At 41.7% G+C, this 288358-nt stretch overlaps 4 protein-coding genes and 1 pseudogene across 7 annotated transcripts; 3 read left to right on the top strand and 2 right to left on the bottom strand.

Annotated features, from left to right (window-relative positions):
* Positions 1–75065: 75065 nt before the first annotated feature.
* On the bottom strand, positions 75066–93040 carry MED20 (mediator complex subunit 20). Of its 2 annotated transcripts, XM_036769408.1 has the most exons (4): positions 92891–93040; positions 91439–91593; positions 83830–84083; positions 75066–75725 (listed from the first exon to the last, which is right to left on the bottom strand). In XM_036769408.1, exons 1-4 carry the CDS (start codon positions 92902–92904, stop codon positions 75510–75512), a joined length of 639 nt encoding a protein of 212 aa, XP_036625303.1. In that variant the 5' UTR covers positions 92905–93040; the 3' UTR covers positions 75066–75509. The 2 variants fall into 2 exon arrangements, with proteins under 2 accessions (XP_036625303.1, XP_036625304.1); XM_036769409.1 differs by lacking the exon at positions 92891–93040 and having other exon boundaries at positions 91428–91516.
* Positions 93041–93136: 96 nt separating this feature from the next.
* BYSL (bystin like) lies at positions 93137–114428 on the top strand. Of its 2 annotated transcripts, XM_036766354.1 has the most exons (8): positions 93761–93836; positions 94432–94601; positions 98532–98694; positions 106420–106558; positions 107635–107768; positions 110431–110591; positions 110755–110857; positions 113772–114428. In XM_036766354.1, the coding sequence occupies exons 2-8, from the start codon at positions 94586–94588 to the stop codon at positions 114115–114117; spliced, it is 1062 nt and encodes a 353-aa protein (XP_036622249.1). In that variant the 5' UTR covers positions 93761–93836; positions 94432–94585; the 3' UTR covers positions 114118–114428. The 2 variants fall into 2 exon arrangements, with proteins under 2 accessions (XP_036622248.1, XP_036622249.1); XM_036766353.1 differs by lacking the exon at positions 94432–94601 and having other exon boundaries at positions 93137–93836.
* A 1416-nt stretch (positions 114429–115844) lies between these two features.
* CCND3 (cyclin D3) lies at positions 115845–230516 on the bottom strand. 2 transcript variants are annotated; one of them, XM_036766356.1, is made up of 5 exons: positions 230303–230516; positions 122658–122873; positions 118582–118741; positions 118008–118144; positions 115845–117047 (listed from the first exon to the last, which is right to left on the bottom strand). In XM_036766356.1, the coding sequence occupies exons 2-5, from the start codon at positions 122826–122828 to the stop codon at positions 116880–116882; spliced, it is 636 nt and encodes a 211-aa protein (XP_036622251.1). In that variant the 5' UTR covers positions 122829–122873; positions 230303–230516; the 3' UTR covers positions 115845–116879. The 2 variants fall into 2 exon arrangements, with proteins under 2 accessions (XP_036622251.1, XP_036622250.1); XM_036766355.1 differs by lacking the exon at positions 230303–230516 and adding an exon at positions 123847–124223.
* A 2320-nt stretch (positions 230517–232836) lies between these two features.
* Positions 232837–258856, top strand: TAF8 (TATA-box binding protein associated factor 8). Its single transcript, XM_036766351.1, has 8 exons — positions 232837–232948; positions 233929–234085; positions 243557–243655; positions 244656–244718; positions 246489–246613; positions 249910–250057; positions 251175–251317; positions 256095–258856. Exons 1-8 carry the CDS (start codon positions 232904–232906, stop codon positions 256236–256238), a joined length of 924 nt encoding a protein of 307 aa, XP_036622246.1. The 5' UTR covers positions 232837–232903; the 3' UTR covers positions 256239–258856.
* Positions 241102–243420, top strand: LOC118856426 (annotated as a pseudogene).
* Positions 258857–288358: the final 29502 nt, after the last annotated feature.

Raw genomic sequence — 288358 nt, 5'->3', positions numbered from 1 at the left:
TAAAAAAAATGTTCTAAATCACTATTGATTAGAGAAATGCATAACCCTGAGGTACCATCTCACACCTATCCGATTGCCTAATACAGAGGTTTCCAATTTTATTTGGTCTATTTTAGGCTTATTTGGCCTCATGTGACCCCCTTTAAAAAATTATTCAGTGGCCCCCTGAAAATCTACTTTCTTTAACTCTTTTAACTTTTTTTTAAAAATTGTGTCATTTCAAAAAAAATATAAAATATTTTTAAAAAGACACACCTTAAATTTAACAATTTATTATAAATTTTTTTCTGCATTGAAATTTTGATGATGCAATATTATATCATGTAATTGTATTGTATTGTACTGTAAACAAGTCATTACATGCACATATTCCTGCTGACTCATGCTGGACTTCCCAACAATGTATGACACACTCATCTGCCAACACTTGCTTGTTAAGACCTTTGAGAGGACTTGACCACTGATGGGTTATAACTTGCATTTTGTGTATTTATTTGGAAAATAGTGTAATCACTATGACTTTAACTCTGTTACACAACAGATGAAACACGTATGAACTGTTTTTCAGAATTCTCTTCTCTTCTTTTATTATGCTTCCACAGTCCCCCCCTTATTTTTATTCAATGCTCCTCAATTGCACCCAAGGCTACTACCACCCCTCTGGATCATTCTAGCACCCCTTAGGGGTAGTATCATCCACTTTGGGAACCCATGGGCTAATATGACAAAGAAGGAAAACAATAAATGTTGGAGGGGATATGGGAAAATTGAGACACTAATGCACTATCAGTAGAGTTGTGAACTGATTCAATCATTCTAGAGAGTGATTCAGAACTATACCCAAAGAGCTATGAAACTGCATACCCTTTGACCTAGCAATACCACTACTAAGTCTGTACCCCCAAAGAGATCAAAAACAAAAAGGAAAAGTACCTATACGTATAAAAAATATTTACTGCAGCTCTTTCAGTGGTGGCAAAGAATTGGAAATTGAGGGGATGCTCATCAACTGGGGAACGGCTGAACAAGTTATGGTATATGATTGTGATGGAATACTACTGTACTATAAGAAATGATGATCAAGATGCTCTAAGAAAAATTTAGAAAGACTTACATGAACTGATGCAAAGTGAAATGAGCAGAACCAGGAGAACATTGTACATAGTAACAGCAATATTGTAAGACTTAGCTATGAAGGACTTATGATGAAAAATGCTATCTCCATGTCCAGACAAACAACTGATGAAGTCTGAATGCAGATCAAATCATACTTTGTTTTAAGCTTTCTTTATTTTTCTTGGGTGATTTTTTTGGACTGTGTTTTCTTTTACAACAACTAATGTGGAAATATATTTTGCGTGACTGCACATGAATAACCTATATCAAATGGTTTGCAATCTGGGGAGTGGTAGGAGGGAGAGAGAAAATTTGGAACTCAAAATTAAAAAAAAAGAATGGTAAAAATTGTTTTTACATGCAATTGGGGAAAAATAAAATATTGAATACTTTAAAAAAAAGGTGGGGTGGAGCCAATTTCCTTAAATAGGTGTCCTACCTTGATGAATATAAGTAATAGGACCCAAATAAGGCATACTAATACATTGGTGAAATTTCATCTTTTAAAGTGTAAACTAACAAAAATCACCCATGTAAAATGTTCTCCCTTGGTTTGTTCCCCTCCCCCACCCCTGCCCCCTGCCAATTCATGATTGCAGATTGAGTGGGGAGGGCAGCGGGCATCCATATAGATTCAAGCTACTCTACGGATATGTACTTCTAAAATGAATAGCTTGTGAATCCCCACTGGTGGATTTATTGTTAATAACTCACCAGAGGAAACAGTTTAAAGAAAAGGCATTTACTGAGCAGGCATAGTATGAACAATACTCTCCCAACACAAGAGCATGAGGAGGAAGAGTGGAAAGACAGGGAATTAATTCACTAGTAGAGAGGTGCACATACAGGGAACTCCAGGCCACTCACACCTCCAGCACTCTAGGACATTATCATCATCATCTTCTTTCTTCCTCCTCTCCCTTTTCTCCCCTCCCCTTGCTAGGAAGGTAGTAACCATCTGGGCTACTTGGTCCTGTTCTCTGAAGCTCAACCCCTGATGGCCAAGACTATCAACTCACAAAGTTCTTACCCTCTTGGGCCTTGACTCATTAGGCCTACTCCCACTGAGCGATATCTTCTAGGTAAGTAGTTTATATTTCAAGACACCATCATGGCTGATGAGAGGATGGAGAGAAGAAACTTCCTCCCTAGAAGCAAGGAACAGTTCCTTCTCAGTTCTATTTCTATATTGGCTCTCTTCTTGATTTCCAGAGTTCACATTCCTCAGAGCTATCTCCTACTTTGACTTAAAGGGCCACCAAGTAGTGGCTCATCCTTTAGCCAGCCAATGGCTAGCCACCCACTACTATTAATTCCATTAAGCTTGACTGGTACATTTCTCTGTTAGTTGGAGAGAAATCAAACAATTAGGAATACCTCCATCCCTTTCCTCCCCTCTTCCCAAACAAAATATACTAGATTAGTCATTTGTGGAAATCATACAATCTGAAGGCTGGAAACTGCAACCTAATCTTCCAGAGAAAACTCACCTAAAACATTTAAGTTAAAAATTCAAATTCAGTAAGCATTAATGAAACACCTATTGTATACAGAGTATCATGATAAGAACCAATGAAATGCAAAGTTTAACACCGAGATAAGAAAAATCTATGACTTCATGGAACTCAGAATCCAAAAGGGTAATCCTAAATTTGTTGTGACAGGGCTATTATGTTTCCTAAATTTTCAACAAATGTTTCCTAAATTCTCATCAGAAAGATGGCAACATAAAATGTTCTATAAAGTATCAATCTTGGCAACTATTAACTTTCTGCCCTTCAGAAGAAGAGATGCAGCATGATACAGTTAGAAAGACTACTGGATTTGGAGCTAAGGAATTAGGTTACTAATCTCTATTCTGCAACTTACTAGCTAGAGTATTATCTTGAGAAAATAATTTAATTTCTTTGGGTCTCAGACTTTTAGGTCCCCTTTAGTTCTAAATTTATGGTTCAAAACAATAACATATATTGTAGTTTAATAAAAAAAAAAGCCCACAAAACTCTGCCCCAAAATGTGTATTCTTTTTTTTTTTAATTTTTTGGAGGGGGGAAGGGCAGGGCAATTGGGTTTAAGTGACTTGCCCAAGGTCACACAGCTAGTGTGTCAAGTGTCTGAGGCCGGATTTGAACTCAGGTCCTCCTGACTCCAGGGCTGGTCCTCTACTCATTGCACCACCTAGCTGCCCCTGAAAATGTGTATTCTTTAGCCATGCTTCTTCCTCCTACCTGGTCCCACATCTCTCTTTTCTGCCTTGACTCTACTCTGAAACCTACACATCAGGAAACTTTTATATTTGCAATATTCTAGGCTGTGTCTCACTGCCTGTGACCATTCTCTTCCCTATAAGACACCTGAGTAACTGATTCAGAAGCTGCACTAAAGGATGGACTGAAGTGTCCAAAACCATCTTGGACTCCCCTCTTCCAGTCACGGCCTGATAACCATCATCCCTGAGGCCCCTGGCTATATCCTTGCTGATTCCCACTCCTGTTTTGGAAGTGTTAGTCCCAGCCTTAATGTGAAGGTAGGTGGCCTGCCTTATTAGTTGGGAGGGGTTGGTACTGGCCCCATGGTGAAGAGCCCAGTGGGATACCCTATTAGTACCTCTCCTATATTGTCCCTTATCCTCTTGAGTGTCTCCAATTAAAGCATGAGATCTTCCTTTAGGACATTCTCTTAAACATTCCAAATTAAAAGGGTCTATTGCTTTCAGAATTGACTGGCTTTTGCAAAACCTTTTTAGTGCCACCAACAGACTTTGACACCATAGAAAGCTGTTGATGCCTGATCAGACTGCATGGTCACTTTTCAGCTCTAAATATAGGTCTTCTGATACTGAAAAGGGGGGAATTGGGAAAATAAGTTGTCTGTGTTAATCCAGAATAGTCTAGAACCAGGGGAGTGAGATATTATCTAATAAATAACAGTATCCCAGTCACTAAGAAGGTTTACTTTCAATAGTGGAATAGGGATCACCACTCTTCAGACTCCTATTACAGCCCACGTGGAATAACCCACAAGATTCTCCCTCTCCTTCTGCCTTGACATTAGGTTCTGCGATCTGGTTTTGTAGGCAGACTTTCCTATTTTCCCCAAATCTAGTTTGCCTGGAAGTTTTATTTCTTGGTGTAATTTAATAAACTGGCATTTTGGTTTATAAATCATCCACTTGGGAATTTGGTTAACATAATCAATCCCACAGTGAATTAATAAATTCAGTTTTCTGAACATGTAAAATTGAGGACTTGCTTCTAAAATTCAGGGCTTGGGAATTGATTTATCACTAATTATAAATGAGTTTTAAAAAATAACACCCTCTAAGGCCTTGTCAGCATTATCCTATTGACTTTCTCTTGCTTTACCACACCTGTATGCAAGTGGGTCAGGACACAGAAAGAAAAAAGCAAATGAAAGATAATCTGAAGAGGTAAAGAGAATGAACAACTATGGGGATATCAGGAAAGACCCAGCATAGGAAGGGAGCACCTCAATTGAACCTTGAACAAAGTTATGGATTATAAGAAGGCAAAAAAGACATTACATTCCAGGCATGATGGATAACCTGGGCAAAAGACTGAAAGTAGGAGATGGAATGCTAAATTCAAATGGACCTGTTGGACTAGAATGAAGGAAAATAATGTAAACTAAGTCTAAAAAGATAGGCTGTCAGTGTTAATAGGAGCTGTAGGAAGGCTAGCACATTAATACACTCATTAAAAAATTACTGTCTTTTGTTTTTTGGTTTTTAACAGTGTCATCTCTGGGAATATACCATCTCCTTCTAAATTAGACTTACCTTTTAACAAAGAAAAATGTTTTAAAGATTTACATATTATACAACATTTTGTCTTTGTAGGCCCTTTTCCTCTCTACCATGAGAAGGGAGACAGAGTCTGTCATTTGTTCTTTTGGAGTGTTCTGTTTCCTGTTAGTGATCCTTTTGTTCTTTCAATTCTACCTTTTTTTTGCTCTGCATTAGTCCATACAAACCTTCTCAAGTTTCTCCAAATGTCTTGATTATATCATTCCTTACAATACAATAATTTTTAAAAATAGGCTACTGATGTTTTCTCTCTTTTTTTAACCTCATTGTAATTTCTCAATGGATATTCACCCACACAACCAAAGAATACTCCTTTATAACAAATAAGCACAGTAAAGCAAAACAAACACAACTGAAACATCTGAAAACGTATGCCTCATTCCAAAAATCAGTCTGTCGCTGATCTGCCAAGAGGTAGGAGGCATGGTTAACCATCAGTCTTCTGCAATTACAACTGGACACTGCACTAATCAGAACTTTAAAATCCTGAAATGTTGTTTTCCTTTATATTATACTTATCATGCAAATTTTCTCCTGGTTCTGCTTGTTTTACTCCTCATGGGTTCATAGGATCATAAATTTAGAGCTGGAAGAGACCCTAAATAAGACATCAACTCTAACATCTTCATTTCCCAAATGAGAATGAGGCCTACAGAAATGAAAAGACTTGTCTAGAGTCACAAAGCTATTAAATGTCCAAGGCAAAATTTGAACCTGGATCCCCTTGACCCCAAGGGCAGTGCTCTGATCTACTACACACTGCACCACGTTGTCCATAGAAATCTTCCCAAATCTATCTCAATTCTTCATATTTGTCACTTTATTTTTCTGTAAAACAATATTCTTTTCGTTTTTTTTTGTTTTGTTTTGTTTTTTTGGAGTGGGGAAGGCAGGGCAATTGAGATTAAGTGACTTGCCCAAGGTCACACAGCTAGTGTGTTAAGTGTCTGAGGCTGGATTTGAACTCAGGTCCTCCTGACTCCAGGGCCTGCTCTACTCACCGTACCACCTTGCTGCCCCATGAAACAATACTCTAATTCATTCATTATCATAATTTGTGTTCAGCCTTCCTAATCTGGTAAGCACCTACTTTCTTATTAGTTCTTTGTTATTAGAAAAAGTCTGACTATAAACACATTTACATATATAGGATGTTTCTGGCTTTCTTAGGGTATATGCCTAATAGTGGTATTGCTGGGCGAGAGGGCACATACTTGGTGATTTAAGTATAATTCCAAATTGTTTTTCAGAATGGTAGGATTAATTCACAGCTGTATCAACAGTGGGTCTGTCTTCTCATAATTCTTCCAACATTTTGTCATTTTGATCTGTGTTATCTTTGCCAGCTTGATGGGTATCAGATGAAAATTCAGAGTTGTCTTAATTTGCCTCTTATTAGTTATTTGGTCCATTCTTTCATATAATTGCTGCCTGCATTTCTTCTTTTGAAGATTGCCTGTTTGTATCCCTTGACCACTTTCCTACTGTAGACAAAACACCACTGCGTTACACACAGACATACTCCAATATGTTCAGCCATTTAATCAAACAACAAGCATTATTAAGGGCCTACTATGCATGCCAGGCCCCATGGTAGGTGCTGGGGATGCAAATACAAAAGTGAGACATTCTTCAAATAATGGGCACCTACTTTGTTTCTAATTTTTTGCTACCACAAAAAGTGCCACTATGGTTATTATGGTATCTATGGGGTCTTTCATTATGCCTTTGTCCTCTTTGTAGCATAAGTCTAACAGTGTCATCTCTAGATCAAAGGGTATGTTGTTATTTTTCTCATATAATTAAAATTATTTTCCAAAATGGCTGGGCCAATCTACTAAAATGTCTATACCCTCTGATCCAGTATTATCACTACTGGGCATAGATATTCCAAGGAAATCAAAACAGAAAAAACAATCCCACAAATACAAAAATATTTGTAGCAGCATTTTTCGTGATTGAAAAAACTGGAATCAAAATGGGAGCCCATTGATTGGGAAATGGCTGAATGAACTGTGGCATACTAATGTAATGGAATATTACTATGGACTAAGAATATGAGGAATCCTGAAACATGGGAAGATTTTTATGAACTGCTATATCATAAAATAAATAGAACCAAGAGAACCATATACACAATGTCTATGATTATGAAAAGGAAAATAACAGACATCATGAAAGGACCAATACTGACTTGATGATGAAACATATTTCTCTTCTTTCTATGAAGAAGTGGTAAACTGTAGATGTGGAATGCTCTGTTTATTTTGTTTGTTTGTTTTTATTTTTTGGCAGGGCAATTGGGGTTAAGTGACTTGCTCAAGGTCACACAGCTAGTACATGTGTCAAGTGTCTGAGGCCACATTTGAACTCAGGTCCTCCTGACTCCAGGGCCGGCGCTCTACTCACTGCACCACCTAGCTGCCCCGGAATGCTCCATTTATTATCAGACATGGTTAATGTGTCACTCCTTTTTGCTTAACACATTCTCTGTAACATGGAAGGGAACTATGTAAGGCTGTTATTGAGAAATAATATTCTCATAAAAATAATGACATTCTCACAAAATGATATTCTATATAAAATACACTATCAACCATCAATACTTTAAAAAAAAGGAATGGTGGGTGGATGCCAGATGAATAAGGAGTTGATATTTTATCCTACAGGCAAAAAGAAGCCATTGAAATTAATTGAGCAAAAGAATGACATGGTCAAACCTATGTTTCAGGAATATCAGATTTTGTAGTTGCATGCAAGATGGATTGGAGAGGGGAAGAATCTGGAAACAAGGAAAATGATGAAGAGGCTATATTATAATAGCCCAGATGAGAGGTGGTGATAGCCTAAACTAGGGAAATGACCCTCTGAATGGAGAAAAGGGCACAGATGGAAGAGACACAGAGGTAGAATGGATGTAACTTTGATAAATGTCTGGACAGTAGGAGAAAAGGAGGGGAGGGTCAAATATAACTCCAAGGCTATGAGCTTAAGTAAGTGGAAGGACAGTGATAACCTCAACAGAAACAGGAAAGTTTGGGGCAGAATCAGGTTAATGAGAGAAGACAGTAAGTTCTGTTTTAGTCATTCTGAGTTGGATATTTAAAAAAATTTAGTATTTTGTTTTTTCCTAATTACATGTAAAAACAATTTTTAATGTTCAATATTTAAAATTTTGAGTTTTTAATTCTTTTTCTTCCTCCCTACTGTCCCCCTTTTCACTGAGAAGACAAGCAATTTGATATAGGTTTTACATGTACAGTTATTCAGAACATATTTCCATATTAAAAAACCAAAACTCAGACCAAAAAAAACCAAGAAAAATAAAGAAACTTTAAAAAAGTATGTTTGATCTCCATTCAGACTCCAACAATTCTTTTTCTGGAGGTGGACAGCATTTTTCATCGTAAGTCCTTCAGAACTGTTTTGCATCACTGTATGCCTGAGAATAGCTAAGTCATTCACAGCTAATCACTGCACAATACTGTTGTTACTATGTACACTGTTTTCCTGGTTCTGCTTACTGTTGAGTTTAAGATTCTTATAAGACATTTGACCATAAAATTTAAAGCAAGAAGGAACTTGTCCTTTGTCATACCAATATCTAGTCCAATTCTCTCATTTCAGAGACAGGAAACCAGATAGGTGAAGTGATTGGCCTAAGGAGACAAAAGTAAGAAAAAGCAAATTTCAATCCAGATGCTTAGTAGACAGTTGGCACTGTGGGACTGAAGTTCAAAAAACTAGATGTATAGATGTGGGTGTCATCAGCATATAGATGATAATTCAATCCATTTAAGTTGATTAGATCACCTAGAGAGAAAATGTAGAGAGAGAAGACAGCCAGGATACTTATGGTGAGATACTGGGAAGATGATCTAGCAAAAAACTGAGAAGGAACAGCTGAACAGATAGGAAGGGAACCAGGAGATAAAAACATCATAAAAACCCATAAAGCACAATTTATTGAGATGAAGGGAGTGGTCAATATTATAAAATGCTACAGCAAGGTCCCATGCCAGAAGTGGTACTTCCAACTAGTGGACATGTGTTCAAATCCTATCGTTGTCATTTACTACTTATGTGAATTTGGGCAAGTCACTTAACCTCTTGAAGCCTCAGTCCCTTCATCTGTAAAATGAGGAAGTAGAGAGCTACCCTTCATCTAAGGTCCCTTCTAGTCCTAACTGTATGATCCTATATAGAAAATTAATGCGAATAAATAAGAAAGATTCATTCCTCAATGAAAAAGTAGTTAAAGGATATGAACAAGCAGTTTTCAAAAGGAGAAAAACAAACTATCAATGGCCATATATGAATGAATACTCCAAACCACCAAGAATAATACAAATCAACATGACTCTGAAGTTTTACCTTACACGCATTGTGACAGACAAAGATAACAAAGGATAGAAATGTTAAATATGTCAGAAACACTGCAGGAAGACAGGCACACTATTGCACTATTGGTAGAACTGTGAATCAGTCAAACAATTCTGAAAAAAAAATTGGAACTTTTAAGAGAAAGATCACTAAGCTATCTATAACCTATAAGTGACAGCAATACCAATACGTACTCCAAGGATGTCAAGGACAAAAGTAAAGTTCCCATATACACAAAATTACTTATAGCAGCATCTGTGTGGTAGCAAAAAACAAACAAAACCAAAACAAGGCAGGTGTTTGTCAACTGGAGAATGGCTAAACAAGTTATAATATAAAACATTAACAAATTATTAAGATAAAAAATACTGAAATGAAATTCCCATATGCCAGTATCCCAAAATAGAGGTCTCATTCTGTCCCTTGTGTCCATCAGCTCTCTAACAGGATGGTGGGGGGAGGCAGCATTCTTTATTATCAGTCCTGGAGAATTATGATCAGAGTTCAACAGAATTTCAAAGTTTTTCAAAACTGTTTATTTTTACAATGCTGTTGTTATAGTATAAATCATTTTTCTGATCCTGATCACTTCATTCTGTGTCAATTCAGTCAAGTTTCATTGGTAAGCTGAACGAATGAATGAATTTGAATGAATCAAAGTGAAGTAAGCAGAACCAAGAAAACAATATAGACAATGACTGCAACAATGTAAATAGAAGGAACATTTAATAAATTGAAATTAAACACGGTGTAATTATAATGACCAAATTTGGCCTTGATGAAGATAAGAGAATGCACCTCCTTTTTTTGCAGGGAAAGGGGAGCTATATATATGTGAAACATTGCAGGCATCATTTTGATGACCTATCTTTTTCTTTCTTTTTTATTCTTTATTAAAAGGAATGGCTCTTTGGGTGGGGGAAGGTGGGAGAAGGGATATGTTGGAGAAAAGGTAATGTAAAAACAGAAGATATCAATAAAAGTTTTTTAAAAAAGAAAAAAAATTGTGGAAATGACTAATTCAGAGAAAAGGGAAGGGTCTTCAGGGAAGACCTATGTGAAATGATACAGAATAAAGTGAGAAGAAACAGGAAAACAATTTATACAGGGAACACAATAATTTGAAGGAAAATAATACTGAAAAGTTTCAGAACTTGGATCAAGGCAGTGGGCCAGTACTGTCAGGTATGACCAATATTTCAGTTTATTTTGCTTAACTAAGTACTTTTTTTTTTTGTTATGGAAAAGAGTGACATGAGATAGCCACCACTTGGAAGTGACAGCAATGTAAGAGAAAAAGCTATTAATAAAACATTTGCTTTTAAAAGAAAGAAAATTGCCCATATCAGGACACATCTGACTAGCTACCAGTTGAGGAGTACTCTTTGAGACACACATCTTGGAAAGGTCAGTGATCTTCCCAGCTGTCCAATGAACCAGGCCCAGAATGGAATAAGAAGATAGCAAGTAAGAATGAATACACCTGAGAAATTCCACCATACTCTCATGACTAAACTACCAGATCCTGCCATTTCCTCCTTGGAAATGTTTCATGATCTCTTGGCTTTAATAAAGCATTCTCTGTGTTCACTGCCACCACCCTAATACCTAAGTTTTTACTACCTCTCAAGCCTAGTTCATTAGTAAGAAGCTTTTAGTTTATTTCACAGACTCCATGACAGTGGGTTATCCATTACATTTCAAAAGATTAAAAATGATTATTTATTCATCAGAAAGACCAAGACATAGTGATCGGAGCTCCTTTCTTTTTGTGAAATCATTCACCTATCAGTAAAGTTCTACTAAAATATATCTCCCTAAAATATCAACTTTAAAATGCTTTAGATATTAATTCTGAGTGCTTGTGTTTCCTTATTTCCAATGTCTCCTGAATGGTATTCTAAAATGATTTTCACTTGAATAAAATTGAAGGCAAAGAGTAATGACAGAATTCTTGCTTGTGAGAAAGAATCTACTACAACCATCATCACATTTGTTACCTTCAAAGTTGTCATCTTTCAAGTCAAACTAATGAGCTAGGTAATATCTTTCTCTGCATAAAATTAAACAAATTACGGGGTACTTGGAAGTAGGTCACAAGGCAATGAAAATACCACAATAGCTTCTTTCCTTTAAAAAAAAAAGCTAATATCAATAAATTCAAAATCAGCTTCCATTAATTATTTTTAAAAGCAAAGTTTCCACTTGACAAAACTCGCACTACTTTAAAAACAAGACAAAATTTAACAAACCACAAAAACACTAGAAAAAACACCTAATAACAAATAAAATAAAGAGGGCTAGATTACATGGTGAGTTTTACAAGTTAAGTAGAACAGGAGAAAGCGGGGAATTGACTGTAAAGTATAATCCGAAGAGGGAAGAACACAAGCCTAAAAATAATTTTTCTAACCATCATATTACCTAAAATTTCACCAGAAAAAATGAGTCCGCCTTTCCCCCAAGATGGCGCCGAAGGTGAACAAGGAAGCCATTGTCCTCCCCCAAGACAGAGGCCAAGTCCAAGGCCTTGAAAGTCAAGAAGGTGGTGTTGAAGGGTGTCCACAGCCACAAAAAGAAGATGATCCGAACATCCCCCACCTTTCAGTGACGCAAGACACTAAGACTTCGAAGGCAGCCCAAATACCCTCGGAAAAGTGCCCCTCGGAGAAACAAGCTGGATCACTATGCCATCATTAAGTTCCCCTTGACCACTGAGTCTGCTATGAAGGAGATTGAGGACAACAACACCCTAGTCTTCATTGTGGACATCAAAGCCAACAAGCATCAGATAAAGCAGGCAGTAAAGAAGCTGTATGACATAGATGTGGCCAAGGTCAACACACTGATCCAGCCTGATGGAGAGAAGAAGGCCTATGTCCGACTTGCTCCAGACTACGATGCTTTAGATGTTGCCAACAAAATTGGAATCACCTAAACTGTGTCCAGATATCCCACTCCACCTACAATAAAAAGTTTTCTAGTGTTAAAAAAAAAAAAGAAAATACAAGTCCTCAGGTCTTTATATTTTCCAAAGTCCCCTACAAAACTGAAACTACCCCTTATTACTCAGGAAAGGTGCCCACTGGATAGTTAGGGAATTCCAGGGCTCAAGAACAGGGAAAAGAGTGATAAAAGTGGTAAAGTGTAAAAGACAATTGATGCATACTTCACAATTATGCCCTGCTAAATTACCCTAAAGGGTGATCAAGTATCTGATTGGAAACCAGACCAAAATAACCAACACTTTGCCACTCACTGTTCAAATAAAGAATATATGATAGGCAACACCACGTAAAAAAAAAAACCACATCAAATCATTAATGAGAAATACAAATTAAAGCAATTCTGAGGTTTAAATCTCATATCTATCAAATCACCAAAGCAGGAACAATCAACGTTGGAGAGACTATGGAAAAGCATGCTAACCAATTACTGGAGCTGTGAATTGGTCTCTCGGAAAAAAAACTTGGAATTCTGCAAAGTGTCATTAAAGTTAGTACCCTTAGACACAGTAATCCCACTACTGGGTATAAGTCAGTCAATCAATTGATCACAAACAATCAAATACCAGACAACGTGTAGGTTACTGGACATACAAATACAAAAGTGAGACATTCCTGCCCCCAAGAAGCTTATATTCCACTGGGGGACAGGATTTCTACGCAAGGAGGTCAAGAACAGAAAGGTCAAGTGATTGAAGGCCATCTGCAGGTAAAGAATAGATGTAGAAGTGAAGCACAGGGATATAAGGGATGATGAGAGGTTAGTGTGAGAGGAATTTCTATGCTCTTGATCATGGTCTTAAAACACTTAGGAGTGATGGTGAAATCAAGAATAAAACCACCCCTGTGTGTGCCCAATGGGGAGTAAAGATTGTAACAGGCCAAGGGAATTTGAGAGGACTGATGAACTGGGAAGCCATTCTACATCTGTAGACTCTTGCTTGTCAGGTTTTATTTTCAGTTCTCTAGAACTGAGTCAATTCAACCGCAGACTGCTCTTTAGTACTGTTCTGGTTTATGTTATTATAATATTATTCTCTTGCTTTTGGTTACTTTGCTCTAAAGCAAACATTTCATGTAAATGTTCCCATGTCTCTTTTAATTGTTCATAAATGTTTTTTCTCCTGATGAACTTTTATTCCGTTACATTAATATGCCACAATTTGTTCAGCCATTCCTCATAAGTAAGCACTTTATTTCCAATTTCTTGCTGCCAACACAGAGTGATGATAATAATTACAATAATAACAACAACAGCTAACATTTATATGGTACTTATTATGTGCCTGGTACTGTACTAAGCACTTTACAATTATCATCTAATTTGATTCTCACAACAATCCTGGGAGGCAGGTGCTATTATTATCCCCATTTTACAGAAAAGGAAACCAAGGCAAACAGAGGTTAAGTGACTTACCCAAGGTCATAGGGCTAGTAAGTGTCTGAGGCTGAATTTGAACTCACATCTTCTTGACTCCAGGTCCAGTGTTTTATCCTTTGTGTCATCTGGCTGTTTAACTCCTCTTGAGCCTCAGTTTTCTTATCCATAAAATGGGATAATGATATTTGTATTACCTATCTCACCAGAGAGCTATAAACTATGAAGTGCTATGTAAGCATGAGTTACTTTGCTTAAGTAATTAACCCGGTTGTTCTTTCTCCATCTGAGCATTTCACACTCTCCCCTGTCCTCATTTCATATTGCAGTCTGAAATCCCATCATAACCTTACCCCACTCTGTATTGGTAATTAAGGTGGGACTTTTTACCATTTTTAGAATGCTAAATTAAGTGTCTTTGATTGAGCCTTACTAGGTACAAAGCCCCAGGCCCAAACCCCTATTTACTAGGTGCGAAGCCTATGTGAGGGTAAAACCCCCAGGGCCCTAAGGGAAGTTGTTAAGACCAGAGCTAATAGTACCCATCTAAGTTCTGGTAGCTCAGATGACATCTGATGATGGCTAAAGACTGTATAAAAAGAGAGAACAGAGCTTGGGGGCTCTGAGCCACTGAAGGAGTGGTGCATGACTCAGGGCCAGATGTTTTTAAGAGGTCCCCAGCTCATGAACTCAGATGTTGATGGTTTCTGGGTAACTGTGAATTGTTATCTGGTCTGTTTATATTGTGTATGTTTGTAACTTTTTGTATTTGCTCTGAAGTTCAGCCTGCTGGCTTTTCCTCCTGAACTAAGCAAATTTATATGTATATGTTGGATTAAAGTAAGATTGTTAATGCTTTAATATTACTTTCCTTAGTAAAGCAGATCAAAAGAACCTGTGCTGGCAGCATTCTTGTTGTTGGGCTTGTGTTGGTCTTTCAACCCCACAACAGCTGCTAGCTGAATTGTTGCAACACACCCCATCCTGACCTCCCCATTCTCTCCTTCTTTTACTCAGTCCTGGACCTAACCACTGTCCTCCTAAACATCTGCCCTGGGCCCCACTGATTTTCTCTAGTCTCCTGTTTCTATAACCCTTTGCCCTCCTTGACTATCCTATGCCTCTTCTACTGTTGGCTTGGATTTCTCACCAGTAATTTCTCCCTTTCTCTAAACCTTCCACTCACATGGGCACCATGCTAGTTAAGGCCCTCATTACCTCTCACCTGGACTATTTTAACAGCTTCCCAATTGGTCTCTCCTGCCTTGTCTCTATCCATTCCAGTCCAGCCTCCGTATAGCTATTAAACTGATTTTCATAAAACACACATCTCATCAAGTCATCACCCTAGTCAATAAACTTCAATGGTTCCCTATTGCCTAAAGGATAAACTATAAAGTCTTCTGTTTCACTTTTAAAGCAAACCTGGTCACAAACTATGTTTCCTATCTTGTTATATATTATTCTCCTACGCATATTCTGCATTCCTCTAGGAGATTGGTGGTTTTATCATTCTTCATACATGACACTCCATTTCCAACTCTGTGCCTTTGTACTGCTTATTATCAATGCCTGGAATGTACTCCCTACTCACCTCAATGATTAATCGATTAATTTGGGAACTTTCCAGTAGGTCAGTGTCAGGAAGGATCAAAGTGGATTCTGCTCTAGGCTGAAGGCATCCTATTGCTGAAATTCATCAGAATCTCTATGAATACTAAATGACCAAAGAGGGGTTATATACTCCACAACTGGCCTTAATATGAAGTGTACTTCCTGGGGCAATTTTAGATTCCACAGGTCTAGCCATATCCCAAAATGTTAATTTCAGTCATCTCAGGAGGATACAGGGTTAGTTGAAGATGCTACAGGGCTAATAAGAATTGAATTTGTGGTATGGCACTGTACTGCTCTCCATAGTTTACTCAATCTGTTAGACAGAACATTGTGACATTTTGGCATGCACTGGGGCCTCTTTGTTGGACATCTGCTGGCAGGCACTGGACTATTATGGTATATAAACAAACTACTTTTTTCTGGGAGCCAAGATGGTGAAGTAAGAAGTAAGTCACTCTCACCCTCCCTAAGTGACCTCTGAAAGCCCAGAAAATATCACTCCAGGAAAAATCCTGAACAGCTGAACCAGCAGAAAGATGAGGTACAGCAGTCTTGCAGCCTAGAAAGCTTGAGAGATTAATGGGAAAGGCCTCTCTCCCTCTGGAGGAAGGGGAGCAGTACAGTACAGGAGAGCAGGTGCCCCAGCAAGTGAGTGGTAAGCTCCACCTCAGCAAACCAGGGGGAGATCCTGTGCCCCAAAGTGGTAAGTGTCCACACCAGGGCTCCTACCCCACCCCTCAAATGCCTTAGCACACGCAGGGTAACTGGTAGACACCAGCTCAGAAAAACACCATGTGTGCTGGTGTTCTCCAGCAGCCAAATTTCCCAGTGCTTCAGCACAACTCCAGGAAGCACAGCTCCAGGCTGGCAGACATCCTCCAGCATCCAAACATTTGAGTTCAAGGCCCAGGTGAGCAGGACTCAAACATTCAAGTGCAAGGTCTGGGTGAACAGACATCCCCCAGGGGCCAGACTCCCCACCAGAGAGCTCCTGTGTTGCTGACCCCACCTCAGCACCAGGTAAGCTGCCAGACCCCTAAGCCTCCAGCTGCCAGCACCTGAGGCCCCAGAACACAAAGCCAGTGACCAGGTCCCAGGCTCCTGGCACAAGAAGCTTGGGTCAGTGCCCCTGTGCTTCAGCAGGAGAGCTCAACTCTAAAAGCCAGGAATTAGGCAAACACTACGAGCAAAAAGCAGAAACAGACAATGACTATGGATTCTTATTAGGGGGACAAGGAAGATCAAGACACAAATTCAGAAGAGGACAATATTGTCAATATATCCACATCAACCTCAAAGAGGAATCAAGCCCAAAAATCCTTCCTGGAAGAGCTGAAGAAGGATTTTAAAAGTCAAATAAAAGAGGTAAAAGAAAAGTTGGGAAAAGAAATGAGAGGTATGCAAGAGAGAGTCAATAGCTTGGCAAAGGAAGGACAAAAATCGAATGTAGAAAATGAGTCCTTAAAAAGTAGAATTCACCAAATGACACAAGTGGGAAAAGGACCCATATGTACAAGGATATTTATAGCGGCCCTTTTTGTGGTAGCTAAGAATTGGAAATCAAAGGGATGCCCATCAATTGGGGAATGGCTGAACAAGCTGTGGTATATGAAGGTAATGGAATACTATTGTGCCATAAGAAATGGGGATGATACAGTCTTCATAACAACCTGGAAAAACCTACACGACATAATGCTGAGTGAGCAGAGCAGAGCCAGGAGAACATTATACACAACCACAGATGTATGGATTCTGTGAGGACCAACCCTGACAGACTTCGCTCTTCTCAACAACACAAGGTACAAGGACAACTCCAAAGGACTCACGATGGAGAATGCTATCCAGAGAAAGAACTATGAAGTATGAATGCAGATTGAGGCACACTTCATGCTAGCCTTCCCCCCACCGCCTTTTTTTTTCTTTTTCGCTCTTTTGTTTTTGTTTTTGGGTTGGTTTTTTTTTTGGTCCTGTTTCTTCTTTTGCATGATTCATTTTATTGATCACAGTTCTCCTCCATAACTTGACTAGTGTGTAAATTAATTCAATGCGAAGTTATACATGGAAGCTATATGGGATTCCATGCCATCTTGGGGAGGGAGGGGGGGAAGGAGGGGAGAAAATTTGGAACTCAAAATTATGTAGAACCGAGTGTTGTAAACTAAAAATAAAAAAAAATGCTATCAAAAAAAAAAAAGAATTCACCAAATGAAAAACCACCAATCTCCTGGAGGAATGCAATAACTTCCTTTTAAAATTTTTATTAATTAATTTATTTTTGGTTTTCAACATTTACTTACACAAGATTTTGAGTTCAAAATTTTCTACCCATCTCTCCCCTTCCTCCACCCTCAGACAACATCCCCAAACATCCCCAAATCTGCCCTCCCTTCTATGGAGACCCCTCTTCTCTTATCCCTTTGTCTTCTATTTTCCTGTAGGGCAAAATAGATTTCTATATCCCATTGCCTGTATATCTTATTTCCCAGTTGCACGCCAAAAGAATTTTTAACATTTGTTTTTAAAACTTTGAGTTCCAAATTCTCTCCCTCTCTCCCCCCCTCCCCACCCACCCTCATTGAGAAGGCAAGCAATCTGGTATAGGTTATACATAAGTAGTCATGCAAAACACTTCCATAATAATCATGTTGTGAAAGACTAACTATATTTCCCTCCATCCTGGCTCACCGCGCCCCCCCCATTTATTCTATCCTCTCCTTTGACCCTGTACCTCCTCAAAAGTGTTTGCTACTGATTACCCCCTCCCCCAATCTGCCCTTCTCTCTATCATCCCCTGCTCTTATCCCCTTCCCCCCTACTTTCCTGTAGGGTAAGATAGATTTTCATACCCAATTGAGTGTGTATGTTATTCCTTCCTTAAACCAAATCCGATGAGAGTAAGGTTGCCTCGTTCCCTCTCACCAACCCCCTCCTCCGCTCTACTGTAAAAACTTTTTCTTGACTCTTTTATGAGAGGCAATTTACCCCATTGTACCTCTCTCTTTCTCCTTCTCCCAGTACATTCCTCTCTCACCCCTAAATTTTATGTTTTAGATATCATCCCTTCATATTCAACTCACTCTGTGGTGGCTCTCTCTCTCTCCTGTGTGTGCGTGTGTGTGTGTGCATGTATATATATTACCTCCAACTACCCTCTTTCCATGTAGGAATGTAAACAGTTCAACTTTAATAAGTCTTTTATGATTTCTCTTTCCTGTTTACCTTTTCATGCTTCTCTTGAGTCTTATATTTGAAAGTCAAATTTTCTATTCAGCTCTGGGCTTTTCATCAAGAATGCTTGAAAGTCCTCTATTTCAGTGAATATTCCTTTTTTCCCCTGAAGGACTATACTCAGTTTTGCTGGGTAGGTGATTCTTGGTTTTAAAACTACCTCCTTTGATCTCCAGAATATCATATTCCAAGCATTTTAATCCCTAAATGTAGAAACTGAAAAATCTTGTGCTATCATGATTGTGTTTCCACAATACTTGAATTGTTTCTCTCTGGCTGCCTGCAATATTTTCTCCTTGACCTGGGAACACTGGTATTTGGCTATAATATTCCTGGGAATTTTCTTTTTCAGATCTCTTTCAGGAGGTGATCAATAGAGTCTTTCAATTTCTATTTTCCCCTCTGATTCTAGAATATCAGAGTAGTTTTCCCTGATAATTTCTTGAAATTCGATTTTGTCTAGGCTCTTTTTGTGATCATGGCTTTCAGGTAGTCCAATAATTTTTAAATGATCTCTCCTGGATCTATTTTCCAGGTCAGGTCCTTTACCAATGAGATATTTCACATAGTCTTCTATTTTTTCATTCCTTTGTTTTTGTTTTTATAATATCTTGATTTCTCATATAGTCATGATCTTTCATTTGTTCCATTCTAATTTTTAAGGAATTATTTTCTTCAGTGAGCTTTTGAACCTCCTTTTCCATTTGGCCAATTCTGCTTTTTAAGGCATCCTTCTCCCCGTTGGCTTTTTGTACCTCTTCTGCCAATTGGGTTAGTCTATTTTTTAAGGTGTTATTTTCTTCAATATTTATGAGGTCTCCTTTAGCACTAGCTGTTGACTCATTTTTCATAATTTTATTGCATCACTCTCATTTCTCTTCCCAAGTTTTCTTCTACGTCTCTTACCTGATTTTGAAAATCCTTTTTGAGCTCTTCCATGGCCTGAAATAAATTCATATTTTCTTGGAGGCTTTTGATGTAGAAGCTTTAACATTGCTGCCTTCTTCTGGTTGTATGTTTTGATCTTCTTTGTCACCAAAATAAGATTCTATAATCTAGTTTTTTTCTACTGTATGCTCATTTTCCCAGCCAACTACTTGATTTTTTTAACTCTTTGCTAAGGTAAGACTCTGCTTCCAGTGTGAAGGGTGAACTGTCCCAAGTTTCAGGGGTTTTGTGCGGCTGTTTTCAGAGATATTTCTAGGGACATGTAAATTTTCAGTTCTTCAGTATGATCCAAGGAGAGGTGTTTACTCCTTTCTTGGCCTGTACTCTGGTCTGTGAAGGACCACAAGCACTCTTTTCTGCCTTGGAACTGTGAAGAAGATTCCCTCTCCACTGCTGCCACAAGCTCTGCCATGCCAGCATTCCTCCTCACCCCAGGACCAGCACCCAAAAGTGCAACCCAGACTCAAAGCAAGAGAATCCGGCCTCAGTGCTGGCAAAGAGATACCTGTGAACCCCCTCTGATTAGCCACTTGAACCCCCCTACCATCTGTGGGCTGAGAGCTCTGGAAGCAGTTGCTGCTGCTGCTACCACCACTGCCCCGGGACTGAGGATGGACCATGCTCCTCTCTCACCCACATCTGACCCACCCTTCCTACTGACCTTGTAAGCTGTCTTTGGAATTTGTGGGTTGAGAAGTCTGGAAACTGTCACAGCTGCTAGTGATTCAGTCCCCTGAGGACTTCTCTGGTTTTGCTGGGGGCGGGGGGGGGGGGGGGGGGGGGGGAGGCCTGGTCTGTGCATTTTGCACTGGACTGTGCTCCTCTCTCAGACTATTGCAACAGACCCTTCCTGTTGACTTTCCATGTTATCTTGGGCTGGAAATCTGTTTCACTCTGTCATTTTGTGGGTTCTCCTGCTCTAGAATTGGTTTAGAGTCATTTTTACAGGTATTTGGAGAGGTTTGGGGGAGAGCTCAAGCAAGTCCCTTCTTTTATTCCATCCTCTTGGCTCCAACCCCAAAGAAGAACTTCTTAAAAAGTAAAATGTACCAAATGGAAAAGGAGATACAAAATCTAATAGAAGAAAACAATTCATTAAAAATTGGAATTGGGCAAGTAGAAGTCAATGACTCTATGAGATATCAAGAATCAGTCAAACAGAAAAAAAAAGAATGAAAAAAAAAAGCAGAGGTAGCAATACTGATCTCAGACAAAGCAAAAGCAAACATAGATCTAATTAAAAGAGGTAAGGAAGGAAACTAAATCCTGCTAAAAGGTACCATAGACAATGAAGTAATATCATTACTAAACATATATGCACAAAGTGGCATAGCATTCAAATTCTTAGTGGAGAAGTTAAGGGAGTTACAGGAAGAAATAGATAGCAAAACTATACTAGTGGGGGACCTCAACCTCCCCCTCTCAGAACTGGATAAATCTAACCACAAAATAAACAAGAAAGAAGTTAAGGAGATGGATACGATTTTTAAAAAGCTAGATGTAGCTGACCTCTGGAGAAAAGTGAATGGGGATAGAAAGAAATATACCTTTTTCCCAGTGGTACATGGCACCTACACAAAAACTGACTATGTTTCAGGCCATAACAACCTCACAATCCAATGCAGAAAGGCAGAAATATTAAATGCATACTTTTCAGATCATGATGCAATAAAAATTACATATAATAAAGGGTCATGGAAAGATAGACTAAAAATTAATTGGAAACTAAACAATCTAATCCTAAAGAATGAATGGGTCAAACAACAAATCATATAAACAATCAATAGCTTCATTGAAGAAAATGACTTATTAATAATGAGACAACATACCAATGCTTATGGGATGCATCGAAAGCGGTTCTTAGGGCAAGCTTTATATCCCTAAATGCCTACATGAATTAAATATAGAAAGAAGACATCAATGAATTGGGCATGCAACTAAAAAACCTAGAAAATAACCTAATTTAAAATCCCCAATTAAATACCAAATTAGGAATTCTAAAAACCAAAGGAGAGATTAATAAAATTGAAAGAAAATTATTGAACTAATAAATAAAAAGTTGGTTTTATGAAAAAACCAATAAAATAGATAAATATTTGGTTAATTTGATTTAAAAAAAGAAATAAGAAAACCAAATTACCAGCATCAAAACTGAAAAGGGTGAATTCACCACCAAGGATTTGGTGCTAGAAATGTTAGCTTTAGCAATAAGAGAATAAAAAGAAATTGAAGGAATTAGAATAGGCAAAGAAGAAACTAAGTTATCACTCTTTGCAGATGATATGATGATTTACTTAGAAAATCAAGTAAAAAACTACTTGAAATAATAAATAACTTTAGCAAAGTTGCAAGATATAAAATAAACCCACATAAATCATTGGCATTTCTATATATTACTAACGAAGCCCAACAGCAAGAGATAGAAAGAGAAATTCCATTTAAAGCTTCTTCAGACATAGGATATTTGGGAATCTACCTGAAAAAACAAACCCAGGAACTATATGAACACAATTACAAAACATTTCTCACACAAGTAAAGTCAGATCTAAATAATTGGAAAAATATCAGTTGCTCATAGGTAGACCAAGCTAATATAATAAAAATCACAATTCTACCTAAATTAAATTACTTATTCAGTGCCATGCCAATTAAACTACCAAAAAATTATTTTATAGAGCCAGGAAAAAACAGGAACAAAATTCATCTGGAAGAACACAAGTTCTAGAATATCAAGGGAATTAATGGAAACAAAAGCAAAGAAAGGTGGCCTAGCTGTACCAGATCTTGAGTTGTATTCTAAAGCAGCAATCATCAAAACTTCTTGGTACTTGCTAAGAAATAGAGTGGTGAAGCAGTGGAATAGGTTAGGCACGTAAGACATAATAGTCAATGACTATAGTAATCTACTATTTGACAAATTTTAAGACTCCAGATTCTGGGATAAGAACTCACTATTTAACAAAAACTGCTGGGAAACTGGAAAATAGTATGGCAGAAATCAAGCATGTATCAATGTCTCACACCCTATACCAAGGTAAGGTCGAAATGGATGATACCATAACCAAATTAGGAGAACAAGGAATAGTTTACCTGTCAAATCTATGGAGAAAGGAAGAATTTATGACCAAACAAGAGATAGAGAACATTATGAAATGCAAAATGATTAATTTTGGTTACATTAAATTAAAAAGTTTTGCACAAACAAAACCAATGCAACCAAGATTAGAGGGAAAGTAGAAAGCTAGAAAACAATTTTTACAGCCAGTGTTTTTGCTAAAGGCCTCATTTCTAAAATATATAGAGAACTGAGTCAAATTTATAAGAAAACAAGTTATTGCCCAATTGACAAAGTGTTCAAAGTATATGAACAAGCAATTTTCAGAGGAAAGAATTAAAGCTATCTATAATCACATGAAAAAATGCTCTAAATCACTACTGATTAGAGAAATGCAAATCCAAATGACTCTGAGGTACCTCATCAAACCTATCAGATCGGCTAACATGACAAAACAGGAAAATGATAAATGTTGGAGAAGATGTGGGAAAATTGGAACACTAATGCATTGCTGTTGGAGTTGTGAACTGATCCAACCATTCTGGAGAGCAATTTGGAACTATGCCCAAAGGGCTATAAAACTGTGTATACCCTTTGACCCAACAATACCACTTCTAGGTCTACATCCCAAAGAGATCATAAAAATGGGAAAAGGACCCACATGTACAAAAATATTTATAGCAGCTCTTTTTGTGGTAGCCAAAAATTGAAAATTGAGGGGATGTCTATCAATTGGGGAATGGCTAAACAAGTTGTGGTAAATGAATATACAGGAATATTGTTGTCCTATAAGAAATGATGAGCAGGCAGATTTCAGAAAAACGTGGAAAGACTTATATGAACTGATGCTCAGTGAAATGAGCAGAACCAGGAGAACACTGTACACAGTAACGGCCACATTGTGCAATGACTGACCTTGACAGACTTAGCTCTTCTCAGCAATGCAAGGATCTAAGACAACTCCAAAAGATTCATGATGGAATATGCCATCCACATTCAGAGAAAGAACTTTGGAGTCTGAATGCAAATGGAAGCATATCATTTGCTCTCCTTTTGTTGTTTTATTTTGTTTCTTCTTTCTCATAGTTTCTCCCATTAGTTCTAATTCTTCTTTACATCATGACTAATGTGAAAATATGTTTAATATGAATGTATAAGTAGAGCCTATATCAGATTGCACATCATCTTGGCGAAGGGGAGGGGAGGATGGGGGAGAAAATTCAAAACTCAAAATCTTATGGAAGTGAATGTTGAAAACTGAAAATAACTAAATTATATATATATACACACACATACACCAAAATACTTTGCTTCCTACTGCCTATCCAGTGGATGTCATTTAATATAATCACTTTGGACTAGAATATCTTTATTACTAGTTTAACCATTCACATTATAGTTATTTGCAATGCTGCTATATTCAAATTTCTTCATGCTTAGCATCAAAGTAAAAAAAAACAAACAAACAATCCCAAACTTACCAGTTCACAAAATACTTTCATCAGTCTACTTTCCCCCACAAGGGGTACAGAAGCAGCAAAATAAATAAATCTATGTTTGTTTTTGCTTCTTCAACATGAATCATCTCCTCACTATGGATGAATAGCTAGCTACTTGTCAGGCTGAACGAGGAATGAAAAGGAACAATTTTTTTCTAATGATGAACTTTTAAAAAGTTTCAAATATATGAACCCCACATCAAATCATCTCAAAACATTAGTTATAATAGAACATTGTAAAATTGCTGCCTAAAACCTACAAATTTTTCATGTCTTAACAAAATGCATTCTGATCTGTGAACCTCATATTAAAACCAATCTCTAATTTTCACTTGTTCAAACTTCCTAACTTTGTACTAAGAATTACTGATTTCTACCTTTCATTAACATTGGGAGGATTCCTCAAATTAAATAACAAGGTATGTTAAGATGTGAAAGAAGTTGCTATTATCCCTATACAGCCATACTCAAAAAACAGAGGAAAACATAACATTTTATTAGTGCACCTGTTTTTGTTTTAAAGGTGGCTTGTACTCTGTGGTTTAGTACATTTCAACAGGAAATGAACTGCTCTTTGAAGAGTGGGGAAAGCAATGTTTCTCTCTGACTTTTAAGACACTAGAACAAAACCCACGACATTGTAACTGCTTCTAGTTCTTGTATAAATGTCGACTGTAACTGTACATTTGAATTTTAGACCATAACTTAGCAATAATATTTTAATTATAAGACCTGGTAGTCGCCTTTCTCCTTACCTTTCAGTTCTAAAAGAACCTTTGGCTAATTGTCATTCAAATGCTATTCCACAGAGCAAGAGAAGAAGCTTCCATGAGTAATCAGTTCTAAATGCTTACACAGTCTTGTCTTTCCAGTTGCATATTTCTATGTATAGCAGTGCAAAGTTAATCTTCAAATATATACACTTTACTTCTGAACATGAATCTCTAGTCCATAACTACTACTGGTAATTTCTACAACAAATGTTTTATCATACATATTCTGTTAATTAAAAACAAATTACACAAAATTATTTTAGTGCTTTTTCAATGTCCTTCCTGTACTTAAACAGTCATATGCCCTCAAACTTTTCTTTCCACAAATGGAATAATAATTTTTAAAAAACCAGGTAATTTAAAGTGTTATTTTTTATACAACCTCCAGTTCTCCTCTCTGGTTTAAATTCAGATCCTTTTTGGCAAAGCATTAGAAGACTTTTTAAACTAATCTTCTTTAAAAAAAAAAAACCAACACCACAGTTGACACAATAGATAAAACAAATACTCAGTAATCTAAATAGAAAACACAAGATGATCCAGGGTTGAAAAGGACAATACAGAAAACAGACTGTCATTGCCTTGTCTGCAATAATCACAGTAAGAAATTGACTGCCATCCCTGCATAAAGAGTATTTTGTAAACCACAGAAAAGGCTTCCTAGAAAATAGATAGAAATTCAGTCTCAAAGACTTCTTCATGTCTACCATGTAAGTGAACAATCTGAGAGCAATCAAAAAAGTTCTTTCCTTCAAAGACCAGATGAAAGAATTGCCAAAGATCCCTTACTAAATAATGGAAAGTTAGACAGCTATACTGGACATGTTACAAACAGTCCAACCTCTCAGACACAAATAGTGAATTTTACAGGGGAGTGAGCATTCGTACATATCTACATACTTCAAACACAATATGATACGTACCATAAGATTTGTAAGTACTTAAATCTATTTTCACACACATTCTAAAAACATGTAGAGATATAGCCTGAAGTCAAAAGAACATCTTGCTAATGTAAAAACATTTCATATCAAATATCTCTGAGAAAGCTCTGATATTCAAGATATATAAGCAACTTAACAGAAATATTTAAGACCGGAAGCCACTCCCCAAAAGATAAGTGGTCAAAGGATATGAAAAACAGCCTTCAAAAGAAGAATGACAAACTTAGAAACTACAACAAACAATGTTCTAAATCAAATAATAAGATAAATGCAAATGAAAAGAAACCTGAAATATCAATCACCTCAAACTCAGAAAATTATCAAAGATGACAAAAGATAGGAAAAGTCAATATTGAAGATTCTGTGGAAAGATAGGCACACCAATACATAGCTGGTGGAACTACAGATAAACCATTCCGAAAATTAATATGGAATTATGCTAATAAGGTCATTAAAATATCAGTATCTTTTGACTTGGAGATTCCACTACTTGGCATACATACTCCAGAAAGGTAAATGTCCCATGAACAACAAAATATTTGTAGGAGCACTTTTCATAGTAGCAAGAACTGGAAACAAAGTAGATATCCACCAGTTGGGGAATGGCTAAACAAGCTATGGTACACATGGATGTAATGAAATGCTACTGTTCGGTAAGAAAGAGTGAATAATGAATACAGAAAAATACTAGAAGACTTGCATGGACTGATGCAAAGTGAATTAGAAGAACCAGGAAAATAATATACAGAAGAACTATAACAATGTAAATGGACAGAATGACAAGAAAATAATTGAAACTAAATGCAGTGAAATTACAAAGACCAAGCTTGGCCCTGCCAAAATGATATATGAAGCCACCCTCCCCCCTCTGCAGAGGTAGGAGACCAGGGGTGTCTCACACCCATATACATGTCCCATACCCACTACATTTAATGTCAGACTTTTTTATGTGTTAAATTTTGATAACCTGTCTTTTAAAAAATTCTTTATTATAGGAAATGGCTCTCTGGGAAGGGGTGAAAGGGGGCTACCTTGAGAAATGCAGGGGGTATAAATATGTAAACAAATAAATAGATCAATCACTCACCCAACAAGCATTTATTTATTAAGCACTTACTATTGTGCATGGCACTGGACCAGGTACTGCAATTACAAAGAAAAGCAAAATAGTCCCTGCCTTCAAGGAGATAGAGAAACTTCATCCAAGATAACAGGAAAAAGTATGGGTAACCTCTAAGGTTTGGTTTGATTCTTGATAATACTCTAAGACAAGACTTGTAAAGAACCATAATTTGCACTTACCACCTATATGATTCTGAGCAAGTTATTTAACCTTTGAAGTACTTCAGTATTTAATCTCTTTTTAATTTTCTCTCCATCTTATTCAGATGTGTACATACTGTACCTTTCCAGTAGAATGAAAACTCTTTGAGAAGTTTCTTTTTTGTTTTTGTATCCCCATTGTCTACCATAGTGTTTTTGTGTCACAGTTTGGTGTTTAATAACTGTTGGTGAGCTGAACTGAACCTGTAAAATAAGGAGGTTGGACTAGGTATGCTCCTCTAAGGATATCCTTCTCTAAGTGCTAAATTGTATGATCCCTAAATGCTAACTAACCCAGTCTTGTTTAGAACTCTTCATTGGACTTTTGTGGAATTGTCTGCTTAGTTTTTGGTCTATTCTGTATTTGCTCAGTTGACCAAGATTCACAGAATGGGATACTTTCTAGTACGGGAGTTTGGGGAAAAACATACTATTAATTCCAAAGCCCCCATTTTTTTCCTTCTGGCTTAACCCTTGCTCTTCTTTAGTCCCCTACATCCACCTTACCTAGACTCAGTCTTCTCCAAGAACTGAGTCCAACCCTCCCTGACCAACCACAACTCCGTAACAAGTGCGCCTGCCTAGGAAGAAGACGGAGCTTTCTAGCCAACTTAAGCGGCCACTTCTTTCACACTAAAAACACCCTCTTCACTTCACATAGTTCCACAGTGAATGCCTTGCCTCTGTTTGGGCACCTACTGCTTTCTTTCCTCCCAACTACACATGATAAACAGCTTGATGTTTTTGGACAACTCTAGCCTAGGTATTCATACCTATCTGAACTCATTTCTCAATAATTGGCACCTCCACCCTGTCATAAAACTCTCCTGATCCCAGCGATCTGGAATCCCCCAGATGCCACTGTTCAAACACCATTCTCTGTGTCTGTCACTGACTGCTCCTATATTCCATCCAGAGACTTCCAGACCTCTTCTACCAACACTCTCATAACCTCTCCTCCTCTGAGGTTCATTCAATTAATATTTATTACTCAATCAAGATTCTGGTAGCTGTTGTCTACTCACCTCCAGTACACTCCAGGACTTTCTTCTGCAAAGAGTTCAGTCTGGCTCATAGTCTTTTTTTTCTTTCCTAACCTCTGTCCTCATTCAACATATATATCAATATTTCCTCAGACAACCTAACCTCCCAATTCCTCAATTTACTAATTTCTTATATTCCAGTACTCTTCTACCCCACCTCAACTCCACACAGAGATGGTCACATGACAAATCTTGTCATCAACTACAACTGTGTTCCACATCCTTGCTCAAAATTCCTTTATCTGCTCGTAATCTCTTTAGTTATTTCTACTTCTTCCTTTGCCTTGCATTTCCTAACCCTTTGGCCATAACCCTGCTCTAGCTATGCTCCCCATCTTGACCCTTAGGTGAATCAGTTCATCTCTACATTATCTCCTTCCTCCCTAGTTCCATGTTCTTGTATCCAAGTACAGCAGATCTTCCCCTGCCAAGCTTCAGCCTTAGATTATTCACACATTCACCTCCTTTTCTCCTACCACTGAATAAAGCTGGGGAAAGTCACGAAATTATGCTAACCAGGTCTGCTACAAATTTGTTACAAAATCCCAACTGCCCCTTCCCTGTGGCAGGGAAATCCTTTAATACTTCCTCTGCTAATTCACCATCCCACTCTCCACAGCAGCTCTTCCAAGTCTTTTCATCCCTTTTCAACCCTCCCATAGCTTTCCCTTCCCCCACCCTCTCAGCTAAGAACGTTACCTCATATTTCACTGAAAAAATTAAGACCATTTGCTGAGAACTTCTCCCTTCCCCCTCATCTCACATCATTCAGATGCCTTCTGCTATTCTCTCCTTCACCTGTCTCACACAAAGACATAGCCCTTCTCCTTGCTAAGACAAACTCCTCTACCTGCACTGTTCCACACTGTCTTCCCAGCAGATTGTCCTTTCTATCATTCTCACTCTCTCACCAATCTTCAATGTCTCTGGTCTCCTGGTTGCTTCTCTACTGCCTATAAACACACTCATGTCTCCTTCAAACTCAGACACTTTCTCTTGATCTGTCTGTCCATCTTTGCTGTTATCCTATAGCTCTTCTCCCTATGATAGCTAAATTACTTGCCAAGATGGTCTACAACAAATGTCTCCACTTCCTTTTCTCTGCCTTATTCTTTGCAGTCTGGCTTCCAATCATTCAACCGAAACTACTCTCTCCACTGTTACCAATGATCTCTTAATTACTGGCTCGAAAGTTCCTTTCTCAGTCTTCCTTATTGATCTTCCTATAGCCTCTGACACTCTTCTCTCTAGCTTTCTGTGTCGCTGTTCTTTCTTGGTTCTCTTCCTATGTGTCTGACTGCTCCTTCTCATGTTCTCTGCCGGATCTTAACCAGATTACACCCACTGACTGTGGGTATGCCCCAAGGTTGTCCTGGACCCTCTTGTCTTCTCCTTTAATACTATTTCATTTGCTGATCTCAACAGCAATTGAATTCAATATCATCTCTATAGTGATGATCCTCAGATCTATTTATCCAGCCCTAATCTCTCTCCTATTTTGAATCCCTAATTCCCTATTGGGAATCTGGGATTGAATGTCCTATAGACATCTTAAACATTTGCCCAAAACTGAACTCATTATCTTTTCCCCTAAATTCTCCCTTTTTCCAATCTCCTCATTACTTTTAAGGAAAACCACTGTCCTCTTTGTCATCTAGGCTTGCAACCTAAATGCAATCCTCTACTCCTCACTCTTTCCCCCCCATATCCAATCAGCTATTTAACTCTACCTTCATCACATCTCTCATAATAGGCCTCCCCTTCTCTCTTCTGATACTGCCACTATCCTGGCGCAGGCCCCCTCGTGACCTTACTCTCAGGACTATTGCTGTATAGCCTATTGATTGGTCCTCCAGCCTCAAGTCTTTCCCCACTCCAGTCCATCTACTACTCAGTACTCAAACTATTTTCCTTAAGTGCAGATCTGGCCAAATCATTCCCCTATTTATTAAACTCCTGTGGCTCCCTATCACCTATAGGATTTCGCTTTTAAAACTCCGCATAACCTGACCCCTTCTTACCTTTCCAGTCTTTTTACACCTTATTCCCTTCCACATACTCTGTGATGCAGGGAGACTGGCCTCTTTGGCATTGTAAGACAGCCCATCTCCTGATTCCTGGAATTTTTAATGGCTATGGCTCTTTGCTTGGAACTTTCTCCTTCCTCATCTCCACCTCCTCGATTGCCTGGCTTTCAGCAAATATCAGCTAACATTCAATATTCTTCAAGAAGCCTTTCCCAAAGTTTTTTTTTTAAATCTTAGTGCCTTCCCTGAGCAATAATTTCTAATTTATCCTGTATGTATCTTGTTCATAGGTAGTTGATGGCAGGTTGTCTCCCCCATTAAGACCGTGAGCTTCTTGAAAGCAGGGGAATGATTTTTGCCTTTGTTTATACCCCTAGTACTCAACGAGCTGCACAAAACAGCAGATGTTTAATAAATGCTTTCTGAATAGACATAAATCTCTTTCTTGATTATGTATGTTCCCTTATTGGCCTAACTTAATCTATATCACTCAAAAATTGGTATAGGAAAGTATAAGAAGGTGGGGATGTATAAGTTTAAGAAGGTGAGAAGTATAAGAAGACCTGGGTGGGGGGAGGAAAATGTTATCTAATACCTAATCCTCTTTCTATACCAACTGAAACCATCTCTTTGACACACACATATTCTTAACTGGGGACAGTTTTTCTGATTTCTAAAACAAAAATTAGTATATACAGGAGCAAATTTCTTACCCATCTTCATTTTCCTCCATAGTATTACATATTCATTAGATTTCTTTTAATCCACAACCTAGAAAGAAACACAACTTGTAACTCTGAGCTGATACATTTCAACAAAGATGAAAAGTAATTTTACATATTTTTATTTTCTATTTTAAAAAATTATTTCAGCTTCACAATACAAAGTTGAGTTAGCTCCTCCTCCCATCATCAAAAAAGAAGTACTACACTGAGATAAAACTATGGGTTTCACACAAATCAAGGGTTTTATGAAATTTAAGCCAACAAACATCTTTGAAATTCCTCTATGAAGACAGAGTAACCTTTAAGTAAAGGATCAAAGATTTCCTGGATTATACGATCATAGATTTAGGTAGCTGATGGGACCTTCAAGATGATGTAATTCAAACTCATCATTCTACAAATGAGGAAAAACTGAGTTCTGAGAGTTTAGGTATTTGTTCAAGTCAAAGACAGAGCTACTGTGGCAGAATTGACCCCAGGTTCTCTTTTTATTAAATCCAGTGCTCACAGTTTCATGGATAAAAAGCACCACTACATCTGCTATATAAGATCTCAAAAGTAGTTTACTATCTCTTGCTATTTCATTTCTTGAATTGTGTGGCTGTCAGAAAAAAAAAAGCTTCACAAAAACATCACTTCTCACTGGCTAAAACTGCTTTGGCAAAATTAAATATGTTCAAGTAAAAGGCAACATAACTCCTATCTTTTGGATTCTTTTGACCACTGCAGTCCAGCAATGTCCTATGACCATGAGGTACTAGAAACGGTCGATTCTGGGTAAAAAGCACATTAGATACAGATGTGCATATAGATTAGTCAAAAATATCCTAATGTGTATAGGGTTAAATTGGCAGCATTATCATTTCAAGCTTTTGACACCTTTCCCAAGCCAAGATTTGGCAAAATCTGGGTCTGAAAGAGAACTTTAGACAACTAAATTACCATAAATTCAAAATGGAAGTATCTTGCAAGTTCATATGATAAATACTCCTTGAATAGTAAATGGACTCTGATAGGAAAATGAAGGAATGGCCCAGTACCAAGGACACTAGCTTCTAGCTAGCCACTAACTTGTTGTGTGACCCTGAGCAAGATATTTTATTTCTCTGGACTTCAGTTTCTTTATCTATATAATATGAAAAGATTAGACTAGATATCTAAGGGCTCTGAAAAATCTGACATTATACAGTTTAAAATCTATTTTTTTTAAATTCTGAATTCCAGTAGTGTTTTTTCTTCTACCCCAAGGATATCACTTTCAAATTCTGGGTAACAGGAAATTAAGAGTAGGTTTTATTAGGTTAAACTCCATGTTGTTCTAATTGGGGGATGGGGAGGGGTCTCTTAAGCCTTAACAGGTATTATTTTATGTCAAAAAGTGGTAGGCTTTAATATTTATGTGGAGCTTAAGTGATAAAACCTCTGATTAAATAACCTAATTATGCTTGAGAACCAATCATACCAATAAATTAGGTAGAAGTCTTCGAAGTTATCACATCAGGTTAAAGTGTATTTTTATCCTGTTTCACAATATCTCTACTGATAAATGAACTTATAACATTAAAAATATTCTTCATCCAGTTCCCATTTACCACGGCATTTAAACCACTACAATAAGTACTAACTGATAATTTGGCGGTAGGGAGGAAAGGGGGGAATTTATGCCAATGAAGCAATGAATGGGGCAGAGAGACACCAACTATGATCTTGACCTAAGCATGATTTCTTTAGGCAAACCAACGAGAAACCCATACAGGAGGTGCCATTGTTTCATAAATATAGAACTTGCCAAATGTCATCACTTTTCATTAGTAATAAATTCACTAGCAGCAAGCCACAAAATATTATGTTTACTCCCAAGTGATACTTTCTTGCTGATTACCTCAACTATCAAGCTTGTCATCTGTTCACTGCATGTAGTCATTTTCAAGGTATGAACAGTAAAAAATTCACTCAGGAAACATTTATACAAGTTATACTCATTATGACCAAACAATGAAAGTTGTAATCATAGTGCATAGGGCCAAAAGGACAGGCTGAAATTTCCCTTCTTCAGGAATTCCTCCAATATTAGCCTAATCAATTGAAGAAAATTGGGTCTGGCTTAACGGACAGGATAGATCTGCATTTCATGCAAGGCAGATTAGATCAAACTCTTCAAGATAAGAAATGAAAATTTATAAATGCATTGTGGGCATGTAAGGAAATTAAGTGAATGTGGTATGCTTTCAGAAGACTCTAGGAAGATGCCTGGAGGGATCCATACCAACCAGGAGAACAATTTCATAAGTAAGAGAGGCTGTACGACGAGTGGAAAGAGCACTAGATTTTGGGTTAGAAGACTTGGATCTGAGTTCTGGCTCTTTACAGTTACTAGATTCACAACTTAATCTCTCTGAGTCTTAGTTTCCTCAGTGGCAAAGGAGATAATATTACTTTAACATAACAGTTCACAGTTATATAATACTTTACAATTTATATTTAGCACACTATTTAACTGAGCTATTGTTATTATAATGAGTTTCAAGATAAACTACACTTCCCCAGCATACAATTGTTTTAACATCATACTTTTCCCAATGGCAGTTTTAATTCTGTTATCTGTTATATGTGGGGGTAGACTAAATGACTTCTACGTTCCTTTCTAGTCCTAAGGTTGTGAGATTTTGATATTACTGCCTCTTAGGCAGGATATCTGTCCTGCTTCAACCACAGTAGTGTATTTTCAAATAAGGGTGACTTTGGAACAGGCCTGCACAACCTGCGGCCCAAGTGCCAGAGGTTGTGCAGGCCTGCCTTAAAGATTTCTAAGACCTTGAAAAGCTTTCAAATCCATCTTTCTCTGCCATTCATAAACTACAACCCTGATCAATTAAGTATTAATTACATATAAGTGCTTATGTGTCAGGTACTATGTGTCTGGGATTCAAAGAAAAGTTCCCACAAGGAGCTTACATTACAACAGGGGAAACAACATGTGTATAATATAAATATATACAAAACATATACAAATCAAATGCAAGATAATCTTGAAAAAGAAAGCACTAACAGTTTCCAGAGGTGAAAGTGAGGGACGTTCTGCATCATGGTGCTTGAGCTAAGTCTTGAAGAAAACCTGGAACTCCAGGAGGTGGAAGTATTCCAGGATTCCAGGAGAACAGTTAGTGAAAGGGTGCTGAGAAGGGAGACAGAACATTATGTGTGAGGAACAGTAAAAATAAGCCAGAATAGCTGGACCACAGAGAAGATGGAGGTGAGTTAATATAAACTGTATAAACTGACTACAAAAGTAAAAAGGGGTCAGGTTGGGAAGAGCTTTAAAAATACCAGTTTGTATTTGATTCTAGACATAATAGGGATCCACTGAAATTTGAGGGTGGGGGAGGGGGTGGCCTATGCTTTAGGAAAATCCTTTTTGATAGACTGGGGAACTGAGGCAGAGAGAGAATAATCAGAAGGACTAATGCAATAATAAAGGCATGAGGTGATTTAGGGCCTGAATTAGGATAGTAGCTGTGTGAAAAGAGATGGAGCATCCCCAAGAGCTAGAAATGAGAACTGGCAAATGATTGGATATGTAGGATAAGTCAGAGTAAGGAGTCGAGGATGACATAAGCACTTGAGGCTTTCTTTATCCAGGTTTAACAATCAGAACACTTAAAAGAAACTTGGAATATCTTTGGAACCATCCACTTAGATTCTGACCTGGTTCCACCCAGAAGAATGTACAACAAAGTGAGGTTAGGGTCAGTTTATGAGTATATACATACCTACACACACACACATACACACACATACATGTGTGTGTATGTGTGTATATATATATGTATGTATGTGTGTGTGTGTGTGTGTGTGTGTGTAGTCTATTATGTATGAATCTATCAGAACAGCTAGGTAGTACAATGTATACAGGACAGGGCCTGGAGTCAGGAGGATCTGAGTTCAAATGTGGTCTCAGACACTCGCCAGCTGTGTGATCCTGGGCAAGTTACTTAACCTCTATTTGTCTCAGTTCCTCATCTATAAAATGAGCTGGAGAAGTAAATGGCAAACCACTCCAGTATCTTTGCCAAGAAAATCCTACAGATAAAGTCCCTGGGGTCACATAGAGTCAGATACAACTGGACAACAACAGATTTTCAGGAGGCAGTCAGGTGGCTTTTTGGATAGAACACTGGGCCTGGAGTCAGGAAAGACGTGAGTTCAAATCCAGCCTCAGACACTTACCAGCTGTGTGACTCTGGGCAAGTCACTTGGCCTCTCTTTGCCTTAATCTGAAGGAAATGGCAAACCACTCCAGTGTCTTTGTCAAGAAAACCCCATGGACAGAATTGCATGCTATGGTCCATGGGGTCACAAACAGTCAAACATGACTAAATGACTGAACAACAACAAATGTATATAAATTTTTAAAATTAGTCAGAACTGTCCACAGAAGCTGTACATGCCCCTCTTGTACTACTGTAGAGAGGAAACTCCTATCCTCTGTGCCTCTAGATTCACTACTTTTGAACCAGAGGCTTGAAGCTTATAAGGGCTGGATGCTTTGGTTGAGTGAGAAATATATAAGGATTATATTTGTTTTTAAGACATGTTATAATGGGTGAAAAAAATTAAGTGGGAAGCAATAGCTAACCAATTCAAACAATTAGTATAGTTGAAGGCCTGGAATCTTAGAAAGCCAAGGGGAAAAAAATCTCAAAAACAAACCCTAAAGGTAAGCATCCATAAATAAAACATCCATCCTCAAATAAAAATTCAGCTCTTGGCTATATACTCAGGGGCCACAATGTTGCATAGCTGAGAGAGAATTAGATTAGAAGTTGGATTCCAATCCTGGCCAAGAGCTATGAGCTAAATGACCTTGGACTAGGTACTTGACCTTTGGAGTCCTAAATCTGTTCTCTATAAAATAGAGGCCATTGGTCTAGATACACAATCTTACACACAGATGCCTTCGACAAATGTTTGTTGATTGAATAAATTTATAAGGTTTATTCCAGCTCTTAACAGCCCATAATAGAACTGAGTAGCTAACAAAAGCAGAAGAAATTTTAGCAATAGGAAATTTTCCTGAAACCAGGTAAAAGGCAAAGGCAAATGTGACAATGAAAATAATGACAAGATATAATAGATTACCAAGGTTCCACATAGCAGAGACAGGCAATTTATAACACAGTGTGACACCTGAGGAAGTTTGTAGCTCCATACTATTTTATTCACCACTTCTTCTCCCTTTTATCCATTCCTCTTTTTCTAATTCTTTTTTTCTTATTTGTCTGTGCTTTAGACCTGATAGGTGGCACCCAATGGCAATGCTTACAGTCAAGGGTGAAAAAAATTAAAGAACCCTTTTTTAGAAGATGTAATTCAGAATAATTTTAAAATCTCATCATAATTAAAAGCAAGGTAACCATCTAGAGCTGAATTCAGAAGGCCTTCATAATCCAAGGATAATTAGCACTAGAAAAAGTTTACTTAAGATAAATCCACTTAAAACAGGGTTTATTTCATTGCAAATAGTTGGTCTGTTTTTGTTTTGTTTTTAAGTTTAAACAGGACTTTATCTTGGAAAGTGAAACAAAAAATTATTTAAAATAAGGTTTTTTATATTTATGAAAATTTAGGTTATAATTGCACTTGGTACTTAATTCTTTAAAAGAAAAAAGAATGAGTCAAGCATTGATTGTTTTCTGGCAAAACTGTAGGAGAGCATGATACAACATCCTTCCCTTTGTGTTGACTTTCTTAGCCTCATCAGAAGATGGTCAGTGTTACAACAAAAAAAAAATCTTTGGAGGCTTCCTTGTTTCATTTTCTCTTTTCTCTCTCTCTCTCCCTCTCCCTCTCTCTCTCTCTCTCTCTCTCTCTCTCTCTCTCTCTCTCTTTCTTTCTTTCTTTCTAGCACTGAGACTTAAAAATTTTTTTTTTCAGTTCCAAATTCCCCCTCTCCCATCCAATGGTAAGGCAAGGAAATAAAAACCTATTACAAATATGTATAGTCATGCAAAACAAATTTCCACATTAGCCATGTTTCCCTCCTCCTCTACCTGCCTCCCCCCCCCAAAAAAAAGCAAGAAAAAGAGGGAAAAAATATGATTTAACTTGCATTTGGAGTCCATCAACTCTGTGTGTGTGTGTGTATATATGTGGCTAGCATTTTTAATCAGAATCCTTTGGAACCATATTGTTGTATTGATCAGATTTACTAAGTATTTCAAAGTTGATTATCCTTACAATACTGCTGTTACTGTATAGGTTGTTCTCCTGGTTGTGCTCACTTCACTTTACACTGGTTCAGAGTTAGTCCTCAGTTTTTTCTGAAACTAACCCCTTTACCGTTTCTTATAGCACAACAGTGTATCATTACATTCATGTGCCATAATTTTTTTTGTCCATTCTCCAATTGATGGACAGTCTCTTATTCTTTGCCACAACAGAAAGAGCTACGACAAATATTTTTGTACATATATGGGTTTGTTTTCTCTTTCTTTGATCTCCTTGCAGCATAGGATGGTTTCTTTAATTTTCCCAAGGACTTCTTTTCATTCTTCGTTATTCAAATGATTCTCTTTTGAAAATAATGTTAACATAGGTGATATTAAACTAGTTTTAAGGGAGGGATGGTAATGGGTTTTATACTATTTCTCTTTTTTTCTTTTCTTTTTTTTTTGGAGGAGGGAAGGCAAGGCAATTAGGGTTAAGTGACTTGCCCAAGGTCATACAGCTAGTGTGTCAAGTGTCTGAGGCCGGATTTGAACTCAGGTGCTCCAAACTCCAGGGCTGGTGCTCTATTCATTGTGCCACCTACCTGCCCCTGGTAGTGGGTTTTATAAACAGTCAATTCACTAGTGAATATTTCCTATTATGAAAACATTTACTTTCCAACTAACAGAGAGGTAGTATTCCATAGTGACTAGAAAACCAGTCCTGATGAAAGTCAGTAAGACCTATATTCAAATCTCACATTTTTCCTAACAGCCTCAGAGGGAAATACATTCTAGTTGTATGATCACTGAGCAAGTCACAAATTTCTATCCTAGGCAACATTCTAATACTATTTAAGTTGCTGAAAAGTCAAAGAACTCAATCAACAGAAGATGTTTCTTCACTTGGAGTACTCTATACCAATGAACTATAGGCCCCAATCAAAATAAAATGCAAATAATGGTGGACTCTTAAATTTAATCAAATGAGTCTGCTATGATCACAAGGAGAATTGTCTTATATTCCTAAGAATTCAGTAAATCTGTTTTCTGACTGTTCTCAATCTACCATCTGCATTCACTTTATTTTTCCTGAACATCTATGGCCATAGCAAAACAGGAGTTCACCAAATTTTCTTCATTTATCAGACATCAAGTTAAAAGATTTAGTGAACTCTATCTTCAAAAACTAAGCAAGTATGGCTATACATTGTGTCCGAGGGAAGGCTGTACAGTTAGTCTTCTGACTCTTTGTGACCCCATTTGAGGTTTTGTTAACGAAGATACTGGAGTGGTTTGCTATTTCCTTCTCCAGCTCATTTTGCAGATGAGGAAACTGAAGCAAACAGATTAAGTAACTTGCCCAGGGTCACACAGCCAGTTTTGAACTCACATCTGAACTCGGGAAGATGAGCCTTCCTGACTTCAGGTACTCTATCTGCTGCACCATCTAGTTGCCTATGTGAGATAAGGCTTGGCCACAATTCTAGATTTTTAACAATATGAACACATTTTCCCCTTCCTCTAGTCATTTTTGGATTACCAGAATAATAATAGTTCTTTTCACACTTATTTGCACATTGGTACAAGGTCCTCATTCCAAATGCTATCAGTGAGAAGGAATAGGAAAAGGTAGTAGGTAAAAAGGCACTCTAGAAACACCAATGTCAAATGGTTTCACAAATGTATAAAAGCTGCTAAAATTCTCTGCTCACCTTATCTGTAAAAACATTAACTAGTTAGCTTTGGCCTTGTTTAACATGAACATTGTCTTTTATCTGAATGGGCTTAGAAAGTGACACAGGTATAAATTCTGGAGCACCACACAAAAACCAAAAAACAAATGAATTTTTTGGAACTCTTTTGAAATGCAAGAGTTGCTTGGGTGGCACTTACACTGGACTTACAGTGTGCAATAGCAGAAGTGACATTCTGTCCAGCTGACAAGCAAATTGGTTTCTTCCTGTAACTGACAAGTGAAAAGCATGCTCAACACTGCAATATAAAATTTAGTCCACAACTTTTGGGGTTTTTTTTCTCCTTATATTCCCCACCCCACCCCCTAAAAATCTTTGAGGTATTTCAGGTTTTCCCAAATTCTGAACTCTTGACAAATATGCTCCTCTTACATTTTAACTTCGGTTATCTAAATTGCATTCTTCCTTTGGCACCTTAACACTTCATTCATGCAGAGATTTCATTCCTAATCCCCTTCTCCCAGCTTCCTTCTGGCATCTCACTTTGCCTGCCTCCCTCTCACTCCTATTTTTTGTGACAGAATATATAGATTTCACATCAATGCTCTTAGCTTCATTCAGCTAGTATATATTAAGGGCCTACTGTATTCAGGACATTGTGCTAAAGAAAATGTTTAGGTAAGACACACAAGACCCTGCCCTCATGATGCTTAATTATTAGTCAAGAGGGTAAGATACAAACACAGATAACTATAATATACAGTATTATATGATAAGCATATTGGAGAGTTAAGTTTCCTCAAATAAAATCTGGCTGGGATCAATAAAATGGCATTCAGATCTACTTAAGGCAACTGGATCATCAGTCTGAAGAGTTTGTGTTCCCTAATCTAATCACTACAAACTCAAGCAACTGAGGACACAAACTTTTCCTAAAATGCCCTGACAGACACAAAAGGGTTAAGAGAGCTCTCATTCATGGATGACCAGAATTTGGTGTGAAGAATTTCTGAGATTTTCTTATCACTCTTCTAGAAAAATATCTGATAATTAACATTTTAATGCAAAGGAGGAAAATTAACATTAAATATTCCTCATTTAGACAGTAACTGGTATCTTGTCAGAAGTTCTGGAGCTTTGAGTGTCTTGCAATAAAGAGCTTGACAGGTAAGAGAAACAAAGAAACCAATCATGGCTCCAATATATTCCTGCCAGATTCCTGTGGCAAAGCACAACTGCCACTTAACCATCCATCAAAAGCCAACCTCCTGGGATTTTATTTTACTTGCATTACATCCTGGTCATAAATAACAGTTTAATACTGCCTCAAGGACACAAGAGCTTGGGTAGAAAGGAGCAATGGAATTCCCTATGACTGAGAAATAAAGGTCTAGTTAAGCAGTGGCTAAATAAATCTCAAATCCTTCACAATCATTCAGGGTGAATAAGTGCAAACAAATGTTTACACCAAACCCACTTTAGTTTGCATAGGAGCAATGTCAACAGCATTAACTGACATCCTGAGTTCCTATTCCACTACACTGCTAAAATATGAGTCTGGTTTTTAAGCTCACCACATATGATAAATACTAATTAATATAGTGGAATTGTCCAGAAAGCATTCAAATCATCTAAAAAAAATTTAACCTGTTATCACTAAAAATTCAGAAATCCAGAGCTAAGAAGCACTGTTAAAATTAGTCTTTAAAAATGATTTTCTTGAAGAAAAAGAACAGTGATTCTAAACAGGAAATGAATTGAAAATGGACAAAAAAAATCATTTTAATAAATCCAATATCAATGATTACGTGAGAATGACAAGAGACTGTGTAAAGTTTTTTCTCCTTGGTAAATTTCAGTAGACAACTGGCCTGAACCACAGTCAGTTCCTTTCTGCTGAATTGTCAATCTCTAAACTGTCAGTATAACTTGAAAAGTTTCTACTTTCTAAAACCTACTCAACTAACTACAGCTGTCTCTAGCCAGCTATATTTGAAGAGAGAGAGAGAGAGAGAGAGAGAGAGAGAGAGAGAGAGAGAGAGAGAGAGAGAGAGAGTGTGTGTGTGTGTGTGTGTGTGTGTGTCTGGGGGAATGGGGGGGGGGGTTGGAGAAGAAAACTATAAACCATTAAAATACTGGCAACAGATAGCTAACATAAAAATAAGCCACACTACAAAGGAAAATTCTGCTAGATCATCATGTAAAAACTATCAAAAAATAACTGCTGACTCATCAGCTCAAAAGCAAAAGTCCAGATAAAAATTCCTAAGTGTTATAAGGGGTTTTCTTATCACTGCATATTTGTTAAAAAACAAAGGAAATCTAAAAAAATTAAAAAATTCTAACATTCTTTGAGTTATATGTAAATTAATTCTGTTCATTCAATAATTCTTTAAAAGTTTTGAAACTCAACTAAGAGGTGATTAAAATGGATAATTTATAACACCCCTACTAAAATCTTTCTCTAATGGCTCTTCATGAAGTAGAGACAATAGTGGAATTAGTGACAAACAATTCTCAAAAGAAGAAATACAAACTATTGACTATACTAATGTTAACTATATTAACTATAGCAAAACACCAATAATAAGTGAAGTTCAAATCAAAATAATCCTGAAGTTTCAACTCATACCCAACAAATTGCCAAAGATATTCCATCTTTTCAGAGAGGAAGTCACTGTTGAAGAAGCTATGGAAACAAAGTATACTAAAGCACTGTGGGTGGATCTATGAATTGGTCTGACCATTCTAAAAATCAATTTGGAATTATTTGAAAAGAATAACTACAATGTTCATACTCTTTGGCCCAGAGATTCTAAGGCTAAGCATATACCTTAAAGAGGTTGATGATAAGAAGGGCATCATATATAAAAATATTTATAATAATACTTTATGTAGAAGCAAAGAACTAGAAATAAAGTAGAGCTCATCAACTGGGGAATAGCTAAGTAAATTACAATACATGACTGCAATTTAATATTACTGTGCTGTAAGAAACAGTGAATACAGAAAAGCATGGGAAGGAAGACTGCTATGAATTGATGCAGAGTGAAGTAGAACCAATAAAACAATTTATACAATAACTAGTATAAATAAAAAGAACATCCACAAAACTGAAACTAAATGGTATAAGATTATGATTACCAACTTTGGTTCCAAAGAAAAGATATAAAAAGATAATTCCTCTCATGCCCCTGTGCCTCATACCCTGCTTCTTTGTAAAGGTGAAGGACCATTGTTATATAATACTGCATAAACTATTAGACATTTCCAACATGTTAGTTTCAGTATGTTAGTTTTGCTGAATTTTTTTTCTCTTCCTCTTTTTACTCTTTATTATAAGGGATGGCTCTCTGAGAGGGAGTTAGAAAGAGATGTAATAGGAAACAATAGGTACAAAAGTATCAATAAAAATTATTTTTAAAAAATTGAGTGAAAGCAGTACTAGAGAAATATAAGTTTCGACCACACTGAAACAGTTTCTGCTACCATATACCTTTGCATCAGTTTCTCATATGTTCCCACCCATGCTCTCTATGTTGCAGCCAAACTGTACTACTTACTCTGTCTAGTTAAACTATCTATGCACTCTTTCTTTGTCATTCTCTACTCCTGGAGTGTTTTCCCTCACTCTCTTCCTCTGTTCAATTCCTATACATTTTTTACAGCCTAACTCAAAAGCCAGGTCTTGTGTGGAGCCTTGGTTTTACTATATCATGTCCTAATCCTGTTAATAATGACCTTTCCTCCCTTGCTCCTCAAGTAACATTTCATTTTGCAACACATAATAATGTGTATTTTACTTATCTGTGTTGATCTTAATCCCCACCTCCACTAGACTGCAAACTCTTAAAAGGCCAAGGAAATTATTTTAGCTTTGCACTTCTCTAGCACAGTGCTTAAATACCTGTTCAATTAATGAAACAGTTCTTAATCTTTTTTTTCCCTATCTTGGAACCCTTCCAAAGCCAAATGAAGTCTCTGGACTCCTCAAAATAATGTTTTTATAAAATACATAGGATTACAAAACAAATCAATTATAGTGAAATATGGCTACCAAAATATAGCTATATTTCCTAAAAAAAAAGTTACAGACCCCAGGTTAGGAACTTCAGAATAGAGATTTCATGATGAATTAACTGCGTGCCTGTCATCTGAAGACCAACCTCAGGACAGAGAGGCTCATCACCAGAAATTTAGCAGCCAGGTGATGATTATTATGTTTTTTGCTTTTTTAATTTTTTTGAAGTCACAGAAGCTGAAATATGTCTACTAAGACCTAAGTGGACACATCAGTGAAATAATGTGTTTTCTAAAGTAAGTGAAAATTCACAAGAGACTATTAAGGGAAGTTAGGGTTGTCTGGGGTATAACTTGAACCTGTTGAAAGCAACTACTATGATCTTTCATTAAGTGTTTCATAGGAACACTGCTATTCCAGACAACGCAGTAATGGATGACTTTTCTTATAGATTATGATTCTTTTTTAAAGATACTGGCAGTTACTAAACAAGTGCAGCTCCTAAAATTACAAAATTATAAACAAAATAATATTCTAATTATGTCTTCATATGTTTCATGTTCATGTTTTCAAGACTGAACTATTTTTTGCTATTTTGAAATCTGGAACATATGAAAAATAAATTTTAAAGCGAAGTAAGTATTGTTTAATCCTAAAACAAAAAAAAACCAAACTTTTTACTAAACCAAATGCTTTAGGTTACTTTAATTTGTATGTAGCTATTCACATATAACCTAGCCTAACTAATACAACATTTACAGTGGACCCAACTAAATAGTTAAAAGCATTACAACACTGAATCAATTTTAACAAGTTTCGTTCATCTATCCATCCATGCAAGAAATATGTATTTACTGAGTACTTCTTTAAACTACGAGTAACAAGCTATTAAGAGCTGGAAATCATCTAGTTCAATCCAATCATCATGACTGAGGAAATTAATGGCCAAGCAGGGGAAGTGATAGTTTGTGGCAAAGCCAAAACTTCAAAACGAAGTCTAATGACCTTGCAACTACAATCTATTGCTCTCATCTGAAACCCATGTGCCCCAGCACCTGCAGCAGGTTTTCTTTGGGAGAATTTCTCTGTTTACGAGCATAAAGCTCCCACTTAGAATTCTTGGAAAATTCCTGAATTGGACAGCTAAGAAGGCTGAAACCAAGTCCACCCTTGAAAACAAGCTACCTACTATTCATCAGAGGCAGCTTTTATAGTACAGCAGACAAACATAAAGAAGAAAAATACACAAGCAGTTTACTGTAGCCCTACCTGTACTCCTTCCAATCCACAGACTTCCCAAGTGAGAGCTTCTACAGGATGCCTTTCCCGATCTCCTCAGCTTCTAATGCCTTTCTGAGACTACCTTCCATCTACCACGTACATATCTTTTATGTACACGTTTCCCCCATTCGAATATGAGTTTCATAAAGGCAGCTGTATTTTTTTACTTTCTTTGTGCCCTCAGTGCTTAGTACAGTGCTTGGCACAAAGAAGGGCTTATTTGTTGATCGGCAGGAACATGAGTGGGTGAGGGAAAAGGAAGAAAGAAGGAATAGATAGAGGTAGGGTTTGCCACATATACCATTACATATCACTCAAGAAGGGTCAAAGTCACTTTCTCTACCTGAGGGTACACACAAACCTACCCACTGACCACTTTTAGACAGAACCAGGATTTCAGCTTCAACTTCTCTCATCTAGCTTTGGGGATTGGGGATGAGAAAAGAGGGAGTAATTAAGTGGCTGAGGGGTAGTTATGTCAAAAGAGTGAAAAGAAGGGTCCCAGAAAGATTTCTTCAGACATGGTTGAAATAAAGAATACAAATCATTCTGTGGGTAGAATTTTAGTTACCTTGTTACTTAATTACTGTGTGAATGTGTGCAAGTCACTTAATCTGTATGTAAAATGGGGTTAGTATCTTTGTTATGTGCCTCACAGGAATGCTGTGATGAAACTTTATAAACCTTAAAGCACTATATAAATTGAGATTTTACTGGTATTAGAATAAGGCTCTGTGATTTATAAAGTGGGTCATGCTTCATTCCTCTTATATGCCTGACCATACAGACTCTATTACCTAGACTCAGTAGTATTCTTGATCCTGGAACTTCCCTTAGTGCCTGTGGCCTTCTCATCCTGGAATAACTCTCTGGCATGTTAGCCACCATCGTGGGGACAGGCCTAGGCCTGCCATGCTTCGTTTTGAGGGCAGGTTCTGTCTTTGTACTTGTAATTGTATCACTAGTATTCAGCACAGTGCTGGGCACATAATAAGCACCTAATAAATGCCTGTAGCCTACAAACTTATTTTTTATTTGCCATTGTAATCTTTTTGTTTTACTTTTAATAGATTCCAGATAAATTCTTAAAATACACACACACACACACACACACACCCCACCATGATTCAGCATTCACCTAGGCTGCTCCCCATGCATAAACTGAATTCCCTTCCTCACCTTAACTTACTGAATGCTTTCTCTTCCTTCAACACTCAGAATAGGTTCCATGCACACTATGAAAAACCCTTGCTTTTCCCCCAGAAGAAAATTTTCTCACCCTCCTCAAATTTCCTGGAGCTCTTTCTCTTTATCTTCCCCTTGTATAATCACATTTTTATTTTGTCCTTTTTATCTATGTCATATCTCCATCCTTTCCCCAAGGAGACTGAAAACTCTCAAATTTCATTTTTGTACCCCTGGATCCAGCACAGTGGCTTGCATAAGGTACTAACTTAAAAGATCTTTACTGAATTGAACTTGTTGAAAAGAGATTTGCCTCGCCTATAGCTTGGAATCTCAGTGTCCCTAGAGACCAGCTATGATAGTGGCAGCGACTGTGCCAGACTTCTGGACAAAACTCAAAGAATTATATAGTGGTGGAACCTGTGAAAAAGAAGAGAAAGGGGACAGCTGATGGTTGATCCCTTATTGCCTGCAGCTTTCCTTAATAGAATTAGATTCTGCGGAAGGTCATAAAAAACATGGCCTTATTCATCAGCTCAAATGGAAGCAATAAGATCAGAGCTGACAAACCCAACATTTTTAGAATAGCGTCTTGTGGTTAGTAGGTACATAGTAAATGTTGAATGAATACAAAAGTGTGTCAAGGTGAAAGGAATCAAAGCAATTTAATTCAATTTAATAAACAGCTATATTAAGCACTGACCATGTATAAGGAACTATGCCTTCTTCACCCTCAAACAGCCTAGATTCTACTACATAACATAAAATCAATATAGCTAAGTATATGAGAAACAACACCAAGTGATTTCAAGAGGAAGAGAGTCCTTACAACTAGGAGGTGGTACCTGAGCTCTGTGTTGAGAAAATCTAGGGATTTTATGAGGCAGAGCTAAGAAAGGAGTATATTCCAGACTTGGAAACTATCTAAGAAATGGCATAGAGGCAAAAGATGGGATCTCATGCACCAGGAAGAGCTAGCAGGTCAGTGTGAATGGAACAGAGAATGGATGAAGAAAATATGAAATGAAATTGGAAAAGCAGGTGGAAGAAGGAAGGAAACAAGCACTTATTAAGCACCTACTATTTGCCAGGCACTGTGCTAAGTACTTTATAAAAATTACCTCATTTCATCCTCACAACAACGCTGGGAGGTAGGTTCTATTATTATTCCCATTTTACACTTACTAGTGTCTGAGGTCAAATTTGAACTCAGGTCTTCCTGACTCCAGGCTCATCTCATGTACAGGACTCTAAATTCCAGCCTAAGGATTTTTATGCGATGCTAGAAACTACAGGGAGCCACTGAAGATTTCTGCATAGAGAAATGACATGGTTATAAATCTGTATCTTAGTTCTGTGAGGATGGTCTTGAGTGGGGGAAAAAGGTTCCTAGAAGCAGAAAGGTAATAAAAAGACAATAGCACTCAGTGCTAGAAGAGATTATATAGGCTATCTAGTCCAACTCCCTCAGTTTACACATTAGAAAATGGAGACCCAGGGTAATAAGTGGTAGGGATGGGATTTGAACCCAATCTTTTGACTCCAAATCCAGCACTTTGTCCACTTTATTATGCTGACTTCATGAATTAGAAAGCTATTCCATTAGTTTGGGCAAGAACCTAAACACATAAGCCTAAATACACATTAATTCACTCAACAAGCATCCATTAATTGATACTATAGTATTAAACAAAAGACTTGGCAACTGACTGAATATGGGGCTTAGGAAATGGGAATAGTCAAGGATGACTCCAAGGTTTTAAACCTGGGTGACAAAGACAATGACTGTATTACCCTCTACAGAAACAGGGATGTTTGGAAGATGGATGGGTTTAGAGATAATTATAAGTTCCATTGTTGGACATGTCAAATGTGAGATGTCTACCAGACATCTAGGTAAAGCTGTTGGTATTGTGGGTTTGGTGTTCAAGATAGTGATTAAGGCTGGATATCCTGATTTGGAAGTCATTTGTAAAATTCATAGGAGTGATAAAGCCATCAAGAGAGATTGTGGAGAAAAAGGAGGGCCTAGGACAGAGCTTCGTGAAAAGTACATATTCAGGGGGCAGCTAGGTGGCACATGAGTAGAGCACCAGCCCTGGAGTCAGGAGGACCTGAGTTCAAACACGACCCCATATACTTGACACACTTACTAGCTGTATGACCTTGGGCAAGTCACTTAACCCCCACTGCCCTGCCTTCCCCCTTCCAAAAAAAAAAAGATACACTTAAAAGTACATATCCAGTCTATGGGAAGAAGAGGATGATAATCCAACAAAGGAGAGAGAGAGAAGGCGTAGTCAGACAAGTAAGAAAACCAAGAGAGGTAATTGTGACAGAAGATAAGGGATAAAAGAGCATGCAAGAGGCTGAGATGGTCAACAATACCAAAAGCTTCAGAGGTCAAATAGAATGAGATTTGAGCCAAATCCACCACCGGATTTAGCAGTTAAGTGATTGCTGGAAACCTAAGTGGTGGGGCCAGAAGCTATTCCATTACATATGACATGTTCCTTCCTTTTCCATGTTATTCTCAATTTTTAAGAGAGCATTTAATGTTAATTTCTTTAAAAATTATCTCTTTTTTAAAAACACATTAGGTATTACAATATTATCTAAGCCATTTCCCCTCCCCCCCCCACAAAAGACTTTTGACCAATGCCTGTTAGTGGAATTGAGAAAAAATCTAAAATAATCTATCAACAATGTTCTATCATCAAAACTAAGGATCAAATGAAATGTATAGTAAACGCTAGATAAATGTGAATTATTATTTGAAAATGCCAAAATATTCAAATATCTCTGCCTTTTAAAGAACATTCCTACCTTTAAAACTTAAGGAAATTGTGAGAAAAAAATGTATAATGATTATTCCAAAGTCGACCTTCACGGTATCACTTTACTTGAAGAACACAAACCAGGCAAGGCTTTCTGTTTCTTCTGGTGGTTGTTTAGAAAGGACTTTAAGATGGTTTGTTGTTTTGTTTTGGAACCAACATGACATAGACATAGCATAATTTGTAAAAAGAACAGAAAAGAATCAGATCTGGATTTGGACAAGTCATTAATCTCTCAGGGTCTCAATTTTCTAGACAGCCAGCATTAACAGAGTTAAGCAGGTATCTACATCAAATTGTAGAATTCTGGTGGCTCCTACACACCTATAATCTGCTATCTTTACACTACAAACAATAACATGTTAACCTTCTATAGAAATGTGGTATTTAAGGAATAAGCACAAAAAGGAAGAAGGAAGTACAGAAGATCCAAAGACAGTTTGTCAAAGCAGATTGACAGGAGAAAACCTGGAAATAAAAAAAAAAAAGCCTCTACCTTTAGGAATAAAAGGGGAAAGGAGAGGGTAGAGATGAAAATATTTGGTAAGATAAACATGTTGACATGAAATTTTTTTTTCTTCTGATTGATCACAGCTCAATATTCAATCATCGATTCCCTTTGCTTCCCTAGTCAGAAGTCTAAGTACAATCAAAAAATTAAACAAATTTGTTACAGCAAGTGATTCTTTTAAAAATTCCATCTTTCACATAAAGCTATATGCAGAAGTTGTACCAAAAGACCAAATTTGGCTGCATCATCTTTGTAAGTCAGAAATAAAAACCTGAATATAAAACACTCTTAAAATTGTTATTGGTCTTTCAGGAAAAGGAGTATTTTGGTTTTAAAGCCACTTATCCCTTCCTAGAAGTCCGTGGAACACAGCAATAGGAGGACATAAAAAGGCTAACCAGTTGCATTTATTCTGCCTTTTTCTTTTACTCATTTACTATTTCTGTTTTCATCCCTCCATCTTGGCTCTGCCCCCCTCATTTACTATTTCTGAATGAATGGCATATTTTAATTAAGTCCTCTGCTTCTCCCTCCCCAAGTCCACTCTTTTTTGAGGCAACCGGGTGGAATGGTGAAGAGAAAACTGCAAGTGGAATCAAGAGGAATCAAGTCTGAATCCTGTCTCAGATACTGGTTATATGACCCTAAACACATCACGTAACTTCTCTTGGCCTCAGTTGTTGTAAGGATCAAATGAGATCAGCTACGTAAAACACTTTACAAACCTTAAATGCTATGCAAATGTTAGCCACTGTTTTTCTAGTCTTATTATTTCTCCAAATAATATTTTCTATTACTCCTTCACATCAAGAGAATGTGGTTGGAGAACAGTTCAATATTTAACTCAATCAAGTCTGATTATCACCTATTAAAATTCAAGGGGTGTTTCCAGATCAAATTCATTGATTGGAGTCATATAGCAAAGGTCACTATTTCTTTCCTTGCTCTTCTGAAGTAATATATAGGAACGGGTCTGGTATTTCTTGATTATCTCACAGTTTTTTTTTAACTGAAGGTGAGGTGGTGTTAATTCTATTCTAATTATTCTATGTTTTCCTCAAAAGATTTTTCACTACTCTGGAATATTCAACAGCTTTCTAAGATTTCACACACTGATTTCTAGCTACCAGGGTAGGTGTTGTAGTTAATGTACTCATTACTGTACTACTAACAAAAACTGATTAATAACATTTAGCCCAAAGTGATGTATCTATTCTACATCCAATAGATACGGTATAATTAAGATATGCTGATAAAATTACTTGTTAATTTTATATATACATGCATATGTGTATTTATTCATACATATATTTATGTATGTATATAGAATCATACAGTCATACATACATACAAATCTGTGTGTGTGGCTCTACAATGCTCCAGATTTGACATAGTCGGCAAAATATCATCAGGAACAAATATAGATGACCTTGCCATCCATAAGAAATCCTGCATCTACTAGGATTCTGTGCTGGACATCCTCTGTGACAGTAGCAAACTCCTTTGGTGAACATGTTTCCCTATTTTATCACTCACTTGACATTTATAATTAGAGGATCACTGAATAACTATCTGTCTGAATATTACTGAATAACAAAGGTCTCGTTATTTTTCAAGGAATCTTATATGATTTTAATATAGGTGTGAGAGACAACTTAGTAGAAGAGAGCCTTTAATATAGCGTTTTGCTTTACCAAATCAAATGTTTTCATAGACTACAAACAATAAACACAGGGAAAGAAAGGCCCCATTTTTTTACACCAATATTTTTCCAATAATGCTATGAAGCATTTGACTGCAAAGTCTCCAAAGAATTCCAGTTGTAAGTCACACAAATTGCAATGGAGAGACACATAGTGGGCATGTGTAAGTTGCAGCACATCACCAATAAAGAACTGGACAGCAGAAGCAGTGCAAAAAATATTATCTGTGTATTAAATAACTTGAAGAGGGACCAATCAGAAAGAGCACAATGGATATCCAAAGGAGAATAAGAATCCTCAATAATGTCAAGAGACCTACAGAAAGGGTCTCAGAATGATGAATACACCTCTTGTAGAGGATTCATAGGAGGAAATTTATAAGTTCTCTGACCTACCCTATCAGAGTGGATGACCCCTCCTTAGGCAGCCTAGAACCCTCCCTACACTCCCCATTCCCCACCATATTGATGTTAGACTTAGTGCAGATACTTGATCAGCTTTAGCCCCATGCTATTGGTCAGAACTCCCACACTGAAGAGATCCAGTAGTCCGTCTCCCCAGTCACAGGAGATGCAGACTAGAGCCACTACAACCCTTCGAAAAAGACGCATTAAGAAATCAACACAGTGTTCAAGACATTGTGCTAGATGTTGGAGCTACGCAAAAAGAAAACAGTCCTTGCCCTCAAGAGCTAACATTCTACTGGGGTGAGACAACATGAATACTGAGAAATAAATATATCAGGCAAGGGATGTTTTGGGGGTAGAACTGGAAGCTGATTGAATACTGGGGAGCAGGAAGGATGAAAGAAGTTAAAGATGAGGCCAAGGCTGTATTCCTAGGTGACTGATGACAACAGAACAGGGCCCAGGAAAAGTCTTGGGGTATTATCCATTCTTACTGGGCAGAAGGAGAATGTTTCAGCAGAGAAAACTGAGAAAGAAAGAAAAAACAGAGAGATTGGAGCCAGCAGTGTCATAGAAGCAAGGGAGGGGAGAATATCCAGAAGGAAACAGTGCTTGACAGTTTCAAAACCTGCAAAGATGTCAAGCAGAATGGAGACTGAGGAAAAGGGCAACTGGACTTGCTGGTTAAGATATGTTTGGAAACTTTACAGATAGAGGTTTCTGTGGAAAGATATAGATAGGGTCAGAAACCAGATTGCAACAGTATGAGAAGTGAGTGGGAGGTGAGGAAATGGAAAAAAAAGGAGAAAATGGAGAAAGGTAAAGACCACCTTTTAGAAATCTGTGAAGTGGGAAAGAAGAGATAAAGGGTAAGAGGATGGTAGAGTCAAGGGAAATTTTTTTTTAAGGATGGGAAGGTCTGTACAGCAGAAAGAAGAAGCTTTTGGATGAGAGACAGCCAATAAGAGGAGGGAATAATAGAGGAAGCAAAGTCCCAGAAGGAAAAGTACGGGGATCAAAAGCACAAATGAAGGAGTTGGTCTTGGCAAGAAGGGACACCTCTTCAGAGATTGTAGCAAAGGAAGAGAATATGGAACACAATTTAAAAAGGTTTTTTAAAAGTGTTGAATAGATTAAAAAAAGAGGAGGGATAAAAAACATTCCACAAAAAACAATGTGTTCCCATTTTACCAATGGAGATGAGAAAAGAGATAGCCACAGAATATAACAGTTTGGAGATAAAGGGCTCCATGCCAAAGCCAGTGTACTCCTGTTACATTTTGGAAAAGCTGCAGCATCACTATGCCAAAGCCTTACTGACCTCCAGTGTGTTCTGAGGAAAAGCCAAAAATATTTCCTCAACGTCATGGAGCTACCTTCCTCTCGTACCCAATTCTAAGTTTCCACATCTGGAACCACTAATTGAATTGAAAAACAAATATAAAGACATTATCTCTGAAGACTACAGTTTAAATGCATGTATTTTTGGCCCCATTCTACCAAAGCATCGGCATACAACCTATAAGGTCAACAATAGGCTACAAAATCCCCATTCTTTAGAACCAGGACACCTGAGAACAAGCCCAATACCAGAGAGAATATGGCAGAGGAAAGGAAGCAAAGAAAAAAATTCTGTTAATTTCAGAATGATAATTCTGTTTCCACCCCTCCTCTCTAACTTTTATCCTCTTGGGATGGTGCAGAAGACAGGACAAAGGAATTGAGGACAAGAGAATGACATCACTGCAAATAAAAAACACTATTTGCCCTTTCTGGGAAAAGCAAAAATTTAACAAAATGACTTTTTAAGCAGAAGGAAAAAAAATGATAATTTACAAAAAGAATAAAATTAATTTAGTTCCTGGCCCTTTGGATACACTAACATCTGCCCCCAAATAATCTGTCAAGCATCACTGCATGTAGATATCTCTTTATCAGGCATTTTCACACAATGAAGAAGGAAGATGTACTACTAAAATGTAAATTACTAATTAGCTCAAGAGAAGACAAAGAGAGAAAATCCTTGTCAAAAAATGTTGTTTACAACTTGACACATTAAAAACAATCCAGAAAAATTAGTAAGAATATCTTCTTATTTTCCACACTAATGTTAAAAAAGAAATGTCAAAGTAATCACAGTCTGTCTTTAGTCACTTCCCACGTCTTAGAAACAATAGCATCTACTTAGATAAAATTCTTTCCAAGTAATTTCTACTTTTTTTGTTCTGGTAAGAGCTTTATTAAAAACCTAAATTCAATTTAGCAAACATGTATTAAATACCTCCTATGAACATGGCATGGTTAACATGGCATAAAAACATTTTATAGTTTTGGTGACCTTTTATCCTCTCTCCCCAAAAAACCTCAATAGGTTTATAAATTTGTTCCAATACAGATAAGGTTCCTTTCCCTTAAACCTGAGATCTAATTTTTCAGATCACACCTTTAGCAAATGAACAGCCTATTCATCTTGGCTAGGTATTTAGGAAGACAAAACTAATTTCCTTTCATGCCTCAAAGAGAACAGTTGAAAGAATCCCCCAGATTTTGTGTCAGCTTTTTTAGGTAAGGATCAATACCATGGAGCTTTTTTAATCTAACTACTACATTTCAAAGCAAAGGAAACTGAGACCAAGGGTGGGTAAGCAGCTCACTTCGGATTTCATTAAATTAGTCAAGCCAAAAAACAACTGGGAGAATATACTGTTGCTAACTGAGAGCTTTGTGCCCCAAGTGTTTCTTGAACTATCCATTTGTGCTTCTTTTAGACACACACACACACACACACACACCCTTATGTGTGTGTATATATATGTGTATATATATACATACACATAGAGAAACATATAACCATATGCATGTATACACATGTGCAGGCAGGCAGGCATGCACATACACACAGTTTGGCTTCAGACTGCAGAACCATGAGCTGGTCACACACACACACACACACACACACACACACTCTCTCTCTCTCTCTCTCTCTCTCTCTCTCTCTCTCTCTCTCTCAATACATTTTTCAGCTTTACCCCCTTTACTGTGAGGAAAACCTAACTGCTATATTCATTGTCCAATACTTCAATACTTCAACCGAGTACCAATAACACTTACCCTACAACAGAAAATCTTGAGCTTTGTCACTTTCCGATACCTAAAACTAAGGAACTTTATAAGGTATATAGCTAGTCATGCTGAATGTTGGTTCTAGTGTTTTTGAACCTTGTAGTTAATTTCCTATATTATCTTCATCATCAAGAATGAGTTACTAAGTCTAAACTATGACAGGATGTTAAGGGAGGCTCTGGGGAATATAGAAACAGACATTTGCAAACTAGGCTTTTACTAACTCACAATGAAAGAATTAATTAATTTATTCGGCCAATATTATATTAACCACCTATATGAAAACTCTGTACCATAACAACAGGTCACCATTCCTCCAATAATAAAATAGCACCTACAAAAAAAAGAGTCCATTCTCATTCAATTATTTGGCAAATAAAATAGAATGACAGTCCAGTTACTACCTACAATAACAAGCATCTCTAGCTGGCAAAGTAGGTTGAAGAAGAAACGTATAAAAATGTGGGAATCACCTTCATACTCTCATGAGACAGAAGTATCTAGGCAAAGAATAACTATCTGCCCAAGTCCCAACCTTTCATGTGCATTGGCTTCTTCTCATAATCAAAAAGCAATGTTTCAGCTTCATTATTCACCAAAAGCTCTTTCTCATTTAAAAAAAGATATTTGAAACTCTAAGCGGGTAAAAAAAAATCCCAATTTCACTGCTTTTAAATTTGTCTTAATGATTCCTGGTATCTTCCATGCACAAAAAATAACAACTGGCTCTATCTGAATTAACTGGCAGATAGCAGCAGTTCACTTTTGTACAAAGGCAGAATATTAGAATAGAAGCTTTATAAAATAACGATGATGATGATGATGATGATGATAGCAATTTGCTGAAATGGTGTTGCATATCCAAAGAAATCAGGATCCAGACAGTCTGTTTTGATTGATTATATTGAGCACCTACTATGTCCTCAGCATGTTGGGTGCTATGACATGATCAACTCTGTCCTCAAAGAGTTTGTAATCTAGCAAGACAACATTAAGTAGACATAGGAAACAACAATGAATGATACAATATCTAAGTGCTGGACTTTTGTGGTGAAGACAAAGTTCAGAGGAGAGGAAGATAAATAAGGGCCTGAGTAGTTAAGGAAGGATTCTCAGATTAGGTTGTGCTTTGAAAGGTAAGTAGGATTAGGATAGGCAGAGGAGACATGTGTAAAGGTCAACAGATTGATTAAAGCAAAGGAGCATGTGTGGGGAATAGCTGGAAACAAGGTTGGACAGGTGGGTAAATTGGGGGCAGATTATGATGAGTCTATAAAGGCGCAGGTGCTTCAATTTGACATGGTAGGAAGTAGGGAGCCTTTTAAGGTTTTTGAGTATGGCAAATGATATTATGCAATTATCAAAATCTCCAATTTATCTGCTGCCAAAATAATCTTTCTGAGGCATAGACCTGACCACATCACTTTCAGTAGATCTCATCGCCTCCCTTTAGGATAAAAAACATAAACTTTTAGATTGGCCATTAACATCCTCTACAATGCTCCAATTTACCTTTCCAGATTTCACATTACCACCCCTTCCCACCTCTATATTCCCAACCCCCCCCACTAGTCACTCCATGAACTTGACATGCCCTTTCTCTTCCATACATTTTCATACATCCCCTTAATTTGTAATGCTCTGCTTCCTTATCTGTCTCAGATTTCACATCTTCCTTCAAAGCACAGTTTAGGGGCAGCTAGGTGGCATAGTGAGTAGAAAACAGGCCAGGAGTCAGGAGGACCTGAGTTCAACTGTGGCCTCAGACACGTGATCCATTTACTAGCTGTGTGACCTTGGGCAAGTCACTTAACCCCAACTGCCCTGCCCAAAACAAACAAACAAACAAAACATGGTTTGGGGGTAGCTGGGTGGTGCAGAGAGTAGGGCACCAGCCCTGGGGTCAGGAGGACCTGAGTTCAAATAAGGCCTCTGACACTTGATACACTAGCTGTGTGACCTTGGGCAAATCACTTATAACCCCAATTGCCCTGCCTTCCTCCCTCCAAAAAAAAATTAAAACACAGTTTAAGTGCCACCTCCTCAGTGAAGTCTAACTCCCCCAAATGTTAATGCTCTTCCTCCTTCAAATTACCTGTATTTACAAAGATGTGTACAAGTGACATCTACTAGTATATCTTCAGATCCAGTTTCAGTTTTGTCTTTGTAACCCCAAAGTCTAGCCTATCATCTTGCACATAGGTAGATGCTTAATATGTTTGCTGAGCTGAATTTTCTGGCTAGTCCAACTTATTTCCTGTGCCATAATTTTGCTTTCTGTTCACTTCTAAGTTCACAGAAAAACTCTACTAAACAGTAAATAACTAACATTCTCACAAAACCTTGTTGACAGCCAAAGATATCAAATGCTCAAGTAAACATTAAAGGATCATATTTTTTAAAAAGCTCTTTAAACAAAAACCTAGACTAGTGAATCTGTACCTGAAAAGCAGTGGCACCAACTGGTCAAATCAGTTAGGTCAGCTGTTTAAGTCAGTTAGACCAACTATAAGATTCTGATTATTTCCATCCAGTCAGCAACAGTCCTTATAAGCAACATTCTGAAGCATCATTTTTTTTCCCTTTGACTATATATCCATGTATTGAAACTATTTAATTTAGCTTTTAAAATGAGGTGAAATTAGATCTGGCTAAAATGTAGCCAAAATCAGAAAAGTACAAAAAGACCTTCAGAACCCATCTAGTTAATTCCCTATGTAAAGGCAGGACTATAGCATTATACACACAACGCACTCATAGACTCAGAAGGAACTTTAGGGCTCGTATAATTTTATCTCTAGACCTAAGCAGGAATCATTTCTCAAAAATCCCAAACAACTGGTCACGTCTAGTGACAGGGAATACACTGTTTCCTGAGGCACCTCATTTCCTAATATTGATCCAAAATCTGCCTTTCTGCAGCTTCTATCCATTGCTCCTAATTCTGGGGTACTGCAGAATTTCACAGAATTTCAGAAATAGAAAGACCTTGCTGGCCATTTAGTCAAAATCCTAACCTCAAAAGGAATCCCCGCTATAACACCCATCAAGTGGACATCCAGCCTCTGCTTGGGGACCTCTACTGTGGGGAAACAAACCTGAAACACCTCCTCAGGCAACTCATTCTATTTTTGGATAGTTCTAATTGTTATTAAATTTTTCTTGACATTAAATTAAGCCATTGCTCTTGGCTCTGCTCTCTGAGTCCATGATGGCCCATGAAATATGTGAAGACAGCTGTGAGTTTTCCCCTTTTTTTGGCTAAACGAGCCAAGTTCCTTCAGCTGATCCTCATACAAGTTGGTTTCAAAGCCCTTCCCAATCCTGCTTGTTCTCCCCTGGATGCTCTCTAGCGCATGTTTCTTAAACTCAGGAACTCAAAAGTAAACATAATACTCAAGGTACGGTCTGATTAGGGCAGACAGAATGCAATGCAATTATTGACTCCTTATTTCTCGAAGCTCCATCTTTTTCACTGTGGCCCAAGACAGCATTAACTTTTTTGCCTGCCATGTCGCAATGCAGGCTCATATTGACCTTGTGGTCCATTAAAATCCTAAGGTCTTTTTCAGACAAACTATGATCTAATCATGTCATCTTATAGTTGTGAAGTTGATTTGTTGAACCCAAGTTATCTCCATTGAATTTCATCTTAATAGATAGCCCTATGCTCTAGACCAGCGGTGTTAAACTCAAATAGAAATGACAGCCGCTTAACCATCCATAAGAATCTTTATGGACCACATACTGATTTAGTTTTAAAATGTGATATTGCCTATGTTTTTATTATATTTTTTATTTATTTTGTTAATATTTCCCAATTATATTTTAATCTTGTTTGGGCTATACTCTAGAGTATTGTGGGCTACATGTGGTCCATGGGCCGTGTGTCTGACACTATGCTCTAGCTTGTCAAGATTTCTGTGGATCCTGTCATTCATATTGTTAGCAATCCTTCCCAGCTTTGTGTCACCAAAAATTTGAGAAGTGTGCCATCTCTCCATTTATCTGATAAAAATGGTTAACAGCATAGGAACAAGCACAAGCCACGCCTGGAGCACTCCACCAAAGAAGATGACAATGAACCATTAATGAAAAAGTCTCATCCTTTTTCTACATGATGGCTCTTAAAATACTTAGGTACAGTGATAAGGTCAACTCTGCATTTTCTCTTCGTAAAACATCTCCAGTTCCTTTAACCAGTCCTTATGTGTTATGATTTTCTTAAAGTTCCCTCAGCATTTTGGTCACTCTTACTTTGATGAATAATTAATCAATGGCCTTCTAAGATGCGGCACCAAGTTATTAAGTCAACGAGAATTTATTAAGTATTTACTTTGTGTCACGCACTGTGCAAGGCATACAAAGAAAAGCAAAACATTGTTCTTGCCCTCAAGAAGCTCACAGTCTAATGGTGGAGACAGCATGCAAACAACTATGTTCAAAAAGATACATAAAGTGCAAATGGGAGATAATCTCAGAGGGAAGGGGGACTGGGAAAGGCCTCTTGCATCATAACAGATTTGAGCTCAGTCTTCAAGGAAGTCAGGGAAGCCGGGAAGTAGAGGTGAGGAGGGATATCATTCCAGTGATAGATGTGGAATGCAAGTGAAAAGTTCATAAATGCTGTATCTTGTTTGAAGATCAACAAGGACACCAGTGTCCTGCATCATAGAGTATGTGGAACAGAGTAAAGTGTAAGAAGTTTGAAAAGGTAAGGCAGGGCCAGGTTGTGAAAGGCTTTAAAAGCCAACCAGAGCATTTTATACTTGATCCTGCAAGTAATAGGGACTCAGAACTGAATACAATATTCTAGGGTGAATTCTAACCAGGACAGAGTACAGCAGGACTATCAACCCCCTCATTCAGACACTGCTCCATAGTTATGCACACCAAGATCATACTTACTTTTTTGGCTGGTATATCCCACTGATGATTTAAATTAAGCTAGTACTCCACTAAAGCCCAGATCTTTTTCACATAAACTGTTGTCTAACTCCACCTCCCCCCCATCCTGTACTTGTGCAGCAGTTAATGCTTTAATTCAGGTATAGGATTTTATATTTATCCCAATGAAGTTTCGATTTTATTAGCTTCACCCTGTACTAGTATCAGATTTAGAGCTATATGGGCATCTAATTCAAGCCTCTCATTTTACAGAGGAGAAAATTGAGGTCCAAAGAGGCTAAGTGATTTGCTCAAGCTCACACAGGCAGTGGCGGCAGGCAGAGCTGTGATTTTAAGTTTTTTGGACCCTAACTCTGTCATTCAATACATTAGCTATTGCTTTTAGCTTCATATCATCAGCAAGTCTAAGCTAAACTAAGATGAAAATCCACCTTCCTTGAAAAAAATATTAAGGATGATAATCACACAATGTTGGTTGAACAACACTGTTCTCATCTCTGAGAAATAATCAGTCTACTCCCAAGCCACTGGAACTTTGTGTTTCAAAGATAGTTTGTTGCCCCGGTAACTCCCTTTGGTCTCTAAGGATAAAATACTAACTCCATAGTCTGACAGAGACGGTTCCATACAGTCGGGCTCCAGCTTCCCTTCCAAAGTTTGTTTCCCATTACCTTCCTTTCTATGCTCTATTCTCTGGCCAACCTGGACAATCTGCTCTCCCCAGAGCTTGGCATCCAATCTCCTAGAAGCCTCTGCACCTTGGACCCCAGGCCTGGAATGTCCTCCCTCCCTTCTCTCTGCCTCTCAGAATCTTGCTCAGCTCATGCACCAGTTCCTCATCAAAGTTTTTCCTACTCTCACACTTGCTCGTGCTCTCTTCATCCTCACATTATCTTGTTTATCAGATTATGTGTTTACATGTTGTATCTTCCACATCAAAAAGTAAGCTCTCTGAGGACACTAATTATTTTTGTTTTGATTTGTAGATCTAGTACTTAGCACAGTGGATTGCACATAGCAGGCAATTTAGATATATTTGTTAGACTGGATATGCATATATGACCAATACAGTATTAAGAACTAATTATAACATTCATCTTAGAATAATCATGATTGGTACTCAAATTATTGACAAATTCATCCCTAGTACCAAAAGTTAATTTCTACAAATTATCTTCGCAAATGAGCCCCTTTATAGACTGTTCTTTCCCTCTTTAAATCCCTCCAAACATGCCCTGGTCTCAAAGCCTCAATCTTTTAGTGATGCCAACAAGACACTGGAGTGTTGCATTCAAGTACAAAGATAATATTCTCCAAACAGCTGGTTATGGGGTGGCACTGATCAGCTGCTTAGAGTTTAAGCACAACACATGTTTCACTGATGAAATCAAATATGTGGCATTCCATGGTGAGCTGGTGACTGACTTTATAAACTCTGGTCTTTCCAGGAAAATATTGAAAATTTTAAAGGAAGTGAAACTGTTGTCATAAAATTGACTTTTCTTTAAAAACTTTTTAGCGAACTCTAAAGAGTCATGGTATTTTTTAATACCCAGGAATTCATATGAGACTTTGTCCTAAAAAAAAAACCTCAAGTTCTGCAGAGAACACATGACCTAATTATTGACTTTCCATTATCTAACTTGAAGTGGAAAAATAAAATTATTGTTTCTAAGCCCAACCATTCTCTGGAATTTAGATACCATATATATCAATAACAACTGTCCTGTCTACTTCAAATACCAACATCTTAGACTAGTTTAATTCTGAAGTCCTATTTAAGTTTGAATTAGAAAACAGCAATGTATTCATAGTAAACATATGGTAATTGATTAAAACCTGTCCTTGTTAATGAATAGTACTTATTCAGAATTATTACCACTGTGAATTTCAAACACTAGATAATGTTCAATCAGAACTTCCTAGGTGCTCTACCTGAAACTTTAAATGGGCATTTTGGAAAAAGGATGGCAACAATGATGATAGTAATTGATGTTTACAAAAGATTTTAAACGTTAACAAAGCGCTTTCCTAACAATTGTCCTATGAAGTATGGCAAATATTGTTCTCACTGTTTTACAGATGAGGAAACTGAGGCTCTGAGAAATTAATTGCCTTGCTTAAGGCCATATAGTTATTAAGAGTCATGGCACAGGAATCTGAACTTGGATCTTCTGACTCCAAGATAACAAGTGCTCTTTTTACTACATCGTGCCTCATCTCACTGATTATCTCTGTTGAAAAAATTAATCTGAAAGATCATTAGTGACTAGAATTTCTGGATACTAAAATGGCTGGTCAAAGCTTTTGCAAGGACACCAGCTAGCATATCTGAGAATTCACACAGGTCTAAGGAGGTATCCAGAGACTGGAAAAGAAAAAGCATCACCAAGTGCCTATGTTTTAAAAACGAAAGGGAATAACAATGAAAATCAAACACATGCAAACAATTTATATACCTGAAAAAATACTACGAAAAAATAGCCACAAAATTACAAATACCTTGAAGAAAAGTGGGTACTCTGTAATAACAAGTCTGACTTGATAAAGACCAAATCTTGTTGGACTAATCTCATATGCTATTGAATGGCAGGTCAGGTAGATCAAGATGAAGCAATAGGTGAAATCTATCATGACGTTAACAAGGTTTTTGATCCTGTCCTGTAAAAAATACAATAAGCAATAGGATCTGGATAAGTGGATTCCAAATTGTTTCATGAGGCATTTCTAGCACTTCCTTGAAAGATAGTGAGTGATTATGACAGACAAGTTTTATCTATGTCTATTTCATTATTTTTAGATCCCTTCTCTGATCCCCAATATCTCACTATGGGCAAATACATGAAAACTGAAACAGAAAAATTCTAGAACTTTAAGTGTGAAAAAAATACAGCTATTACAAAGGTACATTACTATTACCAGTGATTTAATATCAACCTCTCAGTTTAACCTGAAAAGGTTACGTTTTGGAACCAGTGTTATTTAATACTTTTAAATCAGTGATTTGAAATATGGAACCCTAACCCTTGGTCTATCTGGAATTAGAAAATTAGGAAAGATATTTATTGGGCACCAATAGCACTGCTTACAGCTCTCAGTGTAAGCTGCTTGTTGGTAATGAATACAAGTTATCATTCACACCTTGGAAGATGGGTTCAGAATTCAAAGACCCTTGCTAAATCAGAAATCTCAGAAACAAATAAAATACAATACACTTTAACAGAAAAAGTAAACTCAATAAGTAAAACTGAACAAATGTAAAAGTTTTGGATCTATCCAAAAATAGCAGAAAAAGATACAACTTTCACAGTATACAGTAAGCTTACCATGAGTCAGCAATGTAGCACTGTAGCTTAAGAAAAAATTGGGAAAATACAAAAAAATTGATACAGTATGAGGAATCATAAGATAATCTATTCACCTTATCCAGCTTTAGTAAACCCCTCCCTTACTATATCTGTTCCTGTGTTCTACATCAGAGTGCTTGCTATCTGAAGAACTTGGAATAGCTAAGAGGATAAACAAAAATTTTGGAAAGCTTTAACAATAAGACCTCTCATGGGAGGTTAAATAAACTAGGACCCTTTAGCCTGAAAAGTAAAGAATTCAAGTTGATTTAATAATGATTTTTAAACATATGAAGGAGAGTTCTTGTACAATTGTGAATGGGATTATTTTAAATTTCCAATGAGAATAGCCCATGAAACAAAAAAAAAATGTTACATATGTGCAAATCAGATAAAAAAAATCTCTTGATAGTGAAAATAATTAAACATTAAAATGAGCTACCTGTGTAGGTTGTATAACTTCCTCCTTTGGATTCTTTTTTTTTTTTTAAATCAAATAGATTTTCATGGATCAGGAATGGTCTGTGTGGTCCTGCCTAAAGTGGGAGAGATGGACTTTTCAAGTCCTAAAATTCTATGATTAATCAAGGAGACATAATTATATACATCTAACCATTCAAATTTGATAAATTGATTTTAATGGTTCTTTGCACATAAACATGAGATGAGTGACATTATAGACAAAAGTGTAATTTTGGTAGAAGGTTATAGTATGAACCGGAAAGAAAATATAAAGTATCATTAAGCCAATTTTGTATCACTCTTTGGACTAAAAGTTATCAACTTTTAAACAAGTCATTTCAGAAATGCAGACTTAAAAATAACTATCTACACATACAGCACAATAAATGGAAATGTTTACTTTTTTTTCCAAAACAAGTTCGCATTTTCTGTAGACAAGATTCATTTAGTAAGATTTTTAAAGGCTTTAACACATAACAGTCAATAGTATAAGAAGGAATGCATAATAAATGGTAATAATACACAAAGACTACAACAGGCTAACACCTGCTACAATTTCCATCCCCCAAACAACCACTACATAAAGAAACATTATAGCTAAAGGCACTAGATTAAAATTTCTCAAGTAAACAGATGCTTGTTGGAGTTCTCTTTGAAAATTATATCTAAGAGCACCTAGCACACTGGCCTTGCACATAGTAGACACTCAATAAACATTTGTTGAACTGAGGAAAGTCCTTTCAAAAGTTAACATGAAAACAGAAACCTTTGTTCAAGCGCTAAATTACATCTAGTCCCTCTGAACATGTGATTAACAAAAACCAGGAAACAAAATTTGAACCAAATACAACATGCTTACACCATGATCAGTTCTTGGTGTGTTTATAAATATAATTCTGAAGGAGCTAATGTTATAAAGTATTATTATACAGGAGAACTTTCATAAAAAGCCAAAACACTGCTTAAAACCAAGTATCTGGAATCTGCAAATCTTCCTAACGTAAAACACATTGTACAGCAAGAGCAGATCATTCAAAATTAGCACAACTAAAAACAAAGCCTATAAGTAACTTTTTCAAAGCATGCTAACTAAAACACTTCCATCGAGCCAACACAAATTTTACAGAGAGGAATTTCACTTTTGGCTATGTAAGAGATGTGCTATCCTTTGTATTCAAAAATAAGTGACCAACATCAAAGTAAAAAGGTTTTTAGTTTTTCAGGGAATAACTCTGAAGGCTTGAAAGTCAACAATAAAAGAAAATTGTTAGAAAACTCCAAATTTGCCTTAAAACTTAAACTTTCCTTTACCTAATTTCCAAAAGGGTCTTTTAAGGGAAATCAGAGACTTGTATAAATTGAGCTTGCTATGCTCTTATTTATTCACAAAGGAAAAGTGAGGAGGGGAAGGCAGTGGGAATGCTCAGAGCCAGCCAGTTTCTACAACTTGCAATTATGTTACAGAGATTTTCAAAAGTGATAAAATTTCTCAGGACATCCTTAGTCAACATAAAACAAAAATCTAACTTTCTATGTTTTTTTTCTCATACTGTATTTCATTTTAAAACATTCTGACATAAGTCAGTGTGCGAGAGTCTACCTAAATTAAAGACAAGAAATCAGTTCCCTAGTTAAATCTCTTTATACAGGTTAACTCTCTTCTTGGGCTGTTCACGTTTTCCTAAACTGATTTCTCAATACTCTTCAGCTACCTCAATAACCAAGTAGCAACTCCATGAATTTCTCCCCATTCCCTACCCCCACAATACCGCACTCTCAATCGCAGACAAAAGTGTATGGCAATTTTGCCCAGCGTACTCGCCTACTTTTGGTACAATATAGCAAATACGACATTAACACTATCACACAAAACAATTATATCCATACAGTAGATAAAAACATTTATTAAGTACCACGTTTTTCCATTACTACCAAAGAAGTTAAATGCATAGCTTTTCAACACTATCCTTGGGGCACTATATCATTCATACTGTGTAAAAAGGAAATTAAATCAAAGTTGGCCACAACTTTTCAATAGTGCTCATAAAACCAAAAGGATTAAAGGAGCTGAATGGTGGGAGAGGATTAAAGATTCCTCGGGGGGGAGGAAAAAAAAGGGGGGGAGGTGGAGGCATTATAGCCTTTCTGGGGACAAAAGGACTCAACAGTTTCATCCTCCCCTATTGCTCCCCTCTCACCCAAGAATTCTGTAGACCTATTCCCTGCCCCCACCTCCTGTCTTTAGTTCTTACCCTTGCTTCTAAATTCTCTTTTCCCCTTTCACTCACCATGGTTCCTCTTCTGCACCAGCAGCTCCCTATCCCAGTCCATTTCCCCTCAATTACCACTGAAGTTTTTGCACCCTGAGCCCTCCAGAACCTCTGGATCATTCTCCATATAAGACACTTGATCCCCACACCCCTGTGCCTTTTCTCCCAGGTCTGTACCTACCTAGGCTTCGTTTGCCTCCCTTCAACCTGTTTTCCCCACTTTCATCTCACCTCCCCCAGTTCTGCTCATCTCTCTCAATTCACCTCTCATCTCTGAAACTTACCTCCTTTTCACCTCTTACCTACTAAACTGCTACAACTTTTACCGCCTCCTCACCACCTAAACTTAGCCCTAACCCTTAACTAGCCTGCCCTTCATCTATTCGGCTCTTTTATTTGGTCCTTCAGCCCCCTCTTCCCAACTCCCCTACAAAAACCTCTATCTAGTTCCTGGCTTTTCTCAATGGCAGCCTTTCACTGCCCTGGATTTTAAGGCTATCTCAACCAATCTATTCACCTGCCCTGCCCTTTACACTCAGTTCTTATTTGTCACCCATTCTCCTATCTTGCAAGCTTAGTTTTTCTCCCTCAGTGTCAGCCATTGCTCCATACCACCTCACTTCTCTCAGTTATCTCCACTAAAAATCCTGGTTTCCCTCTCTCAATTTCTAAGCTATCATTGATACCATCCTCCCTCTTCCCTTAAAACACATCTCTCTCCCTCTCTGGCTTTTATCCCCTTCTCCCTTCCCAAACCCTATCTTCTTCTTTCTCTGATCACCTTTCTCCACTAAATGCCATCTCCTTCCCTCTTTGATTTCCTCCCTGATTTGATCCCCTTTCTCTCCTAAATCCAATTTTCCTTCCTCATTGGGATTCCCTCCCTGCCTCTAAAGCCTTCAACCTAAAACATGGTTTCCCTGGCTCTCTCCTTTATGTTGCTCCTCAGCCTCCTCTAAACCCCATCTCTTTCCTACCCTCCAGGATCCCTCTTCCCACCTCCAAACCCCATCTCCCTCCCTCGTTTTGATTCCCTTCTAAACCTCAGCTCATTGCCCCCGGCCCCTCCATCTCCTTCAATCCCATTTCCATTCCCCCCATGGATCTCCCCTGTCTCCACAATCCCATCTCTCCTCTCATTACCAGCTCCCCACCAAGCCTTCATTAAAAACTGGTCTCCGTTCCCCTCTCTGCCTTATTTCTGCCCTTCCCCTCACATTTGCCCAAACCCTATCTCCTTCCTTCTCCATCACCCCAGTTTCCCAGTCACACTCGTCAGTGGACTCTTTCACCCCCTCCCTGGACCCCCCCCCATTCCACTTCTTCATGCCCCCTCTATTCCAAACTCCCGATGCACACCCTTTCCCCCGCTGCACCCCCTCCCCCATTCCCGACCTCCCCCAAGCTATTCCCCCCCATTCCAAAGCCCCCCCACGGCACGCCCCCTCCCCCATTCTCTCCCCCACCCGCCCCTCCCCCCACCCCACGTTGTTCCCTCGCTCAGAGGCGCGCGCCGCCTTTGTCGCCCCCTCACCCGGTGTGTGCATTTTGTGTGTGTGTGTGTTTTTTGGGGGGATGCCGGTGGGGTAAGGACTCCTGTCCCCGCCCCCTGAGTCCTAGGCTGGGCTTCCCCTGTCTTCGTCTCGGTGAGTGTGTCCCCCCAGCCACCGCCGCCCCCTGGCGCTGCCCTCATTTACCGCTCCTTCCACCTCCCCCGGCAACCCCCCCGCCTTTTCCCACCCCCCTCTATTTACCGCCATCATCAGCACGCGCGAGCTGTCACCGGAGCGCGAGACAACCGAACGGCCGGGCCCCGCCCCCTCCCCGCCCATTGGCCCAGCCCGTCCAGACCCCGCCCCACCCGGCCCTGCAGTGCGCCAACAGCGCAGCGCTCAGACCCCGGCCCCCCCACACTCCCCACCCCTGGCCCCCGCCCAGCACCAAGTGTATTCTTCTACGGATTCTCGCGCCACCAGCAGCGCAACGCGGAGGGTCAGCCGCCAACGCTCGGCGGCAGCCTCGAGGCTGGCGTAAAGGACGGAGGCGTAGCGGGGCTTTTGTGAATCACGGGGAGAAGTTTGGTTGAGTCACAAAAGGGTAAATATGAGGGTTTCCAGACAAAGAGACTCTTAAAGGTACAGAGACCCATTGCATGCCCCGCCTCCTTAAAGGGCCAGCTCCCTTCTTTTTTTCCCCCCCCCCCCACCCTACACTCTTCCTCTGAAAACTGGAGACAGCTGGAACCTGGAATTCCTGTTTTCTGACGTCTTCAAGACACAGACCCATTTTTCTCGTCTGCTATTCACCTGCCCTACTTGTGGTACAGTAACCTGGATTTGGAGTCAGAAGCCCTGGGTATGAATCCCAGGTCTGCAACCTCCAAACTGTGTGACCTTGGGCAAGTCACCTAATCTCTGAGCCTCAGCTTCCTCATGGGTAAGGAAATGCGAAATGTGAGCTTGGACCAGATGGTCCACACGGTTCCTTCCAGCCTTCAAATTCCCTCTAACCCTTTTGTTCTTTGGCGTAAGAAGGACCCCGGTGAGAAAACCTCAGCTTAGTTTTAGAGAATTAGTTGCCTGGGGCACTGAGGTTTGGTGACTTGTCCAGAGTCACACAACCAGCTAGTGAAGGGACTTAAACCCAGGTGATCAAAGCCAGCTCTATCCACTAAGCCAGGTGGCTCAGTGATTAGAGATCTGGAATTGGGATCAGGAAGAGCTAAGTTTGGTTCCTGCTTCAGACACTCAGTAGCTATGTGACTCTGGGCAAGTCATGTCACCTCTGGGCCTCAGGTTTTTCATCTGTAAAATAGGGATGTTGTGAAGATCAAAGGAGGTAACAAGTAAAAATTTTGCAAACCTTAAAGCATTACATAAAAGCTAAGAACTAATGTAAGCCATTCGCCTCCTGAAAACCTAGGGATTTCCACAGAAAATTGGCACTAAAAGCTACTCTGAGCTGAAAAGCAGAAAATGTCCATTAATATTGGCTTTACCATTGACATTCCCCAAGTTGTCTTGTTTCCTCGCAAGTAATAAGTGTTAATAGTTTTTAGAGGGTCAAAAAGTGGGGACTGGAGAAGTCAAATAGGAAATTCCTTGTTCATACACTCTTCTAATGACAAGTGCCAAAAGACTGTATGAAAGATACACAGTAGAACCTAATAGACTCAAACCATTAACTATTTCTTAGCTCCTCCCTGTTTCACAAAAGTGAGACTAGTAGCGCTCCATGACCCCAGAGGATTAGCATCAAAAAGAATGAAATATGGCCCCTTCCCTCTAATTGCAACCAAATGGGAGAAATGCAACAAAACATATGTACATCTGACTCCTGTATTTTCTCCTTCCCACTTTAATATATATTTGTGAATTGATACAGTAGTCATGCATGTGTTATTTCTTTCACTTGTCATTATGTATGTCTTAAGAGTTGTGTAGAGTTATGTATGTCTTCTAGTCTTAGAGCTAGAAGTCTGGGCAGGCTGCCTGAAGGAGGTGAACCATTTAAGTTTCGGAGAGGCATAAGAGCAGAATGTCAAAGCTAGAAGAGATCTTGGATCATCTCTAGTGCAGTCCCTTCATTTTAGAGGCAAGGAAACTAACAGCCCCTGAAAGTTAAACTGATTTGCCCAGGGTCACACAACTAATGAATATGGTTGTGTGAATGAATTGTTTGGAGATCTTTGAAGCAGGAATACCAGTTAGGAGTCAGAAGTGATGAGGGCTGTATTAGGGTGGTAGCTGTGTGACTGAAGAGAAGGGGACGAGTAGGATTGATGTTATGAGGCAGAAATGGCAATCAATGTCTTTTGATTCCAAGTTCCTTGCTATTTCCCATACACCACAAAATATTTCTATAGTCAGTCAACAAGCATTTACTAAGAACTTACTATGTACCAAGCACTGTAAGATACAAAGAAAGGAAAAAACATAATACTCGCCTCAATGAGCTCACATTCTAAGGAGGGAGAGAACATGGAAAAACTATGTACGTATATGAGTAATAGAGTAAATGGAAGGTAATCTCAGAGGGAAGGTTACTAAAGGTGGAAGCTGGGGAGAAGGTTTCCTGTAGAAGGTGTAATTTGAGGATGGACAGGACAGAATTCTAGTCAGGAGACTGTCATATGTGAGAACAGCCAGGAGGCTAGATCAGTGTATAGAGAGAAGTCAAGTATAAGAAGACTGGAAAAGTAGGCAGAGTCTGGGTTATAAAGGGCTTTAAATACTAGAGAACTTTATGTTTGATCCTGATCGAGTATGAAGGTCACACGTTCAGACCTGCACTTCAAGGAAACAATTTCAGAAGCTGAATGGAGACTGGGCTGGCTATAGCAACATTCCAGGTAAGAGGTTAGTGGCTAAACGAGTGAAGACAAGGAGGATGTATAGGATAGATTTTGTGAAGGCAGAAATGACAAATTGGCCAAGAGAACTGATCTATGGGGTGAATGAGAGGAGCGAAAGTTGATACTAAGATTGAGAGGCTGGGGTCACTGAGTGAACTCTCAACAATAATAGGAAAGCAGGAAACTTTTCATAGCAAGTGTCTCTGATAAAGGTCCTGTTTCTCAACTATATAGGGAAATGAGCCAAACTTATAAAAATATGGGCTATTTCCCAGTTGATAAATGGTCGAAGGATATAAACAGGCAATTTTCAGAAGAAAGAAGAAGAAATTAAGGCTATCAATAGTCACATGGAAAAATGCTCTCAATCACTACTACTAACTCTGAGATACCATGTCACACCTATCAGATTGGCTACCATGATAGAAAAGGAAAATGACAAATGCTGGAAGGGATGTGGAAAAATGGGGACACTAATTCACTCTTGGTATAGTCATGAACTGGTCCAACCGTTTTGGAAAACAATTTGGAACTATGCCCAAAGGTTTATGAAACTGTTAATACCCTTTGAACATCAAAACTACTACTAGGTCTGTATCCCAAAGAGATCAAAGACATTTATAGCTGCTCTTTTAGTGGTGGCAAAGAACTGGAAATCAGGGGGATGCTTATCAATTGGGGAATGACCGAACAAGTTGTGGTATATGATTGTGATGGAATACTATGGAATAAGAAATGATGAGGGGAGATGGTTTCAGAAAACACTGGGAAGTGTTATATGAATTGATGTAAAGTGAGCAGAACCAAGAGAATATCATACACAGTAACAGTAATATTTTAAGGATGATCAAGCGTCTTTTGAGCAAAACAGTGATCCAAGACAATCCCAAAGGACCCATGATGAAAAATGTTATCCACCTCTAAGAGAGAAACTGATGAACTCTGAGTGCAGAGTGAAGCATGCTTTTAAAATTTTCTTTATTTTTCTTTTGCAACATGGCTACGTAGTTTGCATGACTTCACATGTATAATTACTATCACTGCTTGCCTTCTCAAGGTGTGGGGGAGGGGCAAGAGGAATAGAGAGAATTTGGAACTCAAAATTAAAAAAAAATGTTAAACACTTTTTAAAAATATAATTGAGAAATATTTAATGAGATAAACTTTGCCTCCATTTTACAGATGAGAAAACTGAAATTCAATTACAGATAAGAAAACTGAAACTCAGAAAAATTATGTGATTTGTCCTGGAGTCTTGGAGTTAGCAAATTCCAGAACAGAGACTCAAAACCAATTCTCCTGACTGCTTTTTCCCTATCAATCTTCAGATGCTTTCATTTGATTTATGAAATGACTGGAAGGGGAAAAAAATGACTAGAAACCACTGAAGGATTCTAAGAAGCAAGTGATGTGATATTATGAATACTCTAGAAAAACAAGTCTCATTACTGTGGGCAAAAAAGACTAGATACAAGGTTAAGGAAAAAGCAGGGATGGGGCACCTTTTATTAAGAGGATTTGTTCTGTGATGTTTGAATTCAGTCAAAGGGCCACACTGGAGGACCTAGAGGTCCACATGTGGTCTCGGGGCTGCAGATTCCCCACCCCAAGAGGTTATTTGAAGTCATTCAAGCATAAGGTGATTAAATGGACCAAAAGTCAGAGGAAACAGAGGCTGAAGAGTGGATCCAATGGAAGAATTGACAGGTTTTAGAGACATTATGTGAAAAGCTCCAAGTTGATGAGCAAGTGACAAGGAAAATGAATTTGGGGGCTATAGACTGGTGAAGAAACAACGAACTTTGTTTCTGATAACAACATATGTCAGGGAGGCAACATTTTTTTTCATGAACTTAATAAGTTACAGTCATTACCATCTCAGTCTTTTCTTTCAGGTTGCTGGAGAATAGGTAAAATATCGCGATACAGCAAGGGCTATTATAGACAGGTCAAGTAGAACAAACTTATCTCCCTATTCCAGCACACAGCCCAGACCAAGATTGAGTGATGTAATGTTAGCATGAATTATCTAGTCAACCAATGCCTCCCCCACCCAGCCTCTTCATATAAAAGTAATTAAAACAAAAGGAAGTTTGAAGTGGGTAGGAAGGGGTGGGAAGCAGGTTTTTATTATGTCCCATAATCAAGAACCAAAGGCCCCTTCTCTACCTCTCAACAACCAAACTATCAACCAAGATACCACCACAACCATCACCTTCCAACAGATTCAGCATCCATGACAACATCACTGTAGCCACCAATATATGCATTTGTATGGGTTTTATGTTCTTTAAAGCATTTTCTAGCCTCCAAGTTAAGAAAAAAGAAAAAAAGCTAGTGACTAGAGCTCAGGTTCTTTCTCATTCCAGTAATCTCTCTACAATGGTGATTTAGGATAATGGAAAGAGGTTCTGGATTCAGAGGACCTAGATTCAAATCCCATCTCTACTACTTATAACCTGTGTGACCTTGGGGGAGTCACCTCTCTAAGCTTCATTATCTTCATGTCAAATGAAGGGACCTGTCTAAATATAAAGTACCTTCCAGCTTTGAGTGTCATGATCCCATGTAAGCTTCTTGAGGGCAGAACTGTTTTATTGTTTACTTTGTATCCCCAATGCCTAATACAGAGCCTTATGCATGCCAGCCACGTGATAAATGTTTGAATCTCCGTTTCTCCCTTACTATATGGTCTTCCAGTCCTGGCTCTGGGACAGATCACAGCTGTCTCTCATGATCTCCAATGATATTTAACAGTCTCCAGTAATCAAAGGTGCCTCCATCAATCAATCAACCTGTCAACATTTATTAGGTGCCTACTGTGTTGCCAGGCACTTTGCTAAATGCTAGGGATACATAAAGAGGCAAAAGACTGTCCCTGTCCTGAAGAAGCTTACACTCTAATGGATCAATTTCAAAAGGAGTCATACTATTGTCTTAAAATTCCAAAAGAAAATTTTAATTCATTTTAATCTTTTTAAAAAAAGCCAATACCATGGGAGAATACATGTTATAATGGGAAATACATTCCAAAAGAAGGTAATAATCACTCCTCTAATGGCTTCCAAGCACTTCTATTCACTTAGGAATTTTACTTCCCAGACTTTAGGAACTAGATTTCTGTTTCAATCATTAGATTTAGGAGCTTATGAATTGTTTCAATCGTTAGATTAGGAGCCTATGAATGGGATTTTTATTTATCACAGAATTTTACTCTACCAATACAACTCATGTAGTTTGTTATAATGGAATTTTACCTGTCTTGTCATTAAATAACAGTTTATATTTATATAGTATGTGAATTTTACAAAGCACTTTTCCCATAATAAGCTTGGTGGGTAGGAAGTCCAAGTATCATTACCCCCATTATACAGATAAGGAAACTGAAACTCAGAAAGGTCACGAGTTTCCATAAGTCGAACATCTAAGAATTTTCACTAAATCATTCAGAGCTAATCACAAATCTTCTAATTCCTAGGCTAGGGTTCCTGGGGGTTGTCAGGGCACTACTCAGGTTGTCTCATCCATCTCTAATATTTTGGCTATGCTCTGAAACCAGGTATATATTTCTAAAGACAGATTAATTTACATTTCTAAAACCCATGGTAGCTACTAATGACTTTTCAGAGGAACTGTTTCCTTTTTTTAGCTTTGTATCCCTTTGCATATAGCAGGAGCTTAATAAATAGAAGATAATTGTAACAGTGCTTTGCACATAGTAAACACTTACTATATGCTTCATTCATTCAGTCATTCAACAAATCTGCCAGTTTGGCTTTCTCTTCTTCCACTGTTCTGTTCTCCTTTTCACACTTCAACCTTCAAAACAAAACAAACTATTGTCCCAGTCAGTATGCTACCCACAAGTTTCATATTCAAGGGGAAAATGAACAGGTTTGTTCTTGTCCTTGGTTGTCTTGCAGTTAGGAAGACAAGCAGACAGGAACATGGAGAAGGGACCTTCTGTTGGGACTAGCCCCACATCTACACCCCACCCCAGGAAAAATTTCCTACATGGGAATAGGACAACACTTCCATAAGGGCATGTCATGGAATTCCAGGGCATAAATAAATGAGTCTCAAGCCTAAGAAGCTCATAGGGCAACACAAAGAGGAAAGGAGATGGATCCTTGGATTCAGAATTGAAAGGTCCCTTAGAGAGCAACCTCCTCATCATACATACAGATGGGAAAACTGAATCAAAGACAGGTTCAGCGATTTTCCCAAGCTAGTGAGCAGAAATGATCAGGATTTAAAACTAGATCCCAACTCTAAATCCAGGGCTGACTCTAGGAGATTGCCTACGGCACAAAACAGTGGTGAAGGGTAAGCAGAGGACACTTTCAACTTTTTTTTTAATAAGTGCACATATTTTTAATACCAGAAAATTGCACTGTCCATCATACATTAAGTATTCAGTTTTCTGTGATTTTAATCCCGATCTGTCAGGGTCCTTATGTGTACAAAAATACTGAACTAAGGTTCCCATCCCGTTCTGACATTCAGTGATTCTGGGAGGTTGCATGTGATCTGGTAGACACAAAAGGACACACAATTTTCACAAATCAGGTAGTGGTAGGATTGTTGGTGGGATGTTTATAAGTAGTGAAGTGAATACTAACAGGTAGGAAATGACAACCTAAAATGAATATCTGGTGCTTAGCTTACATTTGTCCTCCCCTGGTCTGTCATTAGGAGGGATTAAGGCAACAACCAGAAGGGAACATAAAATCTAAATTAGCTAAAGCAAGGATTGAGAGCTAGAAAGAGTATGGTAGAAAGATCAGTAGACTGAAGACTTTTTCCCCCTAATATTCATGTGACTATATGCTTTACCTCTCTGGGCTGGTTTCTTTTTCTGTGAAAGTGAGCTGAACTGAATCATTTCTAAGGTCTCTTCTGAATTTAACATTCAAAGATTCATAGTATCTGATGAGCTGGGGAAAAAACTCTGAGGCCACTCGGTCCTGCCCATATATGAGCAAAAATATCCTTCATAGCACGCCAGGCAAATGGTCCTGGATCCTCTGCTTGAGCCTTCCCTCCTTGGATAGGGAACCCAAGCCTCCTCTTGTAGCCCTTTCTATTTTTGGATCACCCCTAATTATCCAGAAGTTTTTCCTTATACTAAACTGAAATCTGTCTTCCTGCAGCTTCTCTCTATTGCTTCTAGTTTTATCCTTTAAGGTCAAGCAAAACAAGTTTAATCCATCTGTCTTCCACATGACAGCCCTTCAAACACCTGAAGACACTGATCACATTCCCCCTAAGTCTTGTCTTCTCCAGGCTAAGCTGTCTGCAGCACTGGCTAAGGTATCCACTCTGGCTTAAGAATCAGTGGGGACCCAGGTAGTTTCCAAGTTTCCCATGGACTACCTACACATGAGAAGACGCGAAAAGAGAAAGGAATAAGAATATATAGGGTGTGCCTGGACCATCTGGAGGTGAAAAGGTGGGGGAAGTAGAAGGAAAATCCCTTCATTTACCCACATCAACTTCAAGCCAAGATAAATTAGGAAGACACTTGGTTCTGATGTTAGTATAAGGGAGACCAGATTCGTTTCGCAGAATCATTAGAATGAAGCTATAATGGAAGTGACTTATGAAACAATTCAGGTGCCCCTGCCTTTCATTTCATATGCACACAAAGGCTGCGAAGAAAAACTGCAAAACAGCAGCCAAGAACAAACACTCCTGGGAACAACTTCCAAGCCCCAGAGGGACAGAGCTAAGGCAAATCAGCAAACAGCCCAGACAAGCCAGTTCACCAATCACTTCAGCAAAATTCAGCAGAACACAAACAGGAATACTGTAAGGACACTGAGACTCCCACACCCATCTACATGACAGAAACCCAGCCATATCCTTAGACCAAAGGAACAAACTTTTATTACAGAATGATCAGAACATAAAAACAGTCCGTCCAACTGGGGAACTGAGCCAAGGCTACAGCCGCCAGAACAGGAGGCCAATGGCAGTTGCCAAGCCAAGCCAAGGATACCATCCCCTGGCCTGTCTTCCTGAAAGATGAGGGAAAAGCTCCAACTTCTCCATCATTTACAGTTCCTTTCCCCCAAGAATAGGTCAGGAGCAACAAGGCTCATCCTAAGACCACTGTACATGGGTGTGGGGAAAGGGTGTGTGCTGTGGGGGGAGTACAAAGCCCCATAGGAGAAGCCACAGTTGCATGTTCAAAGGAGACAAGAAGCCTGGCCTTTCTGTCCTGGGTTCCAGGGTCAGGGGCTGGGATGAAGCACCTTCATCTCCTGTGGAGCCACCCCGGCAATCACTCGCAGCTCCCCACTCACTAACGGATCCCAGCCACAGGCACCTGCTGCTGTTTTCGAATCTTGTTGAAGAGTTCCATATACTGGGCCATGGTGTCAGCAGGGCCGTACACCCCGTCGTGTCTATTCCCCAACACTGCTGGTGCCCCCGGATTGTGGCTGCCCAGGAAACTCTGCAGGAACTCCAAGAGCAGGTTCCAGCAGTCACTAGCCACCACACATGGGCCATACTCCACCTAGGGGCCAAAAGGACATGTGATTGAGAATGATTTGATTCAATCAAGTGCCTAGTACATGCAAACCCTAAGATCATAGGATTCAGAGCTAAAGAGGACGTTAAAGATCGTCTGATCCAACCCTCCATTTAACAGAAAAGGAAACTATGACTCACAGAGTTGAATGGACTTGCCTACAGTCATAGAGGTGAGATCTGAACTGACTACATCCATCATGGTGGCCTCTCTCTGCTAGGAATATGCAAGATATGACACTGATCCTCCTCTTAAGCAAGTTATAATCTAAAAGCAGAGAAAAGCCATAGACAACTAATTACAGTAAGACTAAGCATGAGAAAGTAAGTGCGAAAGACTAAAAAATCCCTAATTTCCCATCTCTTCTTATCCACTGGTTGGTTACTCCTGTTACTTAAAATCATGCCTAGATCTTCCTCATCCTTAAAAAAAGGTACAGGCCCACCAAGCTCTCATCTAGCCTTTCTCCCTCTTCTCATCCACAGCCACACTCCTGGAAAAACTAATTTGTACTCATGGCTTCCAAGTCCTCTCCTCTCTCAATTATTTGCAATCTGGCTTCTTCACTTTCCAACTCAACTCAAGCAGTTCTTTTTCAAGTTACCAATGATCTTTTAGTTGCAAAAATCTGATGGCCTTGCTCAGTCCTCATCCCTTTGGACTTTTCTGAAGCATTTAACATGGTTAACCCCCTTTCCCTGTGGATACTCTCCTCTCTCCAGGTTTTTGTGACATTGCTCTCTCTTGGTTCCTGTCTGAGTCCTTCTCAGCCTACCTCAAAAGGCTCTGTTCTTGAGAAGGCCTTCTTCATTCAATGTCTAACTGATGAGTGATTCCATTGGCTCCCAAAGGTTTAATGATCATTTTTACCAAATATCTGCCAAATCTATATATCCAAACCTAATCTCTGTGCTAAGCTCCATGCCCACACCCCCAGCTGCCTATTGGGCATTTCCAAATGAATTCAGATAGACATCACAACCGCAAGCATCTAAAAGAATATTAGTTTCCCCTAAAATCTGTCCTCTTCCTAAGTTCCCTATTTCCAACAAGGGTGGCACCATCCTGCCAGTCACTCAGGTTTGCAACCATGAGGTCATCCTTGATGCTTCCTCCCTTGACTCTCAAACCCAATCAGTTGTCAAGTCTTACTGATTCTCCCTCTAAAATATATCTTACATCCAGTCCCCTCTCTCCACTCACAGAAACCACCCCACTTCAGTTTCCTAAAACCTCTGGCTTGGATAACTCCAATAGGTTCCTAATCTGGATCCCAGCCTCATCTCTCCCCTCTCTATATATTCAGAACTGTCATTCATTAAAGCACTTAGCAAAGTGCTAGTACACAGGAGGTGCTATATAAATTCCCTTCCCTTCTCCATTCATAAAGCAAAGATCTGAACATTTCCTTTTCCTGCTCAAGAATTCTCCAGTGCCTCTCCTTTGCCACTAGGATAAATGTAAACTCATCTGGTTTTTAAACCCCTATACCATCTGGCACTACTTCTGAGGCTCACCGAACATTATTCTCCTTCGCATATTTTACATTCCAACTAAACTAGCTGTTTGTTGTTCCCTACACAAAACATTCCATCTTCTATCCCTCAGACTTTACACAGCCTGCCCCATGCCTGACATGCATTTCCTATTCACCTCCAATTCAAATAATCTCCAGCTTCCTTCTTAAGTTCAGCTTAAGTTCCACCTCCAGCAGGAGGCCTAGCTCAATCCCCCTTATTGCTAAAGCTCTCTAGAAATCACTTCGTATATGGGTTGTAGTTAATCGTAGTAACAGAGCTAGCATTTATACAGCACTTAAAAGCTTGCAAAGTGCTATACAAATATTACCTGTTCCTTTTATACTCACAACAATCCTGGGAGGGTAGGTGCTATTATCCTCATTTTACAGATAAAGAAACTGAGGCTGAAAAAGGTTAAGAGACTTGCCCAGGGTCATACAACTTGTGCCTGAGGCAGAATTTGAACTCAGGTCTTCTTGACTCCAGGTACAGGATTCTATCCCCTATGCCTCAAGTTAATTTTCATTGTACATGTTACTTGAGAGTGGGAACGATTTCACTTTTTTCTATTTGTCTCTCCAATAATTAAGGCACTACCTAGCACAAAGTAGGTACTCAATAAATACTTACTGAATGACTGGTTAATGAATGAATGAAAACAGAGGACCAAGCCAAGTGCTAAGAGAAATAGGAGGGAGGAGAGAACCCTTTCATCTGAGTCACCGAGAAGACCATGAAGCAGGTGTTAGAATGAGAATTATGGGAAAAATCAGAGTTATGAGAAAGGAGACATCAATAGAAAGCATAAAAGAAGACTTGGAAAGGGAGCCGGAAGCCAGACTGTGCAAAGTTGCACATACTAGGATCAGGAGCAGGCAAAGGGAGATCACTCAAAGTTTTGAAAAGGGGATGTTTATGACCATCATAAGAAGGTGACACTGAAGGAAAAGCCCATGTGCCTTCACACAGCCTCTCAAAGCATCTAGCACAATGTTAGACACACATTAGGCACTCAGCACTTGTTTTTGGGAAGAATGACAAGACCCATTTAGGCATCTTCTTCTCTCATACAATTCTCCTCCCTGCTCCTTTTAAAACAGGACTCATTTCTGGATAATCAGTCCTCCAGACTTACCCTTGGGACCAACAGACAAGGCTGCATTTCCTGTGGCATGATCTAAGAAGTAGACTAGCTGCTAATGAGTAAAAACTGAGTGAAAACTCCCATGACACTTAGGACAATGATGGGCAAGTATGCACACCACAGCGTATGCACATGCAGATAGCTGTGAATCTCCTTTTCTCAAGCACAAACAACAAAATTCAGTCTAGGTATGAACCCTAGTACACTCTTTCTCAACTAACATAACTGAATATTTGGGCAAGAATTTCAGCACTTTGGACAAATCCAACTGAGTAGGTACAGTCAGTCTAAAGTTTGACCACTGTGCGTGGATGAGGTGGACTGGACACAAGTCTCAATAATTAAGGAGGATGAAGCTCTTGGAGAAAACATGTTTGAAGGGCACAGAGGTGGGGAAGACACTAGATAAAGTACTGAACTTATTGAGGAGGAGCAAGAATGACTTCGAGAGGTCAGCAGATAGCAACAAGAAGAATCTCAAGAGACTAGTGAGGGGAGGTTGCTAAGTGATGGTGGCAGAGGAAGGGTCTAAAAGTATTTCCTCTAGATCCTATATGCCTGGGGGTATGAGAGGAAGAGCAGATAATCTCAGGGAGATACCAGGGAATGATGTCCTCTGGAAAAAGCTGCACTTTCAGTGAACACCAGAAAATAGAAGGGATGGGAGAGGTAAAAGTGCAGGATGCAGGGAAGTTTGTGAACAGTCGAGGAGAGAGGCGACATCTCATGATGGCTGGAGATCAGGACTGTGTCTAAGTTCCACCTCCTACATATACCAGGTGCAGGATCCTGAGAACACCACTTTACTTTCACTGCTCTAGCCCAGAAATGACAGAGAAGGCACCACATACACTAGCAGAAGGAGTTCCCTAATTGATGAAAGCACAGGTCTGGTTCAAAAAGAGAGTATAGAGGAGTGTTCCAGAGGCTGGTGGAAGAGGAGGAGAGAGAAGGACAAAGGGCTGAGGAGGGCTAAGGCTGAGTTTACTAAGGAAAGGGGCAGAGAGTCTGCCATCATTTTCAAGCATGCTAGTGATTCCTGGCATCCCTCACAGTGGGCCCATAGGTCAAATAATGTGTTAAGAACTGTCCACCCTGGTGGAAGGAGTATTCTACCCCCCACCACCAACACAGGTGCCAATCTTTGAAAGAGAGTTTGAGCTCTATTTCTAAATACACACCTGATTTATCGTGAAAATTTTGAATACTGCACTCCACTTCGTCAATTTCTGTCAAACTGGAAGGTTAAATTATAGAAGGTAGTCATGGAGGAACAAAGTCTGCACTATACAGATGGGTATATGGGGTTGGCAAAATGGCTGGAAAGAAGAGGAAAAGAGAGAGTACTATGTGTGCATCTTTATCAAATTCAAACGTATGTCTTAAAAAAGATTGGGGCATAATTATATTACCAAGCTTAGTGCTAAAGAATTAAAAAAAATTCAACTATGGATTTCCTTCATTGCAGAGGTGGAGAACTATGGATGTACAACGTTGCATATACTGTCAAAAAATGGTCAATATGCAAGATATCATGAAAGGCATGAGTAATGGTATTGAGCATGGCAAGAAGAGAAGAGTGACCTCTTCCTCAGAGGTTGTAGCAAAGAAGAGGTTGAATGATGGCAGGGTAGGGGTGGATGTGCGTGTTGAGGTGTGGAGTAAGGGAAATGGAGACCAAAAAGAATGAACTCAATTTTATTAAAGTAGTAGGAGTCTAGGTTATCTGTAAAGGAGTGGGGGAGCAGTGTATAGCATATGGTACCTGAAGAGAAAGATGAAGTTTTAGAGTAGTAGCTAAGGAGAATGTGAAGGAAAGACATTCAAAAAAGTAAAAAAGAAAATGACTGTCATCTGTTAGTGAGAACTTATATGGGATTAGATGAAATTAGTTCATAGTTTAGCTAATTAGTATGAATATGTGTCATCCTCCATGGAATAAGAATGTAGAAGGAGGATGGTATAAATGATCCACATCTGAGGGCTGTCAAGCTACAGAGAGCTGAAGGACAAAGGGAAGGGAGATTTAATAGTAGAGGAAAATGTCAAGTTGTACTGGTCAGTCCTAGAGTTAAGACTGAGATCACCTGAGACTAGAGTACATATGATCATCGGGGAAACTGGTGCTTTTTCCCAGGGCACCAATACTTGGACAATATTGATACAGTATTTATAGTCATTCAGGAGATGAACAACAGATCTCTGCACTTAACTTAGCAAGAATAATACGGTAACAGTAACAGCAACATTGTGCAACTCTGATAGACTTTGTTCTTCTCGTCAATGCAATGATCTAAGACAATTCCAAAAGACTCATGATGGAAAATGCTATCCGTATCCAGGCTAAGAACTAAGTCTGAATGCAGATCAAAGCAGACTATTTTCTTTTTTTTTTTCTTTCTCATGATTTTTCCCTTTTATTCTGATTCTTCTTTCACAACATGACTAATGTGGAAATATGTTTAATGATTGTACATGTATAACCTATATTAGATTGCATGCTGTCTTGGGGAGGAGAGAGGGGAGAGAGAAAATTTAGAACTCAAAATCTTACAAAAGTGAATGCTGAAAACTGAAAATAAATAACATTTTAAAAATTAAAAAAAGGCCAATATGTTAATTAGTTTTGCTGAACTACATTTTTCCTCTTTTTCAGTATTTGTTATAAGGATTGGCTTAATGAAGGATATTTAGAAATAAAAGTGATGAAATCAAAATGTATCAATAAAAATAGATTTCTTTTTAAAAAGGAAAAGGCTTAAAAATTTCATTCAACCTATAGATAATTAAATCCTAATCTTCTTCCAAGACCCATCTCACATGATACCTTAATCCACTGTACCTGATCTGTTAGCATGGATCTCTAATCCTATTTCTTCATATGTTAGATGGGGATAATAGTCTCTTACTCTACTGCATAGGGATGTTGTGAAGAAAGCATTCTGTAAACCTTAAAGTGCTAGAGAAATGTAAGTTCCACACGGCTTTCCCCCAGATCCTTATTAATAACACTTTGTTTTGCACCTCTCTAACATACCTGTCATATATGTATTAAAGCTGTCTCTCTTCTCCTCTTTCTGGATTGTGAGCTCCAGGAGGACAATGACAGGTCTTATCTAAAATGTGTATTTCACTTAGCTTCTTACACAGTAGGTCTTACTACTTGTTAAAACACTGAGAGACACGGGAATCTGGATTAAATACAATTATCAATCTTGTTTCAGGGAACCTTGGCTAAATATATTTCCCTTTTTCTCTGAAACAAAAGGTGGGAGAATACAGGTTCAGAATGCTATATTCTATGTAAAAAGTTGTTGCCAAAGAACTGGAAATTGAGGGGAGGCCCATCAATTGGGGAATGGCTGAACAAGCTGTAGTATATGAATGTAATGGAATACTACTGTACTATAGGAAATGATGAGCAGGCAGACTTCAGGGAAACCTGGAAAGGCTTACATGAACTGACTGATACTGAGTGAAGTGAGCAGAACCCGAAGAACAATGTACACAGCAGCAGCAACACTGTGCAACACTTAACTATGATAGACTCAGCTCTTCTCAGCAACACAATAATCCGAGACAATTCCAAAAGACTCGTGATGGAAAATGCTGACCACATCCAGAGAAAGAAAGAACTATGGAGTCTGAATGCAGATCGAAGCATACTATTTTCTTTTTTTTTTTCCTTTCTTGTGGTTTTTCCCTTTTGTTCTGATTGTTCTTTCACAACATGACTAATGTGGAAATATGTTTGACATGATTGTATGTATATGGTCTATATCAGATTGTTGTCCTGAAGAGGGAGAAGGGGAGGGGAGGGAAGGAGAAAAATTTGGAACTCAAAATTTTACAAAAAATCAATGATGAAAACTATCTACATGTAATTGGAAACAATGCTATCGAATTGAAAAAAGTTGTTGCTGTATCTGTTAGTCTTCCTTAACTGTTTAAAAATATAATAAAAATAATCCAGGATTCTATTGGGTACCAAGGGGAAGGCAAAGTTAATAAGACTTATTTTTTTTTTAAAAAGAGTTTGTTGATTTGCTGGACAGACAAATATGCCTTGAATATAGTAATAATGGCTTAGTAAACATTTGTTGATAAGTAAACTTATGACACATGGATTAATTTTTATCAGCCCAAAGGCCAACTGTCACTACATTCCCCCTTCCTCACCATTTCAATGAGCTGTCACTGGGTTAGAAGTCAGCATAAAGACAAAAAGTAAATAGATTCCCATTCCACAGCCTCATGAGAGATGGTGGTTGGCATGGTCAAAGGAAAAGACTTAGAACCTAGGCATACCATTGCTAAAAGGTTACCAACCACTATACCAGAGGATATCAAAGACAAACAGGAACATCAACAAAGGTGATGGTCAAGGACCTCTGCTCTCTCTACCTCCACCCTTCAAATCTGCCCATGCCTCTACCCCTCAGGCCTAGTAACTATTCTTTCTACACTCAGACAAACAGCAACAGTTATGAATCACCAGTAGGTATAGAGGACTATGTCAGGTGCTGGGAAAGAGGCAAAGTTTAGATACGACATGTTCCAAGTGCTTACAGTACTGCTCTTCATGTGTAAAACGTGAAGGATAACAGCACCTACCTCACAGGGCTGTGAGGATTAAACTGAATACTATGTAAAGCATCATAGAAATTGTTAGTTATCATCAACACTGGCTAGTACAAGTCCTCACTAACCTCCCAGGCTGCTATCTCCTTCTATTCCTCTGCCAACTAATCTTTCTCTGGCCTAATGGGGACAAGGGAAACAGCTGGTGAAGTATAGCTTCATGTTCCACATTTATGGGGGATGGAGAGGAAAAGGCATGTCCTCAAACTGTGGTTCCATATATACATAAGAGAACTATGATGTGAAAGCATGAAAATTGGGGATGACACAGATCAGCAGCTTGTCTGATGAGCAACTCGTAGGCATTTGCCACAGGGTGGGACTTGAACTGGGTCTTTCTTGATTTCAAGGCATGGCTCTCTATCCACTATATCACACTGTCTCTCCGCCTATTCCACAGAATTCCTTTTCCCAGGTTACCCAGTGTTCCTAAGAATCATTGTCTCATAGACAAAAGAAGTACACAGGTAGCCAGGAAAACAACGGGGCAGGAATCTGGCACACATGAGTAGAAAGGTAGATGTGATTAGGAACACGGAGTTTTGGTCTCTACTCTGCTACTTACACACTGTATGTATGATCTTAGCCAAGTTATTTCTCTTTTTTGGGCTTCATCTTCCTCACCTATAAAATGAGGGGTGTGAACTAAATATTGTCTAAAGTTCTTTCCAATTCAAACATTCTAAGCTTACTCACTCTCACTTGGAAGATTCAGTAGTTTTCAGGATTCTTTGCTGGGTGTCCCCTCCTGGTTATCCCCAACCCCATTTCCCCAAAAACTCACCTCCACAGAGATGCCTCTAGCGCTGGGCCCCATAGTGACAGTACCCACTTTCACCAGGAAGTCACAGTACTGGTAGCGGGTGCCACGGGTCTCAATCTTGTTGGCCTTGGCATTTTGGAAAAAGCCCTTGAGCTTCACCATGAGCACATCAAAGTTTGCGTCGGCAATGAGGCAGGGGCCGTTCTCAAAGAGGGCAAAGCAGCTTAGAGGGTATTCTGAGTTGTGCATCACATACATCAGCTTCCCAGCCTGGCCTACAAGGGAGTAAAGGTCCAACTCATTACCAAATCCAGAACAATGTGGAATTCAAGGTATAAGGTGAGAAGGTTGGACTAGAGAAGCCCTCAGGGTCCTTTCCAGGGTAAGGTTCTATGATGTTGGGAGAAGCAAGCTCTACTTCTGACAGTCTTGGCGTTTACCCAGAAGCATCGGGACAAAGCTGTAGTATTTACAGGGAAGAGGAGGGAAGGATGGAAAGGTGAAGAAGCATTAACAATCTTAACCCTAAACACTGCCCACAGATGCCCAGCCAGCTTTACGCAACATGTGTCTAAGAAGGAACCTGTCCTCTTCTTCCATAGGAAATGTCTTCACAAGTAAGAAGCAAAAAGTTCAGATGCTAAGGTATAAGACAACACTTCTGAGTTCCCAACCCAGTTCAGTCACATTATCCTAAAAGTTTGAACCCCATCAGTCTACATAGAAGGATAGGGCGGGGTATAATATGAGGAATGGCAAAATCAAATGGAATCTATACCACGTGGCTCCCCATAACTGGATCTCAAAACAATAATATATCAATATGAATAAAAGCCACATCTCTTCCCAAAATCTTAGGACCAAAATGATAAAAGAATAGGCTCACAGCTGTAGAGTCAGAAGGGACCTCAGAGATCATTTACCTGAACTCCCTCATTTTACAGATGAGAAAACTGAGGCCTAGGGACGTTAAGAGACTAGCCCAAGAACACACAGGTATTAAGCATCGAGGTGGGATGTGAACCCAAGACTCCAGAGTTGATGTTCTTTCTACTGTCTCATTGCTTCCTCTGATGTGCATAAAATTTGAAGGCAGACCACAACATAAGTCTTGGTAATTTTCAGTATGTGCCAATGTTAGCAGAGATAAAGCCCTAGCAGGTTCCAGAAAGCTTGTAAAGGTTTAAACTCGGGTCCAAGGAACAAACTAGTTGAGAGGTTTAGGCCTCCCCTTGCTGCCCCCGAAGGGGGCCACTAGGTGATTAACTCTTTCACTGTGATACCATATGTAGAGAGTGAAAAGAGGGAAAAAAGAGAGCAGGTCAGGAGAGTAGTGAAAGATGCCTGGCCAGAGATGAAATCTATTCAATAAATACTAGTTAAGAATATGTTTACCAAAACCAATGCAACCAAGATTAGAAGGAAAGTAGAAAGTTGGGAAACAATTTTTAGAGCAAGTATCTCTGATAAAGGCCTCATTTCTAAAACATATAGAGAACTAAGTCAGAGTTATAAGAATACAAGTCATTTCCTAACTCATAAATGGTCAAACGATATGAACAGGCAGTTTTCATAGGAAGAAATTAAAGCTATCTGTAGTCATGTGAAAAAAATGCTCTAAATTTTATTAGAGAAATACAAATTAAAATAACTATGAAGTACCACCTCACACCTCTCAGATCGGCTAATATGACAGAAATGGAAAATGATAATGTCAGAGAGGATGTAGGTAAATTGGGACACTAATGCACTGTTGGTGGAGTTGTGAACTGATCCAACCATTCTGGAGGGCAATTGTGCGTACTCTTGATCCAGCAACACACTACTAGGTCTGTATCCCAAAGACATCATAAAAAAGGGAAAGGACCCACATGTACAAAAAAATTTCTAGCAGTTCTTTCTGTGGTGGCAAGGATTTGGAAATTGAGGTGGTACCCATCGACTGGGGAACGGCTGAACAAGTTATGATATATGAAGGTAGTGGAATACTACTATGCTATAAGAAATGACAAACAGGATGATTTCAGAAAAACCTGGACTTACATCAACTGATGCTGACTGACTGAAGTGAGCAGATCCAGGAGAACATTTTACAAAGGAACAGTAAAATTGTGCCATGATCAACTATGACAGTCTCAGCTCTTTTCAGCAATACAATGATCCAAGACAATTCCAAAAGAGTCGTGATGGAAAATGCTATCCACATTCAGAGAAAGAACTATGGAGTCTGAACGCAGATCAAAGCAGACTACTTTCACTTGTTTTTCGTTTTTTCTTGTAGTTTTTCCTTTTTGTTCTGATTCTTCTTTTATAATATGACTAATGTGGAAATATGTTTAACATGACTGTACATATCTAACCTATATCAGATTACTTGCTACCTTGGGGAGGGGGGAGGGAAGGAGAAAAATTTGGAACTTAAAATCTTATAAAAAGGAATGCTGGAAACTATCTTTACATGTAATTGGGAAAAATAAAATACTATTAAATGAGAAAAAAAGTTTGTTTGCCAAATGTCTTGCAAATCTAACCAAAGAGGCTTTAAAACTAAAAGGGGGGAGGGAGAAGACCACCAAGTCATTTAGCATAAAGCTACAAAGAAAGAATAGCAGTCAAAGCACTCAGTTTCACAAGAGACAAAATCCAAGAAGGCAGCAAGCATAAAACCTACAGCGCCCGATACACACACAAAGGCTCAAAGCTGAGGGGCGAGGCAGATTTAGTCATTCTAAAGCACGGAGGCAAATCTGACCTCAAAGGTATCGGTGAGACTTGGTGAGATGACCCATGGCTCTGGATGGGAACGACGTATTCAAAAGAAACAGGATAGGTAAGAAGGGATGAGAGAAATGGGACAGCATTTTATATTAGGAAGATATACTCATATAATAAAGACCAAAAACCAGAGGGGAGAAGCCTGAAGAGATTCAACAAGTATTTGGGTGAAGGTCCAAAGAAGGAGAAATAACAGCGATTTTTGTCACCGGAGCATGCTATAAACCACTAGGAAAGAAAGAGGAAATAAATGGAGAGAGAGATCACAAGCTTGGTACAGGGACTTAAAATTATCCAGCTATCTGCTAGAGTTATTTCTCTCTGACGGAAATAGCAGCTGATAACTTCTTGACTTGCTTTAGTGATAATTTCATGCTTCAAAATGTGAAGGAGACAACAGGAGAAAAGCCTATTCTAGATTTGGTTCTCACTAAAAGGGAGGAACTGGTTGCTAGGGCAGAAAGGATACGTACCCTGGGGAAAAAGCAATAACCACCTCCTAGAGTTTTTGATAAGAAGGAGGGGAAGTCTTTGCATAGTCTGGCATTCACCCTAGATTTGGGGAAAGCAAATTTCAAAAGATTCAGCAAAAAGGCAGATAAGATGCCATGGACAAAAATTCTACAGTGGATGTCAGCCCAAGAGGAATAGTACATGCTCAAGAATGAAATTCTGAAGATATGAGTAGAAACAATTCCAATGATGAGGGAAAAAACACAACAGAATTTTTCTGAAGAGACTGATGTAGATGCATAACTTACCACCTAACTTAGAATTTGAAAGGATGGAAGCAAAGCCAGGTAACAGGATGAATAAAAGAGTTTGGCATGGTCCTATAAAAATAGTGCCAGGAATACTAATATTCAAAATGAGCTGAGGCTGGTATGGAAGGTTAAGGACAACAAAAAGGGGTTTTTGTTTTGTTTTTTAAAAGCTATATTGGGAGGATAATTGACAACTGGGAAGGCAGAGCTGTTTACATTTTAAATGTACCATTTAGAGAGGCAGGCTCAATTCTCTGGTGGACTGCCCCAGGGATCTGTGTTTGGCCCCATGCTAACTAATGTTTGTATCAATGAATTGGATAAAGGAATAGATGGCAGGATCATCAGATTTTCCAGATGAAAGAAATTTGAGAGGGATAGCTAGTCCAATGGATGACAGTAAAAGGATCCAAAAGGATCTTCAGAGGTAGAGTATTAAGAAGAATCTAACAAGATAAATTGAAAAAGGATAAATGTCAAGTCTTGCTTGCACTTGGGTATTAAAAAAAAATCAATTCCACAAATATAAGATGGGGGAGGCATGTTTAGACAGCAATTTTTTCTGAAGAAAGATATGGGGAAGGGGGAAGGACCTAGCAGGTTGATGATACCACACCTGAGACACTTCCAGAGATGTTTTCAACTTTCTCCCCTGTGGAATGCAGTCTCTTTGCAGCACTGTTCCCTGATTGCCCTTTTTAGGGTGTGCAACATGACCAAGATTTTGCTCCCCACATGCTGTTCAAGACATGCTCCTATCTCCCATGGGAACACCTGGCCATGACTCTGTCCATCTCGTGATAGCTAGACACAAGTAAGAAAGACAAGTGCCTTGGAGCAGAAGGAGCAAGAAAAAGCTGGAATGGCACTAAGTGATTAAAATCACTCCTTCTGAGTTGGTACTAAAGAAGCAGCAGACATTTAAAAAGACAGAAAAACTTCTTCCCTGCCACAAAAGACCGCATAATCAAGTCCGAAATGGTCCTCAGTTTCTCCTTGCAGTCCAGGGCCACAGAAGTCTTTTCCAAAGGGCACCACATACGTACAGTTTGTATGATTCATGACCCAATGTGACACCTTCACTATTTAGTGTTTTGTAAGGAAGCAGCTAGTCCCATAAGCAACATGCTAATAAAAACTATTGGGTTTTTTGAGGGGAAGGGGGTGGAGAGATCTAAGCGTTTTGGCGAACTGCAAACTCAATGTCAAAGTGTGATTTGGCAACCAAAAAAATTTATTATGTTCTTTCGATGTATTAAGAGCTCCTAGGAATGCGGAAGTGGGGACCAGGGTTATAGTTAAACCAGGGTCTCTCTGTCAACCCTCATCTAGAATACTGAATTTAGTTGTGGGTGCCAAAGTCTGAGAAGGACATTGATAAGCAGAAGAGCTCCACAGCAGGGCAACCAGGATGGTGAAGGCCTCTCTAAATTCATGTTATATAAAGATCAGTTGAAGAAACTGAGCATGTTTAGCTCAGGGAAGAGAAGGCTCAGGGGAAACAAGACAGCTACATTTAACTATCCTGAAGGGCTCTCATGTGCAAGAGGGATTGAATTTAACCTGTTTGGTCCCAAAGGCACAATTGAGAACAATGGATGCAAGTTGCAAAGGGGGAAATTCGGGCTTAATGTCAGGGAAAATTCCCTTACAATTAGAGCTGTCCTTGAAGTGGAATAGGCTATCTCAAGGAGTGGTGAGTTCCCCTCCTCAGAGGTTGTCAAGCAGAGGTTAGACAACCATTTGTAGGTTGTGTTATAGGAAAGATTCCTTTCATGCATTGTTAGACTCTATGGCCACTGAAGTCCTTTACAAATCTTAAATTTTATGATTCTGGGAAAGGAAGATAGAAAGGAGAAAAGAAATTATATTTTAGTGGATGGCAGCCAGCTCTAGAGTCTAGAAAGCCTTATATCAAGTTGTAGCTCAGACACATTACATGGGTTACCAGGGACAAATCATCTACAAGGCCCCAGGCAACTGTTGAAGACTACAAATTACAAAGGGTGGCTAATCTGTATCAACAGTGAGAGCTCTCCATACTAACGAAGTCATAGGATTGGATCCCTCCCCAAAGTTCATCATGTGGTTATCAACCTTCTAGTGACAGATCCTCTCGGAAATTAGCTAGACTGGTACTGACATGAAAGACATGCTATCTAATACCAGGTGGGTAGTCAAAGCCTTTCTAGCTTGGGAAGGCTACCAAAGGTTGGTAGGTTACATTATTGGTTATATTTGCCACCGTTTTTTTTTTTAAATGTTCATTGAAAAAATTGGAAAACAATGAAATCAGGTATCTTTCACAGTCAAGGCTTAAGAAAATTCTTAACCAAGCAAGGGATACAAGCAATTACAAAGATAAAATTGTCACTTTCAATTACGTAAAATGTGAAAGCCTTTACATGAACAAAATCAACTGGAACAAGAAGGTGAATCATTAATTGGGGTGAAATGCCACATTTAATTTCTCTGGATAGGGGTCTGATATCCAAGATATATAGGGAACAAAGATATATAGCCGCTCCCAAGAACTATTTCCCAATAGATAAGTGGTTCAAGAATGAGAACAGACTTCAAAAGAAGAATAGTAAACTAATAACTATAAGAAAGATTACTTCAAATAATAAGAGAAATGCAAATGAAAACAACTCTGAGGTTCCACCTCATGCCTAGCAAATAGGTCAAAGTGACAAAAGATGGGAAGAGTGAATGTTGGAAGGGCTTCATAAAGATCTGCATACTAACACTATATTGGTGGAACTGTGAGTTACTCAATTTCTGTTAAACAATTTAGAACTAGTCAAAAAAGGTGTGAGCGCTAAAAATATGTCCACACCCTTTGGGCAAGAGAGCCTACAGATAAGTTCGTACCACAGGGAGGTCCAAAACAGAAAGTCTCATATTATACCCTAAAATATTCATAGAAGCATTTTTTGTGATAGCAAAGAATGAGAAATAAAATAGATACCAATGGACAAACTATGGCACATGAATGTAATAGAATATGATTATGCTGTAAGAAATGAGAAACATCAAGAATTCAGAGAAGCATGGGAAGACTTGGAAGTGATAGAGTAAAGGGAACTAGGAATTCATTTTCACTTCTGGCTCACCCCCAGACGAACAGGCAAAACATACACAAGGTTCACAACGTAAACAGAAAGACCAAAACAAAAATAAGAAAACATGAAACTATATGCTATGTAAATTATAGGAACCAAACGTGGCCCCCCAACACAGCTTCCTCCCCTCTATGTATATAGGTAGGAGGCCGTAGGCATGGGCTATTCCATAAAAATGACTGGTGACAATTCTTTTGCTTAACTGTTTCCCTCCCTCCAACATTCTTAAAATTTTTTTTTTACAAGGGATAGCTTGCTGGGCGGAGAAGAGTGGGTAAGATTATAATTCAAAATGAAGGCAATATCAAAAGAAGAGATAAAAACAAATGAGCTTTAAAAATATTTTAAGTGTCTACGTTTTGCCTCTCTGGTTAGATTGTAAGGATTGTCTTTTCTAAATATCCTAAATACCACTTAACACTTTTCAAAGCACTTTCGTATCTCATCTGATCTCCAACAACTCTTTAAACTGTAATTCCCATATATAGTTGACAAAACAGATGAGATTTATCCAAGCTCACAAAGCAAGTTAGTAGTAGAGAAAGGACTACAATTTGAGGTCCCACACCCCCCATTCCTAGTCTGTGGTTCTTTTCATCATTTCTACTTCTTTTGCATTTTAATCCAAACACTATTTTGTCCCACAGAGTGGACAAAATGTTGAGACTGAGTGAATGGCAAAGGTAAGTGTTGGGCTTAGGAAGTGGCCAGTGTGATAATAGAGGGGGTTCCAAGGCAGGAAGTTTTGTGTAAACAAACAAAAAGTGTAGAAAGATTTCTTTGTAGTCTTCAACCCCTAGACTGAAAAAAAAAAATCCAAAAACTGAGCGTCAGGAGTTCAGAAATACTAATGAATAGCCTTGAACACAATATTGTCTCAGCCAGAAGATGTCTAGGGACATTAGCATGTAGAGAATCTACTAAGTCTGAGCAAGATTCCAGCTGTCCTACTTACCACACACTGACCTTGGCTGCCCATGGTGGAGGCTGCTGTGTGATAGGTCTCACAGTCCACGCAGAATGTCCCCTGCTTCTCTGCTCCTAGCAGTTCCAACTTCCTGGTCAGGAGCTCCACAGTCTGCTGGACACTCTTACCCTCAGCCACAGGCATCTGGGACACACTAGAAGGGTAGTGATGAGCCTTCAGGGTCCACATAGAGGTGAACAAACTCTCTGAGCTTCTCATTCAGCAAAGGATGCTGCAAGCCCCAGGTCTCATTCCAGCCCAGCCACAGTCCCATCCCTGCTGGGAAATGCCACTGCTCATATGTAAAAAGCAAAACACTATAAGCAGTTTGTGTGTGGCTTTGGCCCAAGGGAGAATTCTCCAGGGAAAAGAACATAAAAAGAGCTCCTAGGGGTCAGACTAAGTATACCAGAGGCAATCCCCACATTCTCCCAATGGAGCAGGTGTTTTTTGTTTCCAGCTTTCTACCTAGTTCCCTTTGCTTTCATACACCTTTCTCTTTACCATGCCAAGTCTCAGAAGGAGATTGCTGCTTGAACTCTGGGGACTAGATGGCAGTCACCAACTTGCAAGTGCCAAAAATAACTCTAGAAAGGAAAGGTCTTCACAAGTTCTCAGGTGTGGAGCCAAAAAGCTGTTCCCTTATTTGATGCCCTTCCTCGGGCAAGAAGCATTTACCAAGCACTATGTGTGAGGCACTGTGCTAAGCACTGGGGATACAAAGGAAAGATAGGGTTGACAAGGATCCCTCAGCCCCATATGTGGAAAGCAGACCACCAGGCACATTGTCCACATTTTCTCTTGCCGTTTCTCCTTCTCCCTCTTCGCCATAATGGGTTTTTCAAGCCTGGTCCAACAGCGTTGGGAAGCTGGCTCCTTCCTCCCCCCTTCCGGTGTCAGGGATAACGCTCTCTCCCGCGATCCCGGGAGGATGGTCATCAAGGTCTGGTCAGGCAAGAGACCCTGCCTGTCTGGTCCAGCTCTACTGCGGGGTGTCTGAGGCGGGAGGCCGGGCCAAGTTAGAAGAGAGGCTGAAGCCGGTCGCTCACTGACCTCCAGGGCCCTCCCCCTCCGCCCGCCCTTCACCTTCCCGAAAAAAGAGGGAACTGCCTTAAATGATTTCTATAGTCTCCCAGAAGCTCTAAAAACCTACAATTTAAAAAAAAAATCTGCAAAACCTACGCATAAACGTTCTCCCCACCCCCACTCCAGGCCTGCAGCGCCCCCGGAGGGGAGAAGGTAAGAGAGCTGGTAGAGGGAAGGGCCCGACTCACACCCTAGCCCCGGCATCCCGCACCCACCCACCCCAGAAAGACAGGGGAAAAGGGGTGGGGTCGGGAGGAGGCCGATGCAAGGACGCAGCGCCTTCTCCGTCCTCCCCCAAGGGCCGCTCCGGGTGCCCAAGGAACTTTGCGACCTCCCCCATCCACATGCACCATTCGTGGCCCTACCATGTCACCCCCATGCTGCCGGGCCGCACAGGAGTGTGCGTATTCGAGGAATCCGACGCCGCGGCCTCGCCTCGCCCTCCGCTCTCCCCGCAGGAAGCCCCACTTCCAGGCCTCGGTGGGAGGTGGACGGAAGAAGGGTTGGTGAGAGAAGGGGGTGGGCTAGAGGAGGAAAAAGAGGAATCAGGAAATGATGTATTAAATCGGGCCCCGGAAGTGACATATAAACAAAGCGTCCCAAGGAGAGCACGAGCCGCGGAGCTGCCAGGACTTGAGCCAGCACCCCGACTAGGAGCTCCGCCCACTTTCCCTACCCTACAGCAAGGCGGGAGAAGGTTTCTAGGAACTGACTCGCGACCTAAATGCTGATCTTGGGAAAACAGAACAAATCCAAGCCAGGGCTGCAACTACAGTGAGCAACTAGGAGTCCAATTTGGTAACGCAAGCCGTCGTACTGCGGATCCCCGGGCGCGGCCTGGTGACGTCTAACTCAGGGGCGGGGCCGAGGGGGTGTGGCACCGGAAGCTGAGTTTCCGGCCTCCGACCGCTGGGAGGCGCCGCGTTCCGCCAGTGGAGCTTGTCTTGTAAATCTGGGAGGTGTTTGGCGATGCTTGGCGCCGGCGCAGTGCCGATTCCTGCCAGTTCCCCACGTGTCTATTAGAGGAAGGGGTAGTGGAGGCCATGCCCAAGATCAAGTCGTCCCGTAAGGCCGGAGGGAAGGCAAAGCATGCCCCCCTGGCGGACCAGATCCTGGCAGGGGAATCCGTACAGCCCGGAGGCCGGGAGAAACGGAGGGACCGTGGCCGCGAGACGGAGGAAGAAGAAGAGTACGTGGGGCACCGACTGACTCGGCGGATCCTGCAGCAGGCGCGAGAGCAGCAGGAGGAGCTAGAAGCTGAACATGGCTCGGGTGACAGGACGGCGCCGAGAAAGCTCACCACGCGGCTGGGTTAGTGAGGGGGTCGAGCCCGGCCTCGGCTGGAAGACGGGGATGGGGATGGGGAGGGGCCGAGAAACTTAAGGCGGAGCTTCAGGAAAACTCTAATGGGTTAGATACTTTAAAAGCATTCTCTCGCTAATCTTCAATCTCTCCCCGTGTACTAGCCGCTTCCGTACTGCTTACAAACAGGCACGCGTCTCTCCCATCCTCAAAAAACCCTGACTTGATCCGTCCATATGCCCCCCAACCCGCCCCCGCCCCGCTATCCAACCATATGTGTCCCCCTCTCCTCGATCGAATTTGAGTGCTGTTTACAGTAGGTGCTAACTTTAAATTAACCTTTCCTCATTCTCAGTTCTTTGCAATCGGCTTCTAATCTCATCCCTTTACAGGCACTGCTCTCTCCAAGTTACCAGTGATCTCTTAATCTACAAATCTCTGCAGTTTTTGACACTGAGTCGACCTCCCTCTTCTTCTTAACGCTCTATTTTCTATGGGTTTTTGTGACACTACTGTCTTGATCATGTCCTGGTTCAGGGGTGGGGAACCTGCGGCCTCGAGGCTACATGTGGCCTTCTAAGTCCTAACATATCCTTTTATTAAGGGGAATTTGTTCTGTCAAGTTTGGGTTCAGTCAAAGGGCCACACTGGAGGACCTAGAGGGCCACATCAAGAACGAAGGTTCCCCACCTGGTCCTGGTGCTTCTCTGCCTGTCTCACCGCTCTTTTTCGGTCTCCTCTGCTGGACCTTCATCCAGATGAAGCCCTCTAACTGTGAGTGTGCCCTGAAACTCTGAACTGTGGTTTCTTATTCCTCTGTATGATTTCATTTGGTGGTCTCATCAGCTTTTGTTGATTCAATTATAGCCTCTGTGCAGGTGATTCTTAGGTTTTTTTTTTAATCCAACCCTAATCTCCAGTCTGACATCTCCATTAGCATATCACACTGACTCCTCAAAGTCCTTATATCCAAACCTAAACTTGTTATCTTTCCTCTAAAACCGTAACTGTGCTATTACTGTCAGGAGCCTAGACAACCTAAGAGTCATCCTCTACTTTCATTCATTCTCATCCCACTATTTCTAGTCAGTTGGCAAGGCTTGTGGATTCTGTCTTTGTAGAAACTTCTACATGTTCCCTTTTCCCTTCTGACACTATCACCCTCCTAGTACAGACCCTTATCACTTCATCCTTGATTATTGTGTAACCAAGTCACTCCCCAGGTCAGTCCTTCCTCCACTGAAATGTCAAACTGTTCTTTCTAAAGTTCAGGTATCATCGTGTAATTGTGCATTTAGTAAACTTTGGCGGCTCTCTTTTATCTCCAAGGTCAAATATAAATCCTATTCAGCTTTTAAAGCCTTTCATAACCTGGCCCCTTCCTACCTTTGCAGTCTTTTAATATCTTATTGTCTTCCACATTATTCTACCATCCAAGGATTCTGTTCTTGCTGTTCCTTGACCAAGACACTCCATATGTCAACTTGTCTTTTCATTGGCTCTCCCCCATGCCTATAATTTTCTCCCTCACCTCTGCCTCCTGGCTTTCCCACCTTCCTTCAGGTTTTAACTACAAATCCCACCTTCTGCAAGAAGCTTTTCCCAGTTCCCCTTAATGCCTTCCTGTTGTCTCTCCCATTAGATTGAATTCCTTGGAAGCACCTTGCCTTTGTATATACCTAGTACTTAGCACAGTGTCTGACACATAGATGGCACTTAATTAATGTTTGTTAACTGATGGCTCAGGCATGGTGGTAAGGAGGACATGAAAGGGAGAGGGGACCCCAACAGTGATATTCATTCACTTCCCTTTCTATCTCAGTAGACTTCTCAGAATTCTGCACCTAGATAGGATCTTAGAGGTCATCTGATAAGTGAAAATTGTCAAACATAGCATTTTTCATTTGTTTACATCTATTATTTAGTTATCCTTTTCTCACTTTTCATCCCTGACCTCTCTGCTGCATTTACTACTACTGACCACCCTCTCCTCCTGGATATTCTTTCTTCTTTAGGTTTTCAGACAGTTTGCTCTCTTGGCTCTCCTCCTTCATGTGTGACCACTCCTTCTCAGACTCCTTTGCTGGTTCATAATACATAATCACACTACCTAACTGTAGTTATACCCCAGTAGTATGCTGGCAAATGTTTAACAATCTGCTCTTTCACATGCTTTTAAGCTTAATCTCCATAATTAACATATTCTCCATATCTTAATTCTATCTTAAGTTACAAAAAAGTAAACCAAGCTTTCATTTGTAGCATTTACCAGTTTCCAAGGTGGAAATCCTCACATTGAAAATCTAACAGTCCCAAGAGTTAGTTGGAGCTGGCTCCAGCACCTCCCTGGTGAACCCCAAGACTATGTCCTGGCTAAGATCAAATTTTGTGATCAAAATTACCTGTGCCTGTTCACTTAAACATTAGATGAAATAAAGTGAAAATATCTCTTTATAGCAGATAAAGCATTTTTTGTGCATTTACTATGTGCCGGGTACACAAATGACTCCCAGATCTCTTTTTCTAACCCTAGTCTATATCCTGAACTTCAGCCTCACATCTCTAACTGCCTATTAGGCATCTCAAACTCAGTATGTTAGATACAGAGTTCATTATCTTTGTCCTAAAACCAAGTCCTCTTCTTAACCTCTCCATCTCTGTCTTCCATTTATCTAGTTTCACATCCTTGACATCCTAACTTCCTTCACTTGCATATCCATTAAGTACCTAAATCTTGTCATTTCTACATCCACATCTTTCATATCCCTCCACTTCTGTCTATGTAGGTAGCCACTATCCTAGTTCAGGCCTTCATCACCTTTCACCTAATAACCTCTTAATTGGTTTCCCTGTCTAAAAGACTGCCTACTCCTGCCCACCCCCCATACAGGTGCCAAAATGATTTTCCTAAAGTACAAGCTTTAGGTAACTCCCATACTCAATAAACTCAGCTGGCTCCCTGTTGCATATAGGATTACATATAAACTCCTCTGGCAGAAAAAAGCTTTTAATCTACTTTGTGGGACATCCAGGAATTGCCGTTCTTGCTTTTCCTCGAATTCTTTTTCCAATCTCCATATACCTTTGGGCTTGGAATCACTTCCTCCTTAGTTCCACCTCTCTTTTCTTCAAAATTCAGCACAAGTACCACCCTCTCCACGAAGCCTTTCCTGATCTCCCTGTCTCCTAGTGCCCTTCCCTAGGGAAAAAAAAATATTGTGCTTATTTCCCACATACTTATATATGCCCATGTTGACCCTTTTGATAGTATGTTAGCCCCTTGAGGGCGGTGATCGTTTGATTTTTGTGTTTGTTTCCCCAGTGCCTAGCACAGTGGCCCCTACTAGGTACTTAATAAATGTTTCCTGATTAGTTACCTTAGTGGGACCTCACAAATAACTTTAAAAGAGGTACTACCAATATTATTAGGTTAGGATAATGAAGCTAAACAAGGCTGAGTCATTTGCTTGTGATGGCATAGCTAGTTCAGTGTCAGATTCACCCCAAGTCTTCTGATGCTCTGTCCTAAAACCTGCAGTCTAACCCTGCCATTTGACAGATGAAGCAAAGTGAGTATTCTAACATTGTACATTGAAAGAGCCCTGGCTTCAAAATTAAGGAACCCAAGATTCAAAGCCTACCTGTCTCACCAGCCTTTGTGACCATAGGTGAGTCGTTGAACCTTATTGGTCCTCGGTTTCTATATCTGTAAAATGAGATGGTTGAAATAGATATACTCTAAGGTTCCTTCTAGCTCTGAATCTTTGATACAGAGTCCAGTGCTCTTTCTAGTATACCATAATTCACTGTCACCCATATTTACCATTAGGTGAAATGCTGCCTTACGTCTTGGAATTCCTGTAGCGTTTACTGTCTTTGCCCAGGTTTTGAATTTATCTACCACCTATTCTCATTTTTTTAATGTATCTCAACCTTGTCTCCCCAATTAGACTTCTGCCTGGCAATTAGGACCTCACATGTACAACTTATTTCTCCACCACTACCCAACACATATTCTGTCTTACCAAATTGTTCTTTTTTTTTCTTTCATTTTTTAAATTAAAATTTTATATTCTCTCTTATAAAAAACCTAGTTAAGCAAAACAAATTCTCACATTGGCCATGTCTAAAAAAAATCTGTATTTCATTCCCCATCTTAAGTCTTACCACCTCTGTGTCAAGACATGTAATATCTCTTGATCAGTCCCCTGGAATCATGGCTGGTCACCTCACTGATCAGTTGTAAAGTTTTTTAAAAGTATTTCTCTTTACATTGTAGTTGTCTTTGTATAAATTGTTCTCCTGAGTCTGCTTATTTCACTCTGCTTCAGTTTATACATTTTTCCAAGTTTCCCTGAAACCATCCCTTTCCGCATGTCATATGGCACAACAATATTGCATTACATTCATGTTCAATCCATCTTCAGCCATTTCCCCAATTTGTAGGCACCCCTTAGTTTCCAGTTCTTTGCTACTTTTAAAAATATGGGCACTTAATCATGTCCTGGTATTGTTACTGTTTCATGTGTGTTTAGCTTGTTTATAAGTGCCACAAGGCAAGGGTTTGACTAAAACTTCGTCCATTTCCCCCACATCAGGTAGCACAGCGTGCAGCAAACAGAAAGCACTTAAATACTTCAGTATTGATTTAAGTTGTACCTTCTCTGATGACCTTTCACCATGTTCACTGCTCTCTTCCCACAGGCCCAGGAGCCCAAGTTGGTGAATCAGATGATGAGGATGAGGAGTGGCCAACCTTGGAGAAGGCAGCAGAAATGGTGGGATCTGGGTTTGACGAGGAGATAGTTGTCAATCCTGAAGATGAGCGGGCCATCGAGATGTTCATGAATGAGAACCCCCCAGTCAGGTAGGGTTGGATTGTAATAATGGAACAACTGGGTCCCAGAGGGAAATTCTAATGGCGAGTTGATTGCCAGGGCGTATTTTTCATCCCTACTACTAAATAGAAGTTTAGGGCTTTTGAAGGGGATCAGATCGCTGTTGGTTGGAGGAACACAGGTTAAGATGGACTACTAAAGACCAGAATGACTTCAGGGCACTGTGAAGAGCCTCTTCATCCTTCAGGGTGCAGACTTCCTGACAGAACTCTTTCAAACTATATGGTCCATTCTAACTGGGGATTATCTGAGACTTGAATATTCATGTTCCTTTCCTGCATTCACGTGGGCCAAGGCTATATGAACATAGAAAATTATAGGATTTCGTACTGTTTTCAAGGAAACCTGTGCCAGGTGAATTAATAGATACTCTGTTGTCTGCCTAGAAAGTGGGAATGCCTGACAAGCTACTTAGTCTGTCTAAGACCTATATGTAATCTGTATATACTATCTGATATAAAGGATATTAGCTTCACAGTCTCTGTATTTGCATTTGAATCCTGACTTTTGTTGCTTTTCAGCTGGTGACTCCAGACTCTCATGTTATTCCTCCATTCCTTTCTCATCTTCTGATTCTTTCCACATATACCTCCTAAAGGTGATAGGTTAAACAAAGTATTATTTGCTGTTTTAGAAATTATTAAATTTATACTCAGAATATATGTTTCAATATAAGGTTGAGGCTGGAGAGAGCAAAGAGAAGTGGTTGAAAGGAATTTTAGTTAGTCATCAAGCATGTATTTTAAGTACTTACTAGATAAACAGTGTACTAAGTGCTGGAGATATAAAGTAGGGTAAAAACATAATTCCTGTCCTTAAAGAACTCACACTCTAATGGGGAAGAGAACAGTAAAAATAATAGTGTGCAGTTATAAGATATATAGTATATAACTTATAAGATATGTAAATGGAAAGTAATCTTGTAGAGAAGGCACTAGCTTATAAGGGCCTCCTGCAAAAGATGGGATTTGAGCCGAGTCTCGAAGGATGTCAGGAGATAAACTGGAAGATAGAGAGCATTCTAGGAATGGGGGGAGAAGTGAAGGAAAAGGAGGAGTATCGGGTGGGAAGAACAGCAAGAGGGCCAGTATCCCTGGGTTGTAGAGTAGGTGGAAGGAGGCAAAATGTAAAAAAACTAGAAAAGTGCAAAGGGGCCAGATTGTGAATGACTTTAGATACCAGTGTTTTGGGTATGATCCATAAAGCTCATCAGATCCAACCAACTCAACTCATTTTACAGCTGAGAAATATAAGGCTCAAAGAAATGCAGTGACTTAAACAAAATCACATAACAAGTAGGTACCAGAGCTAAGATTTGAACTCCAGTCATCTGACTCCACGTTCAGGGTCTTTTCCACTGGATCACAGAGGTGGCACAAAGTAGAGGTTCTTTTGGGTGGAGGGAAGCTCAGAAGTAAACCAGGAAGAAAGGAGAGAAGGGCCAAAGGTTACCACAGTTGCTTTGTGGGAGTTATGTATTTCATTTCCTTCATGTGGTGGTAGTTGTGTTACTATAAAAGGTATCTCTGTATTTGTCCATTAACAAGTGTTTCTTAAATAACTATTGTGTGCTAGGTCCTGGGGGTACAAATACAAAAACAAGACAGTCCTGTCACCAGACAAAATACATTGTGCAGATAATGGCATATTTCCATTCTTTCCCCTTCTCTGCTTTATCATTCCTCTTTTCTATAATATGCGTTACCCTTTTGGCTGTTTCATTTTCTGTCCCTTTCAGGCACTTGTGTGCTTCATCAGTCCTCCTCTTCCAGGTGCTCTATCTTGTTCTTAGTTCTTTTCTTATCAGCAGGATAATACTGTAAGTTCTTTCCTTGTAGTTACAACGTGACAGCTGTTTCTTCATATGCTTTGCCAATTGCCACCCCCCCCAAGTCTTTAGTAGTTGTGCATTCAGTAATCCAGTACTCTTGTGTCTTCTCCATACCTTCCTCTTGGGCAAGCTCTTTCTCTCTAAACTCTGTATTGGTATGAATCAACAGTCCATTACATAACACATACCCTATTGCTTTTTTGTTCCAACTTTGTAACTTCTCTCACATATGCCCTTTCTCTCCTCTAACACCACCACCATCCTGATACATGCCCTCCATCACCTGACTTCTGGGCTATCACGGTATTCTGCTGGTGGCTCTGCCTGCTTACAGTCTCTCCTCACTCCAGTCTGTCTGCCACCTAGCTATCAAAGTGGTCTTCCTAAAATGCAGGTCTGACTTTGTCACACCCCTGCTCAATACACTTCCATGGCTCCCTGTCATTTCCAGGATCAAATATAAAATCCTCTGACATTCCCTGCCTCCCCTACCCCAACTTTTACAGTCTCTTGATGCCTAAAATTCACTCCCTACCCCTTTCAGCACTGCCTCTCCCCATTATCTACTCATCTCTGCCTCCTGGCTTCCCTGATTTCTTTTGAGTCCTAGCTAAAATCCCACTTTGTACAAGAAGCCTTTCCCAATTCCTCTTACTGCTAATTTATCTTGTATATTTCCTGTTTGTATGTAATTGTTTGCTTTTTGTCTCTCCCATTAGATTGTGAACTTTCTTAGGGCAGTTTCTTTTTATCCCCAGCACTCAGCATCTTGCCTGATACATAATAGGTTCTTAATACATGTTTCTTGACTGACCTTTTGTTCCACAGCCATTTAAGTATTTTTGTGGCATCTTCCTTCAACTCTTGCCTTCCTCTTTTACAGTCATGCTCATCTTTAAGCTATTTCCTCAGCCCCTTTGGGCATTCCCTGTGATTGCTCTGGCGTTCTGGCTCTCATCACTTAATCTGAATACTTCAGAACGTTACAGAAATAGCCCCAATATTTTGTGACATGTTGAGTTTCCTCACTTCTCTTTGCCAATTTTTGACCAAGGAGACAGAAGCTACTAAGATGGAGAGAAAGGGGAATAGATTTCAACAAGACATTTGAAAAAGTCTCTCATCTTGTGAATACTATGGAGTGATATGAACCAGATGGTAATACAGTTAACTGCTCAAAGGGTATTGATTCATTGATAAGTATCATACTTTCTGAAGGAGATTGTCCTCAGTGGCATGCCACCCACAAAGCTCTGTGCCCTTGCTTTCAACTTTTTTATTTACTGCTCAGGTAAACTTAGGCAAATTTGTAGCTGTTACAAAGCTAGGATAAACAGCTTGCATTTTGGATGATAGTATCAGGATTCAAAAAGATTTCAACGGGCTGACAAAAGTTAAAAGGGTTGTCACCTAACAAGAGGCATTGTGGTATATTAGGTAGGATATTAGTCTTGGATTCAGAAAAACCAAATTATAAATCCGTCGTAATAACTGTGTGACCCTGTTCAAGTCAATCTCTCTTCTACCTCGCAGTTTACTCTTCAGTAAAATGGGGCTAATAATACCCATTGAACCTACCACACAGATTTTTAAAGCATTTTGCAAACTTTAAAATGTTGTATAAATGCCAGTTATTAATTTAATAGAGATAAATTGAAAGGTCTATAAATACTTAGGCTCAGGAAAATCTACTGCACTGCAAAAGTATAGAATGGGAAAAAAAAATTTCCCTTGTTCATGTAAAATGGATTTTAATGTACTACAAACTGAAATGAGTCAACAGTGTGATGAAGAGGTCGGAAAAGCCTAGCCAGAATGAGGGAGATGAAAGAACTTGGTCATGCCCCACGTACAACAGTGTGTCTGATCTTAGGGGCTCACATTTTAAGGTGCGCATTGATAAACGACCCCCAAGCCCAGAAGAGAGTGATTCATGATAGCGTATGGACTCAAGACTGTATGATCTGAGCTATAGTTGAAGGAGTTGGGAATGTTTAACCCTGAGAAAGGAAGATATAAGTGATGTTTAGCCTGGAAAAGATTGGGGTGGGGAAGGCACATGAAGAAAAGGACACGGTTGCCATCTTCACTTATTTGAAGGACTGTCACAAGAAAGAGAAATCCTGTTTGACCCAGAGGCAGAACCAGGAACTATGGGCATAAGTTGCAGAGAGGCAAATCAAGGCCTGATGATGTCAGGAAAGAACTTCCTAAGAACTTAAGCCATCCCAAAGGGGAAGGGGCTGCCTCATGGTAGAGGAGAGGGTTAGAGGGGGTAAGGAGAAGGGGTTTGCCCTCACTGGAGGTCTGTAAATATACATGACCACTTGTTGGGTATGTTTTAGTCCCTTTTTGGGTGTGGTTGGACTAGGTGGATGTTGAGGTTCCTTTCAGCTCTAAAATTTTGTAATATAATTACTGCCTTCTAACCTCTGTAGGACTGTCATTTTGAAAGGAATTAAGATAATTCTGTACAGTTTCAGGACCAATGGAGGGACATTATAAAGAGGCAAGTTCAGGTTCAGCATGTGGAAAACTGTTCTAAGCATTAGAAGAGCTGTCCAAGAATGGAACAGGTTGCCTTGTTAGAGTAGTGGGTTTCCCATCACAGGAAGTATTCAAGCAAGAGACTAGATTGCTACCTCTTGGGAATGTTGTGGAGAGGTTTTCTACGCTCATTGGGAGGTTAGATCTGGAATATCTCTAAGATCTCTTCCCATTTGAAGATTCTTTGATTCTAAGTTACCCTTGAGAAGAGGAAAGACAGAAAAACTATCAAAAACAGTCATAAGAATTCAAAAACCAAGGCCACCTGGACTTCTTTAGTGTAGAAGCAAGCAGCCTTAAAATCACTGGGGGCCTCATTGAATTACTGCACAGTACAATGATTGATTTCCATAATTATGGCCCTGATCTTCAAGAAAATGTTCCATTCCATTCAGGCTCTTTAAGGTTGCTAAGAAGTATGTATTTTAGAAAGATTTCCACCCAAAATGAATAAACAAGGTTGAGTGCTTGAAGTTGTTAGCTTTCGCTGTTTCAAATCTTCAAGTATCGGTGAGAGTGCTCCAGCCATCAATCCAGTTAACATCGCCTCTAAACACCCTCTCAGGATCCCAGATAAAGAGCTGGAAGAGACTCACAGAGACTATCTTCTCCAGCCCCTTTGTTACAGATGAGGAAACTGAGGGCCATAGAGGGTTAGACAGGTAGCAAGTGCCCAGGCTGGAATTCACCTGAGCTCTCTGACTCTAAATTCATCACTGTTTCCATTCTTCACATAGCAGTCTTTGTGAGTTGCTGTGACAACTGATGCACTGGTGCACTGATAGATAGGAAGGAAACAGGTACCCAGGAAAGAAATCTTTGCAATAGGTTTTTCCAATAAAGGACCTAAATCCAAGGTACATTAGGAACTGCTTGAAATTTATAAGACTAAGAGCTATTCCCTTCTAGATAAATAGTTAAAAGATAGGAACAGGCAGTTTTCGAAGGAGTTGTTGTAGCTAAAGAAGTCCTCTCCTGATGACTAAGCCTCTGGTGATCAGCCTCTCCCAGTCCTCTGAGGCTGCTCCTCTATTGACAGACCTACAGTCTGCTGCTGGGCCTGTACCCAAAGTGTTTCTGGCTTGGTAGAATTTTGAAAGTTTGTTTCATCTCAGAAAGCCAGTCATGCCTCAGTGAGGCATTTGAGTAGGGTTTCAGTGGTAAAAGCTTCAGTTCAACTGTAAAGTTCACTTAGGTGACCCATCCCATTCTCTGACAAAACTAGTCAGATGAGTCTTGACTATATATGAATATGGGGTGGTGGGTGGACAGGCCTGGAACAGGGGCAGGCAGTTGCCTTTTCTTTTTTAATTTCTTTTTAGAATTTTTTTTTAATTTGAATTATAAATTTTCTCCTTCCATCTCTCCCCTCCCCTACCCACTGAGAAGGCAAGTAATATGATGTGAAATCATGCAAAATATATTTTATATTAGCCATATTGGGGGAAAAAAACAGGAAAAATAAAGTGAGAAAACTATACATCGCTTTGCAACCAAACTCCCATCAGTTCTTTCTTAAGATGTGGATAGCATGTTTCATCACAAGTCCTTTGGAATTGGATTGGATCATTATATTGACAGAGTAGCTAAGTCTTTCATAGTTGATCAACATTACCATTACTCTTGCTGTTACTGTGTACCGTGATCTCCTGGTTCTGCTTGCTTCGCTTTTCATCAGTTTTTGTAGGTCTTTCCATGCTTTTCTGAAATCATCCCCCTCATCGTTTCTTATTCCACAGTGTTCCATCACAATCATAACCACAACTTGTTCAGCCATTCCTCAGTGGGCCATCTCTTTCATTTCCAATTCTTTGCCACCAGAAAGAAGAGTTGCTATAAGTATTTTTGTACATACAGGTCCTTTTTCCTTGATTTCTTTGGGATGCTGAGGGAATTGTGCTATGCCAAATTGTTCTCCAGGATAATCGGACTAGTTCACCAACAATTTGTTAGTGTGCCTATTTTCCCTCATTCCTTTCTAGCATTTGTCATTTCTGATAGGTGTGAGATGACACCTCAAAGTTTTTTAAATTTGCATTTCCCTATTCAATAATGATTTGCAGCATTTTTCCATAGGACTCTAGATAGCTTTGAATTCTTCTGAAAACTGTCTCTTCACAATTGGAAAATGATTCTTGTGTTTATAAATTTGACTCAGTTACCTATATATTTGAGGAAAAGGAATATCAGAGAGACTTGCTGTAAAAATTTTTCGATGATACTTCATTATCTATGGGACCTTTTGATCAAAATGCAGTTTCTCTGATTATCTCTTTTAATTAAATCTATTTTTGCTTTTGCTTTGTCTTATGATTGCTACCCCTGCCTTTTTTTACTTCAGCTAAAGGATAATAGGTTCTGTTCCATTCCTTATTTTAACTCTGTGTATCTTTCTGTTTCAAGTGTGTCTCTTGTAAAAAAAAAAAGCTACTATGGATTCTGGCTTCTAATCCATTCTGCTTCCATTATTTATGGGTGAGCTCATCCCATTCATATTCACAGTTAGGATTACTAACTGTGTATTTCCCTCCATCCTGTTTGCTTCTGTTTTTTCTGTCCCTCTCTGTTTTTATCCTGTCCTTGCTCAAAAGTCTGTTTTGCTTTTGACCATTGTTTCCCTTAATCTGTATTCCCTTTTATCATTCCGTAGCCCCCCACCCTTTTCTTTTCTCCCCTTCTCTCCTATTTCCCTGTTGGGTAAGAGATTTCTGTACCTAGCTGAGTGTGTTCGTTTGTCTGTGTCTCCGTATGTGTATTCTTCCCCCTTTGAACTGATTCTGATGAGTGAGGTTCAAGCATTGCTCACATTTTTCCCTCTACTGTGAAAGCTCTTCCTTGCATGCCTCTTTTATTTGAGATAATTTTCCCCATTCTACCTCTCCCATTCTCCTTCCAGGCATCCCTCTTTCTCACCCCTTCATTTTTTTTTTAGCTCATTCCCACATAATTGACTCAGACCCATGCCCTCTGCCTATGTAGACTGCTTCTAACTGCCATAATAATGGTAAAATTCTTAGGAATTACATGTATTATCTTCCCATGTAGGAATGTAAACTGCTTAACTTCATTGAGCCTCTAAGGAGTTTTCTTTCATGTTTACCTTTTTACGCTTCTCTCTTGTCTTCTGTTTGAATGTCAAATTTCCTGTTCAGCTCTGGTCTTTTCATCAGGAATGTGGCACTTAGCTTCTTATCTGCTACCCCAGGTATTTCATCATCAAAGTGAAAGTTGGGGAATGTGGAATCAGGTGATCTGTGTGAAAGTTAATCCCATCTAGCCTGTTAACCACATCTGCACCTCTTTTTTCTGTCCTCAGGCGTACACTGGCAGACATCATCATGGAGAAATTGACAGAAAAGCAGACAGAGGTGGAAACTGTTATGTCTGAGGTGTCGGGCTGCCCTATGCCCCAGCTGGATCCCCGGGTTCTTGAAGTCTACAAGGGTGTCAGAGAGGTAAGAGCTGTGGCATTGAGGGGAGGAGCGGTGATGGAAGATCTTTAATTCTTGGATCTAGCATGTAGTAGGTGCTTAAATCATGTTTGTTGCTGAAAAAAAAAATAAAGTTTTCTTCACTTATTCAACAAAAATTAATCAATCGGTAATCAATAAAAATTTAGTAAGTACCTACTATGTGCCGGGTATGTGCTAAGGATACAAAAAGAGCCAAAAGACAATCTCTGCCCTCAAGGAGCTTATAGTCTAATGGAGGAGACAGCTGGCAAACTGTATACAGGATAAATAGGAAGTAATGAACAAAGGGAAGTCACTGGAGTTAAGAGAAGTTGGAGGCTCCCTGAAGAGGGTGAGATTTTAGTTGGGACTAAAGGTAGCCAGGGAGGTTGGTGGTTGAGAGTAGAGGAGGGAGATCATTCCAGACATGGGGGACAGCCAGCAAAAATGTCCAGGGCTGAGAAATGGAGCGTGTCCAGCACAGAACAACTAGGAGGCCAGTGCCACTGGATCAAAGAATATGTGTTGGGGAGTAAGGTACAAGAAGACTGGAAAGGTAGGAGGGGACTAGGTTATGAAGGGCTCTATCAAGCACCTACTGTGGGCTAGGCACCATGCTGGATACTAGGGATTCAAAGACAAAAGTGAAACAGTTCCTGCCTTCAAGGAACTAAAAATCTCTGCAGACCATGGAACACGCTGTGATGTAGGGGTGGAGTTAGCAACTGGGAAATTAAGGTCAGCCTTACATAAGAGGTGGCATTTGGGCTGAGGAGTAGAAGTGAGAAGAGAGGGAATTCTAGGCACATAGATGTGAGATGGGATGGCATGGATGACTGCACACTTAAGTGAGAAAAGGAACGTGATGTATAATAGAAACTCTTGGAAAAGGGTCTGGAGCCAGTGTGTGAGGAGTTTTAAGAGCCAAACAAAAGAGTTCATACTTTAGCCTACAAGCAGTAGGGGAGCTAGCCCCCCAGGAGCTTCTTGGGTGATATGGTCAGACCTATGTCTTAAAAATATCAATCGTTCTCATTGATAATTCATGATTTTCCTCTCTGGCTTCCCCTTCACCCCAGGTGTTATCCAAGTACCGGAGTGGCAAACTTCCCAAAGCCTTTAAAATTATTCCGGCTCTCTCCAATTGGGAGCAGATCCTCTATATCACAGAGCCAGAGAGCTGGACTGCAGCTGCCATGTTCCAGGCCACCAGGTAAAGGAGACCCAGAACAGGAGGTAGGGTCAGTATAGAGGGGAGGCCCTGTCTCCTTTTGCCATGCTGACCCTGGCTTGCCCTAACTCCTCTCATTCTATGTAGCCTCTTAATCACCTGGTTTGTCACCTTCAAGCCCCTCTGTTATATTTCAGTTCAACTCAAGTTATTTAATTACCTACTGTGTGTTTCACACTGGTACTAGGCATTTGGGATACACAGATAGAAACGGGAAGGGAATAAGCATTTATAAAGCACCTACTATGTGCCAGGCACTGTGCTAAGCAGTTTCTCACAACTCTGCAAGATAGTTGCTGTTGTTATCCTCATTTTACAGTTGAGGAAACTAAGGCAAATGGAAATTAAGTGTCTTGTCAGGGTCATGTAGTAAGTATGTGAGGCTGGATTTGAACTCAGGTTTTCCTGACTCTAGGCCCAGCACCCTAACCGCTGCACCAGCTGCCTAATACCCAAGATGACACACAATCTGTGTCTTCAACGAGCATTTAATCAGGGGTTGTGGGGAGGTCCGGACAGAATGTTCTATGAATGGAAGAAGAGGGAGAAGTTCCTTTCAGCCAGAAGAGTCAGGAGGATGTGGCAGTGCCTGAGCTGGCCCTTGAAGAGAATCACAGCAGGAAGAAGGAAGCAGAAAGGGTGGGTGATGAGGGGATCAGCTGGCAGTCTGCCCACAGGCACTGATGTGGGCTGAGTGTTGGACAAGATCAGAGAACATCTAGTGGGTGCTCTAGCTTACCTCAACTCTACAGTGAATGGAGAAGACCTGATTGAAATAGTGCTAGAAAAGTAGTTGGGAACCAAATTGTGGAGCACTAAAAAGCCAAGGATTTTGCATTTTTATCCTGTAGCCCACAGGGAGTCCTAAAAGAGGACTGGTCATATGGTCATGTCTGTGTCTTCAGGGGGTTATTTTGGCGGATAGGTGACATTTGGACTGCAGAAGGGAGAGACTGGGAACCTGGTATCTACTTAGGCTTACTGGTTGCCTAAGGTGGTTATGTGCATTCCTAGATCTCTCCACCGCTTTGGTGGCAACACCCTAGGATCTAGGTCAGGGGTGCTGGCCTTTCATCTGTTCTTCAGGATGCTGGGGTGTCAGGAAGAACAACTCGGCGTTTGTGACATTGTTACCTTCTTTTGCCAGTTTTCGACCAGGATGGTAAAAAGGAGGTGACTTGGCTTGGCACATGTGCTAGAGAGATTTATGTCCCTTGAAAGCTCCACGTAACCTTTATGTCACTGTTCTCATCCTTTTCCCTCCATTCTGCCTGAATCTGCCCTGGAATTGTTGGTGGACTGGGTGTGGAAGAGAAGTTCTCTGGGAGGCAGAAGCGGGTGGTGATAGGGTCACTGACTTATTTGGGAAAGGACTGCAGAAGCCATCCGTCCAGTCAGACGTCTTCATTTGACAGATGAGGAACAGAGGCCCAGTGAGGTGACGTGACTAGGGCCATACAGTAAGTGGCAGAGCAAGGATCAAACAAAGGTCCCCGATCCCCGATCCCACCTCCACGGCTCTTTCTGTTATATTCATGGCAATCCTGGTATGGAGTACCTGGGACTTCTCCTGCAGAACTGGTAAACTCTTTTCATTTCAAGTCAGTGCTTTGTCCATAGAACCCAGAGTGGTGTGTAAAGGACCAGGCGCTAACTACTACAACAAGGTTAATATGAGTACTTCACATTCATCTAGCACTTAGCAGTTTACAAAGTGCTTGCTTTAAAATCTCATCCGTGAGTTTTCAAAGGAATCAAAGCTATCTATAGTCATATGAAAAAATGCTCTGTTACTGTTGACTAGAGAAGTGCAGATTAAAACAACTCTGAGAAACCACCTCACACCTATCAGATTGACTAGTATGACAGAAAAGGAAAATGATGAATGTTGGAGGAAATGTGGCAAAACTGGAAAAGCTAATGCACTGTTGGTGGAGTTGTGAACAGCTCCAACCATTCTGGAGAGAAATTTGAAGCTGTGCTCCAAGGGCTATAAAATTGTGCATGCCTTTTGATATTCCCCCCCCCCCCCACCAAGGGAAAAGGACCTATTTGTATAAAAATATTTATAGCCGCTCTTTTGTGGTGGTAAAGAATTGGAAATTGAGGGAATGCCCATTAGATGGGGAATGGTTGAACAAGTTGTAGCATATGATTGTGATGGAATATTACTGGGCTATAAGAAATGACAAGGATGATTGGGGAAAACCTAGAAAGACATACATGAACTGAGGCAGAGTGATGCAGCAGAACCAGGAGAACATTGTATACAGTAACAGCAATGTTGTACAGTGATCAGCTGTGAAGGACTTAGCTATTCTCAGCAATACAGTAATCCAAGACAATCCCAAAGGATTCGTGATGAAAAATGCTGTCTGCTTTCCTTTCCCTCTTTCCTTCCGCTCTCTCTCTCCTCTTCCTTCCTTCCTTCCACAAAATGACTAATAGGGAAATCTGTTTTACATGATTGCACATGTGTAAACTATATCAGATTGCTTACAGTCTCAGGGAGGAATAGAGCTTGGAAATCAAAACTTAAAAAACAGAATGTTAAAAAACAGTGTTTACATGTAATTGGGGAGAAAATAAAATGTACCAAGAAAAAAATCTCATCTGTGACTAATCTGGAAACTTTTACATCCAGGATATTCTCATCCAATCTCAAGGAGAGGATGGCCCAGCGCTTCTACAACTTGGTGCTTCTCCCCCGTGTGCGGGATGACATTGCTGAATACAAGCGCCTTAACTTTCACCTCTACATGGCACTCAAGAAAGCATTGTTCAAGACTGGGGCATGGTTCAAAGGTAGGTCCTAGAGTGGGCCTTTCTGAGGTGGGTACCTTGGTTCCTGGAGTTGAGGGCAGAGTTCCCTTTAAACACTGGACTGACTGTTCTCACCTCTTTCTCATGTACTTTTCCCCCTGAAGCTCCCAGTCCTCACTAACAGTCCTTTCTCCAACCTCCCCAGGGATCCTGATACCCCTGTGTGAATCTGGTACCTGTACCCTTCGAGAGGCCATCATTGTGGGCAGCATCATCACCAAGTGCTCCATCCCCGTGCTGCACTCAAGGTACTGGGGGGGCTGTTGTCCAGCTCTCCTCACAGCTGCTCTGTCTGTTTGTGTCCATCAGCACTCCCTACATCCTGGACAGGTCAGGGGTAGGGTTAGCCAGGTTCCCCCCGAAGTTCAGGTAGGAAAACTGATGCAGGGCAAAGTATGGGGCTGGGTCAAAGGTGGCAGAGTCAGATCTCCCTTCTTTCAGCCTTTCCTATGACTTACTATTTAACCCACTGACTTAGCTTTATTAATTGTGTCATTGAGAGGTGGCAGCACCATTTAGTGAAAAGAACGGATTAGGAATCCAATCATCTCTATTTAAGTCCAGGCTTATTGGCTGGATGAACTGTGGGCATGTCAAAGATTCAAGCAGGAAGGGACCCCAGAAGTCATCTGCTCCACCTTCCTCCTGTCTACATTTCGGCCAGAAACGAAATGACTTGTTTAGGTAGTAACAGAGCTGGCACTTGAACCCAGGCCCTCGGACTCAGCTGGTCCTCCATTTTCTCATCTGCAGAATAAGAGGAAAATATTTGCTGTACCTCACAGTGCTGCTACAAGAATGAGAGTGAATGAATAGCTGGTGGTTCAGGGGATAGAGCACTGGGCGTAAAGTCAGGAAGACCTGAGTTCTAATCCAGCCTCAGACACTGTGTGACCCTGGACAAATCACTTAACTTCATTTGCCTTCATTTCTTCAGCTGTAAAATGGGGATGATAATAACAGCACAGGGTTGGTGTGAAGGTGTGAAAGGATATTAAGGGGTTAAACACAATTCCTGGCACATAATAGGCACTTTAAAAATGCTTCTTTCCCTTCCCTCGTTACTGTGCTCCACGTACTGTGCTAAGTGCTAAAAGGCACAAATGCAGAATTGAGGCAGGCCCTGCCCTAGAGGAGGTTCACTTTTTTTAAGTTAATTTGCTTACTTTTAATTTTCAACATTCATTTCCATAAGTTTTAAACTTTCTCCCCTTCCTCAAGATGTCATGCAATCCGATATATGCTCTACATATACATTTCTATTAAACATGTTTCACATTAGTCATGTTGTGTAGAAGAATTATAACTAACGGGAGTAACCATGAGAAAGAAAAGCATAAAACAAAAAAAAAAGAAAATAGTTCATGAGTCTTTTGGGAATGTTTTAGGTTGCATTGCTGAGAAGAGCTAAGTCTATCAAAGTCAGTCATCACACATTGTGGCTGGTTCTGCTCACTTCACTCAGCATCAGTTCATATAAATCTTTGCAGGTTTTTCTGAAGTCTGCCTGTTCATCATTTCTTATAGCACAATAGTATTCCATTACGTTCATATACCACAACTTGTTCGGCCATCTTGGCCACCACAAAAAGAGCTGCTATAAATATTTTTGTACATATGGGTCCATTTTCCCCTTGCACGATCTCTTTGGGATGCAGCCTTAGAAGTAATATAGCCCTTTAGGCATAGTTCCAAATTGCTCTCCAGCATGGTTGGATCAGTTCACAACTCCACCAACAATGCATTAGTGTCCCAATTTTCCCACATCCCCTCCAGCATTTATCATTTTCCTGTTTCGTCATGTTAGCCAATCTGACAGGAGAGGTGTGGTACCTCAGAGTTGTTTTGATTTGCATTTCTCTAAGCAATAGTGATTTAGAGCATTTTTTCATATGACTATATAGCTTGCTTTAATTTTTTCCTCTGAAAACTGCCTGTTCATATCCTTTGACCATTTATCAATTGGGAAATGACTTGTACTCTTATAAATTTGACTCAGTTCTCTATATATTTTAGAAATGAGGCCTTTATCAGAGACACTGGTTGTAAAAATGAGGAGGTTCACTTCAATGGAGGAGACTACACATGTAGGGAGTGGAGAGGCCCAGGAACTGTTCAGTGGTTGGCAATTCACAAAGGTGCTGAGGGAAACAACAGAACAGTCCATTAACACATCCTTTCTAGAAGTAATGGTGATTTGATGGCAGGTCTTAAAGAGGCAGGAAGCTGGTGTAAAATGGCCTGGTGAAGACGTACTGCAGGGTCAGAAAGTGCAGAGCGCAGCACCTTCACTTTGCCCGACCTGGCCTTTGGCTGATTTAGAGAATGAACAGTGGCAAAAGCAGCAGTAGGATTGGCAGGAAGGGGATAGGATACAGGGATTAAATGAGATGATGTACATAAAACGCAATGTAACCTGTAAAGTGCTATATTATGAGTCTTGGATTTGAAGTCAGAAGGCCCATGTGAAATCCCAGCTTATTACCTTGGGGAAATCACTTATCTTTTCTGAGCCTCAGTTTATTTATCTTTATTTTTATCTTTATTTATCTTTAAAATAGGTTATATAGATGATAATAGTTTTTAGCACTAGAAGGACCAACTGTGTCAATTGATGCTAAAACATTATAACTTTACTTGGAAACAAAAATATTTGTCCAACCATTCTTTTGAATTTTTTAAAAATTGACTGCATCAATTGATGCAGCTTGGTCCTTCAAGGTATTCTTAAATTCCAGTCATCTTAGTGTTAAAGTTCCCTTTCATCCATAAACCCTGTGATTTTAGAATCTGAGAATATGCCCCTAACTTCAGAGTGGAAGAGCAGAGATTATGAGTGGGAGGGGTCCTGAGAAGCCAGTCTCATCATTTTACAGATAAGGAAATTGAGGCCCAGAGACTTGCCCCGGGTAACACAGGCATTGAAGCCCAGGTCCTCTTGATTCTACTGTACCAGTCTGTTCCTGTTGTTCACTTAATTACCCAGTGTAAGGCATTTGTGCTACTTGCTTCTCCATCCCAACCCAATTTTGGTCTCTGGTTTGCTTAGCTTAAGCTCCAGTCTGACTACTCTACCTTGAGCTGTTTCCCAACTAAAAAAGCCTTTAAGGTATCAAGTGGCACAGAGGTATTCATCTGTTGTTCCTGCTTCTCCCCCCTCAGTGCAGCCATGCTGAAAATCGCTGAGATGGAATACAGTGGAGCCAACAGCATCTTCCTACGGCTGCTGCTGGACAAGAAGTACGCATTGCCCTTCCGGGTACTGGACGCCTTGGTCTTCCACTTCCTGGCCTTCCGGACTGAGCAGCGAAAGCTGCCTGTTCTTTGGCACCAGAGCCTGCTGACCCTGGCTCAACGCTATAAAGCCGATCTGACCACAGAACAGAAGGAAGCCCTGCTAGAGCTTCTTCGCCTGCAGCCCCACCCACAGCTCTCCCCCGAAATCCGGAGGGAGCTGCTCAGCGCGACTGCCCGAGATGTGGAAGGGCCCTCTGTGAATATGGACTGAGGTTCCTGAGGAAGACTGCTACCTTCCCATTTCGGTAGGGGTAGGGAGGGATGACACATGAACTGTTCTGATTTTTTTTCATGTCTCCTAGGACTGTGTGACTTGGGGGCACCTAAAGGACAAAACTCAAGTGCTACGATCTCCCTGGCTAGACTTGAATTATAGTGGCCTAAGTGCCTGACAGAACTTCCCCAGGTCCTGTTCTGGTCTAGAACCTGAGTTACACCCAGTTACACTCTGTGGCATGGTGGAAGAAGTTAGTGGCTGAGGCTGGTGGATTGTGAACACACACAAAAAAGGCTATATATTTATCTCATTTGTCACATCGTCCTTGTCCTGGACCCTCCCTACCTCTCCCTTCTCCTCAACAATCTTTAGATAAGAACAAGTGAGGATAGCACTGAGACTAGAATTCAGGCTTCTTTGCTCATAGTCACAGAATTTTAGCATTGGAATGGACCTTACTGGCCACCTAACCTCTATACGTAACAAGCAGTCATTGACTTTCTGCTTAAAGACCTCTCCAGTGGTGACCACCAGCTCCCTGGTCAGCCTCTTCCACCTTAGGACATCAACCTTAAATTTGCCTCGTTGTAGCTTCCACCCATCTCTCCTGGTCGCCCTGTGTGGCCACACAAAATAAGTCTAATCTTTCTTCCACATGATGGCCCTTTTAGATACTTGAAGACAGTTCTGTGCCACTTTCCTGCCACCCCACCCCCCACTTTCTTCTTTTTCAAGACACATTCCTGATAATTTCCAGTATTCAAAGGGCAACATTGGACTTGCTCTGTTTAGCCCCAAGGACCAGTAGAAGTTGCAAAGAGTATGTTTGTATATCTTCCTGTGTCTCCTCTTCTCCACTTTAAATATCCCCAGTTGCTTCAGCCAGCTCTTACAGCACATGAACTCTAAGGCCCTTCAGAATCCTGGCGACCCCAGATATTTTCCAACTCTAAACACATACTGCAGATGAAGATGAGACACTGGTGCATCCTCAGCCCTAGGAACAGTGCTGCTTTTCATGCAGACCAAGACCACACTAGGTTTCTTGGCTGCCACGCCACCCTTGCTGACCCATATTGAACTTGAAAGGCCACTAAAACCCTAAGATATTTTTCTAACTACTGTCTTGATTGAGGTATCATTCATACCTCCCATCAGGGCTGGATCGTTCCCCAGCTATACTGTAGCTGCCCTTGCAAGTTAGCTTAGGAGAGGTTTCTCTGAATCTTTCCCTTCCTTTACTTAGGTCATAAGCAACTGGAGGTGTTTAACTTGGAGAAGACTTGGGAAGAGAGGGACCTAGGTACACCAGGTCATTAAGTATGGCCTAGACTTCCATGCCCTGAACTTAGTGAGGAATCTGGAGATCTCGGAGTTGGAGTGGACCTCAGAGATCATTTAAGGACATTCTGCAGGCAGACCCTTTTCCCAAGAGACTTGGCAGACAGAGGTTAAAAAGGGGTCGGTTTGGAACCATGGGCTATATACTAGAGGTACAATGGAAACAACAACTCAGCAAACACCAGACAAGTATGGCAAGGAGTGGGGAGCCCTGGTCAAAGAAAGCCCAGTCTGAGCCTCTTTGAGGCTCCATGGCCCCCTCTTGAGTAACAAAACCTGTTACTTCCCTTCCTGCCCACTTCTTGTACTCCTATCCAAGCAGACTACCACCCCACCCCCAACCCTCACAGCTGATTAGTTCATGAAAGACCTGAAACTTGTTCTAATTCAGAATCTTTATTCAGGTAGCTTGAAGACCCTGGGGTGCCCCTACTGAACCAAAGCTGTGGTCCCAGGGACACCTGTGCAGAGAACAGGGTCTGCCTCCCTCTCCTAGGAGAGGCTTAGTTATTAGTTACCCCTAGAGTCCATCCATCTTTTCGACACCTCAAAGAGCAGGGTTAAAGGAAAAGGCATTTGCAGCCCCTCTCCTCCCCCCTCTACCCCGCCCCCCAGGCTGTAGCAGCATCTTTGGCACTAAGTCTTTCCAGCCAAATTCAGGGGATGGGATGGGAGGAAGGTGGGAGGAGGCACATCAACCAAAAGGGTCACTTTCTAGAGGGCAGAGGAAGGCTCTCCCTTCCCTCCTACGTTGTACTGTGAGCACACTGTTGCACCTTGTCATAATAAATTAATCCATGGGGCCTCTCCTCCCCCATTCCTGACCTGACATCAGGGTGCACACCTGGCAAGCTGAGCAGGAAGCAATTCAAGGAAGCATCAGGCTAGGGGTTCCAATACCCCCAAGAATAAGGCCTGAGCCTTTCTCTTCCCCAGGGACGCTGGCTTTCTGCTACATGGGAAGATTCGAGGGGGGATCCCCACCCCCAGCCCGAATTTTTTCCTCCAAGCACTTGGCAGGCTTGGAATTAAGTCTTCAAGTCTAAATGCAAATACCCCTGGTGGGGTGGGGAGAAAGGTAATGCCTTTGGGGGAGGGAAGAGCCAACTAAACAATTTTGCCTTGGTCTGGTCAAACTGCTGACAGAGAAACTGGCAAAAACAAAATGAGAGCGAAGAGCTTAGCTAGCTCCCTATCTCGCCAACTGGGCAGGCCCACACATGGGGCAGAATCAGCCCCCTCTCCAACTCTGACTCAGTAGGAACCACGGCTCCCTGGCCCAGACGTCCGGCTAATGCTAAAGTTGATTCTTGGAGCAGAGGCTGGGCTGGGGTTGGGATTGGGCTGACCATCTTTGCTGTTCCTTCCTCCCTTGTGTGGCCCATGAGAAGGGATGGGGAAGAGCGGGGAAGGAGTTACAAGTGAACGGCTGTGACTTCTGTTGGGGTGCTGGTCTGACTAGGCTCCTGGTTTCCAGAATACTCTGGAGCTTTGGGGGCTGTGACTGCTGTGTCCTGGGCAGCCTCCCGCAGGCTCTCCCGTAGAGCGGCTTCAATCTGCTCCTGGCATGCACGAAGGCAGTCCTGGGGTTAGGACAGAAAGAAGCAGAGAAGGGTTAGAAAGGGCAGATGGGAGGCAGGCTGGGAAGGGTACAAGAGAGCTCTAAAGGGGAAGGAAGGGCACTTCCAGGCTCTTCCTGTGTGTCACCATTTGCTACGGCTGGTGGGAGGGAGAGCTGAGGAGCATCATAGTGTAGTGAGCGACGGTGACTGACACGGAGCTCTTTGGTTTTGGAGTGTTTTGCAATATTGAGCCACACAATACTGCATACTTTTAGGTTGGGTCCTGCAGATCTATCCCCATTTTACAGGAGTAGACAGGCTCAAAGTGAGTAAATGACCTCCCTATGGTCACAGCTAGCGAATGTCAGGAGGAGGATGTGAAACCCAGCTCAAACTCTTTGTAGCTGTGTGGCCATTTCCAAGTCACCTAACTTCTTTATCTCTAATATGGCAGTAATGTCTACCTAGAAGGGTGGTTTTAAGGACCAAGGCAAATAATGTATATAAAGTGTGCTACAGAAATGCCAGCTGCTTTTATCACCATCATCATCATCACTACATTTGAAAGTGGGGGGTAGGTGAGGGGAAAACAAGGCAAGCTCAAGGCCACAGCCCATCCCCGGGAATCTGCCGTCGATTCTCAGAAACTGACAAGAGGATGTGGCAAGCAACACAAGTGCTAGTCCCTGGCAAGGAGGGGTGATAGAGAGAGGGCCTTTCACCCTTAAAAGTGGGCCACTTGGGCTGTATTTGTTTCCCTCCCCCACGCCCCAAGACAGGGCAGGAGATTCGAAGCTTCAAACCCTCCCTGGGGAAAGGAGATGAAGTTATTTATTCAGCTGTAGCAAAGTCGGGGATCCTGGCTATTTGAAGGGCATCTCCCCCTGCTGGCTGCTCCAAGAACACCACCCCCTCCAAAGCTAGACTGATGTGGGGAATCTCACCGAACTACAGACCCCACCTCTGTTGCTGGGCACTCACCACGTCAGTGCCTGTGATCCCTGCCAGCAGCTCTGTCAGCTCATCCGAAGATAAGGGGCAGGCAGCCAGGCCCTGCACGGCGGCTCCAATGCTGCCCGTTGCGATCATGGAGGGTGGATACATGGCAAAAGTATAATCTAGGAAGAGAATGGGGGTGGGGGTTATTCTTGGGGAAAGAGGGATCTAGGAGGTCACAGCCACCAACCCACCAGCAGCTCCCAGAAAGCAAACCCTCTCCTGCCTCACAGAAGAGAGTGAAACTAAAGAAAACTGGGGATGGCCGGATGGGAACTACTTGGCAATGTCAAACACTGTAAGAGAGGAAGACTGGGCTTTTCCCTAGAGATAATCAGACTTATCCACTCATCAGACAATGTGTTTTTTGTAGGAGAGAAATAGCCCTCTCTAGTGGCAGGGGTAGAGATAGGATGCTACAAGGTACATGTGAAGCATCTAGTCCCAAAACAAATTCTGGAGGAAGAGGACCCATGCTGCCTTCCGCACCCCATCTACTTCAATCCCAACTGGCATGGACGACAAGGCCAAGGTACAGGAGAAGGGAAAGGGGTCTCACCTGTGGCACAGAGGGCCAGAAAGGTCTGGGCATGCTTCTTGACCAATGCCCGTCGGTCCAGGGGCACTGGAAGCCGGTGCAGAATCAGTGCCAGGAAGTCGTGAGCGATCACAGCGGCTAGGTCCCACTTAAGCCTCCCTAGGACGATCACTTCCCAGTCCTGGAAGTGGGCAGATAAGACTTAGTGACTGGAAATGAATGGGATGGCAAAACCTAATCCTTGACTAGAAAGAGAGATCAAGGCATTGTACCTAGGGAGAGCCTAGGGAACATGGGCAGGCTGGGAAGCAGATGCATGTTAGACTGCTGGAGTGTTCTCTCTGAGGGTGGGAATAATTCAAGCATGCCCTGCTTCTTTTCTGAGCTTCAAGGCACTTCTCCAACTTATGGAAAATACTGCCTCATCACCACTATTAAGTACAGCCACTTCTGGAATGGAGCAGAGCCCTGTATGTCTCAGATGAGGTACCAGGACAGGCTTTGTGAAGCAGTAAGACTCTGAGCACAGATCTTCACAAGTTCAAGAGAATGTGGGGTTAGGGGTGGGGTCAGGCAAGGTAGAGAGAGGCAGAGTACTGATTCCCTTCCCCCAGCTCCACAGGCACTGAAGAAATGAGACATCGCCCAGGTCAGCTCAAGACAGCCCCAAAGCCACCCCTCCCATGACACAGCAGCCCAGCTGCCCCCTGAGGTTCCTCAAAGGAACAGTTGCCCAACCCAACCCACATCCCCATAGTGGGGTTTGAGGGTCAGGGGTTAGGGAGGGGCAGAGAGTAACAAGGACCCCCTTGGCGACTGTGGGAGCCCAGGGGAAATAGGACCCAGTGCTTTCAGAAACAGTAAAACTAACCCAGCCTGCTCAGAAAAAGAGGTGGGCACCACCCATCCATCACAGCCAGAGGGCAGAGCAGCTCTAGACAGAAATGACACCAGGTGAGGAAGCAGAAGGCTCTCCTGTGTACCAAGTGTGCCAATTTGCTACCAGGGATACAGACCATGGGTATTTAAGAGGGCTGTGGGGAATTTGCATTGGAAGCTCCTCTCAAAGACAGTCCCTTAGACCAAGACAGCCTTAGTCAGGGCACTCCCATCTGCCCTCCCCTCCCCAATCCTCTTGTCTTGTGTTCCCAGCCCTGGCCCCATTTCCGAATTGCACACGAGGATTTCTTCACCATTTTTATCTCAGGAAGAAACTTATGGGTTTGACCCCTTACTGAAACAGAAATGGCAACCCCACACACACATACACCACACACACACCCTCAGCCCCCACCCCTCTCCAGGCCTCTTCCTCCTGGCAGCTAGCCACAGTTCACCGATTCCCTAACTCAGCCTAGAATTTGCCTCACTCTATCCCCACCCCACCACGGTACCAAGCCAAGACCTTCCTGGCTTACAATGAATCAAGCCAAAAGCTGCACTCTGGCCCCCACAAAGAAATGCTGGCCTGAGGCTTAGGACTCTATTCCCCTACGTGAAAGTCCAAGAGAGAACTAGAAATATTCCTCAGGATTGAAAACGGCAGCTATCTAATTAATACCCTTTCAAGAGTTTTTAGGGATTGGGAACCCCCAATCACTCCCAAAGCAGCTGAGAGCTCCTGAAAAAAAGCTTCACTTTTAAGGTATGATGGGAAAAGCACTGTCCCAGCCAACCTGGGCCAACTCTGCCCTTAACTTACCTAGCGAACTTTCAAGTCCTTCACCTCCCTAGCTCTCAAATATCCCCATCTACCAAAGGAGGAGATTGATTCACGTAACCTTTCCAACTCTGACATTCTCTGAGTTTAGGCTAGGCCTTCAGAGATAATTTTAGCATGACTCCTCTCCCCTACTCAGGAAGAGGGGTATGAGTAGGGAATATTTTTGTCTCTTCTGACAAAATTTATGACCTCATCCCAATTTCCTGTATCCTGCTTACCCTTACCCAAATAAAATTATACTTGTGTGCATGCATGTATATATATATGTGTGTGTGTGTGTTATGTGTATGTGTATATATGTATGTATGTTTAGTGCTTGTAACCTTCAGGCACTGTACAAATAATATTCTAATTACTACCCACGATAGTGAAGCAGAAAAAGTGGATGCCAAGGAGTCAGGAGACTTTAGTTCAAACCTTAATTCTGACACTAGCTGTATGAACCTGGGCATGTCACATTACCTGCTTTGCCAACATTAAAGCCCTACAGAAATGTGGTTTGTTATCTCCATCTGCAAGCCAACAATCTCCAAAGACCTTGACAGAATAAGCAGCTCCTCCACCCTCACAACACCTCTAAAACCAATCTGTTCCAGGGCAGAACTGGCTCCCAAAGAACTCAAGACTCACCAAGAACCGCCACATCCAACACAAAGGGCCATTTGGCCCTCTCCCTTTCCCCAACTCCACTCCAATTTCCTCTTTCTGTCTTGAAGATCTTGGTCTCCTGACCCAAGGAGAGAAAGTCTGCTCTCCTCTACCATTCACTAGGGCCAAACTGCTCTCCCTTCCACTCACTTGGCCACTTGGGACCAAACCCTGAGGTCCCTCGGCCAATCAATCCAGTTGGCTCAAATACTTTAAAGCATTAGTGGCATAGTAGGCACTCGGAACTTGGGCCAGGGTCAGGATAAAAGGCCTTAAAAGGCTTCGGATCAACTCACAAATCCTCCCCTCACCCTCCTTCCCCAATTTGCCCCTATCTTGCACTAACCACAAGAGTTGAATGACTCCATCCAGATCGAAAGAGACTAGCACCCACCATTCTCACCTTTCCTGAGAATCTAGAGAAATATAGGGTTCTCCCTTCCTCTCACCTTTCAGTCCTTCCCCTCCCCCAAGTCAAGAGAAGGGAGGATCAGAACAGTCCCACACAGTTCCCAGCAAAAGGCCAGGGAGCCGCATCCCGAAACACAGAGGTAGCAGAATTCTCCCCACAAAGTTATGAAAGACCAGTGGTCAGAAAGGGAGGGGCAGCCAGAATGGGAGCATCATTATCACGTCGGAAGCAGCTACAGCTCTCCTCCCAGGCTACCCTGCTCTCACCTTAGGCAATGGGGTAAAATTTTTTTTTTTCTATCTAGCACTAGACCAGCTCTGCAGGGGACAGACTCCCTAAGGTGTGTGTGTGAGAGGAAGTGGAGAATGAAGGGCTGGGCTGGAATTGTCCTCCCTGGCTTAGAAGAGGGGGAACCCCATGAAGTATCCCAGGCCTTATTAGTGCGATCCCCACTTCCAGATTCTGACTTTAATCCCAGAAGATTTTCTTTTCTCTAACAAGGTCAAATCAAAATTATGATAAATACTAAATACTACCTTGGGAAGTGCAAGTCACCGAGTAGTCACTAACCCTACTGGATTGAACTGGTCTCACTAAAAGACAGAGAGGGGGAAGAGGGCTTGAAAGAAGGAGGAAGCAGGCATACTAATAACAACTCCGCATTTCTTTACCACTTCAAGGTTTACAAAAAACAAAACAAAACAAACAAAAAAGGACTTCCCACAATCCTGTGAGGCTGGTGAATGTAAATACTCAGTGTCTTCATTTTACAAATAAGGAAACAGAGGCTCAGAGTGGTTAAATAATTTTCTGCCCACTAGGTGTTTAACAGCTAGTGTTAAACTAGATCTCAGGTCTCTTGATTTAAGTCCCTGCTAATTCTCTAGGAAAAAAAAAAACTCCCTTTGACTATACAGACAAGGAGATATTCAGAAAAATGTTACTAGCCAAGGAAAGACAAGACTTGAAATCAGTTTCTGGCTCTGAAAAAGACCCAGAAGCAACAACATGTTGGAATGATCCCACAGATGGATGAGTTCACTCGGGTGGCTGAAGTTGGTGCTGGGGGTTCCCCTATCTACTATTGCCTACTGCCCTTGTAGTCAGATTCTCTCAGCTTGTAAAGGGCATGACTACAACCATGTTCCTTCTCAGGACAGGTCACAGCAAAGACTTTTGTCAGTCACAGACTCTCCAACTTTCCCCTCCAACCTGCTGGTGTGTGCAAGGAGGGAATTGGGAGGAAGGACAGAATAAAGTATATGCTATCTAGAAGGGGGGAAGCTGGGGAGTAGAGGTGCCTGTGCATGTTACCCGGAGCTGGTGGGGGGTGATGGAGTGGTCAGTGTAGATACATAGCTTCTCCATGGTCAATGGTGTGGTCTCCCGGAGTTTGGAGGCCAACAGCATGCACACTGCACCCAAAAGCTGCAGGTGGCACTTGCGGGTTGGGACACAGGACAGGTAGCGGTCCAGGTAGTTCATCGCCAGGGGGAAGACCTCCTCCTCACACCGCTGCTCCTCACACACCTTGGGGAGAGGGGACAGTGACTGTTGGGGCAGGAAGGAAAGGGGCGGGGGCTTAGGGGCTCGGGAGGTAAGGAAAGGGGCTGGAGAACCTGGGAGGACTAGCGGAGAAAGCAAAACGAGAGAAAAAAGGGTGACCCAAGGAACCAATGGGGGAGGAGGCTGCACCCTCTCCCAAATCGGGCCCCCTTCTTCTTCCCCATTCCACCAGGGGTCCCTCACTTCCTCAGTGCTGCCTGCTCTCTCCTTTCCCTGTGGGTGCAGGTCTGAGGGGCCCCTCCTTTAGTCTGTATGAATCTGGACCTTGTCCCCTGGGAGAGCAGCAGGATGACTCCGGTGTGACTCCACATCGAGCCTTTTTCCTTCCCCCTGTCCCGGGCCCCCTAACTGTGAGGGGGGGGGTGAGGAAAGCGCGCGGCGGAAGAGGCACCCGCGATGGCGGGAGAATGGGGACCCGCCCCCCCCTCCACACACCCACCCCAGGGAAGGGAGGAGACACTCCTGCCCCCTCCTCCCGCACTTTTCATTTCCCTGTCTGCCGGAACCGCCCCCCCACCCCCACCCCGCAACCAGGGACAGGAACCGGCCCTAGGATTGGGGGGAGGGCGGAGAGGAGCCCGAGGCGGCACAGCCAAGGGAATGGTTTTGGGACGGGGGAAGGGAGACACGGGGTGAAGTGGAAGACTTTATATTCCTTGCACCCCAACCACTCCTGGGGCGCAGCTGTCCTGGCTCCATGCGGATAAACAGGGTCATGGAGCGAAATAACTTGGAAGCTGAAGGGGGTTGGGGATGGTGGGAGAGGGCAATACGGAGCTGGGTGAGCGCGATGCCAGGGTCAGAGGGCCAGGATACAGGGGTCGAGGGGTCTGCTGGCTGGGCACGCTGGTTGGCTGCGGTCAGGATGGTCCGGGGCACGGACTGGGGAGAGGGCAAAGGGGAAGGGGGATCGAGGGGGGTCCTGATCGGTCGGTACCTCCAGCATCCAGTATGCCAGCATCTTCCGCATGTGAGGCTTGAGCTCCCTCTGCACGCACTGAAAGTAGGAGGCGCGGGGAACGTAGCGCTCCTCTAGGCGGAGCAAGCTCTGCAGGACGCGTTGGTCCCCAAGTAGCCGAGGGTCCGGCCCGGCCCGGGGCGTCCGCCGAGCCCCCTCAGAGCACAGCAATTCCATTACTGGGTGACGGAGGGGCACGGCGGGAAGCCGAGGACCGGGGCCGGAGAGCAGATGCGGGGCCGAGGAAAGTGTGGCGCGTAGCTGGGGAAGGCGCGGGGCGGCGGGTCTGGCGCTGGCACGGCAGAGCCGGAGCCCCAGCCCGCCCGCCCGGCTTCCCTGACAGGCGCCCCGCCCCTCGCTACGATGTAGCAACCGGTGGAACGCTCCGCTCCGACGTTGCAACGTTCCAAGGGGGCGGAGCCCATAGAAGGGGCGCCCGGGAGCCCGGCGGAAAAGGGGAGCACGCAGCCACACTAGCCCGCCCACGCTGTCACTGTGGTGGCAGCGGCGGGCGCAGGAGGCAAGCTCGCACGCCTGGCCTTTCCGCTCTGGGCAGCGAGACCGCAAAGAAGCTGGAGATGGCAATGATAAGTAATGGGCCTCTTTGCAATCAACTGGGCCTTTCTGTTCCGCAAGTTTTTGACCCTTGTCATCATGGAAGTCTCCAATTAGGGCCTTTCCCCAAATTGCTATTCATTCGGACAGCCATTCATTCAACGAGTACACTGTGCATGTGGTGGGGTCGAGGGGTCAAAAGAGATAAATATCATAGTACGCCGATCAATACCTGTCATTCCTCCACCTTGTCGGCACTTGAATCATCTGACCCTGGAGTGTCCCTCCAAGTAGGATCTCAAAGGTTCTGCATTTCTCCATACAGAACGGAGGCAGCCTACCTGGGCTCTAACTTGTCAAAAGGCATGTCTAAGTTGTAATGCCCCAAATGTGGGAGTCCCACTTTGCCCTGGGGTCCTCAGACTTAGGGTCGTTGGGAAAAGAAGGGTCATTGGCACGATGACCTTTTAAATAAGAGCTAAATTCTAATCTCGGGAGTCCTTATCTTTTTTTGTGTCCTGGACCACTTTGGCATCCCAGTAATGCCTACCATGACCCCTTCTCAGAATAATGTTTTTAAATGCATAAAATATGATACAGGAAACAGATTAAATAGTTATCAAAACAAACAAAAAAAAGTTCATGGACCCCAGGTTAAGTACACCGGCAGAGGATACTTTTATCTTTCCATCAATGGGGAAGACTGCCAGGGAGAAGGGGGAGGGGCAGGACTCGCCTCAGCATTCCAGAAGCACTTGTCTCTAGAATTTCCTAGAAATCCCCTAGTTTCTAACTTAATTCCTGTTTCTTCTCCAGAATTGTGCAGAAGAACCCAATCTTTGTAAGGTGGTGTGAAGTCGCTGAAAGGTGATTTGTTGAAGTAATCGGCCGCCCTTCTTTTCCAAAGAGGAATGGATCATAGCCAAAGTTGTACATAAAGAAGAATGCTAACCAGACACTAGAAGTAATGAGGGAGAAAGACTACGTATAAGATTTTTTCCTGCAAGCATTTAAGGATAGAAGAACCTCATTGATTTCCTTATTGCTCCCCTCCCCCACCCCCCACTCCCAATACTTCCCAATTCTGGCTCAGACCATTCCCTCCCACCTAAAACCACCCTTCCCCCTTCTCTTTGCTTATCTGAGCCCTGCCCATAGTTTAAGGCCTAATTGAAGCCTCACCTCCTTACCCCGGCCCAAGGAGATCTCTCCCTTTCTGCACCTAATTGTACGTACAGCCACTGGACATATCATAGCTTTAATTTCTCTAAATATATATCTCCTCCAACAACACTGTAAACAATTTGAGGGCTTTTTGATTTTTATTGTACGGTATTCTAATTCTTAGAAAACTGGAAATTCAAATAAGGCTATACTGTAATACAAGTTAGAACACCCCATTCCTCATTCTTTCTGAAAAAAGGAGACTTTTGCTGGAACGACACATAATTAAGCCTTTGCATATGTATAGCATTTGAAATTTCAAAGGAACTTTCACAGTTTATGTTATTTGGGATGCTAGCCCTAAGAAGACCCCTTGTGACTCCAGGCCATTCTGTTATCATTCCCTGATTGACCCTTCATCACACTCCACATCAGCTATTCCAAACCCTTCCTAGCTCTTCAAACCCAAGGCGCCTAAGTAACTCCGGTGTCCTCAAACCTTCCCTCTCTAACCCCATCCTTTTTCATCCTCCAGTCTCCTCTTCTCTGAGAAAGGTACCCCTTTTCCTTCCAAGGCCAACTCTTCCACTTGACTCCTGAAATCTCACCTCCTCTCGTCTGAGAGTTTGCTCCCATTATATCTCTGTCTGTCTCTGTCTCTCTCCCCCCACCCCCATCCCACAACAGTCTCCCCTAATCCACAAGCTCTTTCCCAGCTGCTTACAAATATGGCCGATCTCCCCCATCTAAAAACAAAACAAACAAAAAAAACCCTTTCATCTGACTGCCATCCCCTCACACGATAGGCTTTTATCTTTCACTTTTTCACAGCTGATTCCTTAGAAAAGGTAATCTATAGTCCTTGTCTCAATTTCCTCACTTTTCATTCATTTCTCAATACCTTCCTAATATGTTTTCTGACTCTGCCACCTGACTGGAACTACCCTCTCCCAAGGTTATATTCTCTTAACTGTTCAATCCATTTTCTCAGGCTTCATCCTGTTACCTAGGTATGTAATAAATCCTTCCTCCTTTATTGAATGACCATTCAATCAATGAAAAAGGATTTATTAAGCACCTCTATAACAGTTACTGTGCTGTTCTTTCTTCCTCTTGGTTCTCCTCCTACTTGTTTGACTAATTCCTTCTCACTTTCTTTTGCTGGTTCATCATGTCCTTCCTTTAGAGTGCACATCCCCAGCTTCTGTCACTCTTCTCTACATTTTCCATCTCAGTGATCTCATCAACTCCCATAGGTTCAATCATCACCTCTGCAGACTCCCATATTAATATATCCATCCCTAACCTTTCTTCCGAATTCTAGTCCCACATTATCAATTTCCCTGATGGGTATCCTCACCTACATGCCCGGTAGGCACCTCCAATTCAACACATCCAAAAGTGGCACTCATTATGTTTATTCCCAAACCCATCCCTTTCCCAACTTCCCTATTCCTGCTAAGGACACCACTCTCTTTCCAGTCACCTAGGCTCACACCTTATAGTCATCTTCAACTTCCACCATTCCTCAACCAAATCAGTTGCCAAGTCTCGTCTACTCTATCTTCAAAAAAGCTCTAAAATTCATCCTTTTCTCTCTACTGACCCAGCCTCTCCCATCATTTAGACCCCCATCACCTCTAATCGGTAGCCTCCTAATTGATCTCTCCACTTCCAGTCTCTCCTGTTGTGAACTCATTCTCCACTCTCTCTACTGATAAACTGACATTTTTAAAGCACAGGTTTGGTCATGTCACATAGAAACATACACACATCCCTAATCATAAATCTAATGCCTTGTACCTTTACGATAAAATAGAAAATTTTCAGTCTGGTATTTAAGATCCTATGTAATAGGGACAGAGCCTTCCTGTCCAGTCTAAAGTTATATCATCCCCTTGACAAATTCTCCCTTACTACAGAACTCAGCTGTTAGCTGTTACCTGCACCCAACATCACTTCATTCAGTACAATTGCACAATTGGTCCCCTACATATGGACTCAATCAATAAACAAGCATTTATTAATCATTCATTATAAATACATATATTTTATATCTCCAGCAATTATTAATTATTCATTATATATTCCCAGAAGCCCTGGGGATATAGAGAAAAAACACATATAGCCCTTGCCCTCAAAGACCTTCTATTCTACGTGCTTACTCCCTTCTCACCTCTGCCTCATAGGCTCCCTTGCTTCCTCAAAGCATAGACAGCTGCCACCTCTTTCAGGCAACCTCTCCTGACCTCTAAATTATTGGAGGTTTCTCTCTATGTGTCTTGAAATTACTTTGTATTAGACCAAGTACTATTCACTACAAGTGGTTAAAAAAACATGATTAGTTTTCAAAAGAAGAATGGCAAACTACAAACGACCATATAAAAACCATGCTCCGAATTACTAATAAAAAGATAAATGCAAATGGAAACAAACAGCTCTGAAGTTTCACTGTCAAAGATGACAAGAAAGAGGAATGATCAATGTTATAAAGATCATAGGAAGACAGGTACATTAATACACCGTTGATGGAGCTATAAATTTTTCTAACCGTTCTGGAAAGCAATTTGAAATTATGTTAAGAAAATGATTAAACTTTATACCTTTTGGCCCAGGAATCCCATTGATAGTCTGTACCCCAAGATCAAAGATAGAAAGGCCAAATATTCTAGTATTACTTTCTGAAGTAGCAAAGAACTGGAAACAAAGTAGATGCCCCTTGGTTGTGGACTGGCCTAAACAAATTGTTGTATATGAGTGTAATTAAGGACTAATGGGCCATAAGAAATGATGAATTCTCTCCATTCACATCACCCAAAAGCTAGTTTCATTGTCATCCTTTGACCATAACAAACTAAAACTCTCTATTATCACTAAGAAAAAATACAAACTCCTCAGTGACATGTAAGGCCTACCACTTCTGGCTCCAAACTTCCTTTCCAGCCAAAATGAACTAATTACTTGCCATTCCTCAGTCTAATTCTGGCTCATCCTGCCTCTGTGCATTTGAATAGGCCACACCACCGCCACCCATCACCATTGCTACCACTACTACCACCACTACCATCATCACCACTACTACCACCACTACCATCACCATTGCCAACACTACCACCACCACCACTACTACTACCACTATCATCACCAACACTACCACCACCACTACCATCACCACCACTACTGCCACGGCCACCGCCGCCGCCACCACTACCACCACCACCCCACGCCTGAAATGACTCCCTCTACATTGCCCTCACTGAAATCCTTTTTGTCCATCAAAGGCCACCCCTGGCACTGCTTCTTCCATGAAAGCTTCCCTGATAACCACACCCCCTTCCAAATCTCTTATTCTTTTTTTTTTAATATCCCCTAAACAGTTAGCAGCACATTCTACTCAATATAACAAACTTGTATGGCAGCTGTTTGTGTACATCTTATCCTCCTATGAAATAATAAAATTCTTGAGGTCAGGGACTATGTCATTTTTCATCTTTCCATCCCTGTTCCCAACACAGAGTGAATTCAATTTAATTGAAAGGAAGAAAGGACATTCCCCCACCCCCACCCGAGACCTGGAAAATAGGATGGTTTCTAATGGAACAATGGAGTGTCTGGTCAGCCCTGGAAGTGTATGATTCTGACCCAGGTTCAAGTCTTGGCTCCACCGTTTACTAGTCCTGTCACCCGGAACAAGCCACTTTGCTTTTTGGAGTCTTAATTTCTTCATCTGCAAAATAGCAATTCTTCCACTAACCTCTCCAATAGATTGTGGTGACGAAAGCACTTTGTTAGCCTTACGCTGATCTATGAGTATGAGTCATTATTAACTCAGAACCTCCTAGCACCACGGTAAGAACAAGGGCTAAGATGAGAAGTCCCAGTGAGTACAACTTTTTGAGGGAGACACTTGTTCTGCCAAACCTCAAATCTACTCTGACTTTCCTGGAATCAGAGGTTCTTTCTGGTGGACCCAAACGCCATGAAAGAAGCCAACAACTGACCTACTGGAAAATTAGCCAGAGCAGAGAAATCAGAAAGGCATTTCCTGATTAAGTCAATGGGGGGTTTCCATGATTTACCCCAAATCCAATGAAAATATTTCTCTTCACATATTTCCCAATAGAAAAAGATAAAAGCAAAGACAAGAGGGAAAATAGCTGAGGTTTTCTCTACCACTTGCAACATTCCTGAGAAAAAGGAAATAAAATGTTAAGGCCAAGATGATAAGTCTTAAGGAAGGACACATTATCATTATTACTTTGGGAAGGCAACCTTGTAAAGGGCATTAGACCCAGTCAGAAGACCTTGGTCCTAGTCCTGGCCCTGCCACTGACCCAGCTAGGTGACCTCAGGCCAGTCACTTAACTTTGATGAATCTCAGTTTCTTCATCTCTCAAATGGGGGTGAATGAATTGGGACATTACATCCCACGGGAGTTCTGAGAAACACTCTCTGTCATTCACAAAATGTCATCATCGCCATCATTACCATCATCATCATTCTTGTTTTTTTCTTCTTCTGAACAACAGAGGAGGGACTAGGGAAGCTCCTTCTAGATCTTACATTCCAAGCTTCCAAGATTCTATCACCATCACGCTACCACGGCCCAGCTCTGTTGGGACTAGGTGCTTTGATACAAAAAGTACATCCGTCCCCTGACCTAAAGAAGTCCACAAAGAACAGTATCAAAACCAGACATCATAGTTCACAGCAATTTAGACACAACAATTTATTTAGACAGAAATTAAACTATACAAAGTCCTGTGTGACTAGCTACATCACTTAACCCATCCCGGCCTCAGGGACCTCCTCTGTAAAATGGGACTGGACTGGATGCTCTCTGAGGTCTCTACCAGCTAAAACTCGAGGATCCTCAAGTTCTTTGCCCACAATGAAGCCAAGTGGGAACTCATCAGTGCGGGGATAAGTGCCATTTTATAGATGAAGAAATAAGTCTCAGATTCTAACCCAGTTTGTCTGATTCCAAGACCTGTGTTCTCTCTACTACACCAGTTGTCTACTATTTAAAAAAAAAAACTTACAACATACAATGTATGATATTTTGGCATGGGGTTCCCAACGTGTGTAAGCATTTCATGTTTTTATGTTTATGAATTCTAGTTCTGGCTCTAATATTAACTTGCTTTATCAGTTTTGGGACATCTTACTGGAACTTTCTGGTCCTCCATCTGTCCATCTGTAAAATGGAGAGAGAAATCTTTTCCTGTGAATAATAGAAATAAATAATAATAAAAGGGATGAAAATACTTGAAAAGTTCAAGTATTATGGAAGTGAAAAAGTAATTATTAAAATAAAAGTCTCTTATTCAGAGAAAGGGAAGGAATGGGATGGTCTAATTTGCAGAATATTCATTTGAGAGTCAACATGTATAAAATATATTTATAAAATTCTCATTTGAGTTATATACTATACATATAACTCAGCTATATGTATACTATATACTATATATAACTATATATACTATGCATATACCACACATATAACTTAATATATATAACCATATATATTATATATAACTGAAATAGGTAGAATATCTATATGTACATGTGTGAATATGCCAATACAGATCCAGATTTTCTAAGAATTAAAAAACTATCGTAAAAATCACAAAGCTGAATTTTACTGAACACAGTGTAATCTCAGTTTGATGACTGAAGATTATTTCAGGATCTTGCAAGGCATTTATAAGGTCCTCATTATGAATCTTAATTATCCTTTTGGCTAATAGAACCACAGAATGCTATAGTTGGGCATAAGCACCCAAAACGTTAGAACACAGAACTTGGAAAGTTAGCACTGGAATGTACATTAGAACAGAGAATGTTAGAACATAGAATGTTAGAGCTAGAGAGACCATCTAGGTCTTGGGATCTGTTAACTTGTGTTTTATTTTTAACTGATAACTTTTTCAATATAGTTTCCTTTGTAATCAATTATTATGTATCACTATGTATATTTTATTTTTATTTTATAATACTATTTATAATATTTATTTTAATTAAAATTGCTATGTACATTTTATGTATTTAAGAACACATTCTGAGAAGGGATCTATAGCTTTCACCAGATTATCAAAGGACATCAATAGCACAAAAAGGCTCCCAAGCCAATCCATTCCTCTCACATTACAGATGAGGAAACTACGGCCCAGAGAGAGGAAAAGAATAGTCTAAAGTCACACTGAAAGGCACAGGAGACTGGGCTCAATTTTTACTGATCCAATAAATGGACTCTAAAGGTATAAGGCTTGTTTACTTTGGTTTTATCATAGAAACAGAGTGAAGAGTATTTTTTAAAATGTTTTGAGCATTCTTAGCTTTTTGGTTACTTAGATTCTGGATAAATAGAACTAGGTGAAACAACTCTTTCTTTTCTCAGACTTCTCATAGCATTTTGCCTGGCTTTCCCCTTGCTCCCAGGACACACCGCTTTCTATAATACTTGTATATATGTCTTATCTCCTCCTTTTGCTGTAAACTCCTTGACAGCACTGACTATATTTTTTCAACATCTTTGTATCCCTAACATCTAAACCCTCCCCCTGCCCATAGCAAGCAATTAATATATGTGGGTTCATTTGAATTTGTTTCATTATTACTTTCATTATTAGTGCTGTCTGCCATATGGGGTTACTATTCTAAGGCATGAGGTTAAGTGAGAACCTGGGCTTCAGAGGTGGATGAGAAGATAATGGTGCAGCAAAAAAGCCTAATAAGAAAACATAAGTTTTCGAGATGCTAGCTGGCTTCTTGTGACATTTATTAAGATACAATTGGGCCCTGGGCTTACAGAGACAAAAATGAAATAGGCCCTCCCCTCAGATAGCTTACATTCTATCAAGGAGAAAAAAAAAACATGAAAAAAGACAAGTAAATGAAAAATAATTTCTGCATAGGGCACTGAGGGGATGGGGAGTGGGAAGAGCTCAGAGGAAAGGAGGGAAGAGGCCAGGATAGGCCTAGTGAAGGAGGTAGTACTTGATCTAAGATTGTATGAGTTGGAGGTGAAGAATCTCACCTGATGCCTGGGCATAATCTTATCTCACCCCGTGCCTTAGAATAGGAATCCCAAATGGAATATTTTATCCTAGAAGCAAGAGGGAGCTACTGGAGCATGTCTAAATCTGTGCTTTAGGAATACCACTTTCAAAGCTTTGTGGAGGATAGATGGAAGAGGGGAGAGATCAGAGGCAGGGTGACCAAACAGAAGTTTATTATAATAGTCCAGGTGAAGAGGTGCCGAGAGCCTGAACTACGGTGGTTGGCTGTGTGAATGGCAAAGATGACATCGGTCAAACAGTCAATAAGTATTTATTAAGCGCTTATTATACTTCAGGCACTGGGCAAAGTGCTGGGGATACAAAGAAAGGCAAAAACAGCTCCCACCCTTAAGGAGCTCAGATTCTAATGGGGGAGAAAACATGGAAATAACCAGGTATATACAAGATATGTACAGAATGGATGGAAGCTAGGTGGCTCAGTGGATAGGGCATTGGGCCTGGAGTCAGGAAGATCTGAGTTCAAATCCATCCTCAGATATTTACTAGTTGTGCAGCCCTGGGCAAGTCACTTAACTTCTGTTTGCCTTAACACACCAGAGAAGGAAACGGCAAACTACTCCAGTGTCTTTGCCAAGAAAACCCCTCATGAACGGTACTGGCATGCTATGATTCATAGGACACAACAAAATAACAATAATCTCAGAGAGGAAGAGGCAGAAGATGGGATCTGACCTGAATCCTCATGTGTGAGTGATGCTGTATACATAAAAATTATAAAATGTGGCAAATGTTTGGATATGTAGGGTGAGCGAAAGTGAGGAGGTAAGGATGACATCAGCGTTACGAGCCTAGGTAGCCAGAAAGATGGTGGTGGTGTCGCAAACAGGGAAGTCAGGAAGAGAGGAAGGTTAAGGGCGGTAGTGGGAAACACATGATTTCTAGTTTTTGTATTTGAGATATTAACAGGATACTACTTAGAAATGTCTAATTGATATGGGGCTTTGGAATTCAGAAGACAGACTTCCATTAGATAGCCTTGATTGTAAATTGTTTCATTGTTTACACATAGATCCCCAGTGCCTTACACCATACCTGGTGTGTGTGTGTGTGTGTGTGTGTGTGTGTGTGCAAGCACACACACATATATATGTATATATATATATATATATGGTGTTTAATATATGCTTATTGGTTGATTAATCAATTGATATGTGTAGAAGGACAGTTGAATCCTGGGTAGCTGATGTCAACCAAAAGAAAGTGGAAAAACTAGGATATAAAAGAACCTAGAATGTCAGAGTTGGAAGGAACCTTGGAGACCACCTGGTCCAACCTCCTCACGTTACATTAGAGGAAAATAAGACTTAGGAAAGGTGAGTGACTTGTCCAATTTTACACAGCAATTTTTTTTTAACTAGACTTATGATTTTATTGGTATAGAGGACTTTGGATGAGCAAAGCAAAGACCCAGAAAAGAAAGTGTTTGCCACCAAAGTCCATGGCACCACTGAATGGTTCAACATCAGAAAGTGATAGGATTTTTATCAGTGGAAACTACATAATGAACAGCCATTATCAACTGTTTTGCACCCTAAGGAACATAGGACGTTTCCATCTGACTTGCTTCTGAAACTTTCCGTATGTGTTCTGCCCCCCATTAGAATGTGAGAGTCCTGAGGGCAAAGATAGTCTTACTTTTCTACTAGTATCCTCAGAACTTCATGTTTTTTCATTCATGGCACCTGCTTTGAAATACATAGTCTTAGAGGCCAGTATGGCAGAGGGGTTTATGATCAAGAAAAGGGGTCACAAGAATAAATATGCCAGGTCCCTGCCCTCGAGAAGCTTGTAATCTAGAATAAGAGATGAATACATATACAGATAAATATGATGCAAATTGGAGCATTATAAGTTCATAAAAGTATTATCAGATAAGATGAAGAAGACCATATATATTTATTTTTAAGGCTGTTCTAGGGAAAGTACTGAGCAAGTAACAGTGCCTTTTAAGATCTTCTAGTCTAACTGGAAAGTAATGATGTGGATCAATAGTCATTCATGAAGCAAGAATCTATTAAGTGCTTTTCAGGGGAAGATAGGAAGAAAGAAAACAAGCATTTACCAAGTGCCAACTGTGTGCCAGGCACAGTGCTAAGCACTTTATAGATATCGTCTCTTTACAATAACCCTAGGGATTAGGCGCAACTATTATTCCCTTTTTACAGTAGAGAAAACTGAGACAGTGGTTGTGTTTGTCCTTCGTTCTTGAAGAGGACCATGACATCAGGGAGGTGATGACATGACTTGCAGTCGACTTTGATTTGAGTGAGGGAGGGCCGTGCAAGGTCACCAGCCTCACTTTCTCCTCCAGAGCCATCTGGGTCCAGTGGCCTGATATTCACCAGGATGACTGGAGATGGCCCAGGATGCAATGGGAGACGCTGGCCCTTTTAGGCTAAGGTTAAGTGACCGCCAAGGGTCACACAGCTTCTTAAGTTCTGAGGCTACATCTGAACTGGAGTCTTCCTGACTCCAGGCCCAGTACTCCTTCCACTGGGCCACCTAGTAGTCTCCAGGGCAAGGCTTTGTTCTAGGGGCCCAGATCTACCCTGACCTGTCCCTATGTCAAGCATACAAAACAGAATTTACAGGCCCTACCAGAAATCATTCAGGGTGCTTTTTTGTGTTTGATGGAAAGTATGAGCAGTAAGTGGGAGGGTGTGAGAGTCAAAAGTTGGCTACCTCACTTCCAGTCATTCTGTAAAGGAGGAGGTGGGATCACCAAAGTACAAACAGCAATCAGCTTGGAGAAGTGGTAATGGGGCAACAAAAGGTCTGGTCTTTAGGGGTCAGATAAAGAACTAAGAGGAAGAGTGAACTCCCCCACCTCTGCTTCTTTTTGTTCCTCCATGGAGGGTAGCAGCATGGTGCTATGGAAGGAAGTACCGTATTTAAATCCCATCTCTGCTACCCATGGTCTATACATGTAACCATGGACAAGTCAATTAATCCCTCTGGGTTTCAGTTTCATTATATGGGAAATGAAGGGGCTGGATTAGATAAGATCTAAGGACCCTGCTGGTTCCAAATCTTTGACTGTGACTGCTACACATCTTCCTTACCTGGGACAAGCAAGTCCCCCACTCCTTTGTCATCTTGGTTAAGTCAATTTCTCTGGGTTTCAATTTTCCTCATCTGAAAAGTGAGGGGGGTCATAGTGGACCCAAAGGTCTCTTCTAGGTCTAAAATTATGATCCTTGTTTCGTTTTTTTCAAACATATCCACTTCTTTATGACCCACAGACCTTGGCGTATCATCTCTTTTATCATTTTAGTACTGTCCTTGGGATTTTCTTGGCAAAGATACTGGCGTAGTTTGGCAATTCCTTCTCTAATAGATCACCATGTCAGAACTTTCCACTATGACTGTCTGTCTTAGGTAACCCTGCACAGCACAGCTCATCGTTTCATTGAGCTACCAAGCCCTTCTGCCATGACAGAGCAGTGATTCAGGGGGAAGCCATGATCCTATGATCCCCCAAGTGCTAAACCACTGATCAATCCATCCATCTCCACAGGTCTCATTTTCCTCGTCTGTAAAGTTGGGGTGTAGGGGGGAGGTTGACTGTAGGATAATGCTATGAATCAAACAATGGTTCTCTGGGATCATTTGACCCTGCTGTTCTGAGAGTCTAAAACAGAATTCAACTTCCTGGCCAAATAGGTTGTATACAGAAGTTTCTCCAGGTAGGAAAGGAGATGCCACTCTTAGCTGAACTCCACCATTTCCCTTTTCCACTTTGACATTTCTGTTAGTGGCACCACCATTCCCCAGGCCCCTCAGTATCAGAACCCCAAAGTCACTTTTGATGCCTCCCTCTCCTTTGTCCTCTATTTAACCATAGAATCGTATTATAGAATCACAGATAACAGAGTTGAGATGGATTCATTTTACTGATGAGGAAGCAGAAATTCAGATTAGCCACCCAAGGTCAAATAGGTAGTAATTGACAGAGTCAGGATTTGAACTCAGGTCCTGTGACTCCCAGTTCAGCGTTCTTTTTATTTCAGCACCCTTCACCTGCTATATAGTCCAGCAGATTCTTCCTCTGAAATGTGTCTTGTATCTAAACTTCCTTCTCCATTTCCAGAGCCACCCCTCTAACCTTTGTTGTTATCAGAAGGTTGTAATCCATGTCCTCTAAGGTTCCTTCTAAACTTTAACACCTATGAGCCTACGACCCCTGGATGATTCTTGCAACAGTATCTTACCAAGGCCTCTCTGCCTCAAAACCTCCCCCTATCTGGTTAGCAAAGTCTATTGGACTAGTTCATCTCCCTTAGGAACCTTTTTTTTTTTTTAATCACCCCAGTCTCCTGCCCAGGAAAGTACAATGTCTCCCTACTGAAGATCAGATCTAACTCCTCAAAGCTTGGTATTCAGAAGGCTCCAAGCTGACTATCCAATTCTATCTCTCTTACAACTCCTCTGCCAATCTGGCCAATTTGCCTCCTTACCATCCTCCACATATGTCCTCTTCATTCTTTGTTGTTTATCCCAGTTCTATCGATCTTTCAATGCCCAACCCCGCTGAATGCTCTGACCCAAACTGACCTGGAGAGCTTCTGAGCTAAATATTTGATCCAATGCCTACATTTTACATGCAAAGAAAGTGAGGGCCAGGGAGAGGAAATCAATTAATCAATAAACATTTATTAAGTACCTACTATGTACCAGGCTCTGTGCTAAGCACTAGGGATACAAAAAGGGGCAAAAGACAGTCCTTGCCCTCAAGGGAACTTACAGTATAATGGAGGCAACATCTTGCAAATGAATGCAGGTTCTCTCTCTCTCTCTCTCTCTCTATCTCTCTCTCTCTCTTTCTCTCTCTCTCTGTGTGTGTGTGTGTGTGTGTGTGTGTGTGTGTAGTTTGTCCTTTGTTCTTTGTTTATTGGGAGGGCCATGCAAATGAAAACACAAAGTAAGTTATATACAAGATAAATAGGAAACAATTAAAAGAGGGAAGACACTGGAATTAAGAGGGGTTGGAAAAACCTTCCTGTAGAAGGTGGGATTTTAGTTGAGACCTGAAAAAAGCCAGAGAGGTCAGTAGCTGGAGCAGAGGAGGGAGAGCATTCCAGGCATGTGGGACAACCAGAAACTATCCCTGGAGCCAACAGATGGAGTCTTGTACATAGAATAGCCAGGAGATCTGGATGGAAGAGTAGTGCTGGGGAGTAAGGTGTAATAACACTGGGAAGGTAAGAGGGGTCTAGGTTATGAGGGGCTTTGAATGCCAAACAGATCATCGTGTATTTGCTTCTGGAGGTGATAGGGAGCCACTGAAGTTTATTGAGTGGGGGGAGGGACAGGACAACGTGTGTGACATGATCAGACCTGTTTTAGGAAAATCACTTTAGTAACTGAATAGAGAATGGATAAGAGTAGGAAGAGAACAGAGGCAGGCAGACCGGCCAGCAGACTATTGCAATAATATAGGTGTGAGGTGATGAGGGCCTGCACTGGAGTGCTGGTGGTGTCAGGGGAGAGAAGGGATGGAGATTGGTGGAGAATTGCTGAAGAGGCTTGGCAACAGCTTGGAAATGGGGTGGGGCTGGGGGTGATGAGTCTATATCTAAAATAAGGGTTCTTAATCTTTTTGTGTGTCACAATCCCCTCTGGCCATCTAGTGAATGAAGCCCTTCTCAGGGCAAGGTTTTAAAAGGTACAATATGAAATACATAGGATTGCAAAGGAAACTACTTATAATGAAATACAGTTATCAAATATTTTTTAAAAACAGAAGTTCATGGACATTAAGAGATTAAGAACCTCTTATCTTAAACTAAGAAGCAGCATTATATGTAATGGAGATAGACTAGAGGCCTTTCCAAAAAAGATAGGAGTAAGGCAAGGATATCCATTCTCGCCTCTATTACTTGATATATAGCACTAGAAATGGTATCTCTATCAACAGGGTTATACAACTACTTGTTGGCACAGCTGGCTCTAGAAGTCAGGTCCAGTGCCCTTGCCACTCCCCCGTGTTGCTCACACTCTTACAGGAGTTAACTAAACACTTGATAAAACTATGTTTTGTTCAATTCTCTGTTTGTTTCTTCTGGGTAAATCTTATCTCTCCAACTAGATTACAAGGTGGGATTTTACTTTGTATCCAACACAGTGCTGGACCCAGAGGAGCACTCAATCAGATTGGGTCCTGACTCCGTTCATATCATTTCCCTTGCCTAGAAAACCTTCCCACCTTCTCCCCATTTCTTTAACCATTTGTTCATTCATTCATCACTCGTGCTTTGGCCTCTCCTCTCTTCTCAATATTGACCCTCCAATGAACCGGTCCAACTGTACACTAGTTTCTACCTTTGAATGTCCTGCTTCTTTGTCCTATCACTATTCATTAATTATCAAGCCCCACATTACTCAAACATCTAATTCTTTTGCTTCCCCTCCACCTCTGCTGACAGAGATGGAGGAAGTCACAGAACTGTGAAGACTGGAGCCACTACACAATTGTGTTGTTTAATCTCAACTGGGCCCTTACTTTACTCCTCCCTAATTGATCCTCTATCCCATTCTTCCTGTTGGCTGTTCTACACTTTCTTTTCCCCCCTCAGGTTTTCCACAGCAATCCCACCTTCCCCTCTCTTCCTCCCTCCACCCTCACCCTGGCTCTCAGTTTCGGATCTTACTTCATACTTTACCAAGAAAACTGAAACCATTTGCTATGAACTCCCTCTTCTTCCCTTTTCTTCATAACTGCTTTACACCATTCTCCACTCTCCTCCTTTATTCCAATATCTAATAAAGAGATAGCCCTCCTTGCCAAGGTCATACCCTCCACATACACCCTTTATTCCATCTTCTCTTGTCATCTCTATCACTATAATTCCTCCTTTATATCTCTATTCTCTCTCTCTCTCTCTCTCTCTCTCGCACTCTCGCTCTCTCTCCCACTCTCTCCCCCCCCCGCCCTCCTCATTCCCTTCCCCCCTTTTCCCTATCCTGTTGCTACAAGCACATCCAAGTTTCTCCTATCCTTAAAAATCTTCACTAAAGCTTACCATACCTGATAACTATAGTCCTATATCTCTCTTCCCAAAGCCAAACTCTTTGAAAAAGATGTTGACACACTCATTATCTTCACTTCTCCTCTCAATCACTTCTCAACCTTTTGCAGTCTGGCTTCTAACTTCATCACTCAACTGAAACTGTTCTCTCCAGTTACCAATGGTCTCTTAATTGCCAAGTGTTTTTGAATACCTTAAATGCCTTTTCTCAATCCTCATCATTCCAGACCTCTTTGCAACGTTTGACACTGCTGACCTCTCCTCCTGGATATTTTCTCCTCTCTGGGTTTTCGTGATATTGCTCTCTCTTGGTTGTCCTCTTACCTGCCTGAATGTTTCCTCTTAGTCTTCTTTGCTGGACATCCACCATGTTGCGATCCCTATAGGTGTACACCAAACCACTGTTCTGGAGGCCCTTCTCTTCTCTCTCTACTCTCTTTCTTTCTTCACAGTTTCATCAGCTCACAGGAGTTTAATTATCATCTCTATGCAGATGCCTCCTAGATCTAGACATCTAGGTCCAGTGTTTGTTCTGAGCTTTAATCATACAACACTAGCTACTTATTGTAATTTCAAACTGGATGTCTCATAGATATCTCAAACTCAAAATATCAAAACAAAACAGAATTCAAAACTCATTATCTTTATTTCCAAATCTACTTCTTTTCCAGTTTATTGTTGAGAGTACCAGCATCTTTCCAGTCTTTTAGATTTGTAACTTCAATGTCATCTTTTCCTCCCCACTAGCAGTCATCCCACATGTCCATTCAGCTTTGAAACCTTGTCATGTCTACCTCCACAACTTGTCTCCTACACATCCCCTTCTCTCTACTCACATGGACACCATCCTAGTTCAGGCCTTCAATTACTCTTGACTGGACTTGTAATATCTGGGAAAAGGGGAATGATCCCTTCCACTCCCACAATTCATCTCCTTGACTTTTGTCTCTTCCCATTCCAATCCATCCTTTAAACAACCATCAAAGTGATTTTCCTAAAGTGTAGGTCTAAACCATTGGTTAATATGATTTTTAAAAAAGAGAAAAGAAAACCGAATTACTAGTATCAAAAATAAAAGGGTGAATATGCCACTAAAGAAGATGAAATCAAAGCAATTAGAAGGAGTTATTTTGTCCAATTATATGCCAATACATTTAACAACTTAAGTGAAATGGAAGAATATTCACAAAAATACAAACTACCCAAATTAGCAGAAAAGGAAATAGAATATCTAAATAGACCTATTTTAGAAAAAGAAATTGAACAGGCCATTAATGAGCTTCCTAAGGAAAAAGCACCAGGACCAGATGGATTTACAAGTGAATTTTATCAAACATTTAAAAACCAACTAATTCCAATATTAAATAAATTATTTGGAACAATAGGCAAAGAAGGAGTCCTACCAAACTCCTTTTATGAAACAAATATGATACTGATACCTAAACCAGGAAAAGTAAAAACAGAGAAAGAAAATTATAGACCAATTTCCTTAATGAATATGGGTGCAAAAATCCTGAATAAAATACCAGCTAAAAGATTACAACAATATATTACAAAGATTATACATTATGACCAAGTGGGATCCATACCACAAATGTAGGGATGGTTTAACATAAGGAAAATTATTAATATAATAGATTATATCAATAATGAAAGTAACAAAAATCATATGATTATGTCAATAGATGCAAAAAAAGCATTTGATAAAGTAAAACACTCATTTCTACTAAAAACACTTGAAAGTATAGGCATAAATGGACTCTTCCATAAATTAATATGAAGCATTTACCTAAAACCATTAGCAAGCATTATTTGTGATGGGGATAAACTAGAAGACTTTCCAGTTAAGATCAGGTGTGAAACAAGGATGCCCACTGTCACCAGTATTATTCAGTATTGTATTGGAAATCCTAACAATAGCAATAAGAAAAGAAAAAGAAATAGAAGGAATCAGACTAGGGAATGAGGCAATAAAACTACTACTTTTTGCAGATGGTATGATGATATACTTGGAAAATCCTAAAGACTCAACTAGAAAGTTAATTAAAATAATAATTTCAGCAAAGTAGCAGGCCACACAGTAAGCCCACATAAGATATCAGCATTCCTATATAACACCAAAAAGATCCTGCAGGAAGAGACAGCTAAACATACCCCACTTAAAATAACTCTATACAGCATAAAATACCTGGGACTACACCTACCAAAACAAACCCAGGATCTATATGAACAAAACCATAGAAAAACTTTGTACACAAATAAAGTTAAATTTAAATAAATGGGGAAATACTAATTGTTCATGGGTAGGCAGGCCCAATATGATAAAATGACAATTTTACCAAAATTAATCTACATATTCAGTGCAATCCCAATTAAATTACAAAAAAAATTATTTTACTGAGCTAGAAAAAATAATAAAATTCATTTAGAAGAACAAAAGGTCAAGAATATCAAAGGAACTAATGGGAAAAAATGTAAAAGAAGGAGGTTTAGCAGTACCAGATCCTAAACTATATTATAAGGCAGTATTTATCAAAATTATCTGGCACTGACTAAGAAATAGAAAGGTAGATCAGTGGAACACAGTAGATATATGATCTGCAGAAGCAAATGAATACAGTTATCCAGCATCTGACAGGAGTAAAGACTTGGGTTTTGAGGATAAGAATTCATTATTTGGTAAAAATTGTTGGGAAAGCTGGAAAGCAGTCTGGCAGAAATTAGGCATAGACCAATATCTTACACCATTTACCAAGATAATGTCAAAATGGATACATGACCTAGACATAAAGGGAGATATTACAAGAAAATTTGAAGAATATGGAAGATATTATCTATCAAACTTACGGATAAGTGAACAATTTATGAACAAATAAGAGATAGTGTTATGAGATGTAAAATGGATAATTTTGATTACATTAAATTTAAAAGTTTTTGTACAAATAAAACAAATGTGGCCAAGATCAGAAGGAAAACAGAAGGGAGAAAAATGTACAGACCGTTCCACAGATAAAGGTCTCATCTCTCAAACATTTAAAGAATTTTGTCAAATCTATAAGAATGTGAGTCATTCTCCAATTGATAAATGGTCAAAGGATATGAAGAGGCAGTTTTCCAAAGAAGAAATCAAAACAATGAATAATATGAAAAATGCTTCTAAATCATTATCAATTAGAGAAAACTAAATTAAAATAACATTGGATATCATTTTGCATCTATCAGATTGCCTAAAATGATAGAAGGCGAAAGTGACAAATATTGGAGGGGATGTAGAAAAATTGAGCCTTTAATTCATTTTGTCGGTGGATCTGTGAGAGGATCTAACCATTTTGGAGAAAGATTTAGAATTATGTCCAAAGAGTTATCAACCTGCCTTACGCCCTTTGACCCAGAAATATCACTATTAGTTCTATTTTCCAAGAGGATTAGGGAAAATGAAAAAGAACCTACATGTTCTAAAGTACTTACAACAGCTGTCTTTGTGGTGGCAAAGAACTGGAAACTACCGGGATACTTGACAATTGAGGAACAGCTAAACAAATGGTGGTAAATGTTCATGATGAAATATTACTCTGCTACAAGAAAAAATGAGCTCAGTGATTTTAGAAAAGCATAGAGAGCCCTATGAGATAATGAAGAGCAAAAGGAGCAGAACCAAAAGACCACTGGAGACGGTAACAGCAGTACTGTTTTAAGAGCAACTTTGAGCAACCAAGTCATTCTGACCATTATAAATACCCAAATTAACCTCAAAGATCCTGTGAAGGAAGGTGCTGTTTGAACCCGGAAAGGAATACTGCTGTGCTACAGGAAATGATAAGCTGGTTAATTCAGAAAAACATAGAAAAACTGGGGACTTCTGAGTGAAGACACTATCCACCTTCAAAGAAACAGATGAAGGGAGGAAATAAACATAGTTCGATCTTACATATATGTGTATGAGTGTATATGTGTATGTTTATAGATCTCTCTCTCTCTCTCCCTATATATATATATATATCCACTCTTAATTGTAGCCTTCTTTAAGGTTGGGAGGAGAGAGGGGAAGGGAAAAATAAAGTAAAAAGTATACAGCAGAGAACAAAAGAAAACCAACAAGGAGGCAAAGAAAAGGTGGGCATCTTTGAAAACAATGTGTAGCATTTATTATATAGGTTTTCTTGAAATGGAAATTTACTGTTTTATGTTAAATCCTCTCTTATGGTCTGCTGTGAACATGGCAATGTTTTTTTTTCCCCCTTTTCTCATTTTAAATTTTAAGTGTAAAATAAAAAATTTACCAAAAAAACCCCAACCCCATAGGAACTGACATACTGAATACCTTACAGCTTTTGTTTAATTTGTTATTTCGCCTTTTTTTAAAAAAAAAATAAAGATTAAACAAATCTGAAAAAAAATAAAGTGCTGGTCTAACTATATCATCATGCTCCCCACTCAATAAACACCAGTGGATCACCATTCTATCTAAGATCAAATATCGGGCACTTCGAGCTGTTCACAATATCACTTTCCAGCCTTCTTATATATTACTCCCTCTACACACTCTATGGTTCAGCCACATTCAACTACTCGAATGCCTGCACAAGACACTCTATCACTTATCTCTGTGCCTACACGTTTGTTGTCCTCCATGCCTGGAATTTGCTCTCCGAACTTTCACCTCTTAGACTCTTTGACTTCCTTCCTTTGACTCAACTCAAATACTACCTTCTCCATGAGGCTCTTGCTGGTCCTTCCAGCTGACAGCATCTTCCCCTTCAATTTTACCTTGTATCTGCTTTACATGTCTGATAATATATATTCTGATGTACATGCGCATTGTCTCCCCCAATAGAATGTAAGCGTCTTGAGGGCAGTGACTGGTTCTAGTTTGGTTTTTGTATTCCCAGTACCTAGCACGGTGTCTGGCATACACATGATGATTAACAAGTATTTGTTGATTGAATCATTCACCCATCAAAGGACACCTAAAATGTGTAGTGCACCGTGACAGGGGACACGTAAAGATAAACGAATGCCACCCCTGTCTTCAGGACACTTAAAATCTGGCTGTGGAGACAAGACAGTACATGTTATCACGTACATACTTATATGCTGTTTTTTCTTTGTTCATAACATCCCTACAGAATAAGAGAATTTGAAAGCATCTCAAAGACCTGACCTGATGTCTCCAGTGGCATCCCCAAAAAGTAGTGATCCAGGCTGTGTGCTTGAGTATCTGAAACGCAACTGTTTTCACCACCTTACCAAAGCAGCTTGTTCCACTGTTCAATTAAATTAAAATCATCAAACATTTATTAATTGTCCACAGAGTACTTTTCTAAGTCCTTTTGAGGATAAAATGATGAAAAACAACATTGTCCTTTCCTCAGGGAGTTTATTATCTAATATACGTGATACCATATGTACACAATTAACTTTAACACAAGATAGATCAGGATGGAGGCAAGGGTAAGATGCAAACAAAATACTCTAGAAAAAATTAATGAGGGAGATATTTTTAGTTGGGAAGATCAAGGGAGGGCTTCATGGTAGATGGCACCTGAGCTGAAAAGAAATTATATTCAAGAAAGGAGAGACAATCTATGTGACTATATAAAGATGGGATTGTTCCTAGTTTTGTTATTGGATGGGCAAGCAGGACAAAACTAATCCCTGAGGACACAGTCCCTGCCCTCAGTAAGCTCCCAGTTGGGATTCTGGAGACATGGTCTCCAGCTTCAATCTATCAATCAATCATATCACAAGCATTGATTAAGCATGTCTAGATGCCAGGCATTGAGATAGGTGTTGGGGATATAAAACAGAAAACAGCTCCTTGACCTCAAGGAGCTTACAAGAAGAAAGTCATGGAGGAGAAAACCTTTAAAAACATGCCTTAAAAAGTTTTCTGGTCTTCATCTTCTCCTCCCTCCCTGGCCCTTCAGTCTGAAGGGAGAGATATGGTAGGCACCTATATGGAAAAGATATCAATCACAGAAACAGGAAGGAAGCGAATCCAGGAGGGAGCAGATTTAATTCTTAGCTATCCACAGAAGGCTAATTAAGCTAGTCTGGTTGTTCCTACTACTGGAGGTACCTCTGCTACCTCCACCCAGTGCTTTCAGCAATGAGGTAAGTTCAACCAATTGCCCAGCATGCCCTGCCTAGCACAATGATTTAAACGTGCTAGGCTTTGAATTCACGTTTCTTAAATTCAACTGAAGCTGATCCAAGTGAAATGATTCTACTCTCAGCAAAACAGAGCTAGGACTCTGCTAGGGAGAAAAAAAAATCATAATCTGTTCAAAAGTCAAACTAAACTGAATTTTGGATTATCCTTGAGTGTTGTGGGGTATAAAAAGCATGCAACTTACAATCGGAGAATCCACAGACAAATCTTGGCTCTCTGACATATACCTGTGTTGGCCTTACAACAAATCCCTTCCTCTCTGTGGGCCTCAGTTTCTTCTAAAGAAAAAGGTTAGGTCAGATGATCTCAAAGGTCCTCTTCTAATTCTGAAACCTACCAGTCCCCACAAGTACTTGGGAATAGGTTTTAACCAGCCCTGAATACTATAGTTACACAGCACACAAGTCCTGGGATGGTACTAGAGAAAATGGAGTTCAGTGGGGTTAGTCAGAGAAAGCTTCCTGGTAGAATTTGAATTCTACAATATCTACAATAGATAAGTAAAAGTTCACCCTAGGACTTTGTAGCAGCCCAAGGGGGTGTTACAAACTTGGCACAGATGAGCCTAAGAGGAGAGCAGATATGGAAGCAGGCAGTCTTCTTCCAGGAAGAAGACCTGGATTTATCCACTTATAAACTGTGATGAAGAGTGTGGAGGAAGGAAGCAGGCAAGCTTCAGGGAAATCAGACTGTGGGTCACTGCATAGGCAGATGACTTCCTGGATTTCCTGGCAGAGAAATAAGTGACGTTTAAACAAAATTCCTCTAGGAAAAGACAACATTTTTGAGGGTTTGTTTCTGGTCTCATCTCTGATTCCAGACCCATAGAGTTCCTTAGCTGAGTCATGGGGAAAATAATTTTGAATGGGGTTGGAGAAAGGATGATGTAGGTCACAATTCACCTAACCTCTCCTTCAAGTTCAATGCTACTTCATAATTTATAGTTTTCCAGGGCTGGTTAGGATCTATGAAGTCCCTCCAGCCCTAAGCCCTATCACAAACAATATTTTTTAACATCTATTATGTACTGAAACAATTGTACTGAATTTCCTCCCCCCCCCACTCCCACCAAAGAACTATATCATATATCCTTTTCTTTAAAATTCTCTCTCTGAACATTTTAGAGATACTTGGCCATGGCATAAAGGATAGACAGCTGGCCCCAGAGTAAGGAAGAGGGGGGTTCAAATCTTCCCTTGGGCATAAAATCGGCCATATGATCTCATGACAACTCACTGAATCTCTTCCTGCAATTCTCCGATACTGTGGAGCAGTTGCCTACGTGCATTGATAGAGTCCCATCCCCAGGGTTCCCTAAGCTAATGAAATCACAGCTACAGTCTAAAAACAGACCAAAAGACAAACTCTCAAGACATTCCAGAGTGCTTATAGGATCATAGCATGCTACATTTTACAGGTGAATAGACAGAAGATGAGTGACTTACCCAAGGTCCACAGTATATTAGTGACAGAGGCAAGCTGGCCTAGAACCCAGGTATCCTGACTCCCAGTCACTGACTTTTCTATTACATTGCTGTCCAACTGAATCCCAACTACAGTAATTCAAGCCAGAAATTGCTCCCTGGCTCCTGCACAATGTTGTTACTTATTCAAGCATTTTTCAGTCATGTCTGACTCTTCATGACCCATTTGGGCTTTTCTTAGCAGAGATACTGGAGTGGTTTGCCATTCCCTTCTCCAGTTCATTTTACAGATAAGGAAACTAAGGCAAACAGTGACTTGCCCAGGGTCACACAGCTAGTAAGTTTCTGAGGTGGAGTTTGAACTCCAGGTCCAGCACTCTATCTCATGCACCACCTAGTCATCCTCCCTATACAAGACCCCTCCTTAGGCAATATGTCTCCCCCTCACCTAGAACACCAGCCTTCTCCCTTCTTAGGGCCAAATAATCTCAACTGCTATAGCATTCCATGCTTAGTGGCTGAAATCTACCCAGAGTTAAAACAACTAGGTCAGCAACTGAAGGAAAGGCTCATACGTTTGCTTTTTATTCCATGCTTAAGAACCTGAGGCAGAGAGACCAAGGGGCTAACCTCAGGTTTCAGAGCAAAAGAATAACAAGGATCTACAAGTAGAGGGGGTGTCTCTAAGGAGGTATCTGGGGTTGTCAGTTTACTCTGACTCCCTTCTTGTCTGGAAAGAAGTTATCCCAAACTCCCCCTGCCTCCAAGCAGGACGAGCCTCCCTCATCGGCTTCTACATGCAGGCAGCAGGGTCCTTCCCAGTGATTCAGATACTAGGGAAAGTGAAACGAACTCCCTTCTGTACAATGAGCAATAAATACTGAATCAGATGCTATTAAGAAATACTCTGGCAGTATTTCTTAGACTACCCTACTCTCCTGAACCTTTTTCTCCTTTTGCCCCCCTCCTCCACACCTCCAACTCATCTATCTCCTCAGCTTTTTAGTGCCCAGGGGAGTCGATGACTTCTAGATACGGACAAATCTTGGAAGAAGAAGAAAATCTAAGCTGGGTTTGGAGATCCTACTTGGCCTCAGTGAAAGGAGGAAAGGAGGGCTGGCTATGGGAACCTGCCTCAGGTAATGAGTTACCATGGTGGCTGTTTGGTGTTGGGATTTGAAATTGAAGGGAAAGTCAACCTTGGCTCCTGGAGACAGAAGCTTAGAAAATCCAAAACGTGGATAGTTCAAAAAATCATTACTTCTTGGCTTTGGCAAGAGTGCTGGCTAGAGCACTGGAGTGTTGGAATGGCAGCTGAGGTTTGGTGTTCTGAGAATTCCCAGGGCTTCCCACCAAATAGCTATGACGAAGGAGGAACTAAAAGTCTGTTTACTATCCCTATCCTGCCTCAGGCATGATCAGTTCAATAAATAGCACTTTAAATGGACTATTCACATACATTATTTCATTCAGTCCTTCACCACAACCCAGTGAGGCAGGTAGTGCTAGTGTGGGGGAGGCAATTATAGCATGCCTGACCAAGTCAGGAAAGACCTGAGCTCAAATCCAGCTTCGGACATTTATTAGCTGGGGTGACCATGGGCGTATCAATTAATATCTACAAGCCTCATTTTTTCTTATATTTAAATGGACTGATTTACTGTGGTCTCTACCTCATGGACTTGTTGTGAGATCAGATGAGATCATGTAGGGAAAGCACCAAATAAATGTCAGTTATTAATAACTGAGGCTAAGAGTCTAAGTGACTTCACATGTGTGTTGAGGCTGACACCAAGAAGTCAGGTCTTTTTTTTTTCCTTTTTCTTTTTTTCCCATTAATTAATTTTTTTTTTTTTTTTAGTTTACAACACTCAGTTCCACAAGTTTTTGAGTTCCAAATTTTCTCCCCCTCCTTCTCCTCCCCTCTCCCCCGACAAGGCGACATGTAATCTGATATAGGTTCTACATATACCTTCACATTAAACTTCTTTTCCCAATAATCAAATTGTAAAGAAGAATTATAACCAATGAAATGAACCATGAGAAAGATGTAACCAAAATTAAATTAAATTAAAAAGAAGAGAGAGCTCAAATAGTTTGCTTCAATCTGTATTCAGATTCCGTAATTCTTTCTCTGGATGTGGACAGCCTTTTCCATCATAAGTCTTTTGGAGCTATCTTAGAAGAAGTCAGGTCTTCTGACTTCATTCTTGTAAATGCCCCAAATACAGTGCTTTCTTCTATGGAAGCATTTCTTTCCTTCTTTTCTTCCTTCCTTTCTTTCTTCCTTTTTTTCCTTCCTTCCTCTTTTCCTTCTTTCCTTCCTTCCTTCCTTTTTCCCCCCTCCTTCTTCTTTCCTTCCTTTTCTTCCTTCCTTCTTTCCTTCCTTTTTTCTCTCCTTCCTTCTTTCCTTTTTTCCTTCCTTCCCTTTTTCCTTCTTTCCTCAGTTTTCCCAATTATAAAATGAGGATAACATTTCTTGTGCCTTCATCAGAGAGTTGTTGTGAAGATCAAGTGAGATCACTTATGTAAAGAGTCTCATAAACCTGGAAGTGCTATATAAATGTCAGCTATTATTATTTGTTATAATTAGATTGTAAGTTCTATAAATGTAGAGTCCCTGTCTTAGCTAAACTTTGCCATTTTTTCTCAGAGACTAACACAATATTTTGCATACAGTAGTTGCATAATAAATGCTTGTTGAAAAAGTGAATGAATTATAAAAAATATATTGTATAGGACAGCAGAGTCATGATAGGACTACAAAGAGGGGAAAGATACAGTCTCTGGAGATTACAATCTCAAGGGGATTACAGTTCAGTTGTGAAGACAACATATACATTTAACAAGAGGTATTCATAATACAAGATGGCACGTGGTGAATCATTGGTACAGGGAGTTAAGGGTCAGAGAGGTTCGGAGGAAAATCACCCACACTGCTGCAGTAGCTAAAACCTCATGTAGACTGAATAATAGCATATGAAATCTGGAAAGGACCTTAGAACAAAGAATGCTGGGACATAGAGCCTGTCAGGCCTGGAAGGAATGTTTAGAACACAGAACAGGGAATGTGAGGAAGGGGACACACCTCTTCATTTTACAGAGGAAGAGGCTGAGTCCTGGAGAGTTATGTGTTTTGCTCTAGTTCACAAATCAAGTCTAGAGGCACAGCCAGGACTTTCTTGATCTCCTCTCTCCTGAGACTCATAATTCGGAAGTCTTCCCACCATACCCTGCCGATATGGAACTTGAGCTTGGTTTTGAACAAAGGGTAGGATTTGGGCGAAGCAGAGCAGAGTAGGGAAAGAATTCCACGCATGAGTAAAGGTACAGAACGAAGGAATGCACATGATGTGTTTAGGGAAGATTGACTAGACCAGTTTGGCTTTAGCAGAAAATTTGCAGAGGGGCAGAGTGGGAGAAAAGGTTGGGGGAAGTAGGCTGAGAACAGACTGTGGAGCTCTCCTAGCGCCAGGCTAAGCGGTTTGGACTTTATCCTGTAGGCAGTGGAGAGCCATTAAAAGTTTTGGAGCACACATGGACAAAGTCTTTTTGGAGCGACGCGGACAAAGCTATGTTTCAGCAAGAGTAACCTGGCAGAAGTTTGGATGGATGAAATCAGGAAGTGAGTGACTGGAGACAGGGAAACCAATCGGAATACTATTCCAATAGTCTAGACTTGAAATGCCTCTTGAAATTGGATTGTTCCATTCTGATGATGGTGGAACAATCTCTTAGACAAGAAGAAGGTGAAAAAGACTGACAGCCTGGTATAGAATCAAAGCTGGAGTGACTGATGAGACCAGAATTGAGGCAGTCTAAAGTTCTTCACAAATGTAGATAGACAGCACTGAGTTTAAGCCTTGGGAAGGAGTCAGTGGACCTAGGGTCCAGTCCTGGTATGGTCACTAACTAGTGATGTGACCCAAGTCACTTCACATCCTGAGGCCTCAGATTTCTCATATGTAAAATAAAGGGTTGGACTAGATGGCCTCAATGTCTCTTCTAGACCAGGACCTGTGATCCCATGATTTTTTTAAATTTTATTTTTTCTTGATCCCATGATTTATAAAGAAAGAGGGATTGGAAAACAAGAAAAGGAAAAAAAAAAGAAAGAGGGGTTGGGCTTGGCAATCTTTGTAGTCCTTTTCAAATCTAATATGTAAAAGTTCTAAATGAAACTAGCATCCTGATGCAAAATCTGCAGACCAGAGCCCAAGGATGGATAATTTTACCAGGGCAAAGTGCTTGTCAAGAGATGAAACCATCAGTACTTATTAAGCACCTCTTTGCAAAACTTGTTCAGAGAGAGCTGACTGTCCCTCTCTTATAGGGGCTTCGTACCCAAAGCAGTTCCCAGGATACAGATGAATATGTAGAACAGGGGTTCTCAGAGTCCTCGCAGGGTGGAGGCCCTTTCAGGAAGTCTGCAAAGTCAAAACTGTTTTCATAGTAAGACTGAGATGTTTTAGTGACTAATACAGTGTAGATAGATAGATAAAACATAAACACATGTAAACAAAAGTTCTTGGGGGGAGGAAGAGGGTCCTCAAGAATTTTTAATGATCTTTGGTAATTTCACAGATGCATCAATGATTGAAAAATATTGGGAAACATTGCCAGCTAATTTCTAGTTGCCTTCTCACCACTCATACTGCCGCCATCTTAGTTCAGGACCTCATTCATTACCTCTTGCTCAGACTATTGCAATAGCCTCCTAATTTTGTTCCCTACATTTAGCCTTTCTCTTCTCCAATCCATTGTCCACACAGGTCACTTAACCTCTTTGGGCCTCACTTTTCTCATCTGTAAAATGGGGATAAGAATTATAACCTACTTGGACAGCTAGGTGGCACAGTGAATAGAGCACCAGCCCTGGAGTCAGGAGGACTTGAGTTCAAATCCGACCTCAGACATGTGGCACACTTCCTTGCTGTGTGACCTTGGGTAAGTCACTTAACCCCAACTGCCCTGCCTTCCCCCCCTCCAAAAAATTAAAATAAAGAAATTATAACCTACTTCAGAAAGTTATTTTGAACATCAAGCAAGATAAATATGTAAGACCCTTTGTAAACCTTAAAACATTATCTATCAGTTCTTCTTGCTATCATTATCATTATTCTTTTGTTGCTACATAGCTATTATTCCTTCATAATTAAAGTTCTGTGATCTCATAATGCACAGGTGTATACGATAACTGCTTTTTGTAATTAAATAAAAATATTTAGATATAAACTTATCTTTCACAGACTCCTCAAAAACACCATGGGGACAATTCTAGCAACAGAGCAGATAATGAGGATGATCCATTCCCCATCCTGTTCCCACATGGTTTCTATTTCATGGGCTAGGGTCTTCACATTTTAAAAGATTTTTATTACATTAGTTTGCGGTATACAGTATGGCAACATCTACTAAAATGCTGTCCTTAACTTTCTGTGGATTTATTATTATTATTCATAAAACACTGGAATCATCTTGCCACTCCCCTGCTCAAGAAGCTTCCTTGGTTCCCTAGCACTTCTATGATAAAATGCAATTTCTTCAGTTAGATATTTAAAAGTCCTTTACAATCTGTCTCCAGGATGATCACACATTATTCTCCTTCAAGCACACAATGTTCCATTAAAATTGGCTTACTTCCTGTCCCCATGACATCTCCTCTCCCTTCTCTGTGCCTGTCCATATGCTGTCTGTCCCCTAGACCTGGAATGCTCTCCCTCCTCACCTCACTATCTTAGAACTCCTAAATCCCTTCCTGATTCAACTGCCACCTCCTACACAAGGCCTTTTTGATTCCCTCACTAGTAAATTACTATCATCCTGAATTCAGATAGATAAGTAAACCATTCATTAAACATTAACCATGTGTCAGAAACTGTGCTAAGCAGGAGGAATACAAGTACAAGAAAGTAAGACAGTACAGCTCATATTTGAACAGAGGAAAACAACACATAGGTGAGTTAGAAGAGTGGGAAGGGAAGTCTTCCCAGAAAAACCTGGGAAGACTTACATGAACCGATGCAAAGTGAAATAAGCAGAACCAGGAGAACATTGGTCATAGTAACAGCAATATTTTATGATGGTCGGCTGTGAATGATTTAGCTATTCTCATCAATACAATGATCCAAGACAATTCTAAAGGACTCATGATGAAAAATGCTATCTACTTCCAGAGAAAGAATTGATGGAATCTGAATGCAGATTGAAGCATACTTTTAAAACATTTTTTATTATTCTTGGGGTTTTTTTTGGGGGGGGGGCGCTGAGTTTTCTTTCACAACATAGCTAATATGGAAATGTTTCGCATGACTGCACATGCATAAATCTATTGCTTGCCTTCTTAAGGAGAGGGGAGGGGAAGGGGAGAGGAAGAGAATTTGGAACTCAAAATTTTAAAAAATGAATGTTAAAAATTTTTGTTTACATGTAATTGAGAAAAGATAAAAAACAGCCCTGAAGAAGAAAAAGGAGAAGAAGGAGGAAAAGAACAGAGAAGGGAGACAACGTGCACAACTGCATGGTGTACAGATGATTTCCAGTGGAATGAGGATGAAGATAATAGCTAGAGTGTCAATGGCCTGATATGGAGAGATCGCTGGAAAATTGCTTAAAATTTTTTTTGGTATATTTTTATATTATTATTTATCCATGTGGTATAGTTGTCCCCAGTAGAACATGAGCCTCTTGATGGCAGGGGCTATTTTGTTTTTATCTTTGTATCCTTAGTACTCAGCACAGTGCCTGATAGGTGCTTAATAAATGCTTACTGAATTGAACTGAATTTACTCAGTGAGGCAGCATGATCCAGCGGACCAGTAAAAAATACTTACTGACTGATTAGAGCAAGCACCGGCTCTGGAGTCAAAGGTATGGGTTCAAATCTTGGCTTCTGATACCACTTGGGTAAGTCATCTAATTTCCTTGGGCCTCAGTTTCCTCCTCTGTAAAATAAGTGTGTTGGACCAGATAGATGGCCTCTGAGGTTCTTTCCAGCTCTGTGTCTATGATCTCATAACTAGTCACCCAGATGAAACACTGAATGGATAAGTTCCATTACTTCATCTTCAGAAAAAAGAAATAACTCAGCATTGACCTTAGCAGCCAACTGATCCAATATGCATTTTATCTACAGATTTTTTTCACTGCATTGAGTTTTGCTGATTTTTTTCCCTTTTTCTTTATTTGTAAAAATATTCTTTGTTATATGGGATGGCCCTGAGAGGGGGAAATTTAGGCAATGTAAAAAAAAATCAATAAAAAAATTTTTAAAAATGAGTCCAATCTAAAGCAAACCTGAATGTCATCAACCATCCTCCCCTCGAATACTCTCAGCCACAGGCAGCTTCAGCCTTTCTGGTTTTCTCAACCAATATGAACTCCACCTGCCCCTCTTCAAGAACAGCATCTTTCAGCTCCCAGTCTACTGGGGCCTAAGTTAATGACAAGCTGAAATGGTTTCAGGATCACAGCTTGTCTCCCTGGGGCTGCCTGCTTTCCAACCCTCCTAAAGGGGCTAGCTTTCTCCACTTCAAGGTAAAAAGAGCTCTGTGCCCCACTATCATTCTGTTCCCTATCAGAAATTGTTCAGCGCCACCTGCACGGTAACGAGCCAAAGCCCCCAGTTCACCAAACATCAGACAATGTGTGTAAGTGTGGGGGTTTGGAGGGTGTGTATGGAGATGTGACCCATATACACCTGATCCTTTTTTTGTTAAGAGATGACAACCTCCCCCAAAGGCTTCTAAAAATGAGTCGCATCAAAGGCCCCACCAAAACTCGACTTCACTTGAAAGAAAACCCCCAGCCCACTGTAGCTATTTCCAGCTGTGGAACTCCTTCAAGTGCACATTCAGTTCACGGAGGGTTCGTTGATAGGGGGTGTCATGGAACAGGAGCCGGCTCCCAGGGCACCAGTCACCTTCCCTTTCTCACAGGGGGCGGTGGGGGGGGGGGGGGGGGTGCAGTGCAGGGGTTGCCGGGTACGACTTCAATCAGGTGGAAAAACAACAGCCAGAGAGCTCTCAGTTCCCAGCGAGTCTGTGCTCTCTAGCTTGTTTGCTCGGCCCGTGGAAACTCTCCCAGCGCCCTGCCAGGGGCCCCTGACTCAAGGCCACCCTGGGCCTCGGATGCCCTGTGTTACCAATTGACAACAGCTCGACTTAGCCCCACCTTCCCCCCCAACCCCCCCAGTGTGGGGAGAAACAGCCGCCCAAAGTCAAATGCACTTGGGGGTTGAAATATTGACACGGCTCAGTTCCTGCCTTGGTCTGACTGATCACACTAGTTCTGTTCTTCCTCTCTTCCGGCCTTGGTCTGACCTGACTCTTAAAAAAATGGTTCAGGGGGCTAGCTGATCTCATCACTCTCCCCAGAACTGTCAGCGGCTGGCCTCATCACCCTCCGTCCCTATTGGAAACATAACAATAATTTGCCCGGTGCTTTTCAAAGTCTTTCCCTAATTTGACCTTGTTTGATAAGAGTGCTGTCCTTCCAGTAGAAGCCTTTGAAACTACTGTGGGTCTCAGGGCCACAGACACAGATCCCTACTCAGGGGCCCCGTGAACTGCGGGGAATACACTTTGGATTGTTTTCCCACTCAGCAGCGATGAATCTGCGCTGACCCAGACATACCCTCACCCCACACCACCCTCCCACATCCCTAAAGGACCTAGGGTACACAAGTGCACGGTGACTAGCAGAGATCTGTGGTGTGGAAAAGCGAAACGGCCCACTCTAAAAATCCAAAAGGCCGTGACCCGTTGGAAAGCGTTACCTACGTGAAGCTGGCTGGAAGACTCATGTCAGTCCCAGCTCTAGCACTCGGTAACAACGTGACGTTGAGCGAGTCAGCCTAGCTTTTCCGAAATTCTGTCCTTTCATCTGTAAAATGGGAGGGATAATATTTGTACTACTTGCCTCACAGGTTAAAAAGAGCGAAATGATTCCGTTCAATTTAACAACCATCTACTACCGTCCTTCTCTAGGAACTTACCACCTAATGAGAAGGGGGGGTCGAAATATGGACACAAATAACTATGACACCAGGAATGGTGAGGCTAAGGAAAAAGGCGAGAAGGGGCGATGTAAAGTGCTGTGCGAAACTGGAGGGAGGAGAGAGAGAATGCTTTTTTTAAATGGTCTTTTTTTTATATAACCTTCGTCTCCAAATGTATCCTTCCCCGTCACCTCCCCAGAAATCCATTCCTTGTAACAACAACAACAACAAATTAAATAGAAAATACTAAAAGCAGCTCTGTGAACCTGACCCAAATATCAACTAAGGGTGACAAGAGAAGCGACGTTGCCTACCCACAATCCCCCACCTCTGCAAAGGAGGGAGGGAAAGAAGCGCCTTTGGGGAGGGTTCACTTTCAGATGGAGGGAGTTATTGCAGACCGGAGTGCTTCAGGGAGGAGGAGGCATTTGGGGTTAGGACGTTAAGGAAGAGATTTCAACAGGTTCAAAGGGGTTGGGGAGGAGTCCATGGCATGACTGGAGAGAAGGCAGAGATGAGTAAGGGCGGGGCAAGAACTGGGAATGGTGAATAGTCCTGTTTTGCTGGAATGCGGAGAATGCGAAGGGGAAAAGTGGGAGATAAGCCTAGAAAAATAGGTAGGAGCCCAATGGTGGGAGCCTTGAATATCAGGATCAAGAGATTAGAGCAGACTGTGAAGAAAGGATGGAAGAGGGGAGAGAACAGAAGCAGGGAGGCCAATGAGAAGTCTATTATCACAATCTAGAGCAGGGGTTCTTAACCTTTCATGTGCCAAGGACTATTTTGGTAGTCTGGCAAGGCCCCCTTCTTAGAGTAATTTTTTTAATGCATAAAATAAAATACAAAAAATTATAAAGTGCAAAAAACGCTAGATCTGTACTCAGGAAAATTTGAGTTCAAATCCTGCCTTGGACATTAACTATGTCCAAGTAAGTAAGTAAGGTGGATTTTTGTTATTATTTCTTAGAGTTCCTTTTCCCAGGATCCATAGCCATAACAATCTCTTGTTCCCAGGTATTAGATACGAGTTCTCATGATCATGGCTCAAAACATCACCACACTTGCGCAGCATTATATAATGATAAATAATATAAACACGTGTGCTGAAATTGTAAATATCCACTGTGACTGTGAAGTGAGACGTACGGAGGAGGTGATGTAAACTTGTGAGGCTACTGCTGACAATACCCCTTTTTTGTCTGTTGCCCTATAAAGCAGGCGGGCACTGGTCAGTGAATAGGGAACCCCTAGGGTTGAATGCACAAGCTGGAATGCTATGAGTGCCTTGATCAGCCCCCATCAAGGCTTGGGGGGAGTCTGTGTTTGCCTCAGCTGGCCCCCACTGAAGCTTGAGGGGATTTAGGGGAGTGGACAAGTTGTACCTGTCTCAACTGACCCCATCGAGATGCAGGTGTAGTTGACCCCCCTTCTTAGGAAATGTTATAGGAGTGGTGCTTCCATTATCAGCAACCCTTGTGAGAAGACTAGACTAGAATAAAGTTAAGATTATTAAACCCTTCGAAGTCGTCTTCCTGTCTGATCAGATCAAGAGGGAACTTGTGCTAGCAGCCATGCTGTGTGCTAGTGTTACCTGTCTTACAGTGACCCTGGACAAGTCACTTAACCTCCGTGCCTTACTTTGAGAAAGCTGCAAAATGGAGATGATAAAAGCACTTAGTTGTCCTACGGGTCAAATAAGCTGACATACTTAACATGCTCTGAAAACCTTAAAATGCTATATAAATACTAGCTGTTATCAAAATGTTAAAAAAGAAAGTTTGCAGGACTCCAGGTTAAGAAACCCTATCTATATGTATATGTAAAGTGCTTTGTAACCACCTGCTAAGTATTATGTAAATGCGAGTTATTATTACAGGAACCTCTCTGGCTTAATAAACACCTTAGCCAAGTGGTCTGTAACTAGTCCCAGACACAGCTATGGTGTAGTGGAAAGAGTTCTGGACTTGGACTCAAAAGGGCCCGGATTCAAATCCTGTCCCTGATACTTAACTGGCTGTATGACCCTGGGCATGCTGCTTAACTTCTTTAAGCCTCAGTTTCTTCATCTGTAAAAATGGCGATCATAACAGAACCCCACCCCCCGCCACAGGGTGTTTATGAGGTTCCAATGAAAGAATATGTAAAGTGCTTCATAAATATTAGCTATTATTAGGCACCTCTGCCTCATGTCAATTCATTTAGCCATGCTCAGCACCCCAATTCTCACTTCCCCAATCCCAGTAGGGCTCCCAGAAAACCTAATGAAAAGCTTAGTAAGGAGAGCTAAATTAAATCCCTCTTTATGCACATAATGCTCTGGGAGATGCCAGGGGCAGCCAGCTGGCTTTGTGGATACAGCACCGGGCCTGGAGTCAAGAAGACTCGAGCTCAAATTCGATCTTCCACCCTGTATGATCCTGGACAAGTCATTTAACCTCTGTCTGCCTTAGTTTCCTCAACTAAAAAACGGAGACCATAACAGCACCTACTGCCCAAGGTTGTCGTGAGGCTCAGAGATGAAAACTGTAAAGCGTTTAGACAAAGCAGACACTATATATGCTTGTTTCTTCCCTTTTGTATTTCCCTGTGACAGTTCTGGGAAGTCCAAGCAGATCTGAATACTGTTCATCTAAGGTATGACAAGCACCCCAAAGCAGGTCAGAATAATTCCAGCAATGCCAGGCAACCAGACAAAGCTCACAGAGGTGATTCCCTAGCTGTATTATCCTCCTGATGTGGGCCTTCCAGAAAATTTAGAGCTAAGACCTTAGAGATAACCTAATCCAATCTCCCACTTCAACAGATGAGAACAGGTTCCCCCAGGGTCACATATTTAGAGTTGGGGGTGGGATTCGAAACCAGGTTTTCTGACTCCAAACCTAGGGTTCTTTCCATTTCACCATTAGACTGTGAGGACCATACCTTATAATGATAATAATAGCCACTCACATTCCAATAGGAGGAAATGTATAATCCGAAAAGGAGCCAGACTGGTTATTCAGGGAATAACGGGTAGACAGCTCAGTTGCTTCACTGGCACCTAAAAATATTTTAAAATATCTAGAGCAGCCTTTTTTTGGTGTCATTCCCCCTCAGTCGGGAATTCTGGTGTAGCTATGGACTCCTCCGAATGTTTTTAAATGAATAAAATAAAATGCCTAGGATCAGTCAGTTACTCAGTCAACAAACATTTATTAAGTACCTTCTATGTGCCAGGCACTGGGCTAAGTGCTGGGGATACAAAGAAAGGCAAATCTAAACAGTCTCTGTTCTCCACGAGCTCACAACTGAACGGAAGAGACAACATGAAAATGATTATCCACAAACAAACTATATGTGGGATGAACTGGAGATAATCAGTGGAGGGATTGTTGTAGTTTTTGTTCAGTCATGCTTGACGCTTCATGGCCCCATTTGGGGTTTTCTTGGCAAAGATCCTGGAGTGGTTTGCCCTTTCCTTCTCCAGCTCATTTTACAGATGAGGACCCCAAGGCAAACAGGGTTAAGTGACTTGCCCAGGGTCACACAGCTCCTGAATGTCTGAGGCTGGATTTGAACTCAGGTCCTCCTGACTCCAGGCAAGGTGCTCTATTTGCTCCAGTAGAGAGAAGGCACTATGATTTAGGGGGATTGGGAAAGGTTTCCTGTAGGAGAGATTTTAGTTGGAAGTTGAAGAAAGCCAGGAGGCAGAGATGAGAAGGGAGTGCATTGCCAGCCTAGAGGACAGCTGGTGAAAATGCCCAAAGTCTGGAGATGGGGTGTCTTATGTGAGAAACAATGAGGAGGCCAGTGTCACTGTATCACAGAATACATTGGTGGGGGGTGGGGAGGGGGAGGAGGCAGGGAGAGATGTTAGGTATTAGAAAACTGGAAAGTGTGGGTGAGTTTGAATACCAGGGGACTTTCTACTTGATCTACCAAGGAATTATACTGAAATACAGTTGTAAAAAAAAAAAAAGTTTTTTAAGTTCACAGAGCCCAGGAAACCCCTGTATTAGATGATTTTCTAAGGTCCCTTATAGGTCTAACATTTTCTTTTTACTTTTAAATTAAATCAAACTAATTCAAGGCACCCAAAAAAAAGTGAGAAGGCACTTGTACCTGTCCATTTAACAAGAGAATGGTTAAATATCCTAACCCCAGGAGACTGCTCTTTCCTACTCCCCTTTTCTCCAGAATGGTTCATTCTTAGTGGCAGCAAAAGACTCCTGAGATCAGAAGGGCAAGTTCTAGGAACCTAAGACCTTGCCGTTGAGAGTGATCCCAGATTTAGTTCACTGTCAGCTACAGAGTGTCAGGTTCTTACCCACTTTGCTTATTGAATGAATGAATGAACAAAAAAGCATTTATGAACTGCTTACTAGGTACTACTACTACCACCCTATTATCTTCCAGCTCAGTCCTGCTCCAGTCTTAACATTCTAGAATTCTATTTATTTTCTATTATATACTCCCACCACATAAGAATTCTCCAAAGTGTCTAGGAGAAAAGACTCTATACATATGCTGGGTCCTCCCTAGACTTAGCCCTAGGTCTGCACAGGCTACCACCTACCCCTGGTGTGTTTTTAGAGATGTCCCTTGCCCCCAAAGTTCCCTCCTGATGGTGTGCTAGGTCACTTCCCCATCTCCTGCCAGGACAGAAACTTCCATGGTTAGAATCATTGCTGTCAGCTGAGGAACAAAGGTGAGACCTCCCTCTCTGGATGGCCGCTGTTATAATGCATTCATGTGTCATCACTGCATGGAGGAGACCCTGGGTTCACAGAGACTATTCCACTAGAATACATACCTTATCACATTTGACTCAACTAGAAAGACTTCCAGAACAGGCTAGAAAATGGATTGAGGATCTGACAACCAGCCTAGCTAAGGCTGGAGAGAGGGAAGGACTCCTCACCAGAAGACTGGCCACCAGTTCATGGTTTTTGTTTTGTTTTTTCCAATATCAACAGCTTGTGCCTATCTACTACTTACGAAGCACATAATCTACTAAGGCAGGGTGGAATTTTGACATGTCTATCTACTGACTTGTGTCAAGAGAAACTGTATCAGTGACATTACAGATATTTATGTTAACATAATTTTCATTTACATAGTGCTTCAATTGATTTCGATTTGATTCCCAGAAGCAGAGAATTTTAGGGTTGCGAGTTACCTCAGCAGGATCTAGATCAACTCGGAGCTGAGAAAGAATCCCTATGCAATGACCAACTAGAATTCCAAAGGACTCAGGAGGAAATATGCTAACTATGTCTTAAAGAAACCTTCCCTACCCCCTCTTAATTCCAATGTCTTCCTTCTGTTAATGATTTCCTATTCATTCTGTATCTGGCTTGCTTTGTTATATATCTGTTTGCAAGTTGTCTCCCCCGTTAGATTGGGAGCTTCTTGAGGGCAGAGACCATGTTTTACCTCTTTTTTATCCCCAGCACTTAGTACAGGGTCTGGCACATGGTATGTATTTAATAAATCGACTGCTTGACTGACTCAGAGTGAAGACTAATATATTTATATAAACAAAATCTACAAATATTACCATATTTATATAAACATATACATTTATATAAACACATATATATGTAAATATATGCATATATACATATACACACATACATATTGGTATCTTAACTTCTTAGAAATATAGTTTTAAGTTATTAAAGTTTTAAACTGCACTAGGACTTTTGGGACACCTTGTATGTGTATGTATTTTTTTGGACATGGCCAATGCAATTTATTTTGCTTGATTATACATATTTATCACAAGGGTTTTGTTTTTCTTTCTTTTCCAATGGGGGGAGTAGGTGGGAAGGAGAGAAGTCAGATTTTCATTAATTAAAACATCAATCTATCAATAAGTATTTATTAAGAGCCTACAATGTGCCAGGAGTTGGAAAAAAGAAAAAGAATCCTCATTACAACATACCAAACAAATGGTCATCCAACCTTTGCTTAAAGAGGCAGCCAATATGACGCTGACAGCTTCATTTCTTAGGAAATTTTACCTGACATCAAGCCTAAATTGGCCATTTTTCAACTTCTGCCCCTTGTTCCTCATTCTGTCAAATAGAACGATTCAAGTCCCTCTTTCACACAACAGTCTTTCAAATACTTGAGCGTAGCCATCACACCATTCTCTGAGACGTCTTTTCTCTAACATCCCCACTTCCTTAAAGCAAGGACAGGGACTTACGGCCCTTTTTCACATCCTGGTTCCCCGCCTCTGAACACATTCCAACTTATCAGATCAGGTGCCTTCTTAAATGGTGGGTCTGAATGGAATTCAACTCAACTCAACATTTAAGTCCAACCATATATGATGATCTTCTGTTTCCTCCTTACTAAGACCTTTTTATCTCATATCCCAGCTCTCTAGTGCAAGTCTAACTATTTTCATTTTATACAGGAGGAAACTGCATTTGTTGGTCACGTTATAAAAGGGTTTCTTTTTCAGAGCAGATAGCCAGTGGGGGTCCCTTCCCACTCTGAAATTTTGTGAAAGGCAGAAAAGTATAATGAAGAAAGATGTGGACCTAGAGTCAGGAAACACAGGTTTAAAACCTGGCTCCTAGACTTACTAGCTAGGGACCTTGGTGTCCCTATCTGTAAAATGGTAGCCAATAATAGCTCTATTTGAATTCTTACCTCCCTTGAGGTACAAGCTCCTACATGATGCCCTTTTCTATCATCTTAATTATTTGTGCTCCCCTACCCCCCAAAAAGTGTTTCTGTTCTATCTAATCTATATGTCTGCTGATTTCCCTAAAGTAGAGTGTAAGCTCCTTGAGGGCGACGACTGTTTAGTTTCTGAATCCAGGTGCTTGGTACACAGTAAGCACTTAATATATACTTGTTGAACTGAACAGAATAGGATCATAGATTTCTAGCTGGAAGAAGCCTTAGAAGGTTACTGAGTCCAACTTCCTCAGCTTATTAAAAAAAATTAAATTCTGAATTTGATAAGCATTCTCCCAGGAACATTTCTATATAAAAATAGATCAGAAAATGAGGATCATATGTGAAAATATATTATATACAGCTTGCTTTTTTTAAAAAAGGTATATAATATAAAAGTTAAAATTTTTAAAAGTATATGATATAAATTCAACACTTTACTTTCAGAGCTGTCATGTTTGTCTTTGCTTCTTTCTGAACTTCTTTTAGTTCTCTTCTATGGATTTTAATGCATTTCAATGAACTTTCTTTTCTTTTCTCTTTTTTTTTTGGGTAGGGGGGGGACAATCCTATTGCTAATTCCCTTGCCCCTCTGAACTGTTCCCCAACATAAAAAGAAAAACAAATAAGCACAGTCATGCAAAAACAAATTCAAACATTTGTCATGCCCAAAAAAGTATGTCTCATTCTGCCCCTTGAGTCCATGCCTCTGTGTGGAGGTGGAGAACATGGAGAGCCTGCTTGATCATCTTGTCGAGCACACTTGATCAACGCACTGACTGGAGTTCTGGAGTCTTTCAAAGCTGTTGATCTTTGCTGTGTGGTTGTTACACAAATTATCTAGTTCTGTTCACCTTCCTCTGCATTAATTCCTAAGTTTCTCTGAAATGATCCCTTTTGTTATTTCCTACAGCTGAATAATGATATATTATATTCACACGCACTAATTTGTCCATCCGATCCCCAACTGATTGGCATCAACTTCATGTCCAGGTTTTTGTTTTTGTTTTTTTTTTTTTTTGCCACGGTGGATAGAGGATAGAGTGCTAGACCTGAAGTCTGAGAGATCTGAGTTGGAATCCTGCTTCGGATGCTAACCAACTGGGCAAGTCACTTAACTGCTACCTGTCTCAGTTTCCTCACCTGTGAAATGTGAATGATAATAGCATGCACCTCCCAGGGTTGCTGTGAGGATAAAATGGGATATTTATGAAGTGCTTTGCAAACCTTAAAGAACTCTACAGATGCTATTTATTATTACTATTATTATAAATATTCTTGTACATTTGGATCTTTTTCACCTTTCTTGGATCTCTTTGGGTTATCGCCCTAGTAGCGGGATCACTGGGTCACACGGTATGTACACAGGTTAGTGACTTTTTGGGTATTGTGCCACCTTGCTTTTCCCAGCTCTAACCAATTCACAGCTCACCCAACCTCGTCCCAGTGAGCCTGTCCTCTCTTCGGCGTCTCCAACTGTCATCTTCCTTCTTCATCTTTGCCAGTCGGATAGGCATGAGGTAGAACCTCAGCGACTGCCTCACTTGACTCCAGACAAGGAAATTGAGGCCCGGGGATTTGAAGCCAGGTACCTTGACTATGAAAGTGGCTCATGGTGTATTCCCTGAGAGAGAAGCAACTCGTCCACGGGCCTTCAGCATTAGTTAGGGGCAGGGCTGAGATCCGAGTCTCATGCCTCCAATTCCTCTGTTCCTTCCCCTAACCCAGAACCACCTCCAGCTCTAATGACCTAGGAGAAAGCCCTTCTAATTCAACCGACAAGCCTATTAGCTGCAATTATTTTATCGCGTTAACTAGTTGGCACCATAAAAGTAATAGAGTCTGGCCCCAAAGAGGATGAGATGTCAGATAGGGCAGTTTCTTTGGTGTGGGAGGGGTGGAGCAGTGAAGTCTGACTGAGGCAATCTCTGGATGGTAGGGATAACAAGATGGCACTAGGGCAGGGAAGGGGGGCAACGGGGCGTCTGGGATGGGCATCTGGGGTGGAGCACCAATAAGGGGTGGGGTGTCCAAGACACATTTGGCTTAGGTCTGGGCCTGGTGCTCAATATAAGAAGATAGACTCACTATCTGCCTGGGAATGCTTTGTAGTCACTGCTGGGAAGCTCTCTACCCAATGCAAAAGCCTTGGCCTTCACCTGAGAACTGACGATCTACCTGGGGCAGCAGGTTATCTCAACTGAGTCAAGATATTTCATGGTAGTCATGGCCAGAACTCCTCCCTCTCACCATCTGGGTTCCTGGCCTCAGTCTCACCCAATTTAAGCCCAGGTGCTTACTGTGACTATATGCTTGAACCTACCCTAAGCGTGGGGGGGTGGGGGGGGCTAATAAACAGTTTCTACTTCCATGATCAGAGGCAGTATAGCCTAGTGGATAGAAAACAGGCCCTTGTTCATTCATTCATTTACTTGCTTGTTTGCTTGCTTGCTTACGTATCTATTCATTTATTTGTCTATTTCCTTACTTATTTACTTATTCACTCATTTATGTACTCATTTGTTTGTTTATAAATAACTGTGAATTATTTGTTTGTTTATTTATTAATAACTGTGAATCCCTGTCTTTCTCCTTCGGAAGTTCATTAGCCACTCACAGCCTAATTCCAGTTCCTTCTCTGCTTTTCCAGCCTGGGCCAAGTCAGAGCTTGGTGGCCTTCTGTTCTCAGGGCTCACTCTGTGTGGACATCTCATTGGTTTTAGCTCTACTGAAGCTCAGGACTACCCATCCCAATCAATCCACCAGCTGCAGCCTCTCATAGGAGCCAGGATTACAGTTATGGCCCTCTAAGACCATAAACTGAAGAGAATATGCTGATCTGAATTGGTAGAGAGAGTTGCCTCAGGGTTCTCTGTGTCAATGGAATCCTGAGTCCAGCCTCTGTCCCTGTTATCCTGTAAGGAGGAGTCAATGAATTTTACACCAGGTCACTTCTAGAAGGTTGGGAAGGAAGCACAGTCATTTCCCACAAACCCTACTCCAGCATAAATCTGCTTCCTGGTCATCTCTATTAATTAATCATTTGACAGGACCAGTCTCCTCTCTGCACAGATGAGGTAAATGAAAACCTTAGTGGGGAGAAGGAAGAGAGAGAGAGAGGCAAAGCTGATGTGAGGCCAGAGTAACCCAACTTGGAAACATAAGTCTCCGTCTAGCATGACTCTCTCCCCACCCACCCCAAATTACCTTGAAGACTAATGGCAGTGAGGGGAGAAGGGGAATGAATGTCCCTTGCACAATGGCCATCCCCCATGCCTCAAACAGAATCCCTCCATATCTCTTTCTTTTCAAAACTCAGAGAAGTCTAAGGATAGTTTTTTAAAAAACCCAAACCCAACTTGTTTCTTCAGCTTCAATAGTTGAAATGTTTATGGAAGATTTCGAACAGGTGACCTCAGGAGATGCAAAGACTTTAGAACTGGAAGGAACTTTTAGGGTCATCTAGCCCAACCTCTCCATTTCACTTAAGAGGAAACTGAGACCCAGAGAGGACTCAGTTTCCCTTTAATTTTTTAATTTTGGAGGCCCCGTTGGATCTTTTTGCATTTCAACCATCTGAATAACTCTTGGCTTAGCTCCACAGTTGAAAGTCACTCCTTGCTAAGGTGGTGACTACCAGTTGTAGTGAGTCTGAGTAAGTTTATCTATAGCTTGAACTGGCATAGCTATAGGAACCTTCTGAACATAACTTTCTCTAGGTTTCAGTGACTTGTCCAAGGTCCCACCAGCAGTGACGGAGGTGAGTTCTGGTCCTCATGGTCTAGTTCCTGAGCTTCTTCCAATGAACAATAGGTGGATTCCTCCTTGTTTAAGATATTCCAGCAAAGGCTAGATGGCCATTCCTCAGGCAGGCTGTGGAAGCAATTCCTTTCCAAGTATAGGATGGACTAGTTAACCACTGATGGACACAGCAATCCTGTGATTCTGTAAAAATCCTTCCCTTCCTCTACAGCCCAGCTAGATGCTGCCTCTTCCACAAGGCTTTTCTGTATCTTTCCAGCTAGAAGGGATTCCCTCCTTCCCCAACCTTTCATTGCTCTGTTTGGACTCTGCTGCAGACTTAGAGACTAATTCCTATCTTCACCAGAATGAAAGCTATTCCTCTGATTAGTTTTGAGGAAGACAATCCTTAGTTTATACTCCTCAACAGTTTAGTCCCTTCCCACTAGACAATGGTTATGTAAAAGACTATCATGAATAGCAAATAACAAGTAAATCCATTTATCCAAGCAAAACCACTAAATACAAGCCATGGAAGTTCTACAAAACAGGCAAATAGAGAATACAGAATAGACCAAAGAAACAGAATAGTCAAAGGACTCTTCAGCTGGGAGTAAGATGAAACACCTCAGCTCAAACCGAGAGACCGAGAGAAATAGAGAGACAGAAACAGAGACAGAGACGAAGAGAGAGAATGATCTCAACACAGGGAAGTCCATTCTCAACAATCTTTAGTTGCAAGTAATGGATATCAAGGACTATTCTGCAGGGTTGGGTTCTTCTTACCTGTCGGGAGCTCTGGGGCTCCAATCCACCGTTCAAAAATTCTCTCTGCAACCATCCCTCCCCCCCTTTCTCTCCCCCACTTCTTTCTCTCTGTCTGTCTCTCTCCCCCCTTTCTCTCTCTCTCTCTCTCTCCCTTCCTTTCTCTCTGTCTGTCTCTCTCTCAGTCTCCTCTCTCTCTCCATTCCTCTTTTCCCCTCTCTCCCACTCTCTATCTTTCCCTCTCCTCTCAAACTTGACCACCTCCCTTGAGGAGGAATGTTTTGTTATGCTCAATGTTCTTTCAGACAATCAGGAGAGCAGGATCTTTAGAAGACTTAATACATGCTGGGGCAGAAGTGAAGTTATACAGCCAAGACAAAGAGGATTTTTGTGATCTGTATAATGGAAGGTCCATCCTGATGAAATCATGAATTCTTAAAGGATAAGCAAAGAAGTACTGACTGACCAGCCTTGACTCCAGAGGGCTAATGGTGAAATATACGTCCCTCCTCTTGGAAGAGAGGTGGTAGATTACAGATGGAGAGTGAGGTATATATTGTCAGATATCACCTATGTGTTAATTTATTTTGCTTAACCATACATTTTTGTTACATGGAAAAGTTCTGTTTGGGGAACAGGTATTGGGGTGTTAGTGATTTTAAAAAAAAACTTCAATAAAGCCTTTAAAAAATATTGACCTCAGACTAATAAAAAGTTCATCTAATGGGTCTATGGGGACTGATCTAGGCAGGTCCACAGGAGATGTTTCTCTGGAACCTAAGAAGGGCCAAGATAATCAGTCTCATGGCATAATCAATCACTGATTACCCTAGTAGTGTAGGGGATCCATCTAGGATCCCAAAGCTAGATATGGCAGTTTAGCTACTGTCTGAGGTATTTTACAATTTTTGCTACCCAAATGATCACCCAACTACTGTTGTTTCTGATGGGTCTTGTCTTCCCCCAGGTGAGGTTGAAAGGGATTGGGATGGTGGGGTGAGGTGAGGGAATGGGGGAGGGAAGATGGCTCAGCAAGAAAATGAGAGAAACCCTGAAGAGACAGTATAGTTAGGGAGAGAATAGCTGGAGATAAGAAGAGGTGAAGGGATACATTTTGAGAACATCAGACCATGTGGGAGGAACTAGCAAACAGAAGGAGGGGGAAGCATATTCAACCACCCATTGATAAAGGGACTATTAGATTTGTGCATCAATAATAGAGTTTTCCAAGATAACTCACTGGTCACAGCAAATACTCTTTTTCAACAACCCTAAAGATGATTCTACACGTGGATATCACTAAATGGTCAATATAGAAATCATACTGATTATGTACTTTGCAGTTAAAGATGGAGAAGTTCTAGATAGTCAGTTAAAACAAGACCTGGAACTGACTATGGCTCAGAACATGAGCTTCTTACTGCAAAATTCAGACTTAAATTGAAGAAAGCAGGGAAAACCATCAGAACATATAGGTATGGCCTAAATAACATCTCTTATGAATGAAGTAGAGGTGATGAATAGATCTAAGTGATTAGATCTGGTAAGTAGATTGCCTGAAGAACTATGGATACAGAATTCACAATACTCTACAGGAGGCAGCCACAAAAAAAACATTCCAAAGAAAAAGAAGAGCGAAAAAGCAAAATGGCTGTCTGATGAGGCTTTACAAATAGCTGAGGAAAGGAAAGAGGAAAGGGAAGACAGATCCAACTGAATTCAGAATTCCAGAGCATAGCAAGGAGAGATAAGATTTTCTTAAATGAGCAATGCAAAGAAATAAAAGAAAACAGTACAATGGGTAAAATAAGAGATCTCTTTGAGAAAATCAGAAATATCAAAGGAAAGTTTCATGTAAAAATGGGCATCATAAAAGACAAAAATAGTAGGTATTTAACAAAAGCAGAAGAGATTAAGAAGAGGTGGCAAGAATACAACAAAGAACCATACAAGAAAGATCTTAACGTCACCAATAACCACAATAGTACGGTGCTTATCTAGAGCCAGACATCCTGGAAAATAAAGTCAAGTGGGCCTTAGCATGAATTGCTAACAATAAGGCTAGTGGAAGGGATAGAATTACAGCTAACTATTCAAAATCCTAAAAGATGATGCCATTAAGGTGCTGGACTCAATATGGCAGCAATATTTGCAAAACTCAACAGTGGCCACAGCATTAGAAAAAGATCGATTGACATCCCAGTCCTAAAGAAAGGCAAAGCCAAGGAATGTCCAAATTACTGAAGAACTGTACTCATTTCGCATGCCAGCAAGGTTATATTTAAGATTCTAAAAGCTAGGCTTCAGCAATATGTGACCCAAGAATTACCAGAAAAGCAAGCTGGTTTTCAAAGAGGCAGTGTAACTAGAGACCAAATTGCCAACATTCACTAGATTGTGGAGAAAGCAAGGGAGTTCCAGAAAAACATCTACTTCTTCTTCATTGGCTACAATAAAGCCTTTGTGTGGATCGCAACAAAATGTGTCAAGTCTTCAAAGAGATGGGAGTTACCAGACCATCTTACTTGTCTCCTGAGGAACCTGTATGCAGGTCAAGAAGCAACAGTTAGAATGCAAACATGGAACAACTGATTGGTTTTAAGATTGGAAAAGTTGTATATTGTCACCTTATTTATTTAGCTTATATGCAGAGTACATTATGTGAAATGCCAGGCTGGATGAATCAAAAGCTTTAATTAAGGTTGTTGTGAGAAATATCAACAATCTCAGATATGCAGAGGATACTATTCTGATGGCAGAAAGTGAAGAATTAAGAAGCCTTTTGATGAAGGTGGGAGAGGAGAGTGTAAAAACTGCCTTTAAGCTTAACATCAAAAAAATTAAGATCTTGACAACCGGTCCTATCACTTCCTGGCAAATGAAGGGAAAGGAAATGGAAGCAGTGTCAGATTTTATATTCTTGGGTTCAAAGATCACTGCAGACAGCAACTGCAACCATAAAATTAAAAGATGATTGCTCCTTGGAAGGAAAGCTACGGTAAATGTCGACAGAATACTAAAAAGCTGAGATGTTACCTTACCAACAAAGGTCTGTATAGTCAAAGCTATGGTGCTCCCAGTAGCCACATATGACCGTGAGTGCTGGACTATAAGGAAAGTTGAGTGCCGCAAAATCAACACATTGTGGTGCTAGAGAAGACTTTCAAGAGTCCCTTGGACAGCAAGGATATCAAACCAGTCAATACTTAAAGAAATTAATTCAGGCTATTCACTGGAAGTTCAAATAATGAAGATGAAGCTTAAATACTTTGTCCACTTAATGAGAAGCCAAGACTCATTGGAAAAGACTCTGATGTTGGAAGACTGAAGGCAAAAGTAAAAGGAGACAGCAGAGAATGGGATGGAGAGATAGCGTCATGGGCCTCTGAAGATCATAATCCTATAATCTCGAAATTCCCTTTCAACTCTGATTCTAAAATTCTAGGGAGCTGTATTTTTCCATATCTAAGTGGGAAATGAAGGGGAGCATCAAAACATTTGATCCCTCTCTAATATTGGTTCCCTAAGGAGCGAATGACTGAAATTTCCTCCAAGAGCACCTCACAATTTGGGCTGTCTAGCTTAGCCTACTCAGCTTTTCCCTTTGAGTTGATGTTGAAGGTGTTGGCATAAGGGCTGGAAAGCCCCCAGCACTGTAGTTATTTTTAGCTGATCTTAGGGGTAGCTCAGAAGTTCCTTATGCAAATAGCCCATTTAAAAAAGAAGAAAATATCCACACCCTTCGTTGCATACGTTTTCAGACTTTTTTGATTACGAGTGAGTTTTGATGATTTTTTTTTGTCTCTTTTTTTCCTTCAAAAATATCTGCAATATGGGATGGCTCCCTGGGAGAGGGGGAGGGGGAGTGATACTAGGGGAGATTTTAGTGATATTAAAAAGGATCAATAAATTTGTATAAAATTTTTAAATTTTAAGTGATATTAATTTTTTAATAAAATTTTTAGTGATATTAAAAAGCATCAATAAATTTTTATTTCAAAAAGAGAAAACAGTCACACCATTATTATGGGGCTGTCAAAATCTTCCCTTAATTCATCATTGGATTCTTCCTTTAGTCCCCAATGTTAGGTAGAGAGACTTTTCCATAATGAGGTCAGAGGACTTAGTTTAGTCTTGTAGATGCTGGGATCACAGGGCTAGGGCTGGAAGAGACCCCCGAGGCCACCCTGTCCAACACCCTCATTTTACAGATAAGTGTCAGCCTCTGCCAAGTCATTCCTTAAGTGTGGGAAATAACTATCCCCCATACTTGCTGTTCATCTTGTTTGTCAAAAAGGGAAGAAAAGTAAATATGAAAAAAGCACAGCAAAAAAGAAATATTCTGTGATCTTAGTGTATCTCAAGCTAATTCTTTATCAGAATAATATTACTCAAAAGGAAAGTCTGACATGGCAGTTCAATTTAACTCAAGTGACAAATATTTATTAAGGACACTTTAAATGCAAGGTACTGCACTAGCTGTTGGGCCTACAAAGACTAAGATGAAACATTCTCTGACGTCAGAGATCCTATTCTATCATACAAATTCTGTTGGGGGTATATGATGTGGACAGATAAGTATAATGAACTGCAAAGAGTAGCAGGGTCAAAAGTCAGGTTAGACAAAGTGTCCTAAGAATATAGGAGAAGAGAGACAGCATTAAGAACTGGAAGGGGCTTGGGGAGGATTCATGGACGAAGTTGCACCTGAGTTGGGTGTAAAAAGAAGTCTTTAATCTGGGGTCTGTGAACTTGTTTTTTTTAAATAATACTTTGATAAGTGTATTTCAATATGTTACTCTCCTTTGTAATAGCATGTATTTTATTTTATGCATTTAAAAATATTTTTCTGAAAAGGGATCCAAGGGCTTCTTCAGACTGTCAAAGAGGACTTTAACACAAAAAAAGTATAAAAATCCTGACTCAAAAGGAATATAGGAAATCTGAGAGGCAGAGATGGGGTGGGAATGTGTTCCAAACATGAAGGACAGCTTGGCTGAATGAAGGAGGCAGGAGATGGCATGCTGAATTTGTCTGGGACATGGAGGGAATGAAAGAGGGTTAGCAATAGGGACAGGATCTGTAAGTAATTCACTGATAGAGGGAACGCTCTCTCTCGTACACCAGGTGAGGAAATTCCCTTTACCAATATAAGCATGCACCTTCTCTGCAACCCAGAGGGTTGCCTGGGCACTGAGTGACTTGTCCAGGGTCTCACAGCCAGTCTATGTCAGAGGCTAAACTTGACCCCAGTTCTTCCTGGGGTCTAGCTCTTTACCCTTTATGCCATTCTGCATGAAGGAGAGTAATGTGAAATAAAGTTGGAGCTAGATTTGAGAGGACCTTAGATGTCAGGCTAGGGTCCTCCAAGGCTGATACTGAGTAGCAAAAATGTTAAGGACTATATATTTTATCCTAGAGAAAAGAATGAGCTACCAAAGGATTTTGAGCACAGTAGTGAAATAATCAGATTGTGCTTAGAAAGATTTTTCTGGTAATTATGGATTGGATGATTAGATGCAGAAGGGATGACTGGAGAGGGGAGTGGCTGAAGGCAGCAACAACAGTAAAGAAGGAAGGAAGGTGCTGCTGTAGTTCCTGCAGAGGGTATAGGTGTAAATGAGGAGTGAGAAGTAAAGACAGATACACAAAATGTGACAAACAAAACTGACAGGACTTGACAAGTGGTTAGAAGGGGAGTGAAGAGGGGGAGGAAATAGTCAGAGATGACCAGAGCTTAAAGCTTCAGGCTTGGGGAGTACAGCAGCGCCCTTCACAGACACACGGATGTTTGCAGGGGGTTCAAGTTTAGGGGACATGATGATGACTTTAGTTGTCAGACACGGAGATGTAACACAGAAACATATGAGCGAAGGTGATGCATTTCCCATGAGGCTCTCGGTTTCAGAGATGTGCCTGGTTGAAATAGCTGAACTTTGATTGCTATGATCCTGTGTATCTTTGGGGAAGTGTGGTTGCATCACGAGGGCTATAGAGATTGGAGAGATAAAACAGAGAGTTGGATAGAGAGGACTATCATGAGGGCACCCAGTGCTGGCTGCCTGAGCAAGCTGATAAGAGCTGAGAGAAAAGATTTTCTGCTTCGACTAACATGGTGGAGAATGGCTGACAGTCTGAACAGAAACCAAGATGTTGCATGAGCAGAATTTCACAAACTTTGGTCACCTATGCAAGAGATATTTTCCATATTCACCCTATAAAAGAGCATGGGGGTTGCTTTCCTCATTATTCTCTCAGAGATTAAAACCTAATTTCTAAAAGTTACAGGATGAGAAATAATTTATTAATGTTTTTCTTTTAATATTTTTTCTTTTCTGTGATGATATTAAGCTGACAATCCCTGAAACAAAGCAGAGCTTCTTAAGTGAGATCAGTAATTACTTAGAAGCTTCTGGTCTAACAAATCACACAGGGAAAACTAACTGGATGAAGAAGGCCTATTATCTGGCCAGACTATGACAAGCAGTTGGATGAGCTGCATGGACAGCCCATTGAGATGGTCCACCAGTACTTATGTCCCAGACGGACTGCAGATGGGCAATGAACTTGGTCTTAAATTGAACAGTAAGAGGAAACTGCATTTGAAAAACTGCACAGTGCTGTTAATAATCCCAAGATTCTTACTGAGACAAAAATCTATTTTCTTAGTATCAATATTCTTTTAGTGATGCTGGATAGCTGCGAGTCTTGGAATACTATGGTTTTGAAAGAATTAAAATTGTGGTTTACCCAAAAGGCAATGGAGAAGCTCATGGTCAGCATGAGCAGTACATCACCAACAAAGAACTATATAGTAAAAACAACAGAAAGGATAACATCAGAGAGTTTCATGACCAAAAAAGGAGTTGGGCTGGTCACATAACTGGAGCGAGAAAAAACCAACAGGCAACCCATGTGTTCCACTGGTATCTAAGATGCTCAATGTCATGAGATGGAGAGGAAAACTCCCATCATGCCAAGTGAAACCCCTGTGATGGAATTTAAAAGGAGGCCACAGACAAGAGTCATGTAACATGAGAAGGTACAGATCACTTGTGACCTACGCTCCTGGAGGGACTATTTGCATCAATGAAATCACAGGTCCACTGAAGGGCTGAAGTTACTGATTGTTTTAGCCCACATTAAATGTTTTATTTTAAAAATACAAATTCCTTGTCTGTTTTGCTAACCTGGTGCAAAATTAGTTTAGATGACCCTAGGAATTCCCAGTTCAGAACTGATTTTTTTTCTTTTTAATTACTTATTACAGGAGTTGCTGCTCTCTGTGTCTAGAAAATGGGGATAACTGGAAATAAAGGTGATATTAAAAACAAAAGATATATTTAAAAAAGAGAAATTTCCAGCCGAGTTGGGTTAGGGTTTTGAGAAAAATGAGGCACACATAATAACAGTAATGATAATGACAATAATAGCTAGCATTTTAATAATGCTTCAAGTGCTTCGAGCCCCTTACACGTATTGTCTCTTTTAATCCCTGGGATAATGGGAGGTAGGTGCTATTATTATCCCTGTTTTACAGATGAAGAAACTGAGGTTGGCGGAGATTAAGTAACTTGCCCAGGATCACACAGCTGGTAAGTGTCTGAGGCAGAATTCAATTTCGGATCTTCTTGACTTCAAGTCCAGTACTCTACCTACTATACTCACATGGAACCCAGTAATCCATTTGAATGGAGAATTGAGTAGCAAATGGGATCCACTGAACTTGAGGTATTGGTAGGACATCCATACGTGGATGGATATTCAGCAGGCAACTTGAGAGGTGGGACTGGAATTCAGGAGAGATGTTATCTATTTCTATTTCTCCACATCCATATCTATCTATCTATCTGGGAGTAATCTAATTTGGCAGTAATTTAGCAGCCCATGAGAAAAGATGAGATAATCAAGGAAAAGAGTATAGAGAAAGAAGAGGAAGATCCTAGACATTTATTAGGACCTACTACACGCAAGGCATAGTCTTAGGTGCTAGACACACCTGGCATAGGTTTCTGGGATACCAAAGACACAGTCCCTTCCCTCAGAGAGCTTAGAGTTTAATAATAATTTTAATAAGATACATCTACAAATGATTATAGCACCAACCAGAATATGATCAGTGGATAGAAAGAGGACCAGGAAAAATGCTATGTTAAAAGAGGGATTTTACTTCTAGTTGGAGGGTGGGGACTGGGAGAGCTTCATGGAGGAGATGGCACCTGAACTGGGCCTTGAAGGATAGAGATTTCAACAGATGTTTGAGGATCCACAATGAGACCAAAGGCAAAGAAACAATAGACCTCGGGGCAAGATGGGCAACACTGAGTTGTTCAGTTTGGCTAGACACATAGGTTCCCAAAATGGGCAAAACCATCCCCTGGGGGGTGCTGGAACAATCCAGGGGGGTGGTAGTGGCCTCAGGTGTAATTGGGGGGCACTTAATAAAAATAAGAGGGTGGTGGAAAGAAGAGAAGAAAATTTTGAAAAACCATTTGTACACCTTTCATCTGTTGTACAACAGTTAAAGTTGTAGTGATTACGTTACTTTCCAAATAAACACACAAAATGCAAGTCATAAGTGATCAATGGTCAAGTCTGCCAACAGGTCTTAACAAGCAAGTGCTGGCAGGTGAGCACATTACACATTGTTGGGAAGTCCAGTATGCAGCTGCAGGAATATGTGCATGTAATGACTTGTTCATAATACGATACCATACAGTTACATGATACAATATTGCATCATCAAAATTTCAATGCAGGAAAAAACCTACAAATTTACAATAAATTATTAAATTTAAGATGTCATTCATTGAAGAAATTTTTTTGAAATGCTACAAATTTCAAAAGTTAAAGGGTTAAAGAAAGTAGATTTCTGGGGGGCACTGAGTAATTTTTTTTAAAGAAGGAAGTAGGCCAAATAAGTTTGGGAACTTCTGGGCTAGAACCTAGAAGAGAATGAAAATCAGTTAGGTATAATAGGAAAGAGCCCTAGGTATTGAATCAGAGAACTTCACTTCAAGCTCTGTGATTTATTGTTTTTTAAGTGACTTTAGGCAAGACATTTAATCTCATCAACCTCCTTCTGGCTGAAAAATTGGGGGTCAGATTAAATGACCTCTGAGGTCCCTTCCAGTTCTAGACCTATGAAACTACAGAAGCAATATAAGAAAAAACTAGAAAAAGACAGGAGCGAGTTTATAGAAGACTTCAAATGCCAGACTAAAGTAGGGCAATGGTCAGCAATAGATCACTACAGGTTTTGAACAAAGGATTGATATGATCAGATTTGAGCATAGCGAAGGCTAATTTGACAGCTCTGTGAGGATTAGAGAATAGAGAAAAGAGAGAAGATGCCAAAAAATTCAGTTAGGTGGTTACGGCAATAGTTCAGGTGAAAGGTGATGGCAAATCCAAGTGGACAGGAGGGGATGGACATGATGGACTGTGAAAAAGAATTGACAAGACATGTGATGGGACAGGGTGAGATGTGAGGGGTGACAAAGAGGGAAGGCTGAAAGACAATTAAAGTTTAGTGTCTGAGTTAGTTTGGATATGAATCTGAGCGGCTGGCAGAATAATACACAAACTGATTCCAAAGTGACTGCAAGGTCCAATTCAAAGAGTAATTGTTAATGATTCAATGGCAACTTGGTAGGACCTCTCCAGTGGAGTGCCCCAGGGATCAATGATTCCTCTCATGCTGTTTAACATTTTTATCAATGTATGGCCAATGTGGGAATCTGTTTTGCTTTATTATGCATATTTGTTACAGGGGTTTTGTTTTTTTTTCCCAATGGGAAGGGAGATATGAAAGGGTAATGCTTGTTATTTGGGGAAAAAATTTTTTTTTAAAGTTTAACGATGATTGAGATATAGGTATAGATGGCATGATTATCAGATTTGCAGATGGCTCAAAGCTGGGAGAAATAATTAAAATACTGAAGCAAAGGATGCAAAAAGTTCTTGACATCTAGAACATCACACTGAATCTTATTAGAAAAAAGTTTAAAAAGAACAATGGTAAAATATTCCACTTGAGTTCAAAAAAATCAACTTCCTCAGTATCGGATGGGGGAGGCATGGTCAGATGGGAATTTAACTGAAAAAAGATCAGGGGGCTTTAGTGGACTGCAAGATCAACATGAGGAAGGAATATGATCTGACAATTAAAAAAGCTAAAGCAATTTTGGTCTGCACTGAGAGGCACAGTTTCCATGAATGAGGTGACATCCCTCTGTACTCTGCTCTTGTGAGACACATCCAGAGTACTCTTTCTAGCTCTAGGGGCCATAGTTTAGGAAAGACACTGATAAGCTAGGGAGCACCCAGAGGATGACAATTAGGAAAATGGAGGGCTCTGAGTCCAGGCTGTATGAGGATCTGTTGAAGGAATTGGGATTTTATCCCAAAGAACCCTGGGCAGAAAGATAATAGTTGCCTTCAAGTATCTGAAAGACTGTCATATGAAAGAGGAAATGGACCTCTTCTGTTTGTTCCCAGAGGGCAGAACCAGAAGCAACGGGTGGAAGCTTCCAAGAGAAAGATTTAGACTTGATGTCAGGAAAAATTTTCTAAGGTTTTATCACTGTCCCAAATGCTGCCTCAGGAGAGAGTGGCTCTCCTCCATCCCCTTCCATAGAGGACTCCAAGCAGTGGTAGGATGATCACTCCTTGGGTGTTATAATGTGGGGATTATGTTTCAGGCCTGGTTTGGACTACATGGCTACTCAGCTAAGAATTAGTCTCTTCGTACTCTAAAATGCTGTGATTCTTTAGTTTTGTATTGTAGACGGAATACTTTTTCAGGTATGGTTGGACTAAAAAGCATTAATGTTCCTGTTTCCCCACAGCCCCTCCAACATTTGTCATTTTCCATTTTTTGGTTATCTTTGCCAAGGCGAAGCATGTGGGGTAGAATGTCAGAATAGCTTTAATTTGCATTTCTCTAATTATTAGTGATTCGGAGCATTTTTTTTCTGTATGGCTGTAGAAAGGTGTTTCTTCTCTTGAGAAATTCTGGTTCATATCCTTACACCATTTATCAATTGGGGAATGGTTCCTATTATATAAATTTGAATTGATTCCTTACATATCTTGGAAATCAGACCTTTATCAGAGAAACCTATAATAGTTACCGAGGTCTTTTCCAAGTCTGAAATTCTGTGATTCAAGTACAGAAGAATTAAACTCAATTCAATAAGCATTTATTAAGAGCTTACTTAGTACGGACTGCTCCTACTATCCTGGGCACGAGGGAGAGCAAGAAGTTTCGTAATAGAATATTCTCTCCATAAACTAGGGGGAAAAAAAACTTTGCTGCCTCCATGGAGTTTACATTCTACAAAACCCCTAAGAAAAGATCTGCAATAGAACAGTGCCCCTCATAAATAAAAAACACTCTACTGGGCGTTGTCTGTGTACTGATAAGTAATACAACATTTACACAAAATAAATACAAAGCAATTACTGGGGAAAGAGGAGAGAACCAACAACCCGGGGGTGAGGCTGCCAGCACTTAAGGTGGGGGTGGGGGGTGGGGATTAGAGAAAAGGAAGGAAGGAAAAACATTTCAGGAAAGGCAAACAACTCCTTACCTAAAATCATGTTTTCACTTTTTCTCAATGTGTGCTGTATTTCCCCCACCCACCCATTTGGGGCAGCTGGGTGGTACAAATAGAGTGCTTGACCTGAATGAAGTCAGGAAGACCTAAGTTCAAGTGTAGCCTCAGACAACTTTTACTAGCTATGTGACCCTGGGCAAGTCACTTATCCTCGAATGCCTCAGTTTCTTCTTCTGTAAAATGAGGATAACATAATAGTTGCTACCTCCCAGGATGGTTGTGAGGACCAAGTGAGATATTTTTAAAGCATTTAGCACAATATCTGGCACATAGTAGGCTAATAAATGCTCATTACCCATCTATCTCTGGAAGCAGTACAGATAAAGTTGTCTACAGGGGAATAGTTAACAGGCCAGCTTGGCTGAAAGCATAAAGTATGTAATGGAGAGTAATGGAAAATCATTATAGAAAGATAGATTGGAGTCAGTTTTTAAGGGCTACAATTATATATCAGAAGAGTTTGTATTTATAGAAACAGGTTTTTAATAGGTAGGCATGTCCCTGAGAAGTTTACAAAACTCTTCCATATTGATCCTCGTGGTAGTTCTATGAGGAGCAATTTAAAGCAGCAGGGATTTGAATTAGACATGAGATATAACACCGTGATGGGAAGACGCTAAAGTAAAAACAGTACAGTTGGACGAGAGCTAGATTTAGAGTAGGAGAACCTGGGTTCCTGCCTGGTTCTAACATTGTTACCTAGGGCAAATTGCTTAATATCTGAGGCTGTTCTTCATGTGTAAAATAAAGATCTTGGAATTAAATGGCTGCTGAGGCTCCTTGGGGCACTAGATTTATGATCCTCTGATCAGATTTTCATCATGGAAAATGTGGAGAGAATGTTTTGCCAAGGAAGATTTTGGAGTCTCCTTTTCTAGAGATTTTAAAGGAGAGAGAGCATTTAAGGATGCTTTAGGGGTGGAAATGTCCAGAGGCAGGGCCGCAGGGTCTGAATACAGAATCATAGCATTTCAGAGCTGCCAGAGACCTCAGAGATCATTCTAGTCCAAACCCTTTATTTGGAAGTGATGAAGACTGGGCCCAGAGAGGGGAAGGGAATTACCCGAGAGAACACAGGTAACAAGTAGCAGAGCCAGGATTTGAAACCATGTTCTCTCCCTCTAAATCCACTACACTTTGCTTTAGAACCCACTCATCGAGAGTTATGTTCTATTTTTGAAGAGCAGCGAACGACAGGGGACATTTCATACTGGGGCAGATCATAGTTATTCAGCCACCTACACTACCAAAAATGGCAATAAATTTTTCTGACTTAGAATTTACCCCTAAGGATTAGTGTTGGAGTTACAACAATGGTATGAAAGGAAACAAATACTTACGACGATGGTTGACATTTATATAGAATTTATTGATTGAATCAGGGTTTGCGAACCAACATTTCTCCTTTTAACTTTACAACCAGCCTGTGGAGGCGTTATTACTAGCCCTGTTTTACAGATGAAGAAACTGAGGCTCAGAGACTTGCCTGGGGTCATGAAATAAGCCCCAGAGGTGAAATTCAAACTGAGAAGAAATTGACAATCTATTCCACAAAGTAGGAGGAAGGATAAAAGAAATGTGCTGTGGTATAAATGGAACACTGAAATGATTGCCAACCACTGTTTTGTGCACAACCCCACCACCACCAATGCCAACTGCTGACCAATACCACCAGTGGGCAGATAAGTCCCAGAGCCTCAGGAGCAGTAGACCCCCTCCCTTTTCAACACACACACACACACACACACACACACACACACACACACACACACACACAGAGTCTCAGGGATTGTTCTACTTTTCCATGTGCATCACCAGTGTTTAGCACAAGGCTTTACTCATAGTAAGAACTCAGTAAGTGCTTTCCAACCACTCATTCTCTGATTTAGCCAGTGGCAGAACCATGGACATATTGGGATGGTACTCATACTGAGTATGGTTATGGAAGGGTATTCTCTGTTCAAAAGGCATAGGATAAATAAAAAAGGGAGCTACAAACCACCTGGACAGAAAAAGTTAATAAATAAAATTTTAGAAAACAGAGCAGTTGGCTTTATTTTCCTGCAGAGTTCTCAAGGGAAACTGTATGTTTTTTATAGGACATGGAATTACTAGTGTCTTGTACTGTTTGGAAGAAGAGGGCTGAATTATGAAGGTTTATATAGCTTGCATATTACCATCTTGAACTTTAAAAAAATGATATGCTATGAATGATCCTGACATCAGTCATACTGTTGTTCATGAATTCCTTAAAGTTTAAAGTTATGATTTAAATGTAAAAGGCAAATGGAAAATGTATATTTTGATGAGCTAGGAAGTTATTTTTTGAAAGTCAACGTTAAGATGAGTTTCAGCATAGCTAAATCCGCTGAATGCACTGAAACTTTAGAGTGCAATCCATGTTACTTCTCTGTGTGGGCTTTTATCAGAAATCTTCATCGGTTCAGGGTCGGGGAAGGAGAGCGGAGGGACATCTTAGTTTCATTCTTGAGGGATGTCCAAAAATAGATTTTTTTCTTCTCCAGAAGTCGATTCTATTTTCTAAATTTGGTTAAAAGGAGAGTTTTAAAGTGAATAACAGTGCTTCCATTGTAAAAAGATAAAGAACACGAGAAATTAGAAAGGAGATGAGGTAGGAGATCTCAGAAGTTCTTCCCAGCTCTGACATTCTATGGTAAAGCCCTGGATTCTGCAAAGAGAAAGACAACTCTACTCCTAACCCAAAATACACATGTACACACACTCAGAGGCATGCATCATACACACACACACACACACACACACACTACACTTAATAGTCCTAAAGTTTTTTTTCCTACTCTGGATAAACTCAAACTCTCACTTTTAGTTCAGGATAATAATAATAATAAGTAAAATTTATAAAACATTTTAAGGTTTACTTCATTTTATCCTTACAACAACCCTGGGAAGCAGGTGCTGTTATTATCCCATTTTATAGATAAAGAAACTAGGGCAGAGAAAGGCTAAGTGGCTTGCCCAGAGTCACACAGCTAGTAAGTGTCTGATGCAGGACCTGCACTCCAGTCTCTCTGATTCCAAATCCATCACTCTATCCACCTTACTACCTAATGATCTGATGATGGGGTAGGGACGGGTGGAAAGGGAAACATCGCCCCTAAATCCCACTATCATACCCAGGGTGGGAAGGCAGAGAGAAGCTAGGAAATTTGGAACTCAAATTCTCTTTTTTTCTATCTACTTTCTTTTGGCCCTGAGTCCATTCTACGAATGACGGAGAAACAAAATCTGACATAGGGTAATAAAAAAAAAGGGTTTGCGTTCACATGTTTCCAAACACTCATGGGAAAATCACTGGGCCATTTCCTAACTACTAGTCCAAAGTATGAAAATCCTGAAATACAAGAATAAGAGGAAAGACTTGGTTCTCTGAAAAACAGAGGCATCAATGCAGGTCCTTAAGCAAGCAAAGCGACATACGGCATCAGGTACTTAAGGAAGATCAATATGGTGGCTACATGCCAAATGGACCAGAGAGGGCGTGGAGAAGAAAGGATGGATCTCTGAGCCATTTCGAAGGATGCTTCGATGAAACTGCATTACTTGGGTATAAGAAAGACCCTAGACTACAATGATTTAAAGGTCTATTTCTGGAGGGATGATTATACTGGTACCAAAACAAAAATAGCCCTCTCCAATAAGGACACATTTTTTCCTCTTTTCCATCCCTCTTGCCCCCCTAAAATGAGTGAGAGGGGGTGGAGTAGGCTCTTCCACAGTTGGAAAAGTTTCTCTGTCTCCAAGGAGGAAGGAGATTTACAGGACACAACGAATTATTGCACAGGTGGAGTGGCTATCCCTTGCTCCTGTCCTGCATTCCCTTCTCCTACCTTGGGAAGGAAAGTAAAGGAAAGGTTGTGGGGAGGAGCAGGTTCAAAGAGAGTCTCCCTCCACAGGGTCAAACAGAGATTATCAATAAAACTTTGAGATGAGTCTGAATGCAGATGGAGGCAAACTATTTGCGCTCTCTTTTTTTTCTGCTTTTTTGGTTTTGTTTCTTCTTTCTCATGGTTCATTTCATTGGTTATAATTCTTCTTTACAAATTGACTATTGTGTAAATAAGTTTAATGTGAAGGTATATATAGAACCTATATCGGATAACATGCTGTCTTGGGGGGGAAGGGGAAGGGGGGGAAGGAGGGGAAGGAGAGGGAGAGGGAGAAAATTTGGAACTCAAAAACTTGTGGAACTGAGTGTTGTAAACTAAAAATAAAAAATAAATTTAAAAAAAGAGAATAAAAAAAAGACTTTGGGATGGCCAAAAAAGTGTATGGGGTGGGGGTGGGGGGCAGGGAGAATGATGGGGAATGGTAATGAGATCCATAAAGGCTTATGCTATTAGTCCAGCCAATGGTAATCAATGTGAGTCTAAGCAAAAATGTCCAAGTTTCAATTATTCAGTCAATAAACATTTATTAAACTCCTATAGTATACAGGGAATTGTTCTAGGAACTAGAACTACAAAGATGAAATAAAACACATTCTTATTCTCAAGGAACTTATTTTCATTTAATGGAAGGAAATAATGTGAACACATATAATACAAAATAGAGAGAGCATATACATCAAAGTAATTTTGGAGGCACTAGAGACTTGGGAGAGTCAGGATAGGGATCTTGTGGGAGATGTTACTTGTGCTTAGCTTTAAAAGGAACTAGGGATTCTAAGAGGCAAAAAAAGTAAGGGTGAAGATCATTCCAGGCAAGAGGAAAAGCCTGTAAAAGGTACAGACAGGAGATAAAATGTTGTGGAGGAGGCACCAAAAGCTGGTCCATCTGGCTGCACAGCAGAGTTCCTCAAGGGGAGTAATGTATAATGAGCCTGGAATGTCTAACTGAAGAGTTTGTGTTTTATCCTAGAGGCAGTGGGAAGCTTCTGGAACTTTTTGAGCAAGGGATAGAAGGTTTAATTCCAGGGGATACTCCAGGAACTACTCCAGCAGCCTGGAGGAAGTAAGTCCTGATTCAGTGACTCTCCCAGGGGCCTTTCCTTCCTGAAACCCAGCACTTCCAGACTGCTTTCTCTTGTGCCACCAGTTTCATTAGTGGAGCCAGATTTTAAAGACTTTGTGGTACCCAAATAATGGAAACAGGAACTCAAGGGTATGTGACTATATCAGTCATTCAATGAACAACATTTATTAAGTGCCTATTTTGTGTGCCAGGCACTATCACCAGATGCTAGGAGTACAAAGACAAAAAAGATAACAGTCCCTTCCCTCACGGATCTTATATTCTACTCTGAGTTTGGTTTTGGCTCTGTTGAGTTTGAGACACTGGGACATCTGCAAAGATTAAGGGGATAGAGTATTCAGTATACTTCAGGGTAAGACAGAAAAATCATTTCAAAGGCATAACTTGAGAAAAACTTTTAGAGCATACAGCCTCTGTGACCTCAGAGAGAATGACTAAACATATCAGGAGCACATCATCACATATCTGCAATTTCCAGTAGACAGGCATGAGCATTAGTCAAGGGGGAGACTCAGCTACCTTGGAATGCCCAGACCCCAATAGTATTCATGGACTTTCTGTAATGACTGGAGCAAACTTAAGCTTTTCCAGGGCATTCTCTGAGTATAGTAGGCAGCAAGGAGAAGCCCAGCACCTGAACACCATCACCAACCCTGCTTCTTGTGCTGGAACTTAGAAAAACATAGAAGTTAGCACTGGCAGGACATGCTGAGGTTCCCTTACAGTCCATGCTTCAAGGCTGTGGTCTGAGCCTTTGCATCCCTGGCACAACCCAAGAAGCTTGATCCTGGACACTCCCTATAGCCCAAGACTGGAAAGAGTATAAACTCAGCACTAAATCTGAGCTATCTTCATTGCATGAGAGGGATGCAGGGTGTGCCCTGGGAACTCTGTATATGATTCACCTCCATGACTCCTGACCATTCCAAAAATCCTTTTGAATGTAGGGTTGGTTGTCTTCTCTGAGATAGAAGACCTAAGGAACGACTTGAAAGAGCTGTTAAGTCAATGACTTTACTGCAGAATCATATAATCATACCAGAGTAAAAGAAAGAGGACTGGGAAAACTGGAATGCATGTGAATTACTGAAGCCTAACTAGATGAGTCAATGGAAATCACCACACCATGCTATGTCTCTAGGATGGAGAGAGGGGACAGGAGAGAGAAGGGAGTTGTTTGCTAGACAGTCACTGGTTCCAAGTGTTAGACCTTTGATAGTGCTACTATTACCAGTTTCTCAAACCAAAGATAGATAAGAAGATTGCCTTCATTATTACGTGCACATACCCTCCCCTCCTCCCCTCCTCCCCACCTCCCCTCTCCTCCCCTCCCCTCTCCACAGGGTGTCATGCCCTAACCTGAGGGTACTCTGCCCAAAGTAAGGTAAATTTGGATGGTTGAAGCCTACCTTGATATCTTGGAGTTTACTGGCTAGATTTCTTTCTTAAAGACCACTCTGAAACACAATTTGCTCTAGTTCTCATTGATTGGCCAACAATAGGTCCCTGCCCGAGCACCACTTATGGTTGTTTTTTGGGCCCACCACTGCTCAGACTGAAGGTAAACAGTAATTGTTTCTCTTTTGGCCAGAAATAACCCTGAGGGTCTTCCCCTTCCAGTATGATTTGTTAGTTTGTTTGCTTATAAAGGGGCCATCCCTTGACTTACTTCTTAAAGAGCCCTAATCACCAAAAGGACTTTGCCTCAGTCAAGGTGAGACCTCGGAAAGACCTTACCTTAAAAAGGCCAAGGTCTCCCACTGCATCCTGATCTATATCTGGCTACTGGACCCAGATGGCTCTGGAGGAGAAAGTGAGGGAGGTAACTTTGCACAGCCCTCCCTCACTGTAATCCAATTCACTTGCAAGTCATGGCATCACCTTCCTGATGTCACGGTCTTCTTCGAGAATGAAGGACAAATCACACACACACACACACACACACACACACACACACACACACACAATGTGCATATGGCACAAGGACCTTCTGTGTCAACAACTACTTTTCAGAGGCGAAGGAAAAAGATGGTAGAATAGTGGCAGATGAGAGCTACTAAGAAGTTCTGACCCACTTAAATGACCTTTTGGTGTTTGGGAAGCTACTAGGACAAGAGGAAAGACAGCAGAATGAGAGACTCTCAACACTAGAAGGGAGCTCATAAGCCATTCAGCTTCTACTTGCCTCCTCCATTAAGGGGGAACCCAGGTAAGTCTCCTTATATGTAAAATGAAGTGGTTAAGCCAGACGGGGCTCCCGAGGCACCTTCCAGCTCTAATCCTATCACCTCCAGAGGTGGTCCATTCCACTTTGGGATAGCTTTCATTATTAGGAAATTTTTCTTTACATCAGGCCTAAACCTGCCTCTTTGTAACTCCAAGTTCTGTCCTCTGGGGTCAAGCAGAAAAAAGTCTAATTTCTCTTTCATGTAACAGACCCTTAAACACTTGAAGACAGTTCTCTTGATCTCCCTAAGTTTTCTCTTCTTTGATCTCAAGTTCCTTCTCAATCCTCATATGACACGATAACAAGGGTCCTCATCCTTTTCAATCCTCATATGACACGATAACAAGGGTCCTCGTCCTTTTCAATCCTCATATGACACAGTAACACGGTTCTTCATCATCCTGTTCTCTGTCATCAGGATGCTCCCACTTGTCAGTATGCTTCCTAAACCGTAGCACCCAGAACTGAATCCAATGCTCCAAGTATGGTCTAACCAGAGTCTATGGGGACTCTCTGGTCCTGGATGCGCTGTCCCCCATAACGCAGTTTTAGATTGCCTTAGCTTTTCCCCCCACTACAATGTTATACGATGGACTCTAGTCAGGGTCCCATCTTTTTCAGAGGAACTGCAATCTAGCCACATCTCCCCCATCTGAGACTAGCGAGGTAGATTTATTGAACCAAGTACATACATCATTTTATTATGTTTCGCTTCATTTGAACTGCTCAAATATTGCCTTTTTTTAAAAAAAAAAAGAATACAAATTGAAGGTTTGTAGAAACCATGTGCTGAGCAAGTCTGTCAGCACCACTTTTCCAACAGCATAAGCTCACATCATGTCTCTGTGTCACATTTGGGTAATTCTTGCAATATTTCCAACTTTTTCATTACTATCATATCTGTTTTAGTGACCTGTGGTCAGTGATCTTTGGTGTTACTATTGTAGTTGTTTGGAGGCACCATGAATCACACCCATACAAGGCTGTTCCACTGACTGGCTGTCCCCATCTCTCTCCTCCTCAGGCCTCCCTATTCCCTGAGACACAACAATACTGAAGAATATTATATAAACTTAGTTGATAAAGCAGCGGCAGAGTTTAAGAAGACTGTATCCAATTTTGAAAGAAAATTCTACTGTGGACAAAATCTTATCAAACAGCATTGATGGGGTATGAGATGTGGACCCCAAAAACGCAACCCAGCTCCTGAACTTTCACAAACATCCCCACCTATCTACTCAATAATCCTTTCAACTGTCCTTTCATTGTGGCCCAGACCCAGATCAACTTTCTGTTACCTCTGATCCAGCTCAGCCCTTCATTGTCTGTTACCTATGGCCCACCCCAGGCTACTTGCCACTCCTTAACCCCATCCAGATCTTCCTGTAGTCTTTCTGTATAAAATATCAATCTTGCCCCTATTAAATGGCACAGATTCTTAAAATCTGGCCCACTTGCCTTGGTGTCACAAATAGTGCAGACTCACTAGGTATCTCACCCACCCCAACGAATGTTTTAATAAACGACTTGGACTGAAAGAAGGCTTGAGTGGTTGAATTCTTTTGAGGCTGACCCATGCTCTTTGCCCTTGCATTTCAGGATTCCCAAGACCCCTAGACTGCAACAGCATCATGTGCCACAGATATATCTTTTGTCAAAAGAAGAGTCAATCCATGTGGCAAACTTCACTGTTGTCTTATTTTAAGAAATTGCCAGAGCCACCCCAACTTTCAGCAACCACCGCTCTGATCGGTCAGTAGTCATCAACATTGAGGCAAGACCCTCCATCAGAAAAAAGGCTACAACCTGCTCACTGGAGGCTCAGATGATGGTTACCATTTTTTATCAATTAAGTGTTTTTTAATTAAGGTATGTACATTTTTTTAGCCATAATACTATTGCATAGTTAATAGACCACAGTAATGTATATACATAACTTTTATATGAACTGGAGAAATGAAAAAAATTCATGTGACTTGCTTTGTTGCAATATTTGCTTTATTGTAGTGGTTTGGAACCAAACCCACAATATCTCCACGGTATGCCTACATAAGATGCTACACTTATCTCTTATTAAACTTCATCTTTGATTCAGCCTGATGCTCTAGCCTAGGAAGATCTTTTTGCATTGAAAGTTTTAGGCAGGACACTGTGGTCTAAAACGGTTCATTACCAAGTGTCAGTTTTACTCAGCATCTTTTTACTGTGTAGGCCGCATAGGATGGCAACATGCAATGCATAAATACTCACTGTGTGTGCAGAAGCACTTATCACTTAGCCACACCTAAACTCCCATTGTAAGGCTGAAGACATTTCTAAGATCTAGCAGTTACTAACAGAGATTTGTGAAAGAAAAACCCTTCCATCATGGCAAAAGCCTTCAATGGTTTCCCCCTGGTTTTAGCTTGGAAACCTAATTTGAGGAAATCTCAAACAAAAGGATAGAAGAGAAATTCAAAAATAGTGCCCTGAACAAGAAAAAGAGTATGGACTTGATCCTTTGTTAACTTCTGAACATCAAAGGAATGAGACCATCTTGCATATGTGCCAATGTAGGCTTCGTGCCATACACTGGTGCTGGCCTGGATGACCTGGGAATGGTTTTGTACCAAGTAAGTGAGAGCTGTGGGAAGTCTAACACATGTATCTACTAGGGGGTAGAGAGGAACTCATTGCCATTGAGACCCACCACTTTTTTTTTTTTTTTTTTTTTTAAAAATTGGAGTTTAGAGCCCTGAAATGGTCCATGATTGAAAGGTTTCCAGATAACATGTATGAAACACAAATCTAGGTATGGATGGAAAACAACTCAATGTCCTAGACATTTTAATAAATGCCAAGTTCATAGGCTCACAGATTTAAAGCTGGAAGGAATCTTACAGGTAATTTAGTCCACCCCCCTCAATTTACATGTGAGGAAACTGAGGCCCAGACCTTTTGGTAAAACAAGCATTTGAACCCAAGTCCTCTAGTGCCAAATCTGGAACTCAATCCACTACATATTACATGAGGGAGAGGCTGTCACAGCTGGTTATGAGTTCAAATTTCAATCTAGCCAGGAAGAAGAAATGTGTATAACTATCCCACCCCATAGACCTTATACAGCTGTGATCATAGTGGTGACTACTGAGGGTTCGAAGGTGACCTAGGAGATAGCGAGTGGCTCAGCGGTTAGAACGATGGGCCTGGAATCAGGAAGACACAAATTAAAACCTGGCCTCAGACATTTACCAGTAGTGTGGCCTTATGTGTGACCCTGGACAAGTCATTTTACTTCACTATGCCTCAGTTTCCTCAACTGTAAAATGGGGATGATGATAATAATAGCACCTACTTCGAAGGGTTGCTATGAGAATTAAATGAAATAATTATAAAGCACTTGGCACAGTGCTTGGCACATAGTAGGTACTATACACACATGTACACATGTACACATATATGTATATATCACTTGTACACATACATACGTGTACACACACACATTCCCTCTCTCCCACCTGGGACACTAAGAGATCAGGGTCTCCAATGCAGGAAAATGCAATGGAGAGTGCAGGACTTCTCCCAGAAAGGATACCACTGCAGAAGTGCAACGTTGAGCCAGTCCTCCATAAAAGAGTTGAATAGGGTTGACCAGTAGTTGATTCAGGTGTAGGATAATAACATATAAGTAGAAAAATAGCTCTTTCTCCAACAAATAAATAGCCAAAGGACAGGAACAAACAGCTTTCAAAAGAAGAATCACAAGCTATTAACAACCATAGAAAAGAAGGCTCCAAATCACCAAAACAAAACAAAAAATGCAAACATAACACATCGTAACAACTCTGAACTTTTACCTTACACTCAGCAAACTGGCAAAGATGACAAAAGATGGGAACGGTATATGTTGGAGGAACTGTGGAAAGCCACACACAGTTATACACTGTAGAGCTGAGAACTGGTCCAACCATTCTAGAAAAAAGTTACTAAGCTGTGCCTACCCTTTGACCCGGGGATTCCACTTCTAGGCTATTTCCTGAGGGAGGTTGAATATGTATATATATATATATATATATATATATATATATATATATATATATATATATATATATATATATATATATACACACACACACACACACACACACACACGTATATGTATATGTATATGTATATGTATATATACACACATATACACACATACATACGCACATATGTATATGTGTGCATATATATACATATATGTACTATACATACTAAAATATTTATAGCAGTTCTCTTTGTAGCAGCAAAGAACTGGAAATGAAGTAGATGCCTGTTGATTGGGGCATGATTAAACAAGCAGTGGTACATGAATGTAATGGAATATTGCCATGCTATAAAAACAATTATGACTATGATGAATATAAAGAATGGGAAGATTTCTAAGAACTGATACAAAGTAAGAAGAACCAGGAAAACAACACATACAATGACTGCAAGAATTTAAATGAAAAGATAACAAAGCAACTGAAAATGAATGCTCTGAAAATCATGACAATCAAGGTTCTCCCCAAAGAAGAGATATGATAACATGAGAAGGTACTTCTCTTCTTTACAATGGTGCAGGACTATAAATGTCGAACCCTACAGAAAATGTCAGACTTCTTGATAGGTTTTTAGTTTTGCTAAACAGTCTTTTCCCCTCTTTTAAAAAAATTCTTTGTTGTAGAGGATGGCTGATAGGTACCAAGAAGGCTACCAGGGGAAATATAGATGATATAAAATAAACTATCAATAAATTGTATTTAAAAGCATATACTAGTCTGTGTCATTTTTATCCTTCTATCCCCAGCACGTAGCAGTGCCAGGCAAATTGTGGTTTCTTACTAAATGTTTGTTGAACAGAACCAAATATGGGTTATTACTGCTTGCCAAAGGACATAAACACAAAGAATTGAGTCTGAGCTTGCTTGAAGCCAAACTACCATTATAGGAGTGAAAGTCAGTCAATTGATAGACATTTACCAAGCACCTACTATGTGCCAGGCACTGTGTTAAGTGCTGGAGATACAAAGAAAGGTAAAAGACAGTCTTTGTTCTTCAGGAGCTCAGTCTAACAAGGGAAATTTGAATTGCCTAATGGAGTTATTAAATATTAAATAAATGGAGTATTATATTAAGTCACAGAAGACCCTATGCAAGGTCTAAGAAGGAAATTAATGCTACCCACGCCTACTAGTCAATAGCAATACAAATCCCTCATGATGATCTGGAATATTTGTATCCAGGGAAAACTCAGTATCTGCTACAGAATGGAATATGCTAGCCCACAGTGGCCGTGGAGATAAAATAAAAGTATGAGTTTTTTAGTAAGTGTGTTCAAAGGGATTGGGCTGCCCACTCCAGCAGCTTATGCGGAGAGCACAACCAATGGCAAACTTTTGGAGCTGCTGGTGATTGACTTCTTGTCTTTGGAGGGGATCAGGAAGATACAAACAACATTCTAGTAGTGGTTGGTCACCACAGCTGACATAGACAGCCCTACAAAACCTAGAATTGGAGTGCCTCTGGAGTGGTTACAGTGATGTGGGAGAAGCATTTCTGGCTTTTCTGGCAATTTGATCAGGATTGAGACTTTGAGACCAAGCTGCTCAGGGAAAGCACCCGATCTGGTAGGAATGAAGGAATCGAGAATCATTCCCAAGGGGAACATCAGCCAGAATGCTTTCTGGGAACACTCAGGCCACAGCAGAAGGATCAGCTGAGCCAGCACATGACATCTCTAACGCATGCCTACATTAGTGGCAGGAATTGTGTCACAGAGTTTATTCTGCATTCACTGACATTTAAGTGAAAACCTCGATTGTCCATTGATCTGTATTTTGGAGCATCACAGGATAGAGAACTTTTCATTGATAGTTAATGTATCACAAGACTGAGATAAGAGAAAGGTTATAACAAGTACACCACCTAGGTATGGATAACAGAGTCACAGGTATTAAGTGGCCAAGCCGGGTTCTGAAGCTGGGTCCTTGTCAAAAGTGAGATAAGAGAATTCATGACAAATGAAGGGGAAATTAAGGAAATTATTAGAAACTATTTTGCCCAAATACAGACCATCAAAATTGATAAATGAAATGAAGGAATATTTGTAAAGATAGAAAATATCCAGATTAATGGTATTAGAAAAACTAAAATTTAAATACTGGAAAATTTAAATATTGGAAAAAGAAATGGAATAAGTCATAAACAACCTCAGGTCCTTTGATTCCAAATCTATGGCTTCCAAATGAAGAGTCCATCAGTCAGCCAATAAGCATTTATTAAGCCCCAACTATGTGCAAGGTACTGGATATTACATTAAAAGGAAGGCAAAAGATAGTCCAAGCACTTGAGGAGTTCAGAGTTGAATGAAGGCTGGATTTCCAGCTGGGACCTAAGAATCCTGCAACGAAATATTGGTGTCACTGAAAAACCCAAGAGAAAAGAAAACTATATCAGTTGATAGAGGGGTTAGGGACCAAGGGAAGAGCAGTTAGGAGGTCTGCCAGCTAGAAAGAAAGAAAGGAAGGAAGGAAGGAAGGGAAAGAAAGAGAAAGAAAGGAAGGAAGGAAGAAAGAAAGGAAGGAAGGAAGGAAGGAAGAAAGAAAGAGAAAGAAAGTCCTACAAAGACAATGCATCCTAGTCACTTGATGTCCCTAGAGGAACAATTTGGACCACCCAGTGAAAAAGAGCCAAAGAATCTGGCCCAGTAAGGGCCCCATCAATGTGTTTCTGCCAGACAGCTGTCTCCAGAGGAGATCTAGTGTGAAGGTGGCATGGGTCCAGATTCTGAGGAAGATAAGAAAAAATTAGGGTATAATACTTAGGTCTATGGAAGGCCTCCAGAGCTGTAGAATACAACTACCATGATGGAAAAGAAGCTTGTAGGTGGCCACAGTAATTCCTGCGAGACTTCCAAAGCAGCCCTTAAGGGGGACAGAGGACTGCTATGGTACCTACTTCCTAGAGACAGACCTGCAATTACAGAGTAAGGCAAAGGTTGCGGGCATCATCGATGGCACTGCAGTGCCCAGAGGCCCAAAGTAAGATGATGACCAATGTGCCTGGAAACACCTTCATCCCCAAAGATGACATGGAGACAGAGCATTCAGAAGAGACAAGTCATTGAAAAAGTGCCTGAATTATCCAGATAGTGTCTGGTCTAACACATGCTAGCCTAGGGGTAAAGAAGTGAGGATTTTAAAAGGTGAGGATACAAACACTTTGCAGGTGCCCACTGGCTCTGGGAAGTAGGCTGCCTCCTAGGGAGAGATATAAGTGACTGATGGCATGAATGTAGAAATTATGGTATTTAGAGTTGCTGTGCGTTAATAACCTTTGTATACTGTGAAGTTTATATGATATGCAAAGCCATAATTATGTATCACCATGGTCTATGGTATCTGATTAAATTTGAAGGGAATGAAAATTTTTGACTAGGGGAAGAAATGCAATCCATTCTTGGATCTTCTAAAGAGAAGGCTCTTTCTTTCTTCTAGGGTTTACTTATGACCAGAGTCTGATGGCAAGCATGCTAGAATAACAGAAAAGGCACCTGGGGATGGGGACAGGAACAGGTAGAGACTAGAGGGAAAGAGAAAAGGAAAAAGCTGGAGAGCCTGGAGCAGCAGGGCCAGTGAGACAAAGAGAACTTTTTAGGCTTTGGTCCCTAGGTTTTGCAACAGGTGGATGGCAGTGAAAGATTGAGATAAGTGGAGCTGGGGAACACCATGAGGGATGGCAGAAAGGAGAAAGAGATACTCGTCCCTGCCCCCATACCCAAGAACAGTAGACAAAGAAAGGATTTGGGATAGGGGTGGGGTGGGGGTGCTTTGTTAGAGAAGCCCTCATATTTGGAGTACATGTGATTGGGGATTTGCCTGCATCTTTTAGGGGGAGGGCAATGGCTATTTATTCAAAGGTTGCTGCTCATTTCATTCTCATTTCATAAACTTGCTCATGTAATGTAATATATGTAAAGCATCTTGCAAGCGTTGAAGTACCATGTAAATGTTAGCTGTCACTGATATGGTGAACATTATTTTCAAAAGTGGGGAATAAGTAGGTCTCACTCTTCTGGGGGGTAAGTGCCATGTAGAGGTTTCTTTAGGTTTCCTGGAAAGGGCGTATGAGCCAAGAAAAGTGAGAAAAATTCCCCCCACCCTCAAGTGTACTTGGACCCTTCATACCATAAGAGCCTCTGACACAAGGGTTACATTTGCTTCCATTTAATTCTTTAGTAAAGCTTTTTAACCATGACCATGTCTCGGTTGAATTAGGGGGAGGAGGGTTTACAGACTCTCAGCCAGAGGAGTTGGGGGAATGGTCATATTTCCTCATGGTCACAGGATCAGGGGATTAAGAGCTAGAAAAGACCTTATTTGTTTTTTCCTTCTTTTAAATAAACTTCTGTAATTCTGTGACCCACGTGTTTACAGGCCCAGTGGGCACATGGGGCTATCAGTGCCTTGTAGAGTATGTGGATCATAGGCTCCAAACCCCTCATTTTACAGATAAGGGGAAATTACTTGACTAGTGTCTCACTGTGAGCAAGTAGGATTCAAACACCGGGATTCAAACTGGAGTCCTCTGTCTCCAAACCCACTGTTTTCCCAACTACCCACATGGACTACCTGGGGCAACAGCAAGGGCATTTTTCATGTACCCAATACTACAAATATCACAGAAAGAAGGTGAGGGGAATACACCTCAGAGTGGGGAAATACCTTATTTTCCAGTTCCTTTCATTCTCCCCCATCCCTTGCTATGCATACAAGTCATCCCCCCCCCCCTTTCTAGCATGGGGGGGAGGATGGAGGAGGAGGGATTATGGATGATGTAGAGGAAGAAGGATGTGACTGGGTGGGGAGGAGGGGGAAGGGATTTGGGTGGGGGGGAAGAGGAAAGGAAGAATGTCCTCATTTCACCCAGCTGCATCTGCCCGCACCTGCTCAGCCCAGAAGCGGGAGAAAACAAGAGCTCTGGGTATGAATGAAATGCAGCCCCTCCCCCAGCCTACAGCCTGCTCTCTTCCCCCTCATAGGCTTTCACACTCACTGTAGCATCGGTATAACCGACAGGAAAACCTTGAATGAGTTCAGGTGGGGAGGGGTTGGGGCGGAGACAGAAGCAGCTGTTTCTCTATGGGAGGCAGGAGCTCCCTGAGAGCCCTCTAGCCATGGCCTTGACATTCACTTCAGTGAACAAATCTTACTGTGAAACTGGGTCAAGGTTGTCGTATTTTCTTCAGTCTAGAATCGGAGACCCTTGCAAATGGAAGATCACCGGATTGCAGACTTTGAGCTGGGAGGAAACTTAATGACCATCCAGTCCAAACCCCCTCCCCTTGCTCCTCATTTGACAGAGGTGGAAAAAGTAGAAGGTAGGAGCTGGGGTCTGACCCAGATGCTGACCCCAAAGCCAGCATTCATGGACCTACCTCCCTGCCAGAACCATCCTGTGTGTTTCTCATTCATGTTCTTCCCACAACCTTTCAGCAAGAGTCTATCCACAGATGGACTTTTTTACATTTTAGGCATACTAAAGGTGGGCACACAGGTGCCGGCCACCTCCTTCCTGCCACATGGCCGTTTTCTTTTTTCTCTTAATCCTCTTGCTACTCAAGGATACCTCTTGTGGGCCTACCTCGCCATCCTAAATGTAACTAGTTCTGTGAAAATACAACTTTTGGTAAAACAGTACTGTGGAGGGCCAGTTAATTCCATAGTAACTATGTTAAAAATGGAAAGATAAGTTCCTGGGCAGCTAAAATTTGTACTATGAAAGATTAAAAAAAAAAAAAAACAACATCCTAGCCTTTATAGGTTATGTAAACCTATGTGTTAGCATATTAACCTAGCAGATCTGGGGGTTGGAAACCAGACACACTAAGTCATTAGAGGGACCCCTAAAGTCTCTGGCTTAGGGAATCGTCTGTTGTACTCTAGACAAGGGAGAATATCTATTCTTTTAAAATGACTATGAAGAAAGGAAGTCCTTTCGGGGTCACTCTGTGCCAGAAAATTCTTCATATTTTCCCTCAGGCTTAAAATCTGAAAGCCATTTTTGAATTTTCCCTCTCCTTCATCTCGCACATCCCATCAGTTGTCCAACACATAGATTCTATTTTTTTAGGTTAAGTAACTTATTTAAGTTTATTTATTTTTAGTTTTCAACATTCACTTCCATAAGTTTAAAATTTTCTCCCTCTCCCCCTCTTCCCTCCACCCTTATACATTCTGTTTCTATAACAGCTCTTGAATTTGGCCTATCCTTTTTCGAACTCCTCATAGGTGTTTGTAACCTATCCCCTTCTCCCTCACCCAACCAAGTTCAAGACCTCATCACCTCTTGTTTGAACTATCATAATAACAGAGCCTTAGCTGACTTTCCTGTTTCAAATCCCTCCTTCACACCACTGTCCATGTATTTAATTTTCCTAATACCTTCAATGGTTCCCCATTTCATAGTGAAAAAGTACAAACTAAGGTCCCTTCCAATTCCAAATCTACGATCCCATATCCTTAGCCTGGCATTTAAGACCCTCCACAATCTAGTTCCAGCCTACCTTCCCAGCATTATTTCACACTACTCCCCTTCATGAATTCTATTTTCTAGTCAAACTGGTTAACTCACTGTCGCCCCATTCTGCCCCATCCATGACCATATTGTCTCTTGTTCCTGGAATGGACTACCCCCTAAGCAAGCTAGTGAAAGCTTTTCCTTGCTTCAAGGACCAATTCAGCAGTTTCATGAAATATTCCCTGATTTTCTGAGTTGAAAATAATTTCTCCTCCCTGAATTTATCACATCACTTTGTATGGTCCTATATTTTGTATTTATTGACCAATTTGTATTACAGTTATTTGTGCAGGTGCCTTGCTCCCTAGTTAGATCAAAAGCTCCTTGAGGATAGGAATTTATCTTTAGATCCCCAGTCTGCACAAGGTAGGTACTTGGTGTGTATTGGATTGAATTTAATCTCATCGAAATACATCATACTGAAATTTAAAGCTATTTTCTCTTGTTTTATCTTTAGAGGAGACTACAAATAGCAGCGTTCGTTTATTCATTCATGGAATATTAACTGAACATTCAGTACATTTTCAATACGTGTTCAGCTTGGGGCTAGGCCCTGTGGGTAGAGAACATTAAAGGGAAAAAAATCTACTTCCTATTCTTTAGGAGTTTAAAGTCTGATCAGGGATCAGGTAAGAAAAGATGAGATACTTTCTAAAAGGATCATAGGTTTAGGGTCCTCAGAGATCCTCTATTCTATACTCTTCATTTTACAGATGCGGAACCTGAGTCCTAGAGAGGCTGTGACTTGCCTAAAGTCATGCAAATAGTTAAGTGGCAGAATTGAGATTTGAACCCAGGTCCTCTGACTTCGAATCCCTACTTTCCTCACTATACCTCATTGTTTTTTGCAATTACAGAATCATAAGGCACAAAGCAATGCATCTTGCTGAGGCGTAACAGAATAAAAAAGTGATCTAAGAGTCTTAAAGTGGGATTTGAGTTTGCCTGGTCCAGCCACCCTCTACAACATCCCTACTGGTGCCTGGAGAGAGGTGGAATTAGTTGGAGGAAGCTTCCTCAAATATATAAGCCCTGAACTCAGTTTTCAAGGAGACAATGAATCTGAACTAGACGCATCAGTGATCATAGTTCAGGAGTGGGGGAACAGTGTCTTGTCCAGAGTGGGAAGTGTAGGGACCATCCAGAAGAGTAACAAGGAAAGGAGGCGGAGATAATTTGCTTTGGGTTGTAGAGGAGGGCATTATTATGAGTTATTAATAATGAGCATTATTTTAATAATTAATAAATTGGATTGTGTGCAACTGGCAATCTGGAGCCATAGTAAGTTCTTTAGTAAGGGAAGCTCCCCTTGATGAATAACCCTTTATTGACTTGAAGACTATCATCAAGCCCCTCAGCCTTCTTTCCTCCTGATTTAATAATCCTAGCTCCTTTAGCTTTTTGCTCACAGGTCTCACTTGCTTCCCTTTTCTGGCTCTGTAGCCCTGTGCTGCTCTTTGTCTTAGGTCCATGCTCCTCTGAAGTTTATAGAACTCAGACACAGACATGGAACTCAAGTCCTGAATGCAAAACTTCTTGGTTTTTACCTGCTACATTCCTCCTTATACTATCAGCATTTTACCCTCTTTTAAAGAGGCAGCCAACCCTTTCGATGTAGATAGACCAAGGATCACTGTCTCCATTTTTCAGACAGGTGGAACAGTTTGCCCAGGGTCACATTAAGCTATTAAGTGTTAGATTTGAATCCAGCTCTCCTGACCTCCAGGACTTTTTCAGTTCTACCAGGCAGTCTCACCTACTATCTGCTACAATTTTAGGTGCCAAGCTAAAGTGTTATCTTAAGATAGAAGTAGTCCAGCTCTCTATTTTGTGCCTATGCCTCAAGTTTGGTCTCCCCAAGGGGCATCCTCAGCCGTATCCCACCTGTCCTTAGCCTTTACTCTGAGGCAAAAGAGTTCAAGGGCTAAGTTAAACCTTGGCCTTCAGCACCAGTGCTGAGATTCAAGGGAGGGAAAGAGGGCCTGCTCCCAGAAGCTCAATTTTGGAAATGTGTATGTGTGTGTATGTTTGTGTGTGTGTTTGTGTGTGTGGTAGGGAGTGAGAAACCTTTTGTTTTTTGAAGAAAAAAAAAAACTAGTAATAGTCCCAGCTGCTGCTGCCTCTTGGAGGTTTGGCGGGCACTCACTCCTGTCTCTTTGTCCTCCTCTCCTTACTCTTCCTCCTCCTCCTCCTCCTCCTCTTCCACCTCCTCTTCTTTCTCCTCTGTCTTCCACTTCTTAAGTTTCCCTCTAAAGTTCCCACCCTAATTCTCTCCAGCTCACAGCTTTCTCTTCTCATTCTCCAGCTCAACACATCTCAGTTCTCTCTCAGACCACTTCTTTCTCTTCCTGAAACTCCCTCCCCCGCTCTTCCTCCCCCCCCTCTATCCCCCACCTCCTTCTACGGCTTCTTTGCTCCAGCTGTCTCTGCTAATCAATCCTTTGCAGCCATTTCTGTAGGGAGCGGGTTGGCACCAGAGCAGAGGGGAGGGTCCTTGATAAGCAGCTGGAGCCTAGAGCCCCTTGTTCTCAGAATTGGAGTCCCCAAAGGAAAAGAAGACACAAACCACCCAGAGCCTGATAATCAGTCACAAAGCATCAGTTCTCAGTCCTGATCCCTCTCTTAACTCTACTCAAAGAAAATGGACCTTTTTTTTGTGCCTGTGGCAATTGTCTCCTCACCTCTCTACCGTGCCTCCTTCCAGGCATCTAGCCCCAATATTAACGTACTGCACCCCTTGGACCAAATCTCCTCCTCCTCTGGCTTCCTACAGTAGCCAAGGAGTGGGGAGGGACAGGGTGGAGAGAGAGGGGCAGGAGTAGAGAGTGGTGCAGAAGCTATGCATGTCCCCTCGACTGCATTCCAGAGCGTCTCTTAACCATCTCTCAAACACATGCAAGTATTTTTATATACTTTTATGAGGCAGAAAGGCAACATAGTGTAGCAGACAGAATTCTGTTTCAGACCCCGACTTGCTTTATAATCATGGGCAAGTCACAAAGTGTCTATAAGCCTCAGTTTCCTCATCTGTAAAATGAATTAGTTGGATTTAATGGTCTCTAAAGTCCCTTTTTGCTTTCAATCTATGACCCTATGATCATTTCTGCTCTCTTTGGGTTGTTTCCTTTGCAGTGAGTGTCCTACTTACTCCCTGTCTGCCTCTCCAAATCCCATTCATTCTTCAAGGCCCCAATAGTCTCATTTCCTTCTGGAAGCCTTCATTGATTACTTCGGCCCTCACCAATTCTTCCTCTGACCTTCTACAGCCCTTACAATCCACGCCATAAAATTAGTACTTACATACTGTCTTGTATCGGTAACGAACGTTTCGGATATTAGTCTTGTCTGTCTTAACATTCCTTGAGGGCAGGAACTCAATCTTTTTTTTTTTTTTTTTTGGTATGGATCCCCCTCCCCACCAAGACCTAGCAGAGTGCTGGGTGTACATTGATAGCACATTTTGTATAGATAGCAACAAAGGGTTTTCATACACATTTTCTTATATAGATAGTTATGACATCTCTAGGAATTGTACCATCAGTAGTCCAAGAACTATCATCCCTACTGTATAGATGAGGACAGAGGCAAACGTTGGCCACGTAAGAAAAAACTGCTTAACTATAAGAACCATCCAAAAAGCAGAACAGACAGCCTTGGAAGGTGGTGGCTCTCCTCTCACTAGAGATTTTCCAGCAAAGGCTAGAGAGCAAATTCTTGGCAATGTTGGGGACAGAATTCTTGTTCCAGCATAGGTCGGATGGACTAGTTGGCCTCTAGGACCCCTTCTAACTCGGGAGACACAGTGATTATGTGATTCGCTCAGTCAGTCAACAAGGATTTACTAAAGTACTAACTTCACTTAGCTGGGACCCATGAGCTAAGGGCTGGAGCTAGGAAGTGGTGGAGCTGGGATTTGAACCCAGGTGTCCTGACCGCAAGGTCTCTCCACTTTGCGCCACAAGGGCCTTCAAAATTTTTATATTTGGCCTGGACCTTTGAATTCACTGGTGTAGGGAAATCTCAGGAAGAAAATTTCAGCCTATGAGGCAACTCAAGAGTTTGAGGGAATTAGCTGAAGCACCGGAATTTAAAGGACTCACTGAAGGTCACAGAGGTAGTAACTGTGAGAAGTAAGGCTCCAACCCAGGTTGTACTGACTGGGAGGTTGGCTGTCTGGACATCATACCATTTCTGCCTCACTACCTACTTTCTGAATTAATAAGTGATGGGGTCTCGGCCAACTCCCTCCTCTAAAAATAGAGGAGCCCAGTTCAGGTTAGAGGCGCACAGCAGATGGCATAGAAGATGAACCCAAGCCTAAGGCTAAGGAGGGGAGGGGGAAACACAAAACAATCATTTAGTTACCACTTCCTCCTGTTGGGGGCCAGTTCACAGTTTATAACGGTGTGCAAGGTGGCAAGCACACAGTCTTGCATTCACTCTCGCACATACACACACACACACACACACACACACACACACACAGAGCTATTTATTTCCTTTTTGATTGGGCAAATAAAGATCAGCCAAAAACAGGCTCCCTGAAACCGACAAGGTCTCCCCCCAGGTGTCGACTCAGCACTTGGGGATAGGTTACAGGTGGTTGCCTGTCCGTGTCCCCCTTTTCCTCCCCCCCATACCCCTCTCCATGCATGTGTGGGTTGGGTTCAGCTTGAGTGTGTTCGTGTGTATATGTGGGTGTGGGTGTTTGGATGGGGAGAGGTGGTGATGGGGCAGTGGGGCTTGGGAAGAAGGAACACTGGGCAATGTTTCCAGGTAAGAAATGGTCTACGAGGGATAGGGAGGGTGCCTCCAGTTAGACAGTTTTCTGCTCCTCCCCCACCTATTATTTCCCCCATTCCCCTTTGGCCAAGACCTAGCTTGTAGTTAAGATGGAGGTAGAGAATTTGGGGAATTTAAAAATACATATATTTGTAGAATCATTCCCACCAAAGCCAACTTCCCATGGTATGGGAGGTGCCCTGGACTCTTTAAAGCTTTTAAAATTTTTATTAATATATTTTGTTTTCATCATTTCCAAATATATCCCTCCCCATCCACTAGGCTACTCCTTGTAACCAAAATAAGAAAGAAGAAAAAAGAAAAAAAAATCGGTCTAACGAAACTCATCGACTAAGTCTAACAGTATATGCCACACTCCATACTTATGGTCCCTCACCTCTGTAAAGAAGGAGAGGGAGCAATACTGATTTTCTCTTCTCATTCAGGGACAGGCTCCAGTAATCCTGGATTCTTGAGGCAATGCCAGTGGAATGCAAGATTATACCACAATGGAAAGGCTTCAAGGGCCCAGTGACTTGAGTGTGAGTCTGTCCTCTGAAAACTTAACTGTGCTCGGTGCCCCAGGTATCTCTCTTAGCCCATAAATGGCAGAACACCTACCATCTGCATGGGAAGAGAGTGTTCCCTTTACTGGAATCTCCCCACATAGATTTGAACTAAAAAAAAAAATCAAAATATCCAAACCAACCCAACACTAAGTGAACAATAACCAGAGGACAGGACACCAATCAAAGAGGTTTTTGTTTGTCTGTTTGTCACAGCAACTCATGAAACCATCTACTAAGGCATGGAGGGGTTGTGATCTGTATCAATAAGTCCAGTGAAAGGAACTCCCATATGACTGAAATCATGGTGCTTTGGAAGCTTTGAAGACCAGTCTAATCACTGAGACACCTATGTGTGCACAACAGTCCTGCAGGTCTTAGGACAGGCTAAATTTGCCTAAAAGGTAAAAAAATAAATGAGTCGGTGTGTAGCTTGGCTCTTCCTATCAGCAGTTTTTGTCCTTCACTCAACATATTTCCTAACTTTAATTCAATCCAACATTTATTAAGAATATACTGTTTGTAGAGCAAAGACAAAAAGAAAAACAGTTCCTGTCCTGTTTGGGGTGAGAAGTGAAGGGGTATGAAGGTAAGAGACACTACACTGAACTTGGGGTGGGGGAGGAGTTTGGAGAGGGATGAAGGAAGTGAATTCTGAGTCACATTTTGAAGAGAGGTGAAAGGATTAACAGAGGGAATAGAGAAACTGAATCCTTCATAATTTGGGGTGCCAGAGGGAAATAGGGAAGATGGCAGAGGTGAGGAGAGGACATTTCCCCTGTACCCAGATTGGAAGTCATAAACCTCACCCACTGTGAAGGGGCAGAGCTGACCGCACTCCCAGTACATGAAGGAAAACTGAAACTCCAAACCACCCCACAACCCATCACCACTATCCCACTCCACCCAGGCTCCCCTAACCTTGAAACATATGATGGAAGCCACTGGGTCCTGTGGTCTCTGACTCCAAAGCCCCTCTGACTCCAGACCCCAAAATAATTAATACACCGTACTTATATTTCAAGGGGCAGATGGTAAATTGGTCCTATTAGATTTGGGGCAATCATGGACTCTTCAGAGGAGAAGCCTTAGAGTAGTGCAAAAAGATTGATTGCCTTTGGGTTAGGAGACAAGACTGAATTCTGGCCCTGTCACAGATTATAAAGGTATGTCACCTCACCTATCAGAAACCCAATTTCCTCATCTATCCATCCATCCATCCAATGATATTTAAGAGCCTACTATAAAAAGGATACAGTTCTAAGAGAAGGATGTACAAAGACAAAAATAAAACGATTCTTCTCCTCAAGGAGCTTAAATTCAATTGGGGTAAACACATAATCAGAGATGTAAATAAAACACACACACATGCAAATACAATGCAATTTTCAGAGGTGAAGGTATTAGCATCTGGGAATGGTAATGATTCAGGATAGACCTCACATAAGAGGTGGCCCTTGAGTTGAAGCTCAAAAGAAGGTAGGGATTCTCTGAGGCAAAGGTGAGGAGAATGCATTACAGGGTTAGGGGGTCAGCCTGTGCAAAGGAATGGAGATAGAAGATGAAATGTCAAGAATGAGGTAACAGCAAGAAGATGAGTTTGGCTGGAAGGTGGAGTGTGCGATATGAAATATGTAAATATGAAAAGGTAGTCTGGAGCCAGACTATGAATGCCAGGCAGAAGGATTTGCATTTTATCTCAGAGGCAATAGGACACTTCTTTAATGGAAGAATTACACGGGCAGGTGGTCCATGCTTTAGGAATATCATTTTGGTAGTTTCAGGAGATTGGATTGGATTGGGGAGAGATGAGAGGCAGGGAAATCAATTAAGAGGCTATTGCAGTTATCTAGATGAGAGGTGACAAGGACCAGAAGTGTGGTGGTGGCTATGTGAGTAGAGAAAATGGGACAGATGGAAGAGATGTCATGGAGTTAGAATTGGAAGTCTAGGCAACTGACTGGAAGCAAGCAATGAGGGAGAAGAACAGCAGAGGTTTCCAACCTGCATGACTAGAAGACCAAAATCAGAGTTTTGAAGAAGAAAAGGTTTTGGAGGAAAGATAATGAATTCCTCCTCTGTAAAATGATAGATCTTCCAACCCATGGGTCTACAATACATCTGTTTCTATATCAAGAGGTCTCCACCCAAGATGGGAAAAGAGGGCAATTGAAGTTCCAAGAGAGTAAGACATCTTTCAATGTCTAATTTTCCACTGATTTTGAACTTTGTTCCACCTAAAGTTCTGCTCATCCCAAGCTGAGAGGAGAAATCCTTGCCTCAGAATCTATGCTGTCTTTAAATCACAGAATTTTTGGAATTGGAAGGGCCTTCTGCAGCTACCCCTCCAACCCAAATCAGAAAAAACAAACACCATTATAATACACTAGATAAGTGGTCATATCAACTTTACAGGTAGATTTCCAGTGACTAGGAACATGCTACCTTCTGAGATGGCCCATTCTACTTTGGGATAACGAATTGTTAGAAAGTTTTCCAAACATCCTCTAAATTTGACTTTGCCACTTCCACCCACTGTTCCTTCCTGGTTCTGCTGTGTAGGGCCATACTGAACAAATCTTCTATATGACATCTATTCAAAAATGCAGATACAGCTACCCTGTCCTCCCGAGTCTTATTTCCTCCAAGTTACACAATGATCTCTTCAACTGATCTATCTCAAGGATGGACTCAAGGCCCTCTACCTTTCTGGTTGTTCTCTAGACACTCTTCAGCTAATCAATGTCTTTCCTAAGCTACTATGCCCAGAACTAAGCCCAGTAGTGTTTCTGTGTGTATATCTACATCCATCCGTCCATCCATCCGTCCATCCATCCATCCATGCATCCATTCATCTATCCATCTGTCCATCTATCTATCTATCTCTGGCCCTGTCTCTGGGTCTCTCTATCTCTGTGCTTCTCTGCCTTTCTTAGTGTCTTTGTCTCCTGATTTTCAAAGTAATTCCAAGTGACTCTAGCAACAGAAATAGACAAGCTGAGGAAAGCAAGCCGCCTCATCCTTGGCAGAAAAGCAGTCGCGCCTACTAATGTTTCCTTCCGGATGATCCTCATTCCAGAACCACAGTTGTCCACACACACCCCGAAGAGGTAAGCTAACACTATTAGCCAGGGGCTAATTATCAGGGGCTCCTAAGATACCAAAAAGCTGGGTTAGAATCAATAACTCTGCCCTTAGCCCAAGTAGAAGCTGACCCAGAGGACAGTGGTCCTGAACTAGGAGGGTTTCTAGACCTTCAGTCCTGGAGGGACTGTAAACTTCTTGAGAAAAGAGATAGCCTTTGCCTTTCTTTGTATTCCTGGCACTTAGCACAGTACCTGGCACATAGTAGGTGCTTAATGAATGCTAGTTGACTGAGGACCTTACAGAGTTGATTCTCAAATGTTCCTCTTTTCAGTTCCTCAGATTCTGGAAAGAAATTGCCCCCTTCCCCCCACCTCTTCAGAGATCATCTGGCCCTACCCTGGAGAATTTCTCAACAATTCTACGTCTAGCACCCTAGGAGTACACTCTTCTATGCCCACCCAAGGGCACTATCTTGTGCCAGTGAGAGGAGCCTTGAAGATGGAAATCTTTTCCCTATTCTTCCATCTCTCAAGGCTTCCTCTGTCCTTTCTTTAATTCTTTCTGTTCTTTTGCCTTAGCAAAGCTAGTGGCTAACAAGTGGTGATATAAATGACTGGCGTTAAAATGAGTATGAAAGGGGTTCCCTGCCTCCTTCACAAAAAAGTGTGTTGTTGTTGTTGTTTTTAACTTCCCCTCTACATTTTCCCCTGGGGCTCACGAGAAAAGCAGAACAGTGAGAGAACACTGAGGTTGAAGCCAGAAGAGCTGAGTTCCAGTTCTGGACTGGCCACCCATTAGATGAGTCTTTGTGGGAAAGCCGCTTAACTTCTCTGCACCTACATCTTCCCTACTGTAAAATGTGAATATTAATACTTGCATTGCCCTACCTCATGTGGTTGTGGTGAGGAAAACTCCTTATGTACTGCAAAGCACCACTGAGAGTCAAATTACGGTCATTTCTTTTCCCAACCCTTCCAAAGATCGGTGGTTTCATTTTATGGGTTCTTCCAACTCTGGTGATGCAGATAGCAACATCCCCACCCACATCTTAGTGGATGGCCTTTGTGTCTTTGTCCAGATACTTCACGACTTCATCAAGTGATTGCCAACTCTCTCTCTCTCCTTAACCAAGCATCACATTTGGAGATAGAGGACCTGCGTTCAAATCCTGGCTCTTGTATACTTGTCTACTGTGACCTAGGGCAAGTTATTGGGCCTCAGCTTCCTCATGTATAAAATAAATAAGACAAATGACCCCTAAGGTTTCTTCCAGCTCTAAATTTAGGATCCTGTTGTTAATGTTATTTGTGCCTTGACTCTTCGCAACCCTGTTTGGGATTTCCTTGGCAAAGATACTGGAGTAGTTTTCTATTTCCTTCTCTAGTTCATTTTACAGATGAGGGAACTGAGGTAAACAGGATAGAGTGACTTACCCAGGGTCATACAGCTAGTAAGTGTCTGAGGCCAGATTTGAACTCAGGAAGATGAGTCTTCCTAACTCCAGGCCTGTCGCTCTATCTTCTGTGCCACCTGCGTGGTAGGAACTTAATAAACATTTAACTGACCCTACTTATTTGTAGCCAAGCTCCAGGCACTGGAGTTTTCTAGGTGGATGTGTTGCAGTGTTGTCTCCTTACTTCTAGGTTTCCAGTAGAAAGGACACTGGCTCCTGAGTCAGAGGATGCAGGTTCCATCACTCCTGGTGGAAACACTTAATTCCCTCAGCTAGATGCAGAGCATTCCAACTATTTAGACTAATCTAACACCAATTATTATCACGTGTTATCAGCAGCCCTGCCCCTTTCTATATATCTGGATTCTGGAGCCACGAGCTGAATTCATCCCACAGATGAGGTTGTGGGGAGGAGGTGAGGAGGAAGAGGGAAGGAAATTGTGGTTACAAAGCGGAAGAGGCAGAGCCATGGCAGAGGCAGTGCCGGTGGTAGGAGGAGGAAGAAAGGGAGGGAAACCCAGAAATCCCCATCTCTGAGCACCAGGATGGGGGCAGTGGGTATATCCATTATCTCTAACTAAAACAAGACCCCTTCCTTTCCTCTCACTCCATTTTACCACCATCATCATAGCACTACAAGCTGCTATTTCTTTCTCCCTCCCTGTCATTCACATGGCCTAAGAAAAAGAGACCATCCCAGCAATCAGAGCTGTCAAAAACACAGTGGGCTTCTTTGCTAGGTAGTCATTTCCCCTTCACTGGAGATCTTCCAATGGAGTCTGGAAGACCATTTGTCAGCAGTGCAGCACAGGTGACTTCTGCATCAGACCATACCCTCTGAGGTTCTTGCTCACCCTGACAGTTTAAGATTCCTACAAGCTGTCTCATTCTATCCCCTGCCAGCACTCCCTGGAGCGTACAAGAGTGAAAAGAGCACCGGACTCTGGAGAGTCCTGGATTTGAATTCCGCCTCTGACACTCGCTAGTTGTGTGACCATGGGCAAGTCACTTACCCTTACTGAGCCTCAGTTTGATCCTCTGTAAATTGGGGATAATGATGCCTGTGTTACCTATCTCACAGGGGCTTGTGAAGCTCAAATAGATGTAAAATGATTTTAAAACCTTAAAGCTATATGTATTAAATCTGACGGAGTATTACTATCACCACTCAGCAGCAGCCTCGTATAAGAGAAAGAGCACTGAAAGCACTTAATAAATAAGCTCTAAATTGAATTGCTTCACAGCCTCAGTTTATTCATGTGTAAAGGGGAGATACTTGCACCGCTCACCCCTACGGGGTTCATTCAAATGAGACGAGGTGAGTGAGTGTGATTCGTAACTATAAAGTGCCAATCAATGTAAATCCCCCCCCAATTTTTAAGTGTGTATATAGATATGTGTGTGTGTATATGTATCGTACATGTATATGTACATGTGTGCATCATATACACATATATGCATGTACATGTATATATACTAAGCACCCACTTGGTCACGACTCATCTGGGGCTAGCTATGTGTGACCTTGGGCAAATCACTTCCCTTCTTGGGCCTCACCTGTAAAACGAAGGGGTTGGATGAGACAGCCACTGAGGCCATTTCCACATCTAACAAGTGTATGAGTTCACGAGTTTATAAAATGAATTTTGCTTTACTCAAGTGTTGAGCTCAGTATATTAGAGAGGTAAGCCCAGGAAGAGGGAGGGGGGCATGATGGACATGATCTGAAGGGTTCTGGTGATCTAGATTTTTCCAGGAGAGGCTCAGGGTTGGGCAGAATCCCTCCTCTGCTTCTTGATAGGTGTGAGCTCTCCATTCCAAGCCCTAGATCATCCTGTTTTTATCCAACCAAAAAGGATTCAGGCAGGCAGAACCCAAGTCACCCTGGGGATGAAGGAAGAAAACCATCAGATTAAGACTCAAGGTCACTCTAACCTCTTCTCATCATTTTCACCTTGGGTCTTGGCCCTCCTAATGCCTCACATTCCTTTCTGCAGTCGCTCTGCATTTCTAGTCTTTCAGCCTTTGATGCCCTCCCAAAGACATCTGGAGACTCCTGGACTGGCTCAGGGAAGACAGCTAGGGTAGTCTAGGCTGGTTGGTAGCAAGGCCATAACTAGGGTTTTGTGATTAGGACTTTGCCTCAGGATTTTGCATTTAGAGGGCACAGCCCTCATTTGTAGTCCTTCAGCAGAAAGAACAGAACATCTACTTCATAAGAATATATTTATATTCGAAATAGCCATCCTCTCTCTCTTCACCCTACAACCCTCCCCCCAAAATGAGCCTTACAATGTCTGATTTTCTCCCCGTAAGTCCAGTATCTTGGAATAACTCTCTCTCTCTCTCTCTCTCTCTCTCTCTCTCTCTCTCTCTCTCTCTCTCCCTCTCTCCCCCCCGCCCCCCGCCCCCCATTCCTTCATTTGAATGAGGACGTGTTTGTGCCACTTACCCCAGAAATGGTTTGTAGTGTTTGCCCCAGGCACAAAATGGCTGATTTTACTCTGGTTGGTAAATATTATATAAGCCCCCAATGACACAAGCTCAGGTCCTTTGCAAAAAACAAAACAAAACAAAACAACAAAAACCAACCCAAAACCCAAACTCCAAAATCTACCCTCTTAAATAACTCAAAACCAGTGTAAGAGTGTTTTGCCCTGGGGGTCAGAGTGGGGGGAGGGTGTTCAACGGGAGGTACCTTGGGGTCACTGCCAACACTTTAAGCTATCCTGTTGGCTAGGTAAAAGAGATGCTAGGGAAGAGGGGAATGGTGATGGGAGGAGAAGTCAGAAGGGGATGTAAAGACAAATCTTCCCTGGGGTATGGCTGCTTATTTCTATCTGCACTGTTGGCAGGCTTCATGACTCTTATCTTGGGACTCAGTTGAGCTTCTCTCCCCTCCTCCTCAGCTCTCACTACTGAGCTGGACAAGGTAGATACTGTGGGATAAAAAGACCTCTCCCAGTGTGCTCCAACTCTTCATAACCTTAAGACCCTTTTCCAGCTGTTTCAAGAGGCATATAGAGAGCCAGTCCTTCAAAAAATTCTCCTTCAGCCCCAGGATCATGGGGCCCAGAGTTGAAAACGACCTTGGAACTCATCTGTCTAGTCAAGAAGTTCTTCAACTGGGGTTGTTAAATGCAATTTTTTTTTCTTTTTAACTGTATTCCAATATAATTGGCTCCCTTTGTCATCCTATTGATTTTATTTTATGCATTTAAAAACATTATTCTGAACCAAGGTCCATAGGCTTCACCAGACTGCCAAAGGGGTCTCTAACATAAACAAGGTTAAGAATCCCCGACCTAATTTAAACCCCACATTTTATAGATAGAGGAAAAGAAACTTGTCTAAAGGTCACATAGCAGAGCCATGATTTGAAACCAGATTTTCTATCTGGTTCTCTTTTAATTTCACGACTGTTTACTATGCCAACATGTATGTACATGAATCCAAGTCTCTTTGAAAGTTAGCAAGGACAGTCAAGACTCTTTATAAAATGGGGCTGGCAAAAGCTTGAATTCCAGAATGTCGACGGCATTGATTAAGCTATAAAGTCAATATCTAGTTTCTAGAAAACAAATGGTCAAAGGCTGCGCTCCACTATATATTGGAAAGACCGTAAGACTTGTAGTCAGGAGACTGTAACCTCTGGATCTAAATTTCCTTCTATATAAAATGAGGAGGGTGAACCAGATGACCTTTAAGGGTCCTTTTAGCTTTAAATCCTATAATAAAAGGACTCAGCTCAACAGGATATCTAACATACTGAGCAACAGAGTCAGGATCCAAAAAGATCTTGACAAGCTAGAACTGGGCAAATTGAAGATGATGAAATTTAATAGGAATAAATGTAGAGACGTATATGTGGGCTGCAAAACTTCGCAACTATAAGATGGGAAAGTTAGTGGTTTGCTGAGGAAAAGATGGGAATTTTAGTAGATTTTATTAGATTGTAAGCACAATATGAATCTACAGTATAATAAAGTGATTCTCCATCCCCCTCCCCCCACCCCAAAGCTAATTTGATCTTTGCTTGCACATTATTTCCAGGTATAAAATAGTCCCACCTTAAACTATATTATAAGGTGAGAGCATTGTTGAAGTGTGTAAAATGGATAATTTCAAATATTTTAAATTAAAATTTTCTTGAATAAATAAATGTTTCTAAGAATAGAAGGAATACAGAAAATTGGTAAGAAACTTTCATAGACAATCTTTCGGATAGGATGTGACTGTGTTGGAATATTGCTGTGGTATAGGGAATGATGAACTAGTTGACTTAGAAAAACAAGGAAAGACTTAGACCAATGAAGGAAGATGCTATTCATTTCCAGAGAAAGAGACAACAAATGGAAATACGCATAGTATGGTTTTACATATATGCATATGCATATATGTGTATGTTTATAGATAGCTATGTATATATATATTTGAGTTTAATTGTAGCCTTCTTGGGGCAGGGAGGGGAAAAGATAAAGTAAAAAGTGTACAGCAGAGAACAAAAGAAAACCCAGAAGGAAGCAAAGAAAAGCTGAGTGGCATTGAAAACAATGTGTGGTATTTACTATATAGGTTTATTTGAAATGGAAATTTAGTTTTCTATTGAATCCTCTCCTATGTTCTTCTCTGAACATGGATTTGTTCTTTTTTTTTCTTTTCTCATTTTGTATTTAAGGTTAAAATGAACAAAAAACTTGCCAAAAAAACAGTCCCTTTGTATTCTTCCCTTGTCAAACTCCATCTGGAGCATTTGGGTCTCACAGAGCGTCTAGAGAAGAGCAAGCAGGATGCCGAAGGGTCTGGGGCAGGGGTGGGGAACCTGCGGCCTCAAGGCTACATGTAACCCTCTAGGTCCTCAAGTGCAGCCCCTTTGACTGAATCCAAACTTCACAGAACAAATCCCCTTAATAAAAGGATTCGTTCTGTGAAACCTGGACTCAGTCAAAAGGCCGCACCCAAGGACCTAGAGGGTCGAGGTCGAAGGTTCCCCACTCCGTCTCTGGAGTCTATGTCATATAAGAACTGATTGAGGGAATTGGGGATGTTTAGCCCAGAGAAGAGAAGAGCGGGGAGGTGGTGATGGTGGTGGTGCTGTGGGATAATCACAGCTAGTCTTCCAGTATCTGTCATGAAGAACAGACATGTTTGGCACCGGAAGAAAGAACTAGGAACAGTGGGTGGGAACTGCTAACAGGTAAATTTTAGGCTTGATGGGCTGCCTTGGGACATGGGCTTCCTGATCTGGGGACCTTTAAGCAGAGGCTGGATGATTGGTGAGGTATGCTATAGTGGGGATTCTTTTTGGAGGTGTGAGTTGGACTGAATGGCTGCTGAGGTCCCTTCTAGTTCTCAAATTCTATAATTCTGTCATCTGGGTTTGAGCCCCACCTCCTTTGCTTGCTGGTTGAGCAGCCAAGGGTAAGTCATTTAAGTTCAGACTGAGCCTCTGTTTTCTCATCTGTAAAATGGGGATACGCACTGCTTCCTGTGAGGTAAGTGTTTTGGAAAGCCTTATATAAATATAAGCTATTAATGTTTCCAAAAGAAAAAAAAAATAAAAGTAGCGGCCACTTGGAAAGATGTTCAGTTTCACGAATAGATAAATAAATTGCAAAAACCATGTGGTAGGACCTCCCACCCATTAACATCACTCCCCAAATTAGATAAATACATAAAGGGAATAAGATACATTGTTGCTCCTTCCCCTGGATCATTGTGAATGCTTTTAAATCAGTTTCTCTACTTTACCACCCTCCTCACTGCCCCCAACTCTATCTTCCATACAGATTTGAGATCAGTCTTTTTAAAGCCATGTTTTCCCTCATGATATTTCCCTTAACAACTTTTAACGGCTCTCTAAGACTTACTTATTATTGTCCAAATGCTGGACCTGATTTTTAAGGTCTCCGTGTTCTAGTTCCAACCTACCCTTCTAGTCTCATCTCCAACGATCCCCCTACATATGCTTGATTTTCCAGCTATACTCGACTACTCACTGTTCCCTAAACATATCTTGTCCTTTCTTTCCTCTTCTTCATATTTATTTATTCATACAATTCCCTCCCACCGTTCACCTGGGTAACAGCACCCACCTCAATCTCTTTCTATCAAAATGTGCCTACCTTTCCAGACCCATCTCGGGTCTTCCAGGGAGGCTGCCCTGATCTTCTCTCCCACCTCTGGGCCTCCCAAGTCAAAAGTGAAGCTCTTCTGAACTCCCATGGTATTTTTTACCTTGCTCTTTCAGGGCAAGGATTGAATATTATTCACCTGAGTATCTCTCCCCTTCCTTATTTACCCTCACCCCTATCTTTTCAGCACCTTGTACACTCCCTTTCATGCATCAGAACCTCAAAAAATTGTTGAATGAATGAATGGGGGAGGGGGTTGAGATAGGGGTGGGGTTGGGGTAAGGGTAAAGAGACAATGTCAAAGTTACTTGGTTCCAAAAAGATGAGGTAACCCATCCAAACACTAAAACCCCTGGGCCTGGGCCGCCTCTTTCCCTGCTCGAGCTGCCCAGAACTGAGTCCTTCCTTTCTCTGTGAGGTAGTCTGTGCTGGTGCCAGGGCACAATATGCCTGCACACCCCAGGAGTGGGCCACACCCCTGCTGAGGCCTTGGTATTGGGGGAAGAGAAAGGAAAGGAAAGAGGATGGGTGGGGGGATTGGGGAGGAGATTTGTTTGCACCACGACCACAGCTGGGGCTGCTGTGGTCAGGGCTGATTCATCCTGTGCCCTACAGAAGTGTTGGTCTCATAGCCCCACCTAGCATGATTGGCACTCACCTCCACCCACCCCTGCTTCCTGGGCCTGGGCCTAGGAAGCCCCAGTCTCATCTGTGATCCCTGTCAGTCAGTTGGCCTGTTTTGTTTAAGGAGGTCTGAGCAGTCTTCCTTCAGCCTCAGGGAAAACCTCTGAAGGTTCTGCTCCTTTCCTCCCACCTTTCCTGGACAAGCCTAATGTCTTCTAGCTATGTGACAAGGGGACCAAACAGAATTTCAGATGCTCTGGGTAGGTGTGAGGAGGGCTTCACCCTAACAACATTATACCTATGCTTGATAGTACAGAACAGGGATCCCATCGTCAGGACGGGCTCTTACAGGCCGCCTCTGCTTGCAAGATTATTCTTATACTCCTGCCTTTGCTTCCTCCTGTCAAATGAAAACACACACACACACACACACACACACACACACACACACGCACATACACATACCCCTTTAGCAGGAAAATCTGAACCGGGAATCCTGCATTTGCTCTTTATCCAATAGCCTAAGGAAAATTCCCAGGGTAGGAGCATTTTTCATACCACTCCCTTTCTTCTCCTCCCTTCCTCTTACACAATCTTTCAGCACCTCCTTCCCCCACCTTCGGAAGGGAACACTCAAAAGTCTCCCAAGCCCCTTGCCCTCTTGCCCTGTTCCTCTGATAGAACTTTAAAGGTTCACCAAACGCTTCATACCCTTGGCCTCATTCATTCCTCACAACGAGGCAGTGAGAGGTAGCAACAATGGGCACGACTATCTTCATGCTACAGATAGGGAAACTGAGGCTCAGAAATGTGAACTGATTCACCCCGAGTCCAACAACTAGTAAGAAGCAGAGCCTCGATTGCCAAGCTTCTCTACGGCCATTCACTTTGATTCACTCCTCGGTTACTAAGCACCTACTATGTTCCAGGCAGTGGGATACAAAGAGAAAAGTGGGAAATGGTTCCTGACCTCCAAGTGCTTATACTGTGGGGGAGGGGTGAACACTCATTGCTCTTTTCGGTATATCAGACAGCCTTGATTTCCTTTATTTTTGCCACATCTTCCTTCTTTCTCCCTTCCCGTCCGCACGTAAGAGATTTCTCTTTTTTCCCTTTTTACATGTTGTATTGGTGCTTTTATATTACTGTCACTTCCCAATGACTCTCACCCCAACACACACACACACACACACACACACACACACACACAATCTTTCCTTGCATCAAGTAAATGGTTAAGCAAAACAAATGAACATTTGATTGCGTCCAAAAGCTCATGCCTCATCCTGCAGGTATAGTCCCCCAGGTGGGAGACGTGCTTCCCCATCAGTCCAGATGTCACTCTTAAGTCTTAGTTTGAGGATTGGGGATGACTATAGTTCTCAGGACCTATATTGCCGTGTCTTTCCCCAACAGTGTGCCGGGAAATGGCAAAAATGTGTAGGGAGGAGCTTCAGACATACCAGGATCCATGGACATAGCCCATATCTCCAGTGGTTAATTCGACAGTCATTTAGTAATCACCTCGAACATGCTGGTGGTGTATATGCAAAGCTGGGCTAGGCGCCGTGACTAAAAAGGCAAAAGTGGAAGACAGGGCCTGTCTTCTGAGAGCTTAGCTTCTACAGGGTATCCAACCATTCACCATCCTTACGAAAGACACAGACAGCAAATGGGCCTAGGCCATAGCAAGGGGATTTCCATGTGGGGGACCTCCCTCTAGACGGTGAGGGCTGTCAGACACAGAAACAGGTGACAGCAGAGCAGCTGCAACACCTCCAGCTGGAAGGTGGCGGGGATGCCTTTGCAGCTCCACAGCACTGGGGGAGGGGAGGTGTCTGGAATGCCCTGGTGCATTCTCTGGGTCGGTGTTCTCAGGCTTGAGAGACCCAAATCTGCCTCATGGAGCAATCTCTGTATAACTCTGTGTGACTCTGTAGAACGATATTACTGTGGGCTGATGGGGAACCACACATGTACTGAGGTGGACATGATAAAGCGAAAACATGGAGTTTAGAAAATGCTAACACTTCAGGGAAGAAGAAAACATCAGGGCAGGATGTGTGTGGGAAGTGAATGAGAATTCTTAACATGTTAATCCATACCTGGCTGACTTTAATAGCACTGACCTCACAGGGTTGTTGGCAAAATCGATTGAGATAAGATCTGTAAGTCACTTTGCATATTTTAAGCACTGTAGAAATATTATGATATAAATATTAAGCATGAAGTGAATTATTATCATTATCATTATTAGCAGTACTAGTAGTATTCTACCCTAGGTGGACCAGTGACTCTTGAAAGAAGGTCTGAGAAGAAATTGAGATCTTTTAGAGGGAAAAAAGGCTTTCAGAAGCAGGGGATTAAAATTACTGAGCAAGGCCTAGAATAGGGGACCTTAGAGGATATCGCCAACACTTCATTTTACATCTGGAGAAACTGAGACCCAGAGAAGTTAAATGACTTGCCTAAGAGGGCTGCATTCCAATCCAGATTCTTTGACTCTAACCACAGACTTCTCACTGCCCCATTCTGTGGATGAGTTCCAGGTAGTAAAACTATCAAACTGAAAACTCTAGCTTCCAAGGCTCCTTGCTAGAAGTCTAAGGTAATAATCAATCGGTCTGACAAATGTATCATGGTTTCTGTGAGGAAAAGTTAGATTTTAAGCGGAGAGGGTTAACCTGAGGCCCATAGAGGACAGGGTTCTACTTTAGGGACAAAGGAGTTTTAAGAGAGTGGTTTGCTTGAGTTCAGAGTGAACCAACAGGAAAGGACAGTGACCTTAAAGGTCCCAGGGCAAAGGAGTATGAAACGAAAAATGCCTGGGAAAGACTGATTAAGACTCTAAAGTTGTGCCAAGCCAGGGGTGGGGAACCACATGTGGCCTTCTAGGTCCTTAAGTGCAGCCTTTTGGCCTTAAGGCTGCACATTCCCCACCCCTGTGCCAAGCTAAGTAAGTAATGGGACAATTGTACCTCCAGAATCCTAGAATGTTAGGGCTGGGAGTCTGTAGATTATCTAATCCACCCAGCTCATTTTACAGATAAGAAAACTCAGGGCACAAGGTCACACAGTAAGTTAGAGTCAGAGCAAGGACTAGAAGCCCAGCCTCTGGACAGTCTAGTCCTTCTTTGCTCATCCATACGTAGTATATCTCTAACCCAGATATTCCCTGGCAATGCAGGAAAAATAAATCCTACACTTGAAGTGACTGCCCTATCAGGTGTCCTATCAGGGAGGAGAAATGTATTAGAAATAAAAGGAGAAAGGCAGTAAGAAAATTATTAGATGAAAATAATTATTAGGTAAAAGGTAATAAAGAATTATGAGGTTAAAATTAAGGGAAAAGGAAAAAATAAAAGGGAAAACACAAGGACTCTGGCTTGGCAGGAGAAATCCATGCCTGGGGCATACTTGGAAAGGGCCTGGGCTCCAAGTCTGGTCCAGTTTTCTAATTTACTGGTTGACCTGAGGCAGTCCCTTCCCTTTCTTTGGAACTCTGACTGCTCATCAGCAAAAGGGAGGGGCCGAATGAGACGGTCTCTGAGGTTCCTTTACAGATCTGATGTCCTGTGATTCCATGAGCCTCCCTTGACCCAAAAACATCAAACATTGTTCTCACATAGGTGCAAACTCTGGATGATGGAGTTATTCCAGGGGCTAGACAAACTGAGGCCTCCTCTAAGCTGCCCAGCTCCAGCCCAAGCTGCTTCCTTCCACAAACACTCCTGAGCTTTTTCCTAGTATATTCCCATACTTCCCAAATCCTCCTTCCCCTCCCTTCCTTCTATAACCTTAAGATTCTGACTTGCTTCTCCACCTCCTCCTCCCCCTGCCCTCCTGCACCTGTCTTAGGCCTGGACCTCCACACCCTGTATGCTGGTTTCCTTTCCCAGAACCGGGGTACCCCCACAGAAGGGGAAGGAGAAGAGGGAGAGAAACAGAGAGGGTTTGAAAGGAAGAAGAGTATATGCAGCTGGAGAAACCAAGACGGAGTGAACTGTAGGCAAAACGGCAAGGCCCACAAATCCTGTCTTCCTTTTCCGGGGGGGGGGGGGGGGGGGGGGGGGAGAAGGCTTGTGAAACTGCCTTCCCTGACCTGGCAACACTGAATTGTCCTCAGGTTACCTGGGGTTTCTCATGGTATCCTCAGTACAAAGTACAGTGCCTGGAATATAGTAGGCCCCTAAAAATGTTTACTGCCTGACTGATGGCCATATTCTCTAACCCTCCATGACTCCAAAGAGGCGCCCTTGCTTCTTAGATTTCTTAGATTCACAGGACATTAAGATCGAAGGGGGATTTAAGAGATCTTCTTAATTTGAGAGATGAGGACACTGAGGCCCAGGGAAGAGGAAGTGACCATTTAATGGAACCAGGTGGCCAGCTTACTGGTCTAGTGTATTTTCCACTGCACTACTCTGACTTCTTGCTTCCAAGGCTCCCTGGGACTTCCAGAAAATCCAAGGTCAATTAGTCTGACAATCTAATCACCAGTATTAATGAAAGAAGTCTAGAGGAGAAGGATACATTTTCTTTCCTCAGGCCCTGCCCCACCTCCAGGAAATATACAGCATTTTAATGGTGTCAGGAAGAAAAAGGGAGACCGGGTTGAGAGAAATGGTAGCGAAGTGTCCAAGTCTTTTAGTATTCCCCCAAAAAGATCAAATGTGATCTTGTAAAGCACTTTGGGGAAAAAAAAAAACCATAAAAGTACTACACAATATAAGAATACCAGCTATGTGACCACGAGCAAATCATTTAACTTCTCCATGACACAAAAAAGGTGACGAACCCCAGTCCTAAGACTCTAGGTTACAAGCTAATTGCTAAGAAGCAGAGGGAGTTTCTACTGCAGGTATACTCAATAAAATCACAGCTCTGGGTTCGTTCAAAATTTAAAAATGATCATTATTATTTCTATTTCGATGGGTTGCTGGGGACAAAACAAGCTGGTTCAGTTATGTGGCCAAAGTGGAGGATAATGACAACTTACACTGGATGGTGCCCATGTAAGAGAAAGGGAACAAGCATTTGTTAGGTGCCCACTATGTGCCAAGCACTATGCTAAGCTCCTTACAAATATTATCTCATTTGATCCCAATAGCATTAAAAGACCCTAAAAGAAGGCCTCCGATTCACTGGGTGAACCTCCCTATGGTCAGTTTATGTGAGAACCTTAATTGCTTAGGAGGAGAAGGTGTTGATGGGTTGAAGCTAGCATTCACAGCCATTGAAGGTGGAGAGAGGGTCTCAAGATTGGTGATTCATTGGTAGACTTGGCCAAAGACCATCAAAATCCCTCACAGACTTAACCGTCAGTTCTTCATGAGTTGTTCATGTGGTCTAGCTAGGCTGGGGGCAGCTAGGTGGTCCAGTGGATAGAATGCTGGACCTGCAGTCAGGAAGACTCATCTCCCTAAGATCAAAACCAGCCTCAGCTGTGTGACCTTGGGCAAGTCACTTCACTGTTTGCCTCAGTTTCCTCATCTGTAAAATGAGCTGGAGAAGGAAATGGCAAACCATGGCAGTATCTCTGCCAAAAACAACAACAACAAAGACGCAAATGAGGTCATGAAGAGGAAGACATGACTGAAAAGCAACTGAAAAAGCTAGGCTAATCCTCAGGTAACAGATGTGCAATCAGACATTGGGCCCTCCAAATCTTTTCCAATTTTCACTCTATTGGCATATCCTTAGAAAATGCCAGGGTCACCTCCACACCATAATGAGGCACTGGAGAAGGAATTTAGCAGATCCCCATCACACCACAATGTAGGCAAAACAGGAAAAAAAAGGACCCCAAACCCTGGACTCTTACAAGACTTGAGTTCAGCAGCCAGCCCTAAAGAGACTGAAATAGGAGCCAGGAAAACTCCCCTGGGAAGCCTTCCCCTGATGCCATGACTAGCACTTGTTTTGCAGCTTTCTAATTCCTTTATCCAGTGCTGGTGAGCTCAAGTCCCTGAACCCCTCAATGTCTCCAAGCAACTCTCTAAGCCCATAAATTGCAGAGCAATCAGGCTGAGCTGTTGGTAGAAGTTTTCCCTACACCGATGAAATCAAAGGGCTAGGCCTCTTAGTGCCACAGATTTTGAGCTGGAAAGGGCCTTAGAGGCCTTTGAGTTCAACCCTTTTGATTAAGGGATGAGGACACTGAGGCAGGGAGAGGCTAATGACTTTCCCAGGGTCACACAGGTAGGAGGCATCTGAGGTAAGATTTGAACTAAGGTCTTTCTCTGACTAGTAACCCCGTTTGGGTTTTTTTGTTTTGTTTTGTTTTGGCAAAGATACAGGAATGGCTTGCCGTCTTCTCCAACTTATTTTATAGACGAGGAAACTGAGGCAAACAGGGTGAAGTGACTTTCCCAGGGTCACACAGTTAGTAAGTGCCTGAGGCTAGATTTGAATTTAGGAAGATGAGTCTTTCTGACTCCAGGCCTGGCTCTCTAGCTACTTGAGACACAATTGTGATGGAACAACCTCCTCCCTCCAGATGCAGTGTTCCATCTGGTACACATGCTGCTCCACACCTTCCCCCATGTGCCCCCATGTATGTGTATTATAGCTAACTGCTTGTATACCTTGTCTTCTCTTAGACTCTAGTTCTGGTCCACAAGAATAGGGATCTTTTTTGTCTAAATTTATCCCTCAGGCTCAGCATATGTTTTCCACATAGTAGGTGCTTAATAAATGTTTGTTATTTGCTTCAGTGCAGGCTCTGCCACAGGTTGGCTGTATGCCCTTGGGCAAATTTTTCCCCTTTCTGGGCCTCCCTCTGCAAAATGAAAGGCCTGGTCTCAAATGGTCTCTAAGGTCCCTTCTGGCTTGGACATTGGAGGGTTGAAGGATTTTTGGATTTATTTAGGCAATGGCCTCCTTAGCGTGGGAGTCAGCTTGGCCAGGCTATCTGCCCTGCTTTGTGAGTCTCGGTTCTAAGGAGGGTTTGTGATGCTTCCCAATGAGCTGCTGGGCAGACTGGTTAGCAAAGTCTTGCTCTCTGCCCTGGAAAAAGGATTCTGTCTCCGTCTGAGCCACGCCTGCCTCCCCCGCTCTCTCCCCTCTCCCGCCCCCCCCCCCGCCCCCCAAGCTCAAAACACGCCAGGAACAGAAGCTGGAGTGTGTATGTGTAAGGGGGAGTGGGGGGGAGATGATGGGGGCCTGGAAAGGGGATTGGATGTTTCCAGCCAAACAGCCTTTGAGGAGACTCAGCCTGCAGACACCAGAGGACTGATGTTTTGGGGCCCGAAGTAGGGTCTGTTGTCTGGAGAGCCAGAGGGAGTCATTAGCAAGTGGGAGAGAAGCCCTCAGTAAAGACATCACAGCTCAAGAGAAGTGAAGCTGGATTGCTGGAGGTCTGAAAGACAGGGCATTCATGGCGCTGACATTTCCTCATCTGGAGAGCCTCTTAGGCTGGGTGCTGCCCAACACCCCCACCTAGTGGCTCAAGGCGGTACTTCCCAGCTCTCCTCATCCCTTCCCTCCCCAACTCCTCTATCCAAACCCTCTTTCCACCTCCCCAGGGATTTAATTCAACCCCATCATTTTATAGAAGAACAAACTGATTCTGAGAGACGGGAAATTACTTTACCAAGGTTTGTTGTAGTCGTTTCTGACTCTTCGCGATCCCTTTGGAGGTTTTCTTGGCACAGATAATGGAATGGTTTGTCATTTCCTTCTCCAGCTCATTTCACAGATGAGGAAACTAGACAAACAGGGTGAAGTGACTTGCCCAGGGTCACGCAGCTACTAAGTGTCTGAGGCTAGATTTGAACTCGAGTCTTCCTGACTCCAGACCCAGCACCCTAACCACTGAGCCATCCAGCTGCCCCTTAACTTTGACAAGTGGCCATTCACAATTCCTCTTCAATGCCTACAATAAGAAGAAGACCACTTCTTCAGGGATGTGGCTCATTCCATTGTGCTCGAACAGCTTTGCCCAGGAAGAGCCAAAATTTGAACTCTTGAATCTCTTAGTCCTGTCCTCTGGAACAGCAGAGAATGAGCCTGACGGCAGCTTGTCCCATTGGATGGAACGCTGGACCTGAAGTCAGAAGATCTGTGCTCCATCATTATACAGCCTTGGGTAAGTCACAACTTCTCTGAGGCCCATTTCTCTCTTCCTGAGAAGGGGAATAATATGACTAACTTCACAGGGGTATTGTGAAGAAAGTACTTTGTAAACTAGAATCAGTTAAGGCCTGGTCCTGTGATTTCATTGGTCTAAAGGAACTCACACGTGAGGAAACTTACTCTACCAAAACCGGTCAGCACCATCTCTGCAATGTAGTCTGATAGAGTTGCCTAGAGAACTGAGAGGTTAAGTGACTTGTCCAGGGTCACGCAGCCAATATGTGCCAGATGAAGTATTTAAACCCAGATCTGCTTGGCTTCCAGCTGCTTCTAAAGTTATAAAGTACTACAGAAGTGGGAACCATTATTCTTATGCCGGTTATCTTGCCACCCCTAAGTTTCTTCTCCTTCATGAATAACTTCCTTCAACTAGTAAAGCAGCAGTGTCAAACTCAAATAGAACAGGCCACTAAACCTTACATAAGGATTCCTGCAGGTGCACGTTGACTTAGAATATCACATATTAACATCATCTATGTTTTATTGTATTTTTATTTGTTTTGTTAAATATCTTCCAGTTATATCTTAATCTGGCTCCCAGAGGCACTCAGGAATGCTATGTTTATATGTGTATATATACATATATATACATACATATATGTATGTATATATATGTTTAACACATCTGCAGTAAAGGATTTAGTCCCAATTTCTGTTAGAAAGTTTTTCTTTCTGTCTAACACCAATTGCCCCTGCTCTGGCCAATTTTCCTTTGTTCTGTCCTCATATGATCAATGACTTCTATGTATATGTAGTCCTGCCTTGGCAGTGTACATTTTTTTTCGTTTGTGTGTTTGTTTTGTTTTAGGGAGGCAATCAGGGTTAAGTGACTTGCCCAGGGTCACACAGCTAATAAGTGTCTGAAGCTACATCTGAACTCAGATCCTCCTGACTCAAGGGCTATCTTAACACTGCATCTTAATTTTTTTTATAGTCTCTGAAACACTTGGGCTTCTCCTCAGCCTCCCCTTGAGGCAGTTAGGTGGTACAGGCGGTAGAGTGCTGGTCCTGGAGTCAGGAAGACCTGGGTTCAAATCTAGCTTCAAACATTTCCTAATTCCAAGTAAGGTTCTATCTCTCTAGTCAATAGGTGATGCTACTTCTGGGAATCTGATCATTTTGTTCCATAGTCATGTGTTTGCCTATTTTTCACCTACCTCAAAGGATGGTGGGGTGGGGTGGGGACTAGGAATCAGTGAACCAGGGATGTGGTGAGGAATGCAGGAAGGCTGGATAGAAGAGCATAAAAGAGGGATGAAGAGGAAGTGCTGGAAGTTGCACAGGTTATTAGGCACCATTCCCACTGAACGCAGATAATACCCATTTCTCATTTCCTGGGGTGCTATCCAAAGGCCCGCCCTATGACAGGTTGGTTCCTGCCTGGAACCCACAGGGTTTAAACTTTAAATATCTCTGTGGGTGAGGTAAACACATGTGCTGCTCAGCTGGGAAAAGGAAACTTGGCACAGGCCCAGCACCCTCGCCTAACCCCTACCCCACCCCGAGCTTCCGTTGTGTGGTTTCTTAAGAGTGCAACTTACTCCCCACTGTAGTATGTAGGCAGAGAGCTGAAATCTACCTCCTAGCTGCCCCTCTGGACCTCAGGAACTAAAGATCAGTAAGCCAGTTGGGAGTTTGAGGCCGTCAAGTCAAGGGATAATGGAGATAAATGTAAAATCCTACAAAATGCACAGCAAATCACCTTCTAAGGCCAACGTGGGGGAGGTTTGGCTAGACAGTAACATCCACGGGGAAGAGATGGGGGAGTTTTAGGGGATTGTAAACTCAGTATGAGTCACAGTGAGATAAGCAGCCACAAAGGCCAGAGTGAAGGGAAAGGCAGGGTTCTCTCCAAGGAACGTGGAGTTGGGTTCTTTGAGTCAGGCCACATTGAAAGGACCATATTTAGTTCTGGGCATCACTGTTTAGGAAGCTCTCAGGCATGCTGAGTCGGGGTGACCAGGGTGAGAAGGGCTTTGACACTGAGCCACAGGAGAATAAGCAGAAGGAATCGGGGATGTTTAGCCTGAAGGAGAGAAGACTCAACAGGTACATAATAGCTGTCCTCAAGCGTTTGGACCGTCCTATGGAAAAAAAGGTTCAGACTTCTTTTGCTTGGCCGCAGAGAGGCAGACTTTGTAACAACGAGGAGAAGTTGCAAAGAGGCAGACTTTGCATCCATGTAAGGGAAAATATTCTAGTGATTAGACCTGTCTAAAAGTAGAAGAAGCCGCCTTGGGAAGGGGTGGGTTCCCTGTCACTTCAAGTTTTCAAGTGGGGGGGGGGTGGATGGGGGGGTGAATGACCACTTTCTGAGAATGTTGTAGAAGGGAATCTCAGCCAGGGATGGACTGGACTAGAGGCCCTTGTGTCCTTTCCGGGTCTCAGAGTCTGATTCTCTGAAGCGAAGGGGAAATTGGTGGGAGAGAACTGTAGTTCCCTTTGTCTGCCATCTCTCCGATGTCCTCATTGCTTTTTTTTTTTTTGCCCAAATCAGTGGGGAGTCAGAAATGGGTTGTATTCTGCAACCTACCAATCCTTGTGATTAATGTTCCATGACTTCCTATTGTCAAAGGTTGGGCCAACCCTAATCTTTGCCTCTTCTCTGCAAAGCACAGGATCATAGTTTTAGAGATAGAAGGGACCTCTGAAGTTGAGTCTGGCTTATTCATTTCAAAGATGAGGAAACCAGGGCAAACAGAGGTTAAGTGACTTGCCCAGGGTCACACGGCTAATAGGTATCTGAAGCAGGATTTCAATCTAGGTCTCATGCTTTATTTATTACATCAGGCTACCCATCCAAATTTACCCCTTCCACCTTTGAACAAACACAGACACCAGACATACGAAGCAGAGACACTCTAAGGCTTGTGGCTGAAGCAGGACAACCCCATGAGAGAAACCAGGCTTGTGGAAAGCACTGTGGCCTGAGTCCATGGAAATTCTGCCTTAGAGGTCTGGCATCATGAGCATTTTCCTAGCCTGATCCATGGAAATTGCCCTGCTCTAAGCGTCTCAGACTTCCAGAGAAGTAATGGAACACAACTGTTGGTTGGCTGCCTGGGAAGCAGGAAGATCATTCATAGAGAATTCTTCCAACTTCTCTTGCCCCTCACCTGGAGACACCTGGAGATCAAACTTCTGAGTATTTTCTTTATCTTATTCCTCACTACAGCCACCAAGGTGAACCTTTCCTCTTCCAACTTAAATAAATTAGAAGGGTTAGGGCAGGGGTAGGAAACCTGCAGCTTTCTAAGTCCTTCGGTGCTGCCTGTTGACTGAGTCCATGTTTTATAGAACAAATCCTTTTATTAAGGGAATTTGTTCTGTGAAGTGTGGATTCAGTCAAAGGACTGAACTTGAGGACCTAGAGGGCCACGTGTGGCCTGAACTAGGGGCAAGAGCAGGGCATGTCTTGAATGTTCTTAAAAATTGACAGATAAAGGTGCCACCAATGTCTTGCTAACTCAATGCTTTCTAGTTTCTTAAACACCCTGTTCAGAAGAGTCTTCCCTTCAATCCCTCATGGGATAGCTGCCCTTCTCTCTTCCTGGTGAGCAAGATATATTTGGGGAATGTAACAACAATTCAGCTAGCAGCTACGGTGGCTGTGTAAGACTAACAACAACCAGAGGGCTGCCAACACAGGTTATTTTGATCTGTTTTACCAAGGAAAGTAACTTTGAGGGGTTAACAATCCCACTTTAATCCAACATATATATGTGTACACACACACACACACACACACACACTCACTTAATTCAGGAGGAAAAGCCAGCAACCTGAACTTCAGAGCAAATACAAACAAATTACAAACATATGCAATATAAATAGACCAAATCACAATTCATAGTTACCAGAAAAGCATCAACATCTGGGTTCACAAGCCAGGGGACTCTTAACAATGGCCTTGCCCAGAGTCACTCGCCACTCTTCCAGTGACTGAGAGCCCTAGACAGAATGCTAACCTTTGAGTTTTTATATTCTGTTCAGGACCAAAGGATTCAAACCTAATCAGCAACAAGGGTGTGAGCCTGGGGCATAGCACCTAGTTAGCAAAAGGGTGTGGGCCTGGGGCTTTGCACCTAGTAAGGCTTAATCAAAGGCATTTGATTACTTTAGCATTCTAAAAAAGAAAACAGTTAAAAAAAAAACAGTCCCACCTTAATTAATGTTACAGGGAAGCACATTTGCAAAGTAATATCAGGAAAGTAAAATTAAGAAAAATACCATGCCAGAGATAACCAATTTCTGGGATCTATTCTCAGACCTTTTAGGGCTCCACATAGGAAGTGAACAACAGAGATGGGGATGTGTCTTCTGATCCTTCCCAAGGCTGATCTCTGCTCCCAAACCCTCCTTTATAATATGTAAGAAATAATTTTGGAAACTTATTGGGAACTGGTATGCTGGTCGTGCTCCCTTCAGACTTACTAGTTCATCAAATCCATACTTCATATTGATGCCAGTTCAGTCTTTCCCACGCTCAGATCCAATCATACCATCCCTCTACTCAAAACCCTACAATGGCTCCCTAATACCAGTGGTTAAAATGCTGGCCTTGGAGTCAGGGAGACTTGCATTAAAGTCCAGCCTCAAATACTTACTAGCTGTGTGACCCTGGGCAAGTCACTTATTTGCCTCAGTTTCCTTGTCTGTAAAAGGGGGATAACAATAGCACCACCTTCATAGGGTCATTATAAGGAACATATGAGATAATATTTGTAAAGAGCTTAGCACTGTGCCTGGCACACGGTAGGCACTATATAAATGCTTATTCCTTTCCTTTCCCTCTCCCAAATAAAGCCCAAACTCTTTAGACTAAGAATCAAAGTCCCCCATATATGGCTCCATACTATCTTTTCAGTCTTATTTCACTTATCTCCTCAAATCATGCTTCAGCCAAAGTGACTACTTGCTGTTCTTCATACATGTGCATGGTCCTGCCTGGTGCTTTGGCTGATGTCTTTCCTGGAGCCTAGAATGCTGCCCTTCCCTGAACTCCTGTTAAAATCCTCCTCAGCCTTTGAGACCCAGCTTACATGCCACCTCCTCCAAGAAGCCTTTCCTTATCTCCAGTCAGAAAAGGCCTCCCCCTCCCCCCCACCTCTTTAGACCTCATCTAGCATTGTGCTGTGTTCCTCATCCAGGACTGTACTGTGCTTCTCATCTAGCACTGTGCGATGCTCCCCATCCAGAACTGTACTGTGCTCCTCATCTAGCACTGCGTGGTGCTCTCCATCCAGGACTATACTGTACTCCTCATCTAGCACTGTGCGGTGCTCCCATCCAGGACTATGCTGTGCTCCTCATCTAGCACTCTGTGATACTCCCCATCCAGGACTGTACTGTGCTCCTCATCTAGCACTGTGCGGTGCTCCCATCCAGGACTATACTGTGTTCTTCATCTAGCACTGTGTGATGCTCCCCATCTAGGACTGCGCTGTGCTCCTCATCTAGCACTGTGAGGTGCTCCCATCCAGGACTGTACTGTGCTCTTCATCTAGCATGGTGCGGTGCTCCCCATCCAGGACTGTACTGTGCTCCTCATCTAGCACTGTGCGGTGCTCCCCATCCAGGACTATGCTGTGCTCCTCATCTAGCACTGTGTGATGCTCCCCATCCAGGACTGTACTGTGCTCCTCATCTGGCACTGTGTGGTGCTCCCATCCAGGACTGTACTGTGTTCCTCATCTAGCACTGTGTGATGCTCCCCATCCAGGACTGTACTGTGTTCTTCATCTAGCACTGTGTGATGCTCCCCATCCAGGACTATGCTGTGCTCCTCATCCAGGAACACAGCAACAGCCACACTGTGCAATGACTGACTTTGATAGACTTAGCCCTTCTCAGCAATACAAGGACCTAAAACAATTTCAAAAGACTCATGATGGAAAATGCCATCCACATCCAGAGAAAGAACTATGGAGTCTGAATGAAGAGTGAAGCAGACTATTTGCTTTCCTTTTGTTGTTTTATTTTGTTTCTTCTTTCTTGTGGTTTCTCCCATTGGTTCTAATTCTTCTTTACATCACGACTAATGTGAAAATATGTTTAATATGAATGTGTAAGTACAGCCTATAACAGATTGCACACTATCTTGGGGAGGGGGAGAAGAGGGAAGGGGAGAAAATTTAAAACTCAAAATCTCATGGAAGTGAATGTTGAAAACTAAAAATAAATGAAAAAAAATAAAGTCCTGAGCTCAGATCCAAACTCAGATATTAATGGTTGTGAGACCCTGGGCAAATTACTTAACCTCTGTATTCAATTTCCTTATCTCTAAAATAGGGATAATAATATCATCCAACTCCCAGGGTCATTGTGAGGATGAAATGAGACAAATATTTGTAAAAATGCTTTATTAACTTTAAAGTGCAATATAAATGATAGCTATGTTATTCATGCTAGGCAGAAAAATAAAACATTTTAAAATCATTACTATTGAGTCAATCGCTGTGCTAAGCTAGAGAATAAGCTCTCTGAGGTCAGAGATAATGTCTTATCTCTCATCTTATCTCTTTCAGTGCCTAGCTAGCATAGTGTCCTCAATATTAACAAATATTTGTGGAATTGCTGACCTCATAAGTGCTGGCCTATGCCCAATCCAGCATAACCAAATGAGGAGAGAAAAGAAGTTAGAGGAAGCAAGAGGAGGACCCATAAGGAATATCTGGTCTGGACACAGTTTAGGGTCCTGATTTGTTCAAAACCTCACTACCAGAATTGTCAGTGGGTTAAGGGCACAGGGACCTGAATTTTGCATCTGAGGTGCTTGGTTATCTCAGACCCCAGCATGTTCTAAACATTGAAAAAAGGTAAGGCATCTGCATGGACACTAGGTTTTAATAGGTTAGCCCAGAAGAGAGAACATAGGATCCTGGGATTTAGAGCTGAAAGTCCTTACAGATGGGGAAACTTAGAGTCCGCAAAGGCAGAGTGAATTACCTGAGGTCACAGAGCTGGTAAGTGGCAGAGGCAGATTCAGACACAGGTGCTAAGGCTGCAAACCTAATATTCTATCCACTACACGGGGCTATTTGGCTAGAGATCTCAGAGGCACGACCCCTATTTCTGTTGCCCGGAGCAGGCTCTTTAAGAGCAACTAGCTCTTTGATTTGAGGGAATGGGCAGTCCTGGAACCCCAGAGAAAAGAAGCTAATCCTCTAGGGGTAGGACTTCCATGTGGTCTGTCTCCCCAGAATCCTGAACCTCAATAAAAGTCTAGGTTTGGTTCTTGGAAGAGAGGTAGTTACTAGGATGAGTGGCTGGAGATCTCTAGCTCTGTGGTTGCAGCCGCCTGTCCAGGGGCTGAGAGATAACACCACTCTCCTGTTTTTCTTTGTCCCTTTCTAAAATAAGTACACATTACTTCAGTTCTTGTCTTTCATTGACATCCTCAAACCCTTTGTGGGGTGAAAAGAAGTAGGGAACATTACTTGCTCATTAAGTATTTGCCAAGGACCGATCAGTCGATTTAATTCAAGTCAAATATTTATTAAGCTACCATATGCAAAGCACTACTGTTAGCTGCTGGTGATACAAAAGTAGTTAAAACACAGGACCTGCTCATGCAGGACTTAAAATATAATAGTAGAGAAAGACACACCCAACTATGATACAAGAGAAGCTATGATAATGGCAAAGGAAGGTTCCAGGTAAAGTGTTATAAGAAATCTGAGGAGGGAGGGATCAAGGCACCAAAGTAGGAGGTGACATCCAGCCAGGCATAGGGTGTCTACCTCTGGGCACTGGATGGGGCAGAATTGTGACCAGAACCCACTCTAGTGACTTTGACTAAATTAGTTATTAAGTTTCCCTGATGCATATGCATTTTTTCGAATAATGTAAGCTCTAGAAATCTGTGGATGGCAACAGGTGAGTGTGGAAGAGAGGAATGGGTACAACTAGTCCCCTATTAGACTGTAAACAAACCCGTGTAGGCAGGGTTTGTTTCCTGCTCATCTGTGTATTCCTAGTGTGTCTGACACAGTGCCTTGCACACAGCAGGTCCTAAGTACGTATGTATATAAATATATATATATATATGTATATAAATATATATATATGTAGAGAGAGAGAGAGAGAGAGATACACACATATATTCACACATATACACATATTCAAATACACATGCATATCTGAACTGGCATACATAGCTTGGAGTCGTAGACCCCAGTTCAGGCACTCTGACCTTTTGTCTGGGAGAGGGTGAAGGGGAACCCCATTCACGGGACAGATAAATAATAGGATTTAGAGTTCCAAGGGACGTTCGAGATCAATAATACCCTCGTTTAAATGATAGACGAATGTTTGGGGGACCAGGGGGAAAATCAGGTTCCCTTCCTAGCCCTCGGACCTCGGGCGCTCCTTTGGAGTCCCTCCTTAGATTCCACAGCCCCAGTGCTTCAGAGCTCTCCCTATCCCCCTTAAACCGTGATTTTTCGCCCCAAGACGCCTTTTCCCTTTGGACTTTACAATCAGCCAGCCTTGGTGCTCCCAGACGACCGGCGCTGACCCCAGCCAGTGGCTGGAAACCAGCGCGAACTGGTTTCGAGCCCCACCTCCCCCAGAACTGTTCCATCCGATAGCTCAGCTGCCTACCTAACAGGTGAGTCCCGGAGTCCGCTCTTCGCACCCTCTTCCTCCTGGCATGGACGCTCCAGCTCGAGAATCGTGTCCTTGGGGTAGGCCCGTCACTGACACAGGGCTGGAGGTGGGGAGTGGAGGGAGAGATCGCTCCATACCTGCGCCAAACCGCTTCAATCTCGACCCCTCCTCCGCGCTAGAGCGGGGTGTTTACAATTTCTGCGCTGCGCTAGGGATTCGACGTTTGAAGTTGGGCAGGAAGTGGGGAGGAGGGGGCGGGGGGAGACGGAGGGGGCTGTGGGTTCCTGCAGTAGAGAGGTATTGCGCCCCCCTCCCTTCTCCCCCATCAGCCCCTCTCCAGAGACTGCTAACACCGCTGGGTGGGCGGGCGGGCGGTCTAGGGGCTGCCCCGGATCCGAACTCTCGGGTGGGCACAGTACCCGAGGGGACCCCGCCCCCGGCTCCTGCTTTTCTGAGCAGAGGGGAGAGGAGGGAAGGGGAGGGGGGGGTGGGGGGAAGGGGCCTTGCTGCCTCTTGGACAGATCAAGCACAGGTGTGGGCGTGAGGGGTGTAGTGTTGTCACCCTCCGGGTATGGAAGGGTTCTGTCTTGGTTTTAGACACCTCCCGACCGCCTTTCCTCGTTGGTAAACCAGCAACTCAGCTACCGCAGAATGTTCTGCAGTGGGAGCTGCATTGTCCTGGTCCAAAGGTGGTATGACTCAAAAGACCTGGATTCGAGCGAAGTCTGGCTTTGCTACTTAATTGCATATAATTTCGATCACCTCGATGCCCCTCTGAATTGCAGTTTTCTCTTGTCAAATAAAAGGGTTAGACGAAATGACCTCTAAGGCCCCTTCCTGCGCTGAACACTGTGGTGCTATTAATAGAGTCCCTTCTAGTTCGAATATTCTGCGGTTCTGTGGAGGAAGGGATTGATCTCCAAACCCTGAAACTGCTGTAGACCTAGTTGTGAAGGGTTAGCTACTGAAGCCTTAGTAACCTCTAAGAGGCAGGGCAAAAAGTTTGGGATCCAAAAATTCTAGCGAAAGGTGTGGTTTCAAAATAGTGAAAGGGAGAAAGCATTGGAAACTTGGATCTGTCATTTTGTGCACTTCACTTCTTCCAGGCCTCGGTTTCCAATTCTGTAAAATGGGGAGGGGGGGGGGGGTGAAGGACTGAACTAAATGATGTCAACGGTCCCGCCAAAGCAGAGGTTTTTTTAAAAAAAAATTTCTTTAGTATTTTATTTTTCCCTAATTACATGTAAAAACAACTTTAAACATTCATTTTTTAAAATTTTGAGTTCCAAATTCTCTCCCTCCCACCCCACCCCACTCATTGAGAAGACCAGCAATTTGATATGTTATGCATGTGTAGTCATGCGAAACATATTTCCATATTAGTCATATTGTAAAAGAAAACAGACAAGAAAAATCTTCAAGAAAAATAAAGTTAAAAAAAAGTATGCTTCCGTCTGTGTTCCGACATCCTCAGTTCTTTCTCTGGGAATGGACAGCATTTTACATGAAAAGTCCTTCGGAGTTGTCTTGGATCATTGTATTACTGAGAATAGCTAAGTCATTCCCAGCTCATCATCTTACAATATGGCTATTACTATGTACAATATTCCCCTGGCTCTAGGCATTTTACTCTGCATCCATTCACCCCCCCTCCAGGTTCCTCTGAGAGCATCCTGCTCATTTCTCATAGCACAGTGGTATCCATCACCATCACATAACACAACTTGTTCAGCCATCCCCTCGATTTCCAACTCCCTGCCATCAGAAAAGAGCTGCTATTAATATCTTTGTACACATAGGTCCTTTTCCTTTTTTAAATCTCCTTTGGGATACAAAGCTAGCAGGGGTATTGCTAGGTCAAAGGGCATGCCCGGTTTCATAGCCCCTGGACACAGTTGCATAATGCTCTACAGAATAGTTTAATCAGTTCACAATTCCACCAACAATGCACTTACGTGTCAACTTTCCCACATCCCCTCCAACATTTGTTACCCTCCCCCAGTCCTATTAGCCAATCCAACAGGTGAGAGTTAACACTTAAGAATTTTTTTTAATTTAGCAGAGGTTTTTTAAACCTGGGGTTCATGAACTTGGTTGTTTTAACTTTTTTATCTGTATTCAATATAATTGGTATCCTTTGTATTCTTACGTATTGAAAAACATGATTCTAAGAAGGGGTCCCTAGACTCCACCAGATTTCCCAAAGGAGTCCGTGACACACAAAGAGGGTTAAGAATTCCGTGCCCTCAAGTCCAAGACTTGTGAACCTGGGACTCTGAGGTCTCTGCGCTAGGAGGCTATGAAGCTGCAGGGATTTAAACGATGAACGCAACTCATCTAAACTCCCTTTTCCTGCAGTCACCTGAGGGCGCATTTCCCAAACCTGTGGGCACTCCTTCCTCTCGTGTAAGGCCACGTGAAGCCACGGACTTTGGCCACACCCACTAAGACGCCCATTTTTGGAAACTGGAGCAGTGAGCCCGACCCCTCTCCCTCCTCCTCCTCCTCCTCCTCTTCCTTGCACCGCCCCCTCTTCTGCCTCGAACTACAGTTCCCAGGCTGCCCTGCGCACACGCACATTCTCAGGTATTCAAGATGGCTGACACAGCTGCAACTGCCGGAGCCAGTGGTTCGGGAGCGGTAAGGATCAGAGGCGTGGGGATCAGGGGCATGAGATCTTAGTCCCTGGCCTCGGCAAAACGACGCAGCGCCAAGACTGGGGGATGGGGATCTCTGGAGTCCGTTCTCGCACTGAGCGATCCTGGCCTGTGCAAACGCCTCACCTTCTGGCGTACCCCTCCCCCCCCCACCTCTAGCCCTTGGCGACTGGAGTCTTCAATTGGCTAGTTCCCAGTAGGAGGCGGGGATTCCTGAGAAAGCGCCTAATTGGCTCAAGCTGCCCTTTCTTCTCTCTTTATTGGCCCGATTTGGGGCCAATCGAAAAGCCAGCTGGTGGGGGATTTAAAAGGACATTTCAGCGTGGTTCTTGTTATAAAAAGCCTTTTGCTACTTTGGTGACTCATGCTACTTGTCCTTATGATAGCTGAGAAATGCTTCTGTTATTCAGTTTCGACTGGCTCTTAGTGACCTTCTTCGGGGGTTTTCTTGGCGGAGATGCTGGAATGGTTTGGCCATTTCCTTCTCCGGCTCATTTTGCAGATGAGAAAACTGAGGCAAACAGGGTGAAAATTGAAATGACTTGCCCAGGGTCACACAGCTAGGAAATGTCTGAGGGCTGGTTTGGACTCATGTTTTCCTGACTGCAGCCCCACCTCTTTTCATAATATCAGAGACTTTTAGCGGTTGGAGGGAACGTAGAGGCAATGAAATCCAACCCTCTCCTTTTATAAGTGTTTTTCATGGTACTTGAAGTGGGGGCCTCCGAGACTGAGGAAGATTTGTTATTCTGGTATGTACTTTGAGGGAAGGAATCATTAGGCTCCAGGGTTCAGCACCTCTTGAACACTGAATACTTAAGCAAGTTAGCCAGAAGCACAAGTCTATACAGCAGAGTTGCTGTCATGGATGGTCAATTTTATATTCTTAAAAGTGTGTGATTTCACCTTTAATATGTGAACTAAAACCATGCTGTTTTTTCGCTTGGTTGTTGATTCATATAGAGATCAGGAAGCAAGCAGGCCACCACTCCTGCAGACAACTACTACCTGGCACGGAGGCGGACCTTGCAGGTAGTTGTGAGCTCCTTGCTGACAGAGGCTGGGTTTGAGAGTGCTGAGAAAGCATCGGTGGAAACATTAACTGAGATGTTACAAAGCTGTGAGTATGGAGGAATACTAGCTGCTTTTTGCTAAGTCAGTCCATTAATTTTTTTTCAAAAGTTATTTACCTACTTCCATGAAACTTCCTTGTGGAAGAGGTTGCCTTGGATTCTCAGTGGCTATGCTAATGGATTATAAACTCTGGCAGTTCTCAGAGTTTTCAGATATGAGCTAAGCAATGCACTTTGGTCCAATTTGGATATATTGAGCAAAAGCTTGGTCGACAGATAATTTATTTTTCTTGAACACAGCAGTTTATGAAGCAGCTAAGGCTTAGCGAATGAATAAACATACACCTTTATTAAACATTTGCTATATATGCCAAGCACTCTGTTTAAGCACCAGGGATACAAATACAAGTAAGTAAGGCAGTCCCTCAAGAACTTAACATTCTTTAATAAAAGGAGCTAAATAGGTTCATTCTATATATAAGAGGGTGGTGGGCAGTTAAGGGAGTTTTGGTCTGGGGGATTACTAGGAAGGTGAGTTGATCCCTAGGGCAGTCAGTCAACATGCCCTTTCCAAAAGCTGTGATATTATTGATTACTGTTCCCAGATCAAGAAGTGGAAGAAGAGGATGGTGGAGGGAGGGAGAGTATTTGTGCATTGGCAGGATAGTTGGCAAGGTGGCCTGTGTGGATGGCTGGATGGAATGTAAAGCATAGCCTAGCTTGGTCTGGTCTGGGGCTGTGCAAATATAGTAGAGAAAGTATATCAGTAAGGTAATAATCACAATGGAGATGATAATTGTAATAATGCCTATATAATTCTTTGTCACAAAATATAAGAGACTCTCCATATAGAAGGTAAAAGAAGTAAACCATTTATTCAGACACCAGAGAACCAGATCCCCAAACCAGTAAGTCCACTTTATGATAACAGCAAAGAACCTGAAACGCATCTTCACAGCTAGGAGCCAAGCCATCGCATAACCTTCCCGGCCCCCTGCTGGGGCCTTGCCACCAAAATTCACTCACAGCACAGGTCTGCTCTGTCTCTCAGCTCGAACAGCACTGAGCATTTCCTGTGGCACACTTCCAGTTCCAGTCTTTAGCAAGCTCCTCCCATCACATGTGACCTAGGCTTCCTTCGATGGAGGTCACATGACCTATTAATGGGTGGGAAAGATCTTCAAATCTAAATTACCATTACAGAAGGCAAGCTTGCCCTCACTCAAGACATTTCAGTCTCTGAATAGAAATTCCAAAGCTAGGTAGATTAATTTCCCAAGAACTGGGGTCATGGATTCTGGAGTATAGAGGTTGCTGGTTTTGGTAGGGAGAAATGGGGTGACAAGACCAATCAGATTAAGCATTTTCTAAATGCCAGGTGCAATGCTAAGTGCTGCATATACAGAAGAGGCAAAAGACAATCCCTGCCCTCAAGGAACTTATGCTCTAAGGGGGGAGACAACATACAAATATGTACAACAAGCTATATACAGGATAAATAGGAAATAATTACATGAATAGAAATAGGAACAGGATAAATAGGAAATAAAAGAGGGAAGTGCTAGGGTTTAGAGGGGTTGGGAAAGGCTTCTGTAAATGTGAGGTTTTAGTTGAAGCCAAGGAATCTAGCTGGTAGAGTTGAAGAGGAAGAACATTCCAGGCATGGGGAACAGTCTGAGAAAATGCCCAGAGCAAAGAGATGAGTGTCTTGTTTGAGGAACAGCCAGGACACCAGTGTCATTAGACTGAAGATTACATATTGGGGAGTAAGATGTGAGAATACTTGAAAGGTTAGAGGTGGGGGACAGGTTTTGAAGGGTTTTGAACGCTAATAAGATTTTGTATTTGATCCTGAAGGTGAAAGGGAGCCAGTTGAGTTTATTGACATGGTCACATCTGCACTTTAGGAAAATCATTTTGGCAGTTGAGTGGAGGATAGATTAGAGTGAGGAGAGACTTGTGGGTTGAGTCTCACTGTCAGGCTGTTTCACTAGTCCAGGTGTGAAGTCATGAGGGCCTTCACCAGGGTGGTGGCAGGGTCAGAGAGGAGATGTTGTGAAGATGAAATTGACATTGACAGGTCGGATATGGGAGGTGAGAGATAGTGAGGAGCAGAGTATGACAAGTTTGCAAGGGGTGAGGATAATGAGTTTAGTGTTGGCCATTTTGAGTTTCAGATGTCTACCGGATATCCAGTTCAAGATGTCTGAAAGGCAGTTGGAGATGCAAAACTAGAGGTCAGTTGAGGTTAGGGCAGGATAGATAGACTTGAAAGATGATAATTAAATCTTAGAGAGTCACCCCGGGTGAAGTTGTTCATCCTTCATTCTGGAAGAGGACCATGAGCTTGATTTGCATGTGAATTGGATAGGAGTGAGGTAGAGTTGAACAAAGACTTCGCTCTCTCCAGAGTCATTGAAGCCCAGTGGCCAAAAAGAGGGCCCAGGTTAAAGCCCTGTGAGACATCTACAGGTAATGGACCCATCAAAGGAGACTGAGAAGATAGGTAGGAGGAGAACCAGAAAAGAACGGTGTTCCGAAAACCTCAAGAAAAGAGAGTATCGAGGAGGAGATGATGATCCACAATGTCAGGCTGCAGAGAGATCATGAAGAATGAGGATTAAGAAAAGGCCATTGGATTTGGCAGGAGGCCATTGGTGACTTGGGAGAGAGCGGTTTTGGTGGAATGGTGAGGTAGGAAGCTGGATTGTAGGGAGTTAAGAAAAGATGGAAAGGAGAGGAAGTGGAGGCAAGATAGATTGCTAGGTAGGTTGAGTGGGTGGGGTATAAAGCAAGCCTAGTGATGTTGAGTTGTGATCTGTACTGGTGGGAGATTTACTGATAATTACTGAGTCACGTGCTTAGTACTCTATTGTTTGCTTTGAAGGGTTATCAGAGGAGAGTAAGTACCTGTGAATTTGTTGTTTTGTTAGGGAGACAAAACTAGATTACTTGAAACAATTTAGATAATTGTATATTACATAACTAAGTACTAAGTTGCATGACACATTTAACAAAGAAAAAGTCTTGAGAATTAAGAAGCTAATTGTGGTTTCATTTAGCTAATTCTGTAACTACAGCATCTTTCAGTGTTAATCTTAGCAGGGCACTAAGAGCTTCCCTAGTTAACTGAATAAAGCAATCCTAGATAAGAATTCAAATTGTAAACCTTTACAGGTCTTGAAACTCATTGTAGGATTTAAAAATCGTGACCATTAGGACATTTTCTTAAGTTTGTTTCCTTCAGTGACTATAGTCACAGATTGTGTAACAACAATGCTGCTAGCTGCTGCTGCTGCTGCTGCTGCTGCTGCTGCTGCTGCTGCTGCTGCTGCTGCTGCTGCTGCTGCTGCTGCTGCTGCTGCTGCTGCTGCTGCTGCTGCTGCTGCGGTGTAAGACCCAGCAAGACCAGCAACGAGAGCTGCCACCACAGGTTCTTTGATGGGCTTTTCTAAGGAAAGCAGCTTTAAGGGGTTTACAATCTCACTTTAATTAAACATACATATATCATTCACTTAGTTCAGGAGGAAAAGCCAGCACCCTGAACTTCAGAACAAATACAAATAGAAATTACAAATATAAAAAGACCAAATCACAATACATAGTTACTAAGGAAGCATCAACATCTGGGTTTCTTCAAAGCTGGAGGACTCCAGCTGCTATCCAGAGTCTCCAAACCAACACTCTTCCAGTGAGTGAGAGCCCTAAAGGCAAAATGCCAACCTCTGAGTTTATAGACCCTATTCAGGGTCAGAGGGCATCACAAACATGCCACTCAAACCCATGTAAACTAGGCTTTCCCTTGAGGTAAGCAGGTCATCAAAGATTCCTGACTTAATCAAAGACACAAAGGCCAACTCATAAAGGGCACTTGATTACATAAGTACTCCAAAAGAGAAAACAGTGAAAAAGTCCCACCTCGATTAACCTTACAAATTGACAGAATCATATCATCATCATCTTTTTTTTTTAGCATTTTTTTTCATTTATTTAATATATTTAGTTTTCAGCATTGATTTTTGCAAGAGTTTGAATTACAAATTTTCTCCCCATTTCTACCCTCCCACCCACTCCAAGATGTTCTATATTCTGATTGCCCTGTTCCCCAGTCATCCCTCCCTTCTGTCACCCCACTCCCCTCAAATCCCCTTTTCCCTTCCTTTCTTGTAGGGCAGGATAAATTTCTACACCCCATTGCTTGTGTACCTTATTTCCTAGTTGCATGCAAAAACTTTTTTTTTGTTTGTTTTTGAACATCTGTCTTTAAAACTTTGAGTTCCAAATTCTCTACCTTCTTCCCTCCCCACCCACCCTCCCTAAGAAGGGAAGCAATTCAGCATAGGCCACATATGTATCATTATGTAAAACCCTTCCACAATATTCATGTTGTGAAAGACTAACTATATATTGCTCCTTCCTAACCTATCCCCCTTTATTGAATTTTCTCCCTTGACCCTGTCCCCTTTTGAAAGTGTTTGTTTTTGATTACCTCTACCCCCATCTGCCCTCCCTTCTATCGTCCCCCCTTTTTTATCTTCTTCTTCCTTCTTTCCTGTGGGGTAAGATACCCAAATGAGTGTGTATGGTATTCCCTCCTCAGGTCAAATCTAATGAGAGCAAGATTCACTCATTCCCCCCTCACCTGCCCTCTCCCCTCCTCCCACAGAACTGCTTTTTCTTGCCACTTTTATGAGAGAGAATTTACCCCATTCTATCTCTCCCTTTCTCAGTATATTCCTCTCTCATCCCTTAATTTGATTTTATTTTTTTAGATATCATCCCTTCATCTTCAACTCACCCTGTGCCCTCTGTGTGTATATATATATATACACACACACACATATGTATACATATATATACACATACACACAATACACATACGTATATACATGCATACACACACGTATATATATACATACCCATATATATATACACACACACATACATATATATACACATACATACACACATATGCATATTCCCTCCAGCTACCTTAATACTGAGGTCTCATGAATCATACACATCATCTTTCCAAGTAGGAATGTAAACAAAACAGTTCAACTTTAGTAAGTCCCTTGAGATTTCTCTTTCTTGTTTACCTTTTCATGTTTCTCTTCATTCTTGTGTTTGAAAGTCAAATTTTCTGTTTAGCTCTGGTCTTTTCACTGAGAAAGCTTGAAAGTCCTCTATTTTGTTGAAAGTCCATGTTTTGCCTTGGAGCATGATACTCAGCTTTGCTGGGTAGGTGATTCTTGGTTTTGATCCTAGCTCCATTGACCTCCGGAATATCATATTCCAAGCCCTTGGATCCCTTAAGGTAGAAGCTGCTAGATCCTGTGTTATTCTGATTGTGTTTCCACAATACTCAAATTGTTTCTTTCTGGCTGCTTGCAGTATTTTCTCCTTGATCTGGGAGCTCTGGAATTTGGCGACAACATTCCTAGGAGTTTTCTTTTTGGGATCTTTTTTGAGGAGGCGATGGGTGGATTCTTTCAATTTCTATTTTACCCTCTGGCTCTAGAATATCAGGGCAGTCCTCCTTGATAATTTCTTGAAAGATGATATCGAGGCTCTTTTTTTGATCATGGCTTTCAAGTAGTCCAATAATTTTTAAATGATCTCTCCTGGATCTACTTTCCAGGTCAGTGGTTTTTCCAGTGAGATATTTCACATTGATTCTATTTTTTCATTCCTTTGGTTCTGTTTTATAATATCTTGATTTCTCATAAAGTCACTAGTTTCCACTTTCTCCAATCTAATTTTTAAGGTAGTATTTTCTTCAGTGGTCTTTTGGACCTCCTTTTCCATTTGGCTAATTCTGCCTTTCAAGGCATTCTTCTCCTCATTGGCTTTTTGGAGCTCTTTTGCCATTTGAGTTAGTCTATTTTTTAAGTTATTTTCTTCAGTATTTTTTTCAGTATTTTTTTGGTTCTCCTTTAGCAAGTCATTGACTTGTTTTTCATGTTTTTCTTGCATCATTCTCATTTCTCTTCCCAATTTTTCTTCTACTTCTCTAACTTGCTTTTCCAAATAGTTTTTGAGTTCTCCCATGGCCTGAGACCAGTTCATGTTTTTCTTGGAGGCTTTTGGTGTAGGCTCTTTGACTTTGTTGACTTCTTCTGGCTGTATGTTTTGGTCTTCTTTGTCACCGAAGAAAGATTCCAAAGTCCGAGACTGAATATGAGTGTGTTTTCACTGCCTGGCCGTGTTCCCAGCCAACTTACTTGATCCTTGAGGCTTTTGTGAGGGTATGACTGCTTGAAGAGTAGAGAGTACTTTGTTCCAAGCTTGAGGGGATGCACTGTTGTTTTCAGAGCTATTTCTATACAGCCAGCTCTGCCACACCAACACTCCTCCTTCCCCCCAAGAACCACCAACCCAGACCTGACAAAACTCTTAAGCAGGCTGTGCACTCCTGCTCTGATCCTCCACTTAATTCCTCCCACCAGGTGGGCCTGGGGCCTGGGCCCGGAAGCAGCTGCAGCTCTAGTTCTGTAGCTGCACCTCCCCCCCCCCCCCCCCCCCCCCCCCCCCCGCTGCCCCCGGGCGGTGGCCGAACTGCGAACTGTTTTCACTCTGTCCCCTGCAGCTTTTCCCACTGACCTTCTCTGTTGTCTTTGGTGTTTGTGGGTTGAGAAGTCTGGTAACTGCCACAGCTCACCGATTCAGGGCTCAGGTCTGGTCGCAGCCGTGGCCCACGCTGAGCTCTGCTCCCCTCCGCTCCCAGCTCCGTGCTCACCCAGCGACCATCCAGGTTGTGCTGGGCTGGAGCCCTGCCTCCCTCTGCTATTTTGTGGGTTCTGCAGTTCTAAAATTTGTTCAGAGCCATTTTCATAGGTTTTTGGAGGGATCTGGTAGGGAGCTCACGCAAGTCCCTGCTTTCCAGCCGCCATCTTGGCTCTGCCCCCTCCCCATATCATCTTCTAAGAGGGAACAAATAGTGGAAAGTGTGAAGTTGAAGAGGACTGTAATAGGGTTGCACTCTGGTAAAAGAACTGTCAGAACTGAGGTGTTGCTGAATCTTTGTAGACAACAAACAGGGATTTTGTTATGTATGAATGCCATGGTGGAAGGTGAAACTGTGGTGGTTGGTTACACTGAGGAGCTGTCCTGTGTGAGTGGGTTGTAGGGGCAGGACTAAAGTGTAGAATGACTGTCTTTACAAGTGTTTTTGCTTGTTTGTTTACTCCTATGTCATTCCACAGTTTGCCTGTCCAAATTCACCTTATGCCATCAGTTACAGCTGACATTCATATAGAGTTTACTCTGCGCCAGGCCCTGTGCTAAGAATTTTACAAATATTATCTCATCTGATCCTCACAACAACCTGGAAGGGAAGTGCTGTTATTATCCCTATTTTACAGATGAGAAAACTGAGTTGAGTGGCAGGGTCACACAGCTAATACATTTCTGAGGTTAGATTTGAACTCAGATCTTCCTGACAGCTGCTCTACTGACTGCACCACCAGCTTGCCACCATGTATTCTGTGCTGTAGCCAAACACTACCTAGTGTAGTGCTTGGCACATAGTAGGCAATTAATAAATACTATTTGACTGAACTTATCGTTCCCCTTCCCTCTTCCCCCACATGGCCCTAATTTTCCTGCGTTTGTGCCTTTACTCCCAAATCTGGACTCTCTTCATCCTCTTCTACAAATCTCTACCTTACCCATCTTTCAAAATCCAGCTCAAGTGCTATTTTTGTACAAGAAGCTGGCCTCAGTCTCCCCACTTAGAAATTACTTTCATCCTTTATGTACTGTTTTGTGCTTTTGTCATACACATGCAGTGTTCAGTTTTACGTTTTATTATTATTTGTGTAGGTGTCATCACCACTAGGAAATTGTAAACTCTTTGATAGAAGACACCATTACTCGTTTATCTCTGTGTTTTCTTAAGCCTGGCATGGTGAATTATATTTAGTCAGTATGTAATAAACATTTATTGAATTTCTAGCTAATAGAAAAGAACCAAGTAAGCAGGTGGTGACTTTTCAGCTCTTCTTGTGCCTCATTTCTGAGCTGTTTTATGGGGATTTCCCTCCTGCAATCACCCTGTGAAGGTTTGCCCACAAACTGAAATCCTGGATTCTCCAGAGTATCAAAGTATGTCTTGTACTCTGCTGTTTGCTTTAGGGATTTCAAGAGAAGGAGGCCCAGTCCTGGACGTCACAGAGCTTATGGTTTTGTTGGATAGACAAGGACTTGAACAGATGATCATTTAGATAATGATATAGGGCTATGTGTTATCATTTTTTCAGATAAAAAGACTGAGGGGAAATGATTCCCTTAGGGTCAGTCTGGGGCAGATCTTCACCACACCCTTGCGTCCACGCTATTCTGTTGTCTGAGCTTTGCGGAATCACTGGAAGCTCGTTGCATCTCTTTTGTAAACACTCAGCAAGAATGGTCAACAGAACGGCGTTGTTCTTGGTTTCTGTTGTAACTTTAAAGGGACACTTTCACAGTGTCCAGAGCCCTGGATGTCTTGCCAATGAAGGAGGAGGATGTCCTCACATTTCTTTGCTGCAGGAACCCATTTGGGTGGCACCAATTTGGACTTCCAGATGGAACAGTATATCTACAAAAGAAAGAGTGATGGTGGCATCTACATCATTAACTTGAAGAGAACTTGGGAAAAGCTTCTGCTGGCAGCTTGTGCCATGGTTGCCATTGAAAACCCAGCCGATGTTAGTGTCATCTCATCCAGGAACACTAGCCAGCGAACCATTCTGAAATTTGCTGCTGCCACTGGCGCCATGCCTATTGCTGGACGTTTCACACCGCACACCTTCACTAACCAGATCCAGGCAGCTTTCAGGGAGCCTCGCCTCTTGGTTGGTAACTGATCTTCAGGCAGATCACCAGCTTCTGACTGAAGCATCGTACATCAACCTCCCAACCATTTGTACTGTGCAACACAGACTCTCCACTTCGCTATGTAGATATTGCCATTCCATGTAACAACAAGGGGGCCCACTCAGTGGGTCTGATGTGGTGGATGCTGGCCTGTGAAATCCTGCGTATGCATGGTACCGTCTCTTGTGAACACCTGTGGGAGGTTATGCCTGATCTTTACTTCTACAGGGATCCAGAGGAGATTGAAAAGGAAGAACAGGCCGCAGCTGAGAAGGCAGTGACAAAGGAAGAGTTTCAGGGTGAATGGACTGCACCTGCCCCAGAATTCTCTGCTACTCAACTGGAAGTAGCAGATTGGTCTGAGGGAGTACAGGTGCTATCTGTGCCCATTCAGCAGTTCCCCACCGAAGATTGGAGTGCTCAGCTGGCTACTGAGGACTGGTCTACAGCTCCTACTACTCAGGCCACTGAGTGGGTAGGAACTACCATAGAGTGGTCTAAAGTTTTGCCCCAGTTGCTCTAATAGTGTTGGAAAAATGCTGTTGGAAAATAAACATTGGTTTCTTACAAAAAAAAAAAAAAAAGAATGGTCAACAGAAGCCTGGCATCAGGCAGAGGAGACTGAATATATACCTAGATTTGCTTGTTTGTTTTCCTAGACCTTTCAGAAATCGGGAGGAGCGCTAAATCCTATTGTGAGCATACGGCCAGGACGCAGCCAACACTCTCAGACATCGTGGTCACACTTGTTGAGATGGGTGAGTTTCACCTTTCATTGTATACGTGGTGACTTAATATGGTAGGATTGGCGAGTGAGGAAAGAGTTAATTATTTTGGGACTCTGGAGGTGAGGAAAGTGTCTTCTAGATCTCCTTTAGTCCCTTGATGGTTCATAGTTCGGGGAGAGCATCCACTGCACTTTCCTTAGAGTCCCCTCTGGTATATAGAAACTGTGTCACCGTGGACAAGTCACGTAAATTCTCTGGGCCTCAGCTTTCCTGTCTGTAAAACAAGAGTACCTGAACTGCCTTTGTTTCGCAGGATTGCTATGAGAAAAGCACCTTGTATGTGTAGCTAGGTCCCAGTTGGGGCAGTGAAGTGGTGCATTGGATAGATGGCCGTGTCCTGGAGTCAGGAAGACTCATCTTCCTGAGTTTAAAACTGACCTCAGACACTTATTAGCCGTGTGACCACAGGCAAGTCACTTAGCCTTGTTCGCCCCCATTTCCTCATTTGTAAAATGGGCTGGAGGAGGAAATGGCAAACCACTCCACTATCTTTGCCAAGAAAACCCCAAATGGGCTCATGGAGAATCAGACACAACTGGGAAATGACTAAATGGTGATAGGTCCTAATTGGTGCAAATAACAAATACTGTGAAGTGGTCACATATATTCAAAGAATAATTATATGAAATATGGTCGTTGGTTCCAGCCCAGTGGAAAATATGCAGTGCCTATTAAAATAACGTGGACACTTCAAAGGACTCATTATTTGCACTAGTAATGTGCGTGAATGTTATGATTGTCACGTTGCTTTGTAGCCAGCCAGATTTATCATGAACTGGCACCCCTGAATAACTTTAAGAGTGACCTTATCCCCCTATAGTGATGACTTCTACTTTTAATTTTAGAGTTTCTGCCAAGTAACAGCAATGTGGATGTGTTTCTAGGATAAGAAACTCCAGACAGATTCTTCTGCCTTCTTGATGATAATTTCTGGAGGTCAGTACAGTGACTTTGTTTTCCCTTCCTTCAGGTTTCAATGTGGAAACTCTCCCTGCATATGCCAAACGATCCCAGAGGATGGTCATCACAGCACGTAGGTGGCCTTGGATGTAGGCTGGGCTGGGTTCTGGTTACTTATTATGGGTTTTTTCTCCTTTTGAAGGCTGTCTAGAATGTAGGCAAACAGGTCATCGTGTGAAAGTGTCGTTATGGAAAGGGCAGACTGACTTGGTCTTTCCTAGGATCACTGGTTCTAGCCCTAGAAATGCAGTGAGAGCCACATAGAAGTGATAGATATCCTTCCTGCCCAGGGAGAAGAATACAGCAGCCTAGCCATCCAGAATGGTCGGCTTGGGCTGGCAGGAAGCAAGGGGAATTGATGGCATTTTATTTCATACTCTAGAAACATGCCACCATAATTTTAAATCCTTCATTCCTGGGGAAGCAGTGACACTTTATGTAAATGAGCCAGTGACCCTTTCTGGTATTAAAGACATACTGTTGGTGGCCTACTTTGTGTCCATTTTGCTTAGGGCCCCTAAAAGGAGAAAGGGCAGCAGCTTCTCCATCTTGCCTTTTTTTTTTTTAAAGTGTAACTGTGTCAAGCTGATAACACTCAAGGAGAATTGGGGTGGAGGTGGGGGGGTTGACTGTAAGAATAATGGTAGGCAGGGACCCCATATACCTCCAGCCACATAGTGTCTTTAAAATAAGTTTTAATAATTTATTGATACAAATTCTTTTTGATGTGAGACACTTCTTAACTCCCATACCCACCTACAAAGTACTTTCACTGAAAAAGTTAACCAGATTTTTAAAAAAATGTTTTTCGACTTAGTAGCACTTTTTTTTTCAGTTAAACATAAAGGTAGTTTTCAACATTCACTTTTATAAGATTTTGAGTTCCACATTTTTTTCTCCCTCCTTCCTTCCCTTCTCCCCTTCCCTTAGACAGTAAACAATCTGATATGGGCTATACACATACAATAATGTTAAACATATTTCCACATTAGTCACGTTGTGAAAGAAGAATCAGAACAAAAGGGAAAAACCATGAGAAAGAAAAAACAAAAGAAAAGAGAAAAGAGTGTGCTTTGATCTGCATTCAGACTCCGTAATGCTTTCTCTGGATGTGGATAGCACTTTCCATCATGAGTCTTTTGGAATTGTCTGAGAAGAGCTAAGTCTCTCAAAGTTGATCATTGAATAATGTTGCTGTTACTGTGTACAATGAGTTAACCAGATTTTTAAAACTCTCAAAGACTGTAAGTTGCAGAGAAGGTGCTGGCCTCCATTACATAGAGCAGGGGTTCTTAATGTTTTTGGTGTCATGGACTCCTTTGGCAGTCTGGTGAAGCATGTGGACCCCTTTTCAGAAGAATGCTTTTAAATGATTGAAGGAAATGCTCAATTTCAGGGAGATGTTAGTGAAAATAAGAATGTGATTTTGTTCACAACCACCCCCACCCCTCACACACACACCCCCTGAAATCTATCCAACAGGGTCTGTAGGTCCTAGGTAAAGATCCTCTGGCATAGAGGGAGTTTCCATATAAGGAGTTCCTTATACCACTGAAATTACAGGTCCAGTTCTTATCTAGTTTTTTTAAAGCCTATTTCACAAAATTTTAAAAGAAAAGAATGTCCAAAATAAATAATGAACGTAAGAATTTTAAAAATTAGCCTTTATCAGTTTTTCAGGTGACCAGAAGTTGCTTAGGAAATCCATTTCTGCAGTCCAACCATTTGTTTTAAGACCAAGAAGCATTGGTCAGTGGTTTTGTCCTAAGAATGAAGAACCTTGGGCAACTTGGACCCAAAGGAAGAAGTGGTCATTGAATGAATCTGTTTAACTGTCTTGCAGCTCCAGTCACCAATCAGCCTGTGACTCCCAAAGCCCTGACTGCTGGACAGAACAAGTCTCACCCACCTCATATCCCCAGCCATTTTCCTGAATTCCCTGATCCCCACACCTACATCAAAACACCGGTAAGTGAGATGGCCTTGACAGCCTCTTAAATAATAGGTCTGTTTCTGGTCACTCGTAACCCACAGCTTATAAACAGGTTATCTTTGAAAAATTGGTTTATAAGTCAGGTATTTGGAACTTGGAATGAATTTTCCCATAAAATAGTACTTTAAATCAGAGCTATCCAAAGTGCGGTCCAGGGATCTGCATGTGGCTTGCAGTGTGATTTTATGTGGCCCACCAGTGTTTACTACAGGCGTGGAAATTGACACAAATGCTTTAACTAAAGCATTTGTGTCAATTTCTGTGCCTGTGGTGGACACAATTGGGCCGCATGGGGGCGCATGGCCCATGTTTTGGACAGCTCTGCTTTAAATGATGATACAATTACAAATCTCCTCCACAAATGTCTATTGAAACCCTAATATAACTGAAAAGTGTATTAACAGGAGCCCTGACTCCTTTGACCTTTTTATTGTTGGGGAATGGGAGTCTGAGTGGATGGGGCAGGTAAATTGAGAGCCCATTGTACTTCACATTCTGACAGGGATAAATATTTGTGTGTGTGCGTGTGTTTTATTTATGTATACATAATTGGTATGTGTATATATCTGTATACATAAAAACAAAAAATACCAGGTCATGCCTCCACTGAGCCATAATCATTTGATGAACATCCTCTGTAAGTTTCTTCACTGTTGAAATTCACTTTTGTCCTAAATGGAGAATACACTTCTGTCCTAATTGGGAATTTTATTTTCCCTTAGAATATATCATAAGGATGATAGCCCCGCAAAGGATCTCTGGGCATTATTCACTACTCCTTTTTACATGATAGTGTTGGAATTAATATAAACCTGTGGTCTCCACAATGTTTTGATCAAGTATTTCTAGTAATGAAATATTTTTGAGCATGCATGCTCCCACTATGTGTATATTTGCTTATTTATAAATTATGTTTATGTAACGCCAGTGGAATGGGTGGTGCTTCAAAGGTGCTTGGTTCTATCAACTGCCTCCTTCCTTCTGGAAGGGAGTGGAATGGAATCTCCTTACAGCTTTACTTTATCTACACTATGGCCTCCTTCCTTTCTTTTTGGAGGATAGAGATTTAAGTGGTTACACTCTATTAAGAAGCTAGCTTACTTTTAACCTGGGGCAGTATAATGGCTTTCAGGTCTACAAGGTCACTTTCACTTCTCTTTCATGGAGTTTTTAATCAGACATAAATTTATTAATACAATCAGTAATTCAGAACTTCTAGTTACGAAAGTCACATCCTTATTTTCACTAACCTCTCCCTGAAATTGAGCATTTCCTTCAATCATTTAAAAGCATTCTTCTAAGAAGGGGTCCACATGCTTCACCAGACTGCCAAAGGAGTCCATGACACCAAAAACATTAAGAACCCCTGCTCTATGTAGTGGAGGCCAGCACCTTCTCTGCAACTTATAGTCTTTGAGAGTTTTAAAAATCTGGTTAACATGAAGATAATCCAGTGGATGACAGAGTCAGCATTTAAAAAAATCTTGACAGTTTAAAGCCTTGAGTTGAATCTAATTAAAGATGAAATTCAGTAGAGACTAATGTAAAGTCTTGCACTTAGGTACAAAAAAAAAATCAATTCCACAGAATATAAGATGAGGGGAAGTGTGGATAGACAGCAGTCCTGAGACATATCTAGGTGTTTTAGTGGACTATAAGTTCACTGAGTCTATGGTGTGATGTGATGACCCCCAAAACTGGTGCAATCTCAGGTTGCATTAGAAAGGATACAACATCCAGACGTAGGGAGGTGAACATCCCACTGCCCACTGTCTTTGTCAGATCTTACCTGGAGTATTGCGTTCATTCCTGGGCACCCAGGTTTAAGAAGGACATTGGTAATCTGGAGTGTGTCCACAGGAGGGCAGCTAGCATGGTGAAGGGCCTGAAGTCCATGACCTGTGAGTATCCGCTGAAGGAGCTGGGAAAGAGAAGCCTCAGGGGACGTGGTAGCTGTATTAGAAATGTTTGCAGAAATTAGACCAGTTCTGAAAAATGGATGCAAAGAGGCCAGTTAAAGCCTGGTATCAGGAAACACTCCCTAACATAACAGAGCTGGCCAGTAATGTGATGGGCTGCCTCAACAGGGGCTGGGATTCTCCTCCTTGGGGGTCTTCAAGCAGAGGTCTGTCATATCAGAAATTATTTTGTGTATCCTGTGGACTAGAAGGCTACTGAGGTCCTTTCCAACTCTCAGATTCTGTGATTCTGGTTCTGCTTACCACATATGACTAACACTGGTCCAAAACAGAGAGGGCAGGGCTCTTATTCACTGTCCACTACCCTGCTACACATAGTTTACCCTCAAAGGTGCCTAGCAGAGTCGCTAGGTGATCTGGGGGGCTTGGGATAGGTCTGTTGGGAAGTTGTTCCTTGCATACTGTTCATACCTACTGCTGTAGGTGCCTAGGTATTGATTTGTTTTTTACAGGTGCCCTGAAAGGCTTAAGCCTGGCTCAGAAGAGAGGAGGTTTGGGAGTTTGCATAGTGGGAACTATAAAAGGATAAGGATATACATAGCTGTTTTAGAGACAAACTCTCTTACTGCCTGTTACTGTGAGAGTTGTATTCGACCTAATCTTCTCACCCTAAATCCCCCTGTGGGGATCATGTCATGGCTTTTACTTTGTTGTTGTTTAAGTAACAGAAATCTGTTTGTTTTCTTCCCCCCCCCCCCCCATTTCCTTTTACTCTCTTGGGAAAGACAAAAAGAAATACAAAACCCTTGTAACAAGTAGGCGTAGTTAAGCAAAACAAATTCCTGTGCTGGCCATGTCTAAAATCTGTGTCTTATTCTGTACCCTGAGTACATCATCTCTTTGTCAGGAGGTGAGTATCATGTTTCATTATAGGTCCTCTAGAATCATGGTTGGTCACTGAATTGATAAGAGTTCTTAAGTTGTTTATAATGTTATTGTATAAAATATTCTGCCCACTTTACATCAGGTCATACAAATCTTCCTGGGTTTCTCCGAAACTGTCCCTTTCATCATTTCTTCTAGCACAGTAATATTCTATTGCATTCTTATATGATAATTTGCCCAGTCGATGGATACCCCTTTAATTTCTAGTTTTTTGCATGGCTCCCACTTTGGAGGCCAGTATGGACCAGTGTTCTTGTGTATTGTGAAAGGGATGGATATTTACCTTCAACTGCCCCTAGTAGCCCTGATTAATAGCAGCAAAATTTGTCTGAGGGTGGGGAGGGCAGGGCCTAGCAGAGCAGGATGAAATCTTTATGCTCTAACTTTCTTTTCTCTTCTTCCTTTAGACATACCGTGAGCTTGTGTCAGATTATCAGGTCCTTCGGGAAAAGGCTGCGTCACAGAGGCGTGATGTGGAACGGGCACTTACTCGTTTTATGGCCAAGACAGGCGAGACACAGAGCCTTTTCAAAGATGATGTCAGCACATTTCCATGTGAGAATCACTCCCCTGAATGGACCTGTGGTGTCTTGCCATCTGGGAATGGGACTGAGGATGTCATTTTTCTTCCCTCTAGATCTGAGCAGGAGGAAGTGAATAATCTTTTGCCTTTTTTTTGGCCTTTATTTTGCCAAAAATAATTTTTTTTTTAGTTTTATTTTTTGCCTCTGAGACCTCTGGACTTCTCTTCCCCAGATCTTCACATAACCCTCAGCAGAACTGAGGATGTTTTGTATATGGTTCACTTCTGGCAGGGGAAAGGGGAGGGGGCCAGAGAGGGCTGGGGTGATACCATTCCTGGACCTTGGTGATGATAAGGAGACCAGAGTTACTTAGAGGTTTCCTTATAATGGGTAGGGTGGGGGGTAGGGGGAGAGACAGACAGACTAAACAGTGAGTCAAGAACCTGGTTTTTCATTCTTTGTGAGTTTGAGCAAACTTCCCCTCTTTAGGCCTTAGTTTCCTAACGTGTAAAAACGAGGAGGTTGGAGTGGATGGTTTTAGAGGTCCCTTTGATCTCTGACATTTTATAATTTTATTTATGTTTATTCTAATAATAATTGCTGCCATTTTTATAGTGATTTAGTTTGCAAAGTACTTTACTTAACTCATTTGATCATCACAACAATCCTGGGAAGTAGGCGCTATTATTATCCACATTTTACAGATAAGGAAACTGAGGCAGGCAGAGGTTAAGTAACTTGCTCAGGGTCACACAGCTAGTAAGAGCAGGGTTTGAATCCGAAGCTTCCTTGATTCTATGTCCCATGTTCTATCCACTGTACCACCTTAAATGTATATATATTTTTTAAATTTTTTTCCCTCCAGTACCTCTCCATGCTTATTTGGTGCTGAAGGTACTCAAGTCCTGTGTTCTTGCAGCTTTCTTTACTCCAGGGTATCAGCAGAGCTAAGTGTCAGGCAATGGAGGGAAGTTTCTCCCTTCCAGACTCTGTAACTTTGGTTGTCAAGTTATACCCCCTACCCATCAGCACAGTGCTAGCATTTCCTAGTGAGCTTATGTGAAAAATAGCTAATTCATTCCTGTGCAAGGTTCTGTGCTAACATCAAAGACTACCCAAAATAACCTTTGGTCTCCCGGTCTCTCTAGTGATCGCTGCCCGGCCGTTTACCATTCCCTATCTGACAGCCCTTCTCCCGTCTGAATTGGAGATGCAGCAGATGGAGGAGACTGATTCTTCTGAGCAGGATGAACAGACAGACACAGAGAACCTGCCTCTCCACATCAGTGTGGTGCGTTGTCTTCACTGCCTGCTAGAGCTTACCCTTCCCCATTCTGCATCTTTCCACATATAGTCTGTAGCAACTCATGCTGTTGGCTAGTGATCTGAGGGACTTGTCTGAAGTGAGCATTACCCACCGAGGCCTCTGGTTTGATTTCACCTTCTCTGTGATTTTTCTTTTGATCATCTCTTCTCCCTATCATGCCCAGGCTGGAAGCACAGCAGCCCCTTGCAGGCCCATTCCCACTCCTGACCTACGCTGGCTCAGCCCTCCTTAGGCAGCCTGCCAGCTGCTCTCCCACAAAGGTTCATTATGGTGTCAGATTTAGTTTGGGCACCTAACTGGCCTTAGTCTAACCACAGCTCAGAACTCAGCCTTCTCTTGCCCGAAGGCAGGGATTGTAGGCAGGTATGTGCCACCAGGCCCACCCTGTGATGGGCTCTCCTCAACCATCACATGGGATAAAGAATCACTTCCAAAGACCTTGTTGGGTAGGCTGGCAGGGAAGTGTATGAGGGTATGTCATATTTGAAGTAAGAGTTGAAGGTCCCCTCCGGGAAGGGAGGCTTAGGAGAATTCCCTCAGGGATGAGAAGAGTGCTGGTGATACAACTAGTGAAATGATGCTAAGCTTTGATGCCTTTTAAGGCTTTATGGAATAGGAGATAGAACACTAGATATAGAATCAGAGAACCTGGGGCCAAATCTTGACTCTATTATATTACCTTGACCTTAGCCACATCATTTTTCTTCTGTGGGCCTCAGTTTCCTTATCTTTAAAATGTGAAAACCCCCAAGACTGGATGACCACCATATAAAATTTCCCCCTGCTTTTCCACATACTTAGGGCTGTGGAAATGATGCTGCTGGGGACATGGCACAGAACCACACCAGCGGCCTCACACGTTCCTCACAAAAACCTTTCTTATCTGACGCCACATTTCTTTTAGGTTCAGCGTAATTCCTTTCAGAGTTCTGAGCTGGGAACCAGTGGCTTAGAGCAAATGATTATCCTTAGCTTCCATATTTTAAATACAGTAAAGTCTCCTTATTTTGGATTACACTAACTTGGAATTTGTGATAATTGAGGGAGTAAGTGGCTGGGGCCTATTTTTGTATTGTCTGAGAACAAGTTTGCTTAGCAAATTAATTATGGGGCTAAAAAGATTGTAAGGAATGCTTAAGAGAAAAATTAAGACCCTGTGGTAGGCCACACAATTTTAACTTAGTTTTGTTTACTATATACACTCAAGAGTAACAACCTATTTCTTCAAAGCTAATTTATATTTCAGATTTGGGCATCTACCCTTTGCTCCACATAAATAGTCCACAGGAGTGACATTTTATTGTCTGTACTAAAAAAGTGCCAGTTTGCAAAGTTTTTCCAGCCACATCTACTCATAAGAAAAAAACAAGTCAGTGTCTTTACAGTTAAAGTTGGAATTTATGACTCGGGTGGCTCCTTGGCAGATTGCCTCTCTCCCTTCAGTTGTCGGCATTGTTCAGTTCTACTTTTCTCGGTTGGTCTAATACTTAATTTCCCTCATCTCTTCCCCTTGAGGCTTTCCTACCTACCTGCCTTGTCAGAGAGAAGACACTGTCCGTGGGAATAGATGGGATTGATAAGGAAAACAATGCTCTTACCTAATGGAAGAGATCAGAGAAGAAGTGGAATTTCCAGGAGAGGCACCTGAAAGAAGGGGAAAAAAAGGACATTGTCCTCCCATCACTCTACACCCTCCTCCTTTTTCTTTTCCTTGGCTTGCTGACACATAGTGACTGCACAGCAGCAGTGATCCCAACCTTGGCTCTGTGGAATCTCATAGTGTATCTAATTATCAGGTTCTTGGATTCTCTGTTGTGAAATCCTTACATTATTTGCAAATTGAAATCAAATATTAACTTAAAAATTTCAAAATAATTCTGTGGCTTTATCCCTGAGCACGCTCTCTCTCTCTCCTCCCTCCCCCTCACCACCACACATCTAGCTATATAGAAGGACCAAGATTCCTAAGCTGAATTGGGTCTGTTATGATCACTGAAGTAGGATCGGAACCTCAGGCTGGTGCCTTACAACTGGTTTCGGACCCCTCTGGATCCCCTGTGTCTTGCCACCCATTTTTCTAGTTGTGGCCTCCCCAGACAACTTTCCCAGGAGCTTTGCTTGGCCTAACCCAAGCTAACTTTGGTTGTGCAGTGTGTGGAGCTATTTGTTCCTCTTGCTTGACTTGGTTCTACATCCATCAACATCCTCTGTTCTTGGGTTTGTCTGTTTTGACAGCAGACTATCTGGGTTGCCAAGGGTAAATCTTTTGCCTTGAGGTAGAAGAGCAGGAAATTATAGCTAGCACCCTATCCCCTTGGATTTCATCTTCTGGGTGGTGTTTTGTGGTGTGTTCTTCAAAAAAAATTATTTTTTATTATAGCCATCAACAAGTACAATATACTGAAAACAAATAAAGAGTGCTGTTTATTTTTAAGTTTATTGAATTTAACAAGGTAGTAACAACATTGCCCTGTTGACTTGCCTTTCTTCTAAACGTTCTTTTTGTCCTCTGTGTATTTTTAGTGTTTTATTGATGGTCCTTTTTTTTCTTCTATATTTAAGTATCTCACCACCCACTTCACCAGCTCCCTGAACAGAAACTCTCCTTTGTTACAAATAAATATAGCCAAGCAAGATATAGACAAAATATTGTCTAGGTCTAAAAATTCTGTACCTTTAGTACATCGCCTTTCTGTCAAGAAGCTCATGGAGACGTGCTTCATCCTCAGTCTTCTGGAGCACTGCCTGCTCACGGTGTTGATTAGAGTTCTGAAGTCTTTCAAAAACTGTTTTCCTTTACATTGCTGTGGATTGTCTGAATTGTTTTTCCTGGTTCTGCTCATTTTACTCTGCATGAGTTCACATGATTCTTCTCACACGTCTCACTTCATACTAGTCTTTTATTGAGGTGCAATAATATTTGATTGCACTCATTTGCCATAATTTGTTCAGTCATTCCCACTTTATTTCCAGTCATTTGCCCTGACAGAAAGTGCTACTGTAAGTATTGTGGGGCCTTTCCCTCTGTCTTTGACCTCTCTGGGGCATATGTCTAGTAGTCGTATGGTCCGGTCAAAGTGAATTTTCGGATATAGTTCCAAGTTGTTTTCAAGAACGGTTGCACCAGTTCGTAGCCTTGTGAGTGACGTGACACTTGCGAATTGTTAGGGGGCACAGTTTTCTGTTGTAGCAAAGGACTTCTAAACAGGCCTACCCTGCAAGACCTCGGCCCATTTGGGGGTGAATTTTGAAGTCTGTAAAGGTTAGTGTTGAGATGCTGTAATACTGCAGGGGGAATAGGAGGCCATTGTTGGCAGTGCCCTACCACTCTCTGCTGCCACTTTCCACTCCCTGTTTTCTCCTACTCCTTTTCTTATTCCTCTACTCTTTTCTTTCCTCCTCCTTATATTGTAGCCCTGCTGGTTATGTCCATTGACATTGGTAAGTGTTGCTGGCGATAGCACTTTAGGGCTTGAGACCATTTGACCTTTGCAGCTATATAATCATTTAGGGCTTTTGATCATGTTTTGCAAAGGAAAATGGGAAATTGTACCAGTTCTACTCTAAATGACATCAGTGTTGGTCTAGGTGATGTTTGGTCATTTCACGGCTCTTGTGGCTCCAACAACATTCAGCAAATGTTCAATGCCTAGTATGTTCTAGGCGTTGAGGGAAGGGCAAAGATAAATAAGATTTGATTTCTTGCATTCTAACAGAGGCAAGAAAATGTTTACACAAATAACTAATAAAATTTAGCACATGCTATACGCATGAGTGGGTGCTGTGAGTTTTTAGGAAGAAAGATCATTCTGATTTGGGGGATTAGGGAAGTCTTCAAAGAGGAGGTAGCATTTGACTTGGGTGAGATTTCACCAGGAAAAAAAAGGGAGGAATTTCCCACCTTGAGCAGAAGCACAGGAAGTGTATCTGGAGGGTGGAGAGTACAGGTCAGCTAGAGCATAAAGTTGATGACAGGAATTAATGCGGCACAAACTTAGGCTGCTTAGAACCAGATTGTGAAGACCTTGAATGCCAGATAAGGAATTTGGACTTTATTAGGTGGGCAGTGGGGAGCCATGAAAGGTCTTTTGAGCAGTGGAGAAGCCGCCTTAAGAGTTTCGATTAATCTGGCAGAAATATGTAGGATGGATTTCATGTGTGAGAGACTGGACGTGGGCAGACTTTGTGGTTGCAGTAGTTAAGGTGAGATGTCATGAGCATTTGAACTGTGGTGGTAACAGAATAGTTAGGAGTGGATGGTTCCGAGGGGTATTTCAGTGATAAAATTGCATTGCCTGTGGAAGAAGAGAGAAGAGCTGATTCTGAGGTTATGAGGCTCTTTCCGTTCATCTTGTTGAATAGCCAAGATTATATTCCCTTTATCTTTAAATCTCTGTCTTCCTTAAGTATCCTGGATTTCCTGCAGCTCTTTCTACTTCCTGTCCTACAACTATCCATCTCTGTGAATTCAGTGCTACCTTGATTAGTTGTTCAAGCAGCCGTCCACCCCTAATCCCACTAACCAACAGTAGATTGAGACCTTTTTTCATCTAGGAGAGAAATAGTAGTATGGGAATGGCGGGGAAACAGGACTCTTCCTCTGACAACTGAATTTCTGATCACGTCATGAAAGTAATGGTAGCATTTCTTATTATGGGAATTTGATTTTCAGAGAATTTCTATTCTCAGCTTCTGGCTAGGATTGCTTTCCATTCTAATGGTGTTATTCTTTGTTTTACAGGATGAATCAGGTGCAGAGAAGGAGAATGCCTCTGTTCTACAGCAGAACGCTTCCTTGTCGGGGAGCCGGACTGGGGAGGAGAATCTTATCGATAACCCTTATCTCCGGCCTGTAAAGAAACCCAAGATCCGTAGGAAGAAGTGAATTAGAGGACAGTGAGGGCATTCCATTCCGAGTTTGTCTCTGCCATCTTTACAGCAGGGAAGAAATGAGTTAGTGACCATTAAGGTTAGACCTAGAAAGAGTCTCCCTGAGCTTAGCAGACATTTTCCTTGTTTCTTTCTTTCTGAACACCCACTCTCTCACCTTAAGTTACCTTAGAATAAAGCTGTCTCAACTTTTTGTGATGGGATGACATCATAGCTATGGGATTAACCTTTCTCTGGTAGAAATAATCTCTAGCACGCAGTTGGCCAGAGGTCTTCCATGGCCCTTTGGGCCACTCTTTTCAGATGAGAGAAAAAAAACCTGAATTGCAAAGGGATGCATTCACTCATTTCCATTCCCATTTAAAGATACCCAGGAAGGAGAGGGCTGCGCGGCCAAACTGGAATCTAATATTTTGCTGGGCATTTGACTTCAGAGAAATAAGTGTTTAATAATGATGTCTTACTTAGTTTGTACTGTAGGACACAGGGAGATTTAGTGATTTCATTTCCTGTCATAGTTTTTTATTCCAGTTGAAACTTCTAGGCAGTTGTATTCCAGATGACCTTTTTATTGGCTCACTAGCAATTCTGGTACTGGCCCCCAGGAAAGAGCCTCATTCTGTGGCCTGTGAAGCCCTGAGAACATGGCCAGGCCCAAGAAGCTCAGTGGGTTCTTGGTTGAATTACTTTTCTGCTTCAAGCCCAGCACACTCAGTGAGACTTTGCTTCTTTTTCCAGGACAGAAAGTGAAGCCTTGTTCCCTTGCCATGTGATCTGTGCCCCCTGAACTGGAGATAAATACTTAACATTTATTGAACTTTTGAGGAAGCTGTGACTAGAATATCCCAGGCTCTTCCTTTTCTGTTGACCAGAAAACAGATTTTTTTTTTTTTTGCAGGGGGGAAATGCAAGGTAATTGGGGTTAAGTGACTTGCCCAAGGTCACACAGCTAGTAAATGTGTCAAGTGTCTGAGGCTGGATTTGAACTCAGGTACTCCTGACTCCAGGGCTGGTGCTCTACTCACTATGCCACCTAGCTGCCCCGAGAAAACAGATTCTTAAAGAAAATTCTATAAAAGTGAAACAGTAAGGCATATAGACATATAACAACATAGATGATAATTGTCAAAATGCCGATGTAGTTCTGTATCGCAAAGTATGAGAGACTCTCCATAAAGAAGGTAACAAGTATAACATTTATTCAGACACCAGAAAATCATATCCCATAACCAAATGTTCCAGCTCCCACAGCCAGTCAGCCCATTTTTATCATAACAGCAAGGAACTTAAAACACCATATCACAGCCTGGCGCCTCACCGTCCCAAAACCTCTCTGATGCTCTGCTGGGGTCTTCCCAAATAAAAACTCAGTACAGCTAAGTCAGCCTGTTCAGTTCTAACAATCACGAGGGTGGCCATTAGCAGTCATAACAGCTCTCTTTCAGCATTTCCCTGTGGCATAAATTTCTTTTACTGTCAGGAAGCTCTTCCCACCACACGTGACTTAGGCTTCCTGTGATGTAAGCAGGTTACATGACCTAGTAATGGGTGGGAAGGATCTTCAAATCTAATTGCTACTACAATAAGCTACTATATATTTATTCTTGGCTAAGCACTAATGCAGAGTGATGTTTTTAAAAAATGCCAAATGAAAACTACTGGAGGGTCACAAATATTTTAAATGAAAGAGAAATAAGGAATCTCCTGTGAGGTATGTTGCCAGAGTCTTGAAATCCTTCTGGAGAGACAGTCGGGTTACATAATAACTTTATTTTCTCCTTAACCACCCCAGCCCTGCCTTTTTACTTCTTTTCCCCAATAAGTAAAACTCTTTGGCCTGATAGTGCTATCCATGAACTTCTAACCAGCTGTTTTGATGGAGAGATTCCTTCTTAAGGGAATAGAGCTGTTTGTTTGGAATCGAAGAGAAATCTGCCAAGCAGAGTGTCTAAGGAGAGAAAACCACATTCTGACCCTAGCTTTCTAGGCCTGTCTATAGTTAGCTAATGTTGTAATACCTCTTTCACTGAGAACACTTGAAAACTATTTTCCCAGGCCAGTAGGCCTTGGCTTTGGGTTGTTTTCAGCCCTTCAAGATATGTAGTGTGGTGAGCATAGGGGAAGTTCACATTTCAGAGGTGAGCACTGTAGAAGGTGGTAGGACAGAAGCATTTACAGCCCTTTTTTGTAGCTAGCAACTGCCATGAGCACTGTGGGGTGGTAACTGTGTTGTGTGTGCAGTCTTACTACTGTGCTTGCACATCACGAATGCCAAAAAGCATTTACCAGCACCTACTTGGAGGAGGTATGTGTTAAATGGAGCTTCTTGTTACTTCAGCCAAGAAACCTGAGCTATTGTTGAAATAAATACCGTGTTCTGAACTTTTCTGAGCAAAACAGGCACATGTGGATCTGACAGAAGGCTTGTTCATGTATCATGTTGACCCTGACTCTTTGCTGTCATGTAAAAACTGTACATACACCCAGACACTTATTTACAAATTTCTATTTTTAATACTTTGGTTGAGGTTTTTTGAAGGATGTGTGGCCAAAACCGAATGAAAACTGTTACCTGTATGTGCATAATAAAAATCTGATGTAGATAGAATGGAATCACAGGGTGATAACTTTGACTTATTGTCAGGAATTATTATGTTAACCATATATGTTTGTGTGTTATGGCTTACAATCCCCTCTTCCACCACCCTCCTCTCTCTTCCCCCCGATGCTTTTTAATTAGTATTTTCCCTGTGTTAGTTAAAGTCATCCTCACGTGGGAATGATTCAGCCTTTTGGACAAATTCAGTAAGTTAATTCCTTTGCAGACTAGAGACTAAATTCTCTGGGTACCATAATAAATCGGTACCATGATTAATGTATTAAGTGATTGTTCAAAATTACACAGTGGTGGACTAGAATTCAGTTCTCCCAGGGTCTTAGGATGAGTCCATACAGTTTATTGAAAAAGTAATGGATAGGTTGTGGAATGGAAGCCAGTGCACTGTTCTGGCAGGAAGGGAATCCACCATGCTGTTCTGATGAGAAGGAGGTCCTCCGTGCCTGTCTTCTCACCTTGCTCAGAGAAATCTCGGAATGTCTTCATTTCACATGGGAGAAGAGCTAGAAAGGGATGTGATGGTGAACTGCTGAGCCGTCCATCCCAACCATGCCTGAACAGCGGGCTCCATGATCTCTTATATAGGGACTCATTACAGCTGTTACTCGTGGGCTCCTCCTAAGGTGGTCCATTCCACTTTTGGCCATCTCTAATTGTTAGGAAGTTCTTCTTTATGTCGGATCTAAATGTGCCTCTTTACAACTTCTACCTGTTTGTCCTGACTCTTTCCCCTCTGGCCGAGTTGCTGCTCAGTCATTTTGCAGTCATGTCTGACTCTTCGTGACCCGGTTTGGGATTTTCTCGGCAAAGACAGTAGAGTGGTTGGCTGTAGTTCAGCTCGTTTTATAGATGAGGAAACTTAAGACAAACAGGGTGAAATGACTTGCCAGGGGCCACACAGTTAGTAGATGTCTGAGGCCGCCTAGCTGCCCTGGCCAAGCAGGATAAGTCTAATATCCATTAATTCAGCAAACATTTAAGTGTCTACTGTATTTAGAGCACTGAAATCAATAGTGCAAATTCAGTACTAGACTCACTTGACTTTTAAGAAAGGTGTTTCGTTGATTTTATTTGAAAGACAGTCAATTCAGGCGGAGCCAAGATGGCGGCTGGAAAGCAGGGACTACCGTGAGCTCCCCACCGAGTCCCTCCAAAAACCTATAAAAAATTAATCTGAACCAATTCTAGAACTGTAGAATACACGGGATAGAGGGGGGAGGCAGGGCTCCAGCCCAGGACGGCGTGGATGGTCTCTGGGTAAGGTCTATCCCACACGGAGCTGGGAGTGGAGCAGAGCCCAGCGTGGGCAGCGCAGACTGGCCAGACTGGGAGCGGGCCCTAGCACCCTGAATCGGTGAGCTGCAGCAGTTACCAGGCTTCTCAACCCACAAACACCAAAGACAACAGAGAAGGTTAGTGGGAAACACTGTGGGATTGGAAGGAGTCTGTGGTTCAGCTACTACCCCAGGGGCAGCAGAGGTGGGGCAGCTACAGAACTACAGCTGCAGTAGGTTCTGGCCCCAGGCTCACCTGGTGGGAGGAATTAAGTGGCGAATCAGAGCAGGAGTGAAGAGCCTGCTGAAGATCTAAGTCCAGTTCGGGTTGGGGGTTCTTGGGGAAGGACCAGTGCTGGTGTGGCAGAGCTGGCGCATCCCCCCAGGCTTGGAACATAGTTCTCTTAACTCTACAAGCAGTCATAGCCCGCTGAAAAACTCAAGTTAGTTGGCTGGGAATATGGCCAAGCAGCGAAAACGCACCCAGATTCAGTCTCAGACTCTGGAATCTTTCTTTGGTGACCAAGAAGACCAAAACATACAGCCAGAAGAAGTCAACAAAGTCAAAGAGCCTACAACAAAAGCCTCCAAGAAAAACATGAACTGGTCTCAGGCCATGGAAGAGCTCAAAAAGGATTGGGAAAAGCAAGTTAGAGAAGTAGAGGAAAAACTGGGAAGAGAAATGAGAGTGATGTGAGAAAATTATGAAAAACAAGTCAATGACTTGCTAAAGAAGACCCCCCAAAATACTGAAAAATACACTGAAGAAAGCAACAACTTAAAAAATAGACTAACTCAAATGGCAAAAGAGCTCCAAAAAGCCAATGAGGAGAAGAATGCCTTGAAAGGCAGAATTAGCCAAATGGAAAAGGAGATCCAAAAGACCACTGAAGGAAATACTACCTTAAAAATTAGATTGGAGCAAGTGGAAGCTAGTGACTTTATGAGAAATCAAGATATTACAAAACAGAACCAAAGGAATGAAAAAATGGAAGACAATGTGAAATATCTCATTGGAAAAACCACTGACATGGAAAATAGATCCAGGAGAGATAATTTAAAAATTATTGGACTACCGGAAAGCCATGATCAAAAAAAGAGCCTAGATATCATCTTTCAAGAAATTATCAAGGAGAACTGCCCTGATATTCTAGAGCCACAGGGCAAAATAGAAATTGAAAGAATCCATCGATCGCCTCCTCAAATAGATCCCAAAAAGAAAACTCCTAGGAATATTGTAGCCAAATTCCAGAGCTCCCAGATCAAGGAGAAAATACTGCAAGCAGCCAGAAAGAAACAATTTGAGTATTGTGGAAACACAATCAGAATAATCCAAGATCTGGCAGCTTCTACATTAAGAGATCGAAGGGCTTGGAATACGATATTCCAGAGGTCAATGGAGCTAGGATTAAAACCAAGAATCACCTACCCAGCAAAACTGAGCATCATGCTCTGAGGCAAAATATGGATTTTCAATAAAATAGAGGACTTTCAAGCTTTCTCAGTGAAAAGACCAGAGCTGAATAGAAAATTTGACTTTCAAACACAAGAATCAAGAGAAGCATGAAAAGGTAATCAAGAAAAAGAACAAGAAAAAGAAATCGCAAGGGACTTACTAAAGTTGAACTGTTTTGTTTACATTCCTACATGGAAAGATGATGTGTATGATTCATGAGACCTCAGTGTTAGGGTAGCTGAAGGGAATATGCATATGTGTATATACATATGTTTATGTATATATATGTATATGTGAGTGTATATGTATGTATATATGTATGTGTAGAGAGAGAGAGCGCGGGCACAGGGTGAGTTGAAGATGAAGGGAAGATATCTAAAGGAAATAAAATCAAATTAAGGGATGAGAGAGGAATATATTGAGAGAGGGAGATAGGGATTGATAGAATGGGGTAAATTATCTTGCATAAAAGTGGCAAGAAAAAGCAGTTCTGTAGGAAGAGAAGAGGGGGCAGGTGAGGGGGGAATGAGTGAATCTTGCTCTCATCAGATTTGACCTGAGGAGGGAATACCATACATACTCAATTGGTATCTTACCTCACAGGAAAAAAGGAGGAAGAAGATTAAAAAAAGGGGGGGGATGATAGAAGGGAGGGCAGATGGGGGTGGAGGTAATCAAAAACAAACTTTCAAAAGGGGACAGGGTCAAGGGAGAAAATTCAATAAAGGGGGATAGGTTAGGAAGGAGCAAAATATAGTGAGTCTTTCACAACATGAGTATTGTGGAAGGGTTATACATAATGGTACGCATATGGCCTATGTTGAATTGCTTGACTTCTTAGGGAGGGTGGGTGGGAGGGGAAGAGGGGAGAGAATTTGGAACTCAAAGTTTTAAAAACAGATGTTCAAAAACAAAAAAAAAAAGTTTTTGCATGCAACTAGAAAATAAGATATACAGGCAATGGGGCATAGAAATTTATCTTGCCCTACAAGAAAGGAAGGGAAAAGGGGATGGGAGGGGAGTGGGGTGACAGAAGGGAGGGCTGACTGGGGAACAGGGCAACCAGAATATGTGCCATCTTGGAGTGGGGGGGAGGGTAGAAATGGGGAGAAAATTCGTAATTCAAACTCTTGTGAAAATCAATGCTGAAAACTAAATATATTAAATAAAAAAAAAGAAAGACAGTCAATTCCCAATTATCTGCACTATTAGGGGAAAGAATATACAGGCAATTCTCACTTTATATAAATTCACATTATGTAAACTCTATGTAAAGAATTCTGAAGGAAATCTGTGTTCTAAAAAAAATGTTTACTGTACACTACTGTTCTCTCTCTCTCTCTCTCTCTCTCTCTCTCTCTCTCTCTCTCTCTCTCTCTCTTGCCCCCTTCTTCCTCCCCCCACTCCTTTCCCTCAGCTCAGTGCTTCACAACCTCCTTCCCTCCCACCCCGACAAAAAAATCCAAAACAACAAACCCAAACCCTCCAATTGAAAACAGAATGGATGTGCAGAGAGACTGCCAGTGCTAGTTTTGGGGCTTGGCTTGAGACCTCTGGTGCTGAGAGATAGGCGACCTTTGTCCCACTCTGCCTAACTGCCCACATGTCCAGACCCTGTATGTATAGCTTCCATCTGTCTGCATTCAGGCACAGCATGTCTGTCCCTGGCCCCCACATGTCTGCTCTTCGCTTGTTCTTACTCTTGCTTCAAGGCAGAACTTCCTCTTGGCTGGCCTCAGCCCCAACATATTCCTCCTGCTCTCACTCCCTTGAACCATGTGGCAGCCCCTTCTCTCCAATGGCACGGGGCTGCCATCCAGCTTTCTTCCCTCCCTTCCCAGCATTTATAGGCAAATTCACATTACATAAAGGTCACTTTACCTAGAGGTCTGCAGAAACAGTCCACTTAACAGAAAGTGAGATCTGTATAGATGATCCAAAAGATAGATAGATAGATAGATAGATAGATGAAAGCATTTATTAAGTGCTAACTATATGCTTAGCATAAAAGAAACAATCTCTGCTCTCAAAGAGCTTCCATTCTGCTGGGAGTAATTCATTATGTTTATTTGAACACTCTACAGATCTGTGATTTCATTGGTGAGTATCTCCTCCACTGAGAACCTCAGCACATCTTAGTATATGATCATCTTGAGTTGTTAAAAAAAAATAGCTGACAGCCCATTTTCTAGTGATTAGCCATCCATTCTAGACATTTTTTTTTCCTTACTAACAACTGAGTTATTTTCCTAATTCTGTTCCATTCAGACTGATACAGAAAATAGTTTTTATTCCTTGAACACAGATTGGCTGGTAGCAGTGGGGGGAGTAGGAGCCCACGTTCAGGCAAGCGTGAGTGTAAAGATGATTAGCACAGCTGACTTGAGAGTTAAGAGAGGCAGCTATGGTTTAATGGAAACAGCCCTGGACTTTGATACTGTGTGATCATAGGCAAATCAATTACCCTCTCTGATCTTCAGCTGGAAAAAAAAGGGGATGGTAATACTTAGAAAACCTAACTCCTAGGGCTGTTGTTAGAAAAAGGCATTGTAAAAAAAGTTATATAAAATGTGAGTTATTATAATATCACTCTCAGAAATAAATTCCAACTATACGAGTTCATCTTGAGTCTCTAAGGCCCCCTGTAAAGATCTCTTTTCCTTCTAGCTTTGCCTTACCATTACCCTGATTTGCTGTTTTAGGGGCAATCAGCACTAAAGAGGATTTAAATCATGCCTGTGGTAAAAGTGTGGTACAGTGGAAAGAACACTGGATTTGAAATCAGAGAACTGAGTTCAAATCCCACCTTTACTCTTTGTCAAGTGTGTGCTTTTGGACAAATCACTTCCCCTTTCTGCGTCTAAGTTTCTTCATTTGTAAAATAAGGACATTAGGTTAGTTTAAAAATCATAGATTTAGAGCTGGAAGGGGCTTCACAAGTCGTTTAATCTCCTCATTTTACAGATGAAGAAACTGAGGTCTTGAGAAGTATCATACCCAAGTAATATTTTTAGATTCCCTCCTAGCTCTTAAGTCTTGTTAGAGGGACTTCCAGAAAGATCACTGAATAAATGGTTGTGTGTAAGTTCATCACATTAAACAAGCAAAACAGGCAGCACATAAAGCAATTGACAACAAAAAGGGAAAACAAAAGAAATTCCAGAGGAAAGAATAATTTTACCTAGAGTCTCATAAAAGAGATTGTAACAGCAACAAAATTACCCAAAGTTGTTGAAAAGCTTAGTAAAATAATTAAATTTTGAGGGAAAATCAATGATTTGGGAAAAAAAAATAGAACATTTAAAATATATTCAAGACATCCTGAGAAAAGAGGATAGAAGAAATGGAACTTGAAAATATTGAGATTCAACAAGAAATAATAGAGCAGAGAATAGACAGCAAAATTGGAAGAATAGATGAATCTCAAAGCACCTAATCCTAAAGACAGATCTCGAAGAGACAATCTAAGAAGCATTGGTCTCCCAAGAATAAGGTGATAAAACAAAAAGCTTGACTAGCATACTCTGATAAAGCATACATGAAAAATTATTCAGAAATGCTGAAACTAAAGAGCAAAGTACAGTTTTATACAAGGGTGGGGAAGCTGTGGCCTTGAGGCCACATGTGGTTTTCTAGGTCCTCAGGTATGGCCTTTTGACTGAGTCCAAGTTTTACAGAACAAATCCTTTTATTAAGGGGATTTGTTCTGTGAAGTTTGGATTTAGTCAAAAGGCTACACTTGAGGACCTAGAGGGCCACATGTGGCTTTGAGACCCCAGATTCCCCACCCCTGGTTTAATGGAATTCCATTGACATTAATTGAAAGGAATCCCAGCTTTAAGTCACCAAGAAATGTAGTTGCCAGGCTTTTGCACTTCAAGATCAAAGAAAAATAACCTTGCAAGAAGCCAGGAGGAAATAGCCCGTTTATTAAAGGACAGAATCAAAGCCACCCAAGATTATAAGGAAAAAAAGTGGATATAATGCAATGAAAAATAACAAGGGGAATTCCTTGAGCCCAAGGACAATTTATTTCAAAACTGGACATAATCCTATAGGAGGAAAAATAAATTTTCATAGAATTAGCTAAACTGTGTATTGTCTCAGAATATTATTTTTTGTTTCTATGGTCTCAACTAAGGATAACATAGAATCTCCTTTTAAGTCTGTTTCTTTTGTTCATGTTTCCTTTATCAATTCTAGTTTGTATTCTTATGGTCTCTAAAGGAATGAGCTTAACATTTCTGCTCTTCTGCATGTTGAACACATTCCAGATCTGATTTCTTGATTCAAAAACTCTTTGTCCAGAAGCCTAGTCCCCAAAGCCTGAGAGAGTTTGGAAAAGTGGGACAGGGGAGTAGTCTAAGAGCTGAGAGACTGAGCTCCCTTTTGGGGAATGTATCGTTAAGGAGATATGTGCAGCTGCTTTGAATGTGTGTGTGTGTGTGTGTGTGTGTGTGTGTGTGTGTGTGTGTATTTTTTTTTGGAGGGGGGAAGGCAAGGCAATTGGGGTTAAGTGACTTGCCCAAGGTCACACATGAATATATTTTTTAAGAATCTGATTGCATAGCATAATAAGCACTCTACAAACAAGGAAAATATAAAGCAGTATTAAGGAAATAGAGAAAGATAAAGATAAAACCTAACAGAGTAATGGACATGTTTACTTACAGGGTGTTCCTAAAGTCAGGACACATAGGCAAAAATTCATATTTTCAAGAAATGAATGAAATTTTCAACACCATTTTATGTAATTGGAATGTTAACAAATAACATCTTCAATATGATTTCCATAATTTGTGATGCAAATGTTGATGTGCCTTGCAAGATTCACGTGAACTCCATTCAATAACTGCACATTGCCATCAATTTTAGCACATTCACTCTTTATGCATTCTATCAAGTGTGCTGCATCTGTGATTTTCATTGAGTACACCTTCTCCTTTAGCATACCCCAGAAAAAGAAGTCAAGGGGGCTAAGGTCTGTTAATATTCCAAATATTTCAGAATATGCATTTTTGCCTATGTGTCTAGACTTTAGGGACACCCTGTACATCACCAAACTGGGGAAGCACCAACATCTGGGTTCACATGCTGGAGAGTCCCTTGGTTTCAGCCCCCAGAGTCCCAGTTGGGAACATCCCAGATGGGACTCCAAAGAATATAGCAATTTTTCCAGATTATATCCAGTTTCAAACAAAGGAAAAATTGGCGTCATCTGTTTTTAGCGCCTGATTGGCTCAGCGCCAAGGCTCTACATGATAGCACAGAATGTGTTGCAGCTGTGGACTGGGCCAAAGTTCAAAGGAGCAAGACATCCGTGATTGATAAGGCAAAATGTCTGTGTTCAAAAGGACACAAGATTGATTCCATATATTCCTAGAAGAGTGGCCAACCCTTCCAGGAAGAGCAATCAGCCAGGTATCCTTTTACTTTTAGTCCTGGGAACATGGCCCCTGTTCCAAGGAGAAAGGGCAATATATGTAGTCATATAGGCCTATAAATGTACAGGGAAGATTTTATATTTCATTAACCCTTCAGGGAACAATGAAGACACTGGCCTTTGGCAAAGAAAGTACAAGTAATGCAAAATATCCTCTGAAATAGACATTCATCTGGTGGACTGAGGGTAAAGCCATCTGGTGGCTGAAAGATATTCCATACTGCTATCTTCTTTAATTAATTGAGTGACAGTCTGCTTCTCTGAGGACTGCAGAAAGGAGAATGAGTCAGGTGTAGATGGTTATAGCTTCTGCAGCACCACCAAGTATACACGGAGCACCCACCAGTCATCACAAATACAACCACAAAGTAATATTTTCAGAAATTAAAGTCTAAATAAGCTCATTATTGTCTTCAAGCCCTAGTTTACTCACTGTAAAATAAAGATGACAATACAGGATTGTGAGGTTCAATTGAATTAATACGTGTGAAATGCTTTGCACACCTCAAAATGCTGTATACATGCCTGGATAGGGATGAATATGCCTGAAGGGATGAGTGTTCATTGTTCAGTCATTTCAGTCATGTCTGACTAATTCTTCATGATGCAATTTGGGATTTTCTTGGCAAAGATACCAAAGTGGTTTGCCATTTCCTTCTCCAGCTCATTTTACAGATGAGGGAACTGAGACAAACAGGGTACAGTGACTTGCCCAAGGTCACACAGCTAGTAAGTGTCTGAAGCCAGATTTGAACTCTGGTCTTCCAGATTCCACTGCACCACTTAGCTGCCCTTCTATGATCATATCTATAAAACTATCCCAAATCCTCTGGACTAAAGAAAGGAAATGAACATTTATTAAGTATGTACTATATGCCAGGCACTTTTACTAAGCCATACTCCTAGTATTACTAGTACTAGCAGCTAACAATTATATAGTGGTTATTATGTACTATGCACTGTGCTAGGTGCTTTACAATTATGATCCCATTTGACCCTCGCAACAACCCTGGGAGGTAGGTGCTATTTTTCTCTCCATTTTACAGATGAGGAAACTGAGGCAAACAGTAAGTGACTTGCCCAGGGTCACATAGCTAGTAAGGCAGGATATGAACACAGATTCTATGCCCAGTGCTCTATCCACTGAACCACTGAGTTAACAATCAAATTACCAAGGAAATATTTTATAGAATTAGACAAAAATGAGAAAACTCACATGGAAACAAATAAGGGAAGTTTTTTTTTAATGGACATGAAGGTGGTCTAGTTTATAAGATCTCAAGTTATATTAAATAAGACTGGTTAAAAAGACAGAAAGGTAAATAATTGGAATAGACTGAATAAGCAAGACCTAGAAGTAATTGCAGATAGCATATCAATAAGCCCAAGAACACAAATTACCGAGGAAAGACTATTCAATAAGAATTGCTGAGGAAAGCTGGGAAATATTTTAGCAGACAAGCAATTTAGATTGTCTCACAAAATATGACACAGTGCACTGTTCCAACCATTCTGCAGAACAATTTGGAACTATGCCCAAATGCATACCCTTTGACCCAGCAATAACAATCCTAGTTCTATACCCCAGAGATCAAAGAAAAGGAAAAAGGACTTTTATGTACAAAAATATTTTTAACAGCTCTTTTGTGGTGGCAAACAATTGGAAATTGAGGGGATACCCATCAATTGGGAAATGGCTGTATAAGCTGTGGTACATGATTTAGATGGAATACTATTATGCTATAAGAAATGATGAGCGGAATGGTTTCAGAGAAACCTGGGAAGACATATATGAACTAATGCAAAGTGAAGTGAGCAGAACCAAGAAAACTTTGTGCACAGTAAAAGCAACGTTGTATGATGATCAACTATGAATGACTTAGCTACTCTGATCAAGACAATGATCCAAGAGAACTTCAAAGGACACATAATGAAAAATGCTATTCACTTCCAGAGAGAGAACTGATGAACTCTCGAGTCCTGATTGAAATACACTTTTTTCACTTTATTTTTCTTACTTTTTTTCAATATGGCTAATATAGAATTATGTTTTGCATAAGTTCACATGTATGATTAATGTATTGTTTGCCTTCTCAGTGGGTGGCAGAGGGGGCTGATAGGGAAAGAATCTGGAACTCAATATTTTTAAAAATGAGTGTTAAATTTTTAAAAATGTAATTGGGAAATACTTAATGAAATAAAAATATAATTTAAAAAACAAAAAAATCAAAATATATCACAGTAAATTTCAAATGACAATGAACTACCCAAATATAAAATGTCACTCAATAAAAATAGTAAGGGAAATATAAAGCTATCTATTTCATAGTTGTGGTTAGTGAAAGAATTTGTAGCCAGAAATGGGATAGGAATTATAAAATAAAAACAAAGACTATTTCATTTATCAAAACTTAAAAGCTTTTGCAGCATAAAATTAATGCAATTCGAAATAGAAGAGGAGACATGTATTTCCACCCCACCCCCCAATCTTTGCATTAAACTTTTTGGATGAAAGTATGACATCTAAAATTAATGGAAAATTGATAAGAAACTAAGAACCCATTCCCCACCCAATACCCAATGGATATATACAATTTTCAAAAGCATAAATGTAAACTATCAACAACCCTTTGGAAAAAATGACAGAATCTCTAATAATCAAAGAAATGCAAAATAAACATAATTTTGAGATATCTCAAGTATTTTGCAATATCTCAATTTTTAGATACCTTACATCCATCAAATAGGCAAAAGTGGTAAAAGATGGGAAAACTTGCTGTTAGAGGGACTTGTCTCCCCCATTAGATTGTAATCTCCTTGAGGGCCTCCTTTTGCACCCCCAGAAATTAGCACAGTGCCTGGCACATAGTAAGTGATTGATAAATGTTTATTGATTCATTGTAAGACATGCTAATTCACTGCCGGTCAAGCTGTGAATTGGTCCCACCATTTTGGAAAACAATTAGGCATTATGTAAGAAAAGTTACTAAATTGTTCATGACTTTGATTCAGTAATTTTATTTTGAATTTTGCATCCCACTGAGGCCTAAGACAGAAAAAAGGATCCATATGCCCCCAAATATTTGTAGCAGTCTATTTGTAATGATAAAAAGCTATAAACAAATTATGTGCTTAATGATTTGAGAATGGGAGGAGACAAGAAAAAAAGATGGGACAGATGAGCTCCACAACAACACACATCTTGGGGACCCCTTAATGGTGATGACACCAAAGACCCTTCCTGTGGTTAACCTATTTTTATCATTTTGCTTGCATATTTATCATGTTTTTGCTGTTTTTTATCAGTTCTTTGTAATGATCGAAGCAAATGAGGTAAGTGACAAAGGACAAAGCACAGTTTTCTCCAAAATTCCCTTTTAAATTGGGGGGGGGCATTTCATTTTCCGATTTATGCTTGGAATCCTGATGCTAGAACTGGAAGGGACCGTAGAAACCAACTCCTTCGTTTTCAGGCTGAAGACACTAAGATCCAGAAAGCCTATACCCTTGCTTCCAAGAACTCCACCTTCCAACCTTTATTCTTACTCAATTTGTAGCTAGAAATTCCAGCACCTGAAGTAAGTTTGGCTGATCTAGGAAGTAGGATGCTAAAGAAAGGGTAAGGAGAGGGGTCTGGATGTAGTTAAAATATGATCATTCTTGTACAGGGAAACAGAGGTCATAGGATCATAGACATTGAATTGGGAGGGACCTTGACAGTCAACTAGTCCAACTGCTCTCAGAGAGAAGTGACCTTTCCAAGGACACACAGGTAGCCAGCGGGGAAGCCAGGATTTGAACTTCATTTCTCCTATTCTAAGTCTTCTAAGTCTGGGCATCTTTTCCATCATATTATAACAGAAGAAGGTTCTTGGAGGGTGTCTTGGAAAGGATGGGCAAATTAAAATAGTGACCCCCAGGGGAGGTCCTGAACAGAGCATTGAGCTGCCTTTGCTTCTGATAGCCCAGATGACTGAGCACTGATTTCAACCTTGCATAGCGGCTTGGGAGTCCAAGCCATTCTGGGATCAGGACCACCTGTCCCATGGGAAGGCCTCCCAAGAGAGGGGCATGATAGCCATGGGTGGGAAGTGGGGAGCGGGGCCCCATTGGAAAAGAAACATCTCCTCTCACTGTATGTGGCCCTGTGGTTCTGGCTCTATCTTTACTATGGAGGCAGTCACATAAATAAGAATAATTTCCATTTACCTAGGACTTTAAGGTTTACGAAGTACTTCATGTACATTGTTTTATTTGATGCTGACAGCCCTGTGAGGTAGGTAGTAGAAGTGTGATTTTTCTCATTTTTTAGAGGAGGGAATTGAGGCTCAAAGAGGTAATTCACCCAGCTAGTTAGGATTTGAACCAAGATCTGGACTTCCAGTGCAGGGATCTTTCCATTCCTCCACAGCAAGCTAGGGAAAGGGAACACACTTAGGGATTCCTACTTCCCAGTCCATCCATGCAGACGATGTAGAACCAGAAGAAATATTAACCCCTTTATTTTGCAAATGACAATTGAGGCCCCTAGAAGAATGAAATGACCCAAAAGAGCCTTTCCTAACTATATGGATCAAATGAAATAATAATTGTAAAGCACTTAATAGTAAATGCTACATAAACGTTAGCTATTGTCGTACTGTATGGGCCTCCATGAGCCACCGCAGTTTTTGGATAAGCATGACGTACATTAGTGGGACAAGGGATTTGCCAACAGGGGGCCCCCTCTTCCTTTCAGTGTTTCTGTGCTTTCTCAGAAGTTTTATAAATGCCTCAGGACCATTAGCCTGCCTGAGTGCTGGGGTGGTGTGGAAATCATAGGACGTTAGGATTCTAGATTTAGAGTTAAAAGGAACCTGAGAAGTCACCCTTAGTTTCCTTAGCTGTAAAATTGGGATAATAATAGCATCAGCCTCACAGAATTGCTGTTGTAAGGATCAAATGAGATATTTGTAAAGTGCCCGTCATGTAGTAGGTGCTTAATAAATGTTTGTTCCTTTCTCCTTCATCAAATCTAGCCCCTTCGTTTTATAGATGACGAAACTGAGGCCCAAAGAGGTAAGTGACTTACCTAGAGTCACCTAACTAGTAAGTATCTGAGGTGGGAGTCAAACCCAGGTCTTTCTAACCCCAAGTCCCCAACTACAGTTGTGGGTAGGGCAGCTAGGTGGTGCAGTGGACAGAGTGCTGGGCCTGGAGTCTTCTTTTTGAGTTCAAATCTGACCTCAGACACTGCGTGATCCTGGGCAAGTCACTTAACCCTGTTTGCCTCAGTTTCCTCATCTGTAAAAGTTGTCTGTCCATTAGAACATAAGCTCCTTGAGGGCAGGGACTATTTCATTTTTCTTTCTAACACTATCACCTAGCATAGTGCCTGGCATATAGTAAGCACTTAATAAATGCTTGTTGATTGATTATGCTGACTGATTTCTTGTGTATGCTAACGGGACAAGGTTCTGCCTGCATCTTAGGGTGGGGAAAAATAAAAAGGAATTCACCTCTAACTTGGCTAGTTATGATAAACACTTAAATGGACTCATGTATGGAGCTGGTCTATCAGCTCATGTAGATAGTACCAGTAGAAAATGAGTTAGTTGGGCCCTGAATTAAACACAATAGTGTAGGCTAGATTGACTTTGGGAAATTGTTCACTGAGTTTAATGATCCAAAATTTCTTCCTGAAGCAAATGCCCATCCCTTTGACACCATCAATCTTCTAATGATTACAATGTGGTCGTGAGTCATGGAATACTATTGGTTTCAGAAGAACTAAAGTTGCACGTCATCCAAAGGGCAATATAGAAGCCACTGTGTGAGAGCTGGGTTATGTAAGAGAAGTAGGGGAAAAGGTGTCATAAGATGCTTGACCAGAAAAGAATGTGGGTGGGCCAAGTGGTAAGAATGAGGGATATCCAATGGACAGTCCACAAGCTCTAGGTAATGTCAAAAAAAAAAAAAAAAACACCCAACACTAGAGGAAGGCTTCTCTCTTCCAGCACCTTGGATAGATCCTCTACAAGAGAAATCACAGGCGGAAGTGAACCAAAGTCTCTTGGGACCAAAGTCTCTTGGGATGACAAGGCATGGGCAGATTGTGTTCCTCATTGTTGGAGGGAGTGCCCGTTGACGATGAGATCACATCCACCAAGATAGCTCAGCTTAGATTTAGGGTTGTGACTTTCCTATGATGAAGGCCGGGACAATAAGTTCTGTGACTGTCTGAGCAGGGCTATGGGGTGGAGGCTAGAAGACAAACAATAGATCCAAAGATGGTATAATATCTAGCCAAGGCATACCCCAGGGGTATCACTCCAGAAAGTGACAAGACTCCCCAAGGCAGCAACAGCAATGGCGGTGATAAAGTGACAGTTTTAGCGTATGACATGGAAATATGACAGCAAGAACAACAAGATTCCAAGTTTTGAGGGGGAGAAGATGCAGGGTGGTTAGAGCTGAGAAGCAGGAGGGTCCCTGGACCGCAGATTTAGTCGTACAAGTTCAGTCAGGAAGAGTGTTTTAGCAACAGTGTAAGGCAGATAGAAGGCCAAACCCCTTTCCTGCCTCGAACTGGGGGTTTTCTGGAGAGTTGTTTCCTATGATTCCTTCCCCAACCAGTTCATGAATCTATGGAAGATTGTATTCATGTTGAGTGTGGTGGGCTGAGAATAATTCCATCGCTTGATGTTTCTCTATCAATCACTTTGCATTCTGTCCTAATTAAATATTTTATTGGTTGATTTCCCATTACTGCTTGTTCCCATAGATAGAAAATGCATTGGACTGGGATGTGAGTCTCCATGTTAAAAATTAGCCTTTACATTGAAACCAAATCTTAGTAGTAATGCAATTCCAGAAATGAGTGGGATACTTGTCTAATCCACCTGGTCCCTCCTTCCTTCCCTTAATCACCCAACTCCCAAAGCAGGTATTCTATGATCATTAAGATGATTTAAGTACTGTGACCCCAGGGCTAGCCCTAAGTGATTCATTTGTCAAATAGGGGTTACATCCTCCCACCTGCCCCACCCCACCTCCCCCAGGGCATGAGTCAGTCTGAGCACAGGCCTCAGGGCCTGCCCTTAGAAAATAACTATGTAATAGAAGTTTGTCTTCCCCACTCTCCTTGTGGTGTTCTTTTTCTCTGTCTTTCTTTGTTTCTGTCTCTGTTTCTCTCAGTCTCAGCCTCTCTTTCATCTATTGTAGTCTGTCCACAGAGGTCCAGCGTTCTCATAATAATTTACATGCATAAAGCACTTTGCCATTTACAGAGTGTAACATGTATATTTTTCATGAGAAACTTAGAACCACCATTGTATTGTTCCAGGTTTACAGATGAGGAAAACTGAGGCTCAGAGAGTTAAAGTAATTTGCTTATGGTCGGTCACATAACTAGAAATGGGCATGATGAGGGCACAGTCTCTGGGAACCCCTTGAACCCTTGAACTCTCCTTGAATCTTGCCACTCGACCTGGCCTTGGCCTGAGGCTATAACCATTAAGCCCAAATGCCTACCTTGCCCAGTCCTCTATTGTCCAGCTGTTTCCCACCCTTAATCCTGTTTCCCATCCTTAATCCTGATCAAAATATCTATACCCTAGCTCCACTACCCCAGCCCTTGATGGGTTGTCATTTCCATATGGCCTTCAGCTATTTCCCCCACCCTGGAGTCTGACCCCGTCCTTAAGTCCCTCCCTAGACCCTTCCTCTAGTCACCCCAGACCACCCCTCAATCCCTCCCACAACCTTTGTGTATATAATCTCCATCTTGCCTCCATGAGGGCGGTCAGAACCAATCTAGCTCAGATGGGTCTGGCCCTTTTTCCTTACAGGCGTCGCAAGGGGTGGGATCTCTCGGGGCAGGCTTATTTGGCTAACTCTTAATAAACTTTATCCCTTCCCTTGGCTGAGAAGGCTTGAGTCGAATTCTTTCGGCAGGACCCGGCGTGTCGGTACTTTGGGGTGTCGAGCACCTCTCACCCCAAACCCTCATCATTTATGGTTCCCTGACCGGGAAGCACTGCTAATCTCAAGTTCTTCTCCAGCCAAGACTGAAGGTATGTGAGCCTCCCCCTCTCCCAATCTCCCTCCTCGCTCTCCAAACATTTTGGATGTGCTTCTCGGGCCTGACCTCAGCAGGTCCCAGTGGGTTGGACAGCTTGGTCCAGTGGTCTCAGTGAGTCGGACAGTCACACTGTCCTGGTCAACCTGACGCTCTCTGGTGGTTCTCGGTGGGTCGGACAGCTTGGTCCAGTGGTCTCAGTGAGTCGGACAGTCACGCTGTCCTGGTCAACCTGACGCTATCAGGTGGTTCTCGGTCCACTCGGACAGCTCGGTCCAGCGGTCTCAGTGAGTCAGACAGCCAGGCTGTCGTGGTCAACTCAACCTGACGCTATCAGGTGGTTCTCGGTCCAGTGGTCATGTCGAAGGACATGGACGGATGCCCCATCCGGAAGCATGTGCCAGATCCTTTCAATTGTTTCGGCGCTGGGAATTTGGGAAAGTTTCAGGTACCTTCTGTATATTTTGTTTTCCTGTTTTATTTTGTTTGTCTCCCGACAATTACTCCTAACTTCTCCTTTACTAAGGAGGAAGGAATTTCCAGCCGAAGGGACCCCATGCCCTGCCTCTACTGCAGGCCCTGCAACATCTATCACCATGGGCCCTGCCCCCACCGCAATATCTCCTCCCCTAGCCCCTCTCTCTGAGGTAGCACCCATTTGGGTCTCTGGGGTATCTTCCCCTCTGACCTCTACCCCTTCTCAGGTACTAGCTGATCTCCCTTGCCAGGCAGATGCCCTGGCCTTGCAGTCTAATCTACCTCAGCCCCAAGCTCCAGGTCCCACAGAGCCTTCAAGGCTTTTTCCCCTGAGGGAAATGCCTGCTTCCCCTGCTGGGACAAGGAGATTGCATGTTCCATTCTCCATTTCAGATCTCATCCAAATTAAAGAAAAACTGGGGAGATACTCAGAAGATCCCACTAAGTTTACTGAGGGTTTTAGGGATCTGTCCCTGCAATTTGAACTTTCTTGGTATGATTTGCATATCCTCTTCTCTACCTGTTGTACCACTGAGGAGAAGAGGAGAATATGGGAACACGCTCAAAAATTTGGGGACAGTTTGGCTAGCAATAACCCCATAAAATATCCCCCAGGAACAGCTGCTGTTCCAACTAGTGACCCAGGATGGAATTATCAAAGGAGTGAGGATAGAGAAAAGAGAGACCATATGGAAATTTGCCTGTTAGAAAGCCTAAGAACTGCATTTCAAAAGCAAATAAATTTTCAAAAAATTAGGGAGATTACTCAGGGAGAAAAAGAAAACCTTGTCCTTTTCCAAGCCCGGCTAGTAGAAGCTATTAAGAAGTATACAAAATTGGATCCTTATTCTATTGAAGGGGCGGCAATAGTTAACATGTATTTCATTAATCAGTCTGCCCCAGATATTAGGAGGAAACTGCAGAAATTGGCAATGGGACCCCAAACACCTCAGGCCCAATTACTGGAGACAGCATTCGGAGTGTTCAATAATAGAGACTTAGTCCAGGCAGAGGAAAAAGCCAGAGACAGAGAACATGCCCAATTCTTGGCGGCTGCCATGGCCAGGAGATTGCCAGAGGGTGCTTCTGGCAACTTTGGCAAAGGGGAAACCTGCTTTCGATGCAACAAGGAGGGTCACTGGTCTAAGGAGTGCCCCTCTAGGGCGCCCCCCTGGAAGAAGCCTCCAGGATCCAGGCCTCTAGGACCGTGGCCAGCATGTAACCAGGAGGGACATTGGAGGTGTCCCCGAGGCTGGAAAAGTGGTAGAGCCTCCTCCCAGCACCCTGTCCTCCAGTCTTCTCAAGACTCGGAAGGAGGGGAAAGCCTGGGGCTTGGCTGTGCTCCCACTTTCTCCACCTCTCTCACGGAGCCCTGGGCAAAATCGAGGCAGAAGGTAAGGTTACCCACTTTATCACGGCTATGTTCTCTTGTTTTAACTAATGGCTCTGGCCCCACATGCCCCTCGACCCATCAGGTCATGGGCATCAAGTATCTGTTGTCTGAACACTCCTTCTCTGGCCCTGCCCCCTTTTGGGGAAAGGACCTGATGGTGAAATTGGGAAGCCAATTTTCTCTAGCTAAACCTCCCATCTCCCTTCTCCCCCTGCTTAGCAGACCTTCCCACATTCCTCCAGAAGTGTGGGAGATAGTCAAGCCAATTATTTGGGATCAGAGAATTCCTGGCAAAGCTGCTCAGGCCACCCCTGTCCTTAGTCGCCTCAGAGAGTCTAAAGTGTTCCCCAATTGCTGTCAATATCCAATTAAGCCCAAGGCTTGGGAGAGGCTGCAACCATTAATTGGCACTCAAGGCCCTGACTCACTCCCTCTAGAGTGGGGCCCCTACCCAGCACAAGCTTTTGGGACTTTGAAAACTAAACTGACCACCACTCCAGCATTAGCCTTACCTAATTTAGAAAAACCTTTCACTCACTCTGCTGAAGGAAGGAGAGGACAGGCTTTGGGAATTCTAATTCAGTCCTTAGGATCTGACCCCTGTTTTCCAAAACAATTAGATTCTCTGGCTGCTACAGCCATTCCAATTGAGGAAGCTTCTAAGCCTCTAGCAGACCAGCCCCTAGAAGCTCTGCCTTGCCAGAGCACCCTGGAAGCAGAGGGCCACCAGTGCCTGGCTAACCACAGGCTCACCAAACATCAAACCTTGCTCTTAGATATCCCTGACCTAATTTGGATGTGCTACACACTCCTGAACCCGCAAGCAGTGTGGTACACAGAACAAGTGATTAGGGGAGCTAGGTATGAAATAGTCATCTTTAATTCCCACCAGGGATATTGTCCTTTCTCTGTACTCCTGTACTGTCTGTTTTGTTGTTTGCTTAACTTCCTTGCCAGGTTTGTCTCCTCCAGTCTCCAAGCCATCAACTTCCAGATGACTGTGCACCCCTTGAACTGGACCCATCAAGCCAGCTCTACGCCCCTTGTCAGCAGGAAGGAATTCCAGAAGCTGAGACCTTCGTCCCTGACCCCAAAAGAATTTGGGTCCCATTTGTTTGAGGCGGGAATGATGAGGGCACAGTCTCTGGGAACCCCTTGAACCCTTGAACTCTCCTTGAATCTTGCCACTCGACCTGGCCTTGGCCTGAGGCTATAACCATTAAGCCCAAATGCCTACCTTGCCCAGTCCTCTATTGTCCAGCTGTTTCCCACCCTTAATCCTGTTTCCCATCCTTAATCCTGATCAAAATATCTATACCCTAGCTCCACTACCCCAGCCCTTGATGGGTTGTCATTTCCATATGGCCTTCAGCTATTTCCCCCACCCTGGAGTCTGACCCCGTCCTTAAGTCCCTCCCTAGACCCTTCCTCTAGTCACCCCAGACCACCCCTCAATCCCTCCCACAACCTTTGTGTATATAATCTCCATCTTGCCTCCATGAGGGCGGTCAGAACCAATCTAGCTCAGATGGGTCTGGCCCTTTTTCCTTACAGGCGTCGCAAGGGGTGGGATCTCTCGGGGCAGGCTTATTTGGCTAACTCTTAATAAACTTTATCCCTTCCCTTGGCTGAGAAGGCTTGAGTCGAATTCTTTCGGCAGGACCCGGCGTGTCGGTACTTTGGGGTGTCGAGCACCTCTCACCCCAAACCCTCATCAGGCAGATAAAGGATTTTAACAATTCTCTGTACTTCCAAATCCTCTGCCATTTTTCTACTACACCATACTGTCTTGTGGTCCCTTTTGTATTTACTCAACCCCACCCATACATGTCTCACCCTCCCCATAATCTCTCTAAGTGCTGGGTACTCTGGTTTTATTTTTTCCTAATCCTCCTTCCAAATTTGCTCCCAGTTAGTGGTTCCAGTGGCCCAGAGTTCCTTAGTGCTAGGGGAATTTGCATATTAATAGGGATGAAAAGCCTTTCATTGTAGAATGCCCCCTATTAGAGCTAAGCTGGTGGAGAAGAGAGTTTGGGGAAGGCCTGGGTTATCTGCCTGCAATGGCAGGCACCACTGTAGATTGACAGAAGTGTTTTCTGTTTTATCTTCATAAATCCAGCCCTGCCTGCCTTACCAAGTGTTGTCATTATAAAATGAGACAATTATGTGAAAGGACTCGTGTTCTTACTATTGGGTTAGGAATAGTGATTGATGTTTTGATGTACTAGTATGTAGTTGAGTCATCTTCGGTCGTGTCAAACCTTTTGCGACCCCATCTGGAGTTTTCTTGGCAAAGATACTGGAGTAGTTTGCCATTTTCTTCTTCATCTCACTTTACAGATGAGGAAACTGAGGCAAACAGGGTTAAATGGCTTGCCCAGGGTTACACAGCTAGTAAGTGTCTAAGGCCAGATTTGAACTCAGGAAGATGAGTCTTCCTGACTCCAGACCCAGCACTCTGCGCACTATGATGCTGATGAGGGCACAGTCTCTGGGAACCCCTTGAACCCTTGAACTCTCCTTGAATCTTCCCACTCGACCTGGCCTTGGCCTGAGGCTATAACCATTAAGCCCAAATGCCTACCTTGCCCAGTCCTCTATTGTCCAGCTGTTTCCTACCCTTAATCCTGTTTCCCATCCTTAATCTGATCAAAATATCTATACCCTAGCTCTGCTACCCCAGCCCTTTATGGGTTGTCATTTCCATATAGCCTTCAGCTATTTCCCCCACCCCGGAGTCTGACCTCATCCCAGTCCCTTCAAGCTCCTCCTTAGACTCCTCCTTAAGTCCCTCCCTAGACCCCTCCTCTGGCCACCCCAGACCACCCCTCAATCCCTCCCACAACCTTTGTGTATATAATCTCCATCTTGCCTCCATGAAGGTGGTCAGATCCAATCTAGCTCAGATTGGTCTGGCCCGCTTTCCTTACAGGCGTCGCAAGGGGTGGGATCTCTTGGGGCAGGCCTATTTGGCTAACTCTTAATAAACTTTATCTTTTCCCTTGGCTGAGAAAGCTTGAGTCGAATTCTTTCGGCAGGACCTGGTGTGTTGGTACTTTGGGGTATCGAGCACCTCTCACCCCAAACCTTCATCAATGCCACCTTAGCTGTCCCACTAATATAGGGAACTTCCAATACCAGTGCAATTTATATCCTTAGAATGTTGCTTAGGGCACTGAGAAGTTGTTTACCCAGGGTCACACAACCAATAAGTGTCAGAGGTAGAACTTGAACCCAGGTTATCCTGACTCCAAGGATAGTTCTCTACCGCACTATGTGCTACAATTTTTTAAAAAATCACTAATAAAATTATCTAGATCAATATGGCGCTTCACAAAATGCTTTGTTCAAAAAACTCCTGGGACATAGGTAGTGAAAGTATTTTTATTTTTTATGATGTCTTTTATTTTTTACATTTCATTAATTTCTGAACGTACTTCCCCCTTTTTTTGCCTAGAAAAAGAAAAAAAGTTAAGTAAATAAAATCAACACACCAACCCTATATGATAATATATGCAATTTACCACACCCAGTCAGCCCTCTCCTCTTCCCCTCCCTCACACACCTTCTGCCTCTGAAATGAAGGTGCATAGTCTCAACTTTTTCTGAGACCAAGCTTAGTTGTTGCAATCACACAATGTCCAATTTTGTTTGGTTTTCTTCCTGTTTAATATTGTTGTAGTCAGAGCGTATGGGCAGCTGGTTGGCGCAGTGGATAGAAGGCTCCAGCCTGCAGTAAGGAAGTTTGTTGTTGTTCAGTAGTTTCAGTTGTGTACAAAGAATGCTGTGACCCCCATTTAGGATTTCTTGACAAAGATACTGGAGTGGTTTGCCATTTTCTTCTCCAGCTCATTTTACAGATGAGGAAACTGAGGCAAACAGGGTTAAGTCACTTGCTCAGGGTCACACAGCTAGTAAGTGTCTGAAGCCAGACTTCAACTCAGGAAGATGAGTCTTCCTGACTTCAGGCCCAGTCCTTTATCCACTTTGCCAGAGACACAACTGAAAGTACTAACTAACAAACAAAAACAGTCATAGTGTGCATTGTTTTCTTGGTTCTGTTTACTTTAAAGGGCAGTCAATCTCTAAAGGGCAAGGCTGAGAAATGAGACTTTCTCCTGGCCGTCAAGGCTTATGCTCATTGGGCCAGATCCCACCCAACTAGGAGACCTAGTTTCTGTTTAGAGTATAAACAGAATCCAGTCTGGGCAAGGCTTTTGCCTGGGGTCAGAGCACCTGCCTTTGGCCCTCTCCTTTAGAGTTTAGGGCAACCCAACTCATTAGCCAGAGAAGTCCTGATGGAAATGGTTTCCCTGGTCCAGATTCATTGAGGCTGCTGAGTCTCAGGATCAAACCACATTCCCAGCATCAGGAGCTCAAGTCTTTTAGCCCACCTCATTAATCAGGGTTGATTTTCACTTGTCTGGGGGAGTTCCCTTTCAGGAGGGATTTAAAGCATTTCATGATAGCCCTCGGGGTCTTTGGTTACCCAGAGAAACCACTGACCATCAATTTATTGATTGCTGGCTAGCCTAGTTAATAAATTGATTGTTAATTACCCAGAAACTGTCTCTCAGGGTTTTCATTTGTCACAGCAGTCTGATGGGATATGTATGTGTAATGGGGAGGATCAGTCCCACTTTTTCAATATCGGTGACAGCAATGGAGTCCGGTGGTAAGTGGATTGTTGTAGATAACACCACTGACTTACATGCAAGAAATGGCATAAAGGACATCCTGGGAAATGTGTGATAGGAAAAGGAGGTGGGCCAGTCACGCAGCAAGAGCAAGGAATAACGGATGGACAGCCCAGTGATGCACTGGAATCCATGGGAAAGACCCAGAAGAAGGTTTCCTTTACATTGGGCAGGTGCTCAAAGGAGAACAAGAGTCATAAAGGGTTACAATTGACACCACGAGAGGAATTACCTCCAATGAATGAAATCACAGATCCAATGAAATATTCACATATAAGAAGAGGTTGGTTCGAGAATTGCCAATCCATGCAGCATATCTATACGATACCCAAAGAGGCTTAATAGGGAGAAAAGAAAGGGAATATGCCTTTATTAGGTGCCTGTCATGTGCTAGGAATTGTGATAAGGACTTTACAATTATCTCATTTGATTCCCACAACAACCTATTATTATCCCCATGTTACAGTTGAGGAAACTAAGGCAAACAGAGGTTAAGTGACTTGCCCAGGATCACTTAGAATTTAGCATAGTGCTTCATAAATGCTTATTCTCTTCCTTTCTCCCTACTTAACTATATAATGTTGGGTAATTCACTTTATGTTTTTGATTCTTAGTTCTCTTATCTATAAATAGATGGACTTTAAGAAAAAATTGGATCCATGTTTTTGGCAGTAAAGTAAGTTTCAGGTGAGGAATTTCTTCTCCCAATGCAGATCTACATCTATTCTGCAATTTTCAATAATAGCCAATCCAATCAACATTTATTGCCTACCATGTGCCTTATGTTGCACTAAGTGCTGGGGATACAATAAATAAAAAGACAGCTTCTGCCCTCAATGAGCTTGCAATCTAAAGGGTGAGGTAACCCTTAAAAGGAGGCAGGAAAGTAGGGGGAGGATCTTGGGGGGGGGATTAATAATGATGATAATAACTGATATTTACACAGTGCTTTAAGGTTTGCAAAGTGCTTTATAATTATCTTATTTTCACACCAACCTGGGATGTAGGTGCTATCATCACTCTCATTTTACAGGTGAGGAAACTGAGGCAGACAAGTGACTTGCCCTGGGTCAAAGAGTTAGTAAGTGTCTGAGAATGGATTTGAACTCAGGTCTTCCTGACTCCAGGGCCCAGAGCTCCATCGACTCACTGCACCATCTAGCTACAATTTTATAGTCTTAGAAAGCCGCCTGGAGGCAGGATGAGCTAAGTGTCCTGCTCGGGGTCCAGTATGTGTCAGAATGTAGAGCAGATTATCTTGACTCTAAGGTTAGTGTCTTATTCATCACCTCACACTCCTTTAAATGTGAGTTATTCTTACTTGCAGGATTGGCTAGAGAGAAGTAGAAAGTGGAGGCAGTGAGAAATGGCCCGGGAGGGAGATGTGCTAGCTGGTGTGTGATCTGCATGCTTGAGCCGATGTGGGGCATGAATGAATCCAGGAAGAATTTCAATGAACCCTCTGTTACTTATTACCTCTGCATGCTTGGGAAAGTCACTTCCTTCTCTGGGCCTCGACTGGCCCCCCTTTAAAATGAGAGGGTTAGAAAGAATTGATTTAGCAGAGTGCACGCTGTGTTGTTGTCGTCGAGCTGTTTCCAACAGTGTCTGACTCTTAGTGACCCCATTTAGGGTTTTCTTGGCAAAGAGTGGTTTGCCATTTCCTTCTCCATCTCATTTAATAGGTGAGGGAACCGAGGCAAACAGGGTGAAGTGACTTGCCCAGGGTCACACAGCTAGTCCGAAGCTGGATTTGAATTCAAGAAGATGAATCTTCCTGATTCCAAACCCAGTGCTCTAGCCACTGTGTCACGTAGCTGCTCAAATGTGGATGCCATAGTTGGAGTCATAAAGATCCGAGTTCAAATCCTTTCTTAGACACGTACCAGCTGTGTGACCTTGGGCAAGTCACTTAACTTATCTCAGCCCCAATTCCCCCAACTGAAAAGGGATGCTAGTATTTTTGTGAGGATCAAATAAGATAATGTATGTAAAGTGTCTTGCAGACCTTAAGGAGCTATAATAATATTGGCTTATTATTATTACTGTTACCTCCGTGTGCCTTGGGCATGTTGCTTCCCTTTTAAAATGGGAGGGTAAGAAAGAGGCAGTTTGGTGTAATGGATAGTGAGTGGGCCTCAGAGCCAGGAAAGACCTGGGGTCAGATCTTACCTCTGACTCATACTGACTGTACTGCCTCAGGCAATGCACTTAACCTCTTAGTGAACCCAGGTAACTGGAAGTTGAAGAACATTGGCAAATCTGCTTTGGTAGAGGGAGTTTCCTTACCTAAGGAGTTCCCTAGATTAAAGAAATCAGGAGTCCAGACCTTTCTGTCTCCCTGTCTGAGACAGACAGAGAGACAGACAGAGACAGAGAGATACAGAGAAAGAGTCACAGAGAAAGACACAGAGAGAAAGAGAGAGGAGAGGGGAGGGGAGAGGACAGTGAGGGGAGAGGAAAGAGAAGAGAGAGGGGAGACAGAGACACAGAGACAGAGTCAGAGAGAGGGAGAGAGAGACAGAGAGAGAGTGTTGAATTAGAGCAGGGGCTCTTAATCAGGGGTCTTAAACTCCATATCACTTCTGGATCCAGGGCCCTTTCTACTATACAAAGTAGGCGGCACTACTCAATCTGTTCATTGAGTACACAGAGTTCAGTTTTAGAAATTTTTTATAAGACTATGTAATTGCGCATTGCAATATGTAATTGTATCTACAACACAGATGAGAAGAGGGCTGAATATTTTGATAACTACATTTGAATATAATTGCTTTGCTTAGCGATCCTATGTATTTTTGTTTCATGCAATCAAAAACCTCGATCTGAGGGTTCAGCAGACAGCCAAAAGGGGTCCATGACACAAACAAAATTGAGAACCCCGGCACTAGATGGAGTCTCAGGTCCCTTCCAGCTGGGATGTTCTGTGGGATGATCGAGCCTGGAACTAGGATGGCGGCAGCAGGAATGGAGAAGGGACACACAGGACAGACAGAAGGAAGAATCACCAGGACTCAGTAACTGATTAGATACATGAGAGGAAGACTGAGAAGACAATAAGCAGGAAAGGAAGCAGTGAATTCAGGTTGTTGGGAATCCTCCCAAGGGAAGTAATTAGGAAAACAGCTAGCTTTCTGAGGAAGAGAACATTTTAAAGAAGCTTGTACTAATATTGAAAGACCCAGAAGAATGATCATGACAATAGTACTTTCTGGGGCAGAAGAGGAAAGGCATGGAGGCAAGCCCATTTTCTAGAACAATAATGATTGCCAAGCTTGAAACAGTTCGTATTTCCCTAGCGCTCGTGAGGTTGCCAAGAGCCCTGCTGGGTAGGTGCAGGGGGTCTTTAAGCAGAGCCTGAGCTCTGTTCTGAGGGAAGCTGGAGAAGGTCAAGTCCTTTTAAAACTGAGATTCTAGCTGAAGTCACTAGACATTTTTCTCCATTTTACAGGTGTGGAAACTGAGGTTCAGAGATAGGAAGTGACTTGTTCATAGTCATGCAGCTCAAAAATACCAGCGGGAACTCCATCTCACATCTCCTGGATCCAAGGCCCTTTCTACTATACAAAGTGGTGGGCACTCAATCTGTTAATTGACTACAGAGTTCAATTTTAGGAATTGTTTGTAAGACTGGATATATATAATTGCATAGTGCAATATGTAATTGTATCTATAATGCAGATGAGAGGAGGGCTGAAGTTGGAGGGAATCATCCACATAGAAGGTGATGGTTAGAGCTGTGAGGATGGATCAGTTCTCTCACAGTGTCTTATTTAGATTGAGGATCAAAGGCCATAGCATTTCAGGGAATGGTTATATTAAGGAGATGGGAAGGAAAGAACTCAGGATAGGAGAGATGAAAGGAATAGTCAGAGGGGTAGGCAGTGAACCAGAAGGCAGCAGTGTCATGAAAACCAAGGGGGTAAAGGAAAATACCACTGAATATGGTAATTAACTCACTGAGTGGTGGGTACCAAAGTGAGATTGCAGAGGGCTAAGGAGTGTATGAAAGTGTACATAAGAGACAGAGGGAGAAGAGAGAAGAAAAGATAGATATGAGGGAGAAAGGGAGGGCTACTCATTTAAACAATTTCTCAGTGAAAGACAGGAGAAGTAGGACAGTAATTGGAGGGTAAACCAGAAATGAATGAAGTTCTTTTAAAGACTCCATTGGAGTAGAAAGGAGTCAAGACCTTGTGTAAGGTGTAAGACCTTGAGAAAGTCACTTACCTATTTTGAGCTTCATGCTTTCCTATATGAAACTTGTCTTTGACCACATCCTTGGGCAAATGTCAAGTTTGGAAATAGGGGTAAGCCACCTATCTGGCCGGTCAGTCCTCTACTCTGTCTCTTTGCTCCCCATGGAATTGGCCAGAAACAAGGTCACATTCAGAGGCTGCTGGGCTAGTTAATCATTAAGGGTCCCTGACAACTCAACCTCAATAGGAAAGTTAAAGATTTCCTGGTAGCAGCCAGTGGAGAGAGAGACATGGAGATAATTGCTGAGGGAAGGGAGCCTTAAGGAAGTAAAATTCCTGAGACTGCTAGTCTCTGGCACAGGTGCAGGTTTAGTTTTAAGAGAAGGGACACAACTTTCTCTGAGAGTTGGCGGAATGGGAAAGGCTGAATCGTAAGAGGCTGAGACAGTTGATGTGAAGAAAAAGAAAGAAGAGAAAATTCATGCTTGATAGCCTGTCTTTCCCAAAGATGCAGCCCCTCCTACATTGCCCCTTCACGCACTAGATGGTCCTGTGGGAAAAGGGGAACTATAACTCATATCCCCTACAGATCAGTAGCAGCTCCTGTGCCCAATTGGGGAAGCACACACTGTCTGCCCTATCTAATAATGATGGGGTGATGGAATGTGCTCCGAGATTTAAGAGTGAAAAAAGCCAAGGGTCAGGAAGCTGACATTAGCCAGAGAGAGTCTGGAAAGGATTGGGGTCAGGTGCCAGGGCACATGGATCTGACCAACCTGCCACCAGATACTTTGCGAGTCAGCTTTGCAAGGAGCAAGTGCTCCCCTTCTCTTACTCCTTGCTTATCCTAAGCAGACTCCAGCTTCAAACTTTCAGAATCAGAATTCAAACCTAATTCCTCTAATTCTGAAGGGGCAGGTGGGTTGGTATGGTAGAAGAGGCACTGAATTTGGAGTCAAGACCTGGGCTCTATTTCCTTGCCACCTCTGTGATCTCCAACAAGTCTCTTCATTGCTCTGGATTTCATTTTTCTCATTTACAAAATGATGGATCTGAAGCAAGATGATATCTGATATCTTTTCCATATCCCATGAGCTGAGTGTCCCTAGACAAGTCGCTTAATGCCCCTGACCCTCAGTTTCTTCATCTTTAGTTCTTTTTTTTTTTGAGGGGGGAAGGCAGGACAATTGGGGTTAAGTGACTTGCCCAAGGTCACACAGCTAGTAACTGTGTCAAGTGTTTGAGGATGGATTTGAACTCAGGTCCTCCTGACTCCAGGGCCAGTGCTCTACTCACTGAGCCACCCAGCTGCCCCTGTTTCTTCATCTTTAAATAGGAATAATACCTGCCTCAAAAGTTTGGTGTAATGCAAAAAGTACTTTGCAAATTGTAAAAGGTATAGAAGGATATATTATAAGTTGCTTCCAGGAAATTCTGATTTTAGAACTGCTGAGAACTAGGAGATGGCCTAGGCTGGAATTTTCTGCTATCCCTCAAAGTTTAAGGGCTGTCCTCTACCTCCATTTACCTGGCTCCACCAGATTTCAAAATGGTTAGATGTATTGGCACTTGATGGGATGTGGGGGTGGGGAAGAAGAGGACTCTTCTTCCAGAGCAAGCCTGGCCCTAGTAAAATGCTTCTGAGTTCGACAGTGAAAGTACTAAGCTGGTCTGGGAGGCCCCTGGGACTAGCTCCAGGAACGGAGGCTCCAGGTACATCCCAGAGGCAAGGGTGCTGCTGGGGCCATTTCCAGGGATTCTCCCTTGCATTGTAGGTTTCCAATCCTGCCATTATAGGTCCTGGTTTAAATGTCCAGTTGTCCACTGGGGAGTCCCGAAGGGTTGTGGGAACATCCTCCCCTGTCCTTAGTACTCAATGCTCCATCTACTTGTGGTTGACTCACCAGTCCACAAACCCTCTCTGGGCAGGGCTTGGCCTGGGAGCACCCTGGCCTAGGGCTCCTTGGATGAGCTCCACACAGGTAGCAGTTGACTGCAGAAACTCCAGGTGAAGTCAATCTTATTTATGCCAGCTGGCTCCACCCCACCCCCCCACCCTTTTCTGAGGACTGGAGCAAGCCAACAAGCTTACCCTCTTTTCTCATCACAACCTTCCCTGATGGGCTGGGCTGAGTTAAAGCTTCCTATCCACCCCTTCCCCATCAGATTTCCATTTGGGGGCAAAAGGGAAACTTGTCAGTTACTTATTTAGGGGAACTATCGAGGAAGACAGGACCCCAAGCGTATGGGCATCTGTGCCCTCTACTTCCTGCCCCCCTGGGACTAACCAGGACTAGCTTAATTAAGGCTGGGTCATGAGCACCCCAGAGAGAAACTGGTGCAACCTGTCCCAGCTCAGTGCATCTCTGTACAACGGGGTGTGTGCTTCAGGGGTCTGGTGGAAAGCTGCTGAGACACTAAGCTGAGGGAATGAGGAAGCACTGAGGACCAGAGAGGCCAGGGGAGGCTCTTTAAGCTGGCGGAAATTTTTCACGTTCCT

This window comes from Trichosurus vulpecula, chromosome 7 (assembly GCF_011100635.1).
Source record: "Trichosurus vulpecula isolate mTriVul1 chromosome 7, mTriVul1.pri, whole genome shotgun sequence".
NCBI lineage: Eukaryota > Metazoa > Chordata > Mammalia > Diprotodontia > Phalangeridae > Trichosurus > Trichosurus vulpecula.
The sequence above is the reverse complement of the archived record's forward strand: the minus strand, read 5'-3'. Positions and strand labels throughout refer to the sequence as shown.

What these genes read in the sequence shown, in the direction of transcription:
- MED20 (XM_036769408.1), bottom strand. An exon ending in CTCCACCATGGGCAGCCAAG is followed by an intron (nt 84,084 to 91,438) that starts GTCAGTGTGTGG and finishes ACTCCCTTGTAG; the next exon opens with GCCAGGCTGGGAAGCTGATG. An exon ending in CTAGAGGCATCTCTGTGGAG is followed by an intron (nt 75,726 to 83,829) that starts GTGAGTTTTTGG and finishes TTTGGCCCCTAG; the next exon opens with GTGGAGTATGGCCCATGTGT.
- BYSL (XM_036766353.1), top strand. Translation starts at nt 93,569, where the DNA reads ATGCCCAAGATCAAGTCGTCCCGTAAGGCCGGAGGGAAGGCAAAGCAT. An exon ending in AATGAGAACCCCCCAGTCAG is followed by an intron (nt 98,695 to 106,419) that starts GTAGGGTTGGAT and finishes TTCTGTCCTCAG; the next exon opens with GCGTACACTGGCAGACATCA. An exon ending in GACTGGGGCATGGTTCAAAG is followed by an intron (nt 110,592 to 110,754) that starts GTAGGTCCTAGA and finishes CAACCTCCCCAG; the next exon opens with GGATCCTGATACCCCTGTGT.
- CCND3 (XM_036766355.1), bottom strand. Translation starts at nt 124,044, where the DNA reads ATGGAATTGCTGTGCTCTGAGGGGGCTCGGCGGACGCCCCGGGCCGGG. An exon ending in TCTGGCCCTCTGTGCCACAG is followed by an intron (nt 118,145 to 118,581) that starts GTGAGACCCCTT and finishes TTCTCTTCCTAG; the next exon opens with ATTATACTTTTGCCATGTAT. An exon ending in GGATCACAGGCACTGACGTG is followed by an intron (nt 117,048 to 118,007) that starts GTGAGTGCCCAG and finishes TCCTAACCCCAG; the next exon opens with GACTGCCTTCGTGCATGCCA.
- TAF8 (XM_036766351.1), top strand. Translation starts at nt 232,904, where the DNA reads ATGGCTGACACAGCTGCAACTGCCGGAGCCAGTGGTTCGGGAGCG. An exon ending in GGTCACACTTGTTGAGATGG is followed by an intron (nt 243,656 to 244,655) that starts GTGAGTTTCACC and finishes CCCTTCCTTCAG; the next exon opens with GTTTCAATGTGGAAACTCTC. An exon ending in TGATGTCAGCACATTTCCAT is followed by an intron (nt 250,058 to 251,174) that starts GTGAGAATCACT and finishes CGGTCTCTCTAG; the next exon opens with TGATCGCTGCCCGGCCGTTT.